Source organism: Brienomyrus brachyistius, chromosome 19 (genome assembly GCF_023856365.1).
Source record: "Brienomyrus brachyistius isolate T26 chromosome 19, BBRACH_0.4, whole genome shotgun sequence".
Classification (NCBI taxonomy): Eukaryota; Metazoa; Chordata; class Actinopteri; order Osteoglossiformes; family Mormyridae; genus Brienomyrus; species Brienomyrus brachyistius.
In genome coordinates this window covers 4765134-5053491 of record NC_064551.1, presented here as the reverse complement: position 1 = coordinate 5053491, position 288358 = coordinate 4765134, and the positions used below count along the sequence as shown (strand labels likewise).

Here is a 288358-nt window from a genome sequence, read left to right as displayed (position 1 = left end):
ATATGCGTTTTCAGAAGATGGATGGATGGATGCTGTTCATACTGAAGAAAATCCAAATTGATAGCCCGGCGAATTAAAATGGAGCCTGTTAGTTATGACCTCCTGCTGTGACATTCCGGCAGTTTTTTATTAAAAGCTGTCATTCCCAGAATTACCAGCGTTTCCCACCTCTTGTATTTTACGGAAGCAGTAAGCAGGCGAAAACCGACCATAAGGAGGAAAATGCAATGACTTGTATTGTCCTTGTAGGGCTAGTAAAATGTCTGACTCCCTTAGCTATGGGTTTGGCGCGCCAAACAGAATGATTCACCGCGTCGTTAATGTTTGATAAGCTGTGCAGAATCAATTACATGCCCCCGGGAGAGCCTCAGTCCACGATGGCCGCGCTCGAGTGCCGATACCAGGTACCAGCTGGCACTGTGGATGTAGAGGCGCTCCCCGGGGGCCTCCCTGTTCCTAATCACCTCGGGAGTGAAGGGCCCCCGTCATAATCGATGCCACCATCCAGGAGTCAGGACCAGGCCCTGGACGTACACGTCTTCCACGGAGGATATCGCCGCCCATGTGGCGGTAAGAGAGTACTGCCTCTCTGACATCACTTCCTGAAAACAGGCCGCTATTCTGGGAGGACGTGTCTCCTATGGAGGACAGGGCCACCCATGCGGCAGTGGGTGTTACCCCTCTCTGACATCACTTCCTGTGAACGGGCTGCCGTGCCCATCACTGACAATAACTGACGCCCTGTGCATGTTGAACGCTTGTGTCTCACCTTCCGCATGTAAAGTGCTTGAGGATGTGTCATTTTTCCATCCAGCTGTCCGCATTGCTATCGAAATAAAGGTCATGGTTTCTGTTGGGCGGGGGGAGGGATGGGGTGCGCTCTGAGTGTCACTGCCTTTGCAGCCCGAGTTCTTGTCCCTAGCGTCACGCGGGAGGATGTGATTGCTGATTCTGCTCTGCAGCTCCCGCGGCCCCTCGCTATACCCCTCTGAAAGGGCTCCAATCCCAGCCTCTGCACCGCGTGTCCTGAAAAAGTTGAGGAGCATGACTCTTTCTGATAACCGACTGAAAGGGAACCTGCTGCTTAAATTAAAAAATAAAATTCACCGCACACAAGCGCAGCCGATGATTCAGCACTACTTCTGATTAAAAATGTTTCGCGTGATGGTGGGCGGGGGGCGAGGGGGGGGGGGGGTTTGGAGATGCTCAGGGTGTGCCTGAATGCCGAAACGCTGCCAGCACAGAGGTGACGCAAAAGCAGGTACAACCGAAGGCAAATATTTGCAGTAACTTAAATACATTTTCCTGTATTTCAAATGCCCGTTGTGAGTTTGCCTATTCATTTACTCACTGGTTTTAGCGTCTCATAACGTAACTAGGAGTCATTTATGATTTAACATTTTATATAGAAGAACATTTCATGGCTTAGTGGGAAACACCATCACCTCACAGCTCAGGGTCTGGAGTCTGTACATTTGCCAAATTGTGCGTGTAGCCTTGTATCCAATGGACTGGCATCCATTGCCCCGTGTGCCATATGCCTGCTGTTATAGTCTCCAGGCTCATTGCAATCCAGTACAGGATAAGTGGCTGAAAGTTGCATTGAAGGATATATTGAATAAATCAATTCACAGCACCTTTCTCAAGGGGATATCAGCCGAATGTGGGGTACGAGCATGTCGCCTCCTGCTGGTGGGGATGGGATCTGCGTCGCTCTCTAGCCGATGCCCCACCCCGCTGCTGCAGGAGCTCTCTTGCCAATCCAGCTTTGACTGCTCGGACGTTTATTTACGGACTGCTTCCCGACAGTTCACAGCTTTGCGTAAGTCCTCTCATTATCACTCCAACAAGGCATTTCCTGAGTATAAATCACGCAAGCGAGCAGCTGCCCACCATCCAGGCATCAGCACCAACTGGCCAGAGCCATCTGGACATGTTTAGAGTGAAAAAACACGCAAATAAAATGCCACCGCATGCTTATGTATGACGTATGGGGCGTGTCATTCATTGGGGGTGCCTTTTGTAAGCGCTGCTCTCCACTAAAGTGCCCACAGACATCACATTTTATGGATATAACAGACATTTTAATCCAAAGTAACATAATTTTTTTGAGACAGCAGGGGCAGACAGTCCCTGGAGTGATTGAGGGTTAAGGGCCTCGCTCTGCGGCCCAGGGATTTCAATCAATGACCTTCTGATCACAGGCCTAGCATCCTAACCACTGACCCCCACAGATGGATCACAAGGATCGAGTATATCATGATTTAATGCTCAATCCCACTTTCGAGTGTATGTCAAGCTTGTCTTGGAAATGAGATTTTTTGCACCTAATAAAATGCCATTTCTCATGTTATTAAATGAAATATTTTTGGAGGTACAGACATTCTTGAATGTCAGGGGTGTATACAGGGGTGGGGCCACTGGGGCATTGGCCCCAGCTGAAAGCTGATTGGTCCCTGGAGTGCTACCTCTCCTGTCACTCAACAGTTCAAAACATTTAATTGGCTAATGATAATGTTGGCTTCTCTGTATGAATTACGACCCCTCTTATGCATCCTGCCTTAAAAAGACCCAGAATCGCCCCTGCTGAGTATCAAAATGAGAGCTATCACACTTCTGACAAAGTCATATTTCTGCTGCCGTTCAGCCATACAAGGAAGGGAGCTGGGAATGCCAGGCGGATGTGGGAGACGGCCGAGAAGGGAAGCTCACACACTCCGCCGCTGATTTCTCTCTGAACCCAGTTTGGGCGTCTCCAGCAGGTTATACGATAAAACCTGACCCATTTTTGACCAGGGACAATGGTGTTTGGACTCCGAGAATCGGACCTCCCGGTCTGACGCAGGCTGCCGGCGCCTAGCGGCAGGAGCGGTTGCACCGGGCTCGGCAGATTGGCGGGAACGGAGGCAGGCGGCGGTAGCAGAAGGTATTTACATTGCGGCGGACACAGAAGCAGACGGGCTAGATGCTTGGGAGTCTCAGAGCTGTGGGGAAGCAACATAATACAACAGATGCCAATTTTTTTTTTTTTCTGGGGGGGGGGGGGATTCTCCTTTGTTTCCTCAATATGGGGAATGCAGACGGGTGACATCTGGCATGCTGAATCTTTAAAGACTCCCTCCTAATGTTGCCAATTTACATACATATTCATATTTCTAAACAATAATTTCCATATATTAGATTATTCCGCTTCTTCACAGACCCTGTTACCCTCTTAGGTTTACGTAGCATACAGTTTTACGTTCAATTCAATTTATAGAGCTGAAACAAATCAAGTAATTAAGTCTAAGGTACAACAACTCTTATCAGCTTTGAACCTTAAGTCCAGGTACTCAGCTATCAGACACTCACGTCCTCTTCATCTCACAGCAGATAGCTGGATGGGAGCAGAAATGCGGAGCATCTGGGGGCCCCCGAGGACTGGATTGGGAGCCACCTCTCAAATCTATCAAACTTTGTAAACTTTTTAAATTAATGTGCTTCTGTCTTCAAAGGGATTAACAGCATCGAATTGAATGATGAATCCATTACAAAGAACTTCATAAATTACATTTGGCGAAACCAAATCTTCTCCCAGACTGCAAAACGGTAGATTATTAAAGTGCCGTGACACTCATAAGAGATGTGTGCGTGTGAGAGAGCAAGCGGATTCTTTGCATGTGAGCGGTGGCTGCGACGCACAGCTCCTAGCTGTCAGGTGAATCTCTGGCAATCTCGGCCCACTAAAGGAGGACACCAGACACTTTACTGTATTGATGAAAATGGGCATGTGCACACATGTAGTAAAGTTATGCACATTAAATATAGTAATAATGAAGTACATTGTACTCTCTTAAATGAATGAATGAATGAGCAATGGAAAAAATATCATGTGCCAAGGGATGACAAAGCAATAAAAATCATGCTTTTTATACATTTTTATGACAGACAGAAATAGCGTGGCAACAAATGCGATCACTGAGAATGCAAGAGACTGACTGGATGAGAGTTCTGTGGAAGCGTGGATGCGGGAATGAAGGGAGATGTACTGGGCATGACTGGGCTGGAGGGTTTCACTATGTTACAGCCTGTCCTTGTTTGGCACGTGGTTTGAAACTTAGGAACCGTTTGTTTCTGGAATTTGTATTTTTTTCGGGCCAAGGTCAACTGAGGATAACTGAAACCATGGATATGGGGGCCCTGTGCTTTACTGTGGACAAGCAGTGGCCAGTGGGGACATGGTGGCCAGTGAGGGGCATGGTGGGCAATGGGGGACATGGTGGCCAGTGGGAATATGGTGGCCAGTGAGGGGACATGGTGGCCAATGGGGGACATGGTGGGCAGTGGGAATATGGTGGCCAGTGAGGGGACATGGTGGCCAATGGGGGACATGGTGGCCAATGGGGGACAGGGTGGCCAGTTGGAGGACATGGTGGGCAGTTGGGACATGGTGGCCAGTGGGGACATGGTGGTCAGTTGGGGACATGGTGGCCAGTTGGGGACATAGTGGGCAGTTGGGACATGGTGGCCAGTGGGGACATGGTGGGCAATGGGGGACATGGTGGGCAATGGGGGACATGGTGGGCAATGGGGGACAGGGTGGCCAGTGGGGGACATAGTGGGCAGTTGGGACATGGTGGCCAGGGGGACATGGTGGGCAATGGGGGACATGGTGGGCAATGGGGGACAGGGTGGCCAGTGGGGGGACATGGTGGGCAGTTGGAACATGGTGGCCAGTGGGGACATGGTGGTCAGTTGAGGACATGGTGGCCAGTTGGGAACATGGTGGTCAGTTGGGGACATGGTGGTCAGTTGGGGACATGGTGGCCAATGGGGGACATGGTGGCCAGTGGGGGGACATGGTGGGCAGTAGGGATATGGTGGCCAGTGGGGGACATAGTGGGCAGTTGGGACATGGTGGCCAGTGGGGGACATAGTGGGCAGCTGGGACATGGTGGCCAGTGGGGACATGGTGGCCAATCGGGGACATGGTGGCCAGTTGGGGTATGGTGGCCAGTGGGGGACATGGTAGCCAGTGGGCACAGGGGGGGCAGTGGGGGGACATGGTGGCCAGTTGGGGTATGGTGGCTAGTGGGGGGACATGGTGGCCAGTGGGGACATGGTGGCCAATGAGGGACATGGTGGTCAGTTGGGGCATGGTGGCCAGTGGGGACATGGTGGTCAGTTGGGGCATGGTGGTCAGTTGGGGCATGGTGGCCAGTGGGGACATGGTGGTCAGTTGGGGACATGGTGGCCAGTGAGGACATGGTGGCCAGTGGGGGGACATGGTGGTCAGTTGGGGCATGGTGGCCAATGAGGGACATGGTGGCCAGTGGGGACATGGTGGCTAGTTGGGACATGGTTGCCAGTGGGGGACATGGTCTCCCCCAGTAAATACCTGGCCACTTCTGTTGCCTGCCTACATACAGTAATAAAATCGAAAAATGAACTATTTTATTTTCTAAGCGAACCATAGAAGGGACAGGGTGTAGTGTGGCCACCAAACACTAAACTATGCACTAAAATAGCGAGTTTGTTAGCTACTGATTAGGCATGTAGCCAGTTAGTAAGATCACAAGGTTGAACCCTGCCTGAAAAACTTGATGGCCGCCCCCATAAACATAACTAGCCCCAGACAGCCACTCCATATGAAATGTTCCGCAGGCAGCACCACCTTCAACATGCCATCCGTTCGTTGGGGTTATGGCTCTACACCAGTGGTACCCAAGCCGGTCCTCGGGGACCCCAGACAGGGATCTGGGCAGGAGTAAAAACATGGACTGTCTGGGGGTCCCCCAGGACCGGCTTGGAAAACATTGAACTACACCACAACTCAGAGAACCCCAACACAGCCAATCACCCCCCCCCCTCCATTTCTCGCACCCTGGCAGGGTTTCCCCCTGGGGAGGTGTGTTCTTTTCTAGACGAGGCCGCCTCCCAGCTCTCTAAAGTACGAGTGCACACCCCGGAGCACCTAAGCTAATCTCGCCTGAATATGTCTGACGTTTGCCTCCATCTAGCTAAACCCCCCCCCCCCCCACGTCATGTGGTTCAGTGCACCCTGTGAAATGACAGGCAGCAGCCTTCGGTGGCGTCCGTCCTGGGAGTCGTTTCTCATCCTGTAATGGGAACAAACCTGCGGTACTGAATATTACATGAAGATCATGTGTGTGTATTGCGTCTGTGTGCTGTTCTATACAAATGCAAAATAAAAATAACCTGTTATATTGCACATTCAATGCAGAGATCGGAACTCTAATTCAGATTTCCACAGTTTAAGTCTAATGATGAACGTAATTATTACACCCTAGAAGATCTGAGACCATAGCTCGTATAATCCAGTTAATGAGTCCAGTCTCATTGGTGCATTACATGCTAGCTTGCATCAGAACCTAAGACACAGCCTGTGTTTTGACTTAGACAGACAAAAATCTCAAGCTCTGACTATCACAGCATCTACAACTTTCTCGCGAGTTGAAAAGTACAAGACATTTATCTGACGTTTTAATGAATTAGCACGCAGATAACAATGCTGGAGCAAGTTGTTCGGAACATAATAGAGGAATTTACTCCTGCCTATTATGTGTCCTGATGCTTTTTATTCCATTCGGGACGGTGATCTAATCTGCGATTTTCGACAATGGGGGCACTATGCGACAAATGCTGATGCAATGTCGGAGATTGCGCCTCCTCCGTCTACATCCCGGCGGCTTGCAGCTCCCAGTCCCACGGAATCGCCGGCCCGCAGCATCGATTATGCGATATTTCAGCGCCGCGTTCTACAATTCTGGCACGGCAGTCCCCGCAGAAAGCACTAATGACAGATATAATTACAGAGCTGTCACCTGATCCACAGGGTGGTTATTAACCATTACAAAAGCATGCGGTGCTTTTGCTTGTGTTTAATTATTATTCTGCAGGTTGCAGATTCGTCCCGGGTACCAATGTCGTGTTCGACTAATCTCAGCTCTGGGAGGTGTAAGTTCTCCCTATCTCATCTTTGAACTGCAGGTAGGCATGGACGTAAAGAATATTCCACAGAGGATGATGCAATGCCAATCCCACATTGCAGCTTGAATCTCAACCATTCAACTGCCACAACACTATGCTGCATTATTTTTTAATTTTGTACAAGTGTGTTTTTTTCTTAAACTGCGAAGGTCGTACCTCTGTCCTGCGTCCTATGCTGACTGGAATGGGCTCTTGAAAACGCCCCCCTCCCCCCCCCCCCTGACCAGAGTAAGGGTTGAAAGTTGGATGGATGCTAGCTGATCTGGCAGGTGTTTGGCAAATGCCGAGGGGCGACAATCAAACACGTGATACAGCAGACAGCAACATATTAGAAAACTATAAATAACACATATGAAGCATCCAGATGCAGATTTCTTTATTATTATTTTTTTATAAACTGAAATGGAATACAGTAGAACTCATGCTATCTTGGTCTGCAGATAATAGAAGAGGCTTTTTCTATGATTAAATCCCTTGGACGGCTTCCTCATTGAGCACGGAAGGTGCCCCGCAAGCGTGAGATGAATACGTAACAAGGCAAGGATGAAGCGCTTCACTGGAAATTGTCACAAATGAAACAATTTGGCTGTGGCTAAAGCGAAAGTTTTTAAGGCTTCTGAATACCAAATTTCTTCCCTGCCTGTACCTCTAAATTCAATAAAAAGGAGCTCATTTTCCAGTCTAACTAAGAGCCGCTCCCGGGTGGGAAGAGCCTATTGTTTCATTGTCACATGAATAAATCCACATCCCTTTAAAGCGAATTAAAATGTATTTTAACTGCTCTCCTCTGCAACTCTCTTTTAGACATGTATGCAACATAATTGTAGATGCACTTCAATTTAAATGATTATAACTAATGGTATACTTTGAGATGTTATTTGAGAAAATGCTTTTGATCTCTTTGAACACAGGCTACGACTTAGGCAGTGCACAGTAAGTACAGTGTTTAAAAATGCTATTTCAGATGACAGAGGTACACACAGACCCCCCCCCCCGACCACCAACACAAACACTGCCACACATGTACCTACAAGTATTCACATCTTCGTGGGGACTGTCCTTTCACTTCTATCTATGACAACCTTAACCCCTACCCAGCCCTAAGCTTAACCCTAAGTGACCAAACAAAATAAAAGACTTTTAATTGAACATGTTCTGATTGCAGGGGAGGCATGGTGATGCAGTGGTTAGCACTGTTGCCTCACACCTCTAAGACCCGGGTTCGAGTCTCCGCCTGGGTCACATGCGTGTGGAGTTTGCATGTTCTCCCCATGTCGTCGTGGGGTTTCCTCCGGGTACTCCGGTTTCCCCCCACAGTCCAAAAACATGCTGAGGCTAATTGGAGTTTCTAAATTGCCCGTAGGTTGCATGTGTGAGTGAATGGTGTGTGAGTGTGCCCTGCGATGGGCTGGCCCCCCATCCAGGGTTGTTCCCTGCCTCGTGCCCATTGCTTCCGGGATAGGCTCCGGACCCCCTCGTGACCCAGTAGGATAAGCGGTTTGGAAAATGGATGGATGGATGTTTTGATTGCAGTCACAGTCTTCTTTTTTTTTTTTTTTACAATTTTTGTAGAATCAAGGTTTATACTATGGGAACCTGAAATATGCTCCCACAAGCTAAAATGTAGCAGGTTTTACCACATTGTGGGAATATTTGGTCTACATGATGTAGCAAATACAAAGCCAGACACACACACACACGCACACACACACACCCTGATACATCATGCATGTGTGGCGCCCTTGGAATGACCCTTCACATGTGAAATTACGATGCCAATATATATATAGATATTTTTCCAGAATGAATCTTTCAGGCTCGATATGACAGTGCTGCCTTGGATGCCCTATAAGAAGTACGCCTCCAGCCAAATTCCAGGGACAAACTCCAGGGCTCTTTCAGCCTGACGTCGGCTCTGTGTTTATCTGCTGCTGGTCTGCGCGGCTGAACGCCAGGCATGGTGAAGGACAGGCGTGACTGCGTGCGTCGGCATGGTCACCGCCATTCCGGAGCAGAGCGGGCTCGCCATGCCAACACGAAGGATAATCGGAACGCTCTCATCGCTCGGAGAGCAAATGAAATAGCCAGAGCGACCCTAACCCACACCATAGCTTCACAATATGGTTGTACAATATGCTCGTAAACCTGGGTAATACAAAAATGAACCGAAAGTCATAGATGCAGGGGTGTGTGTGTAACTGAAGTCTGCCCTCCTTTCAACGGGGAGGTATATGGAGAAGCTGCGAACGAGAGAAACATATAATGTAAAGGGAAAACTGCACAATGAACTGTGTTAGTCTCCGGTGATTATGGCATTTGGTAAGCAAGAGGTAACAACAAAACACAGACACGCACACACAGACGCACATACAGGGTATACATAAACCTTATGGGGCCCGCGTATTCAGCTCTATGGGAAAAAACGCTAACGCTAACTATGACAACCTTAAGGGAAAAAAAACTGATATTTATCACGTTATGGGGACATTGTGTCCCCATAAGGATAGGTATATACGCTCGCGCGCGCACACGCACACACACACACATACACACACACATAGACATTCTCTACCCTCTACACGCGCTTTAGACACCAACTCACTTTAAAACATTCCATGAAACCAGAATTACTGGAAGAACCTGGAGAAGCTGCAGAGACAGAGGAGCTCGAGCCAAACCCGCAGCCCCCATCTACCGAGCAGCGCACCATCCTGACACCCTACAGCCATAATATCACAGATCACCTCACCATTATGGAGTCTGGTGTGTTCAAAACTTTTCACCTGATTTATCTAAAGTATACTATGTATCTCAGATATGAAATACATGCAAAAATATATTCATGTGCATTAAAATGCATGGGTAAAAAAAAAAATGGCTCATTACAAAATTATGGGGTAAGATGAAGAATAATGATATGCTCTAAGACCTCACAAAGCTTATGATACATATCCTAAGAATATAACTAAATAATGAGACTTTATAGGTAAAATCATACAGGTAGAATGAAGAATTATGGGTATTAGCCAATGCAGAGAAATAAAACAAACCATAGGAATTAAGGACATATTGTTAATATGCATGGTTGTACCTTTTGTGTTCTGAAAGGCCGTAGATTGTAGGTGGTTCGGATATATCATGTACTATTGAAAAATGCTGGCTTTGCACCCACCCCGAGCTCGTAGGCTGTGGGTTTGAATGCATGGAATTTGCATATTTTCACAGAATAGTACAACTGTAGATCTTGCCCCTAGTTATGTATGTGTGTGAGTGTTTGTGTCCTGCAATGCACTGTCCAAAGAGCATTCTACCCTATGTCCGATGCATGCTGGGGTAAAGAGTACTTTACTCTATGTTCGATGCATGCTGAGATAAAGATTACTCTACCCTATGCATGATGCATGCTGGGATAAAGAGTATTCTACCCTATATCCGATGCATGCTGGGATAAAGAGTACTGTACCTTATGCCCGATGCAGGCTGGGATAAAGAGTACTCTACCCTTTCCCCGATGCATGCTGGGATGGGCTCCAAATTTCTGCCACCCAGAATGTATTAATGACCATAGAAGAACTACAGATGGATGCAAGGGGTTAACTTGGGTTGAGCATTTTGTGGGGGGGGGGGGGTGAGACCTTTTACGAAACTGGTAAATGCTAGTTACTAATAAATGCATTTTTCTATACTGGGTCATTTTCCAGTTACAATTTCGGAGCACAAACAGTCGGTCTGTTAACATTCAGTATATTCTCTAGCACACTGAAATGGCGGTTAATCAGATGCAATTGAAGCTTAGATGTTCACACATGTTTACACCTCAAACCGAATCCTATTTCTGAAAAGGCAGATGGAGATGTTTATCAGCTGTACTGGTGTTACGGCACTGAGACTATTACAGGTTGTACTGTTGTGCGATTCACATAAAATATGCGATGATACACTTAAGCAATGCAGAATACCTCTGGTAGTCAGAACATGAACATGCTCTTATTCTGCAGGTATGTGGAAGTAGAAATGCATAAAAGCCCATGTGTACACAAACCCTTGTGATAATAGTGCACTGAGTTGCATCGCATTGTTACTGCAAGAGTCTACCGAAGTTGAGTGCAGACCTTTAGCATAATAATAATACTAATACTAATGATGATAATAATAATAATGATGATGATGATGGTGATAATGATGACGATAATTGGATATTGCGCAGATTCCGCTGGTTGTATGCAGCACCTGTATAACTTTGTACTAAACCCAACCTAATTTTGTAATGATTGCAGCAGACAGTTTTCATTGCTTGGCCGCATAACTTGCTTGTTTGTCTGCTGAAGCGTGCTGCGACTCAGTAATAATATGCGCTTATAGCATAATGCATTTACGGCATCTAACATTAGATTACTGATGATGGTTTTTCTACTGCAAAACCATGCAATATGTAATACTGGAAGGAGGATATCTAGATCTTGTGGAAAAGAAAATCCCTTAAGCTGTGTAGCTTTTTCATTTGCCGCAGAGTAAAGTTAGTTGGTAATTCAAACAGAAGTTCTGTAATTATGAAATCTAAATTACCACTGAATTATACAGCGCAATTTTGCAATTTGATTTCATTGAGGCTATGTAGATGCTAACTTTCTGTGATCTGAGATAAAGAACAGTTTCACCATTTGAGAAGTTAGGGTTGGACAGAAATTGTAGGATGATTTTCCGTTCCTATTTGCCGTGATTAGGTGTTACAGTTGGGGATATGTCATCTGTTGAGATACATCCTTTGATGACTTAATCTCTTTGTATCAGAATATAAAATGAAAACCTTCCTATATGATTTAGCCATATTTTCATATTCTCTTTTACTTGTTTTTTGATGCATGTTCCCGTGACTGACGTGGTGCTGCTGGTAACCATCGAATACCGTTACATACATTGTTGTAGATCATCTGTGTGTAAAATATCTCTAAGGATGCCTGCTGAAAATGCTGCTAAATTAATACCAGAATGGATTGAAAATGAAGACAGTGATGATGAGAATGTAGAGTCCGATGACAACAGTGATGTATCAGAGGCGGAAAAAGTAGAAACTGATGACAGCTGAGTGCACCTCAGCATTTTAGCACATACCAAAGAAACAAAGCTAACCACTAAAACAGCTAAGCAATTTCGTGTTGAACACGGTGCAATTTAAATTGTTCATCTAATATGGGGTCATTTTTTGTAAGGTAGCGAAATTAGTGTGGGGTGCAAAATCACCCCAGGCTAGCTAATGTGTATCTTTTTCGAGGTTTAACCTTAGAGGGTTAATCCCGGAAAACAATCAATCTTAGTATCAATAGACACAAGCCAAGCATAATAAACCTGAAACCGAAGTAGGAATGTGTGGATCGATACTGAAACATCGATTTATTCATTCGGAATGGCTTCATTTTGAAAACTGATTCTAATGTGAATATATTCCTTTTCACCTGGTAATTTAAATACCCACATTGTTATGAGGAGTAGGACATGAAATGCTAGTTGGCGGGACCATCCATAATGGGGGAGAAAGGGGTTGGGCCTATACCGAACGTCGGTATTGAGATCGGTTTCTGCAACGCCAACCTTGTATCGAATTGAAAACGGATCGAAAATAAAATCAGCAGAATCGTCCATCCATAGAGTGAAGTATGTGGATGATGGACAGTCTGCGGCCAAAAATCTCCTAAAGTGAAAATACAGGAGCGGACTGTAAGGACCGGACCAAACCGAACTGTCCAGGACGGTTTAAACGCAAAGTGGATCACATGCCGGCCTTCCTCTTAGGTCTGCTTAAAAACGCTCTGATACCGAGCATCCTCTAAACGGTTCGGCGTTCTTCCCTGTTTCCTCAGCCTAATCGCAGACTTTAATTAAAGGCCAGGAGTGCGGATGAGCGAGCACAGTCTCTGGCTCCGAAAAAGCCATTTAGGAAATCCTAATGGAATTCATTATTTTCTTCATTTGCAAATGCCTCACACGAGGTCTGAGCAACTTAGCATGAACAGTTCATCACTTTCTCAGCTGCTTTGACAGATGGCTTCTGGCTCCCGCAAGCTGATGCACAAACTGTTTGGAGGGAATATGAGGGATCAGATTACACTGACAGTGACAGTTTTTTTTTTTCTGGTTTATTTCTCCGATAAGTCAGGTAAGGAGGGGTGGCGGAGTGGAAAGTGTGCCTGCATAGAAGGGGCATGATATCCAAATTATATTGTAGGTGTCATTAGAGAGGAAGGTGTCAGCCACTTGCTGCTATTGTTGTGACATTGATTGGTTGCACTGCAGTGTAATATAAGAAGCCTTTTCTTGATATGCTAAGTGGAACGATAAGTCTCCGTAGCTGTTGCGTGATCTGCCTTTCTGCACATTGCAACACATATTTACGCCTTTCTTCGTGCTCATGTTAAGTACAAGTGATTATTTTTCTGTCATACAGGTGTTTTTGATCATTAAAATGGAAATGTTATTCAGTTGTTCATTAGCTGGGCAATTCCATGCAAAGACCCATATAATGTCACATCCATAACACTAATAAAATGCCATGTATTTCTGACATGCAAATTAATATATGAATTTTAAGGATCTGTCTACTTTCAGCCCAAGAGGTTACGTGAAAAGATATGCAAATTGACTCATTAATACTAAATTTGCCCACGCTCTGAGGCACTTTGTTTACCGATATGAGTCTAAATGTCACATCCATAATGCTGGAATTGCCCAGTTTATTTTCAATGCTGTATGTAGGTTATGTTTTGATAACTGACATAATAAAAGAAATGTGAATGTTCGTGTGCTGTACTGTTTATGCAGTAGACAGCTGCATCGAGCCGGGAGCCTCTCCTGTGAAACCAGGGGCGAACGACCACACACTGTGGGCTATTTAGGGGCACCAGTTTGACCCCCCCAGCTCTGGAAGCGTGACGTGGCAGTGCAGCCCACTGAGATACTCATGCTATCTGAAAGATCAACCTGACATGTCTTAATGAGGCCACCCTAAGCCTAAGCTTCCGAAAGGATTCAGGAAGTCTAGTAAGCATTCTGTTGCGGTTGCCCATCCCCACTGCTTCGTAGACCATTCAAGTATAATAAGGGGCTGATGTGGTGCTGCCCGAACACAGTGTAAGTCTGCGTAAGTTCTCTGGATGATGCTCTCCATCGCCGTATCCGCTATTCCTCGAAACACGTCGGCATGTGGAGCTCTCCTCATCACTTAATCTCCCGCCACAACAAACAGTTCTCTGCCAGACTCGCTGAGATTTCTCTTTCAAAATAATCTGCAACTAGTATTTTTATATCTGACCTTAAGCACAATCGAGTGTTAATTACTTAATTAGCCTGTGTTTCCAAGTATATTTTTTATTCTACATTTTCTCAATGTTTCCGTTAATTTACTTTTTGTTATTGCACTTATGAGGCACTTTCCCTTCGTAGTTCGGGAACCTAGTTCTTGGTCGTCTCGACTGGCAACTTTGGTAGCTCCCGACCACTTTCATGTGCTGGTTTCTCCCCCGTGGAACTGGAACTGGGACCTTCATGCTAAATAAGCTAATAAAGTTAGCTTAGGTTAAACTTCACACGTAACTTCATACCAAACTACACCAGAGTAAATTGCATTTTATTTATATTTTATTTATACAGTCTGCAGTCTGTTATAATTTGTTATTAGATCGGGCCAGCAGATCGACCTTTTATTTTTCAACTGAATAAAAAATGGTGTAAAATTATTCTGCTAATAAACGCTGGCAAGTTTCACTGCCGGCGATATTAAACAGAAGTATGTTGGTTATCGATTGAATTTTCCAATGCAGAAATATGGGGACGCAAGCAAAAAAAAAAAAAAGTATTCACTAATGCATTTCATGTATCGGAGATATAATGGGCAAAAATGAATCAAAAATAATTCCGTCTGCACAATAATTGCTCCACTACCTCTACCTCTACCTCCGCACAAATTTTACAAGTTAGTGGCTGTGCTTGTGGTCCACCAATCAGCAAAGGTTATTGCTATAAGACCCACCCCAGTATTTGCGTTTGAACGAAAAGTACCTAGTCTGGAGGACGGACTAAAAAAAGGTCCAGCAACTACCTACTAGGACCTACAGAGTCAAGTTCCTGCAGCGGGAAATTCTTGCTTCCTGAAAAAAGGCCTTATTTGTGTAAGGGCAGGTACTGAAATTCTCAGACAGGCATTCACTGATTCAGTGATACACACAAACACACACACACACACACACACACACACACACACGCACACACACGCACACGCACAGTCCACATCTTTGTGGCGACTCTCCTTTAATTTCTATGGGAAAAACCCTAAACCCCAAATATGACAACCTTAACCCCTACCCAGCCTCTTCATGTCATAACAATGGCTGGGCAACTGTCTTATTGTCTGTGTTTGATTATATATTTAATGGGGCCCCTGGTTTATCAAACTGTTTCTCTTCTGTAGCGGACCCTGCGTTGTTCAGCTTGTTAAGAGCTCATCATTGAGGAAAGTGTTACTGCTGTCATTACTGCGGAGGCTCAGGCGCCGATTTGGGCGCTATTTCCCTCTGGCGGGTGTTTAAGCCCCGCCCCCACCTCCCCGAGCAGAGTGCCACAATACTCACGGCATTCCCTGGGCGTCCACAAGTACAAACCCACCCATGATCATTGCTGGAAACCTGAGAGGGGCTGGCAGACTGTTTGCGTGTTGGTGTATGTGTTTTGTACTAAATACCCGCCATATAAAGATGTGCTATTAAGCTAAAGTAGGCGGAGAAGAAAAACAAACAGTTAAAAAAAACCCACAGTCAATGTATTGTAATGCATGTAATTTAGCAGTAAAAGCCCAGAAGCAAACTAGGAAATGCGAAGTCCTCGGCCTTGGGATCCAATATGTGTCCATATGGCATTAAGTAATAATTTGGAATCTCCCAAAAAAATTGTTTATAAACTCGCTATATAGTTATAAGGTTTATAAGAGATGCCTCTTGTCAGCTCCCTCGACTGTGGTGTACATGGTGCCTCCCTGTCTTGAGCTCCCCAGTCCAGTCATTAATTTTGCTGCCTGCATGTGTTCCCCAGTCTGTCCTGTACTTTCTTCTTGCCTGATTCTCCCTTTCCCATTTTTTACCCCTTGTGGTCCAATTCCGTTTGTTGTTTTTGGTTAATAAAGCCCTGTTTTGGTTTTCCCCACGTCTGCCTTTGCCTCCGTCCTTGCCAGTGATGTGACAGTATATGTGTGTGTGTGTGTGTGGATATATGTGTTGTTGCCAGCATGAGCAAGGCAGCCTACACAGATTTACTGCCACAGCAAAACAGTGTTGTCAGCATTGATTTGTTTCCATGCCGATCTTTCGTTTTAGGAAAATATGCCTGAAAAAAGTATCATCCCACACCTGAATGCTGCGACAGCCTGGCACCTTCATCAGCTTCGGCTCACATTTCGTCCTCCTCCGCCATTAGGGCTGGTTCTTGGTGTCCCGCTGGTTGGTGACCACTGCAAACCTGCGAAAAGAATGACCCACATGATTCATTCCACTTTGTCGGGTTCCTGCTGTCATTTGGGCCAGACACATATGGCAAGAGATTGATGCAGAATTTCATGTATCCTGGGATAAGAAGCTCATTCATGTAGTTTAGTAGCAGAAGTCAGTGCTTTCTAGCCCCAGCGCATTGAGATGCACTACACACAGTACAGTAATTCACTGGGCCTCACACCAAGGCTTTCATAAAGGGTCCGGCCAATGGGAGACGCAGGGCATTTTACTGTAATCCACGGGGACGTCTTTGATATCAGTTGGGCCTAATTCTTAATTTCCCTGTGAATGCCTTTTTAACTCTGGGGTTTTAAAAGGACACCTCTGTACTTTCCTTCTATAAGCCAACAAACCTGTTTGCTCAAACTGCTCAGGGGTTGTATTCCCAGGAAGCCATTACCTACTGAAGTACTGCTCAATCCCCTACCAGCACCCAGCTCCCGCCGGGGGGCCTGGCCTACCCTCAGCCCGCATGGCTGCCCACGGCCATGTCTGAAAAATCCCAGACCGGCAGCTCGGAAGGTCCTTCTCTTTCAGATAGATCCTCCTAAGCGTTGAAAGAAAATCAATCCACGAGTTGCATTGCTGAATTACGTTTATTTGCTTAGGGCAAAAAGCAGACTTGTTGTTATTTTAATCATAGCCAGACATTTTCCCCAATCACGCCACATGGCTGTTTGCTTCTGACCATCTCATTAAGGATGTTTTTTTTTTTATACTTCCTTTTGCTGTCCTTCACTGTTCACAATCCACTGAGGCTATATTTAGAGAAAGTGTGCGAAAAGCTTTGTGTACATCGCCAATTTTAATGTGTTTTAATGAATATTTATAAGTGCAGGCTTGTTTTGTGGTAGCTTTGACAGCCATAGAATCTGTATTAGTGTATTTAGATAAAAACAGATTCAACCAGGATGTGTGTGTGTGATAAAAACCTATTTTGATGTTGCGGGGGCAATCTTTTTGGTCCTCTCAAGGGGAAATTCAATTTTATATAAAGAAAAAAATATCTGTGACTGCAATTAAAAAAACTAAAAATTTCAAAAGTCTTGTATTTTGTTTGGTTGCAGAGTCTCAAAGCACTTATGTAAGTCGCTCTGGCTAAGGGCCAAATACTGTAAATGTAATGTAATGTAATGTAATGTAATGGTTACTTATGGTTAAGGTTAGGGTAGGGTGGGGGTAAAGGTCGTTAGAAAGAGACCCAACACAGACATAGTTACAAACATGTGCGTGTGTGTGTGTGTGTGTTATATGCTCTTTCTGTGTCAGTCTGGATTCCTCCTCAAGTCCAAAGTCATGCTGTTAGGCTAATTGGTGCCTCTCAATTGCCTATAGTGTGTGTGGGTTGTGTCCCGTGGTTCCTTGGACGGCCTCCAGGTAACCCTGACAAGAATAAATGGTTAGAAGATAGATAGACTAGATGGCCACTTGGCTTCCTTTTACTCTTTAGGAGGTTTTACAAGATCAACTACCGCTGGCCTTTGTGAGAGACTCATCAGCTCGCCGAACTGAGGAAAGAAGCCCCAGGACTAAGCAGGGCAGGTCGAGCAGAAGGAAACAAACGACTGTAAAGATGGCAACCAAACAGCTACTGCTACAGATAGATGATTCATTCTGGCATGCTGAGATGTTTGCAGGTATCAGGTGCTGCAGTGCTGGACGATCATCCTCAACGTGTTTCTAATTACTGCAGTCCTCATGGATGTACGATACCAGTCAAAAGTTTGGACACACCAAGCCACCTACAACGGTGTGTGATAGTGTCATTTCACATGATCTGGTCACCTGACCTAAACATAGTAGAAATGGTTTTGGAGGGGGTTGACCAGAGAGTGAAGGAAAAGTGGCCAATGAGTGCTCAGCATATGTGGGACCTCCTTCAGGACGGCTGGAAAAGCATCCCAGGAGGCCACCTCATGGAACTGGCGTAGAGGAGACAGTAGGGTCAGCCTGTCCCTGGAGCAACTGGGGTTAAGGGCCTCGCCCAAGGACCAAATGCTGGGATTATTCTGCTGTCCATAAGATTTGAGCCAGCAACCTTCTGAGTCCCAATCCAAAAAGCTGCCCCCCCCAAAAAATTTATAATTTTGTTTACTAATGTTTTGGTCAATGTATAATTCCTTATATAAAATGAAAGTGACTAGTCATCATTGTTGACAAACCACAGCACACAACAATATGTGTCCTCTGCATTTAACCCATATGTGACTTCGTGACATAGCAGAGGGTAGTTAATTCAGCGCCCAAGGACCAGTACGTGGGGCCGGTACCTTGCTGGTCAGGGATTCAAACCTGCACTCTTTCAATTACAATTATTCGAAAATGTACAGAATAGTACAAATAACCCATTCTATTGATTGGTGTGTCCAAACTTTTGACTGGCACTGTATGTATTAACCCCACTTTAGCTCTGCTGACTGATTGTTACAATCTCCGTGCACATTTTGAGCTGTGAAACAGCCAGGTCCCGTGATGGCAACCGATAAACTGCGAAAAAACAAAGGTGGACCACAAAAAATACCAAAAACCCCCCCACTGATTTTCACACAAATAAGTGCCGTGGTGAAGTTGGTTGGGGAGGCAGTTGGGGAAATTCAGAATAACTAAAATAACAAAAATTATCAAAGGGAAGAAAAGAGTACAGAATGTGGTCTTCTGAGTCCAACCTACCACAAATGTAACACGCAGCCAAATAAATATGTAAAGGTGCCTACAAAACGTGGCCAGGAGCCAGACATGGAACCAGTATCCATTATCTTGGTCTTCAAAAATCTTCTGCCATGATTCTTAGAGCACATCTCCACGGCACCAGGTACCATATTTTTGGTACTCTGCCTTTTCCATTAACTTTCAGTCAACTACCAGTACCAAAATTTCCAGTACCCAAAGTACTGGGGTACTTTTGTGGTACTTTGATAATTTGGGTTAGGACGTCATTGTTGATTGGTTATTTTAGCCTGCCTCAAAACACAATACAACCGCTATGCTGAAAAAAAGTTACAATCTCTGAAAACAAGGATAAACAAAGTCAAAAGAAAAAATGTACACGTGGGCAAATTAAGAGACCCAAGCTTTGCTTGCAATCTGGTTGGAAGAATCACAAGATCTGATTGGTATGACAAGAAAATAAAAAAGTATTTGCTATAATATACTGGGGCTGTACGATATTGGAAAATTAAGTTTTGGTTCTTATTACAGCGAAAATGTGTAAAAACTTAAACCCTCCCCATTGTAATATCCGGACATTGTGAAGGTACAGTATGAAAGATTTTGAAGTTCCAAAGTTCCTTTCTTGAAGTACCAAAATCAGTGTACCTGGTGTGGTGGAAGCGCATCCAAAATTGCATCCAGCAGATCACAGGTGTCATTCATGACCAGGCAGCTTCAGAAGAGGAAGAAAGATAGTTGATGTGTGATTATCTTGCCATCTGGTTATCTTGAGTTCTGGCTTAATTTTGCATAGCAGGTAGCTGCGAAGAGATTTTGATTTCAAGAAACCTGATCAATAGTCCAGCTCATAACATATATCAAAAAGCGTTCCTTAAAGTATGACATCTTGAAAGAGAATAATTCATTATGCTACATCTGTAGGAAAACATAAAGCATCAATAACAAAGCATTAGCATTAGAGAAAGGGCACACAGACAGGCGGGCATGTAGTAAATCTTTTAACTGTCTCATAAGAGGCGACACGGTAACACATCCCATAATGTTCCCGGAACATTTCGACCTGAAAGGAAATGTTCCGCCCATTGATGCGATGTTTGCATGGAGGTTTCCATTACAGCTGCTGAAAACGGGCATCAATGCCTCAGTCAAAAACCATACAGGCTGTTTATTTATCTCGCATAGTAGCTTTTTGATGTTATATAAAACAGAGAGAAATGTGATCCTTTGCGCTAGTCATTTCTGTGAATGACAGCGGCTGCGCTTCGAGATCCACAAAGGGGTAATGATGCTCTGAAAACACATCGTGCATTAGAGCTATGCAAATGTGATTCTGGCCTCCACTTTGCACCCCCACACATTAAACAAAAATGAGCTTCCCACCCCGAACTCACCCAGTTTGCGAGACCTTAATGTCTTAATTGGGCTACGCGAGTCCCAGAAAAAGTGGCAGACACTCTTATACTTCTTATACGTTCAATAACATTAAAAATGTCATTATTTCACTTCTGTGGGTGCTGGGTTTTCGTTCATCAAGGTGCAATTCTTAACCTGGCCTGATACACAAATATTTAAGCACGGCATACGTGCTTAAACCAGAAAAATTATTTTATTTGTTTTTTTCGCACAAGTTGATTCATTTTTATTGCTTTGCTCTCCTAGGCCTGTACGTGTTGCGAGGAACAGAAGGCTTTTCGCTTGCTAATGCATCGTTCTGCTGAGTAGAAGAAAACCTTTGTTGGCAGCCTCTGGGCAGCGCTGATACAGTGTACGCCCTGGCTGTTTCACCACCCTCCGCAGTAATTATAGAACAATGTCCTTTGTGCAGTATTTCCAGACGTGGCGTTCCTCCGTTTTTTTCCTTTTTTGATAAGCGAAAGAGTTTCTGGGCGCTGGCAAGTTGCAGCTGGAGAAGCACACAAAAGGCTTTCATGATACCATTGCCCCCTTTTGCTTCAGGAATGTCGCTGTTCGGCCCCCTCAGACGTGGCACCAGTCTGGTGGCAGACTGAAGGATTTAGAAAACACAGACAAGACCATGCTTTCATCAGCCACCCGCGGCAATCCTGCATCCGAATCACCTCATCTTATAATCCGGAAGATTCCATGCCAGTGCCTTGTCTACGAACGTCTGTTTGGGATGCTGCCGGCATGTGCCAGCTCAGCGAGACGGAGGCGAGGAGGATAGAAGGTGCTTTGCTGGATGATTAAGACGTGGCTTAGCGGTTTGTTTTAATGCGAGACTACTTTTATCTCAAGAAGAAAGAATGGGATTTTGCCAGCCCCAGATCTGTAAATACTTACTGATGTGGAGAGTTTGTTTTGTTGTTTTGTACCTATATTAAATTGGAAGTTAATTGAATTTTTCTGGTAAAAGGTTTCCTTTCATCTCCATACAAATGATTACATTGATTTATGGTAATTTTCATGATTTAAAAAAAAAAAAGCTGCTCGACCTGTAGGTCAGACCATAAGTTCTTTGCACAAGTCTGAGCTTTTGGTTTAGTGGTTTCTGTGTAGGCGTTCCGCTTAAAGTAAATTCATCCTGACTTCCTGTTTTTTATGCTACTCCGCAGGAAGGATATGCAGGATTCCTGAAGACGTAACTGCCGTTCGGTGTCGTAGGGAAGACATCCAGCGGTTTGATTTCTGCAGTGGGAGCTTGGAAAGATATGTCTCAGCAGTTCTATAGTAACGATCATCTTCTTTGTTGTCAATTGTGAAGGTAAAAATATTATTCTTCCTTATCTATCTCTCGCTGTACCATTCTAGGTACCTGTAGAATGTGTCATTCAACAACCACAGAGATCTTCTGAGACATATTCAGCTACAAAGGCGATTAATATGCAAAATGAGTCTAAAATAGACATATGCATAATTTGCTACAGAGATCTCTGCACCAATTTGTTCAATTAAGGAGACACTGTGACGTTCTATATATTTAACATCGAGCGTGTCACGCATGTGGAGCTAAAATGGAAAGGTCCGTGACTGATTCAAGGAAGTATGAGTAATTAAGAGGCTTCCAGCAGAATTGCACGCAGATTCATTTCATGCCACTCTCCGGCTGACAGGACGCTTGTGAAAAGACTAATTGCGCTTGACTTTTCTCTGGCTCCCCGGAATGATGAAAACAGAGTGTTTATCAATAGGGTCGTTAATCAACGTATCGGTGTCCGTCGGGCCTGCAGCTCATACCTCTCAGCTCAGCATCACTGGTGCCATGTGGCTCGTAGCATCTAGGGTAGTTATTTTAGCGAGCACAGAGCGCCGGGCACTCAGGACGAATGATCACCCGATCTATGAGGTATTCGCCTCCCAAACATCGAGCGGCCGCCCGTTAATCAGCGCTAAGAAAGCCGGCAGCGGGCAGCCTTTGTGAAGCATGACCCTAAAATTAACGTCTCATGATTAAATGGAGACCTTTCAGTGTGGGCAGGGATCGATTTGACGAACTAAATGCTCCTTTGAAATTATCGCATTCAGAGCTATAAAATAAAATGTGGAACAGATGTCGAGTCTACCATTGTAGGTGCCCTAAGGACTAATGATTAGGTCCTTGTAAAATGGGCACATGGGGTGTGGATGTCCTGGGAGGGGGGCAGCCCCTTTACCTGTGCCCAGTCAGCAGTAAGATAAGACAAGATGATCTTCATTGATCCCCAGGGGAAACTCTGGTGCGACAAGGTTTGTAAAGTGCAGACAAATAAACATATTAAACAAGACAAAGTAGAAATAACAGAAATAGCCTGCTTTGTCTTGACAGCCCGGCCTGATCTTAGGTCTTGGCATAGGCGTTGTGAAGCCAGGGGCTTCGAGGCTGAAGCCCTGAATGAATCTCAATGAACCCTGAACATTTTGTCTAGTTCAGGTGTTTTAAGGACCGTGCTCTCAGTTTGAGATCTGGGAATAAGCCCCAGATGTCTGGAGATACTATGGACGCTCCTGGGTCTCGGCCTTCTCAAGATCCTACGCCCTGCTGTTTCCCTCGGCGTCTGCCTTGTGTCATTTTCAGTTTTCCACTCTGGTTTTATAAAAAGCCATTGGCAGGACCCCTAAAAGATCCATCCAGCCGTCCATTGATCCATCCATCCATCTTCCATATCCGCTTCCCCTACGCAGGTCCAGAGCCAATCTCCAAAGCAACAGGTGCAAGACTCAGCATGGGGCAGCAACCCCTCACAGGAGATAAACATCATATATATTTCTTAAGTATGCAAGAGAGTATAATATTTATTTATATTATATGTATAATGCAATATGAATATATTATTATATTATGAAATACTAACTGAAGTTTCAGAAATTAATATTTTCTTCAATTTATAATCAGAGCATAACATTTTTTAAAAATTCCATTTGTAGCCAGAATAGAGTGTTTTCCTCCTCCTAATGAACTTGATAATTCTATGCCTCTTGGCTTACCAACATTAACTAACAATTACTGTATTGGCAAACAGACTGCATCATTTTTTTAATGCCGAACTAGTGGCAAGGCAAGGCGTCTACGAGTTTCGAAAGCAGAGACTCGCTCGTAGACATTGTCTTAATTAGGATGGGGGGGGGGGGGCAGATCTGAGCCCCCCTCGGCAGTCGGTGCTGTTTTGCATTCCGTAATTACTGCTGACGACTCTTTGTGTTCCTCTCTTGACACCATCCTCTTCCCAGACTTGAGGGTGGCAATTATCTTAGAGCGCAGTCTTTCCTAGTCATCTGCCGACTGGAAGTACCCATTTTGCAATGATTTTCGGGCATCAATCTTATGTTTCGTGGGGTGCATGTACAGTGCTGATGGTAGAGCAATATGATAATCACTGTGCGGTAATCAAGTCGTACCGTAAAATGATTCTAAAGGTTTAATGATGTACAAAAAATTACCCTCGACCATGTTCAGTAAACTTTGCTCTCTGGATCTTTACGGTTTCGGTGTAAATGTTCCAATAAAAGTGAATCCATCCTGACTTTGTTTTCTATGTGTCTCCACAGGAAGGAGATGCAAGATTCCCGAAGACGAAGCTACTGCTTGGTGTCGTCGGGAAAACATCCTACGGTTTGGTTTCTACAGCACGTGGAAGCTTGAAAATACATGTTGCAGTGCTACAATAATAATCACGCAAAGCACATTCTTCCTCTTTTCTACAGTGCCGTCCTGGGAATTTACTTTAAGTAACTTGCAAAATGTTGACCTGCTCTGTTGACCGAAGGTAATCTTTTGTTAGCTTGTCCGATAAGTTTCATGATGCGTTTTTTTTGTTGACCTTAAGGTATCTACAGGATTTATTGCGAACTCGATTCTGATTCCTGAATGCTGTTTGAGCTTCTGCCTCTTCAAGCAAAACCAATGTTTCAGAGATTAGCCAATGTACTAATCACTCTTGCTTGCGTATCAGTAACTTCCATGTTTAACCATCGCTGCATAAGAAATAAGGTCCTGGGATGAATGTATAATTAATCGGGTTTTTCAGGAATGCAAATTCCAAATTAGGGAGCCACAGTAAGGAGGCAGGGTGTGTCCAAAGACCATTTGCTATTCAGCGGAGGAAGCAGTATTTTTTTTATGTTGTTTAACTTAATGATGGACTAAAGCTACAATCGTTAATAATTTAGATGAACACAGACACAGATTGTGGTCAGAGATGTGTTTGAGTCTCTTGTACATTAATGTATAAAACACAACCTCATTTGAAATAATACTATAATTAATACATTAAGAAATGTATGAAATTATATTAAAATAAATGGAATAAAAAAAAAATAACAGGACTCAGAAAAGAACCCTGAAGAAATTTAGACCAGGTAGCAGTAATAGTTTGAAAAAAATGAAATGATGTTTATTGCTAGTTTGACATTTAAATTAATGGGACTTTAATAAAAATGAGAAAAACTGAGTTTGTTATACCTCAACACAAATACACTTCTTGAAATTTTGATGGAGAGTGAAAAGGATCATTGACCATGAACCATAAGAAATCTCGGTCAAGTGTATATAAATCAGATTTAAGGAAATTGCTTCTTACTGCACTGAATTACTGTGATTCGAAAACCTACAAATGCTACATACAGTAGGTTTGGCCCGTTTGCCTACAGCATTAAAGTGAGCTCGCAGGCGCCCCCTTGTTCACAAAGTGGAATCGCCTGTAATTCCTCTCCCCGCTGCCCCCTCGCCCCCTGCATGATCAGCCCGGCCTCTTCCTGCTTCTGCAAAGTGCCGAGCACAAGTCCCAAGCAGGCGACCGATTGGCACACAAATCGTTCCCTTCGCTGGTAACTTGCGTGAATTATCCTTCTTCCCAAGACAGTGATTTCACGGGGATTTCCAAGCAGATTCAGGGTATTACCACGAATGGGGTTTTATGGAGATGGCACAATCCTAACCCTCACGGCACCCTCTTCAGCTAATGGAAAATTAAAATAAGGCTCGGTGAAGCCAGAGAGGTTGACGAGAGTGATGTCTTCTTCGATTTTAGCCGAACTGATACGATTAACGTCACATTTCTTTTTAAATGCAAATGACCACCGTCTTGTCAGAATGGAGCCCAGATACATTGCCGTGAATCTCATTTGTTGCATTATTTATTCGCTGTTATATCCCACGTACTCGGGTATATAAAACTTAAATTGGAAGATAATTCAGCACATTGTCAGGTGTGACTGACAGCGGTGGACTGCCCCGCGTACGCTGTGGAATGAGCGAATGAGCAGCCCGTCACTCTCACGTTCCCAATGTGAACAGGAAGATGCTACCGTCTGCCCGCCTGGAGCCCTGATGCAGAAACTCGGAGGTGCCCTGGGGTCACGCAGAATTGCGACGCATTTACCGCCCGTGCGCGACTCCTTCAGCCAAACCCTGCGAGTGTGCGCGCACATAAGCATAACTTTCTGCAAGCACACATTTACTCAGTGGCCTGTAACACCTAACACTACATGAAGACTTCATGTCAACAGAGTCAGATTGGGATACAGCAGCTCGGGAAGTAACTGCTACCTATCATATAGCGAGAGACGAAAGATGCGACATCACCATTTGATATGACTGAACATACAGCCCTGCAGGGAGTACTGTACCGCACGCTGGAGAAGCCACTGCAGCCAGCAAAAAACGCCCCAGATCTTCCTCCTCATCTTCCTTGACACTGACGACTGTATTAAACGGGGACGCAGCACAGATCTGTGCCTTTGGCAGAAATTTCCAGATTAATAATGTTCTCATAATGCCGGCTAGCGGTATTTAGCAGTCACATGTTTCTCGTATAACTGCGAAGTGCTTTTTGTTCTGTTTTGGTGGCTGCGTGACAATCAGTTTATAAAAGCGATGGGATTTGCCTTTGAGGCTTGGCTTTCTCTAGCGGTGTGTTTTAATTACTGCTTTTTTACACACTAGCTTTCCCTAAAATGCCCTTAGCACACTGCTGCTGTTTACCACTGACTGCTTTTATTCACTTATCACTGTTTTTGGCCATGATATCTTTTTGTTGATGCTCAACTAAGTAGCTAAATGTAAAAAATAATTAGTTTACATTCTGTATAAGAATACAATAGTGATAATTCATTCTCGGGGGGGAATTCTCTTCTCTCCTATCGCATCTTACTCTCCATGAGACACACAGGCGCTTAAACAGCTGGGAGTTTGGGGGTCACGGTGCAGCGGCCCTGGAGCTGGGGGTTAGGGGCCTTGATTGGGGACCCGGCAGCAGCATCAGTGTGCCAGATGATAGAGTTGTACCGGTAACCTTTTGACCGCAGGTACAGCACCCTAACCCTGCACACTGACATCATATGTAAAGACGATAAGCACATTACACAATTCAGGAATGCAGTCCTATGATAAAAAATCCATCCATCCATCCATCCATCCCTCCCTCCATCCCTCCCTTCCTCGAAGTGAGCCTGCATTCTCAGATGTGAGTCTATCCCAGGAAACAGACACTCAGGATGGGCCATACGTGCGACCGCATCACACATCACAGTAATGGAGTATGTGCTGTGACCACACAGGTCACAGTCATGGCAGCTAAGAGCTCTTTGGACACGAGATGCTGATCATGCTTAGCTCAGATGGACAGGACTTCCCGTCCGTGAGTGGATGCTACTTCCTGTGCAGGTCCGATGTTCTCTTCGTTATCTGCTGAGAGACATCGAACAGACTGAACCATACACCAGCGGGACCCAAATAACCGGAACTCTAGTTGCAAGATGATTTTCTGAACATGTTAAAAATTGTTTTTGACTTTGTTTTGCAGTAATAGTTACTTTTATTTTAGTTAGCAGCCTGGTAGTTTTCATAGTACCCAGCGAAATTTATCTGAGAAGCCCCAACCACTTCTCGGCAAATTTTATCGTATCCAAAGGGTTTGTGAGACTTGATCAATAATCTTTGGGGATCTGATTCTTCCACCAGCTACATCCCATACGCCGTTTATCCCAGGGTAACAGAGATCGGTCTGCAGGTTCGAGGATCTAGTACCCAGCATTCACGGGGCCGTCACTGGCTTTCCCATAATTCCCTTCCTTCCACTGCGGTCTGATCATTTACAGGAATGCTCCGAGAGGCTTAAATGTGAATAATGTGAGGCAGCCACATTCAAAGGTCAAAGTGACAGAAAATGTTGTTTTTCTGACAGTCTTGCTGAAGTTGACCTTTAATTTGTAAGTGGGGTGTCGTCGCGGGTTAAAGCCTTCCGCGCCCCCGTGCCGATTCAGCCATGGCGGTGTCTTTCCGGAAAGCTGCGGGGGCTGTGCTTTACAAATTGCCATGGCATAGCAGGGACTGGGCTCGAGGTACAGCGAACGCCCGCTATCTATGCAGAAGCTCAGCTGTGGCTGTAGAGCCCTGGGAAGCCATCGTAGCGAATTACACTGGCATTACGCTAACGGCGTAAACCCGCCCTGTGAACTAGCCGTCGAATACCATGAAATGCGTCAAAGCAGGAGGAACAGCTGGAGAGACTGGCCCAGGACTACGGTGCCTGGAGAACATGTCAGCGGCCCATGCCTCAAGAGGAATGCTAGGTAGGAGAAGTACTTCTAAAGCCTTTTCATACCACTATTGAGCAATGAGACCGACTTCCTTAATGCTCATAAGTAACAATACTAAACACAGGAAACTAAAGTGAGCGTTTGAAATGCACAAAGGTCACATGCAATGGGTGTGTAACAATGCATTATGTAATAATGCCGCATTATGTAAGAACTCGCGAAAATGCAACAAAACTACATTATAATTTTATATTCCAACATTACCCTATTATCATCATCATTATTATTACAATCATTCAGTTTATTACATTCCATTGAGTTATTACACAATGAGGAGTTATTACGTTATGTGTCGTTACAGGTGGTCATGCAGATTTCTAGGACTTCGGACAGAGACTGGAAAAGCACAGGGGTCCCAAAACCTCAGATATGTTGCTGGTCTTCACTTCACTGCATGTCAGTGAGCCGAGGACAATGATGGCAAACTGAGTCACACCTGTTTGAGTGTTTTGCGTGTTATTGCTTTTTTAATGGTGACCATGTGACCTGCGTATTTCCTGTTTGATCCCGTCAGGGGCTTTTTTTCTTCTTTCTGAAAATTAAAATTAATTAGCAGAAGAGTGAAATCGAAATAGATGAAAGCGGGAAAGTTAAATTAAATGACTTTAACTGTGGCGGGAAAATTCGGACTCTGAGCCTCCCGGGACGCTGTGAGCTGACCCTGCCTTCATCAGCTGGGACGGTCTTCCTCTAACTCGCAATCCCTTCCCAGATCGCCGTCACTCAAATCTTTGAAGCGATGCTGTCAAAATTTGAAGCTCGGGTCACATTACTCCGATGTTACCATGCGGGTCGTTTCTGAAATGGTCGTACGTCGCATCGAGATGCAGTCAGGTTGAACAAGTCATTTGTTCTATGAGAATGGTTTGTTTTCAAACTGGAAATAGTAATCTAGGCACCGCCAGAACAAATTAGAAAATCGGCAGACATTTACATTAATGCGGAAGCCACCAAAGCTGCGTGTTACTGCAAGTCCTGCGGTGTCGCAACTATGCAGAACCACTGGGTGAGAAAACAGCTTATGCTGTGAATTATGATTTATGATACTGACTATATTACAGAAAATGCGCTCTGTTTTGTGACTGATGGAGATCGAATTACAAGATGTATTTCACGGTCATGTCCACAATCATGAATGGCAGAGAATGCAAATATAAATAAGATTACATTTAATGCAACAACACAACAAAAGTAAATGTACTGCGACACTAAGCATATTTGAAAGGTTCTGATTTAAAAACCAATCTGCCTGCATGAGGTCCTCATTAACGATCTCAGGCTTGAGAGCAGTGCATTTGTGATGCAGAAATCACCGCAGTTTCATCACGCTGCTTCTCTTGTTTACCTGGGTTAATTACTGACTCGGAATGCTGAGCAAATGGACCGGCAGCTGCAAACGTGTAATGAGAAGGCAGGATCACACAGACACAGAATGAAAAATCACCTTCCGCTCAGAGAACCACTTGATAAGAAGATGCCTCTTTAAAATTGATTTTAAACTTTATGCATTTTGGTGAGAGCGAATAATGGCTGCTTTGGTGTGGAGCAAGTCAGGGGCATGGATACCGTGGCAGATTCAGGGGGGCCAGCACTTTGAGTGGGCCTTCCTACAAGGAGGTGTTCGAGGAGGGGAGGGGAGATCCAAGGTGATATTTCGGCCTAGAATTTCCAGTTTCTCTCCTGGGCAGACAGACGTAACCTTTGGAGGGGAATCTGACTCCGATTTATTTCTCCAGACCTATGTCAGTAGGTGACTGAGTACAGAATCCAGACTGTTCCATCCCCAGTGAGGGGATCCCTGCTGTTCCTCAGTTCTGTTGGCATTTAATTTGGTTCAGCAAGTACACGTGCTGATTTACATCGACGGACACTTCATATGTCAAAGATGAAGACCTCGGATTGGGCCCATCTGTAAAGGACGCCTTATATGGTAAAGCTACCCCCCCCAGCTGTGGCCCATCCGACTGGATGGGATCGGTGTTGACATTGGAGATGCTAATTGTGGAGGATTGGGTTGGAGATGGGCACGGATAAGTTCACAGAGGAAGCAGAGGGGAGGTTAATAGAGTTAATGGAGGTGGCAAAAGGGATGCATCACTTAGGCGACACATCCGTCCGCGCTGAGCGCAGGAAAGATTGCTTTTCACGGGTCAGGGTCCTGGGTCGTGACGGACAGGGCGTCTCTGGATGGACGCCGCCGTTCCCGGACAGCCTCGCCTGGCTGTTAATCGCACACGACACGTTATTTTTAAACACGGCATCCGCTGCAGGGTGAGTTCGAGGAGCCGCTGTTTCGCATTTAACTTAGTTCCAATTGATTTTCTGCTGCCGCCACCGGGATGCCCGTTCCCGGGGTAATGAGCGATTATGAATGCTGCTCAGCCTCCGTAGGACAACAGTGCAACGGCAGTGCGGCTCTCGCTGCATTATTCATGCGAAGCGGAGCCTAGTGTGAAACCAGAAAGAGACACAAAATGTGAAATATAAACAATCTGGCTCCTTCTAAATTATTTATACACACACAGGTTTGTAATTACAGTCGGCCCTCGTTTATCGCGGTTAATCAGTTCCAGACTCTACCGCGATAAGTGAATTTCCGCGTAGTAGGATTCTTTATTTATAAATCGAATATTTTCGTAGTTAGAGTATAGAAAACCCGTTTACGACCTTCTAAATACGGTTTTTTAACATTATCAGACATGAAATAACACCCTTTAGGCACCATTACTGTTGTTATTGCTGGGCACGGAAGCAGGAACAGGGAGGCGAGGAATTAGGATCGAAGGGTTTATTTGGAATCTCTCCAAATGCAGGACACAGGACCATGTAACATCAAAATGTCACTGACAGACCTGGGGTTACAGACTCTGACGTGGACTTAAATACACTGGAGGAATCAAACTGACAGGAAACAGCTGGTCATGATGGGGGTTGCACACGTGGTTAATAAGTGGGCGTGGCACACAAATGACAATATATTAGATAATAAGAGAAAATAAGACATATTACACGTTGTAAATATATTATTATTATTGTACATTTTATTACGAAGAGCAAAGTAATATAAATAATATAAACCTATAAATGTAATATAAACCTAATTCACACACAGACACACACACACATCCTATATGTTCATACACACACACACACACACACACATATATATATATATACACCCACAAAAAAGAAACATATATGTAGCATATGAAATAATAAATAAATAATGAAAGTATGCATTTTACACAGTATATAAAAAGGCTTCTTTGATTAGCTTTCACCTCACAATTCAGTTGCTGAGATCCAATTCCTCAGGGTTAATTAATATAGTGCATCAGTGCACGTTTTAGAGGATTAACACAGAATTAGCCGCTGTAGCTTTAAATAATGAAAGGATGGGGATGTTTCCATGAGCACTGTGTGCGTCCTGCCTCTGGGCAGCGTGTGGTCATACCTACAGCCAGCGCCGCCGATTCGTAATTAGGCCTGCAGACGTACACATCTTTCGGGGGCATCCGCTGTGAAATGCGAATTGACGGTTTTCGACACGCCATTCTTACATTCCCATTTCCCTGTCATTTATGGGATTACGCGTGAACTGCGGCAGAGGCATTTTCGGCTGACAGGAACACCTGTCCTGTCAACACCTCCGTCGTACGGCAAACAGACCCCCAAGCAAACAGACGGATAAAAGCAGAAGGCGGCTCGCACCGAGCTCGAGCGGGAAGGCCACCCTTGGATTGTCTCTGCACGCGTGGCAGTGTGTGATTACGTGAAGACAGCAGCACCCCACGCTGATGGTCACAGTAAACATCTCCCCCGACGCAGACTGAAAGCGGCTCTTTACCACGTTACCTTGGCCCTGACGGCTGCTATTGCACTGCAGCGAAAAACTCACTGAAATGTTTGAAATGAGATTTCCTTTGTCAAGGTACATGGGCGTGCTTTTCTTTGCATATCCCATCATGCTCTCGGAGACAATCACACATAAATACAGCTGAAAGAAAGGCTTGGGGGGGTCTGAGCACAGGGCCAGCCATCTATTCTGCACCCCTGGAGCATTTTTGGAGGGTTAAGGGTCTTGTTCAAAGACCCACAAAGACGTGACTATTCATCCAAGTACGGGATTCAAACCAACGACCATCTGATCAAAGTTACATAGGCCTAACCTATTGAGTGATGCACAGCCCACCCAACAAAAGCATATTCTTATGCATTTCATGAATAAACATGCATTTTTCACACCCAGCCCATCTTCCCACACCATCTAGATCATGTCTCATAATGGGTAATAATAATAACAATATTGGGGCACAAGGCCTGCAAGTGGATGGAAGATTCTGGAACTGAGCACGAAGGCAACAGACTCCAATGTGGAAAGCTGGCATAGCCAGGGGGTGGGGAGCGAAATCAGGGCACTGAGCTCAAAGATGAAAAACCATAAACAAGCAAGAGGCCAAACACATAAACCAACAGCGAAAGTTCTCAAGACTGACCCCCCCCCAGTGAAGCACCCCAACCCTGGGGCTTCCAGGCTTATTTAAGTCCCTGGCCTGCACTTGGGATACACTACGTTTTTAGGAAGAAACTGATTATTATGCTGTTTTTGTAAATCCCCCTTAGAAACGGCTTCCCTTCATTAACATTAGGCTGCAGTGTGATTCTCCCACCTACGGTGGCAATCCTCCCTATAGCTCGCATTTTAATGTACTGCTGAGTACGAGAATCGCTGCTGTGTAAACTGCCCTCGGCCGCACGCACGATTTATAAAAAAACACGCTGATGGATCGGGCTGGAAGCGCCCTGAGCCCGCCCATACCATGAAATTAGCCCCAGAAAATCCCTTTCATCAGCTGCCGCCGTGGGGGGACTATCCACACAGCGCACCTACCTAAGAGCCGGCATCGAATTGGCTGAAAGACATGCAAATGAGGCAGAGAGGGGTAAGCGTGGGAGGAGACCTGGGAAGGCCAGGGTCTCCAAGCAGTCTGCGCTGCGGCCCGGACCCCCGGGGAGCCGTGAGAAGGTCCTCATAGCCCCCTTTAAAGGGGGATTTTAATAGGATTATAGGATTGATTGGCAGAGGAAGAAGATCAGACTAAATGGGAGATGAAACTGTGGCAGGAGCAACACTGACTATGCGATAATTTTAGTCTCACGCTCCCGAGAAGCACTCAGAGCTGAATCTGCGTTTTCAGTGATGCTACTAGGCATGTTAGTATATGTGCTAACATCGGCACCGAATATGAGAAGAGTGTGGAGATACTGTATGTTTGGGCAGAGAAAGTATTACTGATTACTGATCCTGGGTGGGAGGAGTGGTACCCTTTTGGCAAATGGCACTGGACATGGACTTACTACTATCACTACTACTATGGACCTACTACTACTATGGACCTACTACTACTATGGACCTCTACTATTTGATGACAGTAGGGGGAGGGTAGTGGGTGTCAAACTATTTTAAGGATGTGCTGTCACAGATTCAAAATATGAGTATCAAAGCAGTGACTTAGGTCCTAACCCTAACCCTCACCTAAACCTAACCCTAACTCCCTCAAAGCATCACCCTGACTGTCAGGCTGAGGGATATGTCAGTATTGGGGGTTTATCAATATACGTACTTGACTGTTCTTGTGGTCTCGCGTAAATGTTTGATGTCATGTTCCATTGCCGTAGTACAGTTCCAATACTCCAGAATAGAAGTATGCATGACAGCAAAAAAACAAGTATGTTATTCCTGACCAGCGCTGAATATCAAGGATCAGTTGCATTCTTGTCGACAAGATCAATCCCATGATTCATTGCACCCCAAGTTCTTTCTTGAGAGGCAAGTTAGCAAGAACGCTCTTGTGAAGAATACTCTCCGTATTCGTAAACACCCATTTATTCATCTTCTATACCTGCTTGTTCTGTACAGGGTCACGATCCCAGAAGCTACGGATACAAGGCGGGCATTTTTTTGGACTGAGGTGGGAAACCCAAAGATGCCGGGAGAACATGCAAACTACACACAGTTTGGGTGGAGACCTAAACGCTGGTCCCAGAGGAGTGCGGCACCAGTACACAACCGTGCCACCCTGATGCATGAATATCCTAAAAACTCATAAACTATAATGTCAGGAACACAAACAGTAAAAACGGACACATTAGCCACAGCGCTAATGAGCAGAGAAACTACGTTTTATGAGGGTCTTTGACTTTGGCAGAGGTCCGCATTTATTAGAGTGTATATATGGCTCCCGTTCTGCCTGCCAATACAAAAACAAATATTACATAAATCTGGTAAAATGTACTCGCAAAGAAATCCTCACCGTAATGAAGATAATTAAAGTACACGATCGGAGGGAATCACCCGCACGAATCTGGTGGGCAGCATCAGGCTGACACAGGTACCTGCCGACCATGACCGATGAGCACAAACTGCAAACTGCGAAAGAGCCACAGACACAAGTTCGCTTATCAGAAAAAGTGAAATCACCCTGACCTGAACGGAGAGGCATGTCAAATCTGTCTAAACAAAAGTCCCAAGAACGAATCATGAAAAGGAAACAGAAGCAGCCAAGCAATCAACGAAGAAATAACCGCTGCCCTCCACAGTGCCTTGCACCGGTTTGACTCGTTCATCTATCTGATTCAGGCTATTTGAATTATCCAAACAGTTTGATATTAGGCTAGTAGATGTTTGGAAGACAGCTCTAATCAAAACACAGGCTATAATGACAGCACGACGACGGACTGCCATCCCATCCAAGGCTGCACCCTTGGTGCTCCTGGTGCTTCTTGGGCTCAAACCTACTAACCACCTATACGTGCATCGGACATGGAAAGATGTGTCAGGAGGCTGTGCCTAGCTATGGTCAGAAGGTTGCTGGTTCAAATCCCATTGCAAATCATGCATTGGCGGAGTGGCTGCACTGCTTGGCCCCTGCATAGGGCCCTTAACCCCCAGTTGCATGAGGAATTGCCTGACCCTGCCTTCTCAATAAAATAAATAAATAAAATGTTGCTTTGGATGAAAGCGTCAGCTAAATACATGAAAAATGTAAATAGAACAACAACATTCAGTCAATTGTGGGCCATGAGAACAAGGGTGGGCTTGTGGGGCCCTTTCAACGGACTTCCCCCCCATCAAGTTTATTTGTATAGTATATTTTCATACAAAGGTCATTCAAAATGTGTGTAATGTAAAAACAGACATACACCTTGTGTTGCGACTGTCTGTCCATCAAGGGTTTGACTGTTGCCAAACACTGCATGGGAAACCTCACAGTTACGAAAAAACTGGTATTTCATGAGATAAAAAAACGTGCGCATTATACTGTTACAGTGGGAGGCTGGATGCCAGATTCACTGAAAATCCCCCCATGGTAACTGTCAGTCATCTCTATTAACCTTCTATGAATCCCATTTTTCTGAATTTTCACATATCAGGTGTGACGTGTGTGCTGTAGCTGGTGTTCCTGTAAGAATCCTTGCGCTCGTCACTGGTCACTCACTGACAAGCTCAGCCCTGCAGCACTGGTTATCCCTGGACCGTGTATGACTCCTCGTCACTTGATTTATACAAGCGAGGCCTTGCCCCTACAGGAGGAGTATTTCGTGGAGTGGGGGGGAGAGGGAGGGTGAAAGAGCAGAAGGTGCTGCACAGAGAAATAAACAAGCACATGTAGTGATGGGAAGTGAGTGTGCGGGTCAGTAGGACAGCAGGCAGTGCCTGTGATCGGATGGTCTCCGGTTCAAATCCCCATGCCACCGCTGAACACCTGAGCAAGGCCTTTCACCCCCATTTCTCCAGGACCTGTCTCGCCCTACTTTCTCTCGAAAAACATACCTTGCTTCAGATAAACTGTCTGCTGAATAAATGTGAGCCTGGCCTGACATCAGTATGAGGCTCAGTGGATTAACACAGTGGCGGTGATCAGAAGGTCACTGGTTCAAATCCCAGAGCCAGCAGTGTGATGTCACCAATGGGCCCTTGACCAAGGCCCTTAACTCTGAATTGCTCCAGGGACTTGCTGCTGTGTCTGCTTAATAAATAAAACGTGAGTGAAAACTGGCTCACATTAGACAGAACGATGCATATGAATGTAAGAAAATTTACAGCCCGTACTGTGGCGAGAGCATCAGAGAGTATTTAGCAGGGGACCAGCGCTGACCCCAGCAATTCCCAAATTAAAGTGTGATTGAAAAGGCACTCAGCTGTGTCAGAGTCAGAGTCGCCGCGGCTCTGGTTCCACATCGTTCATCCTCACACTTCACAGATTTTTCTCTCTCCTTTTTTAATATCTGCAGAAAACAATGCGCTGGAGAGAAGCCAATGTGTCATTAGGCTGAGTAAGAACGCCATCCAGACTTTTATCTTTACAAATATGACACGGGCCTACAATCTATTCTCACTCACGCAAAACAAAGGCCACCGCCTTAAATGGTTGCCCATGGCAACAGGTCAGGCCAAATGGGTCCCAGGCAATATATTGAAGTATTTAGAGTCATGTGATAGTAATATTTCATTTGTAAGCACACACTTCAAAGGGAGGGGGGCAGATTAGATTAAATTTCCTAATGAGGTTTATCAAAGATTCCTTTTACCTACAGTACTAATGGATGCACAGATGTGTTGTAGTGTCTTACTAACGTTCCTCATTTCAAGGTGAAATAAAATGGCTTGTGTTTTACTCTTCAAAGCGAAGACCAAAGTTATACTTGAGGGTGCAGCGTCAGGACCTGGACATTAAAACTTAAAAAAGAAATAGCAAGAGATGAGAGAGGGCTGTGTGTGATACGGCACCTCTTCACCTGACGTTTGACCGTTTCGTACATTATGGAGTCATACCTTGGAGTATGTGTGAGTCATTCCAGAAACCATATCTGGCCCGAAGTCTTTACTTCTTGATCTGCTCAGCGTTACACATGTTACTCCATTTTTATATTTAAAAAGATGCAATGCAAACATTCATTGTGTATAAATAGAATCGAATGCCTTTATTGTCAGTGTACCCAACCTAACAAAATGTAATATGCAAGTAAAATATATGTGTGTGTGTGTATATACACACCCACACACACACACACACACACACATATATATATATATATATATATATATATATATATATATATATATATATATATATATATATATATATATATATATATATATATATATATATATATAAATAAATAAAACATACACATTTATGCTATATATGCACACGTTACAGATGACTGTAGGCTACGTAGTGACATGTGTCTTTCGACTGCGCAGGGACTGTATGACGTGAAAACAGAAGTGTGACAGTATAATGGGAGAATCTCTATTTCTAAATCAGTTCACATGGCACGTTGCCATGTTGTTGGACCCGGAGGGAGGCAGAGCACGGGGTCCTTTCTAGACGCTCCCGAGCCCGAGCAAAGCGAGGCCGTCAGCTTCCATGAGGCTCTTCTCTTTCACAGACAGTATCACTTTCCCTGGCTGAATGAACAAGTGAAGGCAATTCTGAGAGTGAGCGAGCAGAGGCCTCCTTCTCCTTAGCGTCGGCCCTAACCCACACTGACAGCAGTGTCTCTCGCCCTGAGTCACCCAGCGAGAAGCCCGTCTAAATTGAAAACATTCCAGACAGGATGAAGGCCATAACTCTACCAGATGTGTCTCACTGAGCCCTACCCCACGCCACACAAAATGAACCAGAGTTTGTGGCCGTTTAACATTAAAAATTCAATCGAGGTTAGATTAAGTTCCTGGTTTAATGCTTTTTTACATCTTTAGTCTAATAGGACTTTATTAAATCGATTGCAAAAAGCAGTACTTTTCTCTCAAGTGCTGTCACTGGAGTTAGCACCCAATCCATGTCAGGGAGGGCACCTTCAGCTAGGACGGGTGTGCAGACTGCCATTTCGATCAAAAGGACCTGGGGGGTATTTCATGAAGCAGGGGGGTGCCCCACATGATTGTCCAATTGGAGTTTAGGTAAGGAGCATCCCTATTGGACAATCATGACTTCCAGCTTAAGTTAACTCCGTGAAACAGCCCCCTGGATTTCACTTAGGCACTGAGCTCTTGCCGACTGGTCAGTCTCCTATAATCATGCACATGTCACCAATGTTAACATGAAACAGCTGGATGAGTCTTTCAATCAAGGAAATAAACCAGTCAAAAGAAAAGAGGAACTGAACCTTTAGCCTGGGCCAGCAGCCCTTCAGCTTTAAAGCGGTTTGTAAAAGCTGATCCGGCTCAAACTGTCCTACCTGAAATCGATTACATGGTAAAACTGGCTGTCACAGGAAAGAGCACAAAATTACAATGTGAAGCTAATTGGACTGTACTTCATATTCATTGCATATGTTTTGTGTCTATCTGGTTATAAATCACATTGCGAAACAAAAAATCGGGACACATTCCATTCAAGCAGCCCATTGGTGTGAAGCAGGAATTGTGTAGATGACCAACCTTGTGGGCTTTTTATAGGGCAGGGCGACTCAAACCCACACTTGAATGTCATCTCATTAACTGGAACATCTTAGTCCCATTACCGTGTTTCAGAGAAGCCACTGTCCTAAAAGTTCGTGTGTGTGTTTCTCCTGACTACATGTGAATAGTTAAACAATGCCTTCATTACATGTATGAAAACCTACACTTGTTTTCAATGGATATGATTTAAGTGAAGATCAACGTCACATTTTGGGAGCAATTCATTCCAGAATTAGGGCAACGATCTGTTTTTTAAATGAAGTACAGCTTTTGCTTGTGATTTGCAGGGAAGGGGAAGCATGAATGAACATCCATATTTGTTTATTATTAACTAGTTAAAATGGAATGACTCATTCTGTTACTTTCCTTACAATCTTGATCAAACCAAAACTGTATTGGGAATAAAGAGATGCGAACTTGTAATGCTGAGCCGTCAGATTCTTGCACCGCATTCTATCATTGGGGCAGGTTTCAGACATTTTGAATTTTTGCTACAACAAACGTTTGGTTCACTTACACTTGTCCCCTCTGCAAATTTATACCTTTGGACCCTGGAACCTTGCAAGATAGGTTGTTATATACCATCATTATTAGTAGTAGCAAGTCCTTGTCCTTTTGATCCCTCTCAACATTCTTTCAAGTCCTGCTTTTGAGAGGGCTGTTTGTGGGAATATCCCTTCTCTTGGATATTTTACTTAGCAGATGTAATGTCTAAGCTAATCTGGGAAAAAGGGACTATCAGATCTGCAACCTACTACATTTTAATAGGAAAGACAAAGACAGAAAAGCTAGACGTTTGAGAATCATGACAAGAGGTTGCTGGAGCAAAAGGATTCCCACACTCAATCCATCCGAAGCTGAATGTCCTTGTCAGACAGTGCAAGTTCTCTTTGCGCTCTGCATGAAATAGAATACGCTCATGGTATTAGGACTGAAGAGCTGAACGCTCACAGAAAGAATATAATTATCTGGATCGGAATAAACCTTACAAGAAGTTCCATGTGTGTATTGTGAGGGATGCAGTGTGGCCCTCAGTGGTTCCATGGGGAGGGAATGAGGGTAGATGATGTTGCTGCTATGGACCATGCAGCTATCTCTAGCTATGAATTGGGTCTGCACAACTGTTTGGTTTACAAGAACTCTCCAACTCAGTATCGGCACCACTGATTCTCCCCACTGAAGTCTTAATGGGCAACCAACAACGTCACATAAAGACATACGGAATGGCTATGGCTTCCACACAGCAGCAACAGGAACCTCTGCCTGGAAGCACGACTGCACAGGCAATGTTTACGCTGAAATTAAAAACTATTTCTAAAAACATTAATGAGTCATCAGAATATACAGAACGTGATCCGACATTCACAAAATGAATGATCACAATGTACCAAACATAACCTGACATTCACCATATTATTAGAATGTATCAAACGTGACCTGACATTCACCATATTATCAGAATGTATCAAACGTGACCTGACATTCACCATATTATCACAATGTATCAAACGTGACCTGACATTCACCATATTATTAGAATGTATCAAACGTGACCTGACATTCACCATATTATCAGAATGTATCAAACGTGACCTGACATTCACCATATTATCAGAATGTATTAAACGTGACCTGACATTCACCATATTATCAGAATGTATCAAACGTGACCTGACATTCACCATATTATTAGAACGTACCAAATGTGACCTGACATTCACCATATTATCAGAATGTGCCAAACCTGACCTGACATTCACCATATTATCAGAACATACCAAACGTGACCTGACATTCACCATAAATATTATCAGAATGTACCAAACGTGACCTGACATTAACTATAATTATCAGAATATACCAAATGTGACCCGACATTCACCATAAATATTATCAGAATGTACCAAACGTGATCTGACATTCACCGTAAATATTATCAGAATGTACCAAACGTGAATTGACATTCACCATGAATATTATCAGAATGTACCAAATGTGACCTGACGTTAACCATAAATATTATCAGAATATACCAAACGTGACCCGACATTCATCATATATATGATCACAATCTACCAAACATAGCCTGGCAGTTCCTTGAATGCTTCCTCTAGAATGCCCCCAAATAGACAGGGATTTCTCTCCATTAATCAAACCTAATCAAGCTGCTCATTTTCATTAAACAAGTTGCTGCTTTTCAGTCCATGATGGAATCCAGAATGTGAGGCATCTGCTTCAGCATTTGCTGTCAGACATCACAGGGGAAATGATCGTCTGCTCTTACTCTGACAAAAAAAACTCACATTTCCCAGTTCATTTCTACATCTAACAGACTGATGAAAGGAAACCTCATAATGTCAGACCCCATTCAAATTTCATATTTAGCATTTTAAATCTTAACAACAAGGAGGCTTAATTAGCTTGCGAGTGGCACACGTTAAACGCTCCCTTTAATTGGTCAGCACTGTGAAATAGACACTTCTTTCAGCTGCTACCCAAAGAAGGAAAAGAATCTAAATTATGCAAGAAAATGTCAGAATTTCAATGAATAATTGAGGCCTGTATTCAAAGCGTGCTTTGGTGTAATTGTTCAAGGGTCTCTCAGGCCCATGCTGGAAGCCTCTAATAAGGGCAAGTGACACTGAATATTAAAGATGTGAATTCCTGGGGAGTTCGGCTACTTTAGAACTGCGGACACCTCATGGGATGCCTAGCTATACATGTGTGTATCCATCTGCTAGGGATGGCAGATGCAAAAAATATCTCAGAATATTGTCATATAATTTGGGAACAGCATGTGGGTCTGTGATTGGGCTGTGACCAGAAGGTTGCTGGTTCAAGCCCAGCTTTGGCAAACAGTCACGTGTCTGTGGGCCCTCGTGCATGATCCTTAACCCCCCAGCTCCATGGGTGCTGCTGCAGGTGGCTGCCCTTCTCTGCCAAACTCGTTTTCACCTACCGTACATGTGTGTCACGGAGAGTAAGATAGCATACGTGAAAAGAGAATTTCCCCATAGGGATCAATAAAGTATCATTAATGCTATTAATGTAAAGCCATGGATACCCTGACCATGGATATTTGGGGGAGGGGCAGGACTGTAGAGGGGTCCTTAAATACGTAAAATTAAAATTATATAACTGGGGGGCCCAAAGTGGCTCCAAATTCATAGCTACGCCCCTGATACTATATCCATTTTTTATTGTATTTAATATAGTATTTAGTTTTTATTTAGCGTAGCTTAGCGCATCCTTTAAAATTGAGAAGCAGACAGCTACTCCTACCCAATGTCAGGTCACAGAATATTTATGAAAGACATCTTGTAATTAGGCTCAGTCAAAGTGTGCTCTCGCAAAACCTCATCTTTCCTCTGGGCCGACGAGAAAGGTTCCGAAGCACGCGGAAACTCAATGTCAAGTTTCTTAATTAATAGATTAATCTACATACCATTTCAGTCTCTGCATATTTGCCTTAATACCAGCCTTAAGTGTTCTTTGGGTGAGCGCACATGCTCTGTACTGGTAATTAGAAACAAAACAGACAACATCCTTTAAATGTATGGGTTTCAGTACCTTAACATTTTCCTTTGAATGCTCACATCAAAGTGGTAAGGTTCTTCCGTTTAACAACAAAGGGAGTAAGCATCAACAAATAGGTTTTAATGTTAAATATGAACATAATGCCAATTATCTACCAGAACCTCTCTTTCTGGTGTTTAAGATTCATTTAAAAAATAATGCCAAGAATGTAGAAAAATGCGTTTGGGCTCCGTTGAGCCATCGATGACATAAACAAAGCAGTGTTATGACTATGGTGTCGAGCGGTTTGAGGAAATCAGTCACATTTTTACACTCGAACCCAGATCTCTTTAAATTAGATCAAACACAAACTTTTTCTTCATGCAGTCCAGAGTAACACATTTTTGTCATTGTAATCAATAATTATTATTTTGTGGGATATGACGCTGTCAGAAAATTGAGAGTAGTGGCTTTAATTTAATTTCCCGCGTTATGATACGTACCATCAGGGAACCTAATAAATTATATACTTTGACTTTTGTGGGTGGATTAAAATGTCGAGAGCAGCCGTAGCTGTCGGGGCTGGTAGATATTGAATTTTTGAACATATTTTCTTCAGTTAAGCATCACAAGGTCTCCTCTGTTGACTGAGCAACAGAAATATGTGTAGCTCACAAGCCCAGGAAGGAAGCGGTTCAGTTTAGGAAGCATCCTTCAGCTCCAGCTCACGGTTCTCCGGGGAACGTGATGTTTCTAGAGCCTTCCATCATGCCTCCTCAGATGAGAAGGAGAGACAAATTAAATCTGTAAAAAAGAGGCAGTCTGTCTGGCTTCTTGCTGCTGCACTGTGGGATTAATGCAGAATCCTTCAGGGGGATTTGATATGTATGCGATGCACATCACTCCATAGGTACCAAGAGCTGGGTGCCACCAATAGCTGGCCATGTTGAGAATATCTGGACTGTTCTCCATGCTTGTCAACTGATCTCGAAGCTACAGATGTAACCATTGGTTATTAGTGATCAGAAGCTAAATCAGGATTGTTACATTCATACATTATTACACTGTAACAAGGATGAAATCAGAGTGGGCAGAAATGGCTCAGATTATCTATTGTGATTGATTCATCCATCCAACTTGCTTATCCTGGATAGGGTTACATGTGGGCCTAGAGTCTATCCCAGAATGCACAGGGCAGAAGACATGGGATGCCAGCCAATCACAGGGCACTAGATGGACAAAAGTATTGAGACACCTGGCCATTACATCCACAGGAAGTTTTATGACATCCCATTCTAAATCCATAGGCATCGATACGGAATCGGTTCCCCCATTGCAGCTATAACAGCTGCCACTCTTCTGGGGAGACTTTCCACAAGATTCTGCAGTGTGTCTGTGGGATTTTTTTGCCCATTCATCCAGAAGAGCATTTGTGAGGTCAGGCGCTGATGTTGCATGTGAAGGCCTGGCTCACAATCTCTGTTCCAGTTCATCCCAAAGGTGTTCGATGGGGTTGAGGTCAGGGCTCTGCGTGGGCCAGTCGAGTTCTTCCACACCAAACTCACCCAGCCACATCTTGCTTTATGCACTGGGGCACAGTCATGCTGGAACAGAAAAGGGCCTTCCCCAAACTGTTCCCACCTAGTTGGAATCACAGAATTGTTCAAAGTGTCTCGCATGTTTTGCATAGCATACCACGTACATGCCCACACTCAAACACTATGGCCAAGTTAGAGATGCCTCTTATCCAGACTGCATGTGGTTTATACTGCAGGAGGAAACCTGAGAACCCGGTTAAACATGACTGTTCCACGGTTCACTTTCGCCTGCCCCAACGAAATGCCTCTTCGTTACAGCTTTAAGCGACCTATCGGCTTAACCACGCTCCCCATAAGACACGCCGCCGGCTCCCCGGCTGCACTCCGCTAACGGCGCATGATAATTCCCGCCGTTGATTCGTTAATTGTCTCGCTAATGTACTGTTTAAATAATTCCCACGGCGTGCATCTGCATTCTGAATTCATGGAGGACTGATCTGTGACAGTGGCGCATCCAGTAAATTAATACTGTCAGCAAACCTGGCAGCTTACGCACAGAGCAGAGATATCGGGAGAAGAGAGGGTAAACAAGTAATAAGCACAGACGGCAAGATAAATAAAGATGGAACAAATAAACTTATAAAATCATGTCCAACCACATTGATGTTATTTTTTTCCAAAGCACTTTTGGCAAATGGTATTATGTATATGGGCTCGGTAAAACAATTTTACTGTTTTCTTAATTTCTGTTTGAACTTTTCGGTGTATTAATGCTCAGTCAAGTATAATTTTTTGAAAATTGTTCTGAATAATTCATACGAGCTTGTTATTTTCTCAATGAAGTGATGAACAGTTAAGAATACTACAGCGGAATACTTATGAGCATTAGTGTGATTCGATTTTACATTTTTTTATTTACCATTGCCTCAACTGTCCTGTGCGTAATGAAGGATTCCGTAAAGGCTATAACACAACTATCAGTCAGTTTTACAGGTGCAAAAATCACTGCCCCATGCCAAGACCACAAATGATGTTTGTATTTTAAAATCAATTGTTAACTACAGTGACCCGTGGAGGGAATAAAGAGCAAATGATTCCTTCAGCAAATGACACTGGAGTTCTGATGATGCAATAATGAGGAATGATTTACTGTAGTTGACAGTCATTTTGTGGTTAAAAACCCGCTTTTCAAACAACCGCCATCTTTTGGGTGAATTTACATTGTGTTATAATGGAATACAGGAAAGAAACATGGGGAAAAAAAAGAATTGTATCCAGAGCTAAACAGTAATGAAAACTGCTATGAGTAACAAGATTCATGACGTGTTCATTTCTGCGGAACTTTTCGAACCCTGTTGGGAGACAGAAAGGTAAACAAAATCACAATGTCCTTCTAAAGCGCTTTCTGATGCGAATCGGTGCTTCAGGCAGGTGTTTGATTTGTTGTCTACAAATATTGATTGCGATTTAGAAATGTCTAGATCAGTACTTCTCAGCTGGGTAAGCCTCGGGATCCACATTTTTTCTGTGGTCATTAAGTCATGACCTAAAAAAGTTGTGGAGTTTAGCTGCAAATGTTTTTGAAAACACACGCTGTGCTGCTGTGATAAAGGCGAGGGATGGTTATTTTGATGAAAATCATACTCACACTCGCATCCATTAAATTGCACTTACAATGCAGTCAAATGTTACATTACACATTTCAAAACCAGTCAGTTATATTTCTTTTAAATATTCCTGATATTTTCTTGTAATAAAAGTTTGAGGGGCGGCATGGTGGTGCAGTGGTTAGCACTGTTGCCTCACACCTCTGGAACCCGGGTTCGAGTCTCCGCCTGGGTCACATGTGTGCGGAGTTTGCATGTTCTCCCCATGTCGTCGTGGGGTTTCCTCCGGGTACTCCGGTTTCCTCCCACAGTCCAAAAACATGCTGAGGCTAATTGAAGTTGCTAAATTGCCCGTAGGTGTGCATGTGTGAGTGAATGCTGTGTGAGTGTGCCCTGCGATGGGCTGGCCCCCCATCCTGGGTTGTTCCCTGCCTCGTGCCCATTGCTTCCGGGATAGGCTCCGGACCCCCCACGACCCAATAGGATAAGCGGTTTGGAAAATGGATGGATGAATAAAAGTTTGACAAAGCAGTGTATCATTTATTTAAGAAATGGTAGGGTGGACCCAAACTTCTAACCTGTAGTGTATGTTGGCAGTGTAAAACACAACCTGCTGCTACGTACAGTATGTCATTCTCACACCTGAGAATCGGGTCTCTTCCTTTTAGACTGCGGATCTTATTTGCGAAAAAACTTTGTGTCTTTATGGAGCAGGTCTCCAGAGAGACGGCAGCACAGCCCTGCTCGTGGATTTCTAAATATCAAGGCGACGGTAATTCCGAAAATGGCCAGGAGCCTAAACAAATCACAGTAGACACCAGTAGGAAAGGAAAATGGTGCAGCGTGGAGGCCGTGAGCTTCTGGACGTCTGCAGTGGAGATGCCTTCCTGAAGCCTGCCTGTCTCCCATTCCGGCTCTCAGGCGGCTTTATGGGCACATTACTGTCACCCAGATAAATGGGAGCAATGGAGGTGTCCTGCTCGGCAACAATATCCAGGGTGCAGGGGCCACCCCGTCACCATAAATGTCACTAGAATTATATTACATTCACTAAGTCCTAGTAATCAAAAAGTTTCCTCTAAGGCTTCCACATGACGGCAAGATCTTCTCCTAAACGTTAGCGAGATGCATTGTGTTGCCGGTGGATTAGGTCCCAAATGTGCCTGACTGCTTTAATCTCTGTTAAGCTTCTTCTTCTCGGGGTATAAGGGCACTGGCCCCAGTTAAAAGCTGATTGGTCCACAGAATGCTCCTCCCCTGTCACTCGGCAGTTCAAAAAATATCATTGGCTAATGATGAGGTTGGTCCCTCTGCATGAATTACGGGACCTTTATAGCCCCGACCCCCTAAAGATCCTTAAATCTGACCCTGGCTTCACGTTTCAGCACTAAATCTTTTACCCAGAAACTATTCTCCATTATTTACATTCTGCACCGTTAATGTGAAGATACAAATAAAAGGAATGTACACTAGTGGCCAAAATTGTGGTAACACTTTTAGTTTTTAGAGACTTTGTTCAACTGTTGCACCAGTTACTTATTTAACCATCCAACGTATGATATTTGTAACTGACTTTGAATGTTTGTCAACATTACCGCCAATATTCATGTAGTAGTTTGCTTATGTACTGTAGTAGGCACTGTGATGCCAAAAATGTTAGGCGTTTCCCACAATTTTGGCCACTAGTGTATATTATCATGTATTTATTTTTATTTATTATCATTTATCATTTGTTCATTTATCATTCAAAAGCTGCGAACACCCAAAGGTCCATGTTGTTCAGAAACTTTTCTGCGGCACAGTAAACGTTAAACACAAAGGAGGCGCGCAGGTTTTCACATAGCGTGCATATTCTGTAGCTATGAAAACAACACCCATGTATTCTCTCCACCGGAGCGCTACCTTATTCCCGTTCCCTGAGGAACCGTGGGTAACTGCAGCCCTTCTGGGTCGGCCCATTCACGTACCGGGCTATCGCTGACCATTCACATGGTCAAATGGGCCCTTCATTCTCAGCCAACAGATGACCTCCTAAAGACGTCAAGAGACGAGAGCATCTCCTTGTACTTTAACGTTGAAGTACACAGATACACCATCACTAGAGGCCTTAAAACCTGTCATGGGTGATGATATTACGATAGCATGAAATCCATGTAAAAAGATGAATGAAAGCCAGTCTCGTACTAAGAATTTCATACAGCACGAACAGTACTCGTCGTTGGCACTACGGCTAAACTTAACCGGATACGATGGCCTCTCTTGGTAGAGATTGTAGCTACACCCGCAGAACGTAAAGACCTGGCAGATGGATGCGCTTCACCGGCCGCTCGCTGCCTCCATCTGCATAGCAGGAAAGCCGGGGCTCAGATGTCTGCTTACTGTTTTTATTACTCCTTTTCAATATTTCAGAATTACGCAAACTGAATTATTTGTTCATAAGACGTTGCTCAGCAAGAAGCATTCACTCCCATCACTAAGCACCCATATGTCATCTAATGTGAGAAATACTGAAATTACACACTGCTTCCCTCGGTCTCTCAGTAATTACTGACATTGTGCTGATGCAAATTCCCACACTAAGATATATAATTAAAATCAGATGAATCGCAAAGTTGTTGTGAGAGGTCCATCGTAATGCACCGGATTATTTCCCCTCCAGTTGCTATTAGGCGTTTTAAAGGAAAAGAAAAATGCTAAGAGGTGTAATCAATAAGTGATTATGTTGTGAAGCGACGTGCTTTAGACGGCGCTGCGGATTGCGTTCTTATTCGCATTTACAAACTATAATTTCCATCTTAATTTTATTTGATTTCAGCAGCTCTCATTAGAAAACTTTCCATCGGTTCAGCTGCTTCCAGTCTCTTTTAGAAACGCGGCTGTAGGGTAGAGACTGTAAAAACGGCCAGACTTGGGTGCCTGTCCATCTTTGCCCGTTTCATTTTTGCACACAGGGATGCAGTTTATGTCTAGCTGCAATCCAGTGAATGCCTTACTGGATGTTCCTCTCACATTTTTGTCGCTTCCAGTTCACAAGAACAACAAAGGGTGTGAAGCTATTCCCAGATGAATATGCTCCCCCCCCCCAGAGGTACATCCCTGGCTGCCTGTACCCTTAACACAGCTGTTCCCTTTTCATGGCTGGCAACCAAACCAGACCAGCCTTGCTCAAGGGCCCACAGACGTCACTTCTCTGCCAAGGCTAGTCAGCGATCTTCGGATCACAGCCACACACAGTCCCCTGAACTAATCTTTGGTATCAGATCAGCCCCCGCGTTGCCATTTCCTACTGAGTAACAGCCCCGCTTTTGTCACCCACCTAAAAAATCTGAGAATCAATTTATCTGGTTGGTTGTTTATATGTCTATTTATACACGTCAACATTTATGTTATATACTGATAAAACGATTGCACGGCTAAGGGATTTTATACAAAGGGGGGTGTATCGTGTGCCACAGCAGGCTAGTATGCAGCGCCTGCGATTGGAAAGTCCCCGGTCCAAATCCCTGGGTCAACAGAGTGATACCACTGTTGGTCTGTAGAGCAAGGCCCTTAATCCCCCCCCCCCCCCCAAATTCATCCAGGGACAGACCCTGCTCTCACAAAAGACGTACATTGCTTTGAAAAAATGTGTGTTAAATAGCTAAAATGCAAATAGATACGGAAAGATCATCACTTTGTTAGACGATCCCAAAGTGGTTACACAATACAATAAAGATCTGCCAGGTTTGTCATAATATGTACCAAAGAAAATCACCCAGCAGGCAGCTTTGACCAAATCTGACCCCACATTTACATCCTGTCAAGGCAGACTTCAGGCCTTCTCCCCCGGCAGCTATTCTGCTCTGCCGCTGGGATCCGCGGCTTCCCCTTAATGCCGCCTTTATCAAATGTCAAGAGGGGACCTATTAAGAAGCCCCTAAATTGAATCCGAATGGCCATTTGCTAGGAAAGTGAAATCAGATTACATACAAATAACTGCAATTACAACTACACACATATGAGCACCTGTTACACACGCCCCGCCAGATTGCCCTCAACACATTTAATTAGCGTCTCAGGCAGCTGGATGTGCACCCATGCAGCCTAGGTGACGGAACTGAGGCCACCAGGGGGCGCCATCCCCCCACAGAGTGACCACTGTGGTTTTCAGTAGTCAGATTACTGAGTGATAATAATCTGCCAGGTTCAGATGGGTGTGACCGTTTTTAGATTTTGGGACTCTTTTTTATTTAGCATACGCTTGAGAAAGCAGGGGATGACAGTCCCTGGGGCAATCGGAGGTTAGCGCCTTGGTAAGGGACCCAACAGTGAAATGACTCTGCTGCCCCTGAGATTTGAACCAGCAAACTCACGGTCACATGCACAGGTTCCAAACCCCGCTAAGTCTTTCCCTTCTCACTGGTAAATACGGGCAGCTGCTGCAAAATTCGCATTTGTTTACGTGCAAAATCGTCCGTCGCCATAATTGATCAGGACTAATGAAGCGGAGAGGACATTTGGGACTGGCGAGCCGTGGGAGAACGCAGCGAGCGTTAGCTATCATAATCACGCTAATGACAGTCTGCGTCAACATTCAGACACCACTCAGCGAGCCTCCCGAATGCGCGGCTTCTGATTTAGCAGACCCGGCTAGGTGTGCGTCTGAGAGCGATCTATCATTAGCAATCTGGTCTCCCTGCATGGATTCGGATGAGGGAACTCCCCCGTGTCGCTGTGGTTACCACCTCTTGTGGTGCTCTGCTCACCCGTTGTGGCATCCTGATTAATTTCTCATAAGTAGTTTCCATGGAAGACCATAGCCGGCGGGGGGTAGCATATTGATAAATGATTAGAAGAGGTAAGTTCCAAAACCTGGGATGGGGAGATGATAATGATGAATGGGGGAAGGTAATTTGTGTTTCTGTAATCGATTGACTGGGGGCTTACCATGAAAACTCAGTGTTTGACATAATAAAGTCGACCAAAGTTCTGCTGTACGTTTTCATTTTAAGTCGACCTTCAGAGCACGGGTTACAGAAACGTGCTTTTGATTGCATAAATTACCAGATATGCTTAGCGCTGGAAGAAACACAGTATTCTTTTATTTTGCATAAATTACAGACCATTTAAGGGATCCAATTTTATTCCTGATTTTGTTGAACATAAAAGCTAAATCAAGAGACCGGAGATAAAACAGTTTTGTCTTGAAATTGCACGACCTGGGATAGTTAAAGAACATTATGCACCCGGGAGATATCAAAACCTTTATTCCACATGGAAGTATTTAAAATTTTTCTTCCCCCCTCCCCCCAAACATTTACATTCCAGCTGTGATCGTATAAGTGGCTTGAAGTGCACCTCACAAGCACTGCAGTGAGGTTACAGGGGCAGTGTTACACCCCAACCATCACTGCAGTACACTGTAAACAGTTCAATGTTACCCATAGAAATGAATAAGCCAATAAGTAGATAATCCATCCATCCATCCATCCATCTCTATCCATCCATCGTTATGCGGATTCGGGTTGCAGGGGCAGCAGTCTGAGTAAGGATGTCCAGACCTCCATGTTTGTAGGATAATTATACTGAACAAAAATATAAACGCAACACTCTTGTTTCTGCTCCCATTTTTCATGAGATGGACTTAAAGACCTACAATTCATTCCAGATACACAATATTACCATTTCTCTCAAACATTTCTCACAAATCAGTCTAAATGTGTGATAGTGAGCACTTCTGCTTTGCTGAGATAATCCATCCCACCTCACAGGTGTGCCACATCAAGATGCTGATCTGACATCATGGGTAGTGCACAGGTGTACCTTATACTGCCCACAATAAAAGGCCACCCTGGAATGTGCAGTTTTTTGCTTTATTGGGGGTCTGGGGACTCAGAACCGGTCAGTATCTGGTGTGACCACCATTTGCCTCATGCAATGCAACACATCTTCTTCGCATAGAGTTTATCAGATTGTCAATTGTGGCCTGTGGAATGTTGGTCCACTCCTCTTCAATGGCTGTGCGAAGTTGTTGGATATTAGTGGGAACTGGTACACGCTGTCGTATACGCCGGTCAAGCACATCCCAAACATGCTCAACGGGTGACATGTCCGGTGAGTATGCTGGCCATGCAAGAACTGGGACATTTTCAGCTTCCAAGAACTGTGTACAGATCCTTGCAACATGGGGCCGTGCATTATCTGTCTGAGTGGCTGGTCTCAGACGATCTTGGAGGTGAACCTGCTGGATGTGGAGGTCCTGGGCTGGTGTGGTTACACGTGGTCTGCGGTTGTGAGGCCGGTTGGATGTACTGCCATATTCTCTGAAACGCCTTTGGAGACGGCTTATGGTTGAGAAATGAACATTCAATGCACGAGCAACAGATCTGGTTGACATTCCTGCTGTCAGCATGCCAATTGCACGCTCCCTCAATGCTTGTGGCATCTGTGGAATTTTGCTGTGAGACAAAACTGCACATTCCAGGGTGGCCTTTTATTGTGGGCAGTATAAGGTACACCTGTGCACTACCCATGATGTCAGATCAGCATCTTGATGTGGCACACCTGTGAGGTGGGATGGATTATCTCAGCAAAGCAGAAGTGCTCACTATCACACATTTAGACTGATTTGTGAGAAATGTTTGAGAGAAATGGTAATATTGTGTATCTGGAATGAATTGTAGATCTTTAAGTCCATCTCATGAAAAATGGGAGCAAAAACAAAAGTGTTGCGTTTATATTTTTGTTCAGTGTAGATAATATACATCTATAAATATTCCATAAAATATTACATTTCTATGTCAGGATCAGCTGCAAATGTCCATATACCAGGGGTGGCCAGTGTTATCTAGAAAGGGCCGCTGTGTGTGCGTGTTTTCGCTGTAGCTCCCTAATTAGATTATAAATTTGACTGATTGGCTGAAGAGTCCTCACACCTGGGTTTGGACAGCTGACCTAAAGGGTATCCCAAAAACCCACATAAACCCACCGGCCCTTTGCAGAAATGATTGACCACCACTGCCGTAAACTGTTCATATGAAGCAAATACAAAAGACTTACATGTTTGATGGGAAACGCATCTTAAAATCTGACCCAGTAAAACACCATGGGCAGATAACAAGACAGAGCTGCTGGTCAAAGAGAGCTTTGGGATTACAGCTGTAAAATGGGTAAGGATTCACACACACACACACAAAAACACACACACACACACACACACACACACACACACACACTTAGTATTATCATCCGATTAGTTGTGGAATAATGTCTTCTTGGTCTAATAAAACCTTCAGCATTTATATTGTAAATCAGCCAAACTGTGCTGGGTTTCGTTCACGTTGGAAAAGACCTAAGAGCGCTGCTTTATCTAGTTTTAACGAGAAGGAGCTGGAGTGTGGCCTACTTCTCATTTCAACCCACTTTACTAAAAGCTGGGTAAGAACACATGCGGCGCAATGAAGACGCACTGCCCATTTCACCCACTGGGCGCCAGCGGCGAGCATATCGGCGACCTCTATGAATGAGGAAAAGGAGTGTTTAGCGGCTAAAAGCCCCTTTTAGCGACCTGCCTGCCACCCCTGAGCAGAAGCACACGCCGGCCTCCACTAAAAGGCCACCCCAGCCCAAGAAGAAGAGAGGCGCGTATTTCATTCAATTTCGTCTGTCACTTTGAACAATGCTGAGCTTCCGCAGCTTCTCCCCTTAGCGCTGGACGTCGCGATTACATAACCCCGCACTAACCCTGCTTTTGCCGCCTGAGACTGTGAGAGTCACAGCCCTTGTAAATCTCTAAGCACACTTAACTGCCTGACCTCATCTCGTTAGCTAAATGCAGCCTTGTGATTGGTCGGTTATCAGACCAATGGGATTATAGATGGTATTATGATATACCTGGTGTGTCTCTGGGCTGTGGACAGCACCACGGCAGCATGAAACGAACCTGTGTTCCTGAAATGGGAGAAGAGCAACATGGCTCCTGGACAGTTGGTCAAAGTTTGTATCCATCACTCCTCCATATCCAGGTGTCTAGGGTACAAAATGTGTTTTTTCAGGGTGGTTTGGGAAAACTTATGAGAAAATCACTACCTGATTAGCTGGTTCATGAGAAAAGTGCTCTGATTGGACGGTGAATGTGCTCCCATCGACATGTATTACCTGTTTTGTGCAGTCAAAAGTTTACCGGATGGTCATTGGCCAATAGCAGTTTACCTAACGGCATGTGATTGGACTGCAGGAGGGAAGCAGCGTAAGGAGAAGAAAGCTGCCCAACACAGAGCATGGAAGCAGGGGCAGGATTCAAGCAGCCAGCTCTGCCACTGCTACACACTCCTACTGGTTATATTTAACACGCGGGGGGGGGCAGCTTAACACCTCACCCTTTTGCCTGAGCGAGTGAAAGTGCCCCCCCCCCCCGATATACCAAATGCCATTTTTAGTGAACTGAAAATCACACAAAATCTCTATACCCTCTCTCCGCAGTCATGAATATTTATTGAGGGCCCCCCCCCCATCAATCATGAAAATTATCCTCTCCAGCCTTACATCCCGCAGTTTGAGCACCAGCCCCTCAATAAGTCCGTTAACGTGACTAAATTTTAATAATGTTAAGCTATAGGGTTATTGATTTTCTAACATAATTCTGCACCCTTATTTTATTTACCCGTAATCAGGGCTGGAGATTAAGCTTGCCCACTTGCCTGAGGCCAATGCTTTAAGACAAAGAACTGAACACTAGCTACTATTTACTAAACACTGGATGACATTTTTTTATAGAACTAGCCTACCTGGCTTATAGCATGCACTCTTAAGTTCCACCCCTGCTTGTTAAAACTCTGAAAGGCCAGGCCTCCACACCAAACGTCTCGCTCATCCTGCTTCTGTGAGACTCTTGCACCCACAGCCATCAGACAGGCGGCACCGGCCGATACGGGGCGCCTCTGAATGCTCCCGGGCTTCTAATGCAACCAGGCAACATGGTAACAAAAAAGCAACGAGGCCTCTCTGTGGTCAGGTTTGTGTTAAAGTCTTTGGATGATCAAGGTTTAATTTCGATGTGTGACACCGATACATCTCTGTGAATTTGAATATTATTGGAAACTTTCTGGGAAACTAATTTCACTGCCTGCATCTCCCGCTGTTTGTTGTCCTGTTGTGCGTTTAATAAATAAACTTTGATTGATTGAGAAATTACTGCTGTGAACGGGAGACGGGCCAGCACGGTGGTGCAGTGATTGGCACTCTTACGTCATACCTCTGGAGACAAAGGTTTAACTCCCCACAGTGACTGCATGTTCGTCCCGTGTCAGAGATCTTTCCTCCAGATTCTCTGATTTCCCCCCACAGTCCAAAAACATGGTAATTGTAGTTACGAAATTCTCTGTGTGTGTTTCCGGCGTTGGGATGGCGCCCCATCCTGGGTTAGTCCCCCTCTTTCATGGATGACAGATTGAGAGTTTCAGCACATATGAGCCAAAAGGGAATTTTTATTTAAGGGATTTTTATTTAAAGGATTCATTTTCTAAACAAAGCTCATATTGGCATTGATGTAATAAATAAATAAGCGAGATGTCATTCCGCTGTGACCTTTAAAGGGACGATGTGACTGGTGACATGGTGGCCCTCTGTAGTGCGCTTGTCACGGCCTTTCTGTGGCACGATGTGGCGTCCCCAGAGCTGCGACATTCAGAATGAGACCCTCCAACAAGACACTGACATTTCCTCCCCTGAATATAATGATCTGTCTAACGCTAAATTTTATATTCAGGAAGGACTAGAGCAGACTCATTTTGGGTTCGTTGTGTGCGTGTCTTGATCTCTGACAGATACTGTTAACATGTCAGGACACAATCATGCATTTGGTTACTTATTTTTGCATCTTTAATAAAGCCCTTAGCCGCTCATTCCGCCACTCGTCAGCAGTTCATGTGCTCGCAAGTGTCACGCGCAGGTGTCCACCTCTATCCGGTTACCTGTCAGCACTTGATTTTTACACTTTAAGTGTCACTCACGAACCGCCAAACCTGTCAGCATTGGCGCCTGCCGACGATGTCAAAATATTGACCCCTGCTCTGGAAATCTTTGTTTTGTTCAAGGTCCTGCTTGAGCGGAATAGCAATAAGTCTTTGGCTTTGCCGTCAGAAAAAAAAAAAAAAGGAACAAAACAAAAAACAGACCACGCAGAGATGTGGGTGTCAGATTTCCCTGATCCCTTTCCTGCACACCAAAGATCGCTCTCTGCTCCATAATGCTGGCTACCCATTTCTGCTCAGGAATGGATAATGTTTTTATGAGCCTTGCGGATAATGGTACACAAATGCATGAACTCGGAGAAAACCATAAGGAGGTCCCAGCAGACCTGGAAGACAGCTGTCGGTTTCATTAGTTAAGGTCTAGATCCCCTCAGTGCAGGCACTAGTGTTCTCCATCTGATTTGATAGCATGACTTAATGTTAGTAAATCTGGCTAAGACTAGCCCTGAAGCATCTTTCTCCCCACTATTGCCTGCTAACCATCTGACTGGGCAATGGTGCGCCCAGGATCAATGATGCATTGTGGGTCTGCGCTTTCGTGCTCTCATTAAGGGAGACAATTCCCTGATGTGCAGCACTTTTAATTTGTAAAATGGGCCTTTTAGATTGGTGCCAAGGCCTGGGCCGGGCCAGGGAAGGGTAAGGAGCTGCTCAGATTGTAACAAGCGCTGCTCTGAGATGCGGGGGGGGGCTTGGGGGCCAATGGAGGAGCTTCAAAAGCTCAGTGGGACCCAGCCACTGGGGGATAACAGGCGGGGCTCGGGATCTTGTACGATTAATACAGTATCGATCCACTCAACTCTGGTCATTGGCTGGGGGTGGGGGGGGGGGGGGGGGGGGGGGTCTCCAAGGCAATATGTAGGTCAATTTGCACATCTGTTCCAGACACCCTCCCTGGGCACAGTTTGGTCAGGGTGGCCAGGTTGTACTAGGAGTAATTCCTTCACTGAGCTGAGCTGATCTTTTTGAATTGTCCTAACTGTCCACCCCCCCCCCCCCCCCCCCACCTTTACAGCAAGCTTGCCCTCCAGATGCTGACATGCATTTCGGCAGAATCAGGTGATTTATCAGGGTTGCCTTCATACTACATATAAGCATCAGTCTAACGTTAAACAAATAGCAGCGCTGCAGATTACCTTTTGTCAGCCAGAAACGTGAGAGGACTTTTGTCAGGAAATACATCGGGACATATTGGGCTCATCACTCACTGCAGTGCAGCTTAACTGACAGGGGGGGTATAAAGCATGATAACGTGCCGAGGTGGGAGGGGGGAGTTACTGTCACAGTCCCGCTTTGCTGCTCAGTCCTTCCGCAAACCAAGAATATTTTGGTCTAATTACATGCAACACGATTTTCCATAGTAGCCGAGCACTTGCTGAAATCTCTTTTCAGAGCGCGTTCTCTGCCCTTTTTACGCACTCCCACAACCTACTGTCAAGCAGGCGTTAACAAGCACTGGACGGAACCCGAGACTCTTACCTTCTGCTTTAATTATACATCCTCGCATTTAGAAAAAAACGGAAGCACGGTGCTGAATTGTAACTTTTACTTTAGATCAATAAACAATTAAGCAGTACTACAGTCAGCAGTTAATTGCTAAAGATTCCGTTTAATTGTAAGAGGTGGTGAAATTATTCCAACATGGTTACTGAGAAACCGATCTGCTGATTGACTTCTTTAGTGACCGATGCAAGAAAGGGTGTGCAAAAGTGTTCAATACCATGGTCAACCACCAGGGGGAGTTTCTGCAGCTCATACTGGTTCACATGGGGTTTGTATCCTCTATCCATCCATTTTTTTTGTAATAGCTTGTCCTATTCAGTGTTGGGGGGCGGGGCAGCAGCCCAGGATGGGGCACCTACCCATCGCAGGTCACACTCACCCACCAGTTGCTTACACATGCACCATGCACACCTACAAGTAATACACTAACTCCAACTCACCTTAACATAAGCTTATAACACCATAGGAAGAACATCATGCAAACTCCATACACATCGAACCAGGGCAGAGACTCAAACCCGGGTCCCAGAGGTGCGAGGTAACAGTGCTAACCACCACACCCCCCTATGATTAAGAAAAACAAATTAGATATTTTTTTGGTTTTTCATTTTTATTTATTAGGTAAAGGGTTTATAGGCTGTTTGAAATTAATATGGAATGGACTGTTATTTTTTTGTGGAAGAATCGTTCTGCTGGTATCCCATCAAAACAAGAGAATTCTTTCTTTGTCTTCACAAAAACTCATTCCCTGGAGAGCTAAGTACAGCAGATAAAATTTGGTTCAAGGGAATCGCTTTTTGAATTACTTTCTCTATATCTTGACCTTGAAACTCTCACTGGGAGGCAGCATGTTCTTACACAATGTGCGCCAATCAAAGCCAGTAGATTTGCATTTCACTCGCTGGTAGGATTTCACAAGAGCAAAAAGGATTGAAGACCCAAAGGAGCGAACAACACATTTTTGGGTCAAAGAAGGAACTAAGAAGCCCTTAAATTACTTTAAACTATTTAACTTTGCCAAAATGAACCAATCAAATTATGTTAAAACTGGGTATTAAATTGGCTGCAGTATTAAAATGACCAGGACTGAATAGTCATATCGTCAACATTTAGTTATTAGCTACAGCATATTATGTGGTCTAGCACTATGATGGGTTACTTAACATAATAAAAAAAACAACCCATTAAACACAAACTAGGCTGTCAGTTGCATTGATCAGGGAGCTATGGAGAACAAAGTAAGAAATCAGAGTGTTATCAATACCTGTGCAAAGAACAGGTATACCTTAGGTGGCATCAACCGAAACGGTGTTATATGCTTTATTTTAATGGTTATTTTTATTGTTTTGCATCTGAATACTTCAGTGACCTGATTTACAGTTCGATAAAGAAAACTTGTCACAGTAATCAAATGTCTTTGATGGTGAGAGAATTTTACAGTACCCTAGTGAACTGGCTTTGGGCAAATACTGTTTACAAACGTTTACGAATGAATATGCATAACTAATAAAAGGCAAATTGGTATATAAAATACCTCAGTACAAATCAGCAACCTGCATATGAAGGCATATGTATTTAGTTACTGCTTGGTTGCTTTTTATTTACACTGAAATTCTTTTTTAAAACAGGACAAGCTTGTATGGAAAACAGATGGATGGATGGATCTATTTTGTAGCACAAAAATATTCAATTTTCATCCACTGCTTGATAAACTTTTAAAGGGTAAATTAGCGCATATTAGATGGTTCATAAGTTTATCATATAAGTATTGAGACACCAATCTAATAAACCTCATTTTGTTTTTAATTTCGAACGAGGCCTTTAAGGGCCATCGAGGGCCTGTAAGCATTTTTCCATCAATTACGCCACACTCATCTCTTTTTACAGCACCCAGGACAGAAAGAGAAACTGATTTTGTTTCCTCCAAATAAGAATTACATAAACATTTTAACAAGCTGAAAACACAGACTGACAAAGGAACCTCTGAAATAAATATCTACAGGGCTCTGATTTTTAAAATAACAGCTGAAATGTACTAGACATCATCAACAAGTTTTGATGATGAACATTGCAGGTAAACATCTGGGAAGAAGTTCCCTTTAATAGCAATCACTGTACAAAGCAACTTCATCAACAAGTTTGATTCCCTAATGCCACGGTTTTATTGTAGGTGAAATATTGCTCTGTTTGCAAGTCAGTTTAGGGGAAAATCAGCCTCAGGAATCAGGAATTACAGGATACGTTGAAATGGAAGGTGCAGAGATGGGAGGCTTGGTGGACTGGAACCACACTGGTCTATTTCGTGAGGAAAATATCAGAAGGTTCTATCAGAGATAACCCAAAACTTGATGTACTGCGGTTTAAACACTTAAGGACTCAGAGGGAATCTGAAGCTGTGCCAATCATCGATCGCCGGTGTCAAATGAACCATTTCCTGAAGCTCTCACACACCTCTTATATCCTCCTGTTTTTTGTTTTTTTAGAAAAGAAAAATCTAGGTATTAGTTCCATCTTTGCTGAATATTTTTAAGAAACCAGTGCAGAACTGAGCCACTTCTGAGTTTGCAGACGCTCCCTTCCTTGAGTAAGGCCAACTGTAGCCAAGTACTGCAAAAACACGATAAGTTTAGTCCTTCTGGTGCTAAATCCACCATGGAAAAGTCCTGTTATCTCTCCAACTGCAGAACTGCCACATGGCTTAGCAAGCATCTTACCATGGGGATCATTGTAAAAATATCACAATATAGTTTTTGTAATTCCATAATCTGATAGGCATCTGAGTTTAGTTCATTTCGGACTGAAAGTACTTTTTATGTAGGAATAAAAAGAAAATGGGACTGTATGTGACCGTGTGTGTGTGTGTGTGTGTTTCTGTACCATGTGTCCTGTGCTCCAGGCATAGGTTTGTAGGCTCTTAATGAAATTAAGAACGTGGTTTTCAAACAATGTTTGCCCTGATGCTATCTGTCCATGTGCTCCGTTGTCTCTGGCTTGGGTTTCGTTGCAGCTGCAGGGTCATAAAAACACCGAGCATAATACTATGATGGAAAATGGCGGGCTGTACAGCCAAAACAGTTTCCGAAGAGCCTTCCTCCTGCTCAGCTGTACGACACCCCGTCTGGACCAGCAATGACGGAAGGTTCTTCCTAGGTGGCCTTCGAGACGACAGACTTCATATCCGTCAGCACCATTGCTCTGTACCTCCGTTCCAGACCCTCCATGTACTCCAGATGATCACTCACTCTGAAGCCTTGGATGGGCTCCTCCTATCGGAAAGCAATACAGGGACTCCGGTTTGTCGATGCGGGTGAAAAGACCTTCGATTATTTATTCAGTACCTTTACGCTGCTTTGTTATCTGGAAAAGTATAAACCAGGAATCCATAGGCATTTCCCTCCAGTGCGGAATTTATAATAATAATATTATTATTATTGTGATGCACGTTCCGCTATTAACCATGCATTAACGCACTCGAACCACTGAAAACACCGCAGCTCTAAAGGGCTACTTCAGAACGGATGAGTTTGTTTTAGGAACCTTTTATGCGAGTCTTCAGTGCCACTTCCATTTCATACATGCAAAAAATGTTCTCCATTTTCAGCTCAACCAGGTGTCTTAAAAATACCAGTCCAGTGTTCCGCTTCCTGGTTTAAACCAGAGAGACATCTCACGAGCACCAGGACAGCCATGAACAGTGTGTGACCCTAAGGATAAGCACTCTGTGACCAGAAGGTCGCTGTTTTAAATCCCATCACTGGGCTCATCGTTGGGCCCCTGAATGAGGCCCATAACTCCAAATAGCTACAGAGACCCCAGCAGACTCTGCTTTCTGATCCTCATTTGTACGTCGCCTTTGCAAATAAACCATGTGATAAATAAATGAAATTCAATGCAGGGGGGACAGAGGGCGCTGGCTGCAACGCAGAAGCTTAGTGCATCAGCCTGGCAAAATGCACGGGGTTTAACAAACCACAATACTGCAGCTGTCGCAGGAGCTCCTTGCTGAAATGCATGATGACACTAATGACTCAGCAGGAGGGAGCCCAGCTAAAGAAATTGAGTGTAATTTTAATAGTCAGCAACTTAATTTATAGTTTTGTAATTACCTCTACTGCTACACATGTCCACGCTGAATATAAAAATAACACAAATTAAGTAAAGCACCGCAAGCAGAAATTACACAATATTTCACACAGCACAATATTTGACAAAGTTTTCGAAAAAATCCTCCAGGAAAAGATACGGTTCTCGGTGCACGACCGCACTGGCACCGCAGATAAAGATGAAAATTTCATCTATTTTCCAAAAAGCACAAATTTCCACCGTTTCCGAAAGTGCCCTTGCCATCACCGCCGGTAACGTTCGAGAGAACTGCAGGTGAAAAGGCTCGCGCGTGACCTTGTATGCAATGTAATTAGTCATCCAATTGAAATGAAACGATAAACACAGGAAAATGAAGACCTCCGAACTTCCTCCGAGATTCGCGTTCTCACGGCTCTGATTGCAACCATTCAAATGGCGGTATGAAGCGCCAATTGCTCTCGCTTCCTTATCTCGTTACCACCTGAAAAGAAGCAAGCGCGCACAATTAAACGTTTAGCAAATTAATTGAAATGTAAATGGGAAACCAGAGATCCACCGGTGTACACCTCAATCGGGGCTGGGGTGTTGAGGAAGGGGGTTGATAGATCTTCCGAAAAACGCCTTTGAAAGGGGCTTTGAGAGGCGTGACGAGAAACAGGAACGCACGACGGAGTGTGCGAGGAGTGACAAGCAATTTCCTTTCAGTTAAAAACAAAAAACAAAGGCACAAAGAAAAGCTTTATTTGAGTTCATTTCATGCTACATCTGAATTACCCATAATGCATTACTTTACGTCCTCCACCACACTGAACATCTAAACCTCACCAAGTACAACTGTAACAACTCATTCACGTTTTGATTCTTAATTCAGGTGATGCACCGAGATGCAAGCTGTTCAGGGACAGGCCCAGATCTTCTGGAGCGCACCTGACGTTGTCGAAATCTGCCTCTCCAATGTGAATCTGACTTTAAAAGTGAACTGAGAGTGCTGGAGATGTGCTGCTGGATCCAAATTCCTGCCATAAATTTTAAAATGAATCTTCGTATCCTACCGCAGTAGCCTCAGGTAACCTCTCCACAGAACCTACAGAAGCTCGCTGATATACTGAGAGATCTTTCTTCCATGAGGAATTACATCATTTGGTGTCTCTGCTCCTGCTGCTCTCTGTCGAATCTCCTGAAGGTGTTCAACTGGTATATGATCTGGTGACGGGGACAACTGTGGCTTTGGTCCAAACCAACCAGTATGGCATCCATCCAGGCTCAATGTGTCACCCTGGATGTTCTGACACAAAATGGGAGTCGCTTTTCCCAAGAAATGTGATCCCCGGAAATGGTTTCATACTTGGTGAAGTCTGCGATCTCCTCTAAGGTTAAATGGAGCCGAACCAGGCAAGGAAATGGACCCGATGGCACAAATGAGCGACCGGAGCGGCAGGGAACAGGCACTTGGGCCTTTGAAGGGAGACTCATTTGACCATTTGACATTCTGATCATAAGGCCACTGCTGATAATCTGTCCTCAGTGTTACTTAAAGAAGTAGTTAAAGGATTTACGGCCTATTCACACACTCCAAACAAAGTTTCCTGAATTGCCTTCTCCACAAACAATACGTTGCATATTTTAAAAACTCAGGTATGGCTGAAAGTTTCAGAAACTCAGAAAGCAATTTTGCACTTGTGGAGCACAGCTGGTTTTTCCTTGAACCAATTTACCGGAACAATTCTTTTGCAAATATACTACAATTTTCTGGAAACTTTCAAATCACCCAGCTCCCTCTTTACAGAAACCATGCTAGCTTTTTTAAATAACCCGCAGCAGATAATGATGAGGACTCAAAGCCCAAAGAATGACCCGCTAATGAATGTGGCGCTCACCTTGAGGAAGACCTGCAGGTCCTGCGTCTGCGCATGCTGCAGGACGGGCTGCTGCAGGTGCTTCAGCACCGCAACGCACATGTACACCTGGTAGTCGGCGCCCATGACGACGGTGGTGCAGACATACTGGCAGATCTCAGGCCAGTCCAGATAGTTCCAGAAACACTGGCTCAGCCACTGCAGGCAGATCTGGGAAGGGGGGGAGGGGGGAGAGAGACTATGTTTACAGCAGCCTCAGGTGGCCTGTTTACAGCTGACTGCAGCAGAGACCATCCAGAGTCCATCCATCCATCCACCCACCCAGTGTTCTTCTATCATATACACATTTGAGGACTGATGACAAGAGAATTAAAATCATATATAAAGAAGATAAGTAGTACACTACAGAGCATCTGAAAACTATGCTCTGCTTAAGACAGACAGCCATTTAAAACTCCACAGATAAGTGCAACTTATCTGGAATTGCTTAAAAATAAGCAACTAAATTAAGCAAACAGATGAAGAAGAGAACATACACCTTTCAGGGATGCTGGCCTCCCTGACTCTCAGAATAATGATCCGATATCTGCATGACTCCTGATTCCCAGTTCATAGAACTCCACAGAGTGGGGGGGAAAAACTGCTATGAACTGAACTCATCCACCAAGAAAGCATTCACTCCGTTTTTAAAGTTTAATAGACTACAAACTTTTCTTATTTGATACAAACCCATACGACTGGGCGTAATTCCATAGTTAAAGTTTGTAATAAGTCCACTGACAAGGAGTTGAGGTTTTTAAGGAGAAACCAGATGTAAAAACGCTTCTTGTTCCCCGTCCGTCCCTCAGACGTCGCGAATGCAATAAAGCTGCCTTTCTATCTGAGCCTCTTTATATAAGTTTTCGGCGCGAGTGGAGCCTCTCGTCTCCCGCACCCAATCTGGCCGGGTGCTGAGGGTCCAAGCCAGCCTGCTATTTTCACCCTTTTCCTGTTGCCCAGCAGAAGACAATTTTCTCCCAATGTTTCTGGCGGCGACTTTCGAGCATCTGCCAGGAGAGGAATTTCAAGGAGGCGCAGGAGTGCCCTGAAATGGCCGCCGTCTCTGATGGAGGTGACAGGCGCGGGGCTTTTCATTTCTCTCTCGTTTTTTGTTCGATCCTGGCTGTGCTGGGCTGAACTGTGTATTATGCGAACAACACTAAAACCTTCAATGCCAGTCCCACTTGGACGAGAACGTCACTTAAGCAATGGCAGTAATACAAGAAGAAAGAGACGTGAATCTGATGTTACTGCAGAGAATTATCAGGTTATTTACAAATGAAAAATAGGGACAAATTAGCGTCAGGTTTGATTTAAAACATCTTCCCTGTTTGACACCCTCCTGCTTCTCCTAAACTCTGACTGTGACGATTAAATTCCACTCGATGCCTCTTAAAATTAACAGAATCAATCAGGTGAGTTAGGATGCTGCGCTTGTGAGCGGTAGGTTGCCGGTTCCGGTGCTGAGCACTCAGAAAGGCTGGGGCTCCACTGCATTTCCAGAGCGCAGTGACGGTGTTTATCAAGACCAGCCCCAAAGAGCTGGCGAATGGGAATGCAGCTTGCCAAGGTAAGAAGGGTAAACCGAGAATACTTTATTTTCTCTTCCTCAGAGAGAATTTCTCAAAGCTGCAACGATCAAGTATGTCGGAAGGCAGCGTTTCTGCATGATACCAAAGAGCATGGGTGCTGTGGAGCATGGATGCGGGGCGGGCGGTTTGTTGGGTTCACCTGGGAGGGGGTGAAGCCGGACATGCGGAAGGCAGAGGAGACCAGAGGAACTTCGGTCTTGAGGAGCATCTCCACGTAGTGGGCAGTGCAGGAGTAGGTGAGGGGGATGCCGGACTGTGCCACCTCTGCAGGCAGATGCACCTGCAGGGGGGGGCGATGGTGTGACACAGCAGGTAGGGTAAGGACATGAGCTACTGCCAGCCCCATTATGACCAGACATGTTGGTGCATAAGCTGTTCTTATTAAATACTAGAACTCATGGCCATAAGTGGAAATTTATAAGAACATTTTAAAACGAATTTGAGGAAGCACTTGCGTGTAGTTAGAGTATGGAATAGCCTTCCTACTAGTGTAACGCAAGCTAAAACCCTGGGCTCCTTTAAATCAGAGCAAGATAAGATTTTAACAACTGAGCTATTAGTTAAATTCTCCCCAAACGAGCTTGATGGGCCAAATGACCTCTTCTCATTTAAGCTGGACATGAGATCAGAAGGTTATTGGTTCAAATCCCAGGGATGGCTGAGTAATGTTACCGCTCGGCCCGTGAACATCAGCTGCCACCGTGGTGCCGGTAGCATTTTCAGAATGCGGTGCTTTGGCAAGTATCTGCGGGGGGGGGGGGTGCTATGTGGGGCTGAAGATAATGACTGTACTGCTGTAATCTCATCAAATCCAACATCTCTATTACGAAGACATGAGATATTATGGGATCCTGAACATGAACGAAGAGAACGCAGACGCCAACGCCGGTACAACCTAAATCAAGCACACAATTTTATTTGCTGTACATCACATATTTACAACTAAAGGAACAGCACAAACCCAGAAGCAGGATAATAGCTGTATGTACCCTGGGACCATTTATACTCCTGAGACAAACCGTGTTTCTTGTAGCACTGCGCCTCGTTGCTTCTACTTGATTACGCCTTCGCTGGGAAGCAGGGGGGCGGCAGGGACAGGCCATCCATCAGCTGGGGCAGGAGCACTACAGAACATTCCGGGACTCACCGAGTCGTGCAGCCTGGACGGCCAGAGGAAGGCGGACGCCAGCAGGCCGCTGAGTCTCCGCAGGAGGTCCCACGCCCGCTTTCCGTCCCCCCGCAGCAGCAGGAACACGGTGGAGACGAACCAATCGTGGCCCGGAAAATGCTCACGGAGACAGTCTGAGGGAGACGTCAAGGAGCTCACCCAACCCAGCCTATAGGGGGCGCTCTATCTACCTACCCCACTGCAATCTGATTGCCAACACACTTTCACGCTCCGGTGGGTCACCTGATTAGGTCAGCAACAAAATATAGGTATGGTGTGTGGAAATAAAGGGGGGAGGGGGGGACTCCATCTGTACTCTAAAGATACACAGCTGTGACAAGCCCTGGGCTCGCTGCTGGGACAGAAGTGACCGACAGCTCTGCACGAGGAAACACAAATCCGCTTCAGAGTCTCCATCCAGCAGCTTCAAGTGCTCACCGTACCTGCAAGGGGCACAGAAAGGGACAGGCTGGGGTGCAGCGGCTGTAACCCCCTAAAGTCACAGGGACAAGGGGGGGACAGGGAAGATGTCACAGAGAAAACAGGGTCCGCTCATGGGCACATTTTGGGACCGGCAGCAGAAGGCCTGACGACTCCCCAGGTGTGTGAGTTACAGTACATCGAGGGAGATGCCGTACGCAGCACAAGGTCAGTGAAGAACCCAGATATCGAGACAGAGGCTGAGCTTCGGGAATCCTAGCAGATGGGCAGGATCATGAGAAGAGAGCAGAGGACGTAACCCTAACCCTCAGGGTATGAAGGAACTCTTTCATTTGTTTGTGGTTAGAGAGTGAAGATTTATTTTTTATTTATTTTTACATTTTTTACCTATAGCCATAGTTTTGCACATTTTTCCTTTTGAGAGAGTATGGTCAGTCCCTGGAGCAATTGGGGGTTGGGGGCTAGGGGGCCGTGGTCAGGCACCGAAAGGTGACATCATTCTTTCAACACAGGCATCCTAACCCACACGCCATCCCTGAAAAGTACAAATTTTGCATGATTTGGAAAGCTGGCCAATTGCTCCTGGAATCGATGTCCCACACATAATTACCAGCTGATTACACGCGGCCATGCCCCACACCGGTATACACATATTAGACCTGCTGATTTACAGCAGAGACGGCAGCTAAGAAGACCAGAGACGAACAGGGAAGCCAACAGTGTGGCATGGAGTGAAATGTTCACCCGTTTCAAATGGAGATGACCGTAAGCTGCTTACATTTAGTTTCCAATAGGATTCAGGAAAAGACGCTGTTTTACGTGTAATGACAACTCGCCGCCAGGAAGGGATGGAAGATGGAGAAGCTGGAGCAGACGTACCTGAGAGTTATCTGCACGCCCAGCTGCTCCAGCGGGGACAGGGACTGGCATGCGGCACTGTTGGCTGCTACAGAATGTGCTGGAACAGGAACACCGGTTGGGTCTGGTTGTGTTGGCCAAGCATTTAAAAACAAGACAGACACACACCTTCATGAGCGACACCGAAAAGGCGTAACGTCCAGCAGAAAATGCAAGCTGTCTTAATTAGCGGCCACATTCATCAAGATACACATGTCATTACAAACAGCAGCAGATTCATCTGTTCAAAAAAATCTGAGGGAAAAAAAGTTTCCATTGCAGCGTCTAGAAAACGCAAGATCATCATGAACTTGGACAGCAGACCGGATGCGATCCGGCAACATGATTTAGCGATGCTTTGACAATTTATATAGTTTCACATAAAAAGCTGATCATAAAGTTAACAGCAGCTGTAATTCAATGCAGTGAATCCATATGGGTACCGGCCTGCGCGGCTAACGGGCAGCAAATCGTCATTTTAAGAGTGCAATCAATACAAAGCTGCGGCTTCGCCGTTTGAGATGTTACTCATCGCAAACTGACAAGGTGCTTAATAAACCCCTCTGAAAAGGCAGTCGGCGCCATGTGGCAAGGCAGCGGCGTGTTTAAATGTGGATAAATGCAAAACGATTCACTGGTGGAGTATGACAGTTACAGTACAGGGGGGCTGAGGATTCCCATGCACTGGAACGAAGCAGCATTATATAAAATGCACTGTAGTGCTGCTTTGCGCTCACTGTGAGAGGATTACCAGCTACAGCACCCTCCGGGAGGGGGCGCCACTGCATCACAGCAAACCCAGACATGAAAACTATTTAAAAGAAAATCAATTCAAGGGTAAAACCACTAGGGGGTGGTATGATCTAGACATGCCAGGGATCCTCAACCAGTGTCGACAATGAGAGCCTCTTCTACAGGGTGTGGGCTATGTGCGGGGGCTACAGTAAAAGGGGCAATGATGGTGAAATTAAACTGATTTCTAATTAGTGTTATGTGGGGCTTCCTTTGGGTTCTCCAGTTTTCCCTCCAAAAACATGTGGAGCGGGGTTGCCAAATGATCCCTAGGTATGACTGTGTACGTGAATGGTGAGTGTTCCCTGCGATGGGCTGGCACCCCCCTCCTGGGTTATTCCCCGGCTTGCGCCTGCAGCTTCTGGAACAGACTCCAGACCCCCATGACCGATGCACAGACGCGCGATGGGAGAGGATGAGGGGTGACCACGCCGGCGATTTTAACGCAAGTGGCTCATCCAAATGCAGGCGCAGAGACGAGGTCGGAAGTCACCTTAGACGGGGACAGTGGAAAAACACCAAACATCGCTGTCTGTGATGAAGCAGACAGCGTATGAAGCCCCTCCACCAGCGCAGCGGGGGACAAGGCATTGGGATTCAAGTCAGCGCCGCAGCTAATTTAAGCCACGGTGAGTAATTAAAAAGCGGGGGGAGCGGTTGGGGAGAGCGGACGCGGTGCTGCCGGGGGGAGCGGGCCATCACTTCCTGCCATTTGACAGATGGGGTCACACAGAGGCACCATCATACCAACGGAGGGCGTCACCGCCTGCAAACTGCCTGTGACGGGTGTGGCTGAGTGAGGCGAGAAGGCTTCTCCCTGGGGGGGGGGGGGGGGGGCAGATGCTTGACTTGCCTGTCGGCTGTACATGTAGAAACAAATTAACAAAAAAAAAAAAAAAAAAACACACATAAGAGAAGCCAATTGGCTGGTAGAGGCCCTCCCCCGTGATGATGCGATGGCAGGGCTGTCTGCTGCCCCCCTTTGGCCGCTGAGGCACAGCTCACGCTGTCCGTGCATCTGTAAACACAGCTCTCCCACAAGGGGTCTCAAGACCTTTTTCATTTGCTATTCTCACCGCGTTTCCCCCATTTTTATCCATCCTAACACTAGTACAGGGCCTAGATAACTGAAATAATGTAGTTGCTGTAAGATGGCCGACATCTGTCCAACTGTAAGCGACTCTGTGCCTGTCATCTTCAAAGCAGGCGGGGTAGGTGAAGGCCTGGGACATCCACTCAGACTGGGGGGTATAGCACCCTCTGGAGGCAGGGAGGGGACACTACAGCACTAATTATTACAACTGAATATCACATTTGGACCTGAATCAATATACCAAGAATGGAGACTAGGACGAGAAGAAATCTTCGATGGCTTCAAATTTGTCCGTATACTTCAGAATCAACGGAATAAATGGAGTTCTAGCAATAAGATGTCATATGACGTGTGATCACTGTGGTTGTTGTTATATGGCCACTGTAATACTGGGAAATAATGTAATTATTAAGAAAACAGGCTACAGATCAACAGGTGACAGCTTCAGGACAGTGTTTCTTAACACTGGGGACCCCCAGAAAGTTCACATTTTCGCTCCCATGAAGCTCCCAGCCAATCAAGAACACCGAATACCTGATACAGGTGTGCTGGGAAATGGGAGGGAGCAAAAACGTGGTCTGACGCGCAATAGATTATAAAGCGACATCAGGGTGGCCCAGTGATCGGCAGTTTGTTCACATTCTTACATGGAGAAACAACCGCGGAGTGAGACTGACGCAAAGTGAAGTTTGCGCTGCGGCAAGTTTCTGTATCAATGCGTTGGGGAAGTGCGGGAAGCACGCAGCCGACTGAGATCGCACGGCTGACTCCGCAAGGTAAACGAGATAAGCGGCGAGCAGCGCTTTATTAATCCCTGGCGGAAATTGGGCTGCCAAACTAGGACTTTTATCAGCGTTTTCAAAACTTAATATAATTTATCAGGTTTTTGATAAGGGGCAGAGGCCGCTTGTTATAGATATGGCACACGGGGTAATGCAGGGTACTCCGGAAAGCTGCTGGGTCCTGATGTTTGACCTTTGGGCAGCGTATCTAACCTGAAGGGACGTGTGAGAAATCAGCACGCGTGCAAGTTAGTTTAGATAAAACGGCAGCTTTGCACAGGAATAATAAATAAGACATTTTTTTTTCTCTTTCATAGCAAATAACGTCAGTGTGAAAAGTGGAATTCAATCTGCCAGCACCAGTGAGTTATAAACCATGAGCGCATGCGAGGGACATCAGGCCCTGGCCTGATCTTTGCACTCACCTTTGACCTCCGCCACCGGGAAGAAGCAGTCAGCCGTGGAAGCAGAGAGGTGCAGTACGGTCTTCTCCAAAAGGTCGGCCAGCACTGTGGGGAGGGCAGACGTCTTTGCGTTTACACAAATCCGAGGCCTTTCAGTAAGCTGTTGTTCCTGAGGCACGCAAGTCTCCACTGCGCCCCCCCTGTTGTAGGGCTGGCCAGTTAATTTTTTATTTCAATTACTATTCTGGCTTCCAATGACTATCAAAACAAAATAATCAAGATAAAACAATTATTGTACTGCATTTCGTTTGGCAGTGATGCTCCCGTTTTTGTATTGTGTTATAAACCCAGTGCACCCCTTTCCAGACCCTTTTTTGTCTCGGTTGAATTATATTTAATATAAAAAAAAAAAAAATACAGGTTTTTTTTGGGGAAAAAAAAAACAAAAAAAAAAATAAAAAAATCAGGAAATGCATGATGTTTCCAAAGTCAATGACTAATCATGTTAAATAATCATCTCATCTCAATACTGATAATCATGATTATGGTTTCTACCATAATCGAGTAGCCTGAACCCTGCTGGTAGAGTGATGTTAGGGTAATAATCCACCTAGTCCACCAATACAAGGAAGATTATATGAAGAGCTTTCCTCACTTCCTGCTTCTAGCATCTCCATAAGCCTTCCCCTCCAAGTGCTTCCGAAATGAAGAACCATCCGTAACTGACAAAACATGGCTGTCAACTTTCCTCCAGCACCCACGAGCACTGATCCCCAGCAGAGCCGCACGTTTGATGAGTGAGGCATCATGCTGGGGGGTCATCTCTGTCAGACAGGAGTGGCCTCGCAATACTTTAGGAGAACATATCCAGACCCCGTCAGACGCGTGTGAAGGGGCTGCAGTTTCAGTGTACGATACGATACCCGGAAAAAAAATAAATAAAAATTGCTGTGGGAACACAGAGCCAGTCTAACATCGTGCTCTGCGTTTGCTCTGAATGCTGCACTGGTGTCAGTCTCTAATGTGCCATCGTTTGCTGCGCTTTGGACGAGGGAGGTGTGAAAAGAGACTGCTCTCTACTCTGACACTCTCCTCTCGAATCTGCCAGAGGTTGAATTTCACCCTCATGCCAAACTATCCGTCTCTCACCCATTTTCTACACTGGAGGAGAACCTTTGGTTAAGCACACGGATAATATCCCGAGCTCACGGTTGATGCTATCTCCGGTTGACCTGGTTGCGTCGCTCTACATCTGGCGGACGCTAGGGATTCACGAGGTGTCGGAAGGGGAACGCAGACAGACACGTTTATTTTACAACCTCAGACAGACTGGCCAAACACGAATGATAAAGAAAAACACACACTGCACAGAGGCTGAGAGAATCCATTTAAGCAGGCAGCCCGACACGACCCGCAAGAGCGTAACTGCGAGGTTCCCATGACGCCTCGTCAAAACAGCGCGCAGGGCTGGAGCGGATCGACACGGAACCTTCTGACGAGAATAACCAAATAAGAGGATTTCTGAACAAATGACTTGAGGGGAACAAAAATCATTTTCTTACTGAAGAAAGTGAGATTGCTGGATTATTTTCTAAACAATGCACTAATAATACCAAACAAAGGCTGAATGGAAGAATTTATATAATCCTAAACTATATTTCATATTTTGATGTATCGCGATAATCTTCTTCCTGCATCTTTTAACACCTTCTGCATTGTTAGACTTTCATGAGACGTGGGTTAATAATTCGATGACATCACTCGTAACGGACTTCTGCCACTGTCTCTATTTATTCCTGGTATTCTGTTCTTGTTTACTACTTATTTATATTCACGTCGTCATTACATTCACTTGTCATCCTGTTGTCCAGCCGTCTTGTTGTCTATGTTTACTGTCTGCAGGAGCACATGCAAGCAAGCATTTCATTGTACATGGTACTCGTACTTGTACACATGACAATAAAAGGATTGAGCACTGAATTAAGCACAGAATTGACCATTAAAATCCCAGACACACACCGTTCTCTGTTACGAAGCCGGACTTGCTGGTCATGACCTTCGAGTACATCCCCCTGCAGCAGACCATCCAGTCGCGGTCGGCGGGCGTTGTGGAGGTGAGGAAGGCGCTCATCTCCGAGTCTGGAAGACAGAGCAGACGCTAGTAAGGCCTTGCTTTAGCGTGCAGAAGCGTTGCCCCGAGGCAGCGACTCTTTTCACATCACTTCAGAGGTCAACAGAACGACAAAATCACAAAGCGCTTCCCGGACTTAATTAGCGCTGCCAGAGAATTTACTCTGCAGGTTTTCCCACTTGTAGGGAGTCATTACTCTTTTGCATTCCTTCCCTAGCTCAGCATACATCTGTTAAAGCATTACGGGTGTCATCACCATTAATTAACCTGGAAATCATGCTTTCAAGAAACAGCTGCCAAAATACCAATTAAATCAGAGGATGTGTCCCCTGTCTTGCTGTTTTTATACTGTTTTAGTTTTGCAATTTGTTTTTATTCTGATTGTTTTCGTTGTGTAATTCTGTGCGGTGTCCTTGTGTGCTTTGAAAGGCGTCTTTAAATAAAATGCATTATTATTATTGTTATTATTATTATTATTATTTTTCCACTGGATAAGCGACAAGAACAATGGAGAAATGGAACGATGGATGGATAAGCAGATGGGATCCATACCCTGCTTGGTGTAAGGTGTCTTCAGAGCCTCTGGAAAGTAACACTTGGGCAGCGGGAATGATGAAAACATCTTCCATGGATATGGGTCATTGCCCTAAAAACATGAAACATGACATTAACACCAACAAAAGTGACAGTTCTGCTTCCTGTGATTTTTTTAAAGAAAACACTTTCTTAAATGCAAAAATAAAATTATGTCAAATAAAATTACCGAAAAAAGGTACACATATATCTTAAACTAAGGCATTCTGTATTCTTGTACATTTATATGAGGCATAAAAAAGTTCTGACAGGATTGCATCTACTGGATGAGGTAGGAATGGTGTGTGCATGTTCATGTGTGTGTAAGTGAATGAGTGAGAGTGTGTGTGTTTGAGTGTGTTAGAGAATGAGTGTGTGTGTGTGTGTGTGTGTCAGCCTTTAAAGGAGCATGTGGCGGTTGCAATGAAGAAAAGTGAGCATATCAACATGCTCAGAACTGAGGCTTGTCCTCCGCTTTGACGCGATGTTTCCTGCTGCAGAAAATAGACGTTCTGATGGTGTAGATGTTGCCGGAACACACAGAAAGCACTTTACTATTTATATTTGATATTACATAATTATAATATTTCATATTAATCTAAATCTGCGAAATAATATTACTAAAGCCTTGAAATAGATCTGGTTGAGTACGCCCCATGGTCCCCTTTAGACTTTATCACTGTGACGAAGTGTGACGTACGGCTGCTGTCAGCCTGCTGCAAGTTGCCCAATTTAAATATTGTGTCAAACTAAGCTAACAGTTTATTTGCATACAAACAGCTTCTATTTTACCTTGTATAGCTTTACTGTAACCTTGCTGCTATGTAAGACAAACGGCGGTGGATGGGAGCAGCTGAAAACATCGCTTTTCTTTACCTTTCAGCTTGTTGAACAGCTGGTTTGATTACGGACTCTCGCCAGCTCTTTACCAGTAAAGGTTTAGTCGCGATTACAAGCACTGCTGTCCTTTTCCTTCACTCCACCTGAGTTCACCGTCTCTGTCTCTTTGCTATTAGTATATAGACGGGCTCCCACTCCATGTTAAACTACGACATTTTCACTGCTGTTGTGTTATCAGTGTTTTTTGAGGAAAAATAGGGGCTGCTTGGGCTGAATCTTGTTATACTTTATTTATTCACACATGCCCACAAATTTGTTTCTATCGCAGGTCTATTTTAGCCGCGAATGTGAGTGAGACGCTCGCGCTTTACCTTGTACCGGTTCCGCTCTGTGGACTGGATGCATAGACTGGGTGCTTTCTGTGGAGATGTTGAATCATTGACGTTGTGCTATTGTGGTAAGATAATTCGGTTTTACAGTGGACACACTGTTCAGCATTTTCTCTTTTCTTTTGTTTGAAATGGTCCCAAACTCTAGACATTTTTCTTCTTCTCTGACTTTCCTCACTACTTTCCCTGTCTTCCTCCATCGCGCCATCAAATCAAACCTGCTGCACGTGATGCAGCGTAAGCACACTGTGCGACAGTAATAATCCTCCGAGTGAAACACGATGATCACTAAGCAGTACGTAGTCGTGCGGATTACACGAAGCATCGAGGATTTTTTGTAATCGAGTTACTCGATGAATCGTTGCAACCCTAGTTGCGTTGCTGTTGCACTATAAAATACTAAGATTGTAACACTGCTGTTGTATAACATAACGCTGCAGCTGTAGTTTAAAATACTAAGATAGTTGCGTTGCTGTTGTAGTATAAAATACTAAATTTGTTGCATTACTGTTGTATAAAATACAAAAATCATTATGCTGCTGTAGCATTCTAAAATACTAAGATATCTGCAGCACCTTCAAATAAATATGTGAAAAAATAAACAGAACAGCGACTTTAATTTTAATTAAGGTTATTAGTTATTAGTTATGCAGGCCCTGTTACAGACCGGCATCACGTCCTGGATGTTCCCTGTCTTGTGCCCTGCGTTTTCTGGGACAGCCGCCAGGGTCACCGTGACCCCGTGCTAGCTTAGCAGTATCGATGATGGATGGATATACATATAATACATTAATTTGCAAACCCGCGTAGTTGTGTGTAATTGAGTTAATACTCTTTCTGGAACATTTCCACAACAATACCTTCACATCAGTTGCCACTATCTGCAAATGGTTAGTCTTATGCAATTAATCACTCTCTGTACAGTCCAAACAAAGGACAGCAAAATATCGCCCTCCCCACTGGGACCCGCACACATAATGAGGGTAAACGGGGGACAGTCACAACTTCCTGAGAATACGGAACTGATCCTTTGACTGTCTCCGTGACAAAACTGCGAATATTATTATTAATGGCTCAGGGGGCTTGGATGCAAATGCTCACCACGTGAAGCTTTTTCAAGCAAACACTGAATGCAGGGAAAGAAACAAACAGAGGACATTCATTAGGAAAATGAGCGGAATATCCAGTGCTGAACTCTTGTCTTTGTTATATTCTAATAATGACCTCTTCCTCCATCTCACTGCTGAACAGAGAATAAAGGTAGGCAGCCCAGTGTTTGTTGCACTTGGTGTGCGATCACATAGAGATTCGCTACTAAAGTACGGCCCACCGCTGGGAAACCTTAAAAGCAGCACAATGTTGAGAGCAGCTGTTGCGGTTAGTGCTGGGAAATGATGCAGACTGGATGTGATTTGTAGGAATAAATGCACGACAGGCCATGGAAACCAGAGAGGACAAACAGCAACACGCGGGGAGCGTAGATATTCATGAGAGGGCAGACTGACCTTCTGCAAGGCCCGCGGAGGCAGTCTGCGCTCGTTCGGCCCGCCCACCGCCAACATGCGGACCAGGATATGGTTCCTCTCGACAGAGAGCCCATCTATGATAAAATCTCTGTGGGAAGAGAGACAGAGCGAGCGTGGGATGGCCGGCGAAACCATCATTGCCACCAATGAAACCGCCGTGGCTGACCTGTGGGTGGTGTAGTGGTTAAAGAAGAGTTTCTGCTTTCCACTATAAGCTGCCCTGCTGTTTAATCTCTGAAGGAGTAACTTTACACTGATAAATTCTATGTCACGGACAAACAAACAGTGACAAAAACAATCAATCATCACCTTAATTCTGCCGTTAAAAGGCAAAACACCGTAATCTTCTTAAAACGTAATGTTCAAAACCTGATATTTTAGATTCTGTTTTATCTCGAGATAGATACGGGAGCTTGACTTTGCTCACTGGCTATAATTTACCTACTACACATAAGGGGTGGACAGTGAAACTCTGAAGGCCTTTTTCTCAGTTACAGTGTCGGCATGGTTACTGTGTTCATCCTTTTTAGGGCAGAATAGCTACTGATAATTACTATTACTTTGGCAACTGTTACGTCAAAGGAATAAAATACACTAGAGGAATTCATACGGATGACTCTAAATCCACAGTTTAAAATTCGTAACCGGCGAAGAGCGCAGCGACACCTATTAGAGAGGAACTCCAAAATCGGTCCCCTTTTCACTTTGAATCTTCCTCCAGGAACAGGGTTAACGCTGAGCAGAAATTATGACATGGTTACAAAGCCAAGTAGTTTTTCTTTTTTTATTATTATTTGACAGTGAAATGTGAGAATCATCCTGCTATTTTCACAGCCCAGGAGGGAAAAAAAACTCTGCGAAGAAAAGGGCAAAAGAGCTTGGGTTTTCATTCGAACTACCACCGTTGAATATACTCTCAAACAGCAATAGCTTATATTATTCAGCCAGTAAAAAAAAAAGAGCTTAATTTCCGCCCAGGAAGTATCTCTCTGTCTGTCAACCTGTCTTCTGTATTATCTGTAGAATTCAAAATGATTTATACATTTTGGAGCTTGTCAATAACGACGGCAGGGCACTACATTAAAAATGCACAGAAAGACGGGGAGACGTCAAAGTCCTGGAGGATCACTGTGAAATACTTACTCTCCGCCTGTAGATGGAGCCACTGTGTTGTCCTTCTGACCTTGGAGTAACATCTCAGAGACTCTATACTGTGACTCCAGAAGCAGGAGGGAGTCCAGGCTGCAGATCATCATGCTCAATAACCTGGAGGTTCAACAGTATCAAGCAGCTGAAGCCAATCCGGCTCTAAGCATAACTGGCCATATTTGTTACAAATATACCATGCAGGACACAGATTTTAGAAGCGCAGAACTCTGTTATCAAACAGTGTTTGAGTTAAGATATTAATGTCCAAGGTCAGATTTATCTGCTAGTAAGACTTCTCATTTAGGCTCTCAAGAACACAACACATACAGTGAAAAAGTGTTATATAAATTCAGCAAGCAAATGAACTTAATAGCTGACAGCTGTGTTGCAAAACAGGTGTCTGAATGGATTCCTTTGCTGTAGCCTTGGAAACATTTGGACTGGAGATAGCTGTTTGGCTACAAAGACAGAAGCAGGGCCCCAGAGCTGTGCCCAGTCAGCCTTTCTTCACAGACACTGTAGTATGAAAGCTGTAATCATGTCCTACTTTCCTGACTTACTTCCCAATAAACGGAATGCTTCTACAAAGGACTAAACCGAAAGTGCTCCGCATAAAGAAAACAACGTCGTGGCAGGACTGCGGAAATGGATTTCAGCGTCCGACAAATACACAGCGACAGGCAAAGCCGGGACAAAGCGACACGCTCGGCGTGTACCTGCAGTGAGAACACAATCTGACAGGAAGTGGACAGAGCTTCTGAGGATATCTACGGCCTATGGAGGAGGACAGCGCCTGTGCTTCTGCCGCCGCTAATCTCACTGCCTTCCCCGTTACACTGGAACTAACTACCACTCCGGGCAGCACCAGTAAACCTGGGGGGAAACGGCAAGATACTTTACTGTGGTGACGGCTTACAATGAAAAGTAAAGGGTGAAGCATGTATTTAATGCTCAGGCTCGACTAAAGTTCTGATTTGTGCTGCTAAAGTGAATTGCAGCATTAGCAGGAATAATTAAATAATAATAATAATAATAATAATAGGAGTGGCACGGCAGTGTAGTGGTTTTGCACTGTTGCCTCACATCTCTGGGATCAGGGTTCGAGTCTGACCCGACTTCACATGTGTGACCGTTGCATGTTCAGAGATTTTATCGGGTTTCCCCTGCGTTCCCCCCACATTCCAAAAACAAAAAAGTTGCCAAATTGTCCCTCGGTGTGAATGGTGTATGTGAATGGTGAGTGTTCCTTGCGGGAGGTTGGCGCCCCATCCAGGGTTATTCCCTGGCTTGCACCTGTAGGTTCCCAGATAGGCCCTGGACCCCCAGACTCTGTGTAGGACAAGTAGCTACGGAACAGGGATGGATAATAATAATAATAAAATCAAATCATAGTTTATTTATCAAATGCATATATCAGTAGATGCAGGCACTGAAATCCGTTTTGCTGAGAGATCCCTATTGTGCATAACAGTGATATGTAAAAGAAAATGTAAATAAATAAATAGTACAAAAAAAATTCTGCAAATTGTCATACTAATAGCCTGATCGACTATTGAGCTATTTATAACATGCAGCAATCTTTAAATCACCAGCGCCACAGAGACTGCAAAGGCAAACCGCTCCAACAGGCCTGATCCCTGTCAGAGTTTGGCTGGGTGACCAGGAGAGGGCGCTCCTATTATTTAAAGACAGTCAATTCAATAATAGTCCCATCTTAATTGCACCGCACAAAACACACAGCTCTCTCTCTCTCTCTCAGTTCTCCCGTCTCTCACGGAGAATCGTTCCCAAAACGAAGGCTGCGGTTATTTCATTTATGTGAGCTGTGATATTAGTTCTGCATAACGACTCGTCTAAACCACGCTGTGCCGATTTGTAAACAGGGAGCATTGCTCTCCAAAACAAGCCTCCTAATTGACCCATTTTGCATATTTCACTACACAAGCCCATCCAAAGGGACACGGCTTCTTCTCCTTAATCTGGAGGCTCAGCCCCCGCTGACTTCATTGTCAGACTCCTAACTGGGGCAAAAAAGCCAAAGGATTCATTTTTATGTAAAAATGTACAGCCTTTGCACAAACTGCATATTAATCATATAATAATTATTTTTCCAACAAAGTGTTTTTATATGACTTATGAATTTTGCTTCTATGAAGAATATGCATACTAGGCTTATTTGTAAGTATCACCGTATTAAACATGCAAGCAGCTATTTGCTATTTCCCAGTAATGGCCTCACGTCTGTGATTACTATGCTGAAATATATGTGCTGCACATAAATACTGTGATCCTTAAATCTCAGCTCGATTTACAACCAGTCAAGGTAAGAAAGAAGCAACAATTCATTATGAAAAAAGGAGAAAAAAAAGGTACAATCGCAGTAATTTATTCACTTAGCAGTTGGTGTATTCCTGGGTTTTACATGGGGCGGGTCCACAGGGCCACTGGCCTCAGCTGATAGGCCCCCCAGAGTCCCCCTCTCATGTCACTCACCAAATAAAAACATCTGATTGGCTAATGATAAGACGGGTCCCGTTGTAAGAATTTGTAAGGCCTCTTTTATGCCCCTCGCCTTAGAAAATAAAAAAATCGTAGAAATCAACCCTAGCAGGACAGAAACGGGGCTGAGACAGAATTCCTTGACCCCTCCACCGCCCGTGGAGTGTTTTCTCTAGAGGACACCTGCCGAACATGACACACACAGCCCAAAGCTCACTGAATGATAGCCCGGTGCACTCGATGCCGGGGAGCAGAGCCAGGCCCAGCACCCAGGGCTACTTCCATGTGAGAAGAAGAAATACAGCCCTTGCAGCAGAATAATGGACTCTGAGAGGGTCTCTGAATTATTGATAGAGTCCCCCGCTGAAGGCCGGCAGCCTGTTGGATGTGAGAGCTTCACAGGGCACTAAACGTGTCCGGAGCCGCACATCAGCTCCGCCTCCTCTTCTCCTCTGTGTGGTATTTCATTATGTCCAACCCCCCCCCCACCCGGCTCTCAATGCTGAACCGACTCCGTGTTTCTCAGGCCTGCGACTTTATAGCAGTCCCTGAATATAGATAATAACCCCCACGCTAGGGAAACATTATACATCCCCTGGGGGAATTCTACAGTGGTGATGCCCCCCCCCCAGTAGCATGGGGACTCACCCGTCATTCGGGGCACCTAAGGTAACATTTTGACAGGGGGCCCCCTTGCCAATGACGGCCCCTGCCAGAGATGGCATGCAGTGTGTGCAGTGTGGACTACGACGATGGGAGAGTTCGATGGGCGTCAGATACTGGTGTTATGGATACCTGGACACCTGCTTCACTGAACTTCACGCATCCCCCCCCGCCTCACTCCCCCCCCCCCAGTAGCACGGCTATCAGGTAGCTGCAGAGTGACCGACACGGACCTGCAACTTCTGCCATGACGGCAGAGAAGGTTATCACTAAAGAGCTGAGAGGGTGGACACGTTCCGTTATGCTCTGATGGACGGCTTCAAGAGCCCTCCGAGGCTGGCCGGATTCCCAAGGCGGGCAGCACCAGTGCCCTCCGAGGCTGGCCGGATTCCCAAGGCGGGCAGCGCCAGTGCCCTCCGAGGCTGGCCGGATTCCCAAGGCGGGCAGCGCCAGTGCCCTCCGAGGCTGGCCGGATTCCCGCGGTGATGTCAGCAGGGACGCGCACCTGCCATTAACGTCTGGCTTAGTATCTCACTACATACACTCCGTAACCAGGACCAAAGCCCACCGCCGATTATAGTCGTCTTCTACAGTAATTATTATTTCAGAACCAGAACCTCAATTTCACGTCCATGGAAAGACGGTTTATACCACAAGGCCATTTTTTTTTCTAAAGTTTCACAAGGCTGTATAAAAAATGTTGTTATGTTATTTTTACTATTGCAGCGCTGGCAGTAACTGCAAAAACACGAAATAAAAAAAAAAAAAAACTAAGTACTTACTAGCAGTTTTAAAGTACTCAAACCTAAACCTAAATCAAAGAAGCTTTCCTTATATGCCTCAATGTTCGGAGCAATGATGGGTACTCTGTGAAAATGCAACCATCTTCATGCGCGAGTCCCCAGCAGCGTAATACAGAGAGCAGATCCCCTCCCGACACGTAACGGGGGGGTCACATAATACCCCCCCCCCCCACCATTCTCCCAGGTATCTCTGTCATTCATCGGCCGGAGGGCAGGAATCGAAGCGATCTCACCTCAGACCGAAGGTGTGCGACTGCTCATAGTTGAACAGCGAATGTATTTTGGCGTCTGAATTAATCATGATCAGCCTATCGATCAGATGCTGAGGACAGAAAAAAAGGAAAGAATACAGCAGAGTAAATGAGGGGGAAAAAAAATCACAACATACAGATAGACCCAAGAAAGCAAAATGCCAACATTAACAAAATGTGGATTCGGTTTGGCCCATATTTACTGTCTAATTGCTGCCCTTTGCAGGGAGTCACTCTGATAAAGCAGAAGAGGCCTGAGACTTTAATTACACTGATTTCACTGCGAACATGGGCGGGAACAGAGCAAATTAACACACAAATTAACGAGATTTATTACAGCTGGTGGCAACTGCTCTGGGATTAGCGAAATGATTATTTTAAGGTAAAACTTGCCCATGGTTTAAAAGGAATGGATGATCAAATTTTTTAATCATGAGTATAAATTTCAGTAATATTAATAAGTTACATTAATTTATTAAACTTTAAAATGAAAGGACTAATGGATAAACGGCATTTATCCTCAAGGAAAGTTTTCCAATGACATATATATGAACGTTAGATTCATTGTAGCGATTCCCCCATTTATTACTAAGGTATCATTTCACAGTTCATCTCACCTTCTCATGCCTCCGTTTGAAGTGTTTCATTAAAGCAAATTACGCTATTATCTATATATAATACCTTTAACAAAAATGACAGCAATATCAAAATGGTTACTTAAATCAATTCACACTGCATAGCTGGGAGGACACAGTCCTCTGAACGTCTGTTCGGGATTCGCCAGTCTAAATATGCACAGATATGCATAAATAAGCTTACTGTCAGTATGTCGATAAACATGGACCATCAAAGCTAGGAAAACCATGATAGGGAAAGTTGATGTTAAAACAATAAAAACAAATAAAGCAGAATGGAAAAGGAGAAAGAGCAGTCTAACATAAAAAACTGTGCAACGACCCACAAAACCAGTGGTTCATGTGCGCCCTCTAATGGCAACCACTGAAACTGCAACCGAAGTATTCCGTACTAGGCCTTATCTAACAATTATTTCACAAATATCATTGCGTTATAACACAAATAGCTATCAAAACGGGAGAAAGCAGTGATAAGTATGTTATACAAGCATGCCGTGATCAGAGCCATGTGACAATTCAGGACTCACGATAATGGAGGTAGGCATTTCTCTGAGGGAGTATTGTGCTTTGTCGGGCAGCTGCTGTTGCCCCAGAAGCTCCCACACGGCGTAAGAGGAATACAGGAGATTCACCAAGGCCAGGAATGACTGTAGGTCAGACACAGGGGAGGTGGTGGGGGGGGGGGGTGAGACAGAATGGTCTTCCCTTCCCTTACAGGCTGGGGGAGCACCACATTCAGCTAAAGCGGACGAAGAGTATAAGCATTTTACATTCAATAACATAAATCACAGGTACAGCAGGTAAATAAAGGCTGACTCACAACAGGATGCCCATTAATCGATCAAGATAACCAATGAAATTTCAGGAGGCCAAGCTCACAGCAGATTAAACCAGTATTAACCAGTCCCAATATGAAGGCAGACGTCGTATTTATCAAATAAAGCCTTTCTGAAAATGTGCCCTACACAAACTGACTAAACAGGGGCTATATATCAAATATGTACTGAATGTTCACAAGGCTTATTGAACTGGCTGTGTGAGAAATGCCCGAAACCTTCACTGTAACCTGGGGATGCGGAAATTCTTAGAATTATTTAAAAAAACACAATCACACCTTCTTCTGAGAACTTCAAACCGCAGATACCTGCATTTCTCCCCCTCAAAAAGACCTTCATTAATCCACTGATCCATCATCGAGCTGCTATACAAGTACCTAACTTCTGACACCAGTTCATTGAGCCTTTGCTTTTTTAAAATTGAAAATTTCAGCAGTCTTTATACAACTCTGGCTATTTAGCAAACTGCAGAGACAGTGGGGGGTGGGAGTCCTTAGACTTCTGCAAGACGCTGGAAGCCATGAACAATAACGACTTAATATTCCGTGAGCATAAGGCGAGCTTTCATCGGCAATGCAGACACGTTCCTCTGCAATTCTTATTCCGGAAAACACAAACCCGCAACTGATGTGTGTCAGAGTCTTCCGTTAAAAAAAAAAAAAAAAAAAGATGGAAATTCCTTCTTTCATCCGGAGCTCTGCTAATCTGCATTCCGTCCACATCGGACGTCCGCTGGCGGGTTCACCCCCTCTGAGCAGTTCAACTGGGAGCTCGGTCACACGGCCAGCCCCTCATATCAGAGGCCACGCTCCTGACTCCCCGACAGAGACCCATTGCTATGCGGAGGCAGGTAGAGGGCGAAGACCTCACCACTGCTTGTTTGCTTGGGCTTGTTGGGCTGAACCGCTACAGCTTGAGAGACAGAGGGGCGGGGTCTCCGGAAAGCGGGAGGGGCTTTGGTACCTTCCGGCAGCTCCTGTCGATGGGGTCCATGGGCGTGGGCCTGGGCTGGACAACCCTCACGTCCTCGGGTCCGCATTCTAGCGCCGACCAAAGGTCCACGACGATGGCCTGGACAAAACCTGCAATGGAAGTACTAATTACCCCAGACACAGTGCACAGCCAGACACCTGTTATCCACTCAAATTATTACGCAGAGGTGGAAAGTTCAGGTCCGGAGAGTAAAAATCCAGACCGAGATTTAGTTTCAACTGACCAGCTGAGTATAAAGAGTCACAGTCACAGAGGACTCAGCTGATTGGTTGAAACAAAATCTTGGTCTGGATTTGTGCTTTCTAGACCTGAAGTATCCACTATGCTGTTACATTTCAATATGAATTCACTGTACAATGACAACGGTTAAGAATTGCTGCTATGAGACGAAGTTTTCGGTTTGCAAGCACAATAAAACAAAAAAAATGTATTGTTTGACACAGGTGAAACAAGGAGAGTCTCAACATTATAGCACTGGCTTTCATGCATCTGGCATGACACTCGTGCTTTCAGACTCTCTTGCTCACGGAAGAAATCTATGCATAGAGCAAATGCTAATTGCAGCTGTGAATTGGTTACGGCTGATGCTGCTTACAGTCAGTTACAATCGGCAGTTTGGGAACATTCTGGTTTCCCAATATATCACAGCAAAGTAGCTGATAAGACCAAGGATGTCTGCCAGGTCTGTTATACCAAACTTGGATATACTGCTGGAAACACATGCAACACGCCAACTCATTTGAGACGGCATCATCCGAGTGTGTGTACGACCGGAGCGAGGCAGAAACAGCCACTGCAAGTTCGTCTCCCGGTGGCACTTAAGGTTCTTTAGCCAGGAAATTCTGATCAGGCCAAAAAATACAACATTTAAAAAACTACAGGCTACAAGGATGTTTATCGCTGCCAACATGTGATCACACTTGGCAGTAAAGCACACAGGTTTTATATGTGATTTAGTTAGATTTATTGTACATATTTATTTTCGCAATGTGCAGATAAGGGTCTCTTAGATTTTGTTATTCAGACATGCCACCAGACGCCATGCCTTATGATTTACAGCTTCCTAGCTATGTTTGCAATTTCAATAATAAATAATTTCAAAATAATTTGTTTTCCCCGCTGCACCGAAATTCCACCGAACCGTGAACCCAAAACCGAGATTGGGACCGATCTGTGACTTTCATGTGCCACAATCAAACTGCCAATCCGCTCCATCGTTATGACTGTTGGGCTAAGACGACAGGGAACAGCAGCATTATGGGAGGTCTGGATTAAATAGTCTGTACCTGAGCTTTGCAGTGCTGCTATGCCGGGGGCAGTCGTTGCCACCTGAGTGACCATCACCCCATAACCAAACTTCTCACACCTGCTGACCTGAGGAGTAACCAGGCAGTAAATATCAATAGGGGGTACGACTAACTAGCAGAGTTTTGACAGTTAATATCAGTAACATTCTGAGACACTTTCATGTTAAAAGGTAAATAAATCCAACATCATCCAGGAACTGCTCAATGTTGAAGCTGTGCAGTAAGAATGTACAGTGCCAGGGGTCATAACGACCTCGGCCACAAGGTGGCGTTTCAGTTACGATACCTGCAGCTTCTTTGTGAACCTGGTGAACATGTACGAGACGCATTCGTGGATGGCGCCGGTCTGCTGGAGGAGCAGAAAGCCCTTAGGGGTGGCGGCGAAGTTCAGTAGGCTGTCCAGCAGTGTTTCCTCCCAGGCCAAGCTGCAGGATCACACACACACACACACACACACACAGAGGCAGGCAGGCATTTATATGATCTGATACCCGATCGGATGGGATACCTCTGATCCATTTAAAGAAGGTGTGGTGCTTCATTGCTCTCCTGGGATTCGACCCAACAATCATCAGGTTAAGAGGCTTCCTATCAGGGTTGGCTTTACCTTTTCAGGAGGCCGCCCTACCCTAAAAACTGGTAATAAATTCCCTTACTCCACAATTCAGGGTCCCTAAGGGCCTTGCTGAAGGACCCAATGGTGGGATTATTCTGCTGACCACGGGATTTGACCCGGCAACCTTGAGAGTCCCAACCCACAGAGCTGCACTCTGCCCTGCTCCCCTCCCCCCCAAAAAAACAAAGATTATTATGTCTTTATTCTAAAATGATGCAGAGAATGATAGAAATTAACCTTTTTATGGGTAGGTGTGTCCAAATGTTTGACTTGTAGTGTTTTGTGCCAATCGAGCCCAGACAGCCATTTCGTTTGCTGCCCATATCCATTGGTATAACTAACGGGCCTTTTCTCCAACAATATGGTGGAGAGACAGGGAGAAGCCAGGGAGGGGGGGGTCTCACATGCTCTGGGCTTCCTGCGAGGACGGGTCCGGGGAGGCTCCGGGGACTGGGGTGGGAATCCTCTCGACCAGCGAGCTCGCCTACGAGGGAAACGCGTGGCGTTGTGTTAGCACAGCCGGCCTACGGGGGGGGGCTTGGCAGGGCGCAATCACACGCCAAGCCCGTATACAACTTTTATGTCGTTCCGTCTGCGGTCTGTGCTGAGAAAACAGCTTTCAGGTTTACAATTTTCCTAATTAAATTTGAATGACTGCAGACAGACTGATGAGCCCCTTGTCGTTAACCTTATCACTTTATTGCCAACAAGCCAGAAACGCTTTATGGCTATTTTGAACTTGTCAGCAAATACAGGAAACACTCCCCCACACAGCAAGCCACAAACAGTAAAAAAAAAAAAACACTAAATAACAAAATGTTTTTTTTAAAAAATGTCCATCTACCTTCCAAACCGCTTATCCTACTGGGTCACGGGGGGGGTTGGAGCCTATCCCGGAAGCTACGGGCACGAAGTGGGGAACAACCCAGGATGGGGGGCCAGCCCATCACAGGGCACACTCACACACCATTCACACACACATGCACTCCTACGGGCAATTTAGCAACTCCAATTAGCTTCAGCATGTCTTTGGGCTGTGGGGGGAAACCAGAGTACCCGGAGGAAACGCGACATGCAAACTCCACACACATGTGACCAAGGCGGAGACTCAAACCCGGGTCCCAGAAGTGTGAGGCAACAGTGCTAACCGCTGCACCACCATGCCGCCCCCAAAAATGAATGTAAAAATAAAAAAAAATAAAAAACATCAACAGCTCACAAACTCAGAAGGTCCAACCAGAAACACGTGTGTCTGCAGATCCTCAAGTGACAGAACCCGACAAAGACCTCAGATATTTCATTCTGCAAATTCAAATTCCACCAGTACTAAACAGAAACAAAATTACACCTTCTACGCCATTTATGGAACATCCGCCTAAAGATCATTCACGGAGGAATCATTAAGTAGGTTTTTATGGTTAGATTTAATTATTCTTGCTTCCAGGACAGAATGTGTCACGGAATATCTGTCACCGTTTAATGATTCTATTAAGTATTACAGAAATCTACGGTGAATCGTTTACGGGAGTCTTCGGGTTAATGAGCGATTTGTTGCCAGGGCGAGGCTGTCTCAGGGAGACTTGGGACAGGGACGAGCCCGAGTTTCGGAGGTTTTCCAGACCATGTCACAAAGACCCACGATAATCGAGGCTGCATTATGTAAGCAATGACTGATAAAGACATGCTGATTTATGGGTTTATCCTCGCTCACCTCTCCCCTTGTACTGAAATTCCTGGCTCTGATTTCCCGGTTGATATTTAACATTTAACTTAAAGGGGTAACAGTTTCTCACTTTCAATGTTTAAAATTGTGAATATGTAAATATAGGAAGTTTGCTGAAGGTGAATGAAGACCAACAGTTACAGAGCCCATAGGCCAGGCTGTGGCAACACAGGCAGAGCCTGACACCTTAAGGGTTGTGGGTTCGAATCCCGCCTCCAGCTGTGCGTGTGGACTTTGAATGCTCCTCCTGGGTGTCCTGGGTGAGAGGCTATGGGAGACTTAAGATTTTGGTTTTATCTATAGACAAAGACTGGACTCCTTTGATACTGTGTCTGTTCAGAGAGTCACATTGACATTCCCTCACAACGCAGGCAGTTAGGGCACTACAGCCATGTGGCGCTATTCCTTGAGGGTGATCCGGCTTGCAGGATCCTCATCAGACCTGAGCGGCTGGACCTGGCCAAGGGGACACCAACATAACACCAGGCAGCAGCATTGACCATTTCTGGGGGGGTAGGACTTGACCGCGTGTACGGCCAACCCAACCCGACCTATTTATAAGATGTAGACGTCCTTTATTTACTTGTCCTGTAATACCTGTAAACTGCACCCAAACTCAGCTAGACCCCTGTGAAGTGGGTGGGACTTCTTGGCTCCGCATTACCTCCCCATGCTGAGGCGAATGTCCCTACCTTTCTCCAGGCCCGGGCGATGCAGTCATGCAGGCCGTAGGCCCGCAGCGCGTGCAGCCCCTCGCACGTGTTGTACATCTGCCGACACGTGAAGATGAAGGCACCGGCCACGTGTGCCGCCCCCAGCTCCCACTCGCAGGCCAGCAGTCGCTGTGTGAAGCGCACGATGACGTGTGCGGCCGACGTGCTGCAGGACGGTGCGGCTGCTTCGTTTACATGGATGGGGGGCGGGGCAGGACACTCAAGGTCACGGCAAGCGATGGCCACTTTCTCCTTACCTCTCACCATCGGCGGAAACCAAACCTTTGTCATACAGGAAGAGGGACAGGCCACGTTCTGTGGCGGCCATGCGAGCCAGGATGTCGGCTACATGGACCAGTGTGGCGTCCTGAGGGCCGACCGTAACCTGCGGCAAAGCACACAAACACAGGCAGTTCTAGAGCCAAATTAGGGGACATTCAGTCCCCTCCAGCTTTGGACAACGGTGAAGCGGTGAACTTTAGCAGAACATTTTAGCAGCATTTTAGGGGAAAAGCATTTGAGAAGTGGGTGTAATGGGTTGGGTTTGCACCCGAGGTGGAAAAGCATGGAAAAGTGTCCCAGTGAAGGTGGGTGTCACCTGTGTCCCTCTCAAGGAGGCGACCACGGGAGACAGCAGCGTCTCTACGATGTCCCTGCAGTGCAGGCACTCATCGGCACAATCCGTGCGGTCGCCGAGGGTCCGGAGCACCTCCATCACCAGGCTGCTGGGTGACAGGGCGTCTGAAAGATACACCGGACGCCCAGGGCTTCATTCCTGAATAACTAACGAGCAGTAATCAGGAGTCATAAGGATGCCACAGGTCACTATTATGTCATCGTCCTCTGAACTAAACGTAACTAATGAGCAGTAACCGGGAATCATTATGATGTCACAAGTCAGGAAGTCCAGCAGACGGTCACAGAGTGCAATCAATCGCTTTATTATGGGAGGGACACCCAAATCAGCAAAGTGTGACGGAGTCAGGAGACGTCTTTTATGGTCAAATGTACGATATCAAAGTCTGAAAAAACGACGACATGCGAGACAGCATGATCACACCCTAGTATCGTGCTTGCCGAGTACGAAAATTAACTCTCTACTAGGCTGCATCCAGGGAAAAAATCCACGCACCACAGATAAGTTCAATATAAACAGGGTGAAATGTTTTTGTTAATATTAACACTTTGGCTGTAACATCGATTTTTTTTTCATTGAAAATTTGAGCCCAAAGTCTGCGACTTTCCACCTGCCCTTCGTATCCTTAGGTGCCTTCAAAGGCAGAATAAGACGTTTATTCACTACGGACCCGTCTCCATAAATACCGCAGTAACTATCCTCGCAGCTCGAACCTAATTTGGGCTTCTACTTTGAACACCAGCCTTTTGGGAGAGTTTACCTTGTGGACGGCGCAGTGCCAGTCTTATCGACCACCCGCTGGTTCCGAAAAATGGCAAGAACTAAACAACCATAAATCAGTATTCTTACAGACTTAGTTACACTCAAATCTGACTGAGCCATCTGAGATTAATTATTACTGGCAAAGAAAAGGATGAATCAGGCTTAACGCCTGCAGGTCGATGGTTATTCGGTGGGTTCCATATTGCTACATAACAGACACCGAAGTTTCAATTAATGGTTGGTTTCTTTTATACAGTACAGAAGTTCACATATATATGTGTGGGTGTTAATAACTAACTGTCATCAAACAGGCCTGTTCTCTGACAACGCCGAGAATCCCAGCCTTCTGACTGAGGTAACACTGCTCAGGTGTAGAAATGCCCGTCAACAGCTCTGAACACAAGGACTAATCACCATCTGAACAGCTTCTTCTCCAGACCATCGTCCTCCTCAACAAGGACCCACCAGGAGCACATTCATATTCATTCATATTTCATCCCCTAAAACTGTCTGCACTCTAAATAGGGGGGGGGTCTCACCATCATTTATGTCTACATGGTTACCTGGCGAATAAAAAGAAAAACCTTAGACCGAGATACATGTCAGGGACTCAACGGGGCCGTGAAGCAGACCTGCGTGGGAAAGAGTCCCCAGCTGCGGTTTGGGGTCCCGGTACATTGTTCGGATCAGTATCACGATCAGGTCCATCAGGGACAGCGGTTCTGCGGAAGGTAAAATGCCTCATGTTACAATCGGTGGAGAGAACATTAAAAACCACCAAAAAACTAACTAACACTAGTTAAATGATGCCAGTATCAGCTGCCAAGCTGCTTTTAAGGGAGTAAATCAGGAGATTAAATCCAGAGATGAACTCATCCCTAATGAATATCTTCGGGATTCCAGTATCCAGTATAGTATTCGGTACAGCATTCCAGTATCCAGTATAGTATTCGGTACAGCATTCCAGTATTCAGTATAGTATTCGGTACAGCATTCCAGTATCCAGTATAGTATTCGGTACAGCATTCCAGTATCCAGTATAGTATTCGGTACAGCATTCCAGTATTCAGTATAGTATTCGGTACAGCATTCCAGTATCCAGTATAGTATTCGGTACAGCATTCCAGTATTCAGTATAGTATTCGGTACAGCATTCCAGTATCCAGTATAGTATTCGGTACAGCATTCCAGTATCCGGCTCAGAAGTAACACAGGGCCTTGGAGACTGGTTGTGGAATCACTACGGGTTTCTCACCTTTCCGTTTCTTCACCTTGATGGGGAAGAGTCTCCTCCCTTGGGCGTACATCAGCAGGCGCCCCAGGACACTGAGCGAGTGGGCGAAGTGGGCGTACTCCAGCTCCCGGGCCGTGTACAGTGTCCTCTGGGCTGCACCTGCAGGGACGTGCATCCTTACCCGAGTGACGGCTGCAGCACCCGAGTGACAGCTAGCACCACTCGGGGTGACCTACAGCCAGTGACGAGGCCTATCTTAGGGAGGAGAAGGTCACATGATGGAGAAGGTCACATGATGGAGAAGGTCAGGAAAAGCTCCGCCCACTCGGAATGTAAACCTGTGCTGCCGTTTTCCCATGAAGCGTAAGCTTTGCAGGGCAGGGAAAGATGTAACAGTCTTTAAAAAGAACAACTCACTTTTTTTCCAAGGGATACTAGAGAAATATTTGTTCATTTATCACTGTCCGTTTTAGCAGCAATAGAATCGTAGAAAGTCCAAACAGGAATATTATTAATGATACAATTTCACATGTCATATAAACATCTGGAGTACTGAACGTCCATGTTTCTGAGTGTTAAGCAGACAGAGGTAACAGAAATAGCTCGTGGGAGCTGCAGGGGGTAACCGAGGACAGATTCTCCTGCTCTGCTCTCCCCAGCACTCCTGGGTTAAAAAGACCCATGCTGGCACATCAGTTACAAGAGCTACCCATCCCCAAGCTGCGCATGCGTGCCCGACTGCACAGCTGCTCCCAAGACGATGCAGACGGATCGGCCCTGAACCCTCTGATAGCTGGCAAGAGGACGGGCTGCAACGACAGACCAGGGGACAAACACAAGATAACTCTGAAAGACGCATCCCAAAGGCAGCATGTGGGACTGCAGGGAACAGAATAAGGCACAGCTGGTTTGGATACGGAGTGGGAACCAGCATGGGACCACGTGCAAAGGCTACAGACAAAGTACGGGATTGGAACCCACATCCCTGGAAGTGTGTGGCCACTGTGCCACCCCATCACTGCTGAACGGAGAACAGAAACACACACAAGTCCTGAAAACGTGAACCACAAACCACCAGTGCAAGTACTAGCAGGGGAATTTTGGGAAACCCCAAATAAAAGGACACCTTGGGCCCCCCTGTTGACCCTGGACAGGGAGGGGGAGGTCTTGCTAAATTTTGACAACCAGAACCCCTCTTGCCCAGGGCCCAGGTGCCCCCGTTTTTAGACTGATACGCTTCCCCTTAGCCAGAATCAGAGGCCCTTCGATTAACCAGACAGTTGTTATCCTAGATCTTAGCCCCGTATTTTATCTCCTTCTTATTCTACCAACATTCACTGCCTATACTTTCCCTAAAAAAAGGCAGGCAAAGGCCTTTGTTTGCAGCTGCTTGAATGTAAGCAATCTGGAGGCGAGGGAGAAGCTATTAGCCGGAAAGTATGAAGGGCCCAAACCTCTCTTAACAGGGCTTATCAAAACAAATAATACTCCAGCAGCAGCCCCAAGGTGCTGCACGGACCAAATAACGCGTCCTTGCTTTTAACACCTCGGTGCAAATGTGCAGGCCAGAAGGCCAAAATACAGATATCTACTTTGGGTGACACGGTTCAACATGTCAGCAATGGAGACTGCGCAATTTTCTGATAAAGGGAAACACAGTGTAATTTGGTTATAAAACTAAAACCACTTAAAAATACATTTTTAAAGACGGCATTCTCATTAATGCATACTGAAGCTATTTTCAACAATGGTGGCTAATATAAAAATATTCAAATTGAGAGTACACTAATGCAGAGGTACTTCATTAGAGTGTAGTGTGCAAAAGGCTGGTGGTGGGGGGGGGGGGGGGGGGGGGGGTTGGCTGACGCGCGCTGGCACTCACCAATCTGCTGCTGTCCCATCACACGCGCCATGTCCGCCACCTGACCCCCGATGTCCGCGCGGGACTCCTGGAAATGGACACACTGCTGGACGGCTCCTCCAATCTGCAGCCACAGCAGGGGAATTATAAACAAATATGCCTCGTGTAGCATGTGAAATAATTCTACAAAACAGAGGGTAAGTAACTGATTAAATCAGTGTTTCTCAATCCAGTCATAGGGGACCCAAAGCCAGTCCGCATTTTTGCTCCCAATTCCCTGAGAGTTAATAGGGAGGAAAAACATGGACCGTCTGAGGGTCCCGGAAGACTGGTTTGAGGAACACTGGATTAAATTACCTGCATGCATAAATGAAAATTTCACGCTGTAGCTGTGCACCAACTGAGACAGGGAGACATTCTGACACTACCCCTCCACCCCCCCCGAAAAAAAAGTTAAAAAATTAAATAAATTTAAAACCATGTCTACATGAAAACATCTTGGTTAAGTACAGAACCTCGCACTGACTGGATTAAAGCACACTAAGCAATGATTTACTTGTCACTCATCTTCTAGTTACTGCCTTACTTCTCGTGACACTTAACTTCAATCAGTACCTAAGAGGTCTCCGGTTATTCCCTTAAATGTAATTTCACCAGTCCATCCCAGAAACCATCCAAAGTGTCCTTTGGTCTGACAGAGCCTGTCATGTGACACACTCACCAGTGACCTGTACTTCCTTTCCAGGAGCCTTAACACCACGGTCCTGCTATAGTAGCCATGCTGGAAACCAGAAAAGCTGATTATTTTTAAGATGCAGTAAAAAAAAAATAAATCAATCCATCCATCCATCGCCAATAAGCTGGCCGGAACGGCACTGCCCTGGAATGCTTACCATCCACTTTTTGAACCAGGTGGCTCTGATGTCTAGCAAGGCAATCAAGTGGCCAGGTTCCAGAAACCTCTCTGTGCGCTGCGGGCCTGAACTGTACTCAAACTGTACGGCCAGGAGCGACAGAGTGCTCTCTATAATCTCCTCCATGTACCTGGGAATACCCAAAAGAATCCCAGTCACGAAGAGTGAGGCCCAATGTGGGACCCGGTTCTCCGCAGACAAAAGACACGTTTCCATCATAAATAAAGAAACTTCACTTCTCTGGGTGGCGTATCCAAAAAGCCGGCACTTCCTGTTGGAAATCGTTGAGTAATCTCATCTGGGGGGAGAAGGCATTTTTAACAAAGCACATAGGTCACCTACAGTATTTCCATTAACAGGGCAGTGTGACACACCTGTTTGAGAAGACGCGCTACTTCTGGCCTATTAATGTCAAGCACAGCAGATCCTGAAGGAAAGCTCAGCTTCTGCACCAGGAAGTCAGACTCCAGACTTTTAGCTATGTGTTAAAAAAAAAGAGGTTCAGGATCTGAGATTAACCAGCTATATGCACTAAGATACAGCCAACCGTAATCCTGCAGAGCGGCGACTAGCGGCTTACTGGCTAGTCTCTGCAGCTCGAAATCGAAGTCGGTATTGACAGGAAAACACTCAAATTTGCTAAAAAGGTACATACACTGTAAAAAGAGCTAATGACCAGCTCATGTGAAGAGTATTACACACAACTGCCAGTGCACTTCATTACAGTAGTGAGCAACACAGCACTTTATTCCCAAGAATACAACTAAAATTGAGGAAACTGAAAGAGAAACACAAGACTTTACCCAGACTAGTATAAATCTCTCTGGTTATGTTCAACGGGGAAGACGAAAAGGTTTTCGCAAAGAACCTCAGGACTTTTTCCTAAGGAAAAGAAAACGAAACAAGAAAAGTTAAAGCTTTGGAGAATTTTACAAAATAAAAACCAAGTGCACATCTTCACAAAGGCAAAGAGTTACTCAGAAACAAAGCCGGCAAGGCGGTGCGGCCAGGGGCCTGTATCACAAAGTCTGATTTCCTTACTTAACTGGATAACTTCGGATATAAGATTTAAATGGACTTAATCCTCGTCCACTTACATTTAGCCCAGACTACCTTAAATCCGCCTCTGTGACACACCTCCCTGGTTATAAGTGAGGTGCAAACTGCCCTGCCCATCGGGGAGCACTAGGAGGCACTGCTGTGACTCCCGCTGACCCTACAGCCTCCCCCAGCCCGGCTTACGCTGAGCTCCGGGTCCGGGTCAGCCAAGGCGGCGGAGAGGCTCCTGCGCAGGCTGCTCCAGCTCTCGCAGGCCAGCACGTCGGAGGGGGGGGCTGCGCAGAGCACTTGCAGGGCCTCCCGGCGCACCTGCTGACGCAGGACATGCTTACGCACACGCTCACGCGCACGTCGCAGTGGGACCAGCCCAACAGGAGTGGCCCTGCTTCCTGTACCTCTTTGGGTTGGGCCTGGTCCAGTTTCCCAGTGACGGCCTGCAGCTGCTCCTGCTTCATGAAGCCATAGCTCTGTGTGCAAAAAGAAATTTTTTAAAATGCCTCCTTTTGAATCATAACTGTCTGCTGTTGTAATACCACTCAATGCTTCAATTGAGAGATTTAACTGTTCGCAAAAAAAAAAAAAAAACATAAAGGCAGAACTTTTGGAGAGTAAAAATGATCAATAATAACAGGTTTATAATGTATGAACAAAGCAAATGTTATTATTGAAGAGGTGGGTTTGTGACGGAAATTGTGCCAAATTTTCAGTGAAGACCACAAACCTATAAGAACTTAGTGAAAATAAAAGAGCATGCATGTGTAAAGATGCAAGCGGATTTGGATGAAAGTACCTTCTAAGAGAAAAAAGAAGCTAAAAAGCAGGGCAGTACAAATAGTCTTGCTGCGCACAGTGAATACAAAGTGAACAGTCCAGAGTGACTCAGACTCCATCCATCCACCCATCCATCCATCTTGGCTGTGAGGCATGGAGCAGGGTTAATTTTGCTGAGGATGTGCATAAGCCCAGTAACTGACATGCAAACCAATACGGGCACTAACTGAGCCACAGCATCACTCCCACAGATACCCTGCCTGCCCCCCCCCCCCCCCCCCCCACCCTCCCACCCACACACACACACACACACACACACACACACACACACACACCTCCCTTAAAATAAACAAAACCCTCCATCACCTTTTATAGGCCATTTGCAATAAGCAGGAAATAAAGAAAAACGAACCAGGGTATAATGCTTAAACTTTACACCCCTATTTGTCTCTCTTCACCGACTCCCTACAGGCAGGTGAATCGCGTTCTAGTCCTTAATGCCGGCTTTTTGAGTCTTGGTGGAGAGAACACCCACATCCAGCAACTCGCTCATGAGGAACTACATCCCATCTTACAGCCCTTCGATCGCCAAGGAGATGACAGCTGAAGATCCCTCCTCCACATGAAAACAACTTTAATTACTGACCTCCGAGAAACATCTGAACATGTTTAAGCATCTTAACATCGTTTCCAAGAACATCTAAACTAATTCATCCAGCTACTGACCTGCTCTGTCCTGGATGGTCCTATATGCAAAACGGCAGCTTCGAATTAATCAAACGATGATCCCATACTGGATAAGCAGCTAGACGGCGGATGTACGGACGTTCTCCGGACTGCATACCTGACTGAATGAGGAGTCACTATCAGAGCAGTTGTCCATGTAGTGGCCATCTAACTGCTCACGGTGGCTCCTCCTGTGCATCTCTTCCTTCTTCAGCTGATCCTCCTCAAACTTATTGATTAGTGACTCCACCACCACCATCATAGTGTTCTTCAGTGTCTGCATCATGTGTTTATATCTAACAGGGAGAAACAAGTCAAACATTAAGGCATAAAATACTACTCATTAATAAGTCTTCAGCCTTATATCACATCACAATGAGAAGCTGGATTTATGTGGACCCAGGACAAACGCAGTTTATTTATATATCTGAGGGTGATTCTTTAATGAGGCTAAGACCACTTACTCGGCCGAATCCCGAGCCCTCCTTGTGACGTCATGCACCTGCGTGTCCTGTCCCCATGCAATCGCCTGTCCCTCCATCCGTGCGCATCCCTCGGTTTCTTCCTCTATGACCATCCCCAGGGCGCCGTCGATATACCGCCGCAGGTACTTAACCAGCTCATAACTGCCCAGAGACACATCGGTCAGTCGGATGCGCAGACACGCTTCCCAGCTCAGACAGCGAGGCGGGGAGGGGGCCGTACTTGTGGAAGTTCTGGTCCGTCTCCTCCAGGTGCAGCAGCAGCTCCTCGGCGCATTCCACGGACGGCGCCCCCCGGATGCGCTCCTTGACGCTCTTCAGCATGCGCCTCAGCAGCGTCTCCAGCTCCGCCTCGTCTTCGGCCGACAGCTGAGACATGGCGCCCGCACCCTCATTTATTCTTGCCGTTCTATTTAAGATGCTTCAGTCTCAGGCTGGGGGGGGGAGCAGCATAGGCAGCTTCAGGCAGGGATCTGCGGTGCTGGCGGGAAGTCTTAACGACACGCAACTTATCTAGGCACAGTTTTAATACACTTCTGTTTTATTCTTCCAAAGTCTGTTGCCACAAAAGATTCCATATCGAAAATAACAATACATATACAAGACAGACGTATTTATTAAAAATAACATATCAGTAAATGTATATACATTCCAGCTAAAATGCAAGCTGATACTCACAGTTTAACAGCCCGAGTTAGCTTTCTTATTTTACCTTGTATTGTTTATTAAAGAGCCCACTCACAATACGGTTTTCCTATTTCTGGTTTACGTCTCGAGAAAACTGCGTTTCTCTCTTTTAATGCCACAGCAAACATGCAACCCTGGGGGACTGGCGTCCTCTTACCATGCAGAGAATATGATGCTTCAAAGTAAATGCAAAAGAGCATGACCTCGTTGCTTTGAGTCCAATCTCTATGGAAACAAGGAAGTGGATACTGTTGCATAGCCTTATGGGAAATGTAGTCAGTTAATGTTGTAAAATTAAAGAATCGCCGAAATGGAATTTTTAAAGACTTACATATATTTAAAGCCTATTGATTCGTAATTATTTTTTGTACATGGAGAACAGTTTTGTGCAAAGCATCCAAGATTTGTTCTAGCTAATGAAATGACGCTGGAGTGAAAATCACGTGATCGCAGGTTCTGCTAGAATGTTTTCCGGGTGAGCCCTGCCGATGTCAACTCGCCGGTAAATTAGAGAGTTCTGTAAACGTTAATAGAGAAAATAATGCAATTTCTTTATTGTAATTTTTAGCTCAACTACAGTTACAGAGCTAGCCGGCATTGTAAACCCTAACATATCTTACTACCAGGTGTAAAGAACTAGGGAGGGATATGGCTGCTGTTGACAGCTTCCAGCTGCTGTACAGAGAAATTGCTCGTTCGTGCCATTGTTATGTAGAAGCCCTGGCCTTGGTGGGCGCCGTTTACACGACCAGTAGGGCCGTCGTCTTTGCCAGGGACTGCTACAGCTTGATCAGGCTGCATTTCCTTCCGCGGCTGATGCACAGCGGGGACCTTTTGCATCGATTCGGCGAGTGGGCTGTTGTCTTGGGTACGCTCGATTCGGCCAGTAACTGTGTGCCTGCAGCATGCTAATTGTAACAGTCAATCATTTATATTCAAAATGGGAGGCCTTCTGGGGTATTGTGTATTCTGAGTATATATTAGTTTAAGGGCCGCCGCAAATAGGGGGCTAAAAGAATTTGTAACATAATTGGATTGGTCTGGGTAGGTGGCTCAATATGATATTATTTCACGGGGCCCAATATCTCCACAAGTGTCCCTGATTAGTCTTAAAGCTGTGATTCCTTAAAGGATGGAGGTTTTAAAAATGCACCAAGGCCGTAATTGTAATATACATTGGGAGGGACACATCTCCCCCAATATTCAGATGTATATTATAATTATGGCCTTGCCCCCCCCCCCCGTGTTGACTCCATGGCTTCGGTCTTGCCTAGCACACAAGCATGTTGATGGCAGTATCAGTGATGTGACTCGGGGCTTGTGTTGGCGATGGTTGCTGAGCAGTCTCCGTCTCCACCCACTAAACACAGGTGCTTCTGAAGATCTAGCGAAGGCGTATGCGGAGGAGCTGGCGAGGAAGGGCGTCAGCATTATCCTAATCAGCCCCGACGGTCGGGGCGTGGAGGGCACAGCCAAGGCTATCGCCGATTCTCACGGGGTGGCTGCCTTGTCGGTGCAAGCAGACTTCAGCAAGGGACACGGCGTGTGCCAGCCTATCAGAGATGTGCTTCAGGACAAAGATATAGGCTTCCTGATAAACAGCGTGGATGTGTCCTTGGGCTCCATGCAGGCCTTCACCGGCCTGCCAGAGGAGCAGCTGTGGGACGCCGTCAGCAGAAACGTGGCAGCTGCCACACTACTGGCGCGCATTGTGCTCCCGGGCATGGTGGAGAGGGGCAGGGGGGCAGTAGTTAACATCTCATCCGGACTGTGTTGCAAACCTACTCCCAACAAGGTGGCTTTCACAGCAGTCGCGGTCAGTACATTGTAGCCTTTAAAAAACCAGGGGTATTATGGTTATGAATGGGGTCTGTGGTGTGTTGGCTATGGATGGCGGCTGTGGTTTTCAGCTTAATCATTCTCAGAGTGACGCTTTTGCTCCTAGGCCTACTTGGACCACTTCAGCCGAGCACTGCATTACGAGTATCGACACAGAGGGGTCTTTGTACAGAGCCTGATCCCATTCCGGATTGGGACCCAGGAGGGGAGAGTGTCGGGCGAAGGCGGGCACAGTGGTGGATGGCTGGAACCTCAGCCTCAGGTGTATGCCCGGCACGCCATCTCCACTCTAGGCATCTCCCACAGGACAACGGGATACTGGCCACATTCACTGCAGGTACATCAGGTGATGCCTTTGGGAAGAGAGGTCTGGAGGCTGAGGGTCAAAAGTGGAAAAGCTTTGGTCCTAGAGCTATGCTAAGCTAAAAGCTAGGCTAAGCTAAGCATTATCGCTCTATCAAATGAAGTGCATGAACAAATTTGATAGTTGATACACCTGCAGCATGAGAACCATCTTTCTTCAACCTGATTTGATTCTTCTGTGAAACAGCAAATCACCCAGTACGGTTTGGTACGGTTCTCAAAAGGGACTGCACTGCACATCTCTGGGAACAGTACTGATCAGCACGAGTATTGCAATCTGTCTTTTGTTGTAAACTAATTTCTTTTTTTTGTTTTTCAGTTTTGGCTTGTTCAGTACATGCCTGAATGGATTTGGGTTTGGGGAACACGCATGTTCTCAAGAACACAGTAGGTCGCCCATGCCGAGCTTTCCAGCCCGGTCATCTGACAGCACGACGATGTCAAGCACTTCAAGTCCCAGCGAAAACGGCAACACAAGTCATTGTAAACCTGAACTTTAAAGGCTTGCGTGTGAAATGTTAGACACCTTGACGTTTGTGTCTTAAAATCTAAGAGTTCAGCGGTACCTCGTACTTTTGGCCGAGGCTGTTTAAGCTGAATGTAAACATTGAAAAGACCTGTATCCTTCAGGATAGTGATTCATGTAAAATTTGTACATTTAGATGTAGTGCTTCGGAACGTCTCCTATCGGTTACTGCGAACTGTTTGGTGCACAGGGTCAAAGCAGGCTGTCTTGCTGAATCTTTAAGACACTTTTCTGTAAAGTGTGATTGAATTGACAAAGTGTATAGTTTCTTTATGGAACAATGTTCTTCTATTTCTTGTTATTATACTAATTTGGGAACAGTGTTGCATTGTAAACAACTCGTCCTGATTGTCGACTACTTTGCTAGGTAGCAGTATTCTAATTGGTCAGCTTTACTGACTGGCTGTTGTTAGTGCAATCCTGTATAAAATGATCACAATATATCTAGCCAACGGTGTTGGCCTTAGTTGGTCAGAGGTACATGCTTGTGGAGGTAATTTGTCCTGTTTTTCTTCATGACATATTTGTTATCGTGCTTGTACAGCTGAACACTGCTTGGATGTGCCCAATGAAAACTGTGTGAAGAGTGTAAATAAAAGTACTTTGGTCTTCTATGAGTTGTGTAGTATTTTCTGTCAAGGTTTTTAAGTGGTGCAACATCTGGATTTTACATACATGGCTGTTTTTTGAAAGCGAAGGCTTACCTCTCGAAAAAAGGGACTAAAGGTATCCAGGACAGGGCAGCTGTTTCTCCTGCGGGTTGGTATGCAGAGGATTGTCATTCACAACTGCCAGTTTTTGACCTCTGCACCATTTTGCATTTGATCCACCACTGGTTCTTGTTGGGTTAAAGCCCACCCACTGTGGATGGATGTTTTTTTTTTCCCAAAAGGGATCATCCACAGTAATAAGAGGAAGGGTTGAACGTTCTCTCACATCTTCTGGAAGGACTCTCAGAGCTGCGTGTCGGTCCGGCGTACTCTTCAGCACAGAGGTGACTTTGGGTGAGTGCTCACTGTAGGAACGAACAGGAAGAATTCAGTTGGCGGGTTAAGGTGCTTTAAAAAATGCTGAGGGTCTTAAGTGTCACTCTGAAACTTTTTAGACTGTTACATATTTTGTTTAATTAAAATAACTGAAGAACAATTTGTTTGAAAGTTTACTTACGGATTGTCCAGATTTTATTAACAAGCCGGTTACGTACAGGAAAATGTTCCAATGTATTTTACTAAATCTTTTACAAGACAAACCATGTAATCGAATATAATTCAATAAGCAACCATCAATTAATTTATAATGATTTATAAAACCCCTATAAACAAACTTGAAATCAAAGATTACTGCCAATATAATGTTTTGGAGTGCAAAAAATAAATGACGCTGTATAATAAATGAATTAAAAATTTTGACATGTCAGATGCACCTGTGCAATGTCTTGCATTCATGTTTCTGCAAAATGCCATTAATAAATCTGTATACCAGTAAATCATTAGTGATTACTCTGTCATGGGAATCTTGGAATAATATAAACCGATTCGGAAGAGGACAGCAGCAGTGCATGAATATGCTTCTAACACTTGTCTATGCACTCATAACAGACAGTTGATGTTTGGGATTGAACAAGGTCGAGTCCCTGGTTCCCACTACTTTGGATAAGCTGTATTGTTTATATTAATCTACACAAAATATTCTCTGGGTCCTTTGACATAGAAAGTGGGTTTTGAATAAAGGACACATTTAAACACTCGTTGCAGAATATATAGCTGAAAACACTTTAGCATCTAGATAACGTGTGTTACATTTGATTTGGTGTAATTCAGTATATGTTTTTCAAGTAACTTTAGTTTAAGGCAGGGTTCCCAGATTCCAGTCCTGGGGGGGCAGTTTGCAACACAGTTTGCAGATTTCCCTGCTCAGACACACCTATTAAAGGTAAACAGTTGATTACGATGTGTTTCACCATAGAACCTAGGCATAAGCTTTGCTCCTAACTATTAATAAATTGTTCATTTGATAATATACTGACAAATAAAAAGATTCACTTACAATCAAATTTAGAAATGTATTATAAAGATACCTTACTCCTGTCTCACAAAGTATTCATTGAAGAGCATGTAAATGCTTGATTACAACTTAATCCTGAGTATGATTTTTTTGGGTAAGTGACACTTATTCATCCCTGTGGGGAGGTTCTCTTTTTGCCTATCCCATCATGCTCTCCATGAGACATGCATGCAGGTGGGACCCAGGTTGGGGGCCACAGCAGAGTGTCAGACAACATGCAGCACCCCTAGAGCTATGGTGTTCAGGGCCCACAAGCATGTGACTATTCTGCTAAGAATGGGGCTTGAACCTCTGACCTTCTGACCGCAGACACAGAGGCTGATATATGAACTAACATATATATCCATATTTTGTTAATATGTATTAACAAAAGCTGCCTTCCTCTGTTTTTCAGTCCCAGCAATCAGAAAACGATGGGGGAGTGGGATTTCCTAGGCCGTCTGCTGGACAAGGTGCAGACCCACACCACGGTTATCGGGAAGGTCTGGCTTACCGTCCTGTTCGTCTTCAGGATCCTGGTCCTGGGGGCGGGGGCTGAGAAGGTGTGGGGGGACGAGCAGTCAGACTTCATCTGCAACACGAAGCAGCCCGGCTGCGAGAACGTGTGTTACGACAAAGCCTTCCCCATCTCCCACATCCGCTTCTGGGTGCTACAGATTGTGTTTGTGTCCACGCCGACCCTGGTGTACCTGGGCCATGTCATGCACATCATCCACACAGAAAAGAAGATCCGCCAAAAGATGGAGAGGCGGGCCCAGGACGAATGCACCAGTCTGATCTTGAAAAAACAGTGCAAGACCCTCAAATACATCAGCAGCACGGGCAAGGTCAGCCTTCACGGGCGCCTTTTGCAGAGCTACTTGGCCAACGTGATCACTAAGATCCTTCTGGAGCTTGGCTTCATCATGGGCCAGTACTATCTGTTTGGCTTCAATCTCCGGGCCCGTTATGTCTGCAACATGTTTCCCTGCCCTCACCAAGTGGACTGTTTCATGTCCAGGCCCACCGAGAAAAATGTTTTCATCTGGTTCATGCTGGTGGTTGCCTGTGTGTCGCTGCTCCTCAACTTGGCTGAAATCTTCTACCTGTGCGCTAAGAAGGTCAGCTCGTGCATGGAGAGGAAGCAGGACTACAGGGTGACAGACGATGAAGATGAGCGTAGAAACAAGGACCAGGCGCTTCAGAACTGGGTGAACATGGAGCTGCAGCTCCACGGGAGAAAGCTAGCGAGCGGTCTCACCAAGAGCCTGGTTTCAGAAGACAACAGCATCAACCTGGAGGAAGTTCAAATTTGAACAGCTAACAAGTACTACACAGTCAAAGAAAATGATCTTCACGTTGATGTAAAAGTATGATATTACTCCTGTCAAAGTGTGTCAGCTTAGCCATTTCAAAACATCTCCTAAAGTCACCCCAGTATCTGCAGCAAGCAGCCAGTGCACCTGCGTATTTTTCTATCTGACCCCTGGCACGCCTTGTTTGGCTAATCACCACCTCATTCAGGTATTTAGCTAATTAAGTGGATCAATTGACTAGGCTGTTGGTGAAATTTAACAAATACATGGAATGGCTGAGGTGCCCCTGAGGAGATGTTTGGGAACCAAACCAGTGCTCATCTAACCATCCAGCAACATACCAGAAACGTTCTTGAGAACAAATTAAGAAATTCTTTTTTTTTTTTTTTTTTTTTTTATCATGTTACTGTTCATATATATACAATACGATTGAATGTTGAATTGTATTGTTTTCTGAGCAAATCTGCATTTTCTACCCAGATAAATAGCCTTAGACATTGTCTTTGACTGCCTAAGACTTTGCACAGTATTGTACATATTTCAGCTTATATTTGCATGAGATTTTATGACTTTAAATTAGATTCAACTTCATAGTCATTCTGCTGAGTGGAAGAACGCAGTTAGCAGCTAATTAATATTAAACTAATTTTCTTGTGATTCGCAATAAATAAATGTTGCTGAGTAAATTGTGATTTCAAGACAATGTACTGGAAGCGTTTACACGCGTTACCGATTCGCGCCGCACAGCATAGCGGAGATTCTCAGCCTGGCATCTGCGGCCTGATGGATGTTTTTGCTGGAGTTTCTGGAAGATAAACATGACAAACACTAAGCTTTCATAAAAAATAAAATCAAATATCAGATGTATAAACTGGATTCTGGTTTGTCCTATACAGTAATTATATTAAAAGTATGCAAAGATTTCAGAGATAATTCAGTGCATTGCAACAAACATTTCCTTTAGTAAAAATGCACAAAATATATTTGCGGCTGACATTTTTCACCACTTATACTATATTGCATATTATGTATAAATATCACGTCAGAAGATGACAAGGAAACTCTTTTTTTGAACGTATTTGACCTTTATTGTGAGATCCTATCAATCATTAACACGCCTGCCAACATATTATTGCATCGGGAGTTTAGCTTTTCGAATTCCCTCTGTGATATTTGCTGAGTGTCCAGGAACGTGACGGCTTGCCAGTCTGTGCGTCGATTGCACAACTTTCCACAAGCCAAAAACTCAAGGTCCAACCCAGAGTACCTCTCCCTCCTTAGAGGTGCTAGCCGACACAAAAGGAACAGGTTGTGTGTAAAGGTAAGAGCACAATTTTATCAACTAACCTTCTGGAAAAAAAGCATGTATGTTTTTGAGGACAAATTCTGAAATAAATGTATGCTTCAAATATGTACATGTTAATTCCTTGTAAATATTTACATTATATGTATGTTCGTATATATTCTTAAAAATTTTAAAGGAAACTATCATCTTTGATGATCATAGCTCATAATTAAGCAAACTACAAAACTCTGGCATTTTCTTCCTAGTGTTTTTTGTGTATACGTAGACATATAGTAAAATCAATATGTAAAATATTATAGTATAGTAACTGGACGGAATTATCTAGAGATAAAATGTGTTCAGACATGTTGACAGAATTTTCATAGGAGCAGTCATCCTTAATAATTTTAATAAGTGCTGTTCAGCCTTTTTGTTGATTTCTTTTTTTGATTTTTAAATATCCAACTGCGTTGTTCGTTCGTTTAGACTGGCCACTGGGATGATCGTGACGATGTTTGACCCAAGTGAAACGTTGACATTTGATGGTCGCAGTTCATCCTGGGCTAATGTAATCATTAATTTTCTGTTCTTTAAAGAAAATCTAAAGAATGGGAGACTGGTCGTTTCTATCCAAACTTCTGGACAAGGTTCAAGCTCACTCCACTGTCATCGGGAAGATATGGATGAGCGTGCTCTTCATCTTCAGGATCCTGGTCCTGGGGGCGGGGGCCGAGAGCGTGTGGGGGGACGAGCAGTCGGGGTTCATCTGTAACACCCAGCAGCCCGGCTGCGAGAACGTGTGCTATGATCACGTCTTCCCCATCTCCCACATCCGCTTCTGGGTCATGCAGATCATCTTCGTGGCCACGCCAACCCTGATGTACCTGGGACATGCCCTGCATGTCATCCACCAGGAGAAGAAGATCCGGCAGCAGCTGAAGCAGCACAAAGAGAACGGCACGCTAAAGACCCCCAAGTACACCGACGACAGGGGCAAGATCAAGATCAAAGGCAACTTGCTATGCAGCTACATGACGCAGCTGCTCTTCAAAATCATCTTCGAGACGGCGTTCATCCTGGGCCAGTACTACCTGTATGGGTTTGTCATGGTTCCTATGTTCCCTTGCTCCAGGAAACCTTGCAAGTTCACGGTCGAGTGTTATATGTCCCGGCCGACGGAAAAGACCATCTTCATCATCTTCATGCTGGTGGTGTCGTGCATCTCGTTGGCCTTGAATGTCGCCGAAGTCCTTTACCTGCTGTGCACTAGAGTGAAGTGCAGACGACGAAGGCCGGTCCAGAAGCAGCAGAAGATCTACACAAAGTATCCCAGCGGATCTACCTCGCTTAGCTGGCAGATGCAGGTGGACCGCGAGGAGGGAAGCCGGCAGAACGAGATGAACCTTAAGCGGGAGAGTGATCAGAGTCGGCTCCAGAGTACCGACGGGAACTGGGATGGGTCAAAGGAGGAGAAAACGCTGCTGAGCAGCCCCTGAGTGTCAAGCGGCATGCTGGTGTGTCTCTCCTCAAAGTGTGAAATATTTCATGTGCCGCAAATTCAGTCACGCCATAGCATCTATCCTACAAGTCACAGACTTCATTATTCAGCTGAAATCAAGCAAATGCAAAAAGCTGTTGTTTTTTTATTTTAGACTGAAATATTACATTTCGTTCTCCCCATGTCGTCGTGGGGTTTCCTCCGGGTACTCCGGTTTCCCCCCACAGTCCAAAAACATGCTGAGGTTAATTGGAGTAGCTAAAATTGCCCGTAGGTGTGCATGTGTGAATGAATGGTGTATGAGTGTGCCCTGTGATGGGCTGACCCCCCATCCTGGGTTGTTCCCTGCCTCGAGCCCATTGCTTCCGGGATAGGCTCCGGACCCCCCGCGACCCAGTAGGATAAGCGGTTTGGAAAATGGGTGGATGGATATTACATTTCAACAAGAAGTGCAATATAGATGTTAGATCCGTTACTTTGTACATGCATGCTTGCTACAATATTCAATATTCAATATTTAACAATGTCCTGTATTTATATAAACATGTAAGTAATACGATAATTCAATAAAACTCATTGACTACAAAATACTTTTTATTGTATTTGGTTGCATGTTGTGTCTGGTGTTTTTCCACGTAGTTTCATGTCTTTTTATGCTGATGTCAATTGTGACTGATGTGTGATAAGTGACTTAATATTAAAAAACAATGTTAAGGTTTTCAGATGTATTTTATGTTGCTTCGTTCCTTGGGTTTTTAAATAAAAATGACAGTATTTCAGCATTGTTCCTTTGTTCACAAAAGAAACAAGAAACCAGTTAAAACTACATGACATACAGCAAATAAAATTTTAAAAAAGTGCAACAAAAATTCAATTAAAAAAATAGGGATCCAGCAGGACAAAATATTCCTGCACGAAAGTTGCATGGACTCACGCAGACCATTTGCAGTCGCGAAACCAAATAAATATGCTTAAATATGGGTATTTGGGGGGGGGGGGGGAATACAGTAGCTTCATGTGCAGCCTCTCACCCCCAGGGAAAGGGCTTTGAATCCCACTTGAATCCCAACTGCGTTTCAGCAGTTTGCATGTTCTCCCCAAGTGTGTGTGGGATTCCTCCAGATATTCCGCTTTCCCCCTGCCACTGAAATACATGCTTTGGGTAAATTATCCGTACTGTGAATGTGTGCCAATGTCCCCCGCCTTCGTCCCCTGGCTTTCTGGACTGCCATCCAGTCCCCGATGTCCCCTGTCTGGCTTTCTGGACTGGCATCCAGTCCCGGATGTCCCCCGCCTGGCTTTCTGGACTGGCAACCAGTCCTGGATGTCCCCTGCCTGGCTTTCTGGACTGGCATCCTGTCCCGGATGTCCCCCGCCTGGCTTTCTGGACTGGCAACCAGTCCTGGATGTCCCCTGCCTGGCTTTCTGGACTGGCAACCAGTCCCGGATGTCCCCCGCCTGGCTTTCTGGACTGGCATCCTGTCCCGGATGTCCCCCGCCTGGCTTTCTGGACTGGCAACCAGTCCTGGATGTCCCCTGCCTGGCTTTCTGGACTGGCATCCTGTCCCGGATGTCCCCCGCCTGGCTTTCTGGACTGGCAACCAGTCCTGGATGTCCCCTGCCTGGCTTTCTGGACTGGCATCCTGTCCCGGATGTCCCCTGCCTGGCTTTCTGGAATTAGCTTCCTCCTCACTGTGCCTAGGGATGAATTTGTAGCTATGGAAAGCATCTGGAAATTATAAAAATATACGCTCATTAAATTAATTTTAAATGCTTCAACTAATATACAAACAGTATCCTAAATTAAAATGGGAGAATCATGGTGCTGAGAGGAGAGCTTACGCCGCTGTCTGGGGTCACAGTGCTCGTCCCATTTAGGGGGCGCCGCTGGGCTGAGGATTGGTGTTTGGGTCTGCACGTTTCCCCAAAACACACATACGCGTGAGGGTGCCCGTCAGAGCAGCGAGAATGAAATGACGACCACATTCTGGGTACAGTCGGGTTTATGGTGTTAGAGGACAGAGAACTTTTTGGATAAGTGCAAACTAGTCATTTTTACCTGGTTAGGAATAATAATAATTAAAAAAAAACTTTGGTAGATCTTTCATACTCAGAACATACTACTTCAACGACCACTATTACCACTCCAACAACTACTACTGCTACCACCACTACTACTACTACTACTACTAATAACAATAATGATAACAATAATAACAATAATAATCATCCAACACTCATCCAAAGTGTTTCCACTTTGCCCTGTATACTACAGAAAAAGTTTATATTGAGATCTATCTTCAGGAGACGTCAGTTTTAACAGCCGCTCATGGCTTCGTTTGTTTCCTTTAGAAAACGACACGCGGGTGACTGATGACAGGGAGGGGTCTCTTTCCGAAAACACTTGTATTTCATGTGAGTTTTTCAAGGTCCTGTCAATTAATAATAAACCACAGTATTCTGGCACTCCTCAGAATACAGTCCATGGCCAAAGTGACACTTTGGTACATCTTGTGCAATCTCTCTGGAAAAAAAAACAAGATTCATCACAACTACCTAGTAACTGGCACTCGACAGTGAAGACTTAGAGGTGAGCAACGTTTTGCTTTAATGGGGAAGGCAAAATAGTTTTAAAAATTGTAGCCAGTTTGCTGAAACATATCTCTCTCCAAACTGTATGCCAAGCGTTTAATTCAATATTGCTGTATTGAAATGAACTGAGAGCATTTCTTAAATATACTTTGATCTGTTATGAGGCATGAGATATTTTGCATTCATTTATTTACAACATTAATATTGCTTTGTGCCATTAATGTATAGCACTTAAACTGAAGTTACATTTTCACCAAACGTACCCATGCCTCCATTTTCAAACCGCTAGTCCTGGTCTGGGTTGTGGGTCTAATACCCACTGCTCTTTTTATATGTAATAATTATGCCATAAGACCAGGTGATACAGGAGAAGGGAATGGAGACACTGATTATGCGGGAACGGGTTTAGCAGAGACGCGGGCTAGTGAATCCTGAGGAGTTATAGAAGAATCTCCCGAATCAGAGACAGGACACTGCAGTCCTGGTCTGCTGGTCATCGTCTCCCTCTATACACATGCTACATTTTTGATTCATTGTTTTTGTACGATTAAAGAAATTTGCCTAATGAGCCACGGCTGGAAGTGGTAGCAAAAGAAAAAGAAAAATTTTCCAGAAATCTTGCGTCTCTGTAAGAACAATTCAGAGCTGAGTGCCTTGTGAGCTCAGCCCTGTGCCAGACTGCGCAGTTTACAGAAGGTTAATAGTTACTCCAGCACTAATATTGCATTTGGACAGCAGTGGCTTCTCTGGACTGACTGATAACATGCACCTGGTGGGTCCTGCCCCGCGTTACACCCAACTGCACGATGGGTTAAATTTTCTTTTTGTACTTATGTGAAATGAACAGGACAGGATACCTTTGACTTTTTATGTGTGCGGGCATTGCTGTTTTATTCTAACTTTATATAAATCAGAAGCAACCACAGGAAATAAAATAGAACAATCAGTTCTGGCTGGTTGCAGTGCTGCACGTTCAACACATCCTGATTAATAAGAAAAATGTTTGTACTTTAAATGAGAGGTAAACTCATAGTTGCGAATAATGTGCATTCATTTGCATGAATCCAAAATTAAACCGAGTCTGTAATCCTTTGTGAAATTTGTAGTTTAAGGGCAATAAACTTGAGGACTCCCTGAATAATTTAACAGTCATGTTTGTCACCTATTGACAATAACAGAATGTTGTCGGCCTACTTTGGGACCCCAGAGTTCACCAGTGCTTTCTTTTATTTTGGTTGAACCCCACAGTCTGAAAAAGTGAAAAATGGGAGATTGGACTTTTTTGGGCCGTTTGCTGGACAAGGTGCAGACCCACACCACGGTCATCGGGAAGGTCTGGCTCACCGTCCTCTTCGTCTTCAGGATCCTGGTCCTGGGGGCGGGAGCCGAGAGGGTGTGGGGGGATGAACAGTCGGGTTTCATCTGCAACACGAAGCAGCCCGGCTGCGAGAACGTGTGCTATGACCGCGCCTTCCCCATCTCCCACATCCGCTTCTGGGTCATGCAGATTATTTTCGTCTCCACGCCAACCCTGATGTACCTGGGACACGTTCTACTCATCGTTCACCGGGAAAACAAGCTGAGGATTCATTTACAAAACCATGAGCAGACTCTAAAGCTGCCAAAGTACTCAGATGACCACGGAAAAGTGAAGATCAAGGGAGACCTGTTGGGCAGCTACATGGTGAACCTGGTCTTCAAGATCCTGTTTGAGACGGCCTTCATTGTGGGCCAGTATTACCTCTATGGCTTCGTGCTGGAACCCATGTTTGTTTGCTCCAGATCTCCATGCCCATTCCACGTTGAATGCTACTTGTCCCGGCCGACAGAAAAGACCATCTTCATCATCTTCATGCTAGTGATCTCTTGTGTGTCTCTGCTGTTGAATGTAATGGAGATATTTTACTTAATCTGCTCAAAGCTGAAGGATTCGTCTAGAAAAAAGCAGAAATACACGGCCACTTTGCACACTGCACTGTCCGGAGACAGTCGCCAGAGTACTTTGTCCAGCAAAGTATATCTGAAAAATGAGGACGGACAGACTTGCCCTCACAGCATAGCATAAGACCAAGCACGCCAATCTCAGGACATGGGACATGCTGTGACTCTCGATGTTAAATTGGCCCACATGCGTTATGATGGATCCAGCAAACTTTTTCTCAATAGGACAAATCAATATTTGCATGTATTTTGTCTCAAAGTCAGAAATTGATTTTTATTTATTCATGTTTGTCAGAAATATTTCCAAATAAAAACATGTAATTTAGTCTATTTGATGTGCATTGTGGTTATTTTTATCAGTATATGTATGCGAAGTATATGTATGTAATTACACTAAATAAAGGCTTAAAAAGCATAAACATTAAGTATTCAAAGGCTTGCGTCGTTTCTAAACACGACTTAGACTCATAGTCATATAGTCCCAAAGCCAGAGTCAGACCCACCGAAGCTCACAGTACGCTGCCAAGCATCCTTCTACCTCATCCCAAACTGGTATAGCTGCATGCATCACCACAGTGGCCTCTTTCCCAACATGGCAGAACCTGCACATTCACATGAAGTGCCCCTGCATCTTTCACCCTGCCAACACCGTTTTTTGAGTGTAAACTGAGTCCTGAATATCTGTACCCAACGTGAGCACCACTCGGAAAACGGCTGGGCCACTTAGTTGGGTGTTTGTGTTGCGAAAACCTGAATATATTTCAGCAGCACCGGAAGATTCCGAGTCTTTGGAAAGTGGTTGACCCTCGTGTTATCGTGACGTGCGTGCCACATATGCTATTACTCTTGAGCTGTTTTCTATAGAGGCTGTCAGAACGCCTGTCAATCATTAATGTCCTATCGAGGAGCAGTTCACTGCGTGCACTATTGGCTCCTGCCAGATTTATAATTCGCGGATGTCAGGAACAACGTAGCTTCTTGGGAAGCATTGTGCAATTCCAGAGAAAGTGAAGATTACAGCCGATTGCTGGTAAGTGCCCATTTGGCTGCAGGACCAGGAGGAGTCAGAAGCTTTGGTGAAGGTCTTCGCTTTCTAAAGGTAAGCCAGGTCGTCTGTGGTTTGGCCTGTGTGGCCTCTGGGAAGCTTTGGAGGGAATGACCTTAAGAACCAATCATTCCGTATCCAATTCACAATTCAATAGGGAGTAAAAGGAATAAACGGACAGGATAAAACACCGGAATCTGCAATATTTTTGCTGGATGAACCAAAACAAATAAATCATTACATATGTGTATAGGTATATCATCCATGTAATTCTGTTTAATACAACACTTACATTCACGGCAGATTTTGTCTTGTTTTCTGCATCTCTTACCTAGCAATCAAAGTATTATTATTATTATTATTATTATTATTATTAATAATAATATTATTATAGCTGCCGTTATATAGTTGCTTGCACTTTATCATAGACTTTATAGCTGAAAAAACGGCAAAGAAGCTTGACAGACTAGCGGAGAAGCCCTGTGTCACAGGCAAGAAAAAAAACTTATATCACAGATAATGTTGATTTACCTTTATTACCCAGGACACTAAAAGCCATCAGCTAGTGACTTTGGATGAAGTTGGATATAACATTACGAGCATATTTGTCGGTGTGACTGTGGCTTTTCTGCCAGCTTGGTGACTCCTGAATTTAAAGAAAGCTGCCTGCCTTCGTTTTTCAGTCCCAGCAATCAGAGAACGATGGGGGAGTGGGATTTCCTGGGCCGTCTGCTGGACAAGGTGCAGACCCACACCACGGTCATCGGGAAGGTCTGGCTCACCGTCCTCTTCGTCTTCAGGATCCTGGTCTTGACTACTGGAGCCGAGAAGGTGTGGGGGGACGAGCAGTCTGGTTTCGTCTGCAACACGAAGCAGCCCGGCTGCGAGAACGTGTGCTATGACCGCGCCTTCCCCATCTCCCACATCCGCTTCTGGCTCATACAGATCATCTTCGTCTCCACGCCAACCCTGATGTATCTGGGACACGTTATATTGGTCGTGCATAAGGAGAAGAAGCTAAGAATGCACTTGGAGGAGCACCCAGAGAATCAGTGCCCAAAGCTGCCCAAATACTCAGATGAGCACGGGAAGGTGGCTCTCAAAGGGAATCTTCTAGGCAGCTACCTGACCTCAATCTTCTTCAAGATCCTGTTTGAGACGGCCTTCATCGTGGGCCAGTATTACCTCTACGGCTTCGTGCTGGAGCCCATGTTCGTTTGCTCCAGATCTCCATGCCCATTCCACGTTGAATGCTACATGTCTCGGCCGACAGAAAAGACCATCTTCATCATCTTCATGCTCGTCGTGGCCTGCGTGTCTCTGATTTTGAATGTACTGGAGATCTTTTACTTGATTTGCTCCAGATGTGGGTCAAAAAGGAAAACAAAGGGGATCCCAATACATGTTAACGGAAGACGCACTTAAAGTAGCCGATGAAAAAAAGCAATATTTTCTTAAGTATGAAATTTGTGATCAAACCTATATACACACTAATGTTTCATGATGTACATTTTTAGGATCACATTCTCACAGGTGGATATGTAGTAGTGAAAAGTTTTATTTTTTATTTTCTCTTGGTGTTTTGTACATGTTAGTCTTTATATAAATATATTTAGTGCCCTCATATTGAATCATCACAGAAAAACGTAGGAGCTACATACATATATATTCTGCTGAAATTAATGTGTCTTAATGCTTTATAAAGTATTCTTTAACTTCATAAAAAATTACTTGAATTTATCAAGCTGGAATCTCATTCATTGTGTGTGTGTGTTAATTACTAGTGTGCAGACACAATGAAAAGCCACGTGAAACGCAAACATTACTTTTCTTAGACAAAATCACCGCACATGATGCAATTTCCCTAAATCCTGGCTAAACAGACACCTGTTTGCTTTGGGCTCTACAATCTTACAAACACAAGAGCTGAACAAACAGACCCAGCATAAGCTCTTTCCTTCTTACTTTAGTTGTACATCAAAACACAAAATATCATTTCCACCATGGCCAGTAACAAAGTGGTGCAACGCCACCTGTGTTGGTTTATGTAACGTTTGAGCTGATCTTTCTTATTCCGCGCTAATTTGAAGATACACCTTGTGCTGTGCTTTTACGCATGCAGATATAGGGAATTCCAGACCCAATTTAGGTGGGGATCAGGCACCATGCCTTTGTGTAAGTCACTCTGAAACCCATTTAGAGATTTCAGCCCCTATTTCTTGCAGAATCAGCACCCCTAAGGGTCAAATCCTAGGGTAACCCATATATTTATCTACTCATTTTCTATAACCACTTGCCCTATTCAGGGTCATGAGGGGGGGGGGGGGGGGTCCAGAGCCAATTCCAGAGGTTACTGGTACAGGGCAGGGAACAACCCAGGGTGAGGCACCAATCCATCACAGGGCACACAAATGGGCAGTTTAGTAACTCTAATTAACCTAATTTGGACTGTGGAGGGAATCCCAGCATACCCAGAGGAAACCCCAAGTTGACATAGGGAGAACATGCAAACTCCACACCTAAGGAACCATGGCAGAGACTCAAACCCTGGTGAGGCAACAGTGCTAACCACCATGCCACCCTGTAGCACATATAAAACCCTAAAATTAAGGGCTAACCAAAAAATAACTAATTACTTTAGATTTAGTCAAATTTACAGATGACACAAATTTTGCAAAATCAGGAGCAGATGAACATCTGTCATAGAGGTTCTCTCTGCAGTCACCAGCCAAGGACACGCACTAGAACAACACTGCCCTCTCGAGGACAACAAAACAATTACCACTATTCGTTTAGTCAGATGGCAGCAAATCATTCATAAGAGAAAATGAAATACACAGCACACAAATCAACTAAGTTTGCGGAACTAATGCACCCGTTTATTAATATTACAAAATTAGCAATGCAATATATACCACGATTACTGCACAATTTTTAGAAGGTTGTCTATGAAAAATGTTAAATCATAAATCCATCCAGGCAATTTGTCACAAAGCTGTACGAGAAAGTTCTGTTTTTTTTTTTTTTTAATACGATAAATTTTTTAAAATACTTCTTTGGCTTGACCGCAGTAAAATATTTCTTACTTCTTTGGTTTGAGCTGAATTTATTTTTAAAAAATGATTTTGCCAGTGAAGCATGCAATAAAATCTAAGAATGGGTTCTACAAACGTGAACACGAGTTATGGGTGACGACTGTCCCATTGAAAACACCAGCGTGTCTAAGATTATTAACTGAATTCACACTAGGTGGCGCAATAGGCACATTTAAATAATTCGAGTATATCGTACATGAATATACAGATACAAGTATATACTCATTTATTACGGCGATAACACATTTAGTTTGGAGTTTGAGACACAAACGCTTTAATTTCGTTGTCAATTTAAGTACTGTTCTGAAAACATGTCTGAAGAGACATGTTCGCATGTCCGGCGAAAGGAGGTTTAAAAACCGTCTGACGTAGGAAATCAGGTGACCTCCCCCCAGCCCCTATAAAGACTCTTATAAGCAAAGAAAGTTTTACAAGTTTCTCTCAGTTTTTCATCAGTCCCAAACTTGGATCTGAAGAAAACAGTGAGTGGTCTAAATCGGTTCAAGGAGTAAGTCCCTCAGGACTGTCTCCCTTAGCTTCTAAGCAACTTTCCAGGTAAGATTGAACTAAAACTAAGAGTTTCGTTGCAGATCGCGAACTTTTATGTGTACAAAAGTTATTATGCACAAAATGTATTTTAGTTACTGCCAGCGTTTCTAAGATGCTTAAAGGATAAAGTCCCTCTTGATAAATAAACTCTTAAGACTAATGTTAACACTTGTATTAGTAACTTTTACACTGTGGTAAATTGTCATCGCGACTTAGTCGCTTTTGTATTTAAAAAATTGTTTCAATTTTAGAATTATATTTTATTACATATTATAAATATATATAATATTCTGTTACATCACTTAGTATTTTACAAAAAAAAATGTGAGCATAATATCTCAGTTCCTCAGAGAAAGACATTTGACACAAGTTTCGTTAAGTTTAAATGGTACAAAGGCATATAATAACACTTATTCAATATTTATCGGGCAGCTGAACTGGAGAGATTTAAAATTGTCAAAAAAAGACAAGAACACTCATTGGAGTATTCAGTATTTCCTGTTTGATAGATTTATTGAACTATTTTGTCAAACATTACCCACTGTATTAAATAAAAAGCCTGCATCACCAAAGAGCCGAAAAACGAAGCCGTCTCCATTGGGGTGTTTTTTTAAACTTGGCTCCTGCTGCGAATATTCAGAGAGAAACGGAGATAACGGGCTTCTCCAGTCTCATGCAAATGACTTTTTATGCGCATGTTGGCTCATTATATTATCCTGCTATGATGTTTCTCCGCGTCTGTAGGAATTCTAATGCACCGCTTTTTACGCGAGGCAGTCTTAAATGGTTTCTTGCGTTCACCCTGAATGTGGATATGAGGGACTATTAAACACGCGCATCTTATATACGGATCAGCAAAATAACTTAATATTATAACAGCACCAAAAAAAAGCAGAGGCCTTGCACTAATGGGTATCAATGCGAATGAGATATTAGTTGCGTTGTATATGCTTTTAGGAACCGATGAAAAGTTGACTTGTTTAAAATGAAGTTCTTTTCATTGTTTTGAATGGAAAAAGATGAAAAACAGATACATTCTTAAGATATCTGATCAGTTGATGCCTCCCTTGGTTTGCATTATATAAAATGCAGTAACCCGTTATTAATGTTACGATGAAGACCTTTCATGCTTTCATTTTGAAATCCAATAATCCCTTTCATGAGGAATTAGTAAGGGTGCTATATCTCATGATGGTTCAACTGACCTCTTACACTAAGGACACTTAAGGTCTCCATGAATTAAACAGGAGGCATACTGTATGGTTCTAGTTCATTTATTATCCAGAAGTACATTTTAAGATTAATTTATTCGTTTTGTACATTTCACCTTAACAGTAAATCGCATAACAGTCCGGGGGGTTTTAATAGATTTAAACTGTAGCCGAGCTGTTACTTGCACTGCAGCGAGCGCCGGTCTGACGCTGCTTATCTGCGCAGCGGCTGCATCCTGCACGCGCACACACTGACATCCGTGATTCCGGCCAGTTGCACTGGAATCAGGAAGCAGCTCCGTTTGATCCGCGGAAGACGGAAAGCTGCCAAGAATACGAGGCCGTGCTTTCTGTTTGTCTGGCCGAGCATGAATGCACCGCAGCCCCGTTACGTCTTAAAGGCTCCGGAAGACACTCACTGCATCCGAATGAATGCTAACGCTCAGAGCCGACGTGGCCAGAAATCGCCGGGGCGCCAGATGGAAAACGCTAGCACGTCTGCAAGCCCTCCCCGCTGGTATACGAGCCTGCTAGCATGATTACAGAACGAAAGCATCCAGAAGCTACCGAGGGCATGTTATTTCCAAACGCAAAGACACTGACATATAACTCAATTTCCCTCTAGAGGGTGCATGTTTTATTTATAACTGAAAGATGTCTCACTCCCTCCCTAAGTGAAACGCACAGCACATGATGCTCATTCAGCTTAAGTGCTGAATTGATTTATGAAAAGGAAGGAAAAGGTCAAATTGAGCGTGATCCTGAGAAGCGTTTGGGGCGTTTGCATCAGGCATCCATGAAACTTTCTGTAGTTTATGTCATCTTTAATTTCCACTGCTGAAATGTACTCCTTCTAAAATATTTTTAAATTATTATTATTATTATTATTATTACTGTTTTATCTACCCCCCCCCCCCCCCACACACACTGCTCCTCAGTAATGGGTCACCATCATTGGTTGTCCTTTTTATGCTTCATATTCTTCTGACTTGTTAATAAACCATATGGCCATATAAATATACATACATACATATATATTCAGTTGTGAAATGAAAATTGTCTGTTTTTGTTTGTGTTGAAAAGCCTCTGGCTGCATGAATGTGTCTATGTTGCGATGCCTCATGGGTAATGTCCAAAATTCAATGTCCATTTCCAGCTAGATACCCATCGAGATGGGTGACTGGAGCGCTTTAGGAAGACTCCTTGACAAGGTCCAGGCCTACTCCACAGCCGGAGGGAAGGTCTGGCTGTCGGTGCTCTTCATCTTCCGAATCCTGGTGCTGGGCACCGCGGTGGAGAGCGCCTGGGGCGACGAGCAGTCGGCATTCAAGTGCAACACCCAGCAGCCCGGTTGCGAGAATGTATGTTACGACAAGTCCTTCCCCATCTCGCATGTACGCTTCTGGGTGCTGCAGATTATCTTCGTCTCCACCCCGACGCTCCTGTACTTGGCTCATGTCTTCTATCTCATGCGCAAAGAGGAGAAGCTCAACAGGAAGGAGGAAGAGCTGAAGGCGGTGCAGAATGACGGCGGCGATGTGGACATACCGCTGAAGAAGATCGAAATGAAAAAATTTAAGCATGGACTGGAGGAACACGGGAAGGTGAAAATGAAGGGCGCTCTCTTGCGAACCTACGTCATAAGCATTCTGTTCAAGTCCATTTTCGAGGTGGGCTTCTTGATAATACAGTGGTACATGTATGGCTTCAGCCTCAGTGCCGTCTACACCTGCCAGAGGATTCCCTGCCCACACAGAGTTGACTGCTTCCTCTCCCGGCCCACCGAGAAGACAGTCTTCATCATCTTCATGCTGGTGGTGTCCCTGGTTTCCCTGCTTCTCAATGTGATCGAGCTGTTCTATGTCTTTTTCAAACGAATCAAGGATCGCGTGAAGGGCAAACAAACCGAGTTCCACGGCGGCGGCACTCTGAGCCCCACCCCCAAGGAAATGACCAACTCCAAGTATGCCTACTACAATGGCTGCTCTTCCCCCACAGCCCCTTTGTCTCCCATATCGCCCCCGGGCTACAAGTTGGCTACCGGAGAAAGGACCAATTCCTGCCGCAATTACAACAAGCAAGCCAACGAGCAGAACTGGGCCAACTACAGCACCGAGCAAAACCGTCTGGGCCAGAACGGCAGCACCATCTCCAACTCCCACGCGCAGGCATTTGACTTCCCCGATGATACCCATGATCCCAAGAAAATGACCGTGGGCCATGAATTGCAACCCCTGGCTTTGATAGACCCACGGCCATGTAGCCGGGCCAGCAGCCGGATTAGCAGTCGGGCAAGGCCAGACGATCTTGACGTCTAGCTCCAAGGCTCATCCCGCCTCCCTACCCCTGCTTGTCCAAGACGGCACAGAACACAAAGCACTAAGAGTTGTCCTCACGTGCTTATGGGCGGTACTTTCCCTGTTTGCTGTCTTTGGCTGAGACTCTAGTAGACAGAGAAAAATACTTACACCCTGCTGGAGGTACTATTAATTAACAGTGGCGTTGAAACTAGGCAGGCTAACGAGCTTTAACAATATGACACAACTAGGGGGCGCTGGACGTGAGAGTTCTCGCTGCCTGTTGCTATGCTCTAGAAGAGTGTGTCTCAATGATGTTTTGTTGTGTTTTTTTGTTTCTTTAATCCTTTGCTTTGCCCACACAATAACATTCCATTTAGAGATATTGCACTTAAATATTACTAGTGTATCTGATTTCATGTGTTGAAAATGGTCTGACAAACATTTGGCTTCTGTGTCCTCATTGTAACCACCTTCTCACTGTGCTGTTGTCCATCTTGTAAAACAGGGTTTAGGTTGCGTCTTTTCAGTGTACTAGAGTAATATTTATTTATTAGTATATGAATGGAGGACATCCAACACTAGGTAAAGATTGACTACTACCATACTAAGGTCATAAGGTCATATCCATATCAATATTGTATGAAACCATGAGTCCCTGTAGCATATTTATTGACAATAATCCAAATTTCTGCAGTATGTTTATCTTTTTTTGTTGTTTCTGGTTGCTTTTATTAATTATAGTGGACTGTTGTTTCCTGATAAACTTTGAATTTATGTGGTGTCGGTTGTATCATTTGTGTTTTTTTTTCTTATTGTTTTTTTTTTTCGTCTTGCGTTTTATCTGAAAGCAGAGTTCTCTGATTTGTGGGTAGAAGCTGCTGTAGAGCAGATAATCAATTAAACAACTTGTTTTTCCTTTCGCTAGAAACGTGTCGTAAAAGTGTCTGTGGCAGAAAGGCTTGATTTCTTGTAAGTTTAGTTTTCTCTTGCTTTTTGGGTAGACAGAGGCTTTCGTCTTTTGCCTTTGGTGGAAGAGATTTTTTACAAAAAAAAAAATCAGTGTAATCATTGCTGCTTGAGAGATAGATTTTTAGTACTGTAAATCAAGCTAACTGTGTCACAAATGTGAGTTTTTAGAAGACTGCTTATAGAGCTGGACTAATATTTAGTCATATATTAAAAGGTATATGCCAGTGTAGCTCCACAACTACCAAACAATAGTAGATGATACGTCAGTTGGAATTCTTTGTTTTTTGTTTTAACCATTGCATCATAGTCCTTTGGTACTCAGCATCTGCAGATCATGTGTTTTTTTTCAGCTACAGTGGTGTTTGCACTGAGATTTTGGCTAGGGTGTAATACTACGCAGAGGAAGGGGCAAATGTTTCCTAGTACGCATGCTACTAATTTATTAAATGAAACGGCAAGTGGAGAGTCGCTGCATTTAAACAGTGCTTCCTGTCAGCAGTCCACTTTGGGAGACCGTTACGGCATATTTGGGTGGAAACGAATGGCAACCCGGCAAACTCGGATGTGCGTATTTCTCATAAAGTGCAGTGTCAGATTGTTATTTTTGCGGAATCCACTGTTGTACAGTGTGGAAAAGCACGATAGCAAGAAACGTGACACCAATCATATCTGTGAAACAGGCTCTTTTAACCAATAAAGATTTTTTTTTTCCATCCGTTTCCTTTTTTTTTTGTCATAACATGCTGATTATGCCAACATTTGCTCTCTCTCTAATTAAGGGAAGATGGTCAATACAGTTTCAGATCATTGACCTTGTTCTGGAGCTGGTCCAGGTTTGTGTCACTTTGGATGTTAAATTGTACTATGGGGTTTAATTACACAGATATCTGACCAGAGAGTGTAAGTGTTGCTCTTTTAGTCAGCTAGTCAATAATTAGCATCAAGCTCTCAGAAAGCAGCTGAACATTGAAAAGAATTGCTGCCTCACTCCTCTGACCAAATAGCTAACTTAATGTCCACATTACTAAGGTACAATTAAAAATGTGCAAATAACAATGCAATTATACTGTAGCGTATGTCACTAACGGTCCACTGACGGTCCTGTGTATTGGGCCGAAAATAAATGGTGTTGCAAAATTAGTAGCTATGTCCTTGAAGGCAGCGAGGACTCTCTTCCTTTTGCACATGCTGGAATAACCTGTGGAACAGTAATAACTGTGGCTGAGAAGGGATGCTGGGAAATTTGCAGGAAGTCCTACAGGCTCGAGCCTAAATATATCATTATCTATGATGCTCGATTGCTTCTGATCTGAGTAATTTCAACTTTTTCTGCACGAAAATGGGAATGTTGCCTATCAAGCTTGACCTTGACCAGAATAAGCAGCTGGATAATGGGTGGGTAGATGCATGTATAGTCATGCATCACTTAATAATGAGGATGCGTTCTGGGAAATGCAGTGTTGGGTGATTCCGTGGATGTGTGAATATTACATACAGTGTACTTATACAAGCCTGGATGGTATAGCCAACTACACACCAAGGCTATATGGTCTAGCCTAAATAACGATAAAAAAATACAGCAGAGTAGATATATAAACCAGTAACATAGTTACTTATTATCATTATCAAGTAGTATGTACTGTACATAATTGTATGTGATACATGTATACATAGGACTGGTAGCACAGTAAGTTTGTTTACACCAGCATCAGCACAGTATTACGTTACGATGACTTTCAGCTACATTATAATCTTATGGGACCACAGTTGTATTTGAATTCCGTCATTGACCGAAATGTTGTTATGTGGCGCATGACCGTTATGAGAGTTCTGCCATTTCTAAGACAGTTTATCTTAACAGGTCATCTAGTGATGCATAGAAAACCACAGACAGACACAAATAGCTACTCCTGAATGACGTGCAACGTCTCATTCTCCATGTCAATGAAGACATTTCCAGTGCTAATGTGTGCTGCAATAAACAGTGAAGCCGATAAGGGTTAAATCTGAGTCTGAAAACACATTAGAGGCTAAGCAAATTTTGTCTTATAAAGGTCCCAATTTTTTTTCACTCATCCAAGTTTCCTATTTAATCTTTCCACAAAGCTAAACAAAGCCACATGCCCAGCTGAGAACTTGTGGGCTGCATGGAACCTGAGTGGAAGGGAAAAAAGGTTTCATTTCAATTTATTGCTAATTAATAGAACTTTTTTATTGAACAGTGATTTTCAACACGATTCCCCTGCGATAAAAATGCCATTCAGAATTAATACAGTACTACACCAAATGTTAAAAGTCTGATTACATAACCTGCTTAACTGTGAATATATTGCAAATATCCACGCTGTTGTTCTTGTTGCTTTTAGGTTGAGGTATAACTAATGCAGCCATACTAAAAAAAAGTTTATGTATTTGAGTTTATCGTCAGTTTCCTATATAAAACATTCTGTCCGTAGCATAACACCAATGGATGAAGTAAGTGCACATGTAGGTGTGGTAAAAATCTGTTTCTCCTGCTTCGTTGATTTTTGCCTGCCAGGCCAATATCCTGCATCATAAAGAACTAAAGAGTAAGTCTGATTTGAAACGTAACCCGGGGCTTGAAAAGTTCTAGGGCTCGCGACAAAGTCGAAGTCGGGCGGAGAAGCAGGCGCGCGAATAGGGCCGCGTGGGCAACAGAAACGGCTGCCGATGGCGCCGAATTCGCGCGCCCCGTATGCGAGGGGATCAAAGGCGGCCCGCTTGGTGTGTTTTGCACGTTTCTTCGTTTATTTTTAGAAGGCAGGGATTCAAGCGAGGACAGCGTTTCTACACAGAGGGCTTTTTATTTTCTCCTCAGACGGCTGCGCAGCCTCCGCGGCCGACCTACCGTTTCCTCTGCCCCCGTAGCCGCCGTGACCACAGCTCCAGGGTGGTGCTACGGAGACACGCTGGAGCTGCTAACTTCGACTAAAAATGGCAAGTCGCTTTTCATTCTGACATCAGCCAGATCTAATAAAAGCAGATATAAAATACTACTGCGATGCCTTCTCGTCTAAAGTTTACACATTTAAGACATTTTTGTTTCATGTCGTCTCACACTTTAATTACCCCTATGCTCTTATTTCTGTCAGTGTTCACAGCAAGTTCATTTCACCTCATTTAACTTAATTTAAAGGCCTTTTTTTAAGGTGCCGCGATTCCCCCCCCCCCCCCCCCCCCAATTCAACTGCAAGAATTTCAGTTACCCTTTACGCTTCATGCTGCTGAAGTCTAGACAATGAAAACAATCTACTACATGGCATTAAATATAAATTCAGCTTATAATATGCTTTGATCGTCGGTCATATTTTAACAATATTTTGGATACCTCAGTATTTGTTCTGAGTTCTATAAATATATGAGCCCTAGAAAAATCATGAAAAGACCCCAAGTGAACTAAAAGTGAGTTCCAAGAATGAACAGCAGTCTAACTTTACAGTAAAACAATAATATGATCCCCAGAAAGATGAAACTAGCTTTTCATATCATTTGAGTCAATATTATTTCAGCTATTTTTTTAAAGAAACAGAGGTTTGTGAGTAAGAACAGCAGAAAACCCTCAGCATTAGTCCTCATTCTCAGAAATGGGTGTTATAAATGCAAGCAAAGACTGGAGAACAACCTCTGGCTACACTGACTCTGCTACCAGTAACTGATAGGGCGAGTTTAATTTGGCTATTTGTCCTAGTATTTTAAACTGCGTCCCTGGTCTCTTCCTGTCCCTTCCTGTCCCCCTACCATCAGAGATAATGAATGACGGCTTAGAACAAAGACCATGAATGGCCATCGTTTCATTCAGTAGACCGTCAAGGTTTCCTTTACCATTTGTCTGGAGCCCTTTCCGGCACTGACATTCTGTTCTACCAGCGTCTACTCGCTCGCATTCCTGAAGTATATATGCTTCTCGAGGCAGCGTCCCACACATGTGACTCTCATCTGAGCAGGAGGCCAGTCATTTAAGACTTCAGCTAGAAGCATGCTTTACTGTCACTGATTATGCACTGCATTATACCGTGCCTGTCAAAAGTTTGGACACACCAGGCTGCCTTAATGGGAGAGTTATATGTGTCGTGTCACATGACCTGGCCACCTGACCTAAACACAGGAGAGATGGTTTGGGAAGAGTTTGACCAGAGAGTGAAGGAGAATTGCCCAATGAGGGCTCAGCATATGTGTCCTTCAGGACAGCTGGAAAAGCAGCCCAGGAGGCCACCTCATGGAACTGGCGTAGAGGAGACAGTAGGGTCAGCCTGTCCCTGGGGCAATTGGGGTTAAGGGCCTCACTCAAGGGCCCAATGGTGGCATCACTCAGGCAGCCACAGGATTTGAACTGGCAACTGATTCTCAACTCAAAGAGTCCCCCCCCCCCAAAACAAACTTATTTTGGCCAATGCATAATGTATATCATTTTGTAGTTTTAATGTCTTTAATTATGTAAAATGTAGAGAACAGTACAAATGAACCTTTCTATGGGTAGGTGTGACTTTTGACTGATGCGTGTATGTGTGTGTGTGTGTGTGTGTGTGTATATTTTCTATGCCATAGAATATAGAGACACTATACCGTCTTATGTTTTATGCAGCATCCCATGTTCTCAAGCTGTTTATATAATGAAGAGAACTAGGATGCTTTCAGTTCTGTAACGGGACGAACACCAGATTTTCAAACTATGTCTCAGCTTTCTTTGTGGTCAAAAATTGGATTTTTACCCAGGCCATTTTCTTTGAGTTTTTCCACTGCTGGAGAGGGGACTCGAACAGAACTCAGAGTCTGCGGTTTTATTAAACATGGCGAAGTGGGTCCAGACATGTTTAACGAGCTCAAGAACATGTACCGAGTCAAAGCAAATTTGCACTAATATAGTTTAATGTCGACGGCAGCAGATTTTACCACTGCCGGTCATCAATGAGCATGACCTGCCGGCATTTGGACTTTTACGTGCCGTCGAGAATCGCCTATGCAGCAGCGATTATGCATGGACACTAACTACTCAGTGGGGGGATGGCCGTGATGTGGGAATAGCATTGCACTGGACCACTGTCTTCCCAGCCATTTGCTTTTCAGTCTGTCAGCCTCAATAGACCTAAAAATGAAACCACCCGGATTGGCTCTGTTCTTCATAGCTACACAGAGGGCAGTGAGTGAGAGCTTACTTCCCTCATTTTGGTTCACATTCACAGACACGAAACCTGAATTTATCTCGTTCTCAGTGGATCACCGGTAAATGGCCTACTTTGACTGAGAAGTTCGGCCAGATAACGGCTCTCCATACCAAGGTGAGGAAAAAAGGAAAAACATCTTAAATATATGGAGAGTGCCTCCTTCGCTCAAGGCTGAACCAGTTCAGCTCGGCTAAACTCTCCTCATAAGACCTCTGAGACCAGGAATCATTCTTGTAACCCTACGTTGAACTATTTGTAAGGCAGCAATGTCCTTTTTAAGGTATGGTGACCAAACCTGCACACAATATTCTGGATGGGGTCTTACCAAAAAATTATATAATCTTAGCTTCACCTCCCTTGACCTAGAGAGGTAACCCAACATCCTACTTTCCTTTTTACTTGCTGAAAGGAATTCATATTCATCAGCAATACCAGAGAGAGAGAGAGAGAGCAAACTGCAGCCTGGTTCTCTGTTCATCAGTCAAGGGATTCTTCCTAACTTATGAGACTTCAGTTCTGCTTCTAGGACCCTGAACGGTCCTTGCAATGCTCTTCACACCTGCACATCCACTCCTTTTGAAGGTCACTTGATGTTACTTGGCTGGTTTTTGGTCGTTCCCTGCTTCACCTTGTTGTTAGAACACCTTCGAAATTTGAACCTGGGATCAACCTGCTGCTTATCGTAGCCTGTTGCCAGCAGAACCAAGATTAAACCAGGATTTTAAAAAGCAGACTTGTTTAAAAATATAGAGTGGTCTCTTAATTTTTTCCACAGCTCTATAACACATATGTGTTATGTTTATATATGACCTACATTGTTCAAAGAGCCATGCAGGATGCATGAGCAGACTTACAGACGCAAACAGAGGATGTGGGTTCTTGTGATGAGAAGCAATGTTCTCTTAGAAAGTAAGAGGGCATTCTGCTGTGTCTTGAATATAGCTTCCTTCACATTGTAGGGGGGTCAGTGGCATGGATGCACATCACTCCTCGGCAGAGTGACCCCATGACCAGCAGGAGCCCGACAGAGTCCCAGACGTCCCTGATGGACTGTGTGGGTGGAGTCTGCAGGCGTGTTCTTCTGCGTGCGGTTGCCCCTAGAGCAGAACGTCTCACATGTGGACTGCATTAACTTTGCGGTCTGTCCTCTGGAATCGCTGTCCTTTCAACAATCAGACTCTGCTGTGATTTCCTTTTTTCGGTAACTATCAAACCATTAACTTACCAGCATCCTCCTATCTAACTAAGCGCTATCAGGCAACCGTAATTAAATCGTCCCCAACATGGTCTTTGACTGTGACGTCGGAGGTCATCCCATCGCAAAATGGTGTGGCTAGATTTGGCAGTTTGGTCTCTGTTGGAGTTAATGCGGTTTTCATTTATATGTAGTGGAAATTTCCCCCGTTCGCATTCCGCATCGATAAAGCAGTCGTCTGTTTTTAACATTCCTGCTTGGATTCCAGTGGTCCCTTCGCTTCCGTTAGCCAGTCTGTTGAATGTCTTCGGAATAAGCCGATCTTGGCACCTGCTGTTTAGGTGTCAGCTGTCTCTTTAAATTGCAAATGGACATAGGGTCAGGCCCCCTTTAGCCCGTTGAAACTGAAATGCTAATTCATATCAAAAACCTTGTTTGCAGGTGCTACGAGGACTGGCATGTTTGTATCAGGACGGTCTCCCAATCTTACGGGAAAAACAAAATAGCTGGGAGAGCCAGGAAAAGAGAAATAAACTGTCACCTAGGGAGGCGACGACTCACGCCAGAGGAACGCCGCAATAAATCGCCAGCGGCGACGTGCCCCTGCATCTGAGTCTGCAGCTTTAATTAGAGCAGGTGACATTTGAACTGCTCCGGTTTGATCTGGAGCCTGGGCCTTTGTCAAACGGCCGTCCGCAATGCCAGATGCACTGGAGCGGGGCGGCATTACGGAATGTCACACCTATCCAATGTCAACACCCCGCCGGTGCTGGCACGCTCGAGGAATTTCTGCGTTTTCTGCCGAGCGCTCTTCCTTGTTTTTCCGTGATATACGCACATCACGACCGACCCTCTACGTAGCCTAATACGTAGACTTGGCTCCGGTTCTCTATTTGGCATGGGGGGGCCCACTTTTCCATCACGGGAGCCAAACCGTGGAGAATGAGCCAAGAATATTCTAAGAATGTAGAGTAAGTTATATTTCACTTACCTAATTGCAACCAGCACATATATTTAAGGCAAGTTTGAGACTAGATCCCTTGGAAAGAGCTCTCCTGCTGAACCAATCAATTCGCAGGAAGTGGCCGGCAACTAGGTAAACAGTTCATTTCTGCAGGATGACAGCAGAGAGGAACAGTGAGACGTTTCATGCCGTACCTTGCAGTGAACATCTCTGAGTGAGAAATAAATGCTCATTTGACTGGCTTGTACAATGAGACCCCTTGGACCTATTGGCCAATCAACAGCACCTTAGAGCAGGTAAGTACCTTTCTTGTATTTAGGAAGTGAGGATGTGGGGACGATATATTCCACTGCTAGCTGGATGGACCACTTGCTGTCACTATTGTGAAGTCTAATTTGGTGTAAAAAGAGTAAAAATCCAACAGGAAAGATGTTAAGGTGCCTGATCTGTTCATGCCCTAATATTCCAGCCAACTTGCTGAATTGTTTCATAATTAATTGTTAGTTTGCATGTCTGCAATAAATTGGTTGGGTCTGATTTCCAGTTAACATTTCTACTATTCATTGTTATTGTACCAAAGGCCCTTGATTGCTGTAGTCTAAACTGTAATTTTGAGTGTAAGTACGATTATAGAGAACTGAAGTCATCCATGAGTACCTGCTGGATGGAGAGGAAGATGTTTTTCTCGGCGCTGACGCCGTTCTTGGCCCCTAAATCTTCCGCTGCTTGCCAGTGAATGTCAGCAAGCCACAGTGGGTCCATCATCAGAACCAGCAACCGGATACAGAACCAATGTCACATCAATGGAAACATCTCACTGCGAGATGGCCATGCAGAATGTTTGAAAAACGACACGCCGTAGAAGGTTTCTTCTCGACATTACTTAGCCCTGGGGCTTTATCCCAGATGTATGAAAAATGTGAAATTCTCTCTCTTTTTTTTGTCTAAATAAGATTTCCAAGTCTCTCATTGTCCATGATGAAATATGCCAAAGCTGATTTTACTTCACAGAAGGTTGTGGAACGATCAGTGCTGGTCAATGACAAGTATGTTTCCTTTTAATATGTAAAAAAAGTCACTATTTTAATAACCCTCTTCACCAGAGATACAACACGGCAGCCAGCAGCATGATTAACACCCCCTTCAGTCTGAAATAGAGGTCTCTCTTTTAGTTTGTCAGGCTTCCTTTGTGTTCGCTATGACAGCACACAGACGTCACGCTATCGTCTTCCAGAGGTGATGGTGCTCCAGTCCACAGTCTATCCGGATTGGGATTGCAGTGGACTCTGATGGGACGTATTTGTATAATCATCATTCCTATCCTGGCCATCTGTGTCATAGAACATTCATTACACTGGTGGAAACTGTGAAACTAACTAAGAGCTCTGCAAACATTCTGCAGGTTTTACTGAGGAAGCAGGCTAAAAGCAAGCTTTCTCCATCAAAACGGCATTTCTTGGTTAATGTATGATGTATGTACGTTCATGTGACCACTTCTTCATGTGACCACTTCTTCTCGAGATCTTCATCCAGTGGAAAGTACCGAGTGTAAAAAATATTCAAAACTACTTCTGAAGTCCGTTTGTGCTTTTCCCCGGCAACGCTTTCGAAAGAAGCTCCATGAGCTTTTACCTTGGCTTCTTGCCAGCCGTGTGACTATAACAAAGCACCATTTTAATGGCTGCCGCCGTGTTCAACAAACAAACTGGCACACCGAGTCCTGTTTTTATTTTGAAACAGTCCATGAAAATAGCAGTAGTCTGCTATGTTGTCATCTTTGCAAAGCGCATTAAAGCAGACAGTGCTGAAAGCTTGTTGGATTCCAGTTGAGACTGGCATCATGGGAAAATGGCAGAATTAAAGATTTCTTCCAACAGAGGGTGCTTAAATTGGGGGGGGGAGCAGTGGCTCCGTGGGTGGCACAGTTGCCTCACACCACCAGGGTTGGGGGTCTTGAGTACCAGCTGCTGTGTGAAGTCTTCATGTTCTCAACATGTTACGTGGGTTTGCTCCATTTATTGTGGTTTCCTCCTGCAGTTGAAAGACATGTATTTAGGTGACCTGGGATCTCTAAACTGCCCATAGTGTTTGTGTGTGTGTGTGTGTGTGTGTGTGTGTGTGTGTGTGTGTGTGTGTGTGTGCGTGCGCGCCCTGTGACAGACTGGTGTTCCATCCAGGGTGTTCCCCTGCCTTGTGTCCCATACTTCTCTGGATACACTTCTGCCTCGTTATGACCCTGTACCATGTTAGCGCTTAATAGATGGTTGGGATGCTTAACAAGCAATTGAAGTATGAGACATTTCCTAAGTCTGAATGAGAAACATCTGAGGTCTTTTAGATGGCCCTAAACCATATAACCTCTAGATTTTATGCATGCTGAAAAAATCTTGCTCGGTTTATATATATGAAGTGAATATTTTATACTATGTGAATGAAGAATAACGACATTCAAAAATGTCACACATTAAACTTCCAAGCAGACATGGATAAAATATTAGACAAAAACATGTGGTATATATCACAAGAACTGAAATTAATTGTGCTAATGTGTAGATTCTCAGAATAATACAGGCTACAGGTTACTAACGAGATCCATTCATAAATTTGTCTTTAAGTCCAATTTGTAGCGAAGAACAGGTAAATACAGTTCTTATACAGTTAGTCAAGTGTTTGTTAGTCAAATAATATATATCTTATTTCCATGCATATGAAAAACTTAGGAAACATAATAACGAACTGTACATTAATATTAAAAGTAACGAAGTACAGTACTCGAGCTGATGAACCACTGAAGCTGTGCAATGCTTTCATGAGTGTGACAAAGTAGCGTGTGCATTCGTTATTACCAACCATTATATTTAACTTAAATGTGTAATATTATAGGCTTTGCGGCAGTCCGTAAGTATGCGTTGTCCATAAGTTGGACGTTATTAAACCGTGCACTGCCTGAATATGCAAACCTTCAATGTTTACCCAAAACAAACATGCTGAAACAATGGGTTTTGTTAATAGTGACGTGTGACCATCGATTTTGAACACTATTATTTACTTTCCTTTCATGCTTATGGTTTTCTGTTGTTCATTGCAAAGTTGGGTGTCCGACATTTAGAGGAAAGTGCAAGAATTTATTAAGGTACATAAGTTGTGTGTCTCCTCAGCTTGGTACCGAATTCCTCAGTGTGGCCAATCAGAGAGAATGAACAAATTATAAGGGCAGCTAACAAAAACGTAGAACAATCAGAATGCAGAAAAAGGAGAATGAGGCTGTATCACTCAACCGACAACATAAAAACCATTTAACCATTTACAAAGTCCCAAACTCAGAATTTCAAGTGTTCAACCAGACGTATGGAGGGCTGTTGCTGCCAGAATAATATTGTTTGGCGTGCTGAATGTCTTCTGGATGGTTAAGTGGATAAGCTGGAACTCAGGTGGTTGGAAGAGTAAGGAAAACAAAGCACTGGAGCGAGCAAATGATAGTGCCTGACCGAGCTGAGGTTGCTGGCCGATCAGGAGGGACTCTCTCTCGACTATAATGAAACTTTGGCGTTTCAGCTTGCTGTTTATCCCATTAGGGTTTTGACTTTCATTCCGGGGGCTTGGGTTTCTGCTCTAACAATGCAGAAGCGGAAGAAAGTGAAGAGTCACTTTTGTATGGAAAGATGGACACAAGGAGCACTGGACAGGAGGCGAAGAGTAGGGGGGCTTCCTGGAACTGGCCCTCGACCTGTTTTTCTCATGTACTGCGCGCCAAGCTTGACACCGACATAATGTAACTTTTAAAAATCCTTTTAAAGACGTAAATGCTTTTAAGACCCCTGTGTTTCCTCGCACTCAAGGTCATCACACACCTGCACACGCCATTAGCCGAAACCAAGAAACAGACGCAGGAAACAGAGAATACGATTTTACTTTTAAAGGGAATGAGGCTGCAGACCTTACAGTACCCACGATTGAGAAACGTTTAATTTCATGTCTACCATTATCTTCTACTCCTGGCTGAGCACTTTCTTTTACTATAGTCAATAGCCATTCCACTCCTTCGTCATTTTATTATACTGATGAAATTGCCATTTCACTATTTTCACCTTTAAGCTGCAGTGATGCTGGGGCCTGTTGCAGGAGGCAGAAGATACAAGGCAGGGAGACACCATGGATAGGAGAACAATAACTAGAGATTCCTAAGTAAGCAATATTACTGACATTCCACAACTTATGAAATGATGCTTTATTTGTCATTTGCACAAGTGCAGGTTCATTGAAATGCGTCTTTTCATGCATTGTACCTTGCCGTCGTTTGAGACACACACCCACACAACTGAGAATTTGGGTCCAAGCATAGGGTCTGGCCTCTTACCCAACACACCTGGAGTACTTTTGGGGCTTCAAAGGCTTGGTCAAGATCCCAACCGACACATGACTCTTCAAGGTTGAGGCTTGAACCAATAACCTTCTAATCACAGACGCAACGGCTTAACCAACTGAGCCATACATTCACCATCATCCGCAGTTGCTTTTATATATCTCTATTACCTGTAAGTATTGAATTCGACCCGACCCTCTCCAATGACATGACAGGTTGTTTCATGCGCAAACCACATTCCCATTACAGCTCTTGCAACGTTGGTGTCTTGAACAGTAGCATATGTAAACACCCTGTGCCACCAACATCTTCCTCCCCACTCAGATTCCACAAGAAAGGACACTTTTCCAGACATTTCCAAAGGGTCACATTTGGCTGGAGTAATGCTATAACCCATTGTTCCACCTTTTTGTTTATTTTTCTCAGTGACCTGCAATTGACTCCCCAGCAAAACCATCGTACTTTTTCCTCAATTTCTCAAAGAGATTGTTAAATGAAATGACAGCAAATCTGTAATATTTCCTTCGTTTCTCACTTCAGTGAAAGTAGTCATGAAATTAATAATAAAATAACCCATGAGCAACATATAACTGTATTACTAAGCTCTGATAGAAGACTAAAAACAACACATTTGGAGGAAGATCAGGGATGTGTGTGGAGTGTAAATAAGGTATATCTATTTACCCTTTATTGTTGTATATGAGGGGGCGGCATGGTGGTGCAGTGGTTAGCACTGTTGCCTCACACCTTTGGGACCCGGGTTCGAGATTCCGCCTGGGTCACATGTGTGTGGAGTTTACATGTTCTTCCCGTGTCGTCGGGTTTCCTCCGGGTACTCCGGTTTCTACCCACAGTCCAAAAACATGCTGAGGCTAATTGGAGTTGCTAAATTGCCCGTAGGTGTGTATGTGCGAGTGAATGGTGTGTGAGTGTGCCCTGCGATGGGCTGCCCCCCCCATCCTGGGTTATTCCCTGCCTTGTACCCACTGCTTCCGGGATAGTCTTGGGACCACCCTCGACCCAGTAGGATAAGTGGTTTGGAAAATGGATGGATGGATGTTGTATATGACAGCTCCCTGCCAGGCAGTCCACATTTTTGCTCCTACCCCAGCTGGGAGGGAGCAAAAATCTGGGCTGTCTGCAGGTCCCCAAGGACCGGGTCAGGAAACACTGCTCTAAAATATATTACACACAAGTAGTAAGAGTAAAGGGATAGTATGCAAATAAGGTGAAAATGATTTCAGATGTCTTGTGTGCTCAATGAAGCACATTCTTTGGGTTTGTTGTTCACTTGTAACTCTTGCCACTGTTTCCTGTTCTAACCACTGCTGATTTTCATGCGACGATGATGAATTTGTTTACTTCGGTCTGATCCACAAGCAAAGACCACCATGGCAAGTCCAGTGCCAGTGTGGGTACTTTTCCTTTGTTTTCTTTTTTTGCCACTGAGGCTAAATGCAGTGAGCTGGAGAACGTGTGAGCCATTAAAAGCAGAGCCAGGCGTGAGTAGCGAACGAACAGCTAAACAAACCCAACGAGGTGCTAATTAATAATCAAAGCACAGCGGCACCTTCTTCCAGGGAGCCTGGCGGAGGTTTTTGATGCAGCAAACATGGTCTTTGACAGCTTTAGTAGCTGTGTCGCAAGGCAAATTTTTAGTTCTGTGTCGAATCTACACTGTCAGCTATGGCGCAGGATACCCTACAATATAGCCTGATGCAGATCTCCCAAGAATTGCAACGACAGGCATCAGGTTACGTCATAGGGTACTTGGCTATACTGTCCCTGATGGTGTGGATTCTATACAGAAGCATAAATTAGCCTGAAGTTTGGCTTTCAGCTGCCTTTCTCTTCTACACACTGCTGGAGTAATGACAGTCAACAGAGGAGATTGGTGTCGGCTACTGTCAAACAGCAGTGTAGCTAATGTTATGCTCCGGCTCTTAGATAGTTTAAAAACATCCTGAAAATGACTGTTTAAGTTACTTTGAGGACTTTCTGTGTTTTTTCGTTGTATGCAGTGGATTACAGATTTGACTTTTTTTCCCAAATGTGTGAGGAATTTAAAATATGGTCAATTTAAACTTTAAGAAAGATGATGTAGTGGAACACATACATTACTCATCTTTTCATATACTTTTTTAACGTCAATATAGCCGAAACTATCTGAGAATGGGAGTTAGCGCTGCACTTTTTTGAGAGAACACAAAAAAATCATTCCCTGGCAGTATATTTAACCACAAGATTGAATCAGGAGGACGGTTTCAGTGAAAAGCCAGTTACAGCCTCCATGTCTCTGCATGTTTTGGTCTTTGTGAATATTTGACCTACTCTTAAAGTTTATTCATTCATTTTCTAACCACTAGGTCAGAGTTACAAGGTGACTAGCAGTCTACTCCAGGCAGCACAAGGCCGAGGTATACCAGTCTATTGCAGTGCACGTATTCACCCACAATCTATGGCCAATTTAGAGAGACCAGTTAGCCTAACTGTATGTCTTTGGACTGCAGGAGGAATCCAGAGTACCCAGGGAGAACCCACCAACACAGGAAGAACCCACCAACACAGGGAGAACCCACCAACACAGGAAGAACCCACTAACACAGGGAGAACCCACTAACACAGGGAGAACCCACCAACACAGGAAGAACCCACTAACACAGGGAGAACCCACCAACACAGGGAGAACCCACCAACACAGGGATAACTCACTAACACAGGGAGTGTGTTTATGAATGTATGTGTTTGTGTGTCTCTGATGAGTGTGTGTGTTTATGAGTGTATGTGTTTGTGTGTATCTGATAAGTGTGTGTGTTTATGAGTGTATGTGTTTGTGTGTTTCCGATGAGTGTGTGTGTGTATATGTGTGTGTGTCCGTTGTTTTGTTCTCTCTACTTCTTAGGATTGGCTCCAATATCACCGTGACCCTGATCAGGATAATTGTTTAGAAAATAGATGTATTATCTTTTAAATGGTTTGAAAAAGGATTTTCTCTCCCTTTTACTGGCTTCTTGTTGGGTAGCACTGTGACCTCACATCTCCTAGCTGGGGCTCCAGTCTCTCCCCAACTCTGTGTGTGTGCTGCTGGCCCATGGATGCATGCTTTCTGACTTTGATAATGTTGGACTTGCTGCTCTGTTGTGTTCACACACAGGCAAATCCAGGGCAGAAAGCATTAAAGGTGCATCATTTAACTGGTCTAGACAGACGTGAAACCGCTTATTGTTGACTAAATTGCATAAATGCTGTTTTGCAGTATGAACTAAAGGCTTTTTGAAGAGATCATTTCACCTCCTTCCTGTTGCACATCAATATAAGGGTTTTTCAAAATTATTATTTAGGCAAAAATCTGTGTGGATGAACAGGAATCAGCTTCCTGTTATCCTGCTGTTTGACGCAGATGTCTGATGTGGGATGTATCAATGAACAGCACGTGGCTGGGAGACAATCTTCATGTGACTTATTCAGGTGCACCCAGAAGAGACCACAGCAAAGCCAGGGAGCCTGGTCCTCCTTATTTCCACCTTGCATCTTACTCTGGCCAACGTTTACAGCACAGGGCAGGCCATTTACGCCGGCATTGAGGGATACTGTAATGCTTTACAGCCAGAGTTATTATTGTTAACGAAAACTAAAATTACGAGAAAACATGTTTGTGAACTAAAATGAGACCCAAAAATTAAGTTAAAAAAACAACTAAATAAAAACTATAAATATTGCTTCCAAACTAACTGAAATAGAATGAAAAGCAAACATCAAATAGTTTCCGTTACCATTTTTAAATCCTATTTAGCTAAACCAATGATTTCTTTAATTGCCTTTAATAAGACCTGGAACATGTTTTATTAGCATAATGTGCTCTGTGTATTCATCTTGGAATCTCTAAAGATCAAACACATAAAATAGCTCCTCAACTTTCATTCTACCCCTATAAATAAAATTATATCTACTGTATATATAGATGAAATAGAAATATATGTTTAAAATACAAATGAATAAAACCACGCTGAAAACTAACTAAAACTAAACTGGAATGTGATGTAAAATTCAAATTAAAAAATCAAAACCATGGATGCAGTAAAGAGAAAAATTAATTATTTACTTTGCAATTCTCTTATAATCATCTGAAAACTAAGGCCTGCATGAAACTTTGAGATTTCTGAGATGCCCTGATCTGCTTGGTTTTCTTCCCAACACTAAACCCTTCATACGGAAACATTCGTTTGTAATAAAATGTTCTAATACCCCGGATTACTACCAAGCATGTAACCTTGCTGGAAACCAGGTCCCCCTAATAACTGCAGAACTGTATGTTCATTTGCTCATATGCTGTTTATGGGGGACTATTTTGTTGATCTCAACATCTCTGTGATGTGCAAAGCAACTATATTGGTCTTTCTGAGGCTCTAATAATGTTTTTCTGCTTACCTCATGTACGCAAAGCTCACAGTTTCTTTTATTAGTGACACTGCTGAGCATGGATGGTGCATTTCCATCCTGCAGTCCCTACACATGTGATCAGATATGCACTATAAAGCCAAAAGTACACATCTGCTACTTAGAGGAATTGGCAAATTAAGCCACACCCATTAGCTGACACACATGTATAATTAAGCGCATGGTCAAGCAATCTCCTGAAACAAATACTGACAGCAGAATGGGTGACTGTACAGGAGAGATTACCTTGGCGCAATGTTTACAAAGCTACCCTGGTCAACCAAAACAGAAGTGAGAGAGAAGCGGAAAGGTCTGGAAGCAGGTTTAATTGTGAAACGGTCGGCCACACAAGCTCACAGAAAGGGACCTGATCACCCAGCATCAATACCCCACCTGAATGGCTGAACACAAGCTCACAGAAAGGGACCTGATCACCCAGCATCAATACCCCACCTGAATGGCAGAACACAAGCTCACAGAAAAGGACCTGATCACCCAGCATCAATACCCCACCTGAATGGCTGAACACAAGCTCACAGAAAGGGACCTGATCACCCAGCATCAATACCCTGCCTGAATGGCAGAAAAGCCCCCCAGCAATGTTCCAATATTGAAAGGAAAGACTTCCCTGAAGAGTAGAGGCTCTTATAACAGCCATGAGCCAGCCAACTTCATACAAATACCCTTGGTTTTGGGACTAGCTGGTGTCCCCATACTTTTGGTCGTATAGTGTAACAGATTGAGATGCTGACATATTAGAAATGGTGTATATGTACTTTTCAAATGGGAGTTCTATGCTTCCCACTAAAACCAGATCAATAAATTAGCCAAGAAAATCTTTTATTTATTTGTGTACCAGTCGTTGGTTTCACCTTATCGCCGTGATTATTTATAATGTTTTTTTTTGTGCTTGTCTCAGCTAATGCTGTCGAGCATTTATAAGCTGTAATTACTTAACTGTTTGGACAAGCTTTGTCAGAGCGAGACAAGGTGTAATAACCCTCTCATGGTTTTTACAGCCCACAAAACAGCTTAATAAACAGTAGCAACCGTGTTACCTGCTGGGAATGCTTGGTCTGTTGGTAGCAGGCTGCCGAAACAGCGGCACGTATCACAAGAGGCATGCTCACGGCGCGGCCCCTTGCAGATGTTGCCCTCGCCACAGGCCTGCATCATGCCTCTCGCACCCCACGTTAACATTTTACTGGACAAATATGTGTCGGGTGACCGTTGCCCGTTTACAGTACGAGTGCCTCGGCGTCTTCAAAAAACGAGTAGCTGTAAAAATTCGCCGTTGCATATGAAAGGGATTAATGGCCTCGCCACGAAAGAAGAGGATGGAAAAAAGAGAGAGAGAGAGAGAGAGGGTAAAATAAAGACTAATGAAGCAGTCACAGCTGCCTTGGAGGACTCGAGAAGTGCACCCAACGCTGCTTCGGTGCAGGAGCTAGCCGTCGCTAACAGGAGCTAGCCTCAGGTTTGACCGATGGCGATCATGAGCCTTTACCCGTAAAGACGTGCATATGGGATGGGAATTCTCCTTCAGGGTAGAGCCTTGAGTGTTCCTTGCTTGAAAGAAACATATAATTGAGGCCAAACACATGACCGAAACCGGTGGATTCTCTGCCACACGCACAAACATCATAAAGACCAAACGTCACTCATTACAGGTGCTGCGTGGTACACAACAGCTTTCGGTGTTTACCTCTGCAGACTATACTGCAGCACCTACAGTACACAGATTGCACAAACACATTCCCACAGGACCTAAACAGCCTGGAGACATGTCCATTAGTCTAACTCAGTCATCCCAACTAAGTGGCAGCCCAAGCTGTCAAGCCCAGTACATGAACCTAAATCTTGTCTAAACATGACTGAATAACAGAAGAACCACCAAACTTACAGCATCACTTCTGACACTGTGGGAGATGTCAGAGGAGAGTAATTGTCTTAAATGCATTCATTTGTGGCCTCAAATTACAGGTTACCTTCTATATGTGAGGTTTCATGCTATTTACCTGAAACGGCTGTCATTTTTGTTGCCTTTGTGAAATTACCAACCATTATGTTATCAAAACAGCTTGGGACAGCCTGTCAAGGTAGCTGAAAAACATCCATTAGCTCCACATTCATATGGGAAAGTCTCAGCATTAATCAATCTGTCTTCTTGTATGATTCAATTTACTACATATTTACTAAGTTTATTTATTGTACAAATTTTATTTTACGATTATTTTCAGATCGCCTAAAAGGATGTGAATACAGCACAGGCCAGTAAAGTTATATCTATCCACCTATATATTCTGGTCATGGTCATGACATGACACCCTCAACCCCTACCTAACCCTAACTTTCACCACAAGTCACCAGACAAAATACAAGATTTTGGCATTTTTAGTTTTTTGATTGCAGCCATGGATTTGTATAATTTTTTTTTATAAAACTGACTTTCCCCTTGTGGGAATGGAAAAAATGGTCCACACAAGGTGAAAATAACAGGTTTTTATCACATTGTGGAGACATTTGATCCCTACAATGTAATAAATACATGGCCACACACACACACACACACACACACATACTTAATAAATGCCACTGGATAAGTTATCTTACACTGAAGTAAGACCTTCACATGGTGTGACAGACCTCATTACATGACTGCCACTAATACAGACCATTGCTTGGTTAATTACAAACCAAAGTATTTAACCATCAAGCTCCACTGGTTTCCAAACAAGATTAAAAGCCATTGAAGATACGCTGCGTGCTAAGATCAGTTTTTAACAGCAAGTTTCATGAAAAGAATTTGCAATTACAAGCGACTACAACTATCAGTGTGGACTTCAAGATTTTTCTTTTCTCTACCAGCCAGAGGAGATTCTTGTCTGGAGAAAGTGGCTTCATGTTCCGTGTAGCTGGTGAAAAACCAGACTCTGTTCTCTTTTTCATCAGTTAAGCACTTCAGTTTTACACTCCTATCATGAAATGGCTGGTATTCACTGAGGGAAGTCTGCTGTTTTGGTCTGTACTTCAAACAGAGCAGTAATTCTCATGAGGCACAAAAGCAATCAAGCTCTGATTGCTGGAGTCATCCACGGTGGCTATTATGTGCAATCTCTGGTAATGTTGCAGCCAACCGAATGATCTGCTGTCCCCTTTTTGTCCTCGTAAAAAAAAAAAGCAAAGGGATACGAGGAAGCGTCTTCGTAGAGGCGCGTCACAAAAGAGTAGAGAACCAGAACGGTCAAGGTGGAATATCAGCCCCATCACTGGTGCTCAAGTGTGCCATCTTCAGGATGGTGTGAGAATATCACGGATGACTTTTGTTCGTTTCTGCTGAGGGCCTGATCCCTAGGAGACCTCATCTGACTTTCCAGTAAAATTAACCCTGTATCCTTTATTCCTCCTTATGTCATCATTCAGGAGGTTCGTCGGACAAACGCAGAAATGAGCCTTTTCGAGATTTAGGGGCCCCGACACGAAACACGAACAGCACAGCTCAGGACTGAGGTCATGTAGACACTTCATCTACTACAGATGCATAAGGCTGCCTGGCTATACTGAAAAACTCTTCATCAGAGGATCATGCTATTCAGAAATATACCGTCATTCAGAAATGTATCTCTGTGTTGATGGTTCATCTACTGTTAGCATCGATATCGACTCCTTTAGTAGGCACTTCTACCCTGACCTAATCAGTCTTTCAGTTTTCAGCCACTTAAATCATTATCTACCCTTTACTACCCATTTCCACAGCTATGTTTTTACTGAATTGAGGGTCAAGTAACTGAAATTAACTTTTTAAAAAAGGTTCGTAACGGATTGTATTTTGGATGAATAAAACAAAACTAACATTCAGTCAATCCTTAAGGCATCTGTCAGTTTAGCCACTTTGCTGTCATGTGACTGGTGGATTGCAGAATCCTCTATCCTTTTACCTTACTTTTCTGTTTGCTTGTGTTTACATCTCGCAGAGATTTAGCCTAGCTAACCGTTAAACCGTTAAATGCTCCACTATTGCTCGGTCATGCCAATATACAGCACGCCCATAGTAAAATATATTTCTTAATTTTAAAAAGGCACATTGAGTGCAAGGGTTATGATGTCATGCAGTCTTTGCCTGCACATGTCTTTCCTGCTGGATACCTTAGTCATCAGCCACCCATTAGAGAAGCGGGGCCAGCTGTGAGTAATTAGGGGAGTCTTTCGCTCTGCAGGTAACGGGCGTGGTCAGCAATGTGAGTCCTCCACCCTGCCGCACTTAAGGAATGAGTCACGTGTTCCTTATTGATCTTCTGCTAGTCCTCAGTGACGGCTGTGGTCCACACATTCACTCCATTAGAGGTAATCATCTCATTCCTGCTATATCCAGGGGAACTGGACATGCATGGATACCCTGGCAGTATCTGGGCCCCTCTGTTCGTCAGCACCTACCGAGGGCCCCTCTAGCCTGCATTTCTCCACCACCAAGAGAAGGGACCCAAAGTGGCATTTTGTTAGGTGGCCTAGGATTTCCACACTTACACATCTAGCAGATGCTTTTGTCCAAAGTGAAGTTCAAACTAGGCAAACAGCACATTTCAAACATCCGCGCTATCAAGGAGTGTCGCTATAGGTTGAGCTTCCTGTGACTGCCCAAGTGTGAACTGCCCAGCCTTCTAGCGCCATGCCTGACTGGATCTCAGCAGGGTCTTCCAGTTTTAATTCTTCTTTTTAATAAAGAATCTTCATGGTTTTCCACCAAACGTGGTAATATTTACATTTCACGCCCAGCTGTCATTGCGAAGGTTCTAAATCGGTCATTGTAATTGTAAGACCTCCTCTTTTTTCAGTGATGTTGGAATGCTTTCTAAAACCCAAATCTTACCACGACCCCACTCGAGGCAATTATACAGTCAGTGGGAAAAGGATCTCACGGGGGTGGGGGTGGGGGATTTTAAATGTGCTCCGTTAAGCATCAAAATATGACTCAGCAACCAATCACTTAAAGTGCAGCCTGAGATGACATTGAAATGATAGGAGTAAAGCCTGAGGAAAGGCCAAAGCCATTAGGCGGTAGGTACAATTCCGCGTATACGCCTTAGTTTGGGAATAAATTTAATCTTTGACTCCAACATGCTCGGCAAATTACAACTTTGCTTTAATAGAGGATATGCCTCGGCATGAGTTTTCCTGCCTACTGACCCCCGGGAAAAAGCGAAATCATGACGAACTGGGTTTGTTCTGTGCGATTAGTGGTAAATCATTGTTGTGCTCTTTTCATCTCTGCATTTCAAATAAGCTTTTACTTCAGATACCGAAGTCATCCCTTGGCTGGTTCTGGTGGACTGAACCGGATGCTTTAATGTGTTTTTCTTTAATTACCACTCTACAATGTATTGTAGCCCAATTACAGTTGATGACAAAAATAGAATTTTGATCAGTATTGTCAGAGGTCTCCGAGCCAAACCTTCCAAGAGTAAAATGTCTTTGTCTGGTCACTTGTATAACGTAAAAGGCAGAGATTAATGGAATGATCTACTCAGAACGACAAAAACGGATGTTGTCTTTGTTTCTAGCAGCAGGCAAGTGCCAAGGACATTTATTTTTATTTTGTGCCCCCATTTGGCTTGTGGGAGTTTTACTTGCACAAAACTGTTCTGAGGGCAGAAGGAACAATGATTGGTTCAGAGAGATAACCAATCAAATTGTAGAAGAAGTTGGCCCAAGCAGCTAGAAGAGACGGGACCAAGACAAATGATTGGTTGGTCCCACCTCCTCTATTAGTCCCCAGCAGTCACCAAAAATGGATCCCATTGTAGATATGTGTTACTAGATTTGCTAGAATACTAGGTTTTTACAATCTAGATTTAGTAGATCTGTTTTTGGGCGACACACACTCACAGACACCCTCCCAAACTAGAAACATTTTTAGTCTGTATGTTGGTTAATTGTCAGTTGGTTAACAGAGAGATTTAAGGACTTTGGTATAAAACTGGAATTTAGGTTTTTTAATTAAGTTTTTTTTTCCCCGCTCAGGATTCGGTGAACGGTTCTGGTTACGACTAGCTGTTTCGCAGGCTGTTCACACCTCAGCCTGAATTCTCGGTCACTGTGTGAAGGATGGGGACACGGAGATGCCGGGAACCGCACTGGTACGACGTGATAACCGACCGCAGCAGGCGCGAGCCAAGCGAAGAGCTGTGGGAGCGCGGAGGGGAAAAAGCAGAGGGCGCGTGGAATAATGGTAGCCCTCTGTGGTTTGCGAGGGCCCCGCCCAGCATGGTCAAACCCTGCGTGCCTCCCACAGGCCGTAAACAACTCGCCTGAGGGCCTAGTTTAAGCTCTGTGTTGTCCTTATTAAAACACAGAGGAGGTGCTGTGCTGCTTCAGCCGCCTTGGCACAGAGAACAAAACAGGAGAGACGAACTGAGACAGGTTTCTATAACAGCGGAATATGTGGGTCATGTGACTGAGACGGTCACCAAGCCAGATCTGCAGCCAAACGGGGTTTGAGGACCTCGAGTGTGCTGGCTTTGTTTTTTTTTTCTCAGTTACGGATGCAAGAGGACAGAAAACTCCTTAAAAACAGGATACTGAAGACGGTCTCTCTCTCTCTCTCTAATTTCTTTAATTACAGAATGTGTGGGTCATGTGACTGAGACGATAACCAAACCACATCTTCTGCCAAACAGGGTTTAAAGACCTCGAGAGGAGAAAAATCCTAATGAACAGGAGACTGACCATCCCCCCCCTCTCTCTCCCTCTCTCTCTCTTTAATTTCTTTAATTACAGAATGTGTGGGGCCATGTGACCGAGACAGTCTTCCAACCAAATCTTCAGCCAAACAGGATTTGAAGACATTGAGAGGAGGAAAATCCTAATGAACAGGAGACTGACCATCCCTCTCTCTCTCTCTCTCTCTCTCTCTCTCTCTCTCTCTCTCACACACACACACACACTGTCCACCAAACAAGGGAGATCAACTTGTTCAGGTTCCTTTAATTGCAGAATGTGTGGGTCGTGTGACTGAGACAGTACGAGTGTGGTGGCCAAAAGCCCTGCTTTATTTCTGGTGGGATTAGGACGCAGGTAGAATCTCAGAAGCACCGGAATTCGCAACGGTGGCTGTACTCTAATTATTGAATCATTTATTTAATACACAATTGCTTGATCATTGATTGGCATGCAGACAAAAGAGGCTACAGTAGATTGGAACTCACACAATATGCATCTCAATTAATATAGACGTTGCTCTGAAAAACCACGCGGAAGAGAAAGTAGCTGCTGCATTCAAAAGCTTTAAATGGCAGAAGATAGTTAAAGCAAAGACCACATCACATGGGGAGAGCTATGCTTGCAACTTGTAATTATGTTTGAATTGTGGTAACCAGAAATAATTACTTCTATTTTTTTTTTTGCAGCGATTCACTTAGTCTGAGATACAAGTCGGCTTCACATGGTTCCACTTTGCAAGCTTTCAGGGAAACAAACAAATTGCCCCCGATTGGTTGAGCAGACATTTCGACCCGAGGGCTAGACGTACGATCAATAATGGGTGGCAAATGGAGACTGTTATTTAAGTCGGCTTTAATAGCTGATTCACGGTTCCTCTTTGGAACTTTAATAAAACGTTTATATGGCTATGTGGCATTGGTATATTGAAATGTGGCGAGGCTGGAGTGCATGGGGTGCATGACGCCCTTCTGGAGGTCTGACCGACGAGGCAAAGCTATACAACATGAAACAGTAGTTGCCAGAAGATTTAGCCGCTAATTCAGCATCTGTACTACATTATAAATAAAAGCCGGAACGTTCAGAGTAGTTCAGAATAGTGGGATTCTGAGTATGAAAGCACTTGTATTGCAGCTAACAGCTTTCTGCAGTCTTCCTCCTGGTGGCTACAGTTAAATGTCTGATAGCCCTGGTAGCGCGGTTGGAGATGTGATCTCACCACAGTGTTACTTTATTAAACAGGTGTGTAGGCTTTCTGAAAGGAGCCTCTGAATGCCAGAACTGTCCCAACATGCAGTGACTTTTTTTTTTTTTTTAATAGAGCGAACTGTGTCGTTATTGTTCTGGTCATCTTGGGGGGGCCAGACCAATGAGACCTGAAAAGAAGGTTCCAGAAGAAAGCCCCTTTGCTGGAACGCAGAGGGTAAAGCGTTGGTGGTGACTGTGAGGTCACATCTCTCTCCCACACTCCTTTTCTCTGCTTTTCTCCTACTCAGAGTCATAGCGGTTTTCTCAGGCTGGACCTGGGGCAGTAGGGCACACCTCTGTTTTTGTGATAAACTTGTGTCTCTGAGAGCATTAATACATTTTCTACATATACTTAGTGGGTGCAGGTGTACCAATGATAATGTCGTGTCTCAGTGCATATACCGAATTCTAATACAGCATCTACCTAATATCAAACTTACACAAATATCAAAATACATGGACTGTAAATATATACTGAAATATAGTACGTTGATTATTTTTATTTTCTATTCATTTCACAATACATACCGTAGATCTATTTCTGCTTCATGTACATGAGGCTATTATGCAAAAATCTTATTACTGAATTGTATTACAAGGAGGTTTATTGCATATAATGTACATGTACATATATATATATATGAAGTGATATATGTAATACGTAATATATTAAGAGGAAATGACATTTTTGCTTATTTCTGGTAGAAGAACGTGGGTTTGATGGCTGGGGACTAAGAAGCTTCTGCTGAAATTTGCGGAATAATATTCTAGGTTGGCAGATGAGTTTAAAAACCCAGTGTGGCGAGTGACTGCGTTAGTCAGAGGATGTAGCTAGAGGTGGTAAGGTTACGCTGTGTTACCTCACTCCCGTAAAACTTTATTAGTTTTACACAATGAATGACCCAATCATGCTGAAGTATTTTTTTAAGGAAACAAAGAGCTCTTGGCTTCTTTATAAAAAGGAAAGTCTGTAAGACACTAAGCATTTCTGAAAGTGGGTTTCGGGGGGGGGCGCAGGGGAGGGGGGTCATGAGGGAGACTTATCCCTCTTTAAAACAAGCTCACCGTAAATCCACGGTATTAAAACGAGTGAGTCCAAGAGCACATAAAAGGTAGAAATCACAGGCTTGATGCTGTGAAACGTCACACTGATGGCCTGTTTGTGCAGGTGCTTATTTCTGGCTCTGTATCCATTATAATTAACATGTGATTTTTCCAGGAAGAATAAGACACTGGGTTTCGGGACGCAGTGAACTCGTTTGAGCTTGTAGGGCAGACATTTGTTTCTATTAAAAAATATAATGATTATGGCCATTTAAAAATACATAAATTTCTTCATTGCATGTCTGATGACATGCATGGATCATTGCAGACAGGAAGTATTCCTGGACTCCTGGTTATTAAAAGTCTGCTTTTGGCAAGCCGCAAGAATGGGTCGCCGGATGGATGGTTTTCTGCTCATTTCAGTTTCCGTCCGCAATGACGAGGAAGTGAAGAAGTCACAAATCCGACTGCAGAGCGAATCTCTGGCTGTAACTCTTATTACTGTGCATCATTTGTGTGCTGTGTGCTTCATCATCTGCATGGATTCGCAGCAGTGCTGTGAGACCTTCGCTAATGGGGGCTACGCTGATCTTCATTACCCGGCCTGTTCAGCTCATTCCAAACAGGATATCCGTGGGACTTCAGCGTATCCCAGATGGAACAGTAGTGAAGGGACAGCCAGTGGAACATCTGCATCCCTCCCCAGGGTCACGCCCACTCTCATCCACTATTAACCACCGTGACTGTAAACAATGACTCCCACAGAGGGGCCCCAATGCTCGCCATGCTAACGGCTGCTGCATTCTGGAAGTGTTGACTCGTGACGGATGGTCATGTGACAGCAGTGGTCTCCAGCTGACATTTGGCCTGACAGCCCGGATGCTGATGTAATGAGGACGTTTACCCAGCTCACTGAACCGGCTTATGGTATGATACAGCTGTTGTGTAGCTATGAGGGCTGTCATGCACAGGTTTGCCAAGGCTGAAGCCCAGGAGCTTCCAGCGGACATGATTTATTTCCTTCTTTAGTCTGGACCCCCCTGCTTGACAGCTTTTCTTGTTGCTACCCTCTGTATGTCAAAAATAGTTGGGGGGCCCTCTGACCACGTTAACGTGCCTCTGTGTGTAACACACAGAGATGAGAGCGGTGCTGTTGTGCTGTCATGGTCTGCGAGAGGCTTGGGGGCGTTCGGACAGAAACGCACATGGATCACTGCCAAATGCTCGCAGGTGGGAAATGCCTTCACCTTTAGCAGCCGGGTCTTTATTTCACATCGACGGTCCAGAACCGTTGCTTAACAAGCTGGGACATTGTGCAGCGTTGTAACAATGCGATCATCAAGGGCGTGTCAGAATATGTCATGTGACCATTCTGTCTCAGATGGGGAAACGAGCTGCAACAATAATCTAATTAAGGGAGCCCAAAATTGCACAACAGATCCATCCATCCATCTTCCAACAACTTATCCAGTATAGGGTTTCCTATCCCAGTAACATACAGCAGAGGGCACCTTAGAGGGACCATTCCATGCCAGGGTACAACCCCTCCATCCCTTCCCCCCCCCCTGCCCCCCTGCTCCCCACATACACATGCATGCACGCAATGGACAGTTAATGAGTGAGTTGCACGCCCAGCAGTATGAAAACACTTACACAATGACATTGTACCTACATTTCACACTGTGTGGCATTGCTCAGATGGTTAAGCTCCCACAGTCCGTGCTGCAGGGTTGTTCGGGAAAGAGATTAACAGGGAATGCTGGACATAGCTGGACCGTGGGGGGAGTATCAGGTGTGACACAGGACTGCCAGCCAAAGGTGTGATGCCGCTGTCCTCCAGTGGGGAGTGGGGAACACCACGTGTCGCTTATTGTTCCACACAGGAAGACCCCCCCACGGCTCCTGTGAAGTTACATCAACAGGAAAACAAGGAGGTCATGGCGAAAACCTTGCTAGGGTCATAGGAGCATCTGTGGGAGAGCCAAGCTCCTGCTGCAGTATTTACGTAGCCTGGGAAATGCGACAATGCTACATGTCGCCTCCTGACATGGGGGGAGGGATCATCAAAATGCGAAACATTACTGGATTCCTAATGAGGTCTCAGCGGTACTGAGACCGTTTGGGAGGGGAGCGAGTTCAGTTCAGGTGCAGTTTTGGATAGATTCTCAGCCTGTGTAGAAACCGGGCCTCTTCGGAGGAGGAGGACCAAGCGGGTGGGTGTGCGTCTCCTGCGTGGGCTCACACCTGGCTGCCCATGTGACAGATCTCCCTGCCAGGACTGGCTTGTCTCTGCCGTGCGACATTCCTGGCCAAGTGCGAAAAGTGCCTTGGCGCTGATGCTTGTAAATATCGCCGCGCGAGCAGACGTGGTTTCTGGGACAAACGTGGGCTTGGCTGTCCAGTAAGCCCCATATTTAGGAGATACTGGGTACCTCAAGGATGAGGTCAGCATTTAATAAGAGTGTCAGCATTATATACCCATCCATTTTCCAAATCTCATATCTCATTACAGGGTTATGGGGCCCCGTGCTGCCTGATGTGGCCCCTGACCACAGGGAAGGTCAACACCCAGGATGGGATGCAGGGAAAATACTCACAGAAAAATCAATGGGCATCTTAGATATACTAAATCCCCCAAGAAGAAACGCCACAAGCCCAGGAATTAAACATCCAGCTAAAAAAGCCATTTCCATTCACTCTTATGGGCGAAATTATCATTTATCGAGAAACACCCAATTAATCTCCCCAAAATAATTGCACTTGCACTTTTTATTATTGCACTTTTTACATTTTTTGAAAAACAACAACAGCAAAAATAAAAGCCAGTAAAATGTTCCTGCCGTGGCAGGCTGTTGCTGTCATCTTTTTTAACCATTAATTCACAGTTGTCTCACTCAGACGTCTTGACAGCTTGTTAAGGTGGGAAATTTGATACCGGGAATTGGAATACTGGGACAAAGGTGGACTCATTTATATGGGTCTTTGTTGTGCTGAGTAATGTAATAACACAGGATGGCTTCTGCTTTCCAACCAGAGGGGGCGCTGCATCCGGCTGCTCGACTACTATGGTTTCAATTTGGCTGCTCAGTGATGAACCGTTTCCTGTTGTCCGGAGCCATCTGCTGCCTCGCTCACCCAGAATGCTCCTCAGCTTCCCTTGAAGTGTGTGCGGTCTCTGGAAAGCCTTGCTGAGCCCCTGTGCTTCTGCATTCATCCCCTACAGCAGGCAGCACAGAGCAGCGGTACGACATGACCGACAAATCACCTCCGATGGTCTCCTCGTCTGGAAGGAGAACTTCCACATTCTGTAGCACAGTTTTCCGACAGTCTGGCAAGGAGTTGCGACTGCAGTGCTGCGTGTTAGGGTTACTGCTGAATAGCTTTTCAACCACTCATTAAGAGACAAAAGAGCATTTCTTGGTACACAAATACTTGTTTTTCTCAAGAACAAACAAAGCTAATTCTTTTTCTTAAAACAAAGAGTGACACTTTTAAAAATCATCACTTTTTATTTAAATCCAAAATGGTACTGCAAATATTTTAATCACATTTTCTAAGCTAGTAAAATGAACCGAAGGCTAAATAAACGTTTAAATAAATGGCTTGTCCCTTCCAAAGCAAGATAGTGACTTTAAACAGATTTTTTTTGTTGTTTTTCTGTTGTTATTCTGCAGACTTTCTTGTGCCTGCTGTGACCTCGTCTCATGTGGGGATTAACGTCAGTCGATTCCAGCATCCCTTTCTTTTCCGTAACCACTTAGCGCGATGCCACCCCGGGGCTTGGGAAGTGAAGGACTCGGGGCTGAGGAGCACCTTGGAGAAGATGCCGGTCCTTTCATGATTATATCACGCAATTAGTGAATTATCCATTGCATTCATTTAGCAGGCACTTCCCCTCAAAGCAATGTGCTTTTCGTTTGTGGAAGCAGTCAGGAAGATCCGGTCACTAAGGCAGTCGGGAGTTAAGGGCCTTGATCAGGGACCCAATGGTGGGGTCATACAGCCAACCCTGAGATTTGAACTAGTGACCTTCTGCTCACAGGTACAGTGTCCTAATGCATCGACACCCCCCCAACTCCCGCCCCAGATCATAGTGACGACAGTTACCCACGTAAAATCTCAAAATGATCCTTTTAACCATCCATTATTTCCAGTGTCTGGTAATAAAACGTCATAAAAATTATAAAAGGAGACATATCTATTTTCTATGCAAATTCAAGTTTATTGTCATGCGCATGCTCAATGAAATGAGGATGCAGGTACACTTAGTGCAAGCAAAACCCATTAACCAATTAAGTGGCAGTTAATAATGAGCTGCTTATGGGTGAGTAAGAGGCTTGTCTCCTGACTTAACCTCCCCCACTGCCCACCCAGGACATCCACACAACCCTGCTTCTAACCCTGAGCTAACCCTTTAATTAATTTTTACAAAGTGGGGTGTTTCCTTGTTCCTGACACGGAACATAATTAAGGCACAATTATTTTAAAACGCCAGCGAGACCAATATCCGTGTCAAATATTAATTTTGGGTGTTTCAATAACAAAATTATAGAGAAATAAGGAAACCACAGCCACATCCATCATTTACTGCCAAAAGTGGTTTTACAGATACAATAAACACATCTGAAATGATTTTATCTGATTATTTTTCGTGCTTTGTTAGGTTAAATAATTTGTTTAAATTGATCTACAGCCCAAATAAGCCATTACAACTTCTAATCTTATTTCTGAATGCCCTGTTGGTGCTTGCTGGTCATTTAAAAACCATTACGAGAAAGATAATCAAACGTGTAGAATATAAACTCCGCATTATCACGGACTGTTTGTGTAGCACAGCTCATGGGATGTGTGATACCTGTTTGCAGGGTGATAAAACAGCAGGGTTACAAATCCATCCGGCTTTGGACAATGGAACAGTGATTAGTGGAGGATTATCATGTTTGTACAGTATTTTTTTTTTACATAAAACAGGAACGAGTAAATGGAAAGGAGTGAGCGGGAAGGGTAGTGCTGTAGAAACACCGCGCCTAACACAAATACATAACGCAGTGCTCAATGACACATTTTTTCAACAATTTTACTTGTGTGATTATTGAGCTGTTTCACATGGTGTCTCAGAAGTGAGATTTATTTTTTTATTGTTTTATACTGATAGTTAGCGAGTGGTCTAACCCTACCAAGTGAAGTCGAATGATTCTCTTGTCGATGTGTTTGCCGGTGCTTTGTGAGGTTTTTGCAACGTGACTCATTTGGCAGATGACATTTAGCTTGTAACCATGTATACATCCATCCATTTTCCAAACCGCTTATCCTTCTGGGTCGCGAGGGGTCCGGAGCCTATCCCAGAAGCTATGGGCATGAGATAGGGACCAACCCAGGATGGGGGGCCAGCCCATCGCAGGACACACTCACACACCATTCACTCACTCATGCACTCCTACAGGCAATGTAGTAACTCCAATTAGCCTCAGCATGTCTTTGGAATGTGGAGGGAAACCGGAGTACCCGGTGCAAACTCCGCACTATTATTATTATTATTGATTTCTGCCTAATAAGTACTGGCTGGTCACCATCTAGTCAGCCATTTTCCTAGATGCCCTCTCTTGTGTCATGCAATTGCTGTCCAGTAGATACTTCTTAATTCCTTATTCACCAGGTTTTGGCCTCCTGCCTCCAAGACATCAGGATTGCCAGTCGCCAGTAATCACTGTTTATGAAGCATCTGAAGATCATGGTTCTCTTCAAGACAGACGAGCGGCTTCCTGGTGGGCTTGACGATTGTGTCATCATGCCTATTTCCTGGCCAGTGATGCAAACGAGTGGCCAGGGTGGTCACCCGAGTGGCAGGATTACCTCCGAACTCATGGCCGCCGTTGTTTGGAGCATGTGCCGCCTTGCCGAGAAGCCCCCCCCCCCCCCAACAAGTCTTCCCTGCAAGTTTGTGTTTGTTCTTCAGCTTAAAGCTTTTTTTTCCCCAAATGAAATTTAGTTTATGTTGGATTTGTGTCATGCACTGTTACATCTGTCTCCCCTTTAAAGTTTGGCTTCCCTTTTAAAAGTTACCCGCTTTAGCTATTGTCTTGTTCTGTCTGTTTGCTCGACCTCTGACTTGAGGTTTAGACAGTATACTTATGCTTTAATTACAACATGTGCGGAGATCTATGATCATCCCTTGAAGCACGGGAAAGAATCGTTCTTTTCTTTTTTTTGGACGGACTGAATTTAACGAACGTTGTCATAGTCCACAATTAACAGGCATATTTTGTTGGCTATTCATTGGCTGTTGAGCTCCGGTTTTGAAGAAAATGTTCAATTAATATTAAATGGAAGTGAAGGATAAACGGAAGAGTCGGAGTTGGAAAGTTTAAAGTGCTTGACGTGACCTTTGACCGTTCCCAGCTCAGTCAATATGGTGTGCACATGAGGGGAAATGCCCTTGATTCTTGGGGGGGGCGATATGTTTCATTAGCCGCGTGATGTGGTCCCCTGTGCCTCGCCTTGACGGCAGTAAACACAGCCATGGCTCACTTGCTGTTGTAATTGCCTTCTCTTCTCCCACTACCACGGTCGTGCAGTGCCTGATTATTAGCTTTTAGCTACGACTGCAGAGAGGCACCATTTACGGAGAACAAAAGCGAGGGGTTACAATAAACAGGGCAGATGTTTGCGAGAACCCGATGTTTTCTCCATTGCCGAGAAAACGTCTTACAAAGTCCTTTTAGTGCCAAAGCACTAGCTCCCCGAAGGTCCTTTTACCGAATTTGAGAACTGCAGTCAAATTAATGGATGATGGTTAAACCACAAGCTCTCGCCTCACAATCCCTCTCGGTGTAAAAAAAATATGCTGAATCACTTACCCTAACGCCTTCAAGCACAGATTGGACGGAATGGGGGGGCCAAGTCATTCTTTCTCGCACCGGTGCCCCCTGGGATTGATGCACCTGGTTTTGCGGTGTTTCTGCCACTTACGGGATGCATATAACGCACAGTGTCACGAGGAAGCCAGAGACTCGTTTTGCCTGAATTATCTGCAGCTGGTGGCGGACATAAGTCACTATGCCGCGAGATCTTCCGTCCGAATGCCTCCTCTGATGCCCCGGAGGCCCTGTTTGCTCCGCTGATCTGGCACCGTTCCTTGTCTCCTGTGTTTACAGTCGAGAGATCCTTGCCTCATCCGGTGTTGAATCCGAAAGCTACTTCGTTGGCTAATTCCCCATCCTGCTTTGCTCTCCCATGTTCATCTTGTCACATCAAGCCAAAACGAAAACGGAAGAAGTAACTCTCTGTGTTCTTCGCTTTTGTATTATCCTGCATAATAATCCTTATAATCCTTCTGTATTATCTGTGTTATGCTGTATTGCTGTATACTATGTTATACTGTATTATCTGTGCTATACTGTATTATCTGTGCTATACTGTATTATCTGTGTTATACTATATTATACTCTGTTATACTGTATTATCTGTGTTATACTATATTATACTCTGTTATACTGTATTATCTGTGCTATACTGTATTATCTGTGTTATACTATATTATACTCTGTTATACTGTATTTTACTGTGTTATACTGTATTATCTGTGCTATACTGTATTATACTGTGTTATACTGTGTTATACTGCTCTCCTCATGTAGGCAGTAGTGGAATTGCTGTGAAGTACAATAAAATACAATAAAATAATCCTCTAAATCTATTGAAGCTTCTCTGTACATCTACTCATTTATTTATCATCAACCAGCAGGTTACCTACTGAGGTGCCCTTAAAACGGGTGCAGAAAAACTGTATTCATGGTTAAAGATGATCACCCCTCCTACTCCACCTCACTGTCTTTTACTTGACTCTTTTTTATATAATGTTTCTGAAGACAAACTGGGAATAATGGGAGAGAACAAAGAAATCCTAGAATTCCCAGGCCTATTGTTGGGATCACAATAGCAGACTACAGGACTGGGGACCTAAGTACCTGCAGCTCATAGTGAAATCACATCAAACGGGATGTAGAGACACACACACACACACACACACACACACACACACACACACACAAAGGTTGCACCTGTGTCCCGTAATCCCTGCAGCTTTTAATTTGCTCATTGATTTATGAGTCTGTAGAACACGCCTTTATGGACTACACAGCCTGCACAAATAGACTACCTCACACAGAGGCATATGGGAATTAGCGAGGAACCTTTTCGGAAACACGCACAACCTCCATGCAGAAAGCTGCCTTCCGTGGGACAGATGGGGCATTTTTTCGCCTGTTTTTTTTTTCTGTTTAGCACGCCTTTCATGAATTATTTCGACCTGATCTGTCGCTGAGCGTCTGCTTACAATAAAAACGCAGCAAACCACATGTTATTCCGTCCGGTGCCGCGTCTATTAGTCAGCACATGTTTGTGAGCAAACAATCGGGATACCTCTGCTAGAAGCTAAACACACAGAGTGTCAGGACCAGAGAGTGGGGAGGTTCGTGGGGGGTGCTGAGACACCGACGGCGGCATTGCGGAGCTTTGGGAACCGACAGGAAATGTCTCTTCCTCTCCGTTGCAGATGTACAGATGACTTTCGTTTATATGTCGGCCATCCATGAGCTGTGCAGGTCTGGGAAGCATGGAAACTCCGTTTATTGATAGTCAATCCCGCAGACAGTTCTGAGTCACAGCCCTGCTATTGTTTACCTGTAATTCCTCCAAATCTACTTTGAGTTTGCACGAAGTCATTTTTGTGAAATTGCTTGCACATTGCAAAGCAAAGTGAGAAAAAAAACATTATTACACACTTTGTTACTGTTTTTTTTTTTTGCTTATACGGAATATAAAATTTATTATTTATCAAGTATTGCTCATGGAAAACTATGGATAGATAGATAGATAGATAGACAGACAGATAGATAGATAGATAGATAGATAGATAGATAGATAGATAGATAGATAGATAGATTTCCATAGATAGTATTTCCATACTGCACCTGCAGCCATCCATCCATTCATCCATCCATCCAGCCAGATTCTGTAACCTCTCCACGGTTACAGGGGGTACAGGCAGGGAACAACCCAGGACAGAGCACCAACCCATCGCAGGGCACACTCACACACCATTCAATTTAACCTCAGCACTGGACTATGGAGTGAAACTGGAGTACCCGAAGGAAACCCCACGGAGTGAAACTGGAGTACCCGAAGGAAACCCCACGGAGACACGGGGAGAACATGCAAACTCCCAACACGCCGTGCCACGGCGGAGACTGGGCTCCTGGTCCCAGAGGTGTAAGGCAGCAGTGCTAACCACTGCACCACTGTGCCACTGCGCCACCCCTGTATATGTGGCTATTAACAGCTAATTTGGAACTGAGCTGCAGCACTATAATTTCTGTTATGACCACAGAGAGGTGAAACGTTCATCGCTAACAATGCATTTCCTAGAATCGTAGCACAGTGTGTTTGCGCCCTTTGTTTTGTGACCGTGACAAAAGCGCGGTGCAGGAGCGCATTTTACGCTCCCCGGTGACGGACCGGCACTGAGCTTCTCGTCATTGTTCTGCGAAGGTCAGGCCACGGCTCTTTCCAGTGGCTCCTCGGAGTGCCTCTGCTGCCCCGGTAGGCCCGGCAGGGGACACTGCGCGGGGCATCAGCACATTGCCAGTGACATGGCTTCTCATTGAAATTCATAGTGATACCGTGTAACGGGGCTTTGTGTGACTGTTTCCTTTCGATTATCTCGGGGAAGAGGTGGGGGCCTGGACATTTTTTTTAGCTTTTTTCTTGGTCTGTCCTTCCTTCTCACAGAAAGAACCTTGAGAAAAGACGCACAATGATTCAGAGCAACCAAACGGACACAAAGCCAGTATTAATTCCAGGCACACATGGCCTTGTAAGAAATCCGTTCCCCCCCCCCATTCTTCCCGGGTTTGAAGCGCAGCAAGCAGATATGCACAGCTGTCAGATCAAACTTGGCCTTTCTTCAAATTGCTTCCAATCTCCAGCACAATCTAAGCCCCGGGGAGGGAGTCAGAACTTTATTATGTTAAATCTAATATGGGGTGCTATTGTTGGGGGGTGGGGGGGGTGGGGGTGGATGCACCGAGGCAGCGGTCCGGAGCCCCCAGTGGTGGCTGAGTGCTGTACCTGTCCAGCAGTGGTAGCTGACCGATTCCCAGGCTGGCTCCCCGATTGCCACGGCAACACCCCCGGAATGCAGTGGCAGTGTTTGTTAAGCCCTTTTGACGGTGATGAGAAGAGACCCAGCCGCGAGAGAGCTTGGCAGCCCGGCCATGTGTGCCGGCCGCTGTTTGGCAGGTCTTTTGTGCGCCGCGGATGGGCCCAGGAACTGGCGCCCTTTTGCTTTCATCCCAACTTTAAAACGGCGGCCTCTCCGAAAGTCAGTCTCGTCCTCTTCCTTCTGAAATTACCTGCCAATAGTGATCCGACGAGCGGGCGAGTCACGGAGGCTTGCTGACATTTATTTATGGTCTGCGGCCGTATCACTGAAAACAGCCCCGGCGTGCCCAGATCTAACCGAATTACTTAATATTCAACAATTCAGAAGTCCGACAATTTCCGGGAAGTGACTTAATGGCCGCTAATGATTTTCTTGTCGTGGCGCCAGGGGTTTTGAATTCCGTGCACAAACTTCACCCTCCTCCTCTGACCGTACATTAAGTTTGTGAGATAAACATATAGCCAGTAGCAACACGTCGATGTTTTCCGAAAGACGCCCGAATGGATGGACGGGGGGGGGGAGAGGGGGAATGAGGGGGGGGTGTCCTGTTAAGATGTGGTTTCTCGATGAACCTCAGTACTTCATTTAGGGTCACCGGGGAGAAGTGGAGGATGGTGCCAGCGATCGACAGGACGTAGCTCATTCTGCAAAGCGCCCTCCGCAAACCTCCTGGAGCAGGAGAGGGATATTAAAAACCCCATTCTGCGTTTTTGGAGATGAAAGATTGGGAATGGCTTTTGTGGGACTTGGAGATGAAAGATCAGGAACGGCTCGCTGAGACATTCTCGCGGTGAGAATGTAGGCGACTTGGCAAGGGCGGCTGGTTTTTCTTTCCAGGCCAGATCATATAAAAGTGACTTTTGGGGTCAGGTTTAGAGGGAGAAGCAGCGACGAAGAAGACGACGACAGCCGGGAAGGAGCGCACTCACGAATACTCTCTGCAGTGGAAAATGTCAAGCTCACCCAAAAAAGCTCTCAATGCAGTACAGATCCATTGATATATTTCTTAAGGCTCTTCCAAACGCAGTTGCCCCTAAGCGACTAAAACAAGACGCAACGCCGAAATTGCTAATAGACTTGTAACAAGTAGCATTCGTCACAGAGCTGGCAAAAGAATGCATGAGCACAAATAATGAAACAAAAAGCTTTAACTAATTTAATTTAGCGTTAGAGAGCTGCAAGGCGACTTGCGGGAGGAAACAAGAGCTCCCATGGCAGATACAGGAGAAAGGAGAACATCTCCGCGTCCAGGAGCAGTTGGCCAGCCAAGGCTGAGGACACGGCGATCTCACACAGTCTTGACAGCAATATTTTTGCGTGGGTGGAACAAAGCGGGCAACAGTGAAGAAACAGAGAGCTCGGCTTCACAGACCGGCCCAGGTCAGGGCCCCGTATGGTCTGGCTTTGATGCCACCGGCATCAGCCTAGTTTTCAAGGATATCTCTGACCCAGTGTTAAACTGGTACCAGTAAATCAACATTTAAATTAGAATAAAGCCAGGGCTCATCATCAAAAATGTCACAGGGTCATTTGTGTTTCTTGCCAAGGTCAATCTACAAATGTCGTTTTTTTCCTGCTATGCTACACATGTACCACAGTGGTGCAGTAGTTTGTGTTTTTGCTTCAAACCTCTGGGACCAGGGCTCAAGTCTCCACCATGGCGCCATGTGGGTGGAGTTTGCATGTTTGCCCCATGTTTCCTCTGTGTCCTCTGGTCCCCCCAATAATCCAAAAACTTGCCATAGTGAGTTGGAGTTTCCAGATTGCCCATAAGCATGAAAACCACGCGTGTTTCTAACTTTTAACTTTTTTTTAACTAACCCAGATTGCCATTATGGGTTAAGCCCTGCCTTGCTCCTGTAGCTTCCGGGATAGTTGTGCCCCCCCCCCCCCACCATTATCCTGAATAGGACAAGTGGTCACGGAAAATTGATGGATGGTTTCATAATATACTTACTATACCCTGTAGATACTGTACTGAATTTCATGAAACACTATTTACACTGTCTAGTTGTATTTCGCATTCAGACACACAGAGGCTATCGCTGTGACTATGTTGATTAACAAGTATCCAGTAATATGATATTATATTTAACTTATTTTGCACCATGACATTCTGTTAAAATTTTTCCACCTCTTCTACTTATTAGTCATTCCTTTCATTTCCTGTGTATTTTTCTGGTTTTACCATTTATAACGATCTTTCTTTTTTCTGCTCATTGCCGAAAATGTCCCCAAGCGACTCCAAAGCCCGTCGCCCTTTTATTAACGCAGAAGGCGTCCGTCTGTGTGCATCCATCGCGAAACCCCAGGAACAGCGCCACCTCTGGTGGTGGCAGGGTATCTGCCACAAAAAGGCGGATAACGGCGCCGGAGTCTGTAATTTGGTAAAACGTGCTTAAAATAAATTGCTCCCACTTGTGTTTAATTTGGACAAATTGCTATCGAGCTCGGCCTGCCTATTGGATGCAGGAATGGAAAAAAAACACACGCTCACACACAAAAAAAAAATCCGACACATCTTATTCTCACGTGTGGATTTGCGAGCCTGCTGGATATGTGGTCAGGACCATCGGAAGTCTCCTTCCGAAATCAGACCCCCTCCAACTGGCATTGGGTCTCTCATAGGCTGTAGCCTGAATTGAAAGTAGCGACTGATGACGCGATGGACTGGAAGGCGTGGTGGCTGAGGTGGATGAGGCACTGGGACCAAGGACTCATGTCCAGGTCTGGATTGGCTGATCTATGTGTCCATTTGTGTCTGTGCCCACATCATTTGAGGATGGACTGTGGGACGCATCTGAGTTAGGGTGCAGGGGTCAGAATGTCATGGACACTTGTCTGTATTGAAAAGCTCAAATGTAACCTTTTGTTTTAAAAAGCACAGTTAAAAAATACTTAAAGACGCTCCACCAGTTACCCCCGGTTCCCCCCTGGTCCATGGATGACGGATGGAGCACAGGTCAATACTGACGTGGAGGCAAGCATTATAGTCACCGGGCTGAGACGAATCATAAGCGGCCAAAGCCATACAGAGCACACAGTCACTTAAACTCACAGCTAAAGGCAGGTTAATATCTAAATACCTTTTACTATATTTGTTTTACCAAGAAGACCCCACAGCGACATGCATTTGACAAATCAGGGTCAGTCCCTGGAGTACTGGGGGGTTAAAGGCCCTGCTTACTGACCCAACTATGACAACACCCTGCCAATCACGGGACTTGAACCAGCAACTTTCCGATGACAGGCAGAACAATACATTGTTATATAACTTGCTCTTCAAGAATACAGAATAAATGTCCTCAGTGTGTGTTATTAAAGTTCTGTCTCTTAATCAGCTGTCATCCCTTCCAAGAAGTGCCCCAGCCTTTGTCCTGTGTAGCCTGGGACAGGCTCCAGCCCCCTCCTTGCCCCCCCAATAATTCTAACCAGGAGAAGCAGTTAGAAGATGGATGGATGGATTTTCTTAATGGATAATAAATGGTAATATGTTATAATAATGCGTTTATAGCCTTAAACAGTTTTTATATAAAGACTAAACAGTAGGCATTACACATGTTCAAATAATGGGTTCAGAACCACAGGAACCTCTGAAATGACGTCTGTTCTGATAAGGATCAAATTGTTAATAAATGTTTGTTTGTTTCATGTTTGCATGAGCTGCCAGGCATGCAGGGCTTTCCCGATTATCTGCAAACCCCATGCTGATAACACGCCTGGAAATACTTCAAGACCATAAAGCCCCCCCCCGCCCGTTTGATGATACGGTTACTGTATTCCGCCCGAGCGCGGCTCAAGGTTGAGGAGACCAATCTAGCAATTTCATGTTCTGCTGGCTCCACTTGAGCTGGACGCTTCAAAGTCATGATGCTTTCAGACTTTATGATGTCAGAGGTGGCGTCTCTGAGAAGCTAAATGACCTCTGATGATCAGAGATGATACCAAACAAGTACGAACAGCAAGAACAGACAGGAAACAGATACTTGAAATCCCCTTGTCAGGATGAAAATGGTGGGTTTGATCCATTAACTCTCTACCCTGGATGAATTATTAAATAAAAAGAGTGTGGTGGTGCAAGGGCTTTACACATACATTCCTGTCAGAATCATGCGGCCAAAGGGGAATTGCAAAGCCGAGTTTTTATATCGGGCACCTTCAGGTTTAAAACTTCATTTCGTCATGTGGGAGATTAAAATACTGTGTCAGGCAACAACGTAAATAAATAAAAACAAGGAAACTGTTGCTGCACTTTCATTTTGAAGGATAAACATTTCACATCTTGCAGACGTGCGTAACACCAACACGCAAACTCGACGAGATCAATGCAATCAATCATCACTGGTCACTCGCTGTAAATATGTTTTCGCTTGGCTATGTTAGTCATTTAGACTGAGATTTCCCTGTGTTTCCTCAGTAAGGAAGCAAAATAACTGTGTGACTTATAATAACCCATGATATTTATGGCGTAAAGAGCATCTCGGTGCCGTGAGCTGCAAGAGAAAGATATTTTCCCTAACAGCCTACTAAAGGGCCACATCTTTGTTTACAGCTTCAGCAGCTTAAAATATGCTTTTGTTCAGTGTTTGCTCACAAATCTCAGGTTATCCGTCTACACAATGATCTTTCTCTAAAGCAAATCTGAGAGGGTCATTAGCACGTGATTTTAGTGAACATTAATGTGGACATTATTGGTCAAAAAAAAAAAAAATGAAACACATAACCTGAGGGTTTTTGGCCACGATTCACGTACTCATTGATCTGCCTGAGCATTTAGGTGCGTACTTATGGACCGGGAAAGCAGAAAGCAGGGGGAAAAAAAATCATTGTAAGCAGGAAATGCTACGCCTGAAGCAGCACTTAAATTGACAGTGTAATTTCCTGGGGAAAAGACAGAGGCTTTGAAGGAGCCTTGTAGTCATACCCAAGCTGTGTTAGTGCTGCTCTGTACTCTCTTTGCTTGACTGTGTTTCGGTGGAGCAGAGCTCCGTTGTGTATGACGTGCACGCAATCATACTCCGTCCACATCGGCCTCTGTATGTGCGAGCTGGGAGACACGTAAACACGGGCCACATACCTTACCCTGGTGTGCTCTGACAGACAGAAATACTGCTGCCCCGAAAAAAATGTGATGTGAAGGGGGCGGAGCCACATGCAGAATGTCCACCTGTTGGGAAAAAAAAGAGGTTGTCTCTTGTAGAGCCACGCCTCTCGTAATGGGCACCTCACAACTCTACTGCTTCCGCACTCGAGGCGTGTTTTTTTTTTACTACTCGGGGAGGAATGTGCTGATGAGACCGGACTCAGAAATAACGTGAGCATTCCTCTCATCTAGCGAGGAAGATGGAACACAATTAACACCTATTGGAGAGACGGGAGGCCGCTTGTCAGGGCAAACAGGCGGGGAGAGCTCTCTACAGGCAAGAAGCTCTCAGCTAGAAAGTGCGATATGGAGCTGGACTAGTCTGCAAGTCTCTGACAGATAACACTTGGCCCCTGCAAGAGTTAATGATTTGGCTCCCGGGAAATTAGAGTCGGTACGTTGGTTTAAGCACCCGCTCTGTAATGAGGCCTTCCCACATGTTCACATGACAAGAATTTGTGTCGGTTGGCAAGCTTTTTAAGACACTGATTTCTATTGCCTTTTTTGCCTTGTCTGGCGGAGTCTACCTACTAAATTCTCCCCCCGCGAATAACTATGCCTTAAATATTAGATGATTGATTTAAAACGACATAAATTATGCTGCGATTACTTGTGAAATATATGCTGTATGCACCGTTAAAACAGCTCGCGTCTATTTGTCACTATTGCACGTGTAATTTAAGTGCATAATACATTCCAGATTTCGGTGTTATACAGCGAAACCACAGCAAGCATTTAAAAGGAATTTTTTTTTGCCATAATTAGCATCGTTCTCGGTTAGAGGCATCGGTTTAACATCTATTTCCTTCACTGAATATTTTCATCAACCTGGCATGTAATGGGGTCTGATCTGAATCTCGAAGCAATGGCTGGATAAAATGACATTACAGGAACCTTATAAGGAAAAAAAGTGAGTTTTTATGCCTATGGTTACAAAAACCAGATTAAGGTTCTTATCAGAGGCAATCATTGTACTAATATTAATATTGCTTTTCATCTGATAAGGTTTAATTTTGATTTTTCAAACTTTTCGGTACTGATTGCATTGTTTCTCTAGGTGACAAGACATTCGAGTTACTGGGGACATTTTCGCATTTATTTAGCACATTTTACCCAAAAGTGGACCGGAGTCAAATAGTCCCAGGAGACACTTGAGAAGGGGAGGGGTCTTGCTCAGGAGCACAGCAGTGGCCTCTCTCTGTTGACTCAGGGATTTGAGCCGGTGACCTTCTGATAAGAGGCACGAAGCACTAATCTGCTGAGCCACACACACCCCCATACTTTCCGAATAAATTCCTGAACAAGAACCGTGATCGTTAACATCCAAAGTGAGCTGTGACTACCACCACTGTACGGTGCAGATTGATTAGTTACCGAAAGAAGCATTTTACTTATTTGCTGCCTGTTGCAAAGAGCTCATCTTTTCAGGGCTGTATCTGTCTGCGTCCAAACAGATAATCGCTCAGTGTGTCATTATATCAGCTTCGTGCTGCTGTTTGACCCTCAAACGTGGTTTTTTTTCCCCCCAATTTGCTTCAGTTGCCGGGTGGGCCTTTTCGCATATTCCCTGTCACACACGCTGAATACAAATATTCACCTGACTGATGGCTAAGTTGTGTTATTCAATAGCGACGAAGCACAAATTAGCAAAATATCACACCATGCACCCTCCCACTGTGATCCAGTGTCTCGTAACATCTCAGACTCAAGCCCATGTGCATTGTTGTACATATTTGTGCGATATGTCGTGTTTTATTCGTAATCTATTAGTGAATGCGTTTCTGTTCCCAGTCAGTACCTGTTAGTGCATATTTTCTTCTTTATGCCTAACACCTAGGGTTTGAGTCTCTGCCTCGGCTCGACTCATGTAGAGTTTGAATGTTGTGCCCCCCCCCCCCCCCCCCGGCCTATTTCCTGCCTTGTGCCTCTAGTTTCCAGGATTAGCTGCATGATCCTGCCTAAAAGAAGCTGATATGGAAAATGGACGGATCTGGTCATGAATGCTAGTTACGTATTTATGTTGCACTTACACATTACACAGACATATTAGGAGGGTGAAATACAGGGAGGGAGCTGATGTTTTTGAAGCGGGGTGGGGGGGAGTGGTTAGGGACCTTTGCTGAGTGACCATGTTTACTGGCACAGTGTAGATGGTTTTCATTTGGACCTGGACCTAAATTCCCAAAAGCATCACATCATCTGCAGCGCAGGCCTGAGCAGCGAAAGTGCTCTGCTCACGTGGCACTAAATGGTCGTTTCCCTGCCATTAAGTGGCCTTGAGCTTGCTGCCCGCCTTAGCTAAAGAGGGGCGTCCTGGGAACCCGCTACGTTCTGAAAGATAGCGATAACGTTTATCCAGCGTTTCATCGTAAATTTAGTGACTCGATGCGGCAGCCAGGAACTACAGGCTAACTTCAAAATGCCGTTAAGCCGCGGGGTTTGACGTGATAAAAGACAGGGAGCCATTGCAGAGCTTGATTGGGTAAGAAGGAACATTAACCTCAGCCGGATGGAGAGCCAAATCCCTAGTGCTTCAGTCGTTTGGGTACTTTGTGGGCCTACTTAATAGCTTTGCAGAGATGAGATACTTACGGGCCACTGCCAGACGGCCTCCTTCATCCTAAAGTAATGCTCTTTCAAGAGTGAAGCCTGAGACAGTGCCTGAAAGACAGTGTTGATGCAGTACAACCATCTAACATGTCTGTCTGGTGCTTCCCCTCAATCAGCCAGATTTAAATCTCAGGTCACAACATATCTAAAGAAGTGCAATGTTTCCAGATTCACCAATATCAGATGAGGGTAAAGAACCTCTCGTCAGTAGAGGAAGCTCTCATAAAGCCTACAGATATGTACCTTTCTACAATGGTAGCCGTGTCTTACAACTCTGGAGATGTCCATAGATGGAATGAATATACATTACAACTGTGCAATCGATATACATCTATCAATCAATTATACCTTAACTTCACTGCTCATTAGATGAGATGTAAATATTGTTAGAGGTCACTGACATCCATAGATAGGCAAGCTAAACAGCACATAAATGTTTCCTTATTTATAAGTAATTTCTCCAAAGTAACATACAAGCAAGGATCGGATATCTGTGTCAGCAAGCCTCTGGAAACTGGAGTTATGGGCCTTGCTCTGGGGCCTACAGGTCAAATCACTCCATGAGTGACCTTCTGATCACGAATCCATAGAGCCACACGCTACCTCCAGCAGTTGCTGGCTGTTCTTAACACCTGTGCTCTATTGTTTAGATGCCTGGATGTAGCTATGATAGGTGCGTCTTTACTGTCAGTAGTATATTACAGTACAGTCAGTCGTGCTACAACCTGGCTAATGAGTTCCTGAGGAACCTCGTGTACTAAAATAGCCACATACAATGGAAAAAACTGGGTTAGGGGAATGTGACGACAAGACATAGTAACTTATTGCAAACAAAATTATTAGTTAAACAATAAAAACAGTAATACCAGTGGTTAATAATGTAAATATATATCCATTTCACATAACAAATAATAATAATAATAGACTAATAAATTATATAATAAACATCTATTGGTTCTATAAGTCTCCGAACTTGGCAAGAGACAGGAGTGGTGATGGGCAAAGTGACTTCATGAACCGTTTGCTGTATTTTCAGACCCCACTAGATGGCGCTCTTTGTTTACTTTGGGGCATGCTTGAGCCCCTTTTTTGAACAGAGTACCATCTAGTCGGCAGTAGTGAGCCACAGCTACCACGTGGCCAGGCATTTGACGAAAACCAAATGTAAGTGAATTTAAAAAGCTTGCGGTCTGTTTTATATATGGTAATTTGACAAATATTTTCAGATTTTGAGAATCTAAGTCTTTGACCTGTCCAATTCGTAGATGTACAAAAGTTTGAACCTTTTAGAGTTAAAAACCTATTCACTGAACAGTACCCGTTCACAAGAACGTCTCGATCATGAATCGGACATCGCTATCATTCGCTTTGATGGCTGTAGTTGCATGCAGGTAATGTTTCTGGCTAAGACGACATCACATTGTAATTTGCGTTGTACTTTTCTTGCCGATTGAAAATGATTCCACGTTGTACTGGATTTGGGTACTAGGCATAATATATTTACTGTATTGGAACAGATGTGCTATTATGTGTTTTAGCAGGATTGACTATTAATTTGTGATAATACAGTAACTTAAATTCTATTTTAAAACTCATTTCGCATTTTGTTGAGACTGACTACGCAGATTTAGAAGTGGACCTTTCAGACTGACCTATCATTTAGAAAGGACACCACTGAATTAGTTAATACATCCATCTGTGTAAACTGTATAGTCTACTATGAGAGTACAATAATAGAAATTCATGCAATATTTTAGCTTATTGCAATTTGAACTCGAGATATAGCTGATTTTTTTGTGATGTTTGGGAGGCAGTGCGGCATTGCGGAGCTCTGGGGCATGAATCCTACAGACAATTAACTGCAAATTGGATCACTTTGGCCAGGGGAATTAGGCAGGATGGAAATCAACAGAATCTCTGGAGTTTGAGACCCCTGCCCTGCGTAAATATACACTGGCACAGGATGACACAGGTGGCAGGGAGACTCATGTCAGACATTTATACCAGCACTAAATAGGAAACGGGTTTACCTTCTGCAAAATATGTCTGCCTGTGACTTGACACGAATGTTGTACCACTAACATACGTCTCCAAAACACACAACAGTTATGTACTGTAATTGCTATTAATATTTAGGGCTCCCTCACCAAACATTCCAGGTGTATTTAGTGTGGAACACTATCACACAAAGCTGAGAACTCCTTTGCTTGTCAAGCCACGTTGTTTTTCTGTACTTATCTGGCCGCAAATCTGGATGGCTAGTTATAGTTATACCTTTGGTTAGTTATACCTTTGGTAGGAAAAAATAAGAGAATCAAGCTACATTTTCACAATGCTTGTTTACTTGACTGGGGGAGTGATTTATTTTGGCATTCGGACCGGGACGTCCTTGGTTCATTAACCTGAAGCTACAAGCAACATTTAGACAGCATGAAAAACTACAGAAAAGCCTTGGAAAGCAGTGTGTAATTTATAGATTTTACAAGTCCATTTGGGTGGCATCGGGGGCAAGGCATGGTCTTAATTATTTTAATATGAACACAAGAAAGATTAAAACTATGCAAACAGAATTATTGAAGTATAATCTGGACAAATTACTAAACAAATGAAAGAGACATTATTAACTAATAAAATAGCAGAAATGAGTCCAAGACCAGAAAAAAATAGAATTCAGGAGAAACACTTTAATTAGCAAGCAGTTAAACTGAGTCCTGGATGCATGATCTGACAGCTTGATGTATATGTATTTGGATATATTTTGATGTGCAAAAATGTTGATTTTTTTTTTTAAAAGTGAACACAGTGTTTCATTCAAATGCAGACAGTTTATTACTTCCATCAGAAGATGCCGAGTAAAAATACAATTACTGTTCATTAAATATCCAAGATACAAGCAATTGAAATCCAGCAGTTAGTTATAGGATGCTTGATGGTTCACATGCAGACATTGTCAGATTAATGCCTCAGCAACCTCTCAACAAGGAAGTTAATTATTTTTGCTAAGTGGGAAAAAAAGCGTCTTGAAAACAACTTCCTCATGCAACACTAGTTGATTGTTGAAGTCTGAGTTTATGTACAGTAATATTTGCAAATAAAGTAAATCTGTGTCTAATAACACGTGACGCTTCCCAGCTGGAGCTCTATCATGAAATGAAGATACTTCATTGATCCTGGTGTGGAAATACTCATTTCACCTACCCCGTCTTGCTCTCCATGACATACAGACACATATATTCGTGGGAGCAAGCCTGGCAGCCCCCCATAACAGCACCTATGAGGTGGGGGGTTAAGGGCCTTGCTGAAGGGCCCACAGACATGGCTATTTAGCCAAAGCCGGGACTGAACCAGCCACCTTCCGACCACCAGCATAGAGCACCGAGGCTAAGCCTACTGGGCCACATGATAATGTAGTTTGTTGCATTTATATCTCGTGTTGTGTATACTTCTGGCTGATTCACATTAGGTAAGTATTACAGAGTCCGCAGTACAATCCAAGTCACTTTCCTAGATATGCCACCAGAATTCTGCACTCACTCTAACATGCTAAATAGCTTGTGCGAATCTGACTTGGAGCCAGCGGTAGCAGATGCTACCAGGGAATTCCGCTCTGTATCCCGCTTGACTGGGGATTTCCATCAGACTCAAGCACCTGGTCATGCTCTTTGGTTCCTACATACCTCTCTCTCTGTTGCCTTGCATGTTACATTACATTTATTTAATGCCCAGTGTTGAAATCTTTATACTGACCCTAGGATTTGAACATGCAACCTTCTGATTGTGACTTACTAAGCCATAGACTGTCGTCAATGCTTTTTGTGTTTCAGTGAGGGTCTGCCTATATTGTAGCTTCAAGCACATGTCCACACAAAGACAATAGCGAATCTGACACAGCGCTCAAGTTGTTAAAGAAATTACTTAAACCCCGAGCAGGGGTCACTCAGTCACCTATGAAAAATGTACGGCGTGGAAAACAAGAAGAGTTCGGCTGGATTAAAGTGTCGCGCTCTCATGCCACGGAGCACAGAGGATTTGCTGCGACCGCCGTAGCGCTTCCAAGATCACGGGGGATTAACGTGGCAAATTAACGACATGAAAGACGCCTCCATCAGAGCCACTTCTTTTCCACACGATGGGCATGGAGCCAACTCACTACCGAAAGCAAAACGCTCTCAATTAGCAGCACCCCCCTGGCGGGGCAGCACAGAGGTTACGGTCGGGATCATCGTCATTCTCATTGTTTCGTTCTTCTGACCTTTTCTCAGTTCATCTTGCTCAGCTTCCAGAAATTCGAAAGTTATCTTCGTATCCCTTGTTCAAACAAAGAAGTGCAGTTTTTTTTTTCAAACTTGAAGTCGTGTCTTTTTACTGTCTTCTCCAGACAGGATGCTGATTCCTGTGGCACCTTTGCCTATATTCTTATGTTCTTCTCCACTTTGCCATCTTTGAAATGTTCATCCAAGGTCACAGGGGGCCTGGAGCCTCTCCCAGGCAGCTCAGGGCACAGGGTGGGGTACACCCAGGGCAGGACGCCCTAATCCCAAAAATAACAATCTTAAATCCTACCCAGCCCTAACCTTAACCATAAATAACCCAAAAATGTTTTAGTTTTTTAATTGCAGTCACAGATTTTCATTAAATTAAATTTCCCCTTGTGGAGACCGAAAAAATGCAGGTTTCTATCCCATTGTAGGGACATTTGGTGCTCACATTGTAATGTATATGTTAGACACAAATACACACATCAAAGATGGGATTCAAACCCCCACTGGAAAGTACAAGGCAGTTGTGCTATGCACCCACTCCCATGGCACCATATGGACAGATACAATTGCCAGAGTCCATTGGTTTCCAAAGGTATCCCGGTTCATCACTCATTATTTTAATGAGCATTCATTGGACAGCTGGGGGGTTGATATCAGAATATCATTACACAGGGAATCAGATTTCGCAGATCGCAACTTAATAAACGACAATGGCGACGTAGAGCATATAGGACAGATATGAAGCTGCGGGTGGTCTTTCCAGAACACTATAAAAAAAATCCCTGCAATGTCTCATTTCCCGAAATCGTTAACAATGGTTGCAACAACCAGTGTTTCGGTTTAAGATCTTTTTGCCATCAAAGGATTTCCCTAAGGAATTGTAAGAATTCCCACAGTAAAACTGGGAATGTAAATAAGAAAAATCAATATCTGTTTTTGGAAACTACTCTTCCTATAGCATACTATCATCAGGATTAATATATGTTTTAAGTAATTTCCAGATGGATATGCAGTGATGACTATTAAAAAGCAGAACTTGAAAAGCCAAATGTTTGTGAGGTAAAATTGAAGAAAATGGTGGCCAGATGTACTACAGAATCCTTCTGGCAAAGTGGTGGACTACGTACCATTTAACGAGGGAGATTTCTGTGGGATTTCTTCACTAATTGCCCTCTCTACATCAGACCAATGCAAATGCATCCAAATGCATCCCGCTGGGTGACGGGTGATGTTTCAATCCTCAAAGAATGTGTAATGGGCATTATTTGAAGGTCATCACTTGCAACTGAGGTGAGCTGTGTGCATTTGGTGCAAAGTTGCAACTTTTCACTGTATTTTAGAAATTGAAGCTGGTCTGACAACAACTCCTTGTGTATGAAACCTACAATATGTATCAAATCCAGAGGTGGAAAGTCCAGGTGCAGAAAGTAGAAATCCAGACCAAGGTTTTGTTTCAACCAACTAGTTGAGTAATCTGTGACTGTGTCTCTTTATACTCAACTGGTTGGTTGAAACAAAACCTTAGTCTGGATTTGTACTTTCTGCACCTGGACTTTGCACTTCTGATCACATCGAAGAATTTATTCATAAAGGCTTGGCCTTTTCATTCGACATCAGAATGCTAATGTTACATCTTCCAATGAACACTCTTTGTGGTATGCAACAGCGACTCAGCAATGTCAGAACCTCAAACCTCCCAGGACAGTGCTCTCAGGTTCAGATATTTAGATTTACATTCATTTTTATTTAGTACATACTTCTGCCCAACCTGACGTACAAGTGAGGCGAATAGTACGTCACAAACATGTTGTCAAGGGGTCAGCTAGGCATAAGTACATGGCTTTTTATCCATAAAAATACAACCAAAAAGGTTGGGACGCTGTGTAAAATGTAAATAAAAACAATGCATTGATTTACGATTCATATTATCTCATATTCAATTAAAAATAAGACAAAGAGAACATATCAAATTTTGAAACTGAGAACAGTTACATGCTCAATTTGAATTTGATGTCAACAACACATTTCAAAAACATTGGGACAGGGGCAACGAAAGACTGGAAAAGTAGCAATACTAAAACAAAACACCTGGTTGAATATCTCACAACTAATTAGGTTTATTGGCAACAGGTCAGTAAGATGATTGGTTATAAAAAGAGCCCCCTCCCAGAGTGCAGTGCAGACGGGGAGATGTTCACCACTCTGTGAAAGACTACGTGGGTAAATCCAAAAATTTAAAAATAATGTAATATTGCAAAGAATTCTGGAATTTCATCATCTATGGCAGGTAATATCATTAAAAGATCCAGAGAATCTGGAAAAATCCCTGCGCGCGACAGACAAGGCCGAAAACCAATACTGGATAGCTGTGATCTTCGGGTCCTAAGGTGGCACTGCATTAAAAACAGACACGATTTTATAGTGGAAATCACTGCATGGAACACTTCTGAAAACCACTGCCAGTGAACATAGATTGTCACTGCATCTACAAATGCAGAATGAAACTCTACCATGCAAAGAAGAATGCAAATTTAAACATGATCCAGAAACGCCACTGACTTCTCTGGGCCCAAACTCGTTTAAAATGGACTGAAGACAAAATGGAAAACAGTCCCATGGTCTGACAAATCAAAATTAAAAATTCTTTTGGGAAATCATGGATGTGGCATCCTTCGGTGGAAAGAGGAGGTGGACCATCCAACTTGTTATGAGCGAACAGTTCAAAAGTCAGCATCCGCGATGGTATGGGGGTGCATGAGTGCCCATGGCTTCGGTATCTTGCACATCTGGGGTGGCGCCATTAATACTGAATGTTATATACAGATTTTGGAGCATCAAATGCTGCCATCCAGACAATGTCTTATTCAGAGAGGTCCTTGTATATTTCAGCAAGACAATGCCAAACTGCATTGTGCGCGTGTTACGATAGCACGAGTTCAGGTGCTAGACTTGCCTGCCTGCAGTCACCCACTGAAAACATTTGGCACATCATCAAATGAAAAATGCGACAAAGGAGACCCAAACTGCTGAGCAGTTGCAATCCAATATCAGGTAAGAATGGGACAAGGTTTTACTTTCAAAACTCCAGCAACTGGTCTCCTCAGTTCCCAAACGTTTACAGAGTGTTAAAGGAGGAGGTGATGCAACACAGTGGTTAACATGCCCCTGTCCCAACGTGCTGGCAACAAATTGAACATTAAATTGAGCATTTATTTGTCATAAAACAATAACATTTCTCAGTTTCAACATTCAGTATGTTGTCTTTGTTCTAGTTTCAATTAAATATGGGTTTATATGATTCATAAACCACTGCATTCTGTTTTTATTTGCATTTCACGCAACGTCCCACCTATTTTGGAAACGGGATGGTAGCAGTTCTTAGCAATACCAAGGAGCTTGTGTCTTATCTAATTTGGAATTCATTTATTTCAATGTAGGAAAAAGGATTTATTCATACGACATTAAAAAATGACTTTCTTTGTATTCCTTTGTGTCTCCAGCTCTCAGAGGAGGCTCCATAATCCTCACTTTTAAGCCTAAAATAGCAGCTTTATACTACATTTTGTTTCTAATTTCAGAAAAGCACCAAAAACTGTCTGAGCAGCATTTAATTTGCATGTAATAAGTCTGCAGTCTTTATTTTAACAAGGCCTGCATCATTTATTCATAGCAATAATTTGTCAAATCCCGCAGAGTGCAGGCATTGACATCTCTAATGGAGGCCTGTTTGAGTAAGGTTAAGCGATTATCAAGTATTTGGCTGTACTTAAGAAGCCAGCAAATACGCCGAAATAAATTCTAAGTGATTCGGTGCTATTATTTAATGTAAACGTCTCCGAGGTAACGTTCAAAATTACTGGCATTAAGTGAATAATTTAGGGTCGAATGGACAGAGCATTTAGGAATTCCTCCATGTGTTCTTGGTCACCAGAAAAGGGACTGATCTGTAACCATCAAAGGACTGGCTCTTTATGACACGTTCATTAGCTATTCCTTCTGACAGAACAATTTATCCAAGGTTCCATTTGTGTAGGTCAGGAAAGACACGAAGCGCCTAAGACACATTTCTAAGTGCTACTGAAGGCCTCTCTATTCGGTTTACTTCTCGGCCCAGCACTATACTCAGGTGCTGTTTAGGATTAGTTGGTAGAATATAAACAGTGAAAGCACCAGAAGAAATCTGATGGACAGGCCCAAGATGGCATTGGGGGGGTGGGGGGCTGGTGTGTGGAAGGGCCATATGGATCAAAAACCATAGCTTCACATTTTTAGGCAGGAGAGCAATGTACGATTTCCTGTTTTCAAATGTACAACTAGAACTATTCAGTATGAACATGTTCCTTTACTGCAAACATAAGTCTCAGAATTAGGACAAAAATGTTATTATGCCTTAAGTCTATCTCAGTTTCCGATAAAACATAAAAGCCTCGACATAAAACCCATCAAGTCCACCCAGTTTTTTTAAACAAGGTTTTTGACATTGCTCTTAAAACAGAAAGTGAATGTTTAAGAACAAAAAAACACCTGAAATACAAATCTAAAAACAATTTGCTAAATGGTTCTAAAAAGTGTAGCCCCCACCCCCCCCACCCAGCTTCCCTGGGAGACATTAACAAAAGCGTTTGATTTTAGCTGTGAATTCTGTACAGCGTCACAACTGGAGCTCTCGTGTTTATATATGGGTATGGGGGGAATTATTACAAATCTTTAATAGAGCCACAATTTTAACGCACAATAAAAGTATATCGATATAAAGATTATTGTGCCAGCCTGTATCTTGTTTTGAGAATATATCAATTTACAGTAACAATTCAATATAGCCCCCAGCCGTAGGTGAGGGTAAAATTTGTTGATGGGGTGGGGGAGGGTGGGGAGTAAAGTGTTGGATAAGTAGATGATCCATTGCATAATCGGCTCGCTTTAAGATGACCACCTTTATTACGACATTAAACTGCAATCAAATAAATGGGTGGCAGTGGGGGCTGGCACAATGGCTCATTTTGGGGGGGGGGGCATGGCCTCTAGAGTTTCAGCCAAAGTCATATTCAGGGGCGCTGAGAAGGGAAGTATTTGTGTGTGTGTGTGTGTGTGTGGCGGGGGTGAGTTATGGTGATTCCCAGGGAGGGGCCCTGAATGATACTCAAGAATAACTATATAAGATCTGTCAATTTGTTATGTTTCACAGTAACTGTTGGTCTGATGTCTTTGAAGGAGACCTGCATTATTTATAAAAGATGAGATAGGATTTCTATCTAGGGCCCAACCTCTGTCCCTATTGGCTGCAATACGGGAAGGTGTCATGTGACTCACTCTGTTTGATTGTGCTGGGATTATGTTTCCACCTACCTTCCCGCTTTATAACTTCAGTGGACTCTGGATTGCATACTAACCCATGCAAATACTTGAGAAACAGGCCTGGCCCTAGCATTTCTGAATCATGCATGTGTTTTAGCGGCCGAGAGGTCTTGTATATGCAGAATATCACTCCCTCCTGCAGATGAGTAACGGAGATTGATTTCAGGACTTATTTTTAGTGCCTAACTTTTTTCACGGATTTTTTTCCGCGATTCCGCAGCCCATGTTTGTTAGGCAGTGTCACTGACGGCCGCCGCGCTGTCAGCTAATGTGTCACGGGACTTCAAAGCTGGCTGTAGAATAATGGAGAGGCACACGATGCCAGGAAAAGCTAAAGATGAATATCTTCATACCTGTGTATTATTCCTGTGAGGGAACTATGCAAAATAGATATAAAAGCAGTTTTGTGGAGAGCGTCTGGTGGAAACGGCATACCGAAAATGGCTTTCCGGTTGCAGATTTCACAGTGATTTCACTAAAATGGCATGCCCGCTGGTGCGGAGATACAAAACTGGCTACATCCAGATCTCCCTGCTTTCTAAAGAGAGGGAAGGAGATAGACTGGGAATATGAACTGGACCAAGAGTAAAGGACGTGATAGTATCAGTCATTCCTCTTTGAACTTGCCTCCTATGACTTAAAAAGGTAAGGAATCAAAACGGGCACCAGAGGACGTCCCGTTCATCTTTAGCTAAAAGAATCTCCCTCCTGATCTGTTGAAGCGCTGTTTTGACCTTTAGTAACCATGGCAACAGAGTACCTGAAACATTCAGACGAAGATTTGCACTTAAGTGAGGGCCCCCCTCCCCCAAGAAGCCAGCGTGTGAATCGCCTTAGCAAACTGCCTGCGTATCCCATCCGTTTTTCACTGGCAGACACCCGAGATGATGGGAATCCAAGGTGGGGTCCTGCGTGATGCAGGTTTCCGACTGGCGATGTCGAGCCGAACGGCAGCGAGTAACAAAACCGCTCTTCTCACGAGAACGTGAAGAGCACACAGATGACTTGAGCACAAGCACAGGCCCCTCCGAGGTCCCCAGCCGCCGGTGAGCGGGCCAAACATGGAATAAAAGCTCATTCTACCTTCGAAAACAGCCATTCAGCACTTCCTATGTGCCAGGAGTTCCCATCTCCAGCCGACTAATGGGGGTAATCAGACAAAAGCAGCACAGCCCACTCTTACACCAGCTAAACATAAGGGGGGGGGGGCAATCCAGGGCTTGAGGGCCACAACCTGTAAGGTTTAGCCATACCTAACATGCAGGAGATGCCCTAATAAAGTAACAATAATCATGTGATAAGAGAAGAACAGAGAGATGTCATATATACAGAGTGAATGCAGGATTTAAACCAGCAAGCTGCAGTGCTACCCAAGAAGCCACTGCAGCACCTGGCACTGGCACTGCATCATGGTACATTTTTTTACTCCAGTAAAACCCTGCTTGTCTTTGCATTTATTGTGCTGTTTATTACTATTTAGTCATGATTCATTATAATAGGGGTCCCCAGCTATTTTCTCCTTACGGGTAAATTCCATCAGCAACACTAAGCCATGGTCCACTCTGTCCGAAAAAAAAAGCACCAGTAATAAAATTTGCCGACAATGGTGTGTGTGTGTGTTTCTGTGTGTGTGTGTGTGTGTGTGTGTGCCTGGTGATGGGTTGGCGCCCCATTGTGGGTTATTCCTTGTCTTGCACTTGTAGCTTCCGGGATAGGTATATAAAATGGACGGATGGATGGATGGATGGAAAGTTGGCCAATCAGAGGTAGGGGTAGGGGGATCAATGCCACACCCTGGATGCAGACTGGAGTCCACCAGCTTCACCCTTGCTTCACAATATGGAATCTCTGTGGCATGTATGAAGTCTTTAATATTCTAATGTCATGCCTTGGCAAAATATTTTCATGAATAAGTAGAAAAGAAGTCTGAAAAAAATCAAATTCGTTTCACTGACGTCTCCATTGTAAATTACGCTTAGACTGTTAGCTTAATTCTTAGTCAAATCCTTGGGCAGGTGCGGCATCACGCCCTGTTCCATCCATTATCCTTGTTGCAAACAGACGAGGGTGTTATATGTTTATACTTGTGGAATGAAAGATTGAGTGAGTTCTAACGACTCTTTGGGTTATTTGTTCCTGTAATTTAAATCAGCTGGAGTGACTCCTTGCATTCTTAATTTGGCAGAGCGGTTCATTCTGGGCCCTTATGTTATGGTCACTCTATCTTCAGACTCTTTATCACAAGGACAGCTGACAGGACATTGAGAAGGGTATTTTGTAGAAAACTGCCCCTTGTTATCTAACAGAAAAGTATGTTTGCTGAGTTGTGTGATAGTCTTTGATAGGCTTGAAGTGAGTGACTTTCCCTCTTCACACTATCCTCGCGTGGCCTTATTGGCCCCAAGTTAAAAAATTAAATAGTTTCCACGAGCCCCTGCCCATGTTATTCCTCTTCACCTAATCTTTGGCAGGGCACCAGCCCTGGGCTCCTGAACTGGGAGGGTTTCCTGAGGACAAGATGCCTGTGGAGAAATGGACCGTGCCCCACATCCATAGGGCGGCCTGTAACACGTCGGCTATACCCCGTCACCTCTCCCCCCCGAACTGCAAACCTGAAATGCCCTCGATCCTGTAACCAATCAAATGCCTCGCCCTCTGTCACATGACCAGTGAGATTAGTAACGGGATAGGACAGATCAGTTGGGACTACATAGGATGAAAGAGCAGGGGGGCGGGGTTAAATCCTGCCAGGGGGTCTTTGGCCCGGGCGTGGGGTGGTGGGCTCCCGTGGGGCTTTCGCGGCCCGTGCTCGCACTTAAAGGGCCAGCAGACGTGTCTATCAGACTGGTACACTAATTGAAAACAGCACCGGTGCCGAGTTTGCTGGGTTTTCAACCTCCCAGAGCTCAATAACACATGTAACACAGTAACAGCTTGAAAATAGCATTGTTAGGTATGCAATAAAATTGTTCTTTATACCCAATTTAGCATTTTAATATACAGAGCCCTGGTGCATTTCCCCTGGTTCAGTATATACCAATAAAGTTTAGCTCTATGTGGCAAGAAGACAGAATGAATAAAGACTGCATTTGCCAAAATCCCATTTCTTTTAATAGTCTGATTATTTGGTGCCCTTGTTTGAATGTGGCAGCTCCGTGCCAACACATTCTACCTTTTGCTTGTACGAGCTGAAAACTGACACGCAGGTTCAAATATTTCCCTTGACCGAAAAAAAAAAAAAAATTCTCCATTCTGGCCTGGACTGCTGGGAAGTGTAGCTTTTACACGGAGAGTCGCTCATCCTCCAGACAGGGACGATGGGGAGGAGGGCCAGAGAACAAAGATCCATCAGGCTGATTTATGAGGACGGAAATCTTCGCTGGCTTCCGGACTCTTGTCGCGTCGGACAGTTATTTTTAATGCGGATCAAAACTTTAGAGGTAACTGGGGTTCCGAAGCGATGGGTGGAGAGCGGAGATCCGAGCGGAGAGCGAAGGTTTAAAGAACTGAGATCCAGAACAACAGGTACCGGCACGTGGAGAAGAGACAGCAATGGATCAACAAAGAGCCAGAGCGATTTGAACTCCGAAATCCAGTAACCTGGGCTTTAAGACAGGCGATATTTTTAAGACTAGCAATCATCAATCAGGAATGCAAAAAAACGAATAGAGCTTAACAAGGAACACTCTCAAAACCCCAAGCAGGTTTTAGTTGAGTGAGGTTCTTTCTACCTGCCTTACGCCGTTCAATATATAGTGATGGTGTTTCTGATATTGGAGTGAGGCATGGTTTCTGGCTTATCGGGGTAACTTGTCGGATTTAAGGCAATCTGGGCAAAATGTAATTGAACGCATATGAAGTCCACTTAAACTGTGGTGCCTTAAACACCGCTACCAGTAACACAGTACAGGGCACTGGTCTGGTTGGGCATGATCTTGTCTCCAGGAGGTCTGACTAGAGGCACACATTGCACATGATTACCAATTTTTCTGTTAACATGACACCTGCAGAACTTTGGTTGACCACACATACACTACTTTCCATGAAGAACCTCCCTCTGGTTGTTACATTTTCTGCATTCCCAGATCATATTTGTATTATTTAATTTCCTACAAGATTTTCCCACTTCTGCAAAATTGTGATCTCTGTATATTTATTTGTTTATTTATGTCAAAACACTGCACTTTATGAAGAGATATTCTGAATGATGGAAACTGATCGGCGTATGTGTTTTTGAATACTGAGCTGATTCCACTCCAGCCTTGTGTGTGTGCATATGTGTGCGCATCTGGTTGGGGGTGGGTGCATTGGGCATGTTCCCCCCTGTTTTGCAGGTTTCCTCTGGATAACCCAGTTTCCTGGCTTGGTTCTAGGCCCCTGCAGGCCTTCGCTCCATAGGCAGTTTGGGAGGTGGGGCATATCTTAAGAGTATTGCTTGGAGAAGGCTAGGGTGGTGTTAGAATTCTCTGTCTATGTTCAGATGGTTGTTGGTTCCAATCCCATGCTCAGCGGAGCGGTTGTACCATTGGCTTCTTGAGCAATTAGCCTTGAAACCCAGTTGTTCTAGGGACTATGTGACCCTGTTTACTCACTTGCATGTTATTTTGATAAATGATAAATCCTTCAATCTCTTCACCTACCCCATCTATCTTTCCGCAGCTTGGGGGTCACAGTACAGGGTCAGCTGGCATGCTGCACCCATGGAGGGTTTAAGGGCCTTGATGAAGATCCCACGGACATGCGACTGTTCTGTCAAGGCTGGGCCTGAAACAGCCGACCTTCTGATTGCAGGAACCGAGATTTAACCTGCTGAGCCGCTCACCGAAATTAATATCAGCATAGTGAGCATTGAATAACCTAATGGTGAACTGGCAGAAATCAGAATGACTACTGAACGAGATCGCTGTGTAAAATTCTTAAGCTTCCAGTACTAGTGTCAAACAAGCGGAATCATTTTGGGTGCCCATGTCACAGCCCACGTGGATCTTTTCGCGTCGTGCCGGGCAGCCTTCTCTCATCTTGTGTGGTTTCGTCTTCTGGCCCCAGCAGAGGCATTATTGTTTTGTCGCCGGGAAAGCTGTGGTTTGCCAAATCGCGGGCCAAGAAATCCACTCTCCACTTTGCTTGTGATCCAAATCCAGAGGGCAGGTTTCTAAAGCCACGACCGATGCTAAGTGTGAAACGTGATGGGAAATATTGAAGAGCACCTCCGATTAATCAGATTTTCCATTGTGGTTGTCTGAAGCGAAAGGTGCGTTTTGTTATTCTTTATTTGCTTTGGATAAGCTCATTTGATTTTCATTGGTTTACATTGGCAGTGCTCTTACCTTCTTAAACAATTGTACTTCTTTTTTTCTGTGAAAATTAGATTCATTTTCATCGCAAAACATCGAACGCACATAACCGAGGGTAGTCAGCTGCACAGCAAAATCATGATTCTTTCCAGAACCTGTTTTCCTATTACCTTAGCAACCCTCAAACAGCCTTAGACACCTCTGAAAACTAAGATGCTAAATTGAACACAGGTTTTTGATTTCCGTAGCTTTCCAATGTGAAGAAGAAATCGGTTCTTGCTTGGCGTTCCCGGTTTAGCCCAGTGCAAGCAGACCGCCGACAAACTGCAACCTGTATCTGACAGCCCTTAACATTGTATAAAATTGTGTACTTTGTGGATGTTTAGCGATAACTAGAATACACACCAATCGGGATGTTCTGCAGCAGAGGTCATGAGCTTCACTTTCCAAATAATGGTTTTACTGTGATGATGGTAGTTTGAAAGCATCTCAGCAGGAGATGCCCACAGAACAAAGGAAAATTATTTTGCGGATGGAATAAATAAATGTTGCATTTGCTATGATGATTTTACTGACCTACTAGGAAGCCTGATATGGTATAATATGAAATAGCAGTTTATTTCGCATGCAGTGTCACAAACACACTTTCCTTATACGCTAGGATCGCTATCACAATGCAATGTAAAGGCATCCTTTCTATTAAGGCATTATGACAATGAAGCATCAAGCTAACTGGTACCCAACCAAATCTAGATTTTATCATTAATCAGTTAAGGGTTGTGAACTTGTAACTAACTGCACATATAAAGTAATGTCACCATCCAGTCTCGATTCAGGGCTGGACACAGTGGTGTCCAGAGAATGCTGTGTTTTCTTAATTAAGTCACTCGACAATCATGCTCTTGCCTGGCCATATTTGGCTCTGAATAATACCAGGATACAGTCACTGCCAGGAGAAAATCCAATGCAAATTCTGTAAAAGTGTGCCAAAGCCTAATATATTTAGGAAATCAAGTTTTTCTTAGATGCTGCAATAAAAGACCTCACTTCAAAGACCAAGGCTGGGGATCGATACCTCAGATATGACATTATAACTGATCTTACATTAGCTATCAGTCAACACTCATAATCACAGTGCGGGAATCAAGACCAAAATGCAAAAAAAAAAAATATATATATATATATACCATATACATAGTTTATAAAAATAACGACCTTCAGCTCAGATGTGCACACATATAACCAGCGGTGCTGTAGGGAGGGTTGGGGGAGAGGGGAGTTAGGGGCCAAATTGTTTAGCAAAGTTCCTGCATATAAGTCCCGGTTTATGGGTTGCTGTGATTGGGGCATCCATTTGATAGACACCCAAAAACATCCATGATATCGACAAAAGGTCTCCGTAGACAACAGAGGGATCCTACTTCTTTGACAGAAAACGAGACGCACTAGCCATGAGGCAGCTTTCGCCACTGCTCATCTAAATAGTTCCAGTACTATTCGAGCAATGCACAGTATGTTAAAACTAAAACAAAACAGTAATTCTGTAGAGCATGTGCAACCTGGTGCATTGTGCAAGTCAAGCCACTGGCAGTCTGTAATGCTCGATGAATGCGTGTAAGATTTCCATGGATACAGATAACATTTTTGATGTTCTGAACTGGTATTTTATAAAATTGTGATACCATACAAGGTTTTTACGTTTTGTTACTTATTATGACCAGCTTTCTAGAAGGAGAAGCTTTCAGATTCATTCCAAAACAGGACAGATTAGTGGGAAAATGGGGCACGAGATAGCATTGTGACAGACTATTCCACATTCCGTTGCTCCTACCAGACAACCTTTGAATTAAAAACCAGAATTTTGTCCATTTATCACAACCACCTGCAAATGAAAATATACATTTTGGTTTGTATAATAAAAATGGAAAAATATATATTTGTGTTTTGTTGAACAGCTGATGCGGTTTGTCACCAGGTGTGGGTTAATGACTATGTTTTCCGGGGCTCTGGACCAGAAGGGGCCCAAGGTGGACCCAACTCCCCACCCCCGCAGAATGAACCATGGGGGCCAAGATGACACTTTGTTAGGGAGCCCAGAATTCCTTGCTGTGCCCCTGCAGCTGAGTATTATTTATGTTTGCAGAGAAAGCTGTTTATGACCAAGCATGAGAAGTCATGGCTAGCATGAGACTGCGAGAGAGAGGGCCTGTAAATGTTCTCATGAGCGTGAAGCACATGTTACTTGCATTTGGTGAAATGCCAACCAGTTCCAAAACAGTTTATGCATGTTAATAATTTGTTACTAAAACAAGGCACTAATTGTTAGAAGTGTATGGTGCCCCCTAGAGCTGACATATGTGTATACCAGGGAAACTCGTGCAATATGGGATGTTTTTTTTTTGGTGGGGGGGGGGGGGGGGGAGGCAGGAGACACCTTTCATTTGAAAACATGCTAATGTTCTGGATTCTGCTGCGGCTGGATGATTTCTGCCCCTGAAAATCAGTCTGCTTCCACAGCCATGCTGCCATCGCTCCAGGAGACCTCTCAGCTATCAACAGACCTTTAAAGATCTCAATTCTAAGCCGGCCTGGGGTATTTAACGTTTCACGTCTTTACGGCGTATGGTCCCTTGCACAGATAAATCCAAGTCTAAACACCACTGATGCGGTTTCAACCTACTGAGACGGGGCCAAGTCATGAGCACGCAAACCCCAAGGGGACACGACGAAGCACAAATGTCTGATACTGTCTCTGACACGGTATGCAGAGCCAACAGGACCAGAGCGAACTGTTTGCTGTGTCTCCGAAGATGAGTTATAGCGTAAGGAGATTTAGGAACGTGCCACAAACGTGTCGGTTTCAAGTACTGGTGACAAAATCCTACCAAGACGCAAAGTGTCCAGGCTTAATTTCCTCCACGTCGCCGTTCCACCATCAGATCCATCAGATAACGTGTACATTACACATGTGCCAGTTAAGAAAAAAAAAATTTGGTTCGATGGTTCAAACGTCTGGCCGGAAACCTCATGACACAGAGGAAGGACAGGGAGATGACTGAACTTGCCACACCCACGTTTTCAGCATTAAGTGGCAAGCCGTGATTCCTGGAAAGCATACATAATGGTTATTTTTATTTCCTCCATGTGTTGCACCCACAGTTTGTTTGTTTTGACCTGGCACAGTGATCCATGAGAGGGACCAAAGCCCCATCACCGACTCATCCATGTGGTGAAGTTTTGGGCATGCTTCATGTTACTTGGTTCCTTTCTTCTGGATGGTCGTTATGCACTTCTGAGTGGAGCAGCCACTTCCTCTTTCCACCTGCTGGCCGGGTCACCCTCCCCCTGGTGGGGGCACTTTCCACCTCCTGCCTTCCGAAAATAAAACTCAAACGTTCCCCTGTCTGCCTTCCTCTCACCTCTTCCACTACTTGTTCCCGGAGTCTCCACAAATAAACAACGTGCTCATACTGATTAAGTATGAGTATGACGAAGATAGGAGCGTCAGTCAGTCCGTCTGGGAGCCGTAAGAAGCGAAAGCGGCCGGCGGTTGTCTGGAGTGTTCATCGCCTCTCAGGCCACGTAAGAGACATTAAACATAAACATCTGTAAGTCTAATTTTAAAGTCCCTGCTGTTGGCACGTGAGAGCATGCGGGATTAGCGCTTGACACTTGCTTGGACATTACATGCTCAAGTTGTCACAAATTAACCTCATCAAAAGTAAATGAATGACCCCTTTGACCTCTTTTGTAGCGTGTTTTCAAAGAATCTTGTAACTAGGTCTGCATGGCACATGTCGGTATCCAGAGCAACATAACAGACGCCCTCTGCTGGTGATTTATAATTACACAACAGTCTCCAATGTGCGCAAAGCATTCCACAGTGCTCTGTTAAAAATGATCCTTCCCGATTAATTTAGTTTTGATTTTGAGTACGTATTAAACATTTCATTTTAAGGCATGCATTGCACAGCTCCAGTTTTTATCTACAGAGATGTAGATGCGTTTGTCTATAAAAATAAAATGCTTTGCAGTTTTAGCCCTTTGTCGATCTGGATATATATGGATATTTGGATTAGTAGTGCTTTTGAGGTCAGTCACAGTTCACTGTGCCACAGGCTGCTCCATTTAAGGAACAGAGCAACAAATTCATGCAGCTATATAGCCAGATTACTTTGAAGGTTTCAAAATTACAGCTCTGCCTGGCTGAATGAACGATGCTGTAGTGTTTACAATTACAGTGGGACGGTCCTGTCTCTCCAAAAAAGACTCCACAATGTGGCAGGCACCACTTTTTCTGGCATTATCGTCTCATTTTGTTTCATACTCTAGAAATACAGGACTGTGCAAAAGTCTCATGCAGTCAGAGAAAACGTTTAAACTTGATTATCTGGATAGCAAGTGTATATTTGCTCGGAAAAAAACATGCATAATCTAACATTCAAACATATGCAAATTAAGAGAAACAATAAAAACTGACGAGAGTTTCTTCAGTTCTCCAAAAAGATACTGATATATTGTTGGACGGCTAGATGAACATCGCTTCAGTTCCCAAACCTCTCCTCAGGGGAACCCAGCCATTCCATGGATTCATTACATTTCACCACCAGCTCAATTAATTAATCAAACACATTTCTCAAATAACTTAGTCGGGTATTGATTAGCTACAGTACACAAGATGTGCTGATGGTCGAGTCAGAAATTGCGGGAATGTACTACATGGCTGAGGCAAATTCTAGGGACTCTTTTGAAATTGCTAAGCTGACACACTTTGACAGACATACTATCATAGATTTACACAATGAAGATCATTTAAACATCATTATATCTGACCTGTGCATAGTACTGTATCTAATCATGTTTAATATTAGGAAGGCTGACTTGTGGTCGAAAAAATGACAGAGCTTTTCAAACTTCAACTCCAATGAAGTCAAACAAATGAGTAAAATATGACAGCATATGGATGCTGCATTACTGATCAGATTTCCTTCACCTATTTCCAGGAAGACATATAAAAAATATTTACAGGATTCAAGGATTTATAAAGATCAAACAGAATGTATAGATCGCATGTGAAATAACCGCATTAAAGTGACAAAACATCTCCATCATCCACACGGCTGGGAAAGCTTTCTGCCGCATGGATAGAGACTCGGGAGTCGGCAACCCTTCCTGGGGCACACTCACACCTACGGGACAGTTCAGGAACTCCAGTTTTGGTACTGTGGGGGGAACAGCATCCAGAGGAATCTCCATGACAACGTGGGGAGGACATGCAAGTGCTATGCACAGAGCCATGGTGGAGACTAGAGCCCTGGTTCCAGAGGTGTGAGGCAACAGTGCTCGCCACTGCACCGCCATAATGCCAGGCATTCAATCATTTGTAGGGATTTTTTCATGCGTTTTCATCATTGCATTCTTAAAGATTCTCTAGATCTCACCTGGGCCTGGCTGCCCCTTCAGTTCCATGATTCATGATTTGGGTCTAAGTTAAAATGGGGGGAGGGCGCATAAAATGCGTCGGAATGCGGCTAGTCAAAGGCATCCGCTATCTTTACTTCAGCATAAAAATTAGGCTGAATTACACATGAGTCTCAGTTAACATCTTAATGAATCTGCACATAAGCTGCATATCAGGGTATTGATTCTCACACGTGTTTTTCCACCAGAATGCCAAGGTTGCATACAGAACCACAGGCCACACGCTATGAAAGTGCTCACGTGTCATCAGCGGGCCGACAAATCACGCACCATGGCCCCAAGTTAATTGGACCAGGACGGACTGCGACCTGAGTCACCTGGCACCTTTAAATGCATCGGCTGCTCCCGTGAATCCCTTAAGCTGCAGGCAGGGGAGGCCAGATAGCCCATAGCGGCTTGTGGCTAGCCAAAGGCATGCCGCACGTCAGTATCCACCGTCAATGTTGGCGGTAAGAGGACAGCCACCCACCCCTGCTGTACGTGGCACTGCCACGGCGCCCACACTCCATGAGTCTGCATGCAACCACAAATAACGCAAGCTGCTTACGCAGTCCTTCGCTGCGCCGAGATTAGCTGTACAGGTCAGTGCCATGTAGACGGACGGCCCCTAGCCACCGCTGTGGGATGGAAAAGTGTTTCTCTGCCCCCATCCTGCTTAATTTTCCCAAGGCTTTGTGTTCAAATGTGTAGAAGTCGATTCCAGCGGATTTCTTAAATAATATTAATCTCTTTCAGACAGCCTCCCGATTTGAGGTTCGGCAGTCGTTGGCTGAGTTTTCAGAGCGACACTTTCCAAAGGAAGTCATGCTTCACTTGAGTAGTATCCCATAAGGCTGTGCTGTGGGCAATCACGACACACCACTCACCTGACAGGAAGTCAGCGTTCCTGCATAGGGGATCAATTTTCACAGCAGTAGCTCAGAATTTCAGGGAGGAAGATACAGATTAAATGGGCAAGTGCAGTAATGTCTGTTAATACAGATAATAATTGTTTTTAATGCGATTTATAAATGTTAAACATGGGGAAATTATAGGTTTGCTGTACCATTATTTATGGGGAGCTTAACCTTAGTAAACAGTTGTTATGTTACTTTAATTATATCCCACGTCCCCAAAAAGGTGCACAAATATATATTTAGTATGGCCCTTACTTCTAATTATGCAGAAACATTACATATCACCAGAGTGTCTGTCTATTGCATTAAGTAATGTTGTCATTTCCATTATAATCCTTCATGCAATCAAGTATGCATATGCATGAGAGGTAAGGAGAATGCATGGATTACAGCGCATTGCTGCACCCACCACAGGACAAACCACCTCAGGGATAAGAACCTGAATGCAGCTGAATGTCGCATGTGATACCTCAGCACCACACCAGTCCAAATGGACCAGTGTGAGGTTTTTTCCAGTGGCTGGACTGTCAGTCCTGCTGGCTGCATTACTGGCTCAAAAATGTTGGTCAGAATATTATTATTGTCCTTAAAGGGGTCTTTAAAAATTGTGATTGTTTTGCCTTCATTATAATGAACAGGGACACAAATATCATTTTCCAGTGAGGGTTGGTCAGTGGTGGTCAGGATAAAATGGCAAAGCGGAGAGGCCAAAATGATCTGTTGTGCTTTCGAATGACTGAGTCAACAACTTTTGCAGTGGCTTTTATTGCGCTAACTAATTTTTATTTGAGAACAAAAAACACGAGGAATGTCTATGCAGCTGAAAAGTCTGCCGTTCAGAAACTTTTGGCATTTTTTCTTGGTTTTCCCCTTCCTTCCTGTTATTCTTAGGTTTCATTTAAGCAAGAGCAGAGTTTTTCCGTTCCTGCAGTCTTGCATGATGGACACACGGCACATTGACTCTGCCACGGCTCAGCCGTAATGAGTGCCGATCTGCACAAGTGCGGACAATGAGGCGTGAATAAATAAACAGGCCGGCCAGCAGATATTAACAGCTAGTTTCACTTCCAGGCAGAGGTCTGAGGGCAGCTTGGTCAGCCCCGTGCCCCTGAGAGATGGCGGGTCGCCTTACTCTCCATCCCCCCTGCCTTGGCTTGCAGCTGGAACCTTTGGTAGTCATGTTTGCTTTCACTCAACATGAGAGAGAGGAACAAGAGTTCACCTCTCTGGTTCACGGCCATGGTACAAGGCTGCCACACAGATGTTAGTAAGAGCTCGGAGACCGGGGAATGGCCCGGCACTCTGCCTGCCAATCAGAGGCCGCCGTTTCATCCGGTGTCTTCCATCGCTCTCGTGTTTACCCACCGAGGCGTTGAGGCCTACATGATGGAGAGCCCAGGCCCTAACAAAAACTGCTAAAATATATTAAGAGAACAGCAACAATGTATTATAAGCCAAAAAATGCTCGCTGTTGGCAAGCAACGTCTAGCTGTCGATTCATAAACTAGACCGAAGGAATGCACTTCTTTGTGTCTTTTGTTTATTTACGATTTCTAATTATGTGTGAAGAATGTTTTAATACGGGGATATGCATAGAGCTAATTTGATTAATTCACTTGCGAACTGTTCGCTATTCCGTGAAAAGGAGTCTGTTTGGGCAAAGAGATCTGTTGCAGTGGACTCTCACTGCCGGCTTTGTGGGCCATATGTGGCAAACAGGATGAAATGTTCTCCCAACAATCTGTCGCTCTCAAGCTGCTAACTTCGTTTAAGTCAAACAACAGCTCTCATGGTATTATGGAAAATGGTTATTTCCTCCTTCAACAGTCAATCCTTCAATCCTCTCACGGTTCTGACGCCCAGGACGCGTGAGAAACACTTTTTTTTCCGATATAAATGGAGGTCGGGCTCAGCCTGTTGAGATCCCACTCGTTTCACGCTGGAGAGATAGAACCAAATATGTTTCACATTGAAAGCTGGATGTTTCGTACAGCATCACGCAAGAGCAACGTCAGACCAGAAATGGCGTCGAATCAAGACATGGACGCCATGATTAATGCCTCGTTAACGGGTCCATTTAGCGAAATCATTAAAGTGTCTGGTTTTCCAGAATTTAATTATACAACTTCCTATCAAAACTAAGAAAAAAATATCAATGAGAGAATATTTTCACTTATGTCTGGAAGGACCTTGTTTCATGCAAGGGGGTTGGTTGGTAATAATTCATCTTCCTGAAGTTCATGTACTGTGTGACGGACCAGCAGCGTAGGTCCTCTGTAGGACACACTGTCCACAGTGTCTGGTCTCCCTCAAAGCTGACCCTCACGTTCGCAGAAGTGTTTGCACAACTATTTTGCAGAAACGAGGTCCAAATGCTTGTATGGGCCGTGCCTGTGCACAGCTGCACGGGGCGAGTGGGCCTGATTTAGCCCTCTCATGCGATGTCTGCGGGGACCATCTGTGTTTGGTGTCAGGCAGCAGGAACTGATAGAGAGCAGGGCGTGAGTTCACACACCATCGTGTGCTGTGGAGCACCCACTTCTCCCCAGGACAGAGCTGCCAAAGAGCTGGGATAGCAGGTCCTGGGTCGGGGGTCAGGGTAGGAGGCTGTTGTTGGGGAACACCGCTAAACACCACCCCTTCCCGAGTAAACATTTATAAACCGCTTTCTGTGCAACATTGCTAGCGCAATAAACAAAGCGACTGCCCTTCACAGAACGCCAGCCCACTGTAGTGGCGAGCTGCGGCCTCCTGACGCGGACGTGGGCGGGTTGTCTGGGTTTCGTCGGCCTCTCCTGTCACACATGGCAGGTGAGCTGCCCTGACGTCGCCACCCGCCATGTGCGTCACATCGCCATGGCAATGGGGGTGTGGCTGGGAGGGGTTGATGCTTCTTGTGTCACCAGGGCAAGTCTGATGTGCCACCAGGGGCGGGGCAACAAGGGCATTGGCCTTAGGTGAAAGTTGATTGCCTGCTAGAGTGGCCCCTTCCTTGTCACTCATTGATTCAAAACATGTCAGTGGGTAATTATAAGGTTGCCCCCTCTGCATGACTTACTGCCCCCCTTATAGTCCCCCCCCCCACCTTGAATTGCCCTCTGTGTACCGCTTTGAAGATACTCAGCCAATACTCACCAAGACAGAAAACAATATTATTCTGGAGCATATTTTTTAAACTACCAGTTGGTAAACGTTGGTACGTTACGCATAAATCAGGGTTCCGACTCTCCGTGACTTTGAAATCATTAAGAATCCGTGTGACAGCGATTCAAAGTCGGGAAAAACATGCCAGCCACAAAAACACACCAACTGAAAACGAGTAATAATGTATTATTGTGAAAGACATCCTTTTTCCCCCTGGTGTTTGTTTTGGAGAGAGCAGTCTTGTTGTGTGTGAGATCGCTGATATGCTACAAAACTCTCCAGAATCCGCAGAGAAAAACATAAACTGTGGGATTTATGTGCAGGACCCTGCCAGCGAGGAGGGAATCGGCATCCACATCCACGTCGAACGGCACGTGAGACCACCTCTCCGAAGTGTTTATAGATTTCAGCCACTACTGTAACATAGCTTCACGCGTGCAGGAATCGTGCTTTATTGCTGTGATACCGACATTGGCGGCAAAAGACAGTACCTCTGCCTTACAAGCCGGCCTCAGTTCTCTCGTGAGGCAGCAAGTGCCGTGGTCTCCGCCAACATCTGTCCAGCACATGACAATGCGAGGCATTTCAACACCTTCGGCCCTGAAAAGCCATAACAAAAGGCGAGAGGGAGAGAGAGAGAGAGAGAGAGAGAGAGAGAGAGAGAGAGTGAGCAGGCAGCAGTGAAACGGAAGAACCATTCAGAGTGCGCCGTGTCGCGCCACAATCCCATCCAGAAACAACATCCTCTGCTGCTTAAAACATCCATCCACCCTTTAAAGTATCTGTCTGCCTTCTTTTTAAAAACTTTCTGGCTTTCTGTCGAGCTTCTAGCGAGTGGCAGCACGGCATGTCCTCGATGGTGCAGCGATATGTCTTATAGCACGGGGGCGAGAGAGAGAGAGATTGGCCCAGTGGCAAGTGGAAAGGCAGTTCATGTCCCTCCTTTTCCAGTAAAAGGCTGGATCTAAACTTAGCCCAAATATGTGCAGCGTGAAGGTGAGAGATGGCTGGATATCGGTGTGAGGAGCCGGTCTTCGCCACGGATGGCGGGGAGTAGGGGACAGGAATCTGATGCTACACAACAGGAACAAAGCAGCCATTCTGTGAATGCTTCGTAGGCAAACTAGCTATTAAGAAATGGTAAGTTATCAATGGCGATGGAGGAACTGGATTGACCTACTAAGAGACCATTTTGCAACTGATCATTTTTATTGTGCGTATAATGTGCCACGCTTTCTGACTTTATTTCCTTCTTATAGATTCAGCTAAACTGATCCAACTGTGTTAACGGCGTAATTTACAGTCAACATCATCTGGAATCACTGATGTCTGCGTCACTGTTGGGCTGCAGGTGGAGCCCATGATTGTTATGGGGTCTCAGAAACAGCCTGTCGTGCCTGATTGGCAGTCGCCCGGCAACACTGCTCAAAAAGTCACCGTGTGTATCATCACTTTTCCACTCTACCTGCTGCTGGTCTTTATTCTCACCTCCTTTGTGAAAGATTAATATTAAGTTAGGTAAAGAAGCCATAGAAAGATCATTATGGGCCTTTACTCACATATAGTATATGTGTCTAGATCAAGATCTATCCCTCATATCACCCAGGCAGTATGTAAATATATTCAGAAAGCCATTAATTTTTATGATGTTTATTACTTTACTACCTTCAAGGCTTTTCTTATAAGTTATTAAAGGTACAGTTTGTGGGAGGACAAGTATTTCATATAAATCAGCAGGGGATCATGCGTAGGCCATTCTCCATTCTCACTCCATCTGTTCACTACATTCCCATGTGCCTTCTAGGACAACTAGGGTCTTCCTTGAATGGTAACATCAGGGTGTCTCTTTCAGCAGTGAAGCAGATCTGCAGGATGAGGAGAGAAGCTGGCATGGTACTTGCTGTAGTGATGAAAAAAACTCCCTTGTCCGCACTTTTGCACTACAACCAAGGAGACCTCAATAGATAGTTTCGACAAGTGTGTTTATTTGTTGAAACAATTTGAATGGAGTGTGTGAACAGAGATTTTGGTGAAGCCTGTCTCTTGGTCTTTGGTTTCATCGTCTCCGAAGCTGACAGATCTGGCTGGGCGACCAGGCAGGAGGCGAAGGAGTCAACCCCGGACCGGGACGGGGAGTCAAGGGTGGTGGAGGGGAGGAGGCAGGTGAACGGAATAGCTGTACAGGACTTACTCCTTATATAAAACCTGGACCGATGTGATTGGACACGCTGGCATTCATTAGGTCTCCTTGTTTGAACTTTCGTATTCACTTTCATAAGTATAGGTACATTGGCGTGCTTCATTTCACATTTCCCATCATGCTGTCCTTTGAGGTATAAACACACAGTTGAGAGTGAAGTTTGGAGCCTGAATAGAGGGAATGGCAATTTATCTGGTATCCCTGGAGCAGATCAGGTGGTCAAGGGCCTTGTTGAAGGGCCTAACGGAGATGGGACTCCAATGCCAAGAAACCAGTAACCTTCCGATCACAGGTACTGAGGCCTAATCCGCTGAGCCACACACCATAAAACAGAGAGCACAGTCAGGCCAGACAGCTTCAAGGGATGGGGCATGGAGGCCGTTTCCCCACAGGCATGGCGGTCTGCAAGACATTAGAACCAGAATTGGAAGCAGAAACCAAGAGCTTTTCCACAGCTCTCCAAAAACATGTAAGAGGAGGATATTCCTGTGATACTCAGTGATGGAAAAACTTCACCAGCACGGGGCAGCTGGCAGGATGGCATAGCCTGATTTCTCCCAACCCGGTCCTCAGGAACCCACAGATGGTCCATGGTTTTGCTCCCTCTCAGCTTCCTGCCAGACAGTCCACATTTTTGCTCCATATCGGAAGTTGGGAGGGAGCAAAACCGTGGACCGTCCTCAGGTCCTTGAGGCCCAGATCGGGAAACACTGCTGTAAACGGTGACGAGTATCATTTGTGTTCCTGGGTGGGAAAATGACATGTGATGAGGAATTCTCTGCCCTTCTCTCTAGGGCTGTTCTGGGTGGCAAGCAAGAGACGTCTATTGAAATGGACGCGAGGAGAAAGTACAAAAGCTCCATGGTCTGTGGGCGGCCACTCGGACCCTTCCACTGCACGATCGCTTGGGGCCTCGCCGCCAAGGCCCCGCCAGGCCAGCTTCTCTTTACACTGTGCCAGCTGCTGTCAAAAACACCCCCCTTCAGATTCTGCCAGATTTCGCGCCAGTCTGCCAGTCTGCCAGTCTACGGCCCGGGGTGCTGTGGAGTGCCACGTCTCAGCTGGACCGAGCGGGCAGGAAAAAAAAAAAAATGACTTCAATCAATCCTTTAAATCATCTGAGGAGAACCGTCTGTAACTGTGTGCGGATCGAGCAATTCCCAGAATTAAGTCCTGGGTGGGGCGTGCTGCTGGGGTTTATTATGGTTACACACAATCCTACAGTAGTTAAGAGTGTCTAAATATATTTATTTTCTATGCAAATCGTGTTATATTTGAGGTGTTCGGACGTAACCCGTTTCGCCCTCATTCAAGTTCATTCAGCAGCATCTACAGATCTGTCAACAGCCTCTTTATTTACACGCTTGAAAATCCATTTGAGGAAAAGAGGAAAATATTCCCTGCCGAACTCCACCCACACGAATGGGATAAAACGCCAGACTGGCACTTCCCGCTGACCACGCGAGGCTACTTAACACAGAGACATACCACTGTATACGCAGACCGCGTTGCATAGTAGAGCCCGTTAGCATCTCCCAGCATGCTCTGCAAGCCTTGTAAATAACCCGCGTCTTTGTTAATGTAAATAGTTGTGTGTAATTAGCATCTGTTGTGTTGTTATCATGCTGACACACAATGTCTTGCGTAGTGATGAATGTTATGTGTTGTACACTGCGCCTGCAGTGTGTTGTTGTGGCAGTCATGATGGTCGACAGGCTGGGCAGAGAGTACATGAGCTGCTACTGGGTCATTGTTTTTGATCCTTTTAAGGGCTATCAGTTAAATTGCATTTCTGCTTTAAATTGACCACCTCGTCTTATTTCGTCACTGTGGTGCCTGGGTTTACGGAGCGCTACGGTACTGATTATTATAGATTGTAGCACACTGTGGTTCCAGCAATTATACCACGCTGGCACATAAATTAAGTTAAAATCTCTTCACATTTGATTTTGATTTTATTTCCTGTTTATTACCCAGAATTTCCTGAAAGTCTTGAATGAAAAATTGTGTTGCTGTGATGGACTCTGCCCTGGCTCGGCCCAGGCCTGGAAGTGGAGGGGGTTAGGCGAGGAGCGAGCTGCCCCTCCATGCGAAGCCTTGCTAGCTAGAGAAGTGCAGCAAAGAGACACTCAGGATGTCTAAACCCATCAAGTGAAATGAAAAAAGTCCCTTCTGATCATAAACTTAAAGCTCAATATTACTGAACTTCCATCCATCCATCCATCCATCCATCCTTCCATCCATCCATCCATCCATCCATCCATCCATCGTTGTCCCACCTGTTTAATCAGTACAGGGTCATGGGACATTTCAGTCTGTTGGCATATTAATTAACCATAAGCTTTGCAGGTGTGGTGCGTGGTTCGGCAGGTCGGCCCTCTGTGTTTATAATCAGAAGGTTGCTGGTTCGAATCCAAGCCTTTGTCAAATAGTTATGTATTCCCCCCCCCCTTGCTAAAATGCCCCAGCAGAGCCAGATAAATGGCTGACGCTGTTTTTGGGCCCCCAGCTTTGCTCTCCACTGTCTCTGTCTCAAGGGAGAGCAAGATGACGTATGTGAAAAAAAGCATTCCAGCGTACTTGTGCAGAGTGTCTATTATTCTTGCTCAGGGACCGTTAGCTCAGTTCTACACTTCTGGCTCAGATGCCTGGTGACATGGGGACGAAACCAGCATTTGGGTTAAAATAAATGGAGATCTTGGCTCTAAAGCTGCTCAGGCAGACATGTAGAGCAGCTTACTCTGACAGCTCGCCAGCAGATTGGGTTTTCACCTTAGGCCTGATCACCATTCAGCAGACTGGTCTGGGGTCAGGGGGTTCTCGTGCTCCTCCGCTGCACTCGGCAGCCTAGTGGAACAGCTTGTGCTTTTTGCTCTACCACTATTTTGGTGTTATTTCAGCCTCGCTGAATATCTGCGTCCTCCTTCCACACGAGACCACATGGGGTTTTATACAGCTTCTTGGCCCCTGGGGGGGCACGGGGCTTCCCAGTGCGTTATCCTCTCATGTTTCTGCTGGGGCTTATCGCGGCAAGCCATCTCCGCTCGCCGTACAAACAGCGGCCGGCGGGCCAAGCCGCGGAAAGGCCAGAAAAATTAAATGCCGATTTAAATTAAGAAGGAAAACTGTGTTATGCTTGGATTATGGAGGGGGGGGAGAAACTAGGCTTTCAACGTGGCACTTTGAGTATGCGGAGCAGCTAGCAGTCGCCATCGCCAGCAGGATCCAGGCAGCTGTCAGCCACGTGAAAAGAGATTTGAAAAAGAAAAACTGTGATGAACTGTAGCCCAGTATGTTGCTGTTAAATGACTGATCCAACTAAAGTAAAAGCTAAAGATATGGCTGACAGCTCGTCTTCACTTGTTCTTGTGTCCGACCTGCAACATATCCACCAGTCAATCGCCAATAGATCAATAAATAAACCACTGAATCAGATTCTATTCTGCAAAGCGCATTTTCATAAGAAGGTTCCTTGCAAAAGACATCACGGCTATTTATAGAAACAACTGAACGAAAAAACTAAACAGAAACAGGCCCAGATGCCGATATTGGACAAACTGAACCGAGCGATTGAGTAATACCCTTGGAAAATAGAAAAAGATGAGAGGCAGAGGATGTACACAATCGCGGGGGGGGGGGCTGAGAGAGTAAACAGGAGAACCAGGCATGATACAGCTGACTGGGTTGATCACATGCAATGTTAAACTGGCAGCAAATACAGATAGATTTCTGTGCTGTATCAGGACAGTGTTTTGACACTACATGAAAAACGCCAGGTTGTAGATTCGTCATTTTATCATAGTTCTTGTCAATGATTTCATATTTAGTCTAAAGTGTCAATGATATGTGTTGACTTAAATTGACTTGGCGTTACTCACACTTATCTAATAATTTTGATTCGCTGAATTTCCAGTGAATGAATTTTGCATTCTGGTAACTGGGTGTCATTTTTTTTTTTTTTTTCACCATTTGAGTAAACATAATAATTAAATAGACGTGACGGTACCTCGATTAGCCAAAATGTTAAATGAGCTAGACTTATGACCAATAGGTTCCAGTTCAAGTTTCGTGTGGATCCCTGTTGTTTAACCACAAGTAAAATGCTTCAATAGAACTGTTTTAATACATTTCCAGATGCAGAACTGTAAGTTATGTAAACTGCTTTGGATGAAAGCATCTGGTAAGAAACCAAATAGTGTAATATAACTAGCTGTATTCTCGTGCATATAATATGGGAAAGTCAACTCATTGCACCCTAAAAAAAAGCACAAATTACACAGTTAAGGGACTGGGGGGGATTTGATGTACCAGGTCTGCACATGTAATGCAGCCGAACGCCAATCCTCATTTCAGCTGTTGTGGTCTTCAAGCACAGTGCCTTACTGCTGACATACACAGAAATCAAGTCACTGATTCCTGCTGATACGTTTCAGTGTGGTCATGTAGCCGAATCAGGGAGAATAGGTCACTTGATTGGCTTGCTGAGTGAAGGAATCACACAGCAAAACCGTGCAGTTCAAGTATCTGCCAAGGAATTTCTACCATTTAAGTCACATTCATGTGTGTTAGCTGTGATGAGTTGACCCCCCATTCTGGGTTGTTCCCTGCCTCATGCCCATAGCTTCCGGGATAGGCTCCGGACTCCCCGCGACCCAGAAGGATAAACGGTTTGGACGATGGATGGATGGATGTGTGTTAGTTCAAGGAATCTATAATGCTGAAACAAAAGAGTTTTTTGACATTGTTGCTTGGTGAAACAAAGAAAATCCTTAATCATTTGTCCACATTCCAACTATATTCCAGTACAGGGTCACTGGGGGGACACTGGTCCATCACAGGACGCATACATGGACATTGATCACAGAAACAGTCGCAGGCTTCGGGTAACTCAAACTCAAACTCCATTCGGACTAGTGTGGTGCTGTGGCATCATCTACCACATGGCTACACTCGGGTTCCCCTCCCTGAGGTGGTTTGTCATGTGATGGGTGTGGCAGCGCACTGTTCCAGTGCATGCTTCCTTACCTCGCTCTCTCTTTGATTAATCAAGCAGCAAACTGCATTATTACAAGGTGAAAAAAAAAGCGGAAAGAAGTCCACAGAGGATGCAGTTATTTACTATAATTACCATTTTATACCTCAGATGAGTAATAGAACAGGGTTAAAACTTTATTTGGATTTAATGAATAAAGGTACACAGTCTACATCCATTATTCAGTTGACACAAAGGCCAATGTGCGTACAGCTGGCTATTTCAGTGATCATCTGTCATTACTAAGTCCATCTTGACTCTTGTTTCACAAAATGCTGTGGGCTCAATAAAATTGATTTAGTGATTAATTATTGAGCCGTTCACAGTTTTACAAGAGAGCATATGGTGCATTCTATTAGATACCTGCCCTTTTCATTAAAGACAAAAGCAGTGGATTTCGGATATTTTGGGGAAACTAAAGTATGAGGAATACAGGTGGACAGTTATGGCAGAAAACATGCATGGTGTGGACTGTTAACAGTTCCCAGTTCACGTTATGGGAAAAATATCATGTGTTCACTTAAAGAGTGGAGGGTTTTCCCTCTTGTGTGCGAGTGCTTGTGTGTGTGTGTTTGTGTATGTCTGTCTGTGTGTGTGTTTTAAACTTTGACTTCCAAGAAATTTCATAAATAGTGCATTGCTAATTCTCAATATTTTCTGACATGTCAAACTATGTTAGTTGTCAAGCAGCTTTTTGGTACCACGTCTGGAAGAAATTATCCTTTGTCACAATACAATACAATAAATGATGAAATGCTTAAAACCTGTTTCTCTCATTGCTACACCAAGTGTCCTCAAACACACACACACACACACACTAACAAACACTCTCACACACAGTGTAATTATATCTTTGTGGGGACTCTTGATTCAATGCTATTGGGAAAACTCTAATCCCAACATGATGACCTTAACCCCTACCCAGCACTAACCTTATAAGTTGTGGGGACCTGAAATATGGTCCCCACAGCATCAAAATGCCAGATTTGGTATTCTGGTCATCTGGTCCTCACAATGTAATATAAATATAATCCACAGACACCCACACACATACACACATGCACACTCATGCTGTATACAGGGTTCCTCAGTTCTGGTCCTGGGGGGGGGTGCAGTCAGCAAAACAGTTTGCTGATCCCCCTGCTCAAATACACCTTATTTAGCTCACCAGCTGATTGCCGGATTTAGTAGGTGTGTCTGAGCAGGGAAGTCAGCAAACTGTGTTGACACCATTGCTTGGTGGTATTTCCCAGTGCAGTGTCTAACTTGTGGGTCACGTGACTGCATTAATGCCAGGGAACACAGGTCATGACTTGGGGCGCAGCCATGGCAAGACAAGAGACCAATTTCATGTGCTGAGCCTGAAAATAGCTTTGATATCACCATATTTACATTCGCACTGCTATGGACTAGCATCCTGACCAGGGTGTCCCAAACCTTGTGCTTTCTAGGATCTTGTACTAGCTAAAAAGTTGGAAGATGGATATATTTACATCCTGTTCTGCTTAGAATCATAATGTCATGATAACAGTGGTTTAACATCATAGTAATTTCATTTTGAAGAGTAGGAAAGGAAAGCCAGACTGACTTCAAGTCCACTCAGGGTGCTTGTCAGTAAAAATACTGCCCTTATCAAGCAAGGGGAACCTGCTCTCCAGGCTGCTGTAGGTCGCTCATCACTCTACAGCCTCTTCATCCTCTACTTAATGTCGTAACCTGACAAGCATCCTGTCACCAAGTTCAGCCACCAGCAAGGGAAGGCGGTGGGGGTGGAATCTTGGGCTGGAAACCGATTTTTCCAGGATAAATTTTTCCATTTCATATTGCATTTTTTTTGCTATTATTGTTATTATTTTTTAGAAGGAAAAATGCAAACCACCTGGCAAAGACGCCTGCAGGGAGTCTGTCGACTGATACCCAGCCGCTCCTGCGACTCCCATGACGAGTGGGGGCCCCTCTGCCGCGCACCATCCACGACTAATCATTCACAATCCGCTGGTAATAAATGCCGCATGTTTTTCCAGGGCCTGAACTGGGGACAGGATCCTGCGGTCTGTGTGGCCTAATTTTACCACAATAATACCCTCAATCAAGAAACACGTAAATAGAGGCGATGCCCTGGGACCAACGCGCAATGATTATTAGGCAACGTTATGTCATACATGCAGGTCTGTGTCACTGTTTAGCAGGAAAATGTGATAAGTGGTGATATATGACATAACATGCCAAGTCTAATTCTGCAGAGTAGTTGTGATGTCTTCTGATTCATTATGCTATACATTATGTTATACAGCCGGGACTCTGAAACTTTTTGATCAAAGGTCCACATCAGATTTGTGTTCAAAGTCAGAGGTCAGGAACAATTTTGAATAACAAAACAGCATTTCCTGAACTTTAATGAATAAAAAACAACTTTCTATATTGCACATCAATATATAACAACAGCAGGAGCTTCATGTAAAGACTTAACACTTGCTGGTCATTTCAACACATTAAGCCTTTTTATGGTAACCATTTTGATTCATAAAATACATTAGCGGTTGGGTCTGGTACTTTGTGATCATATCTACAATATTAACGTTACAGAATTTCAGCACTTTGGGAACTGAACACAAATATTCACTTGTATTGCTCATTGAATAAATGAAAATTAAAGGGACGTTTAAAGCTGGACAAAGATAACCACAGGCAACAAACTCTAAATGCAAATAAAATGCTTTGTTTGCCTCATTGTTAGTATGGTCATTCATTGCAAGTGGCACAATCATGTGGTCAGAGTGACAGCGTCATGGTAGCACTGCGATGGAGAAACACAAAAATATCCCAAAACCGTAGCTGGTCAGAGACGAACCTGAGCTCTATAAACACTCACAAGTATCACTTGTCTTCAAGCCAATAAGTCAAAACAAATCAGAACCTTGGTATACTAAATGAAAATGGTGAACCTGGGGTATGCAAAGGATTCTGGGTAACACAGGGAGAACATGCATGTAAAAAGCTGCGTTATTCTCTTATATTCATCATATAGTCTCATCACATCATATTTCACCATCAAACGAGGGTTGGATATGACATGCGAAAAGATGATTTTTTTTCTCTCGCTACATAAGAACAATCAGAGGAATGTCCACTTTTAATTAAGCCAGGATGGAGTATTTTTCGCTACAAAGCAACAGCCATAGAAATGTCCACTTTTAATGAAGGCAGGCTGGCTTTGAATCCGTGCTGAAATGCCAATGATAATGCTTTAATATTTCTAAAGCATTCGGTGTCGAGGATGTTTCTGTTAATCATAAGGCTTTTGTGAATGTATTAGTTTGGTCAGAAGTCCCAAGTTCAGTCTTCTATCCTGTTTTTGATGATCTTTTCATTGGTCATAAATTTATTTGTGATCTGAAGACTTTGTTTGCTTTATCCAAACACAATGATCTTTTTTGATGTCGTGTTATGTATTTAAAGCTAGTCCGTGTTATTACTGTTATTAATTATGGCTGAAAGCAGTGACAGAGGAGATCATGCAGAATCATTTGATGCGACACAAGCACGCCAGCTGCAGCAGAGCGAAGTCAAGCATGCCATAATGCATAAACACCAGCGTTCGGCATTCCGGCGCAGCAAGACCAAAGGTCCGTTAACACATTAAAAATCCGTTAGCAGCATGTAACATTTAAGACTAGTGATATTTTATATCACGACCATGCCAAAGTTGCTTAATTTGTTTGGTTTGGTTTATTGTAATGCTTATTTTATTTTGCTTTTAGAATGGCATTTTGCTGTCAAAATAGTTTAGTCTAGCAGTGAGCGAACTTTTTTAGCTAAATTCGGTGACACACCTTTGTTACAGTGATTGATTCGCCCACGCTTTTGGTTTTCCTGTAAATGGTGACCTTCAGTCTCACCTGTCACTCTGACTGAAGTCTACTTCCCAGAAGAAGTTGCTTTAAATGCAGTTAGCACACATGACCAACATGCGACACGTGTGTAGCAGTTAGCATGTCCTCTCTGTAGTGACAGGTTCTGGGACTTTAGCCACGGTGACGGACCTGTTATGTGTTACAGTACGGTGCTGAATGCGTTCAGCTTGTCAGTGCAGCACTGCCTGCTTTTTGGAGAGATTTGTGCAGTTTTCTTTTTCTTTCTTTCTTTCTTTCTTTCTTTCTTCCCTCTTGGATGGTTGATTTGTCTGGCTTCATTTCCTCTCAACAAAATTCCTCTTACTGAGACCTCTTACATTGCAAAAACAGGCCTTTACCCTTTTATCACATGTTCCAAGGCAGCCTGCTTCTGTTAAATAGGGTTAACTATAAGCTTAGCATAAGATATTAGCTTGCTGCAGAAGGGGGGGGGGGGGGGGGGGGGGCAAGAAAAATCTTCATCAGTAGAAATGCGGAGCCCTGTTTTACTTACAATTACTTCATAATGTGACTCTTTGACTTGAGCCATTACGTAACACTGTTATCTTTTCCCAAAACCAAACCTAAGAATTCTTAAAATCCGTAAATTATGTGCCAGACCAGAGCATACATGATATTTTATATGCATCAGTCTGACCTGAGCTTTCAGAATTAGCTTTTCATGTATAAATGAGCTCTGAATCAAACGTTACTATTTTAGCTGCAGAAGTGACAGACGGTAGTAACCATAGCTACCATGTTATCGAATGTAATTTGAGCTCCTGAAATTATTCCAGCAAACTTCCTTTTATCGGCTATTGTGAGCGAACACGAATGCCTTTTCGTGCGAGTCATGAAAGTGATGGGGAGCCTTTTCGCCGATGCCTTTTGCAGCATGGAGACTGATAAGTACTGGCAGGAAGGGGTGGAAACCAGCTTGATGTCTTGGTCCAAGTTGATAGTCTGGTCTAGACCAGATCTGACATCAAAAGACTAGCATGGTTTTGATATAGCAGCACACATTTGGCTGTCAGGCGTAGCCGTTACGCACATTCATCTGTCTTCCATAGCTTCTTAGCGAACTCAATCTCGCCGTGATACTGGAAGCAAAGGGTAAGGGGCACCCTGGCACAAACGCCCACTCAGCACCGGACGGGCACTCTAAGGGTAAATTACAAACAGCCTAACAGATACAGACAACTGTGAGAAGAAAAGCAGAAGATATGGAGGAACCTGCACGTCATGCAAAGAGCGACGGTTGGAAGAGACCCTGACGACCCTGGTGGCATGATGCCACATGGTTACCCAGTGAGCCCCCACTGAGCCCCCAGTGAGCCCCCAGGACCACTCTGCGTTAGGCCTCCCTGTAAATCCTCTGGAGCAGTCGGGACAGACCGGGCTCCGTTACCAGGCATGCCACACCGATGCATATATGTCACTGTTTCATAGACTTGGAAGCATATCTCTGCTGAAAGTGTATGTCAGTGTCAGTACGGTGAGTTCCCAAACGCGCCTGTTTTATGGGGGAGATTGATGCGGCACCACCAACCAAATCAAATGTGCTGAGCTTATCCTTCTGATCAAAAAGGGCTTTGAAAAATGCTCCCCCCCCCCTCCCGCCCCCATGATTCATCAAACTGGCTCCCCAAGCTGACAGGATTCAGACCTTTATTTTTATTTTTGTGGGAGGTGGTGAAACTCGCAGTGTAACTTCTCGTAAGTAAGTATCCTTCCTTTATACGTAGCAAACTTTTCCTCACCGGTTAATGACCCCCCATTCCAACCCCCAGCCCTACTCTTTATTCCTGGTACATGGGCTCTCTGGTCTGCGCCATGCGTGTTGATGGCTCTGTAGCATTCAGCCAAGGAGCAGAGCCCCAAAGCCGGGCATCTGTGAGGTAACCTCCTGCATGCTGAGTGGGCGTCCAGGGGAGAAGCCGAGGGACCAGCACATTACTTGGGCCGCGAGCGCTTTAGCTTAGCAACAGCTTTGTCTTTGACAAAATTACACTGCTCCGGAACTTTCCATGAATAAAACATAAGGTACAGAAGGTGCTGGATGCGTCGGCACGTTATTTACAGACTCTGTGTTATATAACCTAGCGACAAAAAGGACTCAATTATCAGACTGAACGGATGCCAGCTTGGTGCAGAAACAGGCTGTACTTTAAAGTGTTTTTATGGCATTTCTGCCCACGGTGGTGCTTGTTGCTGTCATGCCAGAGGTCTACATCAGCTGGACGAATTGAGATTAAGCTGAAAATTAGCTGAAAAGGCCCGGTATGCCTCTCTCTTTAACAGATCACAGCAGAAACACACACTTCTCAGTTTGGCCCTGGTGCCAAACGCCGGCCAAAAATTAAGAACTTCTGTTTCTCACGGCCCGTAGTTTCTGATGCCGAAGCTTTACTGCAGTCGTCTGCTTAGATTACAAAGCAAATCCGACGAACGGCCACTCCGTGTGAAACTCCTTCCAGCGTGCGCTGTATGTGCTCCGGAATAACAGAAAATCGAGAGCATGTTTAGAAAAAGAGGCAGAATTTCCATGACATCCTGAATATTGTGAAGTGTTCGTCACCTGGGCCCGTACGTCAGGCCAGTGGCCGAAGCCGATGGTTTGCGTCGGGTTTTGTTCACGATGGGCACCGCTCATGGGTTCTCCTCATCTGCATCGTGGGCTCTTTTTATTGGGGGTGGGGGGGTGGAGAACAGTTTCCTTTCCATAGGGTTTGTTTTTATAGCTTTTATGGGGTCATTTGGAAGACTTGTAACAGTGCTCTACAGGAAACCAAAAAGCAGGTATACCAACACACTCCAACCTTGGAGTTCAAAGTCAGAGAGAGAAAGAGTTTTTGGGCCCTGTGAAAATATTTTGAGGGGTAATATGATGGGGAAAATGGTCTGAAAACAAATAGAAACAATATGTTTTGGGGTTTACTGGAATGCTTTTCAAACCAGACAACGCATGCAAAGCCTCTATGAGCGGTTTTGAGAGCAAAAAATTGACTATGTCTGAAACGAAACTGGGGGTGAGAGGGGGGTACGTTAACTAATGGAAATTTTTCGACGTGTATTACTTGATATGTGCAGAACCAGAAGGGAATGGAAGACAGCGAGTGAGTGCGTGAGACAAAGCCGTAATGGGGTTAAATGAATGAAGTGGCATTTTCGTTCAGGGAATATAATCCTTGGAGCATAGCCGTGGGAAGCTGGAAACTTCAGTGAACCTGCAATTGTCAGATTAGAGTGAGAGTTTTGATTACTTACGACCAGCACCAGACTGCAAAAATAAAGAAAAATAAACTATAAAACTGAAAAAGAAGGCACTGTGCATTGCCATCATTCAACACGAACGCTCACATTAAGAACATGCCTGACTCGATAACTAAAATGCCTAGGATATGATGGCGATCAACTCGAAAGGCTAAAGAAGTAGCTAAACGAGTGCCGCTCTGACCCAGCTGCGGCCCATTAGCAGGACGAGCCGTGATTAATAGCCAGATAACGATATCCCGATTCACCGACAGGGCATTAAATCATGAGGTGTTTCATGGTCGGATAACCGCATCCCGATTCAAAAACCAGACAGCAAAATGCAAACTCCAAGGCTGCTGTAAGAACAAAAACCACACTGGTCATTGTTAGACTATCAACCGCATTATCGGAGGTGTCGCAGTTCCTTCTTGGTTTGTTCCCATCTTTGCAATTCTGTTCCTCCCGCCCCCCCCCCCCCCCCAAAAGCCATCTTTGCCACTATGGAATCCCATCTCCCCAGCAGAGAACAAGTCACATTCAAGTCAGACTGATCCTTCATTTCATTATCCTCAAGCTCCCAAAATTATCACTATAAAACTGATTAAAGAAGGCCCTCTACTGGAAGGAATGCATATCTTATCTTTTTTTTTTTTAAGAGATTGGAAAGTCTCTTTTAAAAAGTTAATAGCCATCATTGTCTTTTCAATCCCTCTGTTATGATTCCAGCTGGATTACCTTCTTAAAAATATATTTACATCCTGATTCATGGGAACATGCACGTTCATATATTTTAAGAAGCAGTTTATTAAGGTCACTAATCATGATTATTTTTTATTAAAACCACATTACCACTATAAAGTCATATACAATGAACAGACGTAGAGGATGAATTGACATGAGATCTTTGTATAGAAAGATCCAATTTCCTCCACATTTTCATTCCAAAGGACATGCTGTGTGGCTAGCCCAAGCTGAGGAAAACCCTGCCTGATTTGCTTCCTCTAGCCAGCTTTGCACATTTAACCCTAACCCTAACCCTAACCCTAGACCAGCTCACCGATGCAGTTGCTTCTTCCTGATGTTTTTTTTAAGTTGTTTATTTCTCAGAACGTTTACCTTTCCAGCAAAATCATAATCACTATAATAAAGTGTGTGAAAGTAATAATTACCTATAGACCGGCAAACTCTTTCCTGAAAGCAGTGATTACATTTAAGCAGTGTTGTGTATGCATTGCCTTTACAGACAGTAACAGCAGGAAATTCGAACACAAGCGTAACATATATACGGGAGAGGTGAACGGACTGTGACTTGTGATGCACAGGGAATGTGAACTTTAGTATGACCTAACGTTGCTTTGTGTGAGGTTTCCCTACTATTGAAAATTACAAGTTTAATACATTTTGTTCTTTAGGGCTAGAATCAGTCGATAATTAACATTCCCCCCGCTGTTTACAGTCAATTATTTAACACGGCGGTTTTGAGCTGGTGATTATGCTGTCGCTCGTCTTGTAATAAAGAAATCTCTTTCTCAAAGACCCGTGTGAGGGAGATCCCTGAAGACCGGACCTAGTTATTAAGGCCGAGACAGTAAATGTACGCTGTTTATACCTCAAGCGTGGGATTGTACTGGCACATGAAGTAACGCCGAGCGTAAGCAGACATTGTAATGCGCTGCAAGCTTTCATGAGTTTCAAATGAACCCCAAAGACTCCTGAGATATGGCGGCACATGGTCTGACGACAGTTGAATTTTAGCTCACTTTGGGTGTTCCTCAGTGTGCATACTGGACAGTATTCCTGTCATTCTATGTCATCTTCCATTGTCAATGAGCAGAAGTACAGAGGAAGGAAAAAAACCCCGGATGTTCTTCTTGCCCATCCGCGAGTATCACGGATGCATCGGTTACATCCTCACCAAATGAGAACGATCCCATAACTCACTGCCCTCCAAGTTCATTCTGCTCTCGCCAAGACCAATGAGGTATGATCTTTGAGCTCTTGGTATTGATAAACACTCTTTGACTATGGGGTGTTTGTACTGAAGACCATGGTGTCAGAACTCACAGATCAACCGACTCACTCTGAAGCAGTTTCTACCCCCAGACAGAAAGGATAATCAACAGCTAATCATGCTATTAGAATGGACAATCTGCACATATGTATTTTTTATATATATTGTATTTACTATCTCACGCCGGTTCCCCCCGCAGTCCAAAAACATGCTGAGGCTAATTGGAGTTATTAAATTGCCCGTGGGTGTGCATGTGTGAGTGAATGGTGCGTGAGTGTGCCCTGCGGTGGGCTGGCCCCCCATCCTGGGTTGTTCCCTGCCTCATGCCCACAGCTTCCAGGATAGACTCCGGACCCCATTTACCATCTCATTTATCTATTTACTTTTCTACGTATTACTAATACTATAGGGAACTCTCAGGGAAACTCATTTCATTGCTTGCGGTGTGCATTTGGTAAATAATGTTTCATTTGATCTGAAGACCAAAATAAAACAATCAACACCCCTCTGATTGGCAGACATGATGCCAGTGCCCCTGAGATAATGTGAGACATGCTCCTGAGCTACAATCCCAGTGCAAATTCCTCAGAAAAATCAAGCATCCGCTTCCCTGATCAAATCAGTCCCCCTCAGTCCTTTCTACCCAGTTCACTCCGCTCATATTTCCAGTCCGATAAAATGCACAAACGTTTAATGGCAACGCCGCACGTCTGTCAGCTAATATAATACCAGCGGACTGCTTTCCTGCCACACGCAAGCTCAAAGACGCATGTAGCTTTGCGTTCGGTTGCCAACGTGCAATTACTCCCAGTTTTCAGATCTGTGCATTTCCTTTTTTATACATCCGTCTCTTCCTCTGAGAGAACGCTTTTGGCATGAGAGGCCGGGCTGTGCTGGAAGAGTCGGAGCTGTACTGGAGAGGACACCATGCCGGACGCAAAAATCCCTCTGTGCTGCCAGAAGGTGACCACAAAAAGCACTGAATGCCAGGGTCGAGACCTACGACTGATGAGGCTAAATTCAAGTGGAATCCAAAGACCAAAGTTGCCATTTTCCTCTTTATTATTTATTTATAACTGATTATTTATTATTTTTGTTGGGACTACAAATACAGCTTCCCCCCCCCCCTCCACCCATTGCTACAGCCCAGCAAAATGCTATTTTAAAAAACCGCAGCTGTTCTCAAAAAAAAAAAAAAAAGAATGAAGAAAGAAGTTCATTGGAATCCTGGTAACAGGACATGCTCATTTGAATTTATGTATTCCTGATAGGTTATTAAACTGCATTTCATTGGACAGAGAGAATCACTCTGTCGAATCGTACCCTGAGGGTCTCCCTGACCCCCTGGCACTTCGCTCTGGGCACGCTCAAGAAGCCCAGGTCGCTGCGCGGTGACAGAAATGGCACACCCAATACCACATTCACCGAAACGTCTTTGCTGAACGCGTGATGCACCCCTCTGCCAAATACCCATGGACAAAAATGGGAGGAAAGGAAGAAGTTAAAGCGAAGAAACCATTGGCAGCCACTTGAAAATATTTCAGCTCGACTGGCCTTGTGGCTCCGCAAATATGAAATTTCAAAGGCTCCCCACACACAGACTGCATATTTAGGTGGCTGAGCTTGGTGGCCTGGGCTATGGAACTCCGGCAAGCAGAATGGCTTTTAGGTTATCGTGCAGGCGAAAATACCGGATCGTCCGGCTCACCGATCCAAGCCGAGTGTCACTTGGCCAGGAACCCGAAGGGATGTCCACCTCCGAAACGAGTATTGTTCCCTGACTCCATGGGTTGGTACAACTACGCAATGAAATTTTTTATATCAGCGGGTTCCTAAGACATGTCCGGCACACGATGCCTTTGGATGGAGCTGTCGCACAGGACTGGGACAGATGCCAGCCTGGAATGATATAACGTCACGATATATCGCCCTTCTTCCAAAAGCTCGTCCTGGTCAGGCTACCTGGGGGGGGGGGGGGGGCGGAGCTTATGGAACTGCATTGTATGTGTGCCACATGAATAGAACAAGAAAGTAAATGAAGAGATAAAGAAAAGAGTGAATATCCTCCTCTCATGTTCCACGTGTCGGGCTGAACATCTGGATCTGTATAAGCCTGGGGAACCGCGAGGGGGTCGGCCAAGACACCAGGTCACAGAAGTCTAGATTCTGTTATTGATTGTCATTTTTGTGATCTTCACCTATAAATCCTTTTAACGTTTTAACACAATATTTCAAATACTGGGCCAAGTCTGAAAATAAGACGAACGGAGAGGCAATTGTGACATGAGACCACTGACAATCTATTTGCACATCACAATTGCATATTTCATGAGATGTAGTTATGTACTATATGCATGGATGTATCTAGTCAGTATTGTTATTTGTCTATAATTTCCGTTTATGGCATTTGGCAAACGCACTTAGCCAGAGCGACTTACATCAGTGCTTAGGAGTCTCATCAGTGAACACATTCTGATACCGGTTCAATAGAACTCGACTAAGAATTCCATCACTCGAAAAAACTCTGTTGGCAAGTAATACACTTTTTTTATAATAATGAGTATAATTATGAAAGTCTTGCTAATCCAAGTACTTCCAAAAGAGGTAGGTTTTTAGTCGTCGCTTGAAGGCACCCAGTGACTCAGCTGTTCGGACATCTAGGGGAAGTTCTTTCCACCACATAGGCGTCAAAACAGAGAAGAGTCTTGATGCATGTTTTCCTTGGGCCTTGAAAGACGGTGGGACCAGTCAAGCAGTGCTGGAGGGTCAGAGAAAGTGTGGTGCAGTGCAGGGTGAGATAAGTTCTTTTAGGTTCTGGAACATTTTAGAGAGCCCCACAGTTGACTGATGCTTTTAAACAAAATCAAAAAACTTATCTTTTTAGAAAGACATTTAGTTAAGTATTTTATAGTATAATCTAGTATTTTTATAGTATTTTATTACACAATTTTTTTTTACTTTGTAGCACGTTGAAATTGCTAAAATATAAAGTGCAATACAAATAAAATGTATTATTAGTATTATTCTGTCCGAAAACGTGTAACTTCTGCTGCCAGTGCTGAGCTCAGCTTCACAAACGTACCCTTCATTGATACTGCACCATTTACTCTCAATCGACTATTCGCATGAATCCCATTTTGCACGTTTAACTAACTTTGTACCTTTCAGCCACGGTTGGACGTCTCAAACAAAAAAAAGGGCTTTCGGTATAGGCCTTCTTTATACATAACAATCACCCAGAACAGACAGCTCTGCCAGATTCATAATGCTGCGTTTGGGAAGCAATGAACTTTAAATAAAGAGAGCAAGTTTATGTGATACAACTGCTTTGTTACTCGATGGGGTCAAGGCACATTTGCAACCCTTCTTTTATAGCTAAAGTGTAATAACCAATGTGTAATAAACATTAATGCCATCCAAAATCCCCCAGTATTACATACTAGAGAAGGTAGACTCAATATGTACTCTGAGGGTTATCTTATGCTATTTCTGGCCACACAGACGTCTTGCCTGTTCTACTGAGTTAATTAAGGTTTCTGTGTCGCCTGAGGCCCTGGGTCAGCATTTTTCTTCCTTTTTATTTAATCAAAGCAACTGTTACATAAAAGATAATTTATGTTTACATGCTTTTTTTCATTCCTCACAAATAACTGAAGGTCACTTTAGACGAGCTTTGGACGGAGGTGCCTTTTCACCTCCATGTCTCACACAGATTGATGTCCGGCCATTGCTGGACATTTCTCAGCATCTTTGGCAGGGCTCAGAAATAATCCATCAGCACCGATTGCATTGGCTGACTCACAAAGGTTAGACCTCCTTCTGTGTCTTCAGTGTGTGTCTTTACATGGAGAGGGATAGTAATGGGTAGTGCAGATGGATGTGTTGTATTGATAGACCCCCAGAAGCAGGGACAGGGGAGGGACGGCAGGACAGACACAGATAATGGAAGAGCTACATTCCTTGAAGACCTCGCTAGGGCTGAAAGTACAGAATCGCAGCCGCCGAGGACACAGCCTGGGAAGGGAACCCCCCCGCTGGGATGTCCAAGAACATCACAGTCTGGGGAGGGACCACCATGTTGGGGCGGAATTGGCACACAGAAAAAAAAATGATGTCGCGGACAGGAAACGGGAGCCCAATGAACATACTTTGGACTTACAGTCCTCTTTGTTCATATGTCTGAAAGTTAGTAAGTTGAAAGTTTGTAAGTAGAGGAGCATCTGTACATTAAACAACCATTCCTCACCTGTTTTGTCACTACCACTGTTATTTGACATCAAAGCACTGCAGTAAATGCTTTATGTTCCCAAACTGCACAATGGAAGAATTCTTTCCTGGTTTGAAATGGCAGTCTGTTAGAGAAAGGCCCTTTTCCATAACCTCTACACAAACTGCTGCTTTATTTCTGAAGAAAAATCAAAAGGGGGAGAGAATCTGAAGTGGCTGACCATTGATCTGCCCGACTTAATTTCATCATTGCATTAATGGGCTGATCTTGTGGTGTCTGTAACTTCACTGTTCATCCAGTGAAAACTCAGATCAACTCAGGCGATCATCAGCCATTTCCCCGGATTATTCAGAGCGACAAACTTAAAGGGTAGTCCATGACTGTTCTTCAATCTATACGCTAGAACTAGCTCTAAAAATATTCAGGTGTCAACAGTGGAAGATGAATAAATTATTATACGATAACTCGGGTATTAATGACATGTAACCTATACTCAATATATCGGGAAAATGGTGTCCTACTCTCACCCCACCTGCGAGTGTGTGGAAGTTTGCATAGGAGGAATACATTTTATTTATGTCCTTGGGGGAATTTTCTTTTCATCAACCCCTCTTGCTCTTTTTGAGAGATATAAAGGTGAGATCAAGTTTGGGATCACTCAGCGTGCAATGCCCCCTGAGCTAAGGGCTTCACTCAGGGGCCCAATAGCAACATCAGTCTGCACAGCCCTGGGATTCAACCCAGCACCCTTCTGATCACAATTTGCTGCCTGGTTATCCTGCTCTCTGGGGACCGATATGTTTGTGAGTGGAGTTTGGGGCTGCTTTTCCTGGCAGAGCTATCAGAAAGCCCTGCGTCCGTTTAGAAAATCTACAACACTTTTTAAGCTTAACAAATGGTGAAAAAGAGGTGAATACTTCATTTGACTCTTGGGCAATATGTGGATAAAATGAAACACATAATGCCCCGGAGAGGGTAAATGTGTTCCAGTTGCTTGGACGAAGTTGCCCCTTATTTTTGAAACAGCCTCATTATTTTGATACAAAGCCGAAAATGACTAGTAAAAAGGTACTTTGTCTTGTTAAATTCCTTACCACTTAAGCAATACTTTCATGTCCTTGAAAGTTTTAGGGGTTTAAATTCTATGTATCAGTTCTTCTTTCTTGTGGGTTTTCCAACATAGACAATTATTTATTTATTCATTCGTTTGTTTGTTTGTTTTGTTTATCTGCTGATTTTTTTTTTATTTTGACCATGTGTGTCTATTGTCTGCCTCCATGGTTCAGACAGGAGACAGGAGACAATGCTGTAATCATTGTAGGTGACATGCTGACAGCTTAGACTAGACATTATAGATTGAGACGGGATGCCACACTAAGTCCTTTTCAAGTCGAAGCACGGTATGATCATGGTGTTTCACAAAGCTGAGCATGCAGAAGACCATCTGATTCATTTCTACATACTGCATATACAAAAACGGAGTGTGAAAATGGTGCCGATTATTTCTATTAACATTTGCTACTGTGCACTATATCCATGAGCAGAAATTATGGGGGGGGGGTAATCAATACCTGCCAATACAACCCCCCAGAGCCCCTGGGTAGAGACCTCAACCCCAATGCTCAACCTAAAGTTATAAAAAAAAGTGTGCCTAGCTATATATTTATGATGCAAACCAATGATGACCAAACTGATCTGAAATTTGTCAGATGGTTTCATTGTCACACAATTTGATATGGTGGAAAGTGTTTCGTGAAGGTTTATGCATCAAAGTCGTGGCATGGCTAAAGAACAATGACCTACAAGCAACCTACTTAAAAACAGATTCTTCCTGTCGATTTGTCTGAGAACTATTATGAAAATATGCACATTTCTTCCAGGTATTTAAAGCTGAACCTTCTATTATCTTACACCTCAGACCACAAGGAGAAGGTGTTATATTAATTGTTTGCAACAGGAGCTGGAAGCACATCTCTGAAGCATCTGTAAAAGTTTCCAGTGGGGTAGACCGCTTAGGGAGAAATACTGCGGCCATGAGTCCAACAAATGAAGAAATAAATATCTGCATAAGGTGAAAAAAATCCACTTTCTTTTTTTTTATAACTAGTTTTGGTTTTCTGCCAGATCTTCCATGCTAAACCTGCAGGTCTGGATTTACTGCTTAAACATGGTACTTTCATTATTATTAGTTTTTAGTAGTAGTTAAACTAATTACTAAAATAAAATGTTGCGAGAATGAAACGTTCTAATATTTTATTTTCACATTTATACGGATGGTATCTGAGCACTTTGTGAATACATTGTTATGGCTTGTGATAATGTTTATGGGGTTAAAATATACATCAAGTATAAAACTGCAACGGTCTCCTCAACAACCAATCGAAACGTTGCAAACCTTACCTGGCTGGTCTGCATGCATGAGATATAAGCATCCAGTACAGAACCACCAAATCTCTTACTGCTCAGCAGCTCACAGATATCTCACAAGTCAGAGACTGACATCTGTAGTAGATTGCTGAAATCTAGTGGCGGATTAATGGTTAGGGAAGCACACTTCTAATTGAAAGATTGCAGGTTCAAATCCCCGACTAACAAGGCCCCACTGAGGTACCCTGAGCAAGGTACCGCCCCCCCCAAGCACTGCTCCCCGGACACTGAATTAGCTGCCCCCTACTATATCACATTGTCACATGTAGGTTAAATGCAGAGAACACATTTCGTTGTTGTGCTGTGGTATGAAAACTAATCACTAAATTCTGATTTTGTCCCTCTTCGACCCCCCCAGTGGAATAATTCATTCATTACACCACCGAAAAGCATCAGATACCATGCGATGCCCATTTTTCACTACGGAGGAGCTTCACTTTATCCATTTACACCAACTGAACGGCCCCTTCCGCACAGAGTAACAGAGAGCTTTAACGAGGTAAAGGAAAAAATATAGAGCAATTTGCAAAAAAATAAAATTATAATCAAAAACAGAAAAAGACCAAGGCACTCTTCCGTTATATATTAAAATGCCTGTGTGCAGGTGATTTAATCTTGTTTGCCCTGTGAATTCGCCAAACTAACATTATAAAGGCATTTTAATATGTAACGGAATGGAGTCCTGGCCTGTTTTTTTTATTTATGAGTTAGCAAGACCAATGGACACCTTCTGTCGCTAATTTATGTAGCCAGATATCAGAAATTGGATTTTCAACTAGTTGCATTTTTATTTCTGATATCAACCTTTGGCCTGATATCAGAAATTGGTATTTTAACTAGCTAAAATTTAATTAGTATGAGTTCATAAATTGACAATTGAATTGCTGATATCAGAAATTGACATTTCAACTTGTTCAAATTCCAGTTCCCATTGAAATTAATGATAAAAACATTTTGAATGTGACTAACTAAAATAGAATTTCTGACATAAGAATTCGCATTTTAAGATAAGATAGCCTTTATTAGTCCCACGGGTGGGAAATTTGCATTTTACAGCAGCAAAGTGGACAGTGCAACAGAAATAAGCAAATTTAACTAGTTAAATGTTGATCTTCTGATATCAATAATATTGCATTTTAACTAGATACAACGTTACGACGAAAATACACGTTACGACTAGTTACAACTGATTTTCTGATATAAAGAATTTGCGTTCTAACTAGTTAGAACTGAATTTGTGATATCCTCGGAATCATATGAATTAAAGCTAAAGCAGTTTGCCGTAAACTTGTTGTGTAACTCTGCACACTTGACAGAATTATGAGGAAGCCCGTTTGATTCAGCATTCACTTTCCTTAATCACTAACCCAGTTTAGGGAACCTGGAGTTTAGGTCAGGAAGAATAAGCTGAGGCAGGGGACAAGCCGGATGACGGTTCATGACATTCACACCATGCAGGAAGCCAATACTCCTGATTAGCATGGTTTGGGGGTGAGGGGTATATGAAGGGGGCAAAGTGCCTGGAGGGAACCCACAGCATGCACAGGCCATATACAGAGCTGGGGGCAGGACTCAGAGCCACATCCCTGGAGGTGTGAGGCCATGATACCCCCCCCCCCCCCAAGCCACATGCCATCCACTCTTTGCTTCTCAGCAAAACTTGATGACTTCTCCTCATTTGTGGTCATGGAGTCATTTTCGGTGTTTAGACACTCTGATGGGATGTGGAAAGTCGGCGCAAAGACAGATGACGCTTCTGGCAACTTTCGCAGCCTTTGATGTGTGTCGAAAGGTTAGATATCCACAATAAGCATGTTCCTTTGATGCGCATGAGTGCATTGTAAATATTAGCATGTGAACGAGTCGCTCAGCCCCTTGGTTATATTGCAATAACCTTAACACTCATTGTTTCCGCACTTCAAAATTTGCCCTAGAATACTGTAAGTTAATTAAGTTCATTGCATCAGGTTCTGAATGGTGACAGTGACATACAGGAAGCAGCTTCAGAGATGGGAAGCAGTGACAGTTCCGGTGATATGTTGCTCTGATAATGATTCAGAGGAGGAACCTAGCAGGGTTGTATCTTCAAGTGAAAGCAATAAGGGAACAGAACCTTCCTATGGAGCTTACAGAACTCTAAATACCCAGTATTCTCTGACAGCACAGCAAAGCCAAGACAACTTCCTGTGTAATCAAAACTGTACCAGGACTTACAGGATCTGCGGCCACTTGAATCCATGACATATGATTAGCATCTGAACTCTTTGTACTTGAAGCAATAGAGCAGATTACACAGGGCAATACCATCTTGGAAGGGAGGCGTGTGATACACGAGAATTGGAAGCAGCTTTGGTTTGTTGATATTGGTTGGAGTTTACAAATCAAAGGGAGCAGGACCTGGAGGGTGTTTGCGATATAAAAAGCAAGCGGGTGAATCTTTCCAGCAGTCACGTGTGAGGAAGGGGAAGCGGACCGTCTCTGGGATGACGAAGAGTCAGGTGACCGGAATTGTTCGTATTGATTAGTTTCGTCTGATTGCTCCTTGTTCCCAGTTTGAGTATATACTAGCATGTTCTGCTTTTGTTTTGACAGTGTCTTGGAGCAGAGTCTCATCTGCATGTTCTTCCAGGATCAGAGTATCTTGGATGACTCCCTGGGCATTGTGCGTGCCTCATTCTCGACTCCCCGCCAAAATGTTCACCAGGAGTTCTTCCTTTTTCCCTCCTTGTTTGCAAATAGAAATGGAACTCTGCCATGTCACAAGGCATACCGTAACCATGACGCCAGACCTGACCAGCGTGAAAGGTGCCAAACGGCTTTAGTCAGAGATGCATGAGATAAATAGGTGGGAATCTTGTCCCCGGAGAACAATGCTAGCCGTCATGTCACTATGGCTAAACACCTTCCATTTTATTCAGAGGACACACCCCCTCAAGGCAATACAAGCCAATAAAACCTGACAATGTATAGAATGAAAATATGGACAGGAAGTGATGTAAGAACTAATTTTTCAAGCTACAGTAGGAGCAAGAAACGTGGACATGGCCTGATTTTAATGGAAGGTTGTGGGGCAGGTGTGAGATATCCCAGCCAATATGTAAAACAGTGGTGTTTGCCCAATCCAATATTTTCCAAGATTTTGCTTTTCAAAATAGGAACAAACTTGTCGGGAGACTTAAGTTCTCATCTAACCTGCTGACTGAAAGGAATTTTTAGTCGATGATTTCAGTCGTGTGCGCAGAAACAAATTTATTAAGTTAATACCGAAATGGACGGGTAGCCTATAGGTAGGGATACATATAAGGTCATTCAGGACAATGTAAGAGGACAGATTTGACTCAGTCACTGGTAACACTTCACTTGATGTGGCACAAATACTTAGTGATAAGTTACTACTGAAGTACTACAAATCATAAACAAGTATAGTTGCTTTTTGAGATAAAAGATGCTTCACGATTCATTAATGATGAGCGAACATGAGATCAGTATTTCAACTGTGTTATTCATGACTTGTTCGTTCAGTATTTCACAAAGGTTATAGAATTAACAGATATAGTAACAAATATAAAAGATGCATTATGATTCATTAATGATGAATTAACATGAGATCAGTATGAAACTAAAACTTAGTTTGGGGTTAATTAATACATAAGTAATAGTATAGTACTATATTATTTGTGCCCTGTCAAGTGATATGTTACCCAGTCACTTAATGGAACTATCTTTGTCATCTCAGTACTGAAAACAGAGTTACAGGTATGTCCTTGAGGTACAAAAAAGGCAGATGAGAGTCCAAAAATGATAGAGGAAAAGCTCTTGAGCTAGTAATGTTGCTTCAGTGCCAAAGAATGAACGGACTTCTTTGATCATGTCTCCCTTAGCATGTCAAAAGGAGTGGCAAGGACTCTCGCTGTGTGAAGAACAGCTATATTCAAAAGGTGTTTTACATGGGAAAGATATTTACCGGCAAAATGGGAACAGAAACGTGTGACAATGGATACAACTACAAACCACTGGTATAAGAGTTAAAATAATTTGTGGCTATACAAACAAAATGTTTCTAAAATAAATGTATTGAATTTTTGAATAATAACACAGGAAATGAGATCTCAGACATTAGGTTATCGGCACGAGTCGTCATACAAATATGAAATGGCTTCAGTCAGTGCACAATTACAGTACAAACATGCACCTCACCTGTGTCAGCGAAATGCACAGGCTGTGTGGTGAAGGTCTGGATAGGATGGTTAACAGTAAGTCCTGTGTTTTAATGCCTTTTTATGCATTATATCAGCAGTGTCATGTTTTGGGTAGATGCCAGCTGTAAAGGCGCAATAGAGCTCTGTAATCTGGTGGTGGGCGGGGGCTGTTTGAACCATCAATCATAGACTTTATTGGTTCTTGGCCACAGAGCGGGAGAAAATCCCCATCACCACAGGTCTCAAAGCTTTAGTTCTAGATTGCAGCTCAAACAAAACAGGCATCCAATGCCAGTGTGATTTTACTATTAAAATTAACTTATTGTTAATACTACTTAATACTCACTTTAACTACCTTTAGTAGTTATTTGCCCTGGGTTAATAACAATCTTCTATATTGTATATTTTAGTACTTTTGAGAAATATCCCCCACTCTTGTAAGCAGTGTTTCCCAAACTGGTCCTCAGGGACCCACAGACAGTCCACATTTTTACCAGGAGCTGGGAGGGAGCAAAAAAGTGGACTGTCTGCCAGGGAGCAAAAATATGGAATGGCTGTGGGTCCCCGAGGACCAGGTTGGGAGAGACCGATGTACGCACTTAATTATCACAAATCATGGGAGATTCAGAGTCCTGCTGATCTTAAGATATAATTGTTAGGCTGAAATATGGCCTGCAATATGCCCTTCTGCAAGAATCATGGCTTGCGGAATTAGCAGCTACGCTAATTCCAAGTCAGCACCATAAAATGTGCGATTGTATTCTTGGCATAAACTCAATGGGTTGTGGGAGGTTGCTAAAGAATCGTTTATAAATGATGACATTCAAAATATATACCCCAGAGAGTAGTTTAAACTTCATTTAAACTTTGATTTTGACTTGTGTGTGCAACAAGAACAACAACAACAAAGGGTCCTTTTGTCTGTAGTTCTGTATCAGAAGAAGTAATATAAAGAAAAACCACGGATCATGTAGTCGATGGACGCTTAATTTCATCACTTTGCTGTCCTTCCTTTCTGTAGGACAAAGCTCTCCAGCTGATTGCTGGTACTTTTGGGCCCACAGGATCCCTATTTACTGCTCCCTCTGCCTCCACTTCACACCACTAGTAAGAGAAAGACATTAGCTAGCTGAGAACGTGGGTTCATATTAAATGTACATTTCACCACACTGAATAATTTTTTTTTGATCTTTTCAATGCCGGCTGTGCATTGTAGGACAATCTGTGTTCACAGATTTGATGCATTGATTCTTCTTCCATTGTAATCCTTTTTTTTCATTTCCCTGGCCAGTAGAAATCGCCTGAAACTCACAGGGACGGATTTTGTTGGCCGCAGCACTGGGAAGCTCCCGTGTGACTCGAGGGGCTTACAGGCTGAATCGAAGCCATTACACACGCCAGCTCGTGAGGGCCCCCAAATCCCTCACGTCATGCAGGAATGAAAAAATCCCAACGATGCCAGACTGGAAGGTGACGCTGGTCCCACTGTAGCTACAGCGTCCTCTGGAGGGCATAATGGTCATTCAGCAGAGTATCTCTACAATGAGCAAACCTGAACGGGTCCAACCAAAAGGTACGATGCATCAACAGTCAGCCACCAGTGAAGTGGGTTTGGCGGCTATTTCGGGTCAACCGTTTGACCATCAGACATAAAGAAATGAATATGTGGCGAGTATCCTCCGAGAGATGCTCAAAAAAGCTCAACAAACTGAATATCCTCAAAGATATTAGCTCAAACAACTGCAAGTAGGCTCCTTGTCGGGTCACATGGCATTGAGTCCCAATGCTGACAAAACACAATTAATGTGCAGGCGGCTATCCGCACTGCCTGACGCTGTGAAACATGACTGCCTCAAAAGAAAAGACCCAGATAAAAACGTGCTGCAGGGGAGAACATGCTGTTTCAGTCCTGGCTGCCAGTGAACACAGAATATGGCTGCAAATTAAAAAATACTGCCTTTGCTTGGGATCCACGTGGTGGTGGAGCTTACAGAGGAAATGCTTTTACCATCTTGCCCTCTTTCATTATGCCTCATTATGCTTCGAGAAGATGACTCGCATTACAGATGACGTTCTGGCACCTCCATAGGTTGTCCAAAAGCCATAAAGCAGGTGGTAGCTTTGTAACTGTGCAGGTATTAGACGGCTCTTACAACACAATGGCACTAATCCATCAATATAATGCACATCTGGAATTTACTATGGATTTTTTCCTTGCATAAGTGTGCAGTCAAGATGCTTAATGTTATTTACAGAGTGATTAGGAGATGCAGGGATCCGGGACCACGCGCCCTCCGCTCTTTTCTCCGGAGTCGGCCGTGATGGTTACACTCTGTACCGAATTGGCCATTCCTTCATGTTTACAGTCTGGGAAGTGCTGAATGTGCATATAGGGGCACAACAGGAGCTGGCAGCCATGCGGCCCCCCCGATTTCACCCTTTGTGCTCGCACCTCTGAATGGGGAAGCAATGGATGTTACTGGCCTGTTAAAACAATAAGAAACACCTGGTGAGGTACATCTTGGCCGGCGGCCATGTTGGAAATCTCCACAGGGCAGAAGGAACCGCCTACGCACTCGAAGCTTTATTTAACGAAAAGACAAAAACAAAAAACAGACACTAATCCCTTCCGTTTCCCTTGCCCGTACATAATTACAGCATGTCTAATTCTAAACCTAAGCAGAATGCGTTTGATACTCCTGTGACCAAATGACTAGCAATGCTATCAGCTTACCCACTCTCCAGCTGAAGAAGACTCTCCCCTATCCTAGAGGATGTGCTTCTACCCAGAAATTCAGTTCCAGAAACTACTAATGAGAACATCCATCCTTTCTTAGGGCTAAACCGTGTTCTGTCTTTTTGGCTATCCCGTGTAACTCATGTAAATCTACTTTCAGTCTATTGGTCAGATTTTTGGTTCCGGTTCCCTGTTTTAAATCTGGTGGAATGTATCTCCAAATAACTAGTCCGCCAGAGTCCCATTTACTGGCTGGTTCCCCTTGTTTCCCTGTTTTTAATCAGCTTCCTGGCTATTGCAGGGCAGACACACATACTCACACTATGGGATTTCAGAGATGCCAGTTAGCCTAACCGGATACCACTAGTCTGTTTTTAATGTATAGATATTGGATTATGACTGGTTCGACTGGGCTGTGCGTTCACTGCTCTGCTACCGCCGAGCTGAACGTATATATGCAAATAAAGAATGCTGCATTCTTACATCAGATATTTACAGCTTACAGAGTATTGTGCGTAAAGTCTGAGACGAGCCATGCAATGCTTTCGTGAGTGTCACACAAAGTAATGCGTGTGTTCGTTGTTATGAACCATTGTATTTAACTCAAATTTTTTAAATAATGGGCTTTATGGCAGTCCATTCGTAAGTATGAGTTGTCCATATGTCAGATGGTTTCAACCCCCCACGGACTAGCTGTATTGCTTAACCAAACATGGTTTGCTAGAGGTCGAGTCAGCAAACACACAGGTAATACTGCATGGTTACTGCGAATACTGGCAAGACTTTAGGAGAGGTTTTGAAATGGCTAAGTTGCATCACTTTGATAGACATATAAAGTTATAGTTTGACACCACCCTGAAATCCATTTATGGGCCATGATTTTCTTTTCCCTTCCAGAGACATTTGTAGGATGTCCTGCACATATAAGGTTCATGAGAATAGTTTGGCAAGAGCATTGCACTTGCTACCATTTGTATGATGCTTCATACATGCTTCATTCTACTACAGGCAAACACACGCACACAGGTACACACAGGCCAGCGTATATCTGTCACAATAATCAATCTTGACTTTCCGACTCTGCAATTATTATGGAATGTTATCTGTAGAGTGGGACACATGTTCTGAATGTTATTCGGGAGTGATGTTACTAAAGCAAAGTCTTTATTCTTGATCCGGTAAATGTGTCAGAAGGAATTTATTGTGCTATGCTTTATCTCCAAACACAAGATGAGGACCTGGAAGAGGATCATCCCTGATTTTTCCAGTATTTGTCTCCAGGGTTCAAAAAGGGATATCACTTGTAATCTATCTACATTTTCAGTTGCGTATCTCACCACCAAGTAAATTATTAGTCCATCCTTAAGTTAATATAAGCCTTTATGAATTTATTGTTCATACCGTCTAGCTGTCTGTATTTGAGGTGAAAGCTGGGTGACGTTTGGCTCTGTGGTTTTACCCTTAATCCCAGTCATTCCCAGCAGCTGACCCTGTTCTCTCTGTCATACATCACTTTTCATAAAACTGTCTGATAAGTAAAATAATGGAAATAAAAGTAAATTTAATATCACATATAATCATGTTTACACTTTGCGTTCAGTAAGCAGGCCCATTCTCTCTTTTCTATAATGTTAGCATGTACGGGGGGGGGGGGTGGGGGTGGGCAGCCAGCTGACCTTGGAGCCTAGAGGTTTTTTTTTTTCTCTTTTTTGGTCCCTCTCCTCCGTTGTCATCTTTTTTTCGTTCTTTCATTTTTTTGTCTTCTCTTTTCCCTGTTTTTGAATTGTGCCGTATAAATGATGTAGCAATGTTACAACACTCATGTTAAGTGCCTGGGGCTGACTCCCTTGTGAAAGGCACTATATAAAAATAATTTGAAGTGAATATTAACATATGAACAGGGCAGAATACAGACCACTTGATAGCATGTGAAAATATCCTAGCGGTCCAGTAATTCTAAGAAAATATTTTTGAGCTTTGAAAGTGCATGAAATTGTGAACACCAGAGTCCAGCACAAGTGGTCCAGGTGGTTCTGAGTGTTTGGCAGCACTGACCCGCTTTCTCGTAATAATCCTGGCATGCTGGAATGTGAATCTTGCACCAGGATGGAACGAAAAGCCTCGTTGGCCAAACCCGTTTCATTTAATTATCACGGAGATCAGTCGGAGAAGAAACCAGTCAAGAGCAACTGGGTGATAAGAAGGTCCCAGAGACTGCAAAGTTCAAATGGCACTTACTGGGTCTTCAAGGGTCTGACTCTCGGGTTTTGCATGTACCGTACTTGTAGGATGGAGGCCCAGGTGTGATCATCTCACTTAAATACCCAGTCTCATGGTAATGATGTGAAAGATGAGGCAGGTGCTTCGGACAAGAGGCTCGACTTAATGACGTGATGATGTCACTGTTTGAAGTCTATGCCGCCATTGTATATTAAATGATGTCATGGCGAACAGATGGTGGGATCACAAAAAAAAAAAATTCAAAATACTGCCAATGCAATAAATAAAAACAGATGCTCACCTGGATTTATGTCTGTCTTCATTTCTAAGGTAAATTAATTGTGAGACAAAAAAGTGGTACTACATAATAAAACAACCACTTTCAGAATTTGTTTTGTTTTGCATTATAAAATGCTTGATAATTAGGACAACCTAAACAGTCGAGCCAAACTATGTGTGAGAAATAACATCTGCAAGTAATTTTGTCCCACTTTTTGAAAATATGACTTTGGCCAACGTAGATTTTAATTGTTTCAAAGATGCTCTGAAAATTGTATACATTGACATTAAGTTCTTTGGCTCCAGTAAAATTCTATGCAATAATTCACCTTATAAAATAGTTTTTATATTTAAAAAAATGTAAGATTTGTGGAGTCTAGTAAAATATAAACTCCCCCCATCTAGAAATAACTCATTAATGAGCTCTCTGTTATGCTGCTTTCTATGGAATAACTACACTGTAATTGTATGTTAAACATAAGCATTAGCGGTCGGACTTTACCTGAATAGACCTGCTTCAGTCTCTCCCTTGGGCGAAGCCTGAAATGACTGCTTTCTCACGGTCGTTTTTTGGACCTGACCCCCTCCTGTTCAGTTTAAAGGTACCGTTCTGAAAAGTTATAAAGTAGAACTGAGAGGTGCATGATAGGAATCTATAATAAACTAAAGCTTTTCCAGAGGAAAAACACATTAATCTGAGCTTTGTTTGTTATTACAATATTGCATTATGGTATTTTTGTGCTTAGAATATACCTGCATTCCAAACAACTTGCAAAAATAGTAACAGCAGCATCTGAGGGCCAACATGAGCAAATGTATCTGGCATGTGTGACTGTCATGTGATATGTACTAGGTCATGTGACATATTCCACTCCCAGCAGCCTTCTGGGTGTTTGATAGGTGCCTCGCTTTAAAAATGATAATAAAAATGTGGTGCACATTGTGCCAAGTGAGATGGAAAAGCAAGCAGAGACGAGACGTGCAGCTTAATCCTCTGCCCTTGTTTAAAGACTTAAACAAGCATTATGTTAATTTCAAAAAAGTTCTGTGGATGTTATCATTTTACATACAGCCATAATCTCTTTTTACAAATCTCTGACCACCTGAACTCTACTACTGTACTACATGCTGCAAGATATGCTCCGTAAAATGAGAATCAGAGCATTTTGGGGTCCTGACAGCTAACTAACTGTGCAAAGTTGGTTCTAATAGATTCCGGCTGCTTACTCTACTGTCTATCTGAACTCTCAGGAGTTCAACAAAAAAAAAAAAACATATGTTCAACGTTCTTCTTGAAAAGCACTTCCTCAGTGGAAGGGAAGAAAAAAAGTCTACATTTGTCTCTAATGTCCAACAGAGAAGGTGTGTTTTATTGTTGCAGTTTGTTGCATTCCTATTAAATGTAACCTGGTCCGTCGGTGAGATCATTCAATTTCAATATGTGTGGTGGGATATGGAAATGCTGGATCAATTAGCATACGGGGGCATGCTTGTCGAGTTATACTCAATCAGTGCTTTGAAGCGGCAGTAAAACTGTTCATTTGGCAGGCTGCACCAAGGCTAATACTCATATGGCATATTCCCGACTTATTTACTCATTAAGTAAAAATGAAATCGGCTGTGGTCAGCATTATTATATTCTTTCCTTGTTTCTTTTTAGTTCTGCTGGACTTTGAGATTAATCGAATAATGAGAGAATAACAACTATAAAAAGAAGTTTCTACATCCAGTGGAAAATGTCGATTCATTCCAGCGTTTCTGTGCCAACTACTTCTTAAAAGAGAAAGTAAGTATGCAGCTTCAACCAGCTTCAGGTCTGCGATTGGCCTGGTGCAAAGGGCATTATGGAATATGTAGCATTTAAAGGCATCACTGCATTGCAATCGTTTTAGGTATAGGAACCCAGCTCTCACGCATTGCACTAGACTGACACCTTGTATTTATTTCAGGAGCCACGGGATTGATGGTTACCGAAGAACCTAAGCCGTAATTTTAATGTTAGCAATGGTGGTTAGGAGAAGCTCTTCACATTGTGGTCTAAAACTGAATGACAGCATTGTTGTTGGAGACATAAGTGACTGTAAGTGCTCCCCAAAAATGGTGGGGGCGAGTTAATGAGATCTAATTTCTACCTCGAAATCATCATGGAAATAAACTCTTCTGACTCTGAAAGATGCTGAAGATCCTGAAACCTGTGTCTGGACAGCAATGCTCATGCCATAGTACCACACTAGCCCCAAGTACGTACCATTTTCACCTTTGGCAGCTCCACGTTATAATGCCTTTAGTATTAATGGCATAAAAGCATGAAATTTTCCAAATAATATGCCCAGTTGGATGTAAAAAGGTAACACTTTTTTGTACAAATATTTTAAATTGCCTGAATCATATCAGTAAATGTACTGTTTTCTTATATTTAAATCCTGTCAAAAGTTTCTTTTGTCTTTAATTTTAGTGTTAGATCAAATTTAAATATAAATTCTTAGCAATTAATGCCAATGCTAGTACATGGATCAAAAATTAAATGTACTGTAACCTTCCCCATTTCTTTATAACTTTTCAGAGTGTGGAATCATTCTTTCTCAGAATCTAATTACAACCATTTCAAAGCTCTTTGTGATGTCTTTTGATGTAATATTCATGTCTATCCTGATTAGTTTTTTCTTGTCAGCACCATTTCTTCAGCAAACCTAGCTAACCTTTAGCTAACTTTAATACAAAAACCTTTCAATAGACATAATTAAAATGGTTGTGTCCTGGTGCACACAGTAGGCTGACCCTTAAAGGTAAAATAGGGGGTAAAGGTACGTTGACCACAGTCAGTCATGCATAATCAGTGCTAGGAGTGTGTGAGGGTTAGCCAAGCTATGTGATGCTTTGTGGGGACATACTAATATGGACAACATGTGCTTTGTGGAGAAACCGCATGACCTCATGACTCTGATCATGATGATACAGGAATATGAGATCCTGTAGCTGGTACTGTGTCCTGTTTGGTCCCTGTATGAATGTAGAAAGTGGTGTGTTCATACAGTTGACACAAGGTTGATATTGTTTAGACTGGCCTCAATCAAGATTGTGTCCTGTCTGCTGTCCCATTTGTGATTTTCATGGACAGGATATCAAGGCGAGTGTGTCGTTGCAGAGGTGACATCACTGCTCTTTACAGATGATGTTTTTTTTTGGCGACATTGGATGCTGTGTGAAGTGTTAGGCATGAGATTCATGGTAACGCTTCACTTGATGGGTCAGAAATACTTAGTACTAACTCAGTTATTACTGAAGTACAAATCATGAACAAATATAGCTCACTGATATAGATAAGTCACGATTCATTAATGGAGAACAAATATGAGATTAGTATTTCATTTCAATATTCACGACTTGTTCCTTCAGTAGTTCATGAAGGAATTAACATGTTACAGAATTAACAGATATAGTAACAAATATAGTAACTGCTTGAGATAAAAGATGCATCACGATTCATTAACGATTAACTAACATGAGATCAGTATGTCACTAAGACTTAATTTGTGATTAATTAATACATACGTAATTGTATATGTTATTTGTGCCCCGTCAAGTAAGTATACTTGTCAGTGCCTGTAAATCTCTGGCCATGGTGCTCAGATTGGTTAAGTACCTCAAGATCATTACTTTTACTTAGCAGGCGCTTTGATCCAAAGCTAAGTGCAAGTGAGGATCAGAGACCATTGTTGGACCCTGAAGCGATCGGAGCTGAGAGGCCCTGAAAACCCTCAAACATGGATCCGCAACCGTCCTAAAGTGTCATAGTGATAAAGTCATCAGATGAGTCTACAGGCCCTATTGTCACTTATAGTTAAAAAATGTGGGAAGTAGCTGAAAAAACAAAGTACAAGCGGCAAGACTGACTCTTACAGGGCGCACACACATGGTTTAGTTGGACTCAAGTGTGATCAGTAACCGTTCCCGAACATGGAACACAGACATGACGTCAATGATGCGACTGGCACTCAGGTGCGCACATGGTACACTATACATGAACCGAATCCAGAAGGAATGGAACAGACTGGGTCGGCTCTACAGATCGGGCAGCGACAAACATTTAACAGTAATAAAACATTTTACAATATATTATAATAATGTTCATTATTATAATATATTGCAACATCTATAACAAATAACATATATTGCAGTGCGTAGCACTTTGTGTTAAAATAGAAAAATTGCAGATTCTCTTTAACAATCGATATAATAAGCTGCAAGGAAAACGCCACAGGTCTTCAGTCAATCCAGCTCCCCACAGTGGCGAATGGATCAGACGGACGGCGACAGGAAACGCTGCTTTATGTTTATCCAGTAGCAGGTACTCTCCCTGCCCAGTTGGAAAGCATCCTTTCCCAGAGTGCACTGGGGCGTAGCAGAGGAACGGCAAGTTAGCTGGGGACAATAACAACCCCACCTTCAGGAAAGAACATTTTTATGTAACCTCTGACCCTTTTTTATTGCTCCGTTTCTCCCCACAGTAATAAATATTGAAGTCTGCATTGCATGGCCATTTTTAACTCAAAAAATGTTGGGTAAATATTCTAAATTGACGTGTAAAACAATGCCTTATTTCAAAGAATTATTTCAAATTAGAATGCTGAGTATGCAAATTAGTATGCAAACACTCTAGACAGAGTGATTAGATATATTAAGTCTATTAAATAGTAGTGACACTTCATTCATCCACATGGGGAAATTCTTTTATTCTGCCCTATCTTGTGCCATGCTGATCTCATGTTAACAGCACCACTGTAAGGCCAAATTGATGGCCTGAATCCAGCATGTTTATTATGTACCACAATGCTAGGTAAAGCATAGATATTCTGACGTCACAGCTATCAGCACTACCGTTTGCAAGTTCTGGTCACTGATACTGCAGAATTTCTGTGCTAAACGCCTGGTTCTGAAACTGCCAACACATTTTAAAAACTTGCCTGCCAGTTTGATTTAGTTATCTTACAACTATTTCTCATTTGGAGTACAGTTTTTTTGGGATGAAAATATATATATATGTGTGTGTGTGTCATGCAGTTATTTTTCAATGAAATACAAACATGGAGGCCCAAATATTTAAAAATACATATTCCTATTTATACAACTTTTCCCCCAAGTGGTCATTGAATTGAAGTCAGACATATGCCCTTAATTACCCTCATTTTCCACTGTTTACTCTGACTGTTTATGTTTAGTCTCAGGCTGTTGAAGAACAGCTTGCCTGTTGCTTTGTCTCTTTGAACGGTTTATTTTCCTGATCTTGACTGGCAGACCTTAATGCAAGGCACAGGTTTGATGTGTCCACTGCTGACAGGTAGAGCAGCTCATAAGACACCCTGAAAATCCATATCTTTAATTAATATTAAACATCATCAGATTTGACTGGTGTAGCTCAGCAATCCATTTCACCGAAAGGTCTTGAGAAAAAAACTTTCATTTTCATTTTTTCAAATTTAACTCAAGCTTTCTAAAAAAAAAAAAAGCATTCCGTGCTTTTCAATTCTTATATAGGGTTCGCACCCTGTGCCTGTGCTCAGAAGGTTGTTGGTTCAAATCCCGTAGCTGGCAGGCAAGACACGGCCTTTAATCCCAATTGCCCCAGGGTATTTGACTGACCATGCTCCCCCACCTGTATGTCGCTTTGGATGAAAGTACCTGCCAAATACGTAAATGTATTCCATCATTTATGTGAGTATCACGCACTGTAATCTCACACCCCCAAGTGTGTGCATCAGATATCCACCCCCACACTTTCAGGTCTGCCCTGCATTCCTCCCAGTGTACGTGCATTTAAGTGGTTCTGTGACGCTAAAGTGTGGTAAGCGTGTGACTGTGTGTTCCCTGTGATGAACTGGCATCCCGACCCAGGTCCTCCCCTGCCCTCTGCTTCCTGGAATAGGCTCTGGAGTCATTGTGGCCCCGTAATACACAAGTGGTTATGGAAGATCAATGTAAGTGGTATTAATGAACACAAAGCCCCAGAGATATTTTGGACTCTCAACTGGCTATGACCTGAAAAAAAGCCAAAGTATTTCACTCACGAACTTTCTTACGTTTGCTGTACTTTTACGATACTACACCTTGAATAAAAACCTTCCATCTATCCATCTTTTTTCTAAATGCTTATCTTGGTCAGGGTTTGGGAAAAACGTTTTTAAATAAAATTAAACAAACAGAGAAAAACAGAAACACATACACAGACAAGTTAAATTCTTTGAAAAGGCCAACACATCTAACACATTTTGATACATTATATTTTCATTCATCGAATGAATGAATGAATGAATACATTGCAAAATAAGGATGAATTTATTTTAAATGACCCCTCCACCGCCAGAAAGGTGTGTTTATGGAGGGGCAGGGGGCACACTGAAGTGATACAGCACTGACATCTAGTGGTTTTTCACCGCTAGTGCCATAATCTTTTCCGTGTCAGTGTGGACCCGTTAGATGCTAGTATGCCAGGGTTCTCCAATTCCGGTCCTGGGGGCCCAGAATTTAACACAGTTTGCAGTGTTTCCACTTTGACACAGGCCCCTGTTGACTGTATGTAGCATCTTAATGTATTGCTTGTGTCACTGAGAAACAGAGAACATAAGCTACTGGGACAGTTCTAGGTTCGGAAGAAGTGGTTTGAATAGCTTAAACAATGGATAAGTAGACCAGAGATAAAACCTTGGGTTTATAGCTGGCAATTTTACTGAAATTACACATACAATAAACAATTATACATACACACAACAGTAGCAAAATCAATTTGACTCAACTTCCCCTCTTTCCCTTCCTTTTTTAGATCCAGTATAAGTTTTGGTAATTACTGTCCTAGTTTTAATTAGTTTTCTCAACTAGATGTTTCTTTTTTTCCTAAGACTGGTCTGTATACTTACAACATGCGTGAGGAGGGGGGAGGGGCACACTGTAGAAGGTTACACCAAAATCATAACATTTTTTGCATGTAAATGCTTTAACATGTGAATTAAACTATTTCACAAATCTTTGTTTTATGTCTTATCTCATAGCTAATTAATTATGAACTATTTATTTATTTTACTATTTATAATATTTGTAACCTGGGTTACATCCTCCCCTCCTTTCCCTATGCACGTCCCTGTGCATGGTGCTAATGCATTATAATGTTATAATACCTTGTGGTTTAGGGGCATTCAAGGAATCTGTGATCACTGCGCTTAAACTTTGAAACAGTGACTGGACCACTGTGACTAATGGGTTTCCTAGCTCAGGATAAGTCAATCTCTTTGCAGGCTCTCTGTGTCGACTAGACTTTCTTAGATGGTCACTGATCTCATCTTCACTTAAGTCTCTACTGCCTACACTAATGGTGCATTCGATTATCTCTCGGAACTCAAAAATTCCGAGTTGAGTGACATCACGTCGGACAATCCCCCGTTCGAGCTACCACAACTCGGAACAAACACTGCTGCCTCCATGAATACGCTGCTGTGTGTTGTTGCTTTATATTTTAGCAGTTTAGGAATAAGATTATTTTTTCTGAGAGTCAAACAAGAAACACGAACTAGTCAAACTACTGCTTCACCACCATACACATCAGATTCCCACCTGTCTGCTAACTTGTGTTTCCCTCTGAGGTGGATGTTTCTGACTAACACTCTGTCACCTTCCATCAGTTTGGAGTCAACAACATGCCTGTCGAATCTGAACTTGTTGCGATCTGTTGTTTTCTTTGCCATTTCTGTTGCTACTTTGTAACTTATTTTGAGGTGGGATTTCAGGTTTTGAACATATTGTGTGTGCGAGCCTTGCTGGTGATTAACCGGTAGGCCGAAGGCTAGATCGACTGGTAATCTTGGTTGTGGCCCAAACATCAGTTCATAAGGGGTGAAACCCGTGACTTCATTCTTAGTACAGTTATAAGCATGTATTAAGGGCTTGACATAGTCTCGCCAATGACTCTTCTTCTGGTTCTCTATTGTTCCCAGCATATTCAGTAGGGTCCTGTTGAAATGTTCAACGGGGTTCCCTCTTGGATGATAGGGGGTAGTTCGTATTTTCTGAATGCCAGCCAGTTCACACAGCTGTTTTATGGTGTGAGACTCAAAGTCTGGACCTTGATCACTATGAAGCCTCTCTGGAAAACCATAGTGCACAATGAAATGCTCCCATAGGCATTTGGCAACAGTTCGTGCCCTTTGATTTGAGGTGGGTATTACCACTGCATACTTTGTAAAGTGATCAGTAATGACTAAGATATTTTTGGTGTTGCTTGAGTCTGTTTTCTAAGGTGAGGAAATCCATGCATACGAGTTCAAGGGGCCGTGTAGCTATGATGTTCACAAGGGGTGCAGCTTTCTCTGTCAAAACCTTGCGTCGTACACAGCGGTTACACGTTTTGACTTTGTTTTCCACCTCAGCAGACATCCTGGGCCAATAAAATCTGTTCCGAACAAGGTATGGGTTTGCTCCACACCCATGTGGCCCATCTCATCATGAAGACTGTTCAGAACTAGAGATCTTTGCTACTCAGCCAGCACAAGCTGGTAACGTGTTTCAGCACCTTCTTGCCGGTTTTAATATAGGACACCACTTTACACTACAAGTCTATTCCGCTCCCTCAGTAAAAGACAGAGTTCTGGGAGCTCTTTTCTGAGGGTTTGTGAGGGTCTCTCTCCTGACTCCACTTGATTGAGTACTTCTCGATTAAAAGTGTCAGCTTGTTGCTCTCTTCTGATTTCGGATGTTGTGAAGTGAGGAACAACAGGTAACCCACCAAGCTAATTCTCCTTTTGAAAGCTTTCTGGGACAGCCCTTGGGTGATAAGCAAATGAGAGGATCAAGGGGGTTTTGAGCATGGTCTCCCCTAGCTCACTATCTGACAGTTGACAAACTAAATGTTTTTCACAAATGGCTTTGACTGTACGCTCATTTATTAAATTTGGAGAGTGAAATTCTGATTAATGTCTCTGTGTGAATTGCAATATTCTTTCCAGCTCTTTCCTTCATGACACATCATGTCATGTCATGTGGACATCTGGACAGTCCATCTGCGTCCTGATTTTGCCTCCCTGCTCTGTACTGCAGCTGGAAATCGAATGTTGACAGAACTGCTAACCATCTGTAGCTTGTGGCATCAAGCTTGGCAGAGGTAAGGATGTATGTTAATGGATTGCTATCAGTGATAACAAGAAATTAGCTTCCATAAAGGTAATCCTGGAATTTCTCAGTCACTGCCCATTTGAGAGCAAGATATTCCAATTTGTGAGCAGGATACCTTGCTTCACACCTTGAAAGTCCACGGCTTGCATAAGCAATCACTCGCCTCTGTCCTTGTTGCTCCTGGTAGAGAGCAGCACCAAGATCTGAGGTGCTAGCATCTGTATGCAAAGTGTAGGACAGCTTAGGGTCAGCAAACCCAAGGACAGGAGCAGTTGCTAACTTTTGAATGATGGTGTCAAATGCCACCTGGCATGAAGCGGTCCACCTATCACCAAACGAGTCCTTTGGATGGTGATATTTCTCTGTGCTCACTTTGGTATTGGTGTGTTTTCACAGAGGTGAATATCCAGCAGTGAGCTTATTGAGGGGTTCTACCACCTTGGCATAGTCTTTAATAAATCTGCGGTAATAACCGCAGAACCCCAGGAATGTTCTCAATTCTTTCAGGTTTTTTGGTTTTGGCCAGGTTTTTAAAGCTGTGATTTTCTCGGGATCTGTTTCAATACCTTCTTCAGGTACAATGTGGTCTAGATACTTTAGAGCTCTGAAAAAACTTGCATTTCTCCAGTGACAACTTCAAGCCATACTCTTTCAGCCAGCTGAGCACCCTCAGCAGTCTTTCCTCATGCTCCTCTAATGTTGAAGAGAAGATAATCAAATCGTCAAGAAAAACCAGAGCTTGTTTTAGATTCAGTTCTCTGAGACAACGTTCCATAAGTCTTTGGAATGTACTGGAGGCGTTTGTAATATCTTGGGGCATCCTGCTAAACTCAAAGAACCCTAGTGGGCAGACAAATGCAGTTTTGCGCTTGTCTGATTCCTCCATTTCTATCTGGTAGAAACCAGATTTAAGATCTAGCACTGAAAACCATTTGGATCCGGACAGTGCTGAGAAAGACTCTTCCAAGTTTGGTAAAGCGTATGAATCCTTTATTGTTTGAATGTTCACCTTTCTATAATCTACACAGAGTATAACATCTCCGTTTTTTTTCTTGACCACCACGATTAGTGAGAAGAAGGGTGATTCAGACTCATGAATGACTTCTGCTTCAAGGAGCTGCTGGAGGTGGTTGCACACAGCCTCTATGTCTTGTGGGTGTATTGGCCTTGCTCTGTGTTTGAATGGTATCTTGTCACTAAGGTTTATGTGGTGCTTGATGCCCTTGGTGAGACCAAAGTCAAGATCATGCAGTGCGAACACCTCCTGCATGGAATTCAATTTGTAGGTCACTCTCTTCTTCCACTTGCTTGGTATTGGTGACGTTCCAAACTCAAAGCTGAGCTTTGTTCTGCTGTTAGGCTTGGTAGGGGGGTCTGAGCTCTGAAGGTTGATAGGCTGAACACCCTGGACAGGATGTATTTCCGCTATTACTGTCTTTGGTGGGATAGTGTTGGCATGATTGGAATCATTTTTGAGGATAACTGGTATGTGACGTGGCAGTTTTGATGGAAGACTTATTAGCCCAATTAGTGACTAGTAAACCACCAGGCAAGGACGCTGACTTCAGTGACTATTGAAGAGTAGTTATTCTGTGGGGCAGTGTCAGCATACTGTTCGTAAAGAACATCTAATGTGTTGGTACCTACTAAAAGAGATGACAAGCTGGAGCGCATATCAGGCACAATTAATGCCAATGACCTCGATGTCCACACCAAGTAAGCACCTGGGAAACTTGATTGTGGTTTCGACATAACCAAGGTAAAGCACACTCTGACCATTAGCTCCTTCTACCTCAAGCAGATTATTCAAGGGGAGGATCGGTAAATGGGACAGGTACTCTCGACAGAATTATTCGGGGATCGTTGTCACCTGAGGTCCTGTGTCTAACAGGCAAACTCAATCTCGACCTGCTATGACCACCTGTCCGGTGTATTTAGCCCCAATTAACCCCTTCGATAGGTTTACAAGTTGTTGTTTGGTATATGGGCGCACGTATGAGGTGTGTCGTCTCGTGGAATAAAAACCTGGCCTGCACAACAGGCCATAAATATATTTGTTAAAATATATGTGCTTAAATCTGAATAGTTGAAAAAGAAAAATAAACAGTTTCTGTTTCACGGTTAACTCAAAATTGCTACGGTATCTTTCCACTACACGTTAGCCTCAGCACACATTAAAATTAACATAAAACACATAAAATAAATAAAAAACAGCATTTGTACGTTCAGTTGTCAAGTAAAGCTGAAAAATAATCCATTTACTTTGAATTATATCGTCAACATTTTCCGTTCTAAAACGAACTTCAGTTAAACCGTTTACTCGTACAAAAAACTTCTCTCAAACTCTATAAAAACACACCAAAACTCACCAAGACTTCTCTGGTTAAGGTCGCTATCGTTTCAACAATCTGCAACACTGTTTTGACTGGAAAAGATCCGAAATTCACTCTGAAAACTAGAAAATTATTCTAACTTCGCGTCTCTGATGCTTCTTTAGTCTGCTGCCGTTAGTTTTTCTCTACCCTATGCACTACATTACTGCGCAAGCGCGAGGAGGGGCACGTGGTACAAGGTTACACCAAAATCGTAACATTTTTTACATGTGAATGTTTTAACATGTAAATTAGACTATTTCACAAATCTTTATCTTATGTCTTATCTCATAGTTAATTATTTATTAACTATTTATTTATTTTACTATTCATAATATTTGTAACCTGGGTTACATTAATGTCACATAAACTACAAAATTCCGCCAAAAGCACTTCGGAAGAAATCAAACAAAACAAATACATTTTGTAAAACACTGCAAGAGAACAAGAAAAATAAACTCGAAATATATAGCTTTCACAGGCCTGTTTAAGGAGGCACATTACAAGTAATGATGTGATCAACTGTGACTGGAGTTTGTTGGAACATTCAAGCAGGATAGCAAAAAGATGCATCCAAACACTGCACTGTATTCCCAGTGCCATGTTGGGGGTTTTTGTTCAGTTCCCAGAAATAATATTACAAACTGTAATCACGTTTAAACTCACTGAGTCAACCGTCAAATCCAATACCTGACATGTTTTATCTGAAAATAAAGCCAGTGTTAGATAAGAAAGTGGTCAGGACCCAGCATCTTGTTTCGACGATGATCTCGAACAAGGAACGAGCTGACAGCACTATTGCAGAATGACTTACATATATATACCTTCTATTTAAAAATCCCAAGCAGAGCTGGGGTTACCCAGTGATGATTAATGTATTTTACAGATGCAATCCAATGGTACACATTGACAGGATATAATTGACAGGAGTTAATTTTATAGATTTAAGTTTAATAAAACCTGTCCGTACGTTTTGCTAGATCTTCTTGTGAACTTGTGCGAGCTTTAAAGGGTCTGAGTTTATTTTTTTGTAACTTTTGATCACCAGCCCCTGTGGTACAGGACGACCTACACTACAGAGAATAAATGATCAGGCAAAAATGTCAAGAGTAATTAATAACTTTAAACGGAAGAAAAACCAGAGCTTTTGCACTACGTGTTTGAAAGAAGTCGTTTCTCTTATTACTTACAAACTTCATTCTACGGATATAGTGGTAACATGCTAATACAATGAATGCAATTTTAATAGATTAAATATCCACTCTGAATATTTATGTACAGCCAACATAACATTCCTGTATACTAACATGTTATTTTGGAAAACCATTTTGGCATGCTGCAACTCGCCGTGATTGCGGATATCACTATACACAACTGCATAAATGATGAAGAATGAAAGAAATGCCTTTAGGAAAAAACATATTTTTTTTGCAGGGACAGCCAGAGTACTATCGAAACCTCAGAAGTTATGCCTCAAAATACATGCATGTTGTCACACGTGAGAAGTTTACGTAAGATAGCTACGGGCCAATAATCGCGCGCGCTGCTAGACCGGAAGTTTCCTCCATCCGTCGTTATTTTTGCTACTTGTTCTGCTCGGAGGGCGTTTGAAACGCATTTGTTCAAGTACGTTTTACATACTCACGTTGACAAAATGAAGCAAAATAGCAACGTGCCAGCGTTTTTGACGAAGCTCTGGACTCTCGTTGAGGATCCTGATACCAATGAATTTATCTGCTGGAGCCAGGTAAAAATAACCTAATAGAAGCTAGGCTAAGCTATGCTAGGCTAGAAGGCAGAAGTGAAACAAGCATGCTAATGCGGCTAGCTGGGAAGTTAGCCCGATTGCTAACAAACAAAGAAAGATCCGTTACTATTTGATTAACGATGGCTTAATTATCTAGTTAGCGCTTGCTTTTAAGTTATAGTTAAATGCCGTAAAATCCATTGGGGTTTAAATAACTCGATTGGGGGTTTTGGTATGTAGTTTTCTTATTTTCCTGTTAAAGCATCGATTGCGTAAACCTTTAATGCTTGTTCGTATTCACGGAGCTCTCCGCGTTTGTTGATGTGAAGTAAAATGCCTTAACTTACGCATGTTATACTACCACAATATTTATGTTTTATAAAAATCGTATTGGTATTAGAAGTGGCCGGCCAGTTGACATATATTTTTTAACAGTTGTTAAAGGTAACTAAGCCAACTTTTTAGCTTAATGGCCAGCAATTTGCCATTATAATGGAAGGAAAATATGTTGAGGAAAATGAGTTTCAGATTGATAGTCAACGGTACTTTTCAATGTTACAACCCAAGTCATAATTAATTTAGTGATTTATAAAAATGATTTATGAAAATACGCCTGCATAATTACTTTGCATACACTGGCTAATGTTAGCACGTCATATGCCAAGGATAAGCGGTAAAAGTTATAACTATTATACTGTACTGTAACTAAGTTTTCAAGGATAAATTCGCATTATTGTGTAATATTCAGCTGTGAAGGGTGAATCTAATAAACGACAACACATTCCAGTTTTATGGGATTTTTTATTTTAAAGAAATGCTCAATTCCTTTGCATGCTTCTTTCCATCTTCTACATATAATACAGTACTGTACGTTGCTTGTCGTGTTTAATGTACCTTACGTTTTGCTCTCTTTCCATTGTGAAGGAGGGCAGCAGTTTTCTTGTGTTGGATGAACAGAGATTTGCAAAGGAAATACTCCCGAAGTTCTTCAAACACAACAACATGGCCAGCTTTGTAAGGCAGCTAAACATGTGTAAGTAAGCTTTGTATTCGTCCCTTGTAAGATGCCCCCCTATGGAATACCTGAGCTGACTCAGAATTGTTTTTGCAGATGGATTCCGCAAAGTGATGCACATTGATACGGGCATAGTGAAGCAGGAGCGGGACGGCCCTGTCGAATTTCAGCATCCTTTCTTCAAGCATGGCCAAGATGACTTACTGGAACATATCAAGAGAAAGGTAGGCAGAAATGTCTTCCTCTTACTGGATAAGCTGCACTGTTGAATTTGTGTGATTTTGCTGAGACTCTTTTGTGTGTTAGGTTTCTTCCTCCAGGCCTGAGGAGAGTAAAATCAGACAAGATGATCTGTCAAAGATCTTGTCCAGCGTCCAGAATATTCATGGTCAGCAGGAGAATATGGACTCCCGACTTGCAACGCTGAAAAGGTGCTACACTTACTGTTTGTACTTTAGAGACGCTAACGTCTCTTGACTGCATATGTGTTTCATAATACTTTTGGAATGTAGACTTGGCTAATGTTGGCGACAGAAATGATTATATTGAGACCTTGCAATGTTTTGAGACACCAGCATACAAATTGCATGTACAATTAAAGACACACTGCAAGTTGTATTAGAATGTCAGTGACGTATGGATGTGTGGCTCTTTTTTTGCCAGGGAGAATGAAGCCCTGTGGCGGGAGATAGCCGATCTGCGTCAAAAACACAACCAGCAGCAGCAAGTTATAAAGAAGGTTCGCTCACATCCCTGTTCCTATTAGCCTAGTGGGCAGTGGTGGCTTAATGGTTAGGGAAGCGCATTTGTAATTGAAAGATTGCAGGTTCGAATCCCCGACCAGCAAGATACCACTGAGGTACGCTGAGCAAGGTACCGCCCCCAAGCACTGCTCCCCGGGCGCTGAATTAGCTGCCCCCTGCTATGTCTCACATGGGTTAAATGTTGACGCTGTGGTGCATCAACAATGATAACTAAATTCACCTACAGCGGTCTCTTTAATTTTGAAATAAATACTTCTGTTTTGATACCAAGATAAGAGTACTCATAATTTGAGGCTATAAATGGGGAAAAATAACATGTTATATACATACATTTTTTACATATGTTTGATAGTATATATGAAGTTTATTATACATATTTAATGGAAGATCTCCATATGCTTTTATTTCTTCAGCTGATACAGTTTATTGTCACACTGGTTCAGAGCAACCATGTCCTGAGTTTGAAGCGAAAAAGGTAAGCATGTAGTTTTTGTTGTCTGTTTAGTGCAAAGAATTCAAATTAAGCATATTAACCCACTATCCTGGAGGTAATTGGAACCACTGGTCCAGGACTGAGATGCCTGGAGAGATCTAGTTAGCAGCGTATGCCCTCGGGCAGTGGCCTCGGGCAGTGGTGGTGATATTAACATCTTCCCCTACCTCTCCCACTCCAGACCATTGCTGTTGAACAGCAACGGGAAGAAATCCAAATTCATCCATCCAATCTTCGATGAACCTGTCGACCACAGCAAGGTATGTATTGCCAAATAGCAGCCAGTCAGTTCTGGCCCTTGTTTCCAACAGGGTTGTCAGAAATACGGAAAATATGGATTCTTGGCTCGCTGTGATCACTGAGGCTCATACGCTACCAATGCCTGTTATGAATGTTTTCATGGATTCTTATAACCATGGCATTCATAAAAAGGGTTACCCATACCTCCATTAAGACAATGGTCTGCAGTTATTTTAGCTGTTGGCTGTGTTCCGCTCCATACGGTCTTCTGAGGTCCTGTTGATTAGTGTTGATTGTTCTGATACAAACTTTTAGTCGTGCAGTTGTTAGAAGTGTTTGTGCTTTGAGATATAAGATAAAGGCATTTAATGTATATCTGTTCTATTATGCACTGTAATATTAAAGTAACGTCTAATTTTTAAGTGTTTATTTACTACTTGTGAATATGAGTGCAATTACAATGGCTAGTACTGTACTTAATATTATGCTTTGAGAGACAATGCAATGCAAAGGTCTTCTTTTTACATATAGTGATGTGTATAAAAAAGGTAAAGTTTTTGCTGCAAACAAAATTGTAATTTTGAATAATTATCTTGAGTTACATTTTTGATACTCAATACGGTGTAAAATGTATCGGAGTTTAAAATTTTGGTATTGATTGCACTAATTTCTGATAATTAGCGTTTGGTTCCAAAAATATGCAGCATTATGTATAGCTGATTTACTGAATATGCATCGTGGTTGTTCTGTTCTCTTCCAAAGACCCATGTCAATGGGTTAAAGAATCATTCTGACATTACTGATGATGTCATCATCTGCGATTTAACCGTTGAGGATTCTGAGGTCACAGAGGAAATTTCAAGGTGGGCCTGTTTTTTTTTTTTTTTTTTTTTTTTTTTTTTTTTTTTTAATACAATATGTATGACAAAAAAATTTTATCATGTTATGGGAACTGGTGTAATTGTTTTTGTGTCTTTCTGATATGATAATGCACCATCTGATAAGTTTCTCTGTGCTGCGTTGTTTCTATATTGAGAGATGTAGGTGCCAAAACTGTGTAATGTATTTGAAAATATATCTGTAGTTGTCTAGTGCTGCAGGTCAGCTTTTTTCTTTAACATTACATATAGCTGCAATCACCTTGTAGTCTAACCTTAGAGACACTGTCCTTGGGATTTTGTGAAATTACGTCAGAAATTTGTTACGTTGCAAAAGCTTTTTCTGACCAACCTATCTATCGTCAGGGACGTGGAACTAGTGGAGGTGCAAGGAGATGGCGAAGCCGCCATGCTGGTGGAGAGCTCAGCGGACAAAGAAGCAGGAAACTCCCCGGAGACCATGTGCGAATGCACGGCCAGGAGCGCCGCCGAATTTCCCGAGAGCAGCGGCGCGCTGCAGGTCAACATGCCGTCAGTACTGAGCATCGAAGACCCCCTCAAAATGATGGACTCCATCCTCAATGAGAGTGGAGCCATCTCGCAGAACTTAAACCTCCTGGGAAAGTGAGTATCGCATTCCTGTCGACACCAAGCAGCACGGCGGAGGAAGAGCCGACGTGTTGCATCACGTCATGTTTGCGATTCCGCCTGCTTCTATCCCCTTCTCCAGGGTTGAGCTCATGGACTACCTGGACAGCATTGATTGCAGCTTGGAGGATTTCCAGGCTATGTTGTATGGCAAGCAGTTCAGCATTGACACAGACATCGTGGAGGTATGTTTGTGCCACATTCCAGATGTGCTACTTTGCCACCTGTATTTCTTACCATTTTTGAGTAGGAGAATAACTGCTTATTTTGCATTGACAGTATCAGCAAAGTTTCACCTTGTTTCCTTCTAAGTAATTGATATTCTACACACACATTTTTAAAAAAATTTTTTTTTATTGGGAACACATTAACGTTTGCTTTGTGACCTCACGCCCTGCCCCCTCCTTTTAGTTTTTCAGTCCTGATTCTATGATGAACTCAGTTGATATCGGCGCCCACGCTGCTGAAGTGAGTCTGGTATCCTGTCCTTGTGTGTACTGTATTTCACTTTGACATGGGTCCCAGTTCCTGCTCTCTCAGTGTTGACCTGTTTTTAATAATACTAGGATTCGCCCATGCTCGATTTGCTTAACTGAAACCTTCATCCAGTGTGGCTTACTCTTTTCCCATTGAATCAGCTACATGAGTTCAGGTTAAGTACCACAGTGAGGGGTACTTTAGGGGGATTTGAACTGGCAGTGTTACAAGTCCATGTGAATAGGCTCTCTGCTCGCCGCTGCCCCCTGCCTGCCCCCTGGTCACTTCTGCTGACACCATCGTAGTGTTTAAAGACCTGTCACACGGCAGCAAAAGAACTGGCATTGCTACTCTGTACTTTTGAAAGCGGAGGAAGAAACCGGATGCTGTGTCAAATTCATTTTCAGGAGACGGAGAGTTCAAAAGAGAACGCGGAATTGTCAGCTAAAGGAGGGAAACTGGAAGCTGATAATACAGGTCAGTAAAATGATCTCTTTTGTTACAGCCACTTCAAGGTGTAATGAACACCAAAATTTACATATACCCTCGGTAGAGCCTGGGTCTACTTGGCTTTGCTTCTGGGTTAAATTGGTTTCAAATGTCTCTTCCTACTGCTCTATTTTTTCAGTGTAAATACCTTTTTTTAGGTGGTTTATCATGTTCTTATAGTTCATTATGTTGGCATGCGCTTAAGCTCATTATATAATTAGCTGTAGGATCACAGAGAGAAACCGAACAGTTAGCAGGCAGTATGTAAAATAGTCATAAAAGTAATCAAACAAATATTGCCCGTGTTTTAAGCTCCCTAGCTTGTGCTAGACATGCATTCTGGAGAAGTGCAGGATGTGTTTTTAATATACATTTTAAAGGGATACTCATCCATAGAAATGCAACTTGAAGCATCCCACGGTTCTCTCCGTATGGCAGATAAGCAGCTGGTTCAGTACACCACCTGCCCCCTGCTGGCCTTCCTGGATGGCTGCACCTCCCTAACCCCGGAGCCTGAATCTCCTGCATGCGAGCTGGGGGAGGCGCTGCTGGAGCAGGCCACCGGGGACGACGATCTCCTCGAACCAAGCCTGGAGATGCAGGAACCTCCACGGAGCACACTGATCCGCCTGGAGCCGCTGACAGAGGCGGAGGCCAGCGAAGCCTCCCTGTTTTACCTGTGCGAACTGAGCCCCGATGGGCCTGGGGTGGGTGTGGAAGCCCCACAGCTGGAGGTCTAAAAAGGGGGGTGGGGGGGAGTGCCATAAGGAATGGACCTTTTGTATATATTCATCAAAATGATGATCTATTTATTTGCCAGTATCTTTTGGTACAGTTCTGTCCTGGAGTTCACTGAAAAAGTATTAAAAAAATGGGGGGGGGGGGGACACACCTTCTCTAGAAGATGCTCTGCTTCAGCCTGGGATGTAGATGCCTGTAGGCTTCTTATCCAAAAAGTTCATAGTTTGATGGTTATTGGTTCTCTCTTTTTTTAATTACTATTATTGCACACACTTCTTTTCAAAGTTGAAGAGGAACATTTTGAAAGTCATGTATCAGTTACGGCTTGAGCAGCAATTGTGATTTTAGAAGTACAGCGAGACGTGTCTGTACTGGATACCCACTTCAGTGTATGGGACTCTTACTCGCATAGTTGCATTTTTAATTCACAAATTCTGCTGAGACGTTTTCATGTGAGTTGCCTGTGAGCTTCTTGTCATTATTTCAGAGTTGGCAATAACAATAAACGCGCACAGCAAAACTCTTCACCCTGTGACTGTCCCGTGACACGGCTCGGGTAGCTCTGGTGCTACCAATTCTTTCGATCGGTCAATTCAACACATTGAATTTTAGCGCAGGATAGTATTCATCAATGACCTTGCATGCTGATGAATAGTTGTCTTAATTTGCATGCCCTAGTTTTTGCATTGAAGAACATCGACTCATCACTCGTCTCGGGACCTTTCTTCAGCCGTCTCTCCCCCAGCCTCCTCTTACCTTTTATAGACCGCTTCGGTTTTGGAACATCAATGCCACAGCTAAAGGGATTGTTTAGCATATTGTCAGTGTACATAAGCATGTGTACGCCTATGTGCAGGAACGGAAGGACCAACTTCGCAAAAAAAAAACTTCATTTGTTGATGCAGTTCCCATGTTGGAGAAGAACATAATCATTACGATCCATGTCATGTTTTATCATACACTTGCACACTCGTGAAGGACCCTGAAAATGGAGCCCCACGCAAGCTCAAGGAGAGTCTAAAGACGATTCACAGGACACCCTGGGGCAGGTTTTTATTTCAGGTTACTTTACTTCAGTGTAACTGTACAAGAGTAACATCCTGGAGCTAGTGAAGGGAAGAAAGATTATAGTGCAGAGGCAAGTTCCAGTGCCAAAAAAAAATTAGGTGAGCATATACAACCACTGTGCACCATCTGAAAGCAAACACTGATACAAAAAGTGCAATTACCGTCACTTCCTACTACATAAATACGAAATTAAAACTGACGTTTTACAACAAATGCAAAACTTTTGAAGACCAGAAACAGGATTAAACAAAATTAGTCAAATCATACTACATCATACCTTCACGATGAACAGCAAGCCAAAGTTTTCTGGTTAAGCTCTGACAGGACGACCAAAAAAAAAATCACAAAATCAGAAACAGCAAAAGGATGCAGGGAAATCGTAACCGATGGCGACACAAAGCATGCAAATGGTCACGTTTCACGTCACAGTTCCTTATGTGCTAACGTGTGAAGCTCCTCAGCTAATAGTCAAAGAAAGGAAAAAAATCTCACAAGCGTCCCTCTACTTTTTAACTCAAAGAAACTAAGTTACGCTCAACAGCCATAATCATTGGATTTAAAATTTTAAAGACGGCAAAATGATGCTATGAAGCTGTTTACAATCTACAGTCATTCAAGCTCCCCCCCCCCATTCTGTTTTAATAAAAGCACCCCCCCCCCCCCCCCCGGTAATCAGTAACAAAAACTTTAATTTAAACATTCTTCCTAAATCCCAGTTCGGACACATTTAAAAGCAATGCTTACAGACAGCTTCAGCAGCTGCCATGTTTTAACTTTCTTGCATTTCCGACAAGCTCTCCTGCTGACAGTTCAACACAAAAAAGTGACGCTCATGCATGGGAGAAAGAAACCTGGGCAATATACTCATGGTATGTACAGTGACGACGGCCCGTCACGCCGCATGTGCACCGCTGGGGCGTGGGGCCTCCTCCGCCGGCATTCAGTCGAAGTCACGGTTGGTCAGGACCAGTGGAGCCACCAGGGTCCAGACATACAGGGCGATGCAGATCCAGCTGGACGAGATCTTGACCCAGACGGACGGCCACTTGCTTGTCATGGTCTCATAGTTGGAGTCAGGACTGTGACAGCAATGAGAGATGCAAAATGAATTACTGAGGTTTGAGATTACCTGGAATGTGCATTATACTCGGCACAGGAGTATACCATGATATCCCTTCTATACTTTTAAAAGCTGGCAGTTTCACTAAATTTATATTGTTGAAGGCAGCTATGATCCATAAAACCCAACTGAAAGGTTAGCTTTAATTTTCCTGCTATTTAAGTAATTACAAGCAGCATATCACATTGAACATTTTTCAGGAACCAGAACCTTTTTTGTGTTCACACTGGAGGACCTCGGCTCGACTGTAGATCCTCAGAGGCAGTTCCAGAACACTTTTTTAGTCCCTATTCCAGACTAGGTACTTTTTTGTTCAAACACAAAATACTGGGAAGGTGCCTACAGCCACTGATTAGCTTACTGGTTGCTATCACAAGCACTGATGTCAGCATGGAAGTTACGTGGAAGTGCATAAAAAGAGATGTAGCGGAGCAAAAATTGAGCAGATGGAATTGTTTTTGTATCCTGGTAGAGACGACCCAGGAACTTGTTAACAGGGACCAAATGTGATCAAGATGCATTTGGGCAAGACAGGACGCCACCTACCTGTACCAGTTGGTCAGCGTCATCATGATGTACAGGGAGGCCAAAAAGAGCATGAAGTGGAAGAAGGAATAGCTGTAGGTGACCCCGTCCTTCTCGTTATCCACGGCGCGATTCAAACCATCTCCTTCCTCGAAGTTGTCTGGGTGACCGGGGCCATCCTCAATGAGGGCAGACTCGTCGCTGGTCAGGGTCAGCTTATTAACCTGGGTGTTGGAGGAGTTTCGGACGCTGCCAAGTACAAGACGACAACAAAATATGGGACGTTTGTCAGCCGCCTAGATTCACATTTACAGGTATAGAGATCAAATGTGAATATCAAAATACACAGTAGGCGACTGATGGCTTACCTGGAGTACAGGACACAGAGGAGGAACAGGATCAATCCCACAATGCCCTGGGCATCCCACCACTGAACCACATGGTCACGGCTGATTGGGCCGGTGCTGTTATAGCCAATGATTCCCAGCAGGCTCGGATTACACTTCCTCTCTGTAAAACAAGGACATACCAGTCGCTTTAACATGATACCTCCATTTACAAGGCTGGTAAGTCTAAGGAAAGAGGAATTCATGTCCGTGTCCTACCCGGCTCATTGGTCATTGCGGACCAGGTGAGATACATGGTGTACAGAGTAACGATGGAGGACTGTAGCAGGCCGGACCTCGGCTGTGACTCCTGCAGAGATCAGAACAGCACACGGCCAGGTGATTCAGCCGCAAGAGTACATCAACAGCTGATCACATCGAACGCGATGATGTCATCCTACAGACGTGGCTGGCCCATGGCCAGATTCCCAAGACAGACCGGCTACCAGGTTCGGCAATGGGCTGAGAGGGGGCGATGCCCTAACCTGGATCTTGGGCAGGACAGACATGACGGAGGCCCCAATGCACAGCAGCATGTTGATACTGATGAAAGCCTTGTTCTCAGTGCATCCGTCGGCGTGGGTGTAGTAGATGTAGAACATGACCAGGGACACCAGAGACAGGATGTAGTTCAAAGTCGTCACTGACAGAAGAGCTGCATACAAAAAAAATACATACATTGTGCCACTCCAGAGCCGGCTCATTTCATCATGTTAATATAGTACAACAAAATACTGTCTTCTATTCTTCCTTCCATCTACAGAGCAAACACAAGCCTACAGGTACAACACCAGGCCAGTAACACAGGGCATATACGCTGAAAATTTCTCCGATAAAACGGAGCTGGTAGTCATCACCAGCGTGCTGCTTCCCCAAGGCTCGTTTGCATACCTGCATACCAACAGCGGGAGTTACCCTCCTCCATCTTCTCCACCCAGGACTCGTTCCAGGAGTGGGCAAAGTCGATCAGCAGCACCAGCTGAATGAGGATGAAGCAGAAGGCCCCGGACATGCCCACATAGAACCACACTGCAGGAAAGAGAGACAGATTTCAAAGCTTAGCCGCTGCACGTGGCCCAATTCCCTGCCTCCGAAAAGCACGAGGAAACCCAGGCTTCCCCCACCCCCACAAAGAACAGGGCATCAAGACTGCAGACAGCCAAGCCTTGTCATGTAAGCCTCCATAAGACAGAAGGTAAGCAGAACTGTAAGAAGTCCATCCAGAGAACAATGGAATGTGGACAAAAATATAAAAACTAATTTAACAACGTGAAGGTGTTTGGGGGGGGACACACAAAATAGTAATTAAAATCAGCAAATTATCCCCGTCCAAATTTGCTTAATATTACTGGAAGAGAAAACACAATCCGGATGTAGGTAAGATACACCTGCTGAAATGGGATCAGGTGTTCCAGCTTAATTCCAAATCGTAAAGCACCGTGCTACCTGCACAAACCCTACGAGTCAGCATACCATGCCAGTAACCGGTAGCCAGGCCAGACGGTGCATTACCAGTCGTGAAGGGTCCCTCGGGAATGAAAAAAGCCCCAACGGTAATGGCGGTGGCAGCGGCAAACTTGAAGAACCAGAACCTAAAGGAGAGATCAAGCGTCCGACATGCAGCAAGCCCAGCACTGATTGAACGGATTGCAGTAATACTGAAAACAACGATTTCTTAATTTTTTAATTCCTAAAACTTTTTAAAGCAGTGATTCTGAATGCCCCAGAGATCTGCTATGACATGTGTTTACTAATGAGCTTAAATCAATTACACAAATTCTACAGAGTTCAACCATCACGCAAAGCAGAGGAGAGCAACAGAAGTAAGCGTGTGACTCCCAATATCAAGCTAGAGGTGGTGTGACATCATCAGCGAGCAGGGCGCCCTGCTTACCCATTATGCACTGCAGCTCGGGGGTCTTGGCTACTCTTGACCTTGATCATAAGAAGCGAGAAGAGTAGGAAGAACATCGCCATGCCGAAGCAGACACGGTACACCGCCTTGTAGCCCACGAGGACGTCACAGTTGACGTGACCCTGCACGCCCGGCAAAGATGTTCCCATCCCTCCTTCGCAAAACCCTGGAATCTGTAACCACGTGCAAACACTTGTCACCCGCAGCATTCACATCAACGCTCAGCTCAGTCTGCACCCGTACATACATGAAATTCATGCAAAATTAAATGCAGTTTTAATTTTTTTTACAGTGTAATGCAGTTACAAAAAAATCTACTTTATTTTTGAAATAACGTTCTGTATGCAGTACCTGGCCAAAAAAAGAGCTTCCATTTCATAGGATCGCCTTTAGCTTTGATTGTGGTGCACATTCATCAGTGCATTATCTCCACGTGCTTATGCAACGTCAACATTTTTTCCCCATGCAGATTTGCATTTCTTTCTCACTGAGATCTTGTATCGATGATAGGCAAGTAGAACCACTCTGTGAAGTCTTCCTCAGCACACCTAATCATTTTTAATGTGGTTATGGTCAAGACTCTGTGGTGGCCAATTCATATGGAAAAATGATTCCTCATGCTCCCTGAACCACTCTCTGACAATCTGAGCCTGATGTATCTTGGCGTTATCGTCCGGGAATATGCCGTGCAATTAGGGAAGAAATAAAATCCATTGATGGGACAACCTGCCATATAGTTGATTCATGTAGTCAGCTGACTTCACTTCATCGCCGCATAATGTTGCTGAGCTCCAATTGTTGGGTCTTAAGTACTTGCTGATTTAAATTTAAATGGTAGTTTTTTTTTTGGCCAGGCAGTGTATTAGCCCTCTGAAAATAAAAATTATTTATATGAATTAAACACTGCCCTCTAAAGGGCTATAATACTATAGCTCGACATGAGGCAAAGTAGGACCTTCTTCAGCTGCCCCTCCATTCCAGGCATGAGCATGATGCAGGCCACACCCACTCCCAGCAGCATAAAGGCCGCGTATATCAGCCGGGTCACCGTAGAATTGTTTCCGCTGGGGCAACACCTGCATAACAAGCAGGGGGCGCTGCCACACAGGCAGGGAATCTGGGGCACAAACAGGTCACGGTTAATAGCCACATTAATTCCCAGACTTTGGCAACAACACAATGTAGAAACATGTGACTAGAATAAAGCAACAGCAGGTGGGAACTCAAGTAAAGGACTGAAAATACAGAAATGCTATCTATGAGCAGGAGGGAGGGTAGGGGAATTGTACAGATGCTGGACCTAGTTAATCCTTGTACATCTATTTATTTCAAGATCAACGGTGGATTTGGGACCCAGAATATTTCACTTAAATATGCAATGATGTTACGCAACTGCCTGCCCATAAACTGATTAGCCAACACTGGAAATGAGATCCCCGTTAAAATGACACTAATAGTAAATACAGGCCCACACTGGACGAAGATCAAACCTTGACTCTAAACAGAGTCAGTATATATATATCCAAAACACGTGAATATACGCAGCCTGACAGGTAAGCATGCTATAAAACTAAATTAGGCACAAAAGTGAAAGTCAACATGAAAAAAAGATCGCTTTTTTTAAACGCTTATTTCGCAATGCCAAGTTGGATGACACTTGACGTCAGGCTTGATCGCGCATCTGTATCAACAAGAGAAACTTCCCGAACATATCAAGCAAGGGAAAGTACAGGGTACATATAATTATACACTTAAACCACCGTTATAATGTTAGTATAACCATTAAAGTAAGGAGGACGGAAGCTGTGCTATGCTGCATCAAAAATCATCAAAGCCTCTGAGTCAGACCCAAGCCTTTACTAGAAACGGGGACCAAAAGCTCGTTTTCCTGTATGTCTGATTAGGTATAACCAGAACACAATGTCCCATTTTCCATTTTCTGCCATTCTAACATATCAGGATGGATGGATCAGTCGTCACTATATCAGTTTCTTTTATCTCATCCACCAAGATGTCCATTGTGATGCACAGCAGATAGCAGTGCGTCACTGTCGGGGAAACACCCTGCTGCGGACAACAAGCGCGCGACACTACGGCATCCATTAGCGCCTTATATTACACCAATTGCATCATAAGCAAGGACGTGTTTTTGTATCTCTGAATCGCCATACAAATTACAAGGACGTTTTAATATGACAATGACGCTGTCAAATATGCTCTGCGAAAAGGTCCCGGACGTCGCCTCGTACGCAGTGAGGCTCCATTTTCATTTTCCCTTCGTCGTCACAAACAATGACTTCGCAATATACCACGCTTGATAAAAACAGGCGACGCATTCCGTACCGTGTATCCATTTACCAAAGCAAAACTCATTTATCATACCCAGCTTGCCATAGAGCAGAGTCCGAGAACAGCCCCCATGACGGCTTGCTGTGCCGAACCTCTCCACAGAAATAAAGATGGATGCTGCTCGTTTGCTTATTGTTTACAGTCTCACCGCCACTTCCGGTGCAGCGCTGGTGGCCCCGCCCACAACGCGACGGTTTCCTGTTTTATACACACGACGTTCCAGTTTAAATATGACTGCGAGGAATATTTGCCACTGGGTAGCACAGATATATATTATTTTTACTACTTCAACAGGACGGACACGTCATCTTCATACATCAATTAGGTGTTTATTCCTGACGCGAGCCTAACTGTTTTGTTGGTTGATTGATTAAACGTGTTTGACAGAAAGAAAAGAAGCCCTTCATCCATGGTTGGGTTCATTTCACATTTAATATAAATAATAAAATCCAAGTGTTTTATATCATTTCATTAAAATCGTGTGTGTGTGTGCGCACATGTGTGTATGTGTGCCCTGTAAAAGACAAGCTTTCTGTTCAGGGTGTATAGAGTTATATAGTACTATTAGTGTGTTGTCATGTTCAAGGGAGCGTTCCCCAAAGCAAGATTTCTTGGTTAGCTGGGTTACCTTAAGCTAGAAGTCATGATTGTCCAATAAGAGCATCTCTACTGGACAGTCATGACTTCTAGCTTAAGTTAACCCAACTAAATGAGAAATCCTGCTTCGTGGGAACACTCCCACTGAGGTATGCCTGTCACAAAGTAGTTAACGTGCCTGTTGTGATTAGGCAGTTTTATCAGGTTAAACACTGCTGAACTAAAAAACACGTCACACGGTGTATACATTTGGAAGTGTAATCTATTGAGAGGCTCTGTGTTGCTATGATTTACTATACAATGTTTACTTTCTGTGTACATTTTTTTGTATTTATTTAATAATCTTTCATTTCTTAGGGCTCAATGAAGGTTATAGCCCATTTGAGGCTGCCCATGGACAGCTAGTCCTTGTTTGGGGGTATATCTCAGTGGTAGAGCATTTGACTGTAGATCAAGAGGTCCCCGGTTCAAATCTGATTGTCCCCTTTTCTAAATGTTTCCATCTCATCTTTAACTTTTTGTTTGGATGCCATTTCACTGCTGGGCACATGCACACATTCTATAGGCAATTTAGAGACAATAATTTTTATAATTAATATTTTTGTACTAAAGGAGGAATCCAAAACAGCCAGAGAAAACCCATTCATTAGAGGAATAACATGCAAACTACAAACACAAACTGGAGGTCGGTCTACCCCCTGAGCCATCCTGTCACCTAACGTTAGTGGTAACTTATGTCTCTTCTTTCGGTTCCACCTGCAATACTTTCTATTATCCAACAGTTTACTGCTTCAGGGGCACTTCATGCTGGCTGATCCCCCGCCCCCCCCCCCCCCCCCCCCCCCCCCCCCCCCTTCATATGTGTCTGTGTGAGACTGTTTACCACTGGGGATCAATAAAATACCACTATTGTGTTCTGTTATTCCGTGCCAGGATGCTCCGTCATACACAGTATTACATACTGAAAGTATTACATACTGAAAAACAAATGAAGTATTTTAAATATAGAGATGGATATAAGCAGCAGTATTAAGTATAAACAAACAGGCATGCATGATGACATAATTAATAAATATATTACTTTTTGATATGTAACCTATTACCAATGCAGAGTGTTAAGAGAAAAATTATTACATTATATACTTCAGAGGTTGATGAGTTTCCTTTTAAGGGAAAGGTTAAAAGGTTATTTCAGTGCCTTTCTGCATATGAATGGTGTTTGTACCCTGTGATGGGTTGATGCCCCATCCTAGGTTATTCTCTGCCTTGCACCCGTAGCTTCTGGGATAGACTCCAGACACCCACAACCCTGCAAGTGGATAAGCGGGTATAGAAGTTGAATGGATGGATGAAGGTTAGTATAAATGTAGCTTGTTCTTCACACACACAAACACATATGTTGCACGCCTCCAACTAATAAAAGGGATCCCAGGGTCCCGGCCAGATAGCTATCACCTGCACAGTGAGTGCCTCGTTCGGCGGGCAGTTTGGATTCCTGCATCATTCCCAGAGTAGATGCCTCAGCAAAGCCTGCCTAGAGGACGGCAGCCCAAAATGTAAAGGTCACTCAACAAGAACATCACCAGAAGGAGAGCTGCCAGCCTGTTCTGGATAGATGGACGCATGTGAACTGGGACACACTCTTTAACCACTCAGCATCAGGGTCTCTTGCCACAGCACTTTCAACTTCCTGATATCCTGGAACCACCGATGGCCACAATGCATCGCCAGAGACTCAATACAGTCACTGAGAAGCGGATCATTTCTGTTTAAGATCTTACACCATCATGTCTCTGTCAAACAGGCCAATAAACATCTTATACATCCTTATTAAAGAGCTTCCACGTCTTGCGGTGCACTTGTACTGGCACTGCAGCGAAAACAAAAGTACAATGGATAAGATTTACTGATGTAGCTTGTATCAGCTTAAACAGGTAATTGAATCTGGGTATATCACATATATCAATTAAACACATAAGCCATAAGAAGCTGTTACGTTAGCAAGTACGCCCAGTTATGTTGAGCAATGACATTCATAATAAATATTGCTGTCCTTGTAGAATATGCATCAGGAATGTAGTACAAATCATTAGAGTCAGGTTCATGTAAACCATGGAGGACTCAGGATGTAGCTACTGCCTTCAGGGCTGGGAGTTCAAATTGCACTTCTGCTCCATCGATGGAGGTTGTATATTCTCCAAATTCAGTTCAATTCAATTTTATTTATATAGCGCAGTAACATAAGGTTATATTGTCTCAAAGCGCTTTACATTGTTCCTGCACAAAGCCCCCAGTGAGCAATCCAGGGGTGACAGTGGAAAGGAAAAACTCCCTAGAAGGAAGAAACCTTGGGAGGAACCAGACTCAAAGGGGGAGCCCATCCTCCAGGGGCCGGCAGGGATAGTCAAATGAGCAAGATGGCAAAATGCTAATCTATACAGTCCAAATTTTAAGATTTGAGTCGGAATGAGGAGGACAAGAAATTGATGGTAGGCAGGTGTTGGTGCTGCTGGTCCAGCAGCAAGGAGCGACGCCACCTGGTGGTGTGGGGGACATGTTGCATTGCTTTTTACATACAGTCCAAAAATCATGCAGAATGGCTAACAGGCATCTCTAAATTGCCAATTGTACATGTGCCCTGTGATGATCTGACATCCTAGCCTGGGTGTAGCCCTATGCTACCTGAGAAGACGGATCATTCGTGATAATGACATCAAGAAATTATTGATAATGCAACCAAAATGTACAAAAACATATTGCTGCAATGCAATTTCTTTTGTGCATAACCAAGATAATCCGCTGTGAATAATCTTATTGACAATCATTGTCAATCTTAATGGGGATGATCACGTCTGACCCATCTTAAATATGAGACATTTGCATACGTTGCATATCCCAAGTGTCCAGCTGTAGAGAGCAGAGGAATGTAAACAGCTCAGACACATCTCTGCAACTACAAGGTCATTTCTAGGGAATGGCTATTTATAGCTGTTGTCAAGGGGACCAGTAGGAGACTCCTGGAATCTCATTTCTTCCAGAATAGAAAAGGTCCATTCTGTCACAGAAGACAAAACACATGTAACAGCACTTCAGAGCCTCATAAGGTCATTAACCAGTCTTCATAGGACTAGGAATTAATTAAGACAATGCATGTATTTAACTAATTGTGTTACATTTCTATTATTTCGTAGCTTTTCTAGTCATGTTCCACCTTAATTTGCAAAATTACATTAATCTTTGCTATGGTGAATATATGGTTACACTTAATATCATATCAAAAATATAAAAAAGTTGCCAGGGGAATATGAATGTGCATGAATCTTCGACAAATTAAATAAAATTGGGAGCAGCAAGTAATATATGTACACAGTGGGGGAACTTAACAATTTTTGTTTCTAGCCAACTGGGCCTGCGATGGGTTGGCACCCCCATCTTTGGTTCACCCCTGCCTTGCACTTTTAGCTTCCAGGGTAGACTCCAGACCTGTACAGGCTCTGCATAGGACAAGCAGGTACTGGGAATGGATGGATGGATGGATGGATGGATGGATGGATGGATGGATGGATGGATGGATGGATGGATTGATGGATAGCCAACTGGGCTAGTTGTAGTCCAACATGCATTTTTTTGCCAGCCAGCAGGCAAGTGTTCATTTTCTTTGTCCTCACCCTCTGTCTTAGTGACTCACCTGAGGTGAGTTTCATTTCTAGCCCATTATGCACACCACACATTCATAATCTCGGAAACTGAGGGTGCTTTACGCACCGTGCCTTCCTTCAAAGAAGAAAGGCTGTCCTGTTCTCGCCATGTTGGAAAACCTGCTTCCAGGCAGCACTGCAATCGTGTAATTTACAGAATCAGTGAGTCGTGGCATAATTGCAGAATATCTACTTATCAAGAGGACAGAAATTGTTTAATAATGGGCTTTGGAGCGTTAGAGTGTGAACCGAAAATTAAATTAAATTAGCTCAGATTATACATTTTTATCAGGCTTTATCAACAGAGAGAGTAGGAGCAACATAAACAGCCGCTTGGAAAAAGTAAAACACATAAAATGCAATAAAAAGGCTTGCTGACCTGTCTTAGTTAAGTATCCTTGCAACTAAACTAAAATTAAGTGCCAGTATATTATATGAAATATTACCATGCAATGAGGCCTCAACAAAGAAATAAAATGGTCATGACAGTGAGAATGTTTTACTGTTCAGAAGCTGCAGACGACTCTTTTCTAATCAAATGTATAGACTCCAATTCAGCTCATGACAACAGCGACTGGTCCAATGCCAAATCTCCTGGAAGAACGCCCAGCACCTAACAATGCAAAAGTTTTCGACACCACATAAAGTTCACATTGAATTAAACTGGTGTAAATCATTTCCTGTCCATCTTCAGCAGGGACTGCTAGTGCTTCAAACACAATGCTAATTATACTACTCAGATTAAGGGCACTAAAGCCTAAACCTACCTTACGTATGATTTTAAAATTACAGTTATATGATATTATGTGATTTTGACCCCCACCAATCCACGCCTTCTATAGATACATGCACAGAAATGCACAATTGTATGCAAGAGAACATAAGCCTTATATTAAAGTCCCAAAGTAAAACATTTTCAAATATCCATGCATATAATAATGAGTACTTCACAAACGGCTGAGCTGAGTACAGGGACAGAAGTATGAAGGACAATAGTGAAGTAAAGATGCAGTTTGTGGAGGGTATTCTTAACTTTGTGTCATGTTTGCTGTATGTCCTGGGAATCACTTTGAAATAGATCCTGCAAAAGGAAACAAACGACAACTCATAATTATAGAAAGTTCCGTTTGTCTGCTCGCAGCTAGCGTGTCAGAACAATCCCTTTCAGTGAGGCTCATCTGCCTACGACGCTGCCTCCATATTGATGAGCACAAGGGGTTTCTTTGTACTCTGGGGGGAGGGGGGGGGGGGTCCTCATCTTTGGGGAGTTTATACACAGCCCATTGGCAAGGGCCGATATGGAGGTTCGCACCCATTAGCCATTCCAGCACAAAAACATGGACGGTTTAAAACAACACTTTCATAACAGCGAAACGTGAGGGGCAACACCATGGTGAACTCTGACAGACATTGCGTCCAAAACGCTATTTTTACCATGGACATGGTACTTAAAAATGGAGCCTACATTTATTTTTTTTTGTACCACAGACACAGATGAATCTTACAATGGACACATTCGTCCGTGTGCTGACGAGATAATTTGGAGTAAAATATGTCTTCATGATAGCTTAAATACTTACTGTACATCTCCCATGTCTTTCTGGAGGGGTTTCTGGAAGCATACCAGTTGCTATGAACCAGCAAGAAATTTTTTTCACTCTACCCAGAATACACTGCTGCGAACACTGAATCTTCCCATCACATGCAGTACATAGGTCAGATCTATGCTGTTTTTCCACAGCAGGACACATTGCCTTTATGAGACAGAATGACTGTATGCTTCCAGTATCATGGCTAGCAAGGATATATACTCAGAATATTTATTTTCTCTCAAAAAAAGTAATTCCACCATATCTACCTGCCACCGCCCAAAAAAAGCCTTTAATCTCATTTTATCTTTCCTGACAGCTGGAAATCTGCTTTCCGAAGGTTAATTTCATGGTATGAAAAGCAAGAAGTGATGAGGTAAATAAAATTTTCCACTGGAATAAGTCTGTAAAGAAACTGCAGCTTGTGTCCCTGTCCTGCGGAGGTCTCCCTTCCCTGTCACATTATGCATCTTGGATTATGCTGTTTTGGTACATTTACTCCCTACTCAGGGAGTCCTGTCACAATAAGAATTCTTCTCCAATGTGCAATGACAATCCGCATGGTGTGACAGATTTGGCTAGTCTAACAGAACATCAGAAATGGTTTCTGTAAAATTCTGGCCACCGTAATACTGTTCCCTATGAATTTGCGCATCACAAAAACTCAAAATTGTCTCCATCTTCTTCGCACTGCTTCTCTTTACGAGGGTTAATGGGGTTAGCATGTCAGGCAGGGCAGACCAGACCTCTTTCCGAGGCCGCGGACTGCATCTTCTTCTGGGGAATCCCCGCATATTCCCTAGACAGCTGGGTGATTTAATCCCTCAGTGATTGCACTAACACACCACAATATAATCAGGATTAGGATCAAAACATTTCTTCAAGAAAAAAATAAATAAATAAAAAAATCAAACCAGTTCATCTTTTTTTGTCAGATCTTTTTTTGGCAAATCGGGACACATATGGCTCATGTGATTTATTAAGGACTGATGAAAGCCATTACAGTCACATTTACAACTGAAGGCAAACAGATGCGGCTTTTAATGTGAATGATTGTCAAAGCAAAAATGAAATCAAAACGAATATGTATTACCGGCACCGATCAGATGTAGTGAAAATTATTAATTTATTGAATTATTATTCTGCGTTTTTTCAGCCTGGCATATGGACCGTTCTCGCACACGGTTCAGTTGCCACGGCGTACGGGTATCGCATCTCCGCGCGCCCTCCGCGCACTCGTTCGCGCGGTCACGGACACGGATCGTGAGTGCGTGCGTGATGTCACCGGCCGCGGAGGGGGAACTGGGGGCGTGTGCACGCGCTGGAATTGGCGAGCAGCCCGTGCGTGGACCGAGATGAAAAGGATCCCAGCAAGTTCTCCCAATGGATAGACGGCGCATTCCCACATCCTGACCGCAAACTGCAGCACCTCGCCGGCGCCACCTGTTCCGTCTCGCGTGCACCGTGTAAGTGACCCATTCGTCATTCTCTGGCGCTCCGGTTTGGACGTAAATAAGGAGCCGGTGCTTCCAACTTCTTATGAGCTCCCAGGCAGGAATCGACGGCTAAGTTGCAATGCTTTTTTATTATCATAAAGGGCCGAAGCGTTTGTTCGTCGCGTTTAATCGCGCAAGTGACACCAGTGCTGTTAAGGCGGACCTGGCAGCGACCAGAGGGACCCCACGTAAAGGTGCCCTGCCGTCTCCCCCAGCCTCGCAGGGCAGTTGGCCGAAAAGGGTTGCCTCGCAGTTCATTTGCTCCCTGCAGAAGTATCGTCTTGATTGAGACGAAAAGGTGGGGATTTAATCCGGCAACAATCAGCCGAAATTCAACGACGTCGACGCAGGACCCAAGCTTCAGGAGGAAACGCCTAATAAGTCAAGGTTTTGCGTAATTTTGCAGTAACCTTAATATATACCCACCAGACAGGCAAAAAAAAGAGTATGCAGGAAGGCATTTAGACCATGTGTCCGTTCGAGTAAGAGTGTTTGTTTAGTAGCGTTCATTCCAGTGTATTGTATTGTACGAGGGCACGGCTGTTCGGAACTATAATCATAATGATCATTTAGTCGTAATATGACCCGGTTACTTTTACTGTTCAGATATTCACCTTGTTTTGATCAAGCAGACATATGCACACCTCCGCAAATAAACACACACCTCCATAAATACACACACACACTAGTAGCAGTGGGACTAGGCGCACAGTAATGTGAGTGGAGCCGTTAAAAATTATCACTTTTCCTGAAGAGCGGTTGTATTACAGAACTGGTTGAGCATTTATTTCGCCATTTGTGGATTTCTGTGCAATAACGTATTACGTACGTAATGACTCTTGTTGCTTGTTAATAAGATCATGGGACATGCTGTGGTATTACCGTGAATGGTCTGTACAATGTTAAACTGTCCCGTTGTGTCAGTGGGAGTGTGTGAGCATGTTTGATGCAAGGTGGCTCTTCAGTTAGCACTAACTGGCTCACTGCACCGGGGATTTGCTCTGGTGCATAACTGGATAATGCACAAGTGGGCAATTGTTTTTGCACTTATCACTTAGGGACCTGCTTTTTGGCACCAAGTAAGAAGGAATTCCTCTAATCTTTCCTACACCTGTGTGTATGAGGGGTTTGCCTCCCCCCCCCCCCCCCAAAAAAAAAAAAAAATGTCCCCTGCTTATGATGCAGTGATTTAGCAGTTATTGACCTCCCATAACTGCTAGTACATTGTTACAGTAAGCTTGGTATCCTACCCGGGGTCAATGCTGGGTCCACCCTGACACTCTAAGGTGCATTTAGAGATGCAAATGAACCAAACAACATTTATTTAACAGCAAGAGAAAAGCAGAATGCACAGAGGAAGCCTGCACAACACAGAGAGCATGCAAACCCAGTTAATTTTATTGTGTTTCGCTCACTTAATGCGTCACAGCACATGCTTTTATCCCAAATGTCTCCTCACCTAATCACTTTTATAGTTTTCAAATGCTTGTGTATATTTCACAAAGCGCAGATCTTGTTAAGATGTAGGTTATTAGTTTCTAATTGTCACTTGCAGTAGCACGATCCTGTCGATTTGCTGGTCAGATATTCATGTTGTTTTGTTTAAATGAACACAAACAAACAAACAGCTCCGCTAAGTCCTGGGATTTGAACTTGCAGTGTTTTGATGATACATCAACCCCCCCCCCCCCCCCCCAAAATAAATAAATAAATAAATAATGGCTACGTACTCCAGAACCAAAAACTGCATGAGCAAGGCTTGATTTTTAAATGTATTTATGCATTTATGCAGACTTTCTTTGTTAACCCTGTGTGCTTTATTTGGAAAAAGTGTGTCATGTAAGCCAAATTAGAGAATTCAGAGGTGTTTGCAAACAGATATATCATCCCAGTCCCTACTTCAGCTGCCCGCTATCAAAACTGTCATCTCTGACTACTCACTCTGGTTCCTGTTGAATATCACGCCTTCCTGTTTGTGTTTGGGCCAGTTTCCTTCATTTTGTGCCCTCTTCCATATCCAAGCTAAGAACTAACTCCGTTTGTCAAAATAATTCATTTGTTTTCCTGTTATGCTCCTATTTAAAATGACTATGGGAAAGGAGATAATTGTGAAATGCAATCTACAATCTCGTGGCATTGTGTTAGCGTAAAATTTACACATCTGTCAGGACGGATATGTCATTCCCTGCCTTTATGTATCCCGTCGAATGCCTTGTTGCGGTTTGTCTCCGGGAAACAGCTGCCCATTATAAACCCTGGGAATTAGTCCTGACCCATTAACCTCCATTTTCTCTCAACAAAATGCAACAAGGCGAAACGCAGCCACAGTTGCCTGAAGTCAGAAAAGCGATGCTTCTGCTGAAGGGGCTGCTCAGCCAGTCTCGCCACCAGTTGGTGAATGTACAATTAGCCTTGTAATTAGTTCTTGGAATCTGAAGGTGCGTTCGTAATGGGTTCGTGTAATCTGTCGCCAAAGGTTTTCACTTGACCTTTTGTAGTCTGGTATACAGTCTCCAGTGAATTCCCTCACGATGTCGGCTCATACAGAAGGTGAAGCGTTCTCTTTGTTTCTGCTCGGGCATGCCTACCTATGATGACCTTCAGGAACACCTTACTCCCCACCGTCTGCTAGCTAAGCGTACACAAACACACACACACACACACACACACACCTTCACGTACAGGGAGCAAGTGGTATGTGCAAGAGTTTAATTTCCTTCTGTTACCCGTGAGTTATCAATGCTGCTGTGCTGAAGTCAGTATATCTGCCTTTCAAAGTGTTTTCTGTGCGGAAAATGTGGGATGATCCCGGCAATGCTTGACTGATTTTTGTAATCTACTCTGCCGGGCAGTTCCTGGCGGTCTCCAAAGGTGAGCGGCATTAAAATTCAGACGGAGGGTTCCTGCCAATGCCCCACTGGGAGAATCCTTCATTAACAGCCAAATGTGGCCAACGGAAACGTGATGTAAGACTGCTCGGTGATGATGAAACCGAACCATCTGTTGTATTGAGGTGGTGCTGAACTGGCGTCCCCTGTTTTGGTGTAAACCAGCATTGCGGCGAGGTCTGATTTGATTTCCGACCTTTACCACGTTGCAGTGAAAGGTGTAATTATGGCGCGGTCCGTCTTGTGAATTAATAGCACGAGCCTGATTCTTCACTCCTATTTTCAGCCGCAGCAGCGGGAAAAAAAAGAAATCTTGGTTATTTTTAGTCAAGACAAGGGGACTTAATTGTCTTGCTATGCATGCGCAGGTATAGAGTGAGTTTGGATCAGCGCTTATAACGGATAATAAGCGTGTGAATTTTGCAGCCTAAATCGGATGCGCCGTTAAAACCCGCATCCATTTCATTGCGACAGCATTCTTCTCTGGATGTTACCTAGGTGCTTTAAAGTGCATTATGAAGAGGATTGACTAGAATACGGGACAATTTGTATAATTTAATGAGCTTTTAGATGGTCGTTATCATAGCCTGTAATCCCATTGTTCTGATGCTCTGAAGGTTACAATCAACCTCAGAAATTGGCATATAGATACATAATCATCCAATGGGAAAATTGGATAGAATTGATGCTCAGATTCAATAACAATCATTGAATTCATTTGGCTGCTTTTTTTTTTTTTTTTTTTTGAGTGTTTCCATTATCTGCTGATTTTCTGTAATTGCTTATCTGGTACATGGTGACGGTGAACTTGGAGCTTATTCTGGGAAGTGCAGGGGACAAGGCAGGGGACACCCTGGATTGGATGTCAGTCTGTTAATGCGCTCTATTTGATGCCTTGTTAAAATCTGACACCTTTGTCCAAGGTGACAAGGTGTTCTTTCACAGGCAAATGGCTCCCGCACGTGATTAGTAAGTATAGTTCCCATTGTGTTACCAAAATGAGGTGATAAATGCTATGGATGGATGACTTTTATTTAGTACAGGATCATAGTGAACTTGGAGTCTGTCCCAGAATGCACTGGGCTCAATGTAGGGGGCACCCTGGATGGGATGGCAGACAATCACCTAGCACACATTTGCACTCATAAACAAGTCACACTACGGGCAGTTTGGACACGGCAGTTTATCTATCTGCTTGTTCTTTGCCTACGGCAGGAAACCAGAGTACCTAGATGCAATGAGTGAGACATGGGGAAGAACATGCATGATGCATAGACGGGGGTGGAAAACAGTGGGGGGCTGGAAACTGAGACAGCAAAATATCCACATATGAAACATCTACCAGTAATGACATATTGCACCACAAATGATTGTGCAATAGTGCAGCCAGTGACTGCAGCTATAGTTATGCATATGGGTAAAGGCTCCAAGAAGTGTTGATGAAAATGCACCTGTGAGTAATGTGCACTGGTCGGAATTGCATTGTCTTTGTTTGTGCCACCCTTTTGCCTAACTGCACTGTCCTGCAGTGTTTGCGCATATTTGCACAGACATGCACTTTGTCATTCGTTGTAGCTCTGTAGTCCTGTGCTGTTTTATGTAGCACCATGGTCCTGGAGAAATGTTTCATTTCACCATGTACTGTACCTACTGTATGTGGTTGAAATGACAAAGAAAAGCCACTTGACTTGAGGATGCTTCATGAGTAGAAATGTCAAAATACACACTGGGACTGATGGGAGAATTCCTGTCACGTGTGAGTTAGTCACTCTGCTGTGACTAATAGTCAGGAGGCCACAGAAATGCAATCAGAAAGCGGTCAGAGTTCAGAGCTGTCCGTGCTCTCTGACGACACCAACGTGTTCGCTCTTCATGAGCGCGAGCTTCCTGAGGAGGAAGCAAAAATGTACCACGGATCAGGGGCAAAGGCCAAAAATGGAAAGGCTGGATTTTGATTTCTGAACTTTTGGGCCTGGCACTGGCGAAGACGTAAGCTTGGAGTAGACCTCTGTGTGTATAATAACTCTGCTTATCTCTTTTATGTGTTGCATTGGTCCTGTGCCTTTTTTAGAATTTTCACTTAAAAAGGAGTTTAATTTCATCATATTAGGGCTGCCACTACTAACTTTGTTTTACTGATTAACCTGTCGACTTTTACTGATTGGGCGATTAATCTAAAAGACCAGCTTTCATTGAAGTTAGTTTTATTTGAACAATAAACAACTATATATATCGTTACAGGGCAGATTTTTGGTATCGTACATAATTTGATAAGCAGATTAGTAATATGCCTGAAACGTTAATGAGATTCATACTGTGGTGCCCAAGAGTAATCTGTATAAATTCGGCATGTCCTTTTCTTATTCAGTTCGGTTAGCTCAGCAGCCACAAGATCTTTTAAAAGAGGAGACGGTTAAATTAGGTAAAAAGACGGTGGTGGTCTGGTGGTGCTTTTTCAAGATTCCAACACTTTTTTTGTGGTAAATATAGTTCATTTTTTTCAGCTCTCAATTTTATTTTAATTTTTTTTATGAATTTACTGTCCGTTTTCCTTTTCAGTTTTGTTTTATATCACTGCTCCCAAAAAGCCCGATACGCACAAACACGCACTGGCGCCGTCAATCAAGGTAAAAATAAGCCCAGATTTTAGGCTATACATTTTGCACTTATTCAATGGAGATTCTAAGGTAGCAGGCAGACAACTTTATGGCTTTAATAATCAGTGTATTTCAAAGCTACAAGGATAAAAGATATTAAAAAGCTCTACGTAGTACTGGAAATGAAACACGAATAGACAACACTTATGGTGGTTTTGCCTATCCTGCTAGCCCATCATCCAGAATAGCATTTTAGAAGCTATAAAGGTAATTTCATACAAATTGTTTTTAAAAAACAATGCATCGATTTTAAAATATTGATGTTGACATATTTTCAGCGTCGACGTCATCGACTTGGTCGACTAATCACAGCAGCCTTATATCACATACTATTGCAAGCTGTGACCTTGGCAAGGATAGGCAATAAGAAGTTGGATGGGCATAAAGTTCATTTAACATTTCTGTAATTTTTATTTTTGTTTTTGCAGTGGATTACGAATTATTCCTGGTTGTAAATTATTCCTGCTGCTGTTGTCAAGATTCTCCTTTGGGTTCATTTGTTTTCTTCATTTTATATTCCTCTTGGGTTTTGATCGCTGTGCTTACTCCAGTGTTGAATCTCCATATTTAGTGCTAGGGATATTTTTAGCCCTTCGATTGATTCTTGTTTGGGTTAATCGGCTCATTATCACTGACGGCACTTCTTTTGATCACTTTAGCTAGCGGCCGTGCTCGGGTCCGGACGGTGAACCCAGTGGACGTTCCTGAGCATTCTCTGTCATCTAAGAGGCCGACTTGTTCCGGCTCCAGGGTTCAAGCTGACCCCAGCATAGCCCCGGGGCTGCAACCGTTTAGCGTTAATGAATAAAAAGCAGTGGGAAATGAAGAAGGATCCAGTGAAGTGCAGCTTTTGCAAGTGATCCAGTAAGGAAGCTCATGTCACATTTGCGTTTAGGACCATAAAGAATTTAAGAATTTACATTTAAACTTGCGTAGCAGATGCACATCACTTTGGACAAAAGCAAGTGAGGAGAGCTTTGGGACAGAGGGTGGGGTCAGCTAGCATCCAGAGCCCCTGGAACAGTTGGAGATGCAAATCTTGCTCAAGGGCCCTTCTGTGTTTACTCTGCTAGCTGTGGGATTTTAACCAATGACCATCTGGATACAGGAACAGATCGCAAACCTCTTGAGCTACACGCCACCCCATAAATGACTTTTCAATCCTCCCGACTCCATTGCTTTTTTTTTTTTTTACTTGATGATATACAGAAGCAGAAAATGATCAGCTTCAATAGGCCAATGCAGTGCTGCTGCATTCTCCTGGAGGGTTCTGTGTCTGCAGCCAGTGTGTCTAATTACACACCAGGGACTAAGCTGTGGCATGCAGCTGCACTTCATGCTTCCCACCACTAGGGTTCCCCCATTGTCACAAAGCAAAGTGTGGGCAATCGGCACAGCTTAAGGAAGGAATGCAGACCTGGTTATTAATAGTATGGATTTAATCCCAGCTTGCAGAAAGGCTTGGCTCCTGCAGATGATGATACTTCTGGAGTAGATTTAATGACTTGTGTTTGTGAAATATCACCCAGATGACATTTCAAGTGCCCATCCACTTGGTGAAGGTTTTTTTGCGGTTGGCATGAAGGGGCCTCGTTCATGTCCACAGCAGACTCGGCTCCGGAGTTTTGAATAGATAAGTGCCCTGGGGGATTCCACTTTCTTTTCTGTTCTACTTAACCCCTTGAAATCTATAATTGGCTCCTTTGATGTTATTGTTAAGGCTTTGACAGTTTTCCAGGACACACAAATCAACAAGGTTACTACAGAGTACTCTCTGACTGATCCTTTATGCTCAACTGGTCGGTTGAAACAAAAGTCTCGGTCGGGATTTGTACTCTCTGGGCGTGAAATCTTCACCTCTGCTACAGGGCTGATATATGCTTTGTCATCTGTCCATATGTTTGTGTGTGTACATTTTTTTTTTTACATTGCCTTTTAACTTAATGTTAATCTTCTGTTTTTAAACTTTTGCTCTTTAATGTTGGCCTTACATAATCCTGTATTCTGCAGCACATCTCGTTCTGCGTTCTGATTGGGCGCCCAGGATACTGTGAGAAGGGGCGGCATGTTGGTGCAGTGGTTAGCACTGTTGCTAACTCACACCTCTGGGACCCGGGTTCGAGTGTCTGCCTGGGTGATATGTGTGCGGAGTTTGCATATTCTCCCCATGTCGTCGTGGCGTTTCCTCCCGGTACTCCGGTTTCCTCCCACAGTCCAAAAACAAGCTGAGGTTAATTGGAGTTGCTAAATTGCCCATACAGTAGGTGTGCAAGTGTGAGTGAATGGTGTGTGAGTGTGCCCTGCGATGGGCTGGCCCCCCATCCTGGGTTGTTCCCTGCCTCGTGCCCATTGCTTCTGGGATAGGCTCCGGACCCCCCGCGACCCAGTAGGATAAGCTAGTAGGTTTGGAAAATGGATGGATGGATACTGTGAGATCTGGTACATTCCAAAAGTCGTGTCCTGGTCTGGTTGCCTCTTCCCAAGCTCTCTTGTTGCACAGTAAGGCCATGGACGCTAGGAAATGTGCCTCATAACCATGCCAAAGAAATCGGTCTGCACAGACTGAACTTTGACATTCATCTGAACCACTGAGGTGTCAGCTAAAGATAAGAGGGAGATAGAGATGTAAAACAGGCTTATTAAGCGCATGGTTATGTAACATGGGTACACGCTGCCCTTTCATTAAAGAAAAGGCTGGCAAAGATAAATAGGGATCAATGTGTTGACCTCAGTGAGCTGTTTGCTAATCTTTGCTCTGGGCCAGCATTGTGTGCAACATCCAGCATCTTCAGAAATTGTCCTGTGTCTAATGCAAGCCAGTTTGTTAATTGTCAGATGTAAATGTCTTTGGGGGAAAAAAGTATGATTGGTTTACTCTGTCTTCCCAGCTTGCTGGTTTTGCTGCATTTGTTCCAAATTAGTCAAATTAGTCAAAAGAGTATTGAAAGTAGTCCTAGTTTCGGTCTCCTTCAGTTGTCAGAATGACTCTTAGTGTAAACACTTCCAGTTGTGTTTATAATGCTACGGATCAACGCTCAATAACTTATTTTGCTTTGCTAGGTATGGGTACACAAGGGGGCGAGGTAAGGTGAGATCAGAAAAAATAGACAAAATGTCAAATATACTGTATTATCTTTAATACGGCTGATTCATTTTAAACAATGGTTCTAGTTTGGCTGTTTCAAGGTGCACACAATACCATTTAACAGTGTTTAGGAAATTTTGGTGCTGATTTCGCAGTGGGAGCATTTCATGTCACATTGAAACAAATCGCAGGATTTAGCGACAATCCCAGCCAATAGGACCGTAGTTTGCCCTGCTTTCGTTAGAACTGCAAAACTAATTATATGATATTATACGCAATGATTTTGGTGGCGGAGGAGATGACATACTCTGCCCTTCCTTGTTTAGCTCTGTGCGTAGGGCTGCAGTAGCTGATTGTGTAGTCCAGTTTATTAATGCTGGTTTTTCTGTTTTATGGACAAGCATGTGCAACTGGATTTCTGACGTGGCACATAGGGGATGTGAATGGTGTGCCGGGTGATGGATAAAAAGCAGGCCCATGAAACAGTCTGGAGCTCTGGCAATGGATTTGACTGATGGAGCTTGAATAATCTCACAAGTCATATGAAGAACGCACACAAGTCACACAAATCATCTCCGCGCCTGCAAGCTTTGGCCGTACTAATGGTCTTCAAGCGCCACGCGAACACAGAGGGGACAGGAGGCAGCTCAGCAGAAGATATATGTCAACACCTATCATCTGAGCCAGGGATTGGTTTGGGAGGGAGTGGCTGCGTATGACCAAGAGCGGACACGCGTGGTTTTGTGTTTGCAGATTTGTGCATTTGGGGGAAATTCTCCAAGTCAGTAGACCAGGGCACTCAAAAGGCATATATTCAGACCAAAGCAGGGTGTAATTGGTCTTGCAATCCATCCCCTGCCCCCCCTGAAAATGACTGAGAACCTCGTAAGTGGTGCAAGGCTTGGGTATCTAATTCTTCTTACTGTCAGGCCATCCGGAGATTATGCAATATTTTGACTGTGTGTTCAAAAGCAAACCAAGCAGGGTGGTCAAATTTTATTGTCGATGAGATCAGAGAATACTGAGAGATACTTTAAATAGCATGGCGTGTCGTGTTACCGTAGTGCCACTCAAGTTTTAAAGTGTACTTTTTACTGTGGCTTGGACGCAGAATGAGTGTCTGCAATGAATGTGGAGAAAATTGCCCTGTGCATTCTCCGCATGCAGACCCGCTGTTCTTTGTCACCCGGTGTCTCAGTGCCATCGAATTTTCCAGGCTGCCAGTCTGCCCTTGAAACTGGGTCTTGACGTGGTTCCTCGTGGCGCTGCCTGAGACAGAATTCTGCGCTGTATAATTCCCTGGGCAGCGTTCTTCAATGAGGGTAAACGGAAACCTCTCTGTGACAGGTCTTCTCGTGAGCATTACCTGTCAGGAACCCTTGAAATTATTCCAATATGTTATAAATGTGTCCTGCTGCTGTCCTCAAAATATTTCCGTCTGGCCTCTTATGTCCTTTTACTGCAGCACCATCAGCAGCCGTTTCTCCTGGGCTTGCACTTATACCTTGTGAGTGTACCAGTGCTTGTAGTCCATCTCCTACTTCTCATCACGGATCCAAATGTTCTTTTCTGCTTCAGCTCCTCGGTCAGATCAGGAGGATTGAAGTAGTCACCGCTTGTCATTTTCCACTTTCTGTGTAGGACTGCATCAGCCAAAGACCACACTCTGTCCTAGTCTGATAGGACAGTCTGACATAGTGTGTACCTCCATTCAAGATTCAGACACTGGATCAGTTGGATAAATTGACAATTGTTTGGATGTTTTTTTTCTCATCCTGTACGTTTTCTTCAGTGTGGTTGTCGATCTCAGGACTCTGCAAAGGTAGAGAATTTTCAAACTGCAAACGTATAAAAAAAGAATCCTAATAGTTTTGTTCTAGATTGAGACCATGAACTGGATGTGAGATTTGGTAAGCAGCACTAGTGGGAGCTTAAAATAAGCTTCCCAGGCATTTGTACAAAGCAGTGGAAAGCCTTTCCCTTTAAGTGGTAGTGATGGTAGTTCCCATCCTCAGTCGGCTGGTGTTTACTTAGCGTACGTGTATCTACCCTGGATCATGCTATGTTGTCTGCCGCAATAATGCGGCTGTAATGCGCGAAGCGGCAAGAAACTGCGCTACACGAGAGTTATTTGTGGGTATTGGAGGGAGCGAGAAGCAGCTGTGCGCTGCGGCCGTTTAGCTGCATGCGACAGATTCATCTCAATGGAAATGAAGGAACGGCTGGTGCTGGTTAACGCGAGGGCCGACTTCAGATGGACACGGAATGGAGGTGCTTCATGAAATGACGAGAGGTATGGCCTCATTCAATTACATCCATCCATCTTGCTACTGCCTGTGTCTGTCAGGATGGGGGAGGAGTAGGCGTGGGGCTTATTTTAAAGGGCATAGGACAGGGGGAAGGGCTGTACCTTGGATGGAATGCCAGTTCTGTGTGTGTGAGTGTGTGTGTGTACACATACACGATACTATTTGATCTTCATGTTGGTGTCTGTCAAAGTGTGTCAGCTTGGCCGTTTGAAAACTGAGCTAAAGTCACTGCAGTATTTGCAGCAACCGTCCAACACACAGATGCATTTTTTGACCCGACCGTTAGCACACCTCGTTCGGGTGATCAGTACCTAATCGAGTTTGATTGTTTCGTGTCATCATGGGGTTTCCCCTGGGTTCTCAGTTTGCCTCTCGGAAACATCCTAAGCTGATTGGAGTCGCCAAATTGTCCCTAGGTGTGAATGGTGAGTGTTCCCTGCGGGGGGTTGGCGCCCCACCCAGGGTTATTCCCTGGCTTGCACCTGTAGGTTCCCGGATACGCCCTGGACCCCTAGACCTTGCGGAGGACAAGCAGCTACGGAACAGGGATGGATGATAATAATAATAATGGATGGATGGATGATTGCTCTGTGGTAATGTAACACATGGAAATGGAAAGCAGAAACGAACATTATTGGTGAATCTTTTCGCGGAATTCAGTAGTAATTTATATGCTCAGTGCCAACACACGTTTGAATTGTTATAACACTTTAAATAAAATTAAATAAATCCCCCTTCCCCAGTTTTAAATCCCTTTCTCTCCATCCATGTTTCAAGAGACCTAGCAGTAACGCGAGGACACCTTTCAGTAACTCTGCTCCCAGTGTCTGTTGGCGCCCTTGTTCACCCTCCGAGCTGACAGCTTCTTTCTGGCTCCTTTTTTCGGGAAGTCTGCAAATCCCCTCTTATCTCTGTACTGGATCATGTAGCCCGGGAAGGTGTCCTCTTGGAGGACGGGCCTTGACCCAACCTGTGGATGGAGAGCGGAGAGCGATCTGCCGTCGAACAGTAAATGATTGGCGGGAGATAAATGGTCTCCTGTCATCAGGTCTGTCCTTGGGTGACCTCGCTTGGGGTCTGCCCTCTCATTGGCTCTCTCCTTTCCTCTTCCTCGCTTGGGTTCTGCCTTCTCATTGGCTCTCTCCTTTCCACTTCCTCGCTTGCGTGCTCCGTTCCGCCACCCGCTTGCATGGCCCTCGCTATAAATAGGCAAAGATTAAAAGCCTTTCATCTGGCTAACCTGAGTTTCCTGTCCCACGGTTCACATTCCGCTGAGAGGTACGGCGAAGCAGTACGGGCTCTGTGTTACGGAATGGGCATGGCGTGCTCATCCTTGTAAACCCCGGTGGTGTAGCTTCAGATTTGAAAACATCATCGCCACCTTTTAAAAAGCGACTGAACCTTTGATGGTGCCACTGGACATGTGATGGAAGGTCTTTTAAGTCCGATGCCAACTATGATCATCTGACTTGTATGTTAGGCTGTTTGTGACATACAGGGCACACACCTCATGGCATTTAGGTTTTAGCGCATGGTGTAGCCCTACCACTGTGGAAGGTGAGGCTTTGCAAAGCTGTAAAAAGGGAAGAGGAGGGGTCAGGTGACCGGGAGGATTGTGCTCATTCAGAGTACCTGTTACCTTATGTGCTGGCACTATAAATAGTTGATTTATACTTTCTGCTAGCTAGGCTCAGCTTTTATTAATTATTATTGCCTTTTCTGGGTGTTTTCATAGTGATTCCGCGGCACGCATCTGTTCCTCCTGCAGCCCAGTTTCGCATGGTCCTGTTCCCCAGCCTAACTGGAGCAGGAGAGTACTGGGAGTTGCAGCTTTGGGGAGTCCGGATGCACCAGCCCGTAGCATCGTGCAGCAGATTGTGGCTCGTGTGTATAACCCTCTGTACCGCTGTAAAGCTTACCGGGCACTGAGCCGGGTGCCAGCCGTCGGTTAAAGAATAGGAGTCGGAATCTGAATCGGGTTTATTCACTCTGTTGTCGGTGACTCTCATACATACAGTATACAGGGTGTAATGTGGGGGTAGGAGTGGATCTGAGGGGTAACGGGGGGTAATGGGGTGGTAAGAGTGGATCTGAGGGGTAACGGGGGTAATGGGGTGGTAATTGCACAACCGAGTTGAAGTAACTGGGTCAGCTGTCTGTAAGAGCCATGAAATGCCACATGAGCCATATAGGCCCAGGATAGAATAAAGAGCTCATCCATTTATCTGTGTCACTGTAAGATTCTTGAAAGGGCCCTACGCCTACAGCTCTGGCTAGTGAATTGTGGGCCGCTTTAGTATATGGCCATGTGAATGGAGAGGCAGGGACGGGGCTCGCTGGGATCAGCGCGTGTATGACTCTGGGTTTTTATTCCCACTGTCCGGCACATGCGGCACACTGCGCGCCAACTAGGCAGCAGTCAGGTATCGCAGGAAAATTCCGCGACGCCTCCCTGCGCTCACCTCAGGAGTTCGGCTCACTGCTTGTGTTTCCACTCCGTTCTGGCCCAGTATTCTACTTCAGCTCTGGAATGACATGCCGAGAGAGAGCGACGACCTGCTTGGCCTTGTGCATCCCTGTGGAATGGAAAAGGGAGACGCGTCGAGAGCGGGGCGGCAGTATGACTTTGACTTTGAGAGTGTCACCAGGCTTGAGCTTCATTTTCAATTAGCAAAGAGCAGAATGTGATGTTTTTCTTTTTACCCAAACAGCAATCAGCAAGTTGACCATGTAGCTCTCAGGGCATAATTGACCATCTCCCCCCCCCCCCCCCCCCCCCCCCCCGATACAGTAACATTGCATTGCATACAGTTGTGGCCAAAAGAGAATGACAAGTATTGGTTTTCTGCTGCTTCAGTGTTTGTAGATCTTTTCGTCAGATGTTTCTATGGTGTACTAAAGTATAATTACAATCATTTGATAAGTGCAAAAGGCTTTTATTGACAATTATATGAAGTTTATGCAAAGAGTCAATATTTGCAGTGATGGACCTCTGCGATTCAGGGCCAAATCCCACTGATGGCAGCCCATTCTTGCATAATCAATGCTTGGAGTTTGTCAGAAATTGTGGGTTTTTGTTTGTCCACTCGCCTCTTGAGGATTGACCACAAATTCTCAATGGGTCTGACGTTTCCTAGCCAATTTGTCTATGTTTTGTTCCCGGAGCCACTTAGTTAACACTTTTGCCTTTCCATGATGGAGAAAAGTCACCAAGCTGTTCTTGGATGGTTGGGAGAAATTGCTATCGGAGGATGTTTTGGTACCATTCTTTATTCATGGCTGTGTTCTTAGGCAAAATTGTGAGTGAGCTCACTCCCTTGGCTGAGAATCAAGCCCACACACTAATGGTCTCAAAATGCTTTGCCGTTGGCATGACACAGGACTGATGGTGGCACTTATCTTTTCTTCTCTGGACAATCTTTTTTTTTTTTTCCGGATGCCCCAAACAATCTGAAGGAGGATTCATCAGAGAAAACGACTTAACCCCAGTCCTCAGCAGTCCAATCCCTGTACCTTTTGCAGAAAATCAGTCTGTCCCTGATGCTTTTCTTGGAGAGAAGTGACTTCCTTGCTGCCCTTCTTGACATCTGGCCATCTTCCAAATGTCTTCGCCTCACCGTGCATGCAGATGCACTCACACCTACCTGCTGCTATTCCTGAGCGAGCTCTGCACCGGTGGTGCCCTGATCCCACAGCTGAATCAACTTTAGGAGATGGTCTTCTCCTTCACAACAATTGAACTGCTCTCCTTGAAGTTCTTGATGATCTGATAAATGATTGATTTAGGTGCAATCTTACTAGTGGCATTATCCTTGCCTGTGAAGCTATTTTTGTGCAAAGCAATGATGACTGGGCATGTTTCCTTGCAGGTACCCATGGTTAACAGAAGAAGAACAATGATTTCAAGCATCATCCTCCTTTTAAAGCATCTAGTCTCCTATTCTAACTCATTCAGCATGACAGAGTGATCTCCAGCCTTGTCCTCATCAACACTCTCACCTGTGTTAATGAGAGAATCATTGAAATGATGTCAGCAGGTCCTTTTGTGGCAGGGCTGAAATGCGGTGGAAATAGGTCTTTTGGGATTAAGTTAATTTTTATGGCAGTTAATCGCAATTCATCTCTACACTCTTCATAACATTCTGGAGTATATGCAAATTGCCATCATAAAAACTCAGGCAGCAGGCTTTGTGAAAATTAATATTTGTGTCATTCTCAAACTTTTGCCCGTGGCTGTAAATGTCATAAGACGGTATTGTTCCCTGTAAGCTGTTCTATCAGTCATTAATGTGTCTCTTTCTTCCATGCTTTTGTATAATATTTTGACCTTCTGAGTATCTGTTAAGGATACCACAATGTATTGGCATGGTGTAGGGTTGATGCCAGCAGAAGATATATCACCCGCACACATCTGTAGTTATGCCGTTCCCATGGGAGAGCATTTTGTGAGCTCGTTAATGACTAGTGCTCATGTGCACTGCTGCTGTGACGTAGCCTTTGCATGAATCGCCACTTTCTCAGGCCTCCTGAAACGTGTCCGTTTCTGTGGCTTGCCCTAAACGAAGAGGCGGGGTGATGATGTCATATGGACATGTGACCATGGCCTGCCACCTCGGCGATCAGCCGCTTCACATGCTGCCGCTTCAAGGCATCGTCATCCACAAGGGGTCTGTCCCAGTCTCAAGCCTCACGGGAGTCTGCCCCATTTTCTGTACTGGCGTAAGAAGGGAACCTAGTTTGTTTAAAACTAGTGGATTGCTGCGCTTTGCCGACAGACAGTTCATCGCTAAGCAAGGGGGCCATCGATGCCTCACGGCACAAGCTGGGATACTGAGTTGTTGACTATGCCTGGTCTCGTTTCCGTGACTTGATGGCTTCCTGAAAATATGCGCTGTCCCGGTGGCTGGCGTGTCATGCATTTCCATCTCGCATCAGTGGCGCGCTCTGTTTTCAAAACGATTTCCACGTGCCCAAGCGGAAAGACGTTTGAAACGAGAATATAAAAAAAATAATAATTAATTTGCATGGTGTGGATTTGAGGAGAGGCGAATCTGCTGTTGTTTCCCAAGCTTTGCTGTTACTGCAGGACCACAATAGGCGGGCGGCATGTTCTCCGAGAGCCGGAGCTGGCCCCTGTCCTTTCCGCTTGCGTCCAGCATGCTGACGTGTGACATTTCAGCAATATTCCCAAGAGCATATGTGTCGCTTATGGGCCGCAATCGGCTTCTGGAGTTGGAGTCCTTGGGTATAACTGGAGCCACATTAGGGTCTGACGTACAGACGTTGCTAATTGGGCTGCAGAATATTGGGGAAATAATTGTGATATTTGAAAATTTTGTGGTAAGTAAATTTCTAAAAGAAACTGGAGCTGAACACTGACCTGAAATAAACTATGACGAACTAGTACTTACTACATACCAACAGAGCCTATCTAGTAAGTCGGTGGTGTGCCTGAGTGTAACTTGCATCTGTGGAATCTAAAATATTTCCTTACAGCGATAGTCAAATGTCTCTTGGTGACCAGTTCTTGTTTGCTTTTCTCCTCCTCAGTCATTTTAGTTGTATTTCTCAGAAACGTGCCCCACTGTCTGCGAGTGAGCAGGATGAAAATGATTGATTGGCTCGAACAGCAGAGCTCCTGCAAAAACAGCGGCAGCGGACTCATTAAGATGTGCTAGATACTAGATAATTCGGAAAAGTAACAATCATTAAAATTGTAAAGCTTGCTAAGTTTTGTTCCCTGCGACAGTGAAAATGTTTGTGTGACTTGTCAGCTGGTTTGAGACCATCAATTTTTGCGATTCGTGCAATGTGGCAATTGCGCTTCTGTAACAAGTGATGTCGATTTTAAAATTCTGCATCATGCAACTCTACTTGCAAAACATTTTGAACTTGTGCTAACTGGCTACATTTATGTAAATTTGTATAGGGATGTAATTAGTCTAAATTAATTGAAGTGTTTATCAGCAAATTAAAAGTGGAATTCCAATTAAGGATATAAATAAATTAGCAGCCTCACTGCCGGAGGACTAATGTCTGTCACTACAGGTGCAGTAGGTCTTAAAGTCACCATTATCTCTTCGTACTTGACTTGTTGCAGCATATCCCTAGGCACGAAATGGGCCGTACACAAAACAGCAAAAGATTAAGCTGCTATTGGTCTCGGCAACAAATAACCAGAAGACATTTTGAAAAATGTCTTTGAACACCCAGACATGTGTTAGTTTGAACTTTCTGTCAAACATTTACATGTATTCATAATTTTGCCTTGTGTACAACCGTGAGTGCACCTTCGGATTGCCATAAAAGTAATTTTGTGCTTGAACTTGAGCTTGAAGTGATTTTTTTTCCCGCAAATAGGTGGCACAGGGCTCGGGGGGTGCCGTTTTTTTAGTTGTTGCTAATTATCTGACCATTAAAAGCTAAATATTTTCGTTTTTTTTTGTTTTGGCCCACTTGGCTCAGGAGTTTACATTAGCTTGACCTGTAAGGGAAGCTAAACCCCATGTAGTGAAAGGACAGAGGAGCACCAGAAACCCTCAGTGCTCTGTGGGGTCTCTACCCAACCAAAGCCGTGAATGTTTAGCCCAGGGTACCGGCCCCGCGGACTTACCGTGGTCCTTGGCGAGTTCCATCTCGCCCCATGTCCTTCAGCTCCGGTGCTATGCGTTGTTGATTTAAAAGATTAAAAAGGTGCATTCAAAAGCAGACTTAATACCTTTTAGAATGAATCCCGATTGTGTCTGACCCGCTGCTGGCCCTCCGGATAAATGGAGCGTAACGGCGGGGACTCGCTGACCCTCTGAGCATAGCCTCTGACAGAAATGCATTCAGTGGGATGCCCCGTTTACTCACAGAGACTCTTGGATCCTCCCCGTTCTGTTTGTCCCTGAGAACAGACTTCATTGGGCATTAAGATTTAAAGCTGCCACCAGCCTTTCCTCCGGCTTTCAGGCAGATGGTGAAAACCGCGTGCAGTCCACAGCATATTGCCGTTCTTTAAACCACTGTTTCTCAACCCGCTCCTTGGGAACCACCAGACGGTCCACGTTTTTGCTCCCTCCCAACTCCCAGCACAGCTGTACCAGGTATTTGGAATCCTTGATTGGCTAGGAGCTGGCAGGGAGCAGAAAGGTGGACTGCCTGGGGGTCCCCGAGGACCCGGTTGAGAGACACTGCTTTAAACCACTGCTAGTTTTCCATGTACTAGTAAGATCTGGCTTGATCCTTGGGCCCTTGTCCAACGCACCAGGTACTGTATTTTTGGCACTTCATGAAAGTACCAAAAGTATGGAACTTCAGGGTATTGAATGACATCAATGACATCAGGCTGAATGACATCGTAGCGCAAGTATTTTGTACTGTAGTATATTATCGGGCTGGAAAATGTGATATTAATACTAACATTGCCTGTTATGCACATACAATTCTTAGACTGCTAGTCAGCTGGATTGAGATCAGTTTTTCCACACCTTCATACTGTACAGACATTATGTGACTGGAGCTGATTTGACCATGATAAGTGTCCCTTTTGAATAGCACAGTTTCTAACCTTGAAACATTGCACATCTGTTCCATTCAAAATGTTTCCTTGGAAACCTAAACGGAAAGAATGGCGCAACAGTGATGCTCCAACAGGACATATGCATCTGTGTTTTAGATGATAACCTGTTTGCCCCCATTACAAGATAAGTACGTATCACACAGTACATAACCCAGACTGCCACAGCACAGACCACAATGAACGTAAATAAGTACATTTTGCAACCAAGTGATATAGCACTGTTACTGAAATGGTTACAAAGATATAGTGACCAACATATATGAATCCACAGGAGCCATACAAATGAAAAATGTACATGATAATCTAAACAAATATTCCAGAAGGCGTGCAATTTGGAATGTTCTTACCAGTCAGGTTATAGCATAAGTTGAAGTTGTGAGATCCCACTAAACGAGAATAAAGATCATAAAAGGATAGAAGCTAGAGCCACCAAATTATTGGGGGGGGGGGCTGTATTACACTTCTGGGTTCAGAGGACACCTGTCTGAATAGCCAGAGGTGTTTTTTTGCTTCATGTCCAAAGTTTCCAACTTTCCAACTCCAGCCTCTTGGTTTTATGGAACCACTGTAATGGGGATGTCAAGTCAAACTTTGTTGCATTGGCCACAGTGTCAATACTATTGTGTGTCAAATGCTGCTGAATTTGCAAGTACAAAAATATCACAGATCCCTGGATACCCAAAGCAATTCACCTAGAAATGATGACTGTAATCCTCTAGCCGTTAATAGCAGGGTTTATAGAACGATCAATCATAAATGACCGTGTGGTCAAAAACAAATTAACGACGGCTTTAACTGTCCTGTTGGTTAACAGCAGGTATGACTCGGTGGCCGTTGCCTTTTGTCGGCCGCCAAAGCCCTGGTGACGTCGAGGTGATTATGTCGTCTTGCATGGGTCAGCCTTGGCGGACCATCTGCTGAAGGTAGGGAGGCTTCAGGATGCATCTGCATGCCACGTACTTAGCTGCTCTCTGCCAGCTTGTAAAAAGCACGTCACTCATGCGTCTTCCTGTCAGTGACAATATTTTGTATTATTTTTAACCAATGAGAAAATTATGAGAATGCAAGGCAGGATGCACTGTTCTGGGACTGATCTTTTAATGGATATCTAACATCTGACCAGGTGTATCTTTATTAAACAGCTACTAATTGTAAAAAAATATATAAAATATGAAAAATTTGGATCATAAATATGTATTAAAAAAAAACAATTGTACAAAAAAATCTGTGCATTTAATAAAGAAATTTAAGAAATTTACTTCTCTACGTACAGGTACAACGCGTTGCCTGGGTCTTGATCAGGCAACCTTCAGGTCACAAATTAGATTCTTTACAGCTGTGGTGTCCGTTTCTATGGGTATTGTCTGTTTAAGTCTTATGAATCAAGTTTTTCATTCGATCATGTGCCAGAAGGTTGTCTGTTTAAGGTAGACGTTTATGGATCAATACAATCACCCACAATGCAGGCTTGGTGCTGCAGTTCTCATCTTTGAGAGTAGACAAGTTGTCCTCCTAAAGGATGGTGTGAGGTGGCTAAGAAATCCACTATGGGAAGTAGGTAACATCCGATGTAACTATCTGTGAACCCCTTATCCTGGACAGGATCAGAGGGGGCTTGGAACCCTTTCTTTCATCAAAAATGGTAACAATCTTTCGTTGTAGGACTGCCGTAGTGGGGATTTGTAGTCAATTACTGATTTTTGGTGGGGCTGGGGTACCACATGGAGAGTTGAGCAACATTTCTGTATTTTCCTTACCATCTAACGGTGAGCTGGATCTTTGCAGTCTTCACGAATGAATTTGTTCCACTTGGATACCTTCACGCCTCCCTTTGGAAATCAAAGCAGCACTTCGTAACTTGTAACAGTCTAAATCCATGTTAATCGTGACTTAGCCTCTGTCATCTCCAGTTTGTATTTCACTGCTGCATAGCCAGGCTCAGCACTGGCCCATATCGCCCTTGTCATCCTTACGCCAATGCAAATCCAGCCCGAGGGAGCGATGATACAGCCAGAATAGACAACGGACCTGTCAGTCATACGGCTGAGGGTTAAACAGTCAGAAGTAATAACTGTGATCCGTTATGATACTTGTTTAATACATTTTTAAATTGGTTGTCTTATAATAAACTTGTGTGTGAATAAATGATATATAGAATGTTGCGATTAAAAAGTGTTTGTTTATAATCGAGCTGGAAAAAGTAATGGAAAAATCATATACAAAGAGATAGTAGCTTGGACGTAACCAAAGCATAATTCTAAATTCCACGCACTGCGCGTCAGCTGGAAAGGAGGCTTGGCACCGAGCACGCCGATATGTGAGGGTTCACGGCAACACAAGGCCGGTAACAGTGTGCCAGTGCTCAACTTGCAGGTGCAACAAAATTCGGCTCCCCTTCACACATCAGGTAATTCTGCAGTGTCAGGAATCATGGCGGCATTATGTTAAACACTGACAAAAGGCACCAGGGAGGAGAAATGGTGCCAGCAAGTCGAAGCTCACCGACAGGGATGGACGAACACTTAGCGGGAGAGTCCTAAACGCCAGCAAGTGCTGCTTTGTGACCAGAGAACTGAACCAGCTGCTCTCTGGAAAAGCTGTACGTGATGAGCTTCACAAGGCTGGAATTTGTTGGTTGGTTGTATCATGGTCTAGGGATATGAAACCATCTTGCAGGACTCGGTGAATCCTGCAATGCAAATACAGTTCCCTCATCACATGCCCATTTTCCAAGATAACACCCCCATATCTCTGCTAAATAACTTCAGGAATGGTCTCATAAAAGCCAGGATGAAGTCACACATTCTAGCCCACCCCCCACCCCCAGTCACCCGATCTTTTTGGGTTCTAGAGTGCAAGTGTGAAGCAGATTTCCTTCTTCATTCATCTTTCACAGAACTGGGGGCTTCCTGACGAGTGATCCAGTGATCTCACCACAAACGGTTGAGGATGCATGTGACTGGTTCCAAGAAATATTCAAAGTTATTTTGAAGGCAAAGGGTGGACCTACTCTAACAGGTTCTTGATATCGATATATTTTAAGGTCATTCCGATATTCGGTCCGCCCTATAGTATAAAATGCTGTGCGCGTGTATAAAATTGCACACTGTCCTGTTATTATGGTAATTGTTCAATGCCAAGATGAGGAATCCGGTTGGTCTTTCAGACAGGGCTATGCAGACACGGACTCAGTGATGACGGACGTGGAGCCTGTTGTCACCGACTTCGCAGCGACGGGGAGGACGGGTCGGCGAAACGCGCTGCCCGACATCCTAGGCTCCGCCTCCGGCGCAGGCTCTTCCGACCTCCCGGAGAAGCTGGCCGAGCTCTCAGTCAGCGGTAAGCCACAGCCGCGCCCATGGACAGACATGGCAGCTTGACCTGAGCATCTCTGTCTTCTGTAAATGCTTATCCAGTACAGGCTTGTGGTGACACTGGAGCCCATCCCAGAATGCACAGGGCACATGGCAGTGGAGAACCCTGGATGGGATGCCAGTCCATTGCAGAGCACATACAGTATGGTAGTGACCGAAATAAATGATGCTTCCTGAACCATTCGCTCTATTTTCTGACCCCACTAGATGGTGCTCTCTATTCAGAAAAGGGACTCAAAGCATGCCCAGAAGGAAACCAAGAGCGCCATCTAGTGGGCTCTAAAAAACACTGCAAATGGGTGATCATTTTGGCCATCACTACTCTGTGAGCACCTTGGAGATGCCAGTTGGCGAAACTTCTTGTCCTTGGGCTGCAGTAGGAAACTGGAGTAACCGGCGGAAACCTCTACGATACCTACTGATTATACGGTCATCAAAGTTGTGGTGAGCTGGAGGAGATCCGTGCCCATTGGCTGATTGTAGTCAGTCACCTAAGCTTGGGTCTCTTTAAAGATATGACACACAAGAACTGCCACTTGGACTCGAAAGGAGACTGCTGATTGGATGAGGAAAACGGCTGCTTTATCTCATTGCGTAGACTCTAAAACGGTCTTTTATTCTGACCCTTCGAATGCTTTGACCCTAACAGGGAGATCCCCTCCCTGCCCACATTTAATATGAAAAGGATCGATCAGAAATGTCAGCTACAAACACTGCTTTGAGTTTCTCTGTGCTGAGCACTTCAGGGCTAGACCTGCTTCAGCATGACACCACTGGGCATAACCATCGTGAACCAAAACATATTAGCTGCCTGGAAACCAGAACACAGTTAAAGACCCCATGTTTTCTTAATACAGAACTTAAAAGATAAAACGTTAAGTGTTTTTGTTTGCTGTAGTATTATAAAATACCTGGACCATTTTAGACCAGGAAAAATTTTGATCAGCGTTTCAGTGATCAGATGGTAAGTGGACTGTAGAAATGTCATCTGTATCACAAATGAAAAGCACAGTTAGGCTGCCATTCTCGGCCCTTGTGTGACCTGCTGGCTTTTCTCGGGCTTTTCAAAGGTGTTAGTCGGTGTCCATAAGCCGGGGGGGGATGAAGGTATTAGGAAACATGTAAGCTTCAGTTATATGTGTTAGGAGAAGCTCCTGTGAAGGTCATTCCAGTACCTGTGGGGGGGCAGGGGTAGGGTAGGACATGAAGTGAAAATAATGCTTCTGTCCTTTCAGAAAATGATGAAGACCCAGTGGAGGACAGCTCATCTTCAGCCTCAACGAGCCCCCCAGAAGACAAGGCAGAAGGCACATAGAAGCTCCTGAGACAACGTGGTGGGGGGGGGAAGGAGGGAAATAGAGAGACATTCAAGGGGCACCTCTTTCAAAACGTGATGACCAGATGACTGTAATGGAGACACAGCGCTATGCAACATCACTACATCCGCAGTGGGCTGAAGCTTTCAGCGGCTTCTCAGAGAGACACCATTCTCTTTATCTCTGATTTTGCAGGCTACCTGAGTTACCCATAATTAATATATGTTGCTGCTCCCATCCTTGTACATTCCTGCTCATTTGGACCATTTTTCCTGTCGCACAGGACACCCCCCCCCCCTCTTCGCACACCCCACGTATAAACATTCCACTTGTTTCCACAAAGTCGGTTATGTGTTTGACGTCTGTGATCAGTCCCTTAAGACCTTCTGTCCAGTGTACTTAACTGAATAGCTATGTGGAAATAACACACGGCAGTATGCGTGTGGGGTTTTCCTTTTGTGTGACGATACGTTTTAGTGCCCGTCACGGCTGATGGAGAATGCTAGTCGAGCATATTGTCCTTACTAGTCAAGTGTTACTGTATAACCCTCAGTTTACATGTACTGGACCTGCAGTAGTGTGCTGTTTTCATGTAGTGCCCCATTTGTGAGGTCCTCGGTGACGATGGACGGCCACTTTTTTTAAAAAAGATAAAAATTTTAATGGGGGGAAACATACCTGTATATTAGAAAAGGGAATGATGTGAATTTGTACAGAAATCATTCAGCTAACTGAAGTGTTTTACCATTACTATTGATTAACTATTTTTCCAGTTTGTTGAGCATAATCATGCTAGAATTAGAATTATATAATCTGGTAATCTATATAAATCACACATCAAATGCCATTAAGATGTAAACAAATAAAACCTGTATTTAGTTTTTTATGGGTCGTGTCTATCTTCACATGAACCGTCCTGCCAGAAGGTGGCAGTGTTTATCCGTATATCAAGCTTCTCGATTGCTCTAGATACTATAGCACAGAATTAATTTCAGGACCGTTGCCAGAAATTTCGTGGGGGGGGGGAGGGTTTCGCCAATCCTTCCAATTGGTCCCGATATGGAGTTTCCCCTGTCCTGAGGGCCCTAGATAGATTTTGCCAGTCGGGGGGTTGAAGCAGATTTCAGTCCGGGATCGAACTTTAAATTTTACTACCTGGCTATATATGTGCCTGATGGGTAACAAAATGGGTTCAAACTATCTGTTTTACTACGTAGCTGAACTTATAAACACCTGTTTATGAGTGCGTTCAACTTGGACTTAGGTCTGTCTGCACCTGACTTGACGTGGAGCGCCATCTGCCGGCGACTGCAGGGCTGGAGTATATACTAACTGCAGCCAAATCTGACAGCTTCTGCTCCTCGTAGTGTGCGATGGCCGCACTGCCAGAAGGGTGTAGATAAATCGATACAAATATCACCTGCATGCACATGACTTATTTTACAATATCCAGCTCCGGAACTGTTAGCAGTGAAAATTGCCTGTTATGTTTATTGGCCCGGTGTAAAAAAAGATAACTGCCTGGAAAAATAGCCAAAACTGCCAAGTGCCGACATTTGCCGTAATTCGGGGGTAGGCTACGTTTAAAAGAAGAGCAAGGTCGGATATCCGAGGACCGGTTTCAGCCGTACATGTACGGTAATAATACGGGTATTATCTTCTTTATAAAAACAAAGTACTTAAAACACGAAGCAACAGGGGGCAGCAGCTATCAGCGCGATTCCACTTCAGTGTTAAATTCCCTTTTGGATGAATGAACAAGTGATACAATTCTGTACACGGCTCTAGGCGTTGCCTCTGGAAATCTACGCAGGGAAATGGAGAGAAGACTACTTCTTTATCCTTCCAACGATTTATTCAGTACATTGTCAGTAGCCTACATTGTCATGATATGATCATCTTAGATATGATAACGGAACACAAAACATGCTCTGCTTCCTTTTTCAGATTAACTTCCCACTAAACTAAATCGATATTAAAGGGCAACAAACACATTTAGGCACGCTAACAATAAAATGGATTTTCCCGTTTTTTCCCACGTAGTCCGCTGCCTGATAGCAGCGACTCACTGTGATACGGGCTCCAACTTTTTCTGTTCTCACTACATTTGCCAGAATAACCCTTTTAGCTGTAACATATAAAACCACCGTAGAGATCAATAACAAAGAGCCTGTCTTTTGATTATTAATAAACCCATAACTATTGCCGCCTGTTAACACCTGTCTGCGCAGTAGTGGTACACGCTTGCTTTGCCATACCCTGAAAAAGCCGTTTTAGTAGGCGCACTTAATGCATTGTTTTATTTAAATGCATTTTATTTTAAAACAAACGTTATTGTTTCCGTAAGACGCCCTGTTTTTTAATTGCATTTACATAAAATACGTAAGTTAACTGCCCAGCGAATCCGTGAGAAATATTCACCTATCTTTTATTGTGGGCGACGCGCCGTTACACATGACTGATGTAGCGATAAGTATAGTTAGTGGCATCAGATGGCGGGGGGGGGGGAGAGGGGGGTGTGCAATTGGCACACGTGCGATCGTCACATTGTCAAAAGAATGCGCTCTCAGAAAGATTTTTAAATGAAGTAGTATTAAAATACAAGGATTTCATTTTTTAAAATAACACTGTGTAGGGCACAATTTCACAGTATAGCTTAGAAAAATAACTGATCCGTATGATTAATTTGTCTGATATGACTACAGTTTTCATTGGGTAGCTTATGTTTCGTCCTCACTCTGGATTCGCAATGAAAGATAAGGAACGCGCTCCTAATTCGTCTTATCTGTTTTTGCTATCATCATTGCAGAAACGCACTAAATAGCAAAAGGGAATGGGGGAGTCTTCCGATATTGAGCGCCCCCCCCCCCCCCTATTTCCGACGCCCCTGAGTATAGCAACTGTTAATCGAGGTTATACGTCACAGTACATTCATGTGCGCCCCGTTCAGCTCAAAGCGCCCACAGACATGGTCTGAATTTCAAACTGCAGATTACTCCCGTGCGCGCACGTCTCACAAATGCAAATCCAGTTTAATAAGGACACGTCGCATGTAATGCATCATTATTGCCATGCATGCATGCACAATACCATGCCTTTCACATATCCAAAACTGATTAGGAGTCAGGCTTTCTCGCACCAGCCAATAAGAATGTTTAGTCTATGTCCCGTCTTGGTCTCCGCCCCCCTCACCAGAGTATTAATTGTTCCTAGCGATCTATGCCAAGTGCACTGGGACCCTTGGGAAGAGACTTAGGTGAAAGCCAAACACTTTATACCTCAGTATCCTATTTCAGAAAACTCCGTTAGTTCTTCATCATGGTCGACGCATTCTGTGCCACATGGAAGCTGGTGGAAAGTGAGAACTTTGATGATTACATGAAGGCGCTGGGTAAGTTGTCGCCACAGTTTAATATTGTGGTACCTCTACCTGACCGACTCGTATGACTTCAGAAGTCCACTTGATGATCCGTTATATATTAGTAACCAGCGGGGGAAAAATCGTTTATTTTATTTTATTTGAAATGCTATACCTTTCTTGGATCTTGAGAATACAACATTGGTAGACGGTCTAACTTCATTTTCTTCTGATCTCGTTCTGTTACAGGAGTCGGCTTTGCAACAAGACAAGTCGGCAATGTAACAAAACCCACGGTTATTATCAGCCAGGAAGGAGACAACGTGGTGGTAAAAACCCTGAGCACGTTCAAGAATACTGAGATTTCCTTTAAACTGGGAGAAGAGTTCGATGAAACGACAGCAGACGATAGGAACTGCAAAGTGAGTCACGATAAGCGACCAAGAATAATGTTGCGACATTATGCAGCTAGGAGTTAATTGACCCTACCTCATTTATTAGGAGAAATCTAATATTTCGTATATCGTTGTGATAAAATACTCTGCATTTTGAAAATTATATGCATAATACATTTTCAGAATTGCATTTGAATGGTATATCTTAATTAACAAGACGAGACACTCACCAACCAAGATGAGAACTAGGCAATATAGCTCTTCTCTGTGAGTGGTAAATTAACTTAAAAACAGAATTTATATGTGCCAGATTGTGTCAAGGAAATGATGCGGTTACACCACATACTGCAAGCCGAGTTTCCTTTTTGGAAACTCACCTTCAGCCTATTTTATCGATAGTATCTTCAACCTTTTCTGCTCTTGGTTGCAGTCTGTCGTGAGCTTGGACGGCGACAAACTGGTGCATGTGCAGAAATGGGACGGAAAGGAAACCAAGTTCGTCCGAGAGATAAAGGACGGCAAAATGATTATGGTGAGACGTGGATATAGCTTATGGCTGTCTGTGTTATTTGGTGACATTTTGCAAAAGAAGGGTCACAGGCGAACGCTGCTACCCATCATATTCATCAATCTGTATTTTGCTGAGATATTAATCCGCTCCGCTCATAATGCCTGTGAGATAATATGAGTAAATAGGGAAACAAGTGTATATAAGAAACGATCAAATCGTTAAATGTAATTTGACTAACTTTTCATTCAATTCCATGTAAACTCCGTGTGTTCCCCAGCGTTAATGCTTCATACTCTTCATTTTAGCACAATAAAAATGCCGCAATAGCTGTTATTTTCCCATGATAATTGAAATCCAGTATTTAGTGAATTTTGATTTTTTTTTTCCCCCTCCCCTCTTGTTCACAGAAACTTACCTTCGAAGACATACTGGCTGTGCGCACGTACGAGAAGGCATAGACTCACCGTCTCCTCTTCTCGTCGGATCGGTTCAGTTCCGTTTATTGGACTACAGACGAGTGTTTTTGTATTGTATGTATAGAGAAGCACTTCAACCACCAAAATGCTGAATTTTTGTAAGTGGACTTTTATAAATGACGCGGATTCTTTAAATCATCATTTGTAAACCTGTGCAGAGCATAACTGAAATAAATGACATTAACGGAGGTCCTGCGGTTTCATTATTGAGTTGAGATTGCTTTGCTTAGAGGCGGATACCCTGGAGACCCTGACGCCCACTTCTGCATCACAAGCTGAAGGCCAAGATGCATCTGCGTCTCTGCAAGGCGGCTCGAACATCATACACACAGAATCCAGTCTCCTTATTTCCAGTGTCACTTAGAATATTTAAAGCAATATATACGGCTATATGAGACGTATAGGCGTTTATCATACTGATGTGCACTGGGTTTAAAATGGCACCAGGGATCGGGGATGGTAGTCACTTTAATTAAAGGTCGAAAACACTTAAAATTTCAATCGTGTTTTGTATCATAGTCATTAATGCATGAGGTGACATGCTTGAATATCACAAGTTTTCTGCGCAACAATTAAATGTGAAAGGCCGTATGATGTAATGTAACCCGTAAGGCTTCTGTTACAGTTTATTTGGACAAAGCGGAATTGTAAATCCACCCTGCGCGTCCGAACGACTTTCCTCTTTACAAGCGCGATCGTTTCCAAAAATCCTCTTTGCTGTCACATGACTACAAAACACTTCCTGTTTGTTACAAAGGAGGCGATTGATCGCTGGTGTCTAAACAACCTTTTGCAGTTTTTAATAGTCATGGATCCTAAAGCTTGGTTTTATATATGTGCGCTGATCGTACAAGGTTACCTTCCACTTTCCGCTGTTCCGATCGTGGATCGTTCTCGGCATGTTAACACGGCAGTCGTGGGTAAGTGGTCACTATGGTTTAGTGACTTAGATGTGGAGCTAAATACGGGAAACGAAATGTCACGATTGAAGAGCACGTAAAAAGCAAAGGACAATAACATCTCATGTAGATTTATTGTAAATACATGATATAACATTTTGTAGCATGTAGTCTGTACAAGAAAGCGTTTGCAGTAGCCTATTGCTGTAATGCAGTATTGATTTTTACATTTGATTTTTATTAGATACCTTTAAATCGTCTTGTACTTAAATATTTACTGATCAAGTACATGAGCAGCAGAAGTGTAAAGATTTAAACCTGGAATTTCACTCTTGATCATTCTGGCACATGAAGCAGTTTTCCACACTTCCTGTGTTTAAGCTTTGATCGCCAACAATATCAAGTCACTATAAGAAGTTGTACCCCGAACATTTTTGTTAATATAGACCGTATACAGTTCAGTATGTTACTATATCAGGTCTGGTAAGTCGTCTTGGTTACAGTTACCTTCAGCTTATGTGTCTAATAAATATTTATCTGCGATTTCAACTTAGAGAAAAACGATAATGTTGTATTATGTAGCTTAAAGCTATTAGGCTTAGTTTTTCAGTGGTCATATTATGTTTTGTACACAATTGGTACTTGACATAGTCTTCTGAGCAAACGTCTTTGTGATATGTGATTTACAAATGCGCACATTAACTCGGATATTTTTATTATTGTTGTTTTGATTCGATGTTTTTCCGGGCAGGTAAATTCTGGCACATTTCGGATTTGCATTTGGATCCAAGCTATCACCTCACAGAGGACCGCACCAAGGTCTGTTTGTCCTCCAAGGGCTATCCGGTCTCTGATCCTGGCGACTTCGGGGACTATTTCTGCGATTCCCCTTACGAGCTGATCCTATCGGCTTTCGAGTTCATGAAGCAACAGCCCGAGCGAACAGATTTCATTATATGGACTGGGTGTGTATTAACAAGAGTCACTGAGACTTGACACTGTAAACCTATGTTACATCCATTACATTTCTTTGTCCTGCCAAATTGAGCAGCTTGTGGCTCTGTGCTTTAGGAGTGCCTATGATCAGAAGGTCACTGGTTCAAATCCCAGGCTCTGCAGTGATTTCACCATTGGGCCCTTAACCCCAATTGCTTCAGGGTCTGGCTGACCCTGTTTCTTCAATTGCTCATCGATTTGGATTGAAGCATTTGCTAAATTAAATAATTGTAAAAGTGAATCGTATAAAGAGAAAACTTAATGTGTTACCGTGCCTTTAAAAACAGAGCAGTTTACAGAAGATCTGGAGGGAATCAAATATTTCCGAGTGAGTTTGCCAGAGTCAGTCACTCCGACAAAGGTCTTGAGAATGTTATTTAAAGCAGCTAGCTGTAAAACCTTGTCTGTAGTCAATAAGGAAATGACCTGAATTGAACAGTATATTTAACCAATTAATCACCCCTTTACTTACAGTTTATACCCACGAGTGTCCTCACCAGCGTTCACAATCAATATTTAAGCTGAGGAAAATCAATTAAGATTTAAATTAATTGGCATGATCAATGCTTTCCCATTAAGTAACAGCTGGAAGACTTTGAGTGCAGATTATCTCTGAGGGTATTTTTGTTAATTCAGTCTTTAGCTTTTGAGTAGAGTGTGATTGATTGGCATGACGCCCCTCTGTTCCTCAGCGACAGCCCCCCTCATGTTCCTGTGGACGAGCTCTCCACAGACCTGGTCATACAAATCATCGGGAACATGACTGACACCATCAGGAAGTTCTTTCCAAACCTCCCTGTCTACCCTGCTCTTGGTAACCATGACTACTGGCCACAGGTATTACACCCCATAACCACAGGGACAGAATCTGAGCAGCTGATTTTCCACATGCAACCAGGAACTACTTACCAAGCAAACATCAACTTCTGGTGTATATTCAATACATTTTCTGGTGTAATACATCTATTTAAGATGATACCTAAATTTGTGCATGTCCATTTTCAGAGTCAGTTATACCACAGTATGTTTTTTCCCCCCAGTTCTTGTCATGTGTTTCTTGGTAACACAGCAGTTTTGCTTCTGCATTGCACTGCATTTGCTTCTGCATTGTTGTGAAAGATGATCCTAAAGTGTCAGCAGCTGCTATGGTCATGCTTTCACTTTTTGTTTCGAAACTGACAGTTTGTTAGGAATGATAAATGCCCGAGTCTGATAAATGATAATCCCCTCCCTCTTTACATCAGCACCAGCAATTTGACATCCGATTAACAGGATAAGTGGAGTCGAAATGGCTCTCCACACATCGACCGGACTCCGTATTTGAGTGCTTACTGTACGGCTTTTTTTCTGCAGGATCAGTTGCCAGTGTCCACCAGTAAGGTTTACCAGGCCGTGGCCGACTTTTGGGAACCTTGGTTGATTCCAGAAGCTTTAAAAACCCTGAGAGAAGGTAAGTTACTTTCTTCCAGAACAAGGTGCTAATGGGAGATTTTATTACACCAGATTGGCAGGTCATTCAGTCTTTGTTACTGATTTTAATTGATTGATTTCTTTTATATTTCATTTTATACCATGGCTTTGGTAAATACTATCTTCTTATTGGTGTAAAGATGTCACATGGGTGTAACTGCACAGGTAGTTCCGGCAGCCTAATAACAGTTCTGTATTAATGCGCCTTAATGTTTTATTAAGTAAGTTAGCCTAAAAAATTATGTGACTTACTCATAAATAAGTAGTCATTCTTATCTTCCTTGGTTTTCAAAACGCAAGCGTCTGTTGGATCTTTAACGGCCGTGCCGCTTCCAGTAACAAGACATTCTATTCGTATGGGGACTATATTCTTAATACCACATTATAACATTATTAAATGCTAAGTGAAATAATTTTTCTTTGAAAAATGAACAGTGACTTTATTCTTTTATTATTTTTTTGTTCATTAGCTGTGGTATAAGCTTGATAAACCACTTTGGGGTGGGCGGTTATATGAAAATAATTAGCTCCAGTTTGGTTAGTAGCCCTTCGATTCACGACTTGCTGTTTTACACAAAACCGCAGTTGATTATATTTGTGTAACACTTCATCACGGTTTATCCCTTACATATTCTTGTGCGGCCTTGCAGTGTAACCCCACACGTGTGCCAGTCATTATATGAGAAATAGTCCATCAGTCCATCTTTTGAACTTGTATCCTAGTCAGGGTTATGAACCTGAAACATACAGTGTTGTGTTAAAACAAACCTTCTCAGCACCGCTCATCTTTCTTCTCTCTGCCGCCGGCCGTGAAGGTGGCTTTTACTCCCAGCTGGTGCAGCCCAACCTGCGCCTGGTGAGCCTGAACACGAACCTCTACTATGGACCCAACAAAGTGACGGTGAACGTGAGCGACCCGGCTGGCCAGTTCAGCTGGTTGGTGGAAACTCTGGAGAGATCTCGAGCAAGCAAAGAGAGGGTGAGGGGACGTGGGCTCAAGATGAGTCTCCATTTTTTAGCTGTAAACGTAGCACTTTTACTTGCATAATATAAAATTAACAGCATTACTTAGTGGACTTTGTGTTGAAACGTATTTCCCCTTGCATTGTCGGGGACCCCCTCCTCCCGGTACGGCAATCCAACTTAGGGCCGAGGCCCACTAATGGTCAGATCCTAGAATCGCCTCTAGTACTTCCCCTTTGTTGTGGCCAAAGATCCGAAAACGTATCGGTGAATTACTCAGCTCTTGCATATATAAAGGATCCCACCGGCTGTGAGAAATGATTTAGGGACAAATGAGACACTGAAAATTTGTGGCCTGTCGCTTTCTGGAGGGTTGGAGGCGCCCTGGTACCCCGATCCCGATCGCTCCGACCTCCCGGATAACCCTGGCACACTGTCTGTTTTGTGGAAGGTCTACATCATCGCTCACGTTCCGGTTGGTTACCTGCCCTACGCCATCAACACCACCGCCATGCGCGAAGTCCACAACGAGAAGCTGGTGGAGATCTTCCGAAACTACAGCGACGTCATAGCCAGCCAGTTCTATGGCCACACCCATAGAGACAGTGTCATGGTTCTTCAGGATGACCGAGGTGATGGGAACTCCATGCACGTTCTATACTGCTTCATTTTCCGCTGTTTTGCATCCACCCAGAAAACAGGTGGCAAAAGATTTCAGTACACAATAGTACGGCGTCTGACTGTATATATGGCAAAACTTTAGTCTTGGTCAATATTCTGCCAATCACAGATGTTTTCAAGAAGTTTTAGTCCATTAACTGCAGTTTCTTTGTCTATATTTTAGGGAATCCCCTGAATTCAGTCTTTGTCACTCCGGCTCTCACCCCGATAAGAAGTGCAGCAGAACCTTACTCAAACAACCCGGGCGTGCGCGTGTACGAGTACGATCTGCAGGAGTTTACTATTGTCGTAAGTATAACAGCAGAACACTGGAGTTCAGCACGCTACGCTGAATTAAGTTAACTGTTGAACATTCTAGTCTAAGGAAGTGGCCTTTTGACCACACCGGGTCCACAAGCGGCTTAACCTAAATGTAACTGTAAAAACATCTAAAACCACAGTTGTGCAAGACCCTACATGACAGAGTCTTTGCTACTTCTTATGAACTATATGAGACGAGGGGTTTTTCACTGAGTGACGTTAGCACGCTAAAACACACCAACGGACTTTGTTGTTATTGTTTTGTCTCCGTGGGGTCAGCATTTAAGCCCGAGGACCTGGATGATAGCCGTTGTCATAGTCTGCCTGGTACTTTCTGAAATGTAGCCCCTTGTAAACATTGGGCGGCATTACTTAGCGTGTGTAATGCTTCAGCATCAGTTACACTGAATTTAATTTAGACTCTTTTTATTTTTTTTAGCAAAATACTTTGAGTGGACAGAATGTAGAGACTTGCGTTACGTTTTTATTCTGTGAAGCAAACCTCTGGATCTGTATTGGTTACATATAGAATACGATTAATTGTAGATGTAAGAATTACAGAAAAAGGCTCTTTCATCGGATCGCTCACTCCAGCATTCCGGCGACTGATGCCAACGCTTTCGTTTTTATTTCCCCCGAGGATCTCTTTCAGTACTTCCTGAATCTCACAGAAGCCAATCGAGAGAAACGGCCAGACTGGAAGCTTGAATACACCATGACAAAGGCCTTCCACATGAAAGACGTCCGGCCGCAGAGCTTGCTGCGACTCGCTGAGAGTTTCACGGCACCGCAGAGCGACTCTTTCGACAAGTACTTTAATCACTTTATGGTGAGCTACAACGACACTGTTGTTTGCCAAGGAATCTGTAAGATAATTCAAGTGTGTTCAGTGCAGTTCTTGGACCAAGCCTCCTACTCTCAGTGTATTAAAGGCAAAGCGAAAACAGAAGGAATAGATTATAATCTTTTGTGATGAAGGACCAAAGGAGGAGTGGAGAAAAATGAAGGACCTTCTAACAAAATAGTGATTTTAAAGTTTGTTTTTATAGCGGAGGGAAATTAAATGTGTATTTTAACAGCATTAAATAAGATTGGAAAATCAGAATCGTCCATCATCCAAGTGAACATCTTGGATGCTTTGCAGGGCTCTGCGGGGGGTGGGGGGGTGTGCTTAAGCCTCTTTCAGACAGTTCAGGGCACAAGGCTGGGTTACACTCTTGATAGGAAGCCATCGCATGGTACGCACAGACCTCTCCCAGAAATCAGAGGACATGTTGGGGAGGGGAACACAAATTATTTAATAATTTGAATACAATTGAAATACAAAGGTCTGCTTATTAGGGGGGTGGATCATGAAGCCACATTAAATATTAGTGGGCGGGGCTTATCCCTCCGGTCCTCTGTTCCTGCACCCTTTTACACAGAGTCTGGTTGAGATTTGACTTTGTAATAGTGATATTGTGTGGTAAGCATGTTAGCCCTGAGCCACTGTCTCCCGAATCAGGATTGTCGTGGGTGTGTTTTAGCATCATAATTACTTATTTCTTGTTCGTTAACGTTTTGATTATCTTGTCGTGCACTAATCCTGTCCTTCGATGACATATTACGATACGAGAGACGAAAATCTGCAGCTGCAAAACAATAAAGTCATTTGATGAAAATCTGCATTTGTTATGGTGCATGTCATTGTTCATATCGATTGTATGAAACATCCAAATTATACATGCTACTGCGGGGAATGCAGCTCTGTGGCACAGAACATGTTCCAGTTCATCTCCGCAAGCTTTGATTGGCGTCTGCGTTCACCTGTAATGCTGGGTCATGTGTTTTGAAGGAGGTGCCTCATCCCCTTGCCAAATGGCTAAGCGACTGTGCCTGTGATTGGAGGATCACCGTTTCAAGCCCCTCCCTTGCCAGAACAGTCAAATGTCTGGCGGCCCCTTGAGC

General features: G+C 43.9%; 12 protein-coding genes and 2 long non-coding RNA genes across 26 annotated transcripts; 11 read left to right on the top strand and 3 right to left on the bottom strand.

Moving 5' to 3' along the window:
• The first annotated feature begins 21130 nt into the window (after positions 1-21130).
• LOC125714498 (uncharacterized) lies at positions 21131-25043 on the top strand. The gene is made up of 3 exons (XR_007383761.1): positions 21131-21381; positions 21767-21915; positions 24177-25043. It is a non-coding gene; the product is annotated as an uncharacterized LOC125714498 (long non-coding RNA).
• Positions 25044-58190: 33147 nt separating this feature from the next.
• On the bottom strand, positions 58191-102215 carry tbc1d32 (TBC1 domain family, member 32). 4 transcript variants are annotated; one of them, XM_048985163.1, is made up of 37 exons: positions 102084-102215; positions 100463-100541; positions 100231-100279; positions 96956-97023; positions 96335-96545; positions 96094-96255; positions 95748-95925; positions 94528-94599; positions 94316-94441; positions 93877-93955; positions 93448-93551; positions 93310-93371; positions 93053-93203; positions 92881-92940; positions 92181-92283; positions 90320-90457; positions 89697-89786; positions 88264-88406; positions 87923-88050; positions 87645-87831; positions 85634-85713; positions 84900-85038; positions 84593-84680; positions 83277-83395; positions 82005-82124; positions 80825-80913; positions 76621-76743; positions 75457-75565; positions 72702-72795; positions 72038-72157; positions 70040-70123; positions 66930-67032; positions 65937-66052; positions 65589-65743; positions 64581-64721; positions 62832-63020; positions 58191-60137 (listed from the first exon to the last, which is right to left on the bottom strand). In XM_048985163.1, the coding sequence occupies exons 5-37, from the start codon at positions 96487-96489 to the stop codon at positions 60018-60020; spliced, it is 3927 nt and encodes a 1308-aa protein (XP_048841120.1). In that variant the 5' UTR covers positions 96490-96545; positions 96956-97023; positions 100231-100279; positions 100463-100541; positions 102084-102215; the 3' UTR covers positions 58191-60017. The 4 variants fall into 4 exon arrangements, with proteins under 4 accessions (XP_048841120.1, XP_048841118.1, XP_048841121.1 ...); XM_048985161.1 differs by lacking the exons at positions 100231-100279; positions 100463-100541; positions 102084-102215 and having other exon boundaries at positions 96956-97090; XM_048985164.1 differs by lacking the exons at positions 96956-97023; positions 100231-100279; positions 100463-100541; positions 102084-102215 and adding an exon at positions 96790-96949.
• On the top strand, positions 97256-100140 carry hsdl1 (hydroxysteroid dehydrogenase like 1). Its single transcript, XM_048985167.1, has 4 exons — positions 97256-97666; positions 98169-98614; positions 98744-98974; positions 99320-100140. Exons 1-4 carry the CDS (start codon positions 97447-97449, stop codon positions 99389-99391), a joined length of 969 nt encoding a protein of 322 aa, XP_048841124.1. The 5' UTR covers positions 97256-97446; the 3' UTR covers positions 99392-100140.
• On the top strand, positions 100386-102996 carry gja11 (gap junction protein, alpha 11). Its single transcript, XM_048985170.1, has 2 exons — positions 100386-100530; positions 101985-102996. Exon 2 carries the CDS (start codon positions 102004-102006, stop codon positions 102883-102885), a length of 882 nt encoding a protein of 293 aa, XP_048841127.1. The 5' UTR covers positions 100386-100530; positions 101985-102003; the 3' UTR covers positions 102886-102996.
• Positions 102997-103314: 318 nt separating this feature from the next.
• Positions 103315-231075, bottom strand: LOC125714499 (uncharacterized). 2 transcript variants are annotated; one of them, XR_007383762.1, is made up of 5 exons: positions 230932-231075; positions 219909-220016; positions 187417-187525; positions 159818-159907; positions 103315-103690 (listed from the first exon to the last, which is right to left on the bottom strand). It is a non-coding gene; the product is annotated as an uncharacterized LOC125714499 (long non-coding RNA). The 2 variants fall into 2 exon arrangements; XR_007383763.1 differs by lacking the exon at positions 159818-159907.
• gja13.1 (gap junction protein alpha 13.1) lies at positions 104065-106447 on the top strand. 2 transcript variants are annotated; one of them, XM_048985168.1, is made up of 2 exons: positions 104065-104206; positions 104767-106447. In XM_048985168.1, exon 2 carries the CDS (start codon positions 104779-104781, stop codon positions 105664-105666), a length of 888 nt encoding a protein of 295 aa, XP_048841125.1. In that variant the 5' UTR covers positions 104065-104206; positions 104767-104778; the 3' UTR covers positions 105667-106447. The 2 variants fall into 2 exon arrangements, with proteins under 2 accessions (XP_048841125.1, XP_048841126.1); XM_048985169.1 differs by lacking the exon at positions 104065-104206 and adding an exon at positions 104227-104250.
• Positions 108125-110531, top strand: LOC125714496 (gap junction Cx32.2 protein-like). 2 transcript variants are annotated; one of them, XM_048985172.1, is made up of 2 exons: positions 108125-108258; positions 109509-110531. In XM_048985172.1, the coding sequence occupies exon 2, from the start codon at positions 109525-109527 to the stop codon at positions 110323-110325; it is 801 nt and encodes a 266-aa protein (XP_048841129.1). In that variant the 5' UTR covers positions 108125-108258; positions 109509-109524; the 3' UTR covers positions 110326-110531. The 2 variants fall into 2 exon arrangements, with proteins under 2 accessions (XP_048841129.1, XP_048841130.1); XM_048985173.1 differs by lacking the exon at positions 108125-108258 and adding an exon at positions 108279-109032.
• LOC125714497 (gap junction Cx32.2 protein-like) lies at positions 110998-112925 on the top strand. Its single transcript, XM_048985174.1, has 2 exons — positions 110998-111300; positions 111930-112925. The coding sequence occupies exon 2, from the start codon at positions 111949-111951 to the stop codon at positions 112669-112671; it is 723 nt and encodes a 240-aa protein (XP_048841131.1). The 5' UTR covers positions 110998-111300; positions 111930-111948; the 3' UTR covers positions 112672-112925.
• Positions 114738-120081, top strand: gja1b (gap junction protein alpha 1b). Its single transcript, XM_048985166.1, has 2 exons — positions 114738-114896; positions 117258-120081. The coding sequence occupies exon 2, from the start codon at positions 117274-117276 to the stop codon at positions 118417-118419; it is 1146 nt and encodes a 381-aa protein (XP_048841123.1). The 5' UTR covers positions 114738-114896; positions 117258-117273; the 3' UTR covers positions 118420-120081.
• A 1416-nt stretch (positions 231076-232491) lies between the features above and the next one.
• Positions 232492-238951, top strand: hsf2 (heat shock transcription factor 2). Of its 2 annotated transcripts, XM_048985210.1 has the most exons (13): positions 232492-232681; positions 233606-233714; positions 233793-233920; positions 234003-234127; positions 234360-234435; positions 234874-234935; positions 235135-235213; positions 235956-236056; positions 236438-236695; positions 236802-236904; positions 237131-237187; positions 237604-237673; positions 238124-238951. In XM_048985210.1, exons 1-13 carry the CDS (start codon positions 232589-232591, stop codon positions 238423-238425), a joined length of 1563 nt encoding a protein of 520 aa, XP_048841167.1. In that variant the 5' UTR covers positions 232492-232588; the 3' UTR covers positions 238426-238951. The 2 variants fall into 2 exon arrangements, with proteins under 2 accessions (XP_048841167.1, XP_048841168.1); XM_048985211.1 differs by lacking the exon at positions 237131-237187.
• A 502-nt stretch (positions 238952-239453) lies between these two features.
• On the bottom strand, positions 239454-245959 carry serinc1 (serine incorporator 1). The gene is made up of 10 exons (XM_048985212.1): positions 245823-245959; positions 244396-244557; positions 243420-243613; positions 243038-243117; positions 242417-242554; positions 242011-242180; positions 241745-241835; positions 241508-241649; positions 241161-241388; positions 239454-240573 (listed from the first exon to the last, which is right to left on the bottom strand). Exons 1-10 carry the CDS (start codon positions 245859-245861, stop codon positions 240435-240437), a joined length of 1383 nt encoding a protein of 460 aa, XP_048841169.1. The 5' UTR covers positions 245862-245959; the 3' UTR covers positions 239454-240434.
• A 6992-nt stretch (positions 245960-252951) lies between these two features.
• On the top strand, positions 252952-277248 carry pkib (protein kinase (cAMP-dependent, catalytic) inhibitor beta). Of its 6 annotated transcripts, none has more exons than XM_048985855.1 (4): positions 253065-253139; positions 253271-253467; positions 274839-275011; positions 276282-277248. In XM_048985855.1, the coding sequence occupies exons 3-4, from the start codon at positions 274867-274869 to the stop codon at positions 276359-276361; spliced, it is 225 nt and encodes a 74-aa protein (XP_048841812.1). In that variant the 5' UTR covers positions 253065-253139; positions 253271-253467; positions 274839-274866; the 3' UTR covers positions 276362-277248. The 6 variants fall into 6 exon arrangements, with proteins under 6 accessions (XP_048841807.1, XP_048841812.1, XP_048841811.1 ...); XM_048985854.1 differs by lacking the exon at positions 253065-253139 and adding an exon at positions 274569-274690 and having other exon boundaries at positions 253433-253467; XM_048985851.1 differs by lacking the exons at positions 253065-253139; positions 253271-253467 and adding exons at positions 253534-253556; positions 274569-274690.
• A 2317-nt stretch (positions 277249-279565) lies between these two features.
• fabp7b (fatty acid binding protein 7, brain, b) lies at positions 279566-281291 on the top strand. Its single transcript, XM_048985848.1, has 4 exons — positions 279566-279753; positions 279970-280142; positions 280546-280647; positions 281034-281291. Exons 1-4 carry the CDS (start codon positions 279681-279683, stop codon positions 281082-281084), a joined length of 399 nt encoding a protein of 132 aa, XP_048841805.1. The 5' UTR covers positions 279566-279680; the 3' UTR covers positions 281085-281291.
• Positions 281292-281801: 510 nt separating this feature from the next.
• smpdl3a (sphingomyelin phosphodiesterase acid like 3A) lies at positions 281802-288076 on the top strand. The gene is made up of 8 exons (XM_048985847.1): positions 281802-282022; positions 282753-282966; positions 283690-283834; positions 284351-284447; positions 285283-285446; positions 285882-286062; positions 286275-286399; positions 287052-288076. Exons 1-8 carry the CDS (start codon positions 281827-281829, stop codon positions 287382-287384), a joined length of 1455 nt encoding a protein of 484 aa, XP_048841804.1. The 5' UTR covers positions 281802-281826; the 3' UTR covers positions 287385-288076.
• The last annotated feature ends 282 nt before the right edge of the window (positions 288077-288358 follow it).

Excerpts from the sequence above, each read along its gene's own strand:
- tbc1d32 (XM_048985163.1), bottom strand. The coding sequence starts at position 96,489 with ATGTCTCAGCTGTCGGCCGAAGACGAGGCGGAGCTGGAGACGCTGCTG. Across the intron at positions 84,681-84,899 it reads GGTTCACAAAGAAGCTGCAG|GTCAGCAGGTGTGAGAAGTT; the intron begins GTATCGTAACTG and ends GTTACTCCTCAG. Across the intron at positions 66,053-66,929 it reads GGCGTGCAGATAACTCTCAG|GTACGGTGAGCACTTGAAGC; the intron begins GTACGTCTGCTC and ends TGCCCCTTGCAG.
- hsdl1 (XM_048985167.1), top strand. The coding sequence starts at position 97,447 with ATGGCTGCTGTTGACAGCTTCCAGCTGCTGTACAGAGAAATTGCTCGT. Across the intron at positions 97,667-98,168 it reads CGAGTGGGCTGTTGTCTTGG|GTGCTTCTGAAGATCTAGCG; the intron begins GTACGCTCGATT and ends CACTAAACACAG. Across the intron at positions 98,975-99,319 it reads ACTGGCCACATTCACTGCAG|TTTTGGCTTGTTCAGTACAT; the intron begins GTACATCAGGTG and ends TTTGTTTTTCAG.
- gja11 (XM_048985170.1), top strand. The coding sequence starts at position 102,004 with ATGGGGGAGTGGGATTTCCTAGGCCGTCTGCTGGACAAGGTGCAGACC.
- gja13.1 (XM_048985168.1), top strand. The coding sequence starts at position 104,779 with ATGGGAGACTGGTCGTTTCTATCCAAACTTCTGGACAAGGTTCAAGCT.
- LOC125714496 (XM_048985172.1), top strand. The coding sequence starts at position 109,525 with ATGGGAGATTGGACTTTTTTGGGCCGTTTGCTGGACAAGGTGCAGACC.
- LOC125714497 (XM_048985174.1), top strand. The coding sequence starts at position 111,949 with ATGGGGGAGTGGGATTTCCTGGGCCGTCTGCTGGACAAGGTGCAGACC.
- gja1b (XM_048985166.1), top strand. The coding sequence starts at position 117,274 with ATGGGTGACTGGAGCGCTTTAGGAAGACTCCTTGACAAGGTCCAGGCC.
- hsf2 (XM_048985210.1), top strand. The coding sequence starts at position 232,589 with ATGAAGCAAAATAGCAACGTGCCAGCGTTTTTGACGAAGCTCTGGACT. Across the intron at positions 233,715-233,792 it reads TGTAAGGCAGCTAAACATGT|ATGGATTCCGCAAAGTGATG; the intron begins GTAAGTAAGCTT and ends TTGTTTTTGCAG. Across the intron at positions 234,436-234,873 it reads AGCAGCAAGTTATAAAGAAG|CTGATACAGTTTATTGTCAC; the intron begins GTTCGCTCACAT and ends TTATTTCTTCAG.
- serinc1 (XM_048985212.1), bottom strand. The coding sequence starts at position 245,861 with ATGGGGGCTGTTCTCGGACTCTGCTCTATGGCAAGCTGG. Across the intron at positions 244,558-245,822 it reads TCTGCTCTATGGCAAGCTGG|ATTCCCTGCCTGTGTGGCAG; the intron begins GTATGATAAATG and ends TTTGTGCCCCAG. Across the intron at positions 241,389-241,507 it reads CTCTGTGTCCTGTACTCCAG|CGTCCGAAACTCCTCCAACA; the intron begins GTAAGCCATCAG and ends TGTACTTGGCAG.
- pkib (XM_048985850.1), top strand. The coding sequence starts at position 274,867 with ATGACGGACGTGGAGCCTGTTGTCACCGACTTCGCAGCGACGGGGAGG. Across the intron at positions 275,012-276,281 it reads GGCCGAGCTCTCAGTCAGCG|AAAATGATGAAGACCCAGTG; the intron begins GTAAGCCACAGC and ends CTGTCCTTTCAG.
- fabp7b (XM_048985848.1), top strand. The coding sequence starts at position 279,681 with ATGGTCGACGCATTCTGTGCCACATGGAAGCTGGTGGAAAGTGAGAAC. Across the intron at positions 280,143-280,545 it reads CAGACGATAGGAACTGCAAA|TCTGTCGTGAGCTTGGACGG; the intron begins GTGAGTCACGAT and ends TCTTGGTTGCAG. Across the intron at positions 280,648-281,033 it reads AGGACGGCAAAATGATTATG|AAACTTACCTTCGAAGACAT; the intron begins GTGAGACGTGGA and ends TCTTGTTCACAG.
- smpdl3a (XM_048985847.1), top strand. The coding sequence starts at position 281,827 with ATGACTACAAAACACTTCCTGTTTGTTACAAAGGAGGCGATTGATCGC. Across the intron at positions 283,835-284,350 it reads ACCATGACTACTGGCCACAG|GATCAGTTGCCAGTGTCCAC; the intron begins GTATTACACCCC and ends TTTTTTCTGCAG. Across the intron at positions 286,400-287,051 it reads TGCAGGAGTTTACTATTGTC|GATCTCTTTCAGTACTTCCT; the intron begins GTAAGTATAACA and ends ATTTCCCCCGAG.